Source organism: Pelodiscus sinensis, chromosome 6, assembly GCF_049634645.1.
Source record: "Pelodiscus sinensis isolate JC-2024 chromosome 6, ASM4963464v1, whole genome shotgun sequence".
Classification (NCBI taxonomy): Eukaryota; Metazoa; Chordata; order Testudines; family Trionychidae; genus Pelodiscus; species Pelodiscus sinensis.
In genome coordinates this window covers 3850026-4138383 of record NC_134716.1, presented here as the reverse complement: position 1 = coordinate 4138383, position 288358 = coordinate 3850026, and the positions used below count along the sequence as shown (strand labels likewise).

General features: G+C 43.1%; 5 protein-coding genes and 2 long non-coding RNA genes across 15 annotated transcripts; 4 read left to right on the top strand and 3 right to left on the bottom strand.

Annotated features, from left to right (window-relative positions):
* Positions 1 to 61520: 61520 nt before the first annotated feature.
* On the bottom strand, positions 61521 to 84246 carry POFUT3 (protein O-fucosyltransferase 3). Of its 5 annotated transcripts, none has more exons than XM_075931332.1 (6): positions 84111 to 84246; positions 82887 to 83131; positions 71816 to 72162; positions 69667 to 69958; positions 66118 to 66953; positions 61521 to 63780 (listed from the first exon to the last, which is right to left on the bottom strand). In XM_075931332.1, the coding sequence occupies exons 3-6, from the start codon at positions 71894 to 71896 to the stop codon at positions 63556 to 63558; spliced, it is 1434 nt and encodes a 477-aa protein (XP_075787447.1). In that variant the 5' UTR covers positions 71897 to 72162; positions 82887 to 83131; positions 84111 to 84246; the 3' UTR covers positions 61521 to 63555. The 5 variants fall into 5 exon arrangements, with proteins under 5 accessions (XP_075787447.1, XP_025038875.2, XP_025038874.2 ...); XM_025183090.2 differs by lacking the exon at positions 84111 to 84246 and adding an exon at positions 83436 to 83667; XM_025183089.2 differs by lacking the exon at positions 84111 to 84246 and adding an exon at positions 83497 to 83667.
* On the top strand, positions 84129 to 95897 carry FNTA (farnesyltransferase, CAAX box, subunit alpha). Its single transcript, XM_075931334.1, has 9 exons — positions 84129 to 84309; positions 85453 to 85538; positions 86446 to 86560; positions 88087 to 88191; positions 88578 to 88704; positions 89104 to 89252; positions 89658 to 89720; positions 93006 to 93177; positions 95232 to 95897. The coding sequence occupies exons 1-9, from the start codon at positions 84173 to 84175 to the stop codon at positions 95352 to 95354; spliced, it is 1077 nt and encodes a 358-aa protein (XP_075787449.1). The 5' UTR covers positions 84129 to 84172; the 3' UTR covers positions 95355 to 95897.
* LOC142829788 (uncharacterized) lies at positions 89727 to 92721 on the top strand. Its single transcript, XR_012904575.1, has 2 exons — positions 89727 to 90414; positions 90594 to 92721. It is a non-coding gene; the product is annotated as an uncharacterized LOC142829788 (long non-coding RNA).
* Positions 95898 to 103298: 7401 nt separating the features above from the next.
* Positions 103299 to 150716, top strand: KCMF1 (potassium channel modulatory factor 1). Its single transcript, XM_075931328.1, has 7 exons — positions 103299 to 103570; positions 134173 to 134340; positions 138154 to 138293; positions 142594 to 142695; positions 143883 to 144057; positions 145696 to 145978; positions 148648 to 150716. The coding sequence occupies exons 1-7, from the start codon at positions 103555 to 103557 to the stop codon at positions 148907 to 148909; spliced, it is 1146 nt and encodes a 381-aa protein (XP_075787443.1). The 5' UTR covers positions 103299 to 103554; the 3' UTR covers positions 148910 to 150716.
* A 3516-nt stretch (positions 150717 to 154232) lies between these two features.
* On the bottom strand, positions 154233 to 248372 carry HOOK3 (hook microtubule tethering protein 3). 3 transcript variants are annotated; one of them, XM_075931326.1, is made up of 24 exons: positions 248238 to 248255; positions 231679 to 231764; positions 226880 to 227068; positions 220407 to 220479; positions 212053 to 212103; positions 208794 to 208926; positions 207459 to 207526; positions 201997 to 202059; positions 200234 to 200317; positions 199230 to 199393; positions 195606 to 195746; positions 195155 to 195356; positions 192607 to 192717; positions 190008 to 190095; positions 188997 to 189066; positions 188105 to 188245; positions 183700 to 183787; positions 175596 to 175630; positions 174067 to 174149; positions 171803 to 171903; positions 169488 to 169592; positions 169181 to 169252; positions 167429 to 167565; positions 154233 to 156433 (listed from the first exon to the last, which is right to left on the bottom strand). In XM_075931326.1, exons 3-24 carry the CDS (start codon positions 226891 to 226893, stop codon positions 156418 to 156420), a joined length of 2040 nt encoding a protein of 679 aa, XP_075787441.1. In that variant the 5' UTR covers positions 226894 to 227068; positions 231679 to 231764; positions 248238 to 248255; the 3' UTR covers positions 154233 to 156417. The 3 variants fall into 3 exon arrangements, with proteins under 3 accessions (XP_075787441.1, XP_075787442.1, XP_075787440.1); XM_075931327.1 differs by lacking the exon at positions 226880 to 227068 and having other exon boundaries at positions 248238 to 248372; XM_075931325.1 differs by lacking the exon at positions 226880 to 227068 and having other exon boundaries at positions 154233 to 167565; positions 248238 to 248372.
* On the bottom strand, positions 235212 to 242268 carry LOC142829787 (uncharacterized). The gene is made up of 2 exons (XR_012904574.1): positions 237029 to 242268; positions 235212 to 235795 (listed from the first exon to the last, which is right to left on the bottom strand). It is a non-coding gene; the product is annotated as an uncharacterized LOC142829787 (long non-coding RNA).
* Positions 248360 to 276292, top strand: RNF170 (ring finger protein 170). Of its 3 annotated transcripts, XM_075931331.1 has the most exons (8): positions 248360 to 248490; positions 251042 to 251099; positions 258938 to 259081; positions 264313 to 264388; positions 265708 to 265816; positions 270913 to 270986; positions 272567 to 272671; positions 274683 to 276292. In XM_075931331.1, exons 1-8 carry the CDS (start codon positions 248403 to 248405, stop codon positions 274950 to 274952), a joined length of 924 nt encoding a protein of 307 aa, XP_075787446.1. In that variant the 5' UTR covers positions 248360 to 248402; the 3' UTR covers positions 274953 to 276292. The 3 variants fall into 3 exon arrangements, with proteins under 3 accessions (XP_075787446.1, XP_006111163.1, XP_075787444.1); XM_006111101.2 differs by lacking the exon at positions 248360 to 248490 and having other exon boundaries at positions 258938 to 259019; XM_075931329.1 differs by lacking the exons at positions 248360 to 248490; positions 251042 to 251099 and having other exon boundaries at positions 258959 to 259081; positions 264262 to 264388.
* The last annotated feature ends 12066 nt before the right edge of the window (positions 276293 to 288358 follow it).

Sequence of the window (288358 nt, the reverse complement as noted above, 5' to 3'; positions counted from 1 at the left end):
AGTGAATGTGTTAGTTATATTCACGCATTCAGCTGTTCTACTTTAGCAACTACTAGGAAACCTATATTAATAGGAGAGAACTCCTCAGCTCTGCTAGTTTTGGTGACCTGGCTTAGTTCCTGGAACACTTCAAGTTTTAATAAGTAAGGATCACTCTTCCTTTCTTGTCTTAATTCTTTCATCGTGCCTGTATCTTGGAATCTTTTTAGAAGATTCATGTCCTCTCCCACAGCGCCCTTATTTCCTTTCTCTCCCATGTGTCCTGACATCTACAGAATCAAAGCCATTCTTAAACAGAAGGCAAAATATTAAATAAAACAGATACAAAAATGACAAACTGCTTGCGTACAGCTTGAGTTCCAGCTTTCATTCTTGTTTACCAAGGACCAGTCCCTGTCTGGAATTCTCCGTGGTATGCAGTGTCATCTAGTGTCTGAGTTATATACAGCAAGTAAACCTGCTATTACATCATGCATATATTTCCTACACCTCTTTCTTCCAGAATATCGCTCAATCAGACCCATCCTATCACTACAGCCTCTTCTGCCTTATCTATTGGTGAACCCTACCCCTCTTACTACTTAGGGATGCCAACACTCCCGACTGGAGAAACCAGACAACATTTACATCAGTGGCAAATGGGCAGCGGTCTGGGAGCTGGACTCCTTGATCTTGGAATTGGGGGGGGGGAGGGGAAGCCTTTGAGAGTGCTCTGCCATAGAGATAGGCGTGAATGCAGATGCTACAGACCTGGGGGCACAGAGGAGGGCAGAAGGCATGGAGAATGGTGTGGAGAACAGGGTGGGATCCAGGAGGCGGCCAGCCATGGGGACAGGGCACTGACAGCTGCATCCCAAGGAATTCTTGAGGCTCGCTATTAAAAAGCTGACCCCACGTGGCTGTAAGTAGCTACCGCAGCGCACACGGCCTGTAACAGTGCACGTAAAAGGGGCGTGAGAGAAAGCAGAGCCCAGGGATGCTGCGGTATTATTTTAGCAATAGCTTCCACTGCTGAGGCATTGAACCATGCTGACAGAAAACGTGAAGATACCCACAATGCACTGCTGCCTGCATTGGACAGACACTGACGCCATTTCAGTAAGATGCCGCGAAGAGGCCGCCAGGCCCCCCGGCATCCATGCAGGCATTACACCAAATGAATAAACTCTCCATTGTGCGCTAAAGAACCGCTGACTTCAAATTAGCATGCTACAAAATCAATGGGGGCCAGTAAGTGGATTAAAAACAGACTGATGGATCTCAGCATCATTGTTAATTAGATAGAGTCCGGGAGCAGGGTCTCTCAGAGACGGGTTTCCAAACCAGCGCTGCTCAATATTCTATAGAGAGGGGGCAGATTACAGCCTGTGATCTACATCCGGCCCATCAGACACTTCAGTCCGGCCCCTGGGCTCCCACCGGGGAGCCGGGTCTGGACAGTCTTGCCGGGATGAGCCAGCCCAATTCCTGGGCACCATGACAAGCTCCTGGCCCCTCCCCTGCAACCTCAGGTTGGGGAAAGGGGTGGGGAAGGTTGGATGAGAAGGGAGTTCAGGGGGGGAGGAAGGGAGCTAGGAGGGTTGGATAGGAAACAGGAGGGTGGATAGGATGAGGTGGGCAGTCCTGGGGTGGTAGGCAGGTGTTGGGGAGCAGGAGTGGGGTGGACAGAGGGCAGGAGCTAGGCCCTACCTGGTTGTTTGGGGAGACCCATCCTTCCCTGCCTGGCCCCCCATACCGTTTCCGTACCTGATATGACCCTCAGGCCAGAAAGTTTGCCCACCCCCTTCTCTTCTCAATAATCAGGAAGAAGACGTAAAACCGTTAGGTAACTTGCAGGTCACACGGATTGGAGGGGAAACTCTGAAGGACAGAGGACTTAGTAAGATGGGTCTGATGAAACATATCTTAATGCAAAGACTTGGATCAAAGCAAAAAGAACGAAGGCCATAATCACAGACGAGGGGACCGTGTTCTGGAGAACAGTGACTCTGGAAAGGACTTTAGGAGTCATGGGACCTAGGTTAATCCAATCAAAGAAGGCTAAGATACCCCGCCTCCTTCTATAAGTAGCAACAGGAGAAGAAGACCCTTGACACTAGCTGATAAAGTGCTAACGAGATCCAGGGGCTGCAACTTGAAGTTGACAAAGTTCAAACAGCTGCCGAATCCATGGGATTGCAACTGTTTCCCAGGGAGGCTCTCTCCTGGAACGAAAGGATAATATAGGTTCTCCGCTACTTGGAGTCTTGGAACAAAAGCAGTCACTGTCCCCCGGGCTCTTAAAATCTGTGGATCAGATCAGGTGCTGGGGGGGGTTGCCGTGGACAGCACAAAGATGAAGGACCATTGCCGAAACAGCAAAACCCCTGTATCCAAGAGCAGGCGCATCCCAGCCAGTCCTGGCGGGATCCAGAGCAGGAAAGGAAGCCGACTTGAGAGGAGGGGCAGAGCGTTCTGCATCTATTTGCTGAGCTAGAGATCCGAGGTCAGCGTTGCCTCTGTCTAATTCTCACCTGCCGCCTTTGATATGGCCGTCTCAGATGTGTTGCTTGGCAACTGTGGCAGGATCGTGCCCTACGAGATGGCACAGCCCCCTCGAGGAAGGGGGGAAACGGGGTTTTGATTTTTGGTCCCAGTCCACTGCTAATTTTATTTAGTCACTGATGCATGCTATTGATTTCCAGGCAGATGTAAAAGTCTTCCCAGCTCCGGGGGGAATTTGGGGATGCATTTAAATTCCATCTGTTGATTACAGCTCTTGAAGGTCACGTATGTAATTATGTAGGCTTCTTGGGGGTGTTTAACCCCTTTTTCAGAGAGACAGAAACAAGGCTGCCAGAGGCATAGCGGAAGTGAGAGAAGAGGAGAACAAAAGAGGCAGATCTTCGACTGGTGTGAGGTGTCTGGGGCTTTGGTGGAGCTCTCCCTTTCAGATCCGTCCCTGCTCAGTTTGCTCATTTGGCTTCAGTGAGGTCACCCTAGAGCTGAGCCTGGCCCCTAATGAAAAGGAGATGGCTCCAGGTAGCAATTAGGGGTGTAAAAGGTTAACTGATTACTCGATAAGCATCAGCCTAACCAGGATGCTTAGCCGGTAACCGGAGGGTCGGGCCCGGCCCATGCTAGCAATCCAGTGGGTACATACTGAAAGACTGGGGAGGTGCCTTTCTTCATAACAGTTGCTTTAAACTAGTTTTTTTGCCGAGGTCCCTGATTGCATGGTAGGGATAAAGTGGTGGGACATTGCCTATAAACATCACCAGCATAGTCTCCACTTGCTAGTTTATTTTCTTCTGGATGTTAAGTTCCCTTTTGGGTACCAGAGGTGCATCACTCTAGCTCCCTGGGCAGGTTGTGTGCCGATTCACATGGACTTCCCCTCAAAGCCATGCCCCTCCCTTCTCTGCAACGTGTATTTGTGTCTAGCGGGCACCTGCTCGGGCTGGCACCTTTCACGCAAGCTAAATATGAACTAAGGGTGGAACTTTTTAAAGGGCTTTGCTGGGTCAGACACTCTAATTCCTCTGATTTTCGGTAGTGCCTTAGCGCGCGCGCACACACCCCATCAGAGCAATAATACCAGCGACTCAGAAATCTACTGACCGAACGGTTTTCCAGCCGAAAAGGTGGATTGCTTTAATTGAAACCTTGTGGGGAAAGCGGTGCAAAGGGTTCTGAGATGTAAGCACCCAAGATGGGGGAAACTGGATTTAGGTGGAATCATATCAGTTCCCCTTGGTAGAGAGTAGGCCAACCGTGCACTCCTCTCTATTTACCCTCTGCCATAATAGAAGAGGTCAGCTGATGGAATTAAAAGCGGAATGAATAACAACAGGGAATTCTCTTCACATGAGGTCTAATTCAATTAGGCTTGCAGGATGCTGAAACAAAAGTGTCAGTAAGATTTCCTAAAAGGGATTAGACCCCTAACCAAAGGAGAATAGGATTTGGCAATTATATTGGCTGTGATGATAATTCTATGGGATACTTAGCCTGTCGAGTTCAGGCACAAACTCATCGCCAGATGCGGGGTTACGGTGAAATTTGCCACAGCTGAATAGTATCAGAGCAGAAAGAACGCGAGCCACTTTTTCCTGCTTCCTCTGAACCCTCCATTATTAGCCCTTGCTGTAAACGGGATTCCTGACTATTGACAGGATTCCTGTAAACGGACTATTGGTGGGATATTGATGGGCCAGCATTGCGATGGGATTTCCTGTGGGGGATAGCTCATGACACTAGACTGCAATCTGGCCCTGTTGTTCTCGTGATTTTTCTGGAGTTCAGTCCTGGCAGGTTCGAAGATTGAGGAAATAAAACTGAAAACCTTTGAGTTGAAAAAATAAGCAGTTGTGAATGTTGGGACAGAGCAGACTTGCTAGAGTAACTCCACATGGCATTTCATAGAATCCTAGAACTGGACGGGACCTCCTGAGGACATAGAGTCCAGTCCCCTCCCCTCATGGCAGGATCCAGCACCATCTAGACCATCTCTGGCAGGTGCCTAGCTAACCTGCTCTTAAATATCTCCAGAGATGAAGATTCCACAATCTCCCCAGCCGATTTATTCCAGTGTTTGACCACCCTGACAGGTAGGAAGTTTTTCCTAATGTCCAACCTAAACCTCCCTTGCTGCAATTTAAGCCCATTGCTTCTTGTCCTGCCATTGGAGGCCAAGGGGAACAATGTTTCTCCCTCCTCCTTGTAACACCCTGTTAGACACTTGAAAGCGGCTGTCATGCATGCAGGAGAGAGCATTAGAGGAGGCCATGCTACTAAACCTAAACTGGAGCTTTATTACCACAACTATTGAGAGATGCTTTCTACAGCCTTCTCCAACCTCATTCCTCCTGCAACTTGCGTTCTCCTTCCAGGTTCCATGCAGAGTGTTACCCTTTGGACAGTGGAATTATGCTAGCAGGGAATGTGGTCCATGACTTCTTCTCATGGCAATTAAATGTGAGAGGGGCCAGCTAGCTACTGGGGGAAGGCAGCTCTCATGCACCCATTGATAAAAGAGGTGCTCTTCTATTTCCTGTACCTGCATGGTCCCCGTTACGAGAAAGCATGTGAAGTATTCCAGTATTAAGACATTTATTCTCACAAATCCCCCACCAGGAAGCTAGATGGAATAAGGAATTAAACCCCTGGCTCCTGATTCATGGGTTGCCAGGTATCCGGGCTAGGGTATTTCCTTCTGTGTGATTAGAAAATTGGCTGCCCTGATCCGGAATCCTAGACTAGTATTTAATCACTGGTCCACCTTTCCTCTTGTGCTTTCTGCTTTTCAGAGATGCCTAGGCAGAAACTCCCAACACCTGAAACGTAACAAGCATTTCTTTTCTACAGCTGGGAAGCGATCTTTGGCAGTAAATGCTAAATGGCTATTTGAAACCCTATGATGCGGTGACTTCATTTATGAGTGTAACGCACAGCCAGGACCCAAGGGAAAGGATACCTAGCAAAGGGGACAAGAGCAGTCCTATTTGTGACTGGATTACAGCTGAACGAAAAGTTTGTCGCTCATAAGTATGGTGCCAAGTGAAGACCCCAGCCTGTGGGAAGCCGTTTGGCCTCTGAATGCTCAGAATTCACCCTTCCCTGTTTTTATTGGGAAGATTGTTTCTAACTGTATTTATCTTGCACCTCCAATGATCCCATTGCCTCCTCCGCAAAGCATCAAGTGTCCGATTCCTTGATGCATGCCAGCTGTTCTGTGCCGTTCTGGGTAGGCAGCATGCAACCTGCATACCCTTAGGCTGTGGTGCATTGTCCGGTGCATTGGCACCGAGCTCACTGACCAAAAAAAAAGTGCACTACAGCCTTAGCTACCAGCTAGCTGGCTTTTGGCTCCTGCTTTAGCAGCGCATATACTAAACTCCGGAAGTCCCAGGTTCGATTCTGCCTGCAAATGACCGGGGTATGGGTACAAAAGCAGGCAGAAATGCACCCTCGCCAGGTAAGAAAGTTGGTTCTATGGCTTCTTTGCCCATCTGGAGTGGCACAGCAGTTGGAGCATCCCGGTGAACACAGACTGTCATTAATGAAATTGCTTTTTTAATGCTCATTTGCAAGAAAACCCTTATAGCAGATCTTACCCGGGGCTTGTTGTTGGCTCCCTACAGTGTATAACGCCCCCCCCCCCCCCAACCAACCTGCCATCTCATGACACATGCATCTTGCACAATATTTGACATTTCCGTCGGAGGTCTGATTAGGTTAGATTTTCCTATCTTCTCTTCCCCCTGTCTTCTTGACTGCTGCTGTGAGATGGATGGGGCTGCTTCTGCCAGCTGCTCCAAGCTTTCCTCCAGTGCAATCTTATTGCCAGGCATTTCTCTTTGGGGATGTGGCTGGGTCATCCAGGGGTCAACTGTTCTGACACATTTCTGGCACGCTGACAAGATCTGGGAACTCACTACAGCTCTTCCCATCCTTCCCATGCTCTTTGAGCTCACCAGTGGCTGCACGCTAGCTGTGTGCAGAATGAAACGTATGGAACGTATTGGTTTCCCAGTCAGTCACAGCTGTTTCCTGGAAACAAGATAATCTCTTGGACCTTCACCCCTCGTCTTTTCTTTATCAGGAATTTAGCTAAATGCATCAATCTGGTTAGAGAGGTGATATAAGTAATTTGCCTTCTCAGCCCATTGGCTACAGAGTGGGAGCAGACTTTGAAGAGGCAAGCACAGCAAAGTTAGGGGTCTGAGAAGGTAGGCACCATGACAGAAGGAAAATAAGCTTTGAAATGCTTCAGTGGCTAATGTTAAACATCTGCACGGGTAAGCTTGTGTGATTGGGGCTGGTCTATTTGGTGACTGGGATTGGCTGGCGGGCTCTGCCAAAGCAACAGAAAACTCTCCCCCTCTCATAGGTGGAGGGGCCATAGAATTCGGGCACCAGCTGACTGGAAGGGACAAGAAATGGAAAAAGCAAGCCTGGGGCAGCTGGTCCCTGGATCAAAATGAGGGAATTGGTAGAGGACACGGGGAAGAGAATCCAAGAAAATGCCTGTTTCTCTGAGGAGCCAGCTCTGGTGCCCAAGGTGTTCTGACTATCCACAGAGAGGGGACAAGAATGCACATTTTTTGGCACGAGACTGCCATTGCACCTTGGACGTGGAGAGATCCACCTGCTTGCGGGCACTGGAAAATAAACGGCGTGCCATGCTCTGGCTGTGCCTTCTTTGCCAAGAGCACGCACAAGTGTCCTGTGGCTGCATCAGAGTGAGAGAATGGTGGCCGACTCTCCTCGTCGGGTTAATTTTGTTTCCAGTTTTAGACTAGTACAAAAATATCCACATTTGCATATTTTTAATCTCCTCATCTGCATCACTCATTTCCTGCTAGATTGTTGAAGTCTCAAAGAAGGAGCAACCCAATCCTAACCCCTTTCCTGACTGTAATTAACCTACTTTAAGCCAGTCTTTCTCAACCTTTTTTAATAAAGTACCCCGTTTTCAAAAGAAATATTATAAGTCCCCCCCAGTACCTACAGTTTTCAGACACACAATTTTTTTTTCTACCATTGCAACACGTTTGTTTATACAGTTTAATCGTCACCAGGTGGGCGATGAAATTTTTGGGCGTGAAAAGGACAAAAATAACAACACTCTGTAAAACCTAAAACCAAAATTCAGTTTTCTCCAAATATCAGTTGCTTTGACGTACCCCCCAGACTTCTCTTGAGTGCCCCGAGGGTACTCATCCCACTGGTTGAGAAACACTGCTTTAAGCCATTTCCCCTGAATGGGTCCGTTCTACCTCCCTATCCAACGCTTTTTCTGACAGCATCTGCTGTAGCACCGTGGCCGTTGCTTCTGGAAGCTGTTGGAACATGCTCAGTCCCTGAGCATGATGCCTTTGTCATGTCACTAATATGGCAGATAAAACCTGACTTCCTGGAATGGGAAAAAAAAAAGACGTCGGTTGCACTGAGCTAAAGGAAAAGCAACTTGGTGGGTTTCAATTGCATGGCAGATGTATATAAATAGCAAGCACGCAGGTGTGGTGGGAGATGTTGGAGGAGGGTATGGAGTATGCATGCAGAACTCTGGGCATCTGGAATAAAGAGATTTTCAGCCTTGTTTAGAGGTTTTCAGAGATGAAAGGCTCCTTTAATAATTTGCTGTGATCTGTCTAGGACAGGCTATAGAATTTGACTAACTCCACCACTGAGAAGGAGGAATTTTATGTAAATAAGCATTTTGGAATCGTAGCTGAATCGTGCTTGTTGCTATCCTCAATCTAATGATTTTTTTCCATAGTTCTTTTTGTACCACCACCCTTAAAAGTCAAATGTCTTCTTCGCCTTCCACCCCCATATTACGTTTGCTCATTGGTAGCTTTCTACCTTTGTCTCTTGACCCTGATTAAGATCTTGGCTCTAGGTTGGCCACTCAGTATGTGCTCTGGAAAGGATTTGTAAGGAAGGCCAGCGTAATCCAAGATGGTCATACAAACTGGGAATGACCGCAGTTTGACTCCATGTGAAGGCCAAAATGCTATGGTCCTTCAGCGCTCCAAGTCCCTGTAGTGAATAGAGCTGAGTGAATAATTTTTTTTTCCAGTTTGGGGGTTGCCTTTTAAATCCCTCCCCCACCCCCAAAAAAATCTTGTTAGCTTCAAACAAAAACTGACAGTTGTGGGGTGAGTGGGTGTGTGTGTGTGTGTGTGTGTGTGTTGTTTCCTGATGGAACAAAAAACTAGCATTTTTTTATTGGAAAAACACCCCAAAAGAAAACCAAAATGAAAACTTAAAGGGGAGGTTATTTTCACTTTCAGGATCAGGTTTTTTTCCCCCGCCCTTTTTGTTTGTTTAAAGAGCTCGCTAAGTTCTGAAAGAACATTTTCAGTTTAAAACGAGCAGTCAACACGTTTCGTTTTGAATGGCTCAAAACAAGCCATTTCAACTTTTTCAAAACCAAAAGTCCATTTTTTTGGCCATAGCTATTTGCTGCAGTCAATCCAAATTTCCAAATAGTTTTGATTCCCTGAAAAATGCTGAAAATTCTTTCACCCGGTTCCAGTAGTGAATTAGTATAATCCAAAGCCCACTTGTGGATTTCAATGGGAACCAATTTCTGACAAACACCATTGTGTTTCACTAGCTGGAGGTCAGAGTAGGATGAATAGTTCTGTGATTAGAATAATTGTCTGGGTTCAAGCCTAGCTCTTCCACAGACTGCCCTGTTTGACCTTGAGCAAGTCACTTAATCTGTTGTATACCTCAGTTTGCCCCATCCGTACAACAGGGAGGATTCTATTGCTCTACTTTGCAGGGGTGTTGTGGGGATAAACTCTAGCTGGGAGGTGCTTAGCTCTGAGGTGATGAGGGGCATTCAGGCAGATCGAGCAGACAAAATCAACACTGCAGCAGCAGCAGATTTGGAGATTCTAAGTGCTGTTGTAGCAGAGATTTTAAAAATATCCTTTAATTCTACACAAATACAAAAATGTGACTGACTTCAATAACAGCAGCTCAGGACAATATGAAAGGAAGAGAATTAAATGCCCAGTGCATGGCAACATAGACAACCAAAACGGCTTAAAGTGCAGCAGGGGAGGTTTAGATTGGACATTAGGAAAAAATTCCTAACTGTCAGGGTGGTCAAATATTGGAATAAATTGCCAAGGGAGGTGGTGGAATCTCCCTCTCTGGAGATATTTAAGAACAGGTTAGATAGACATCTGTCAGGGATGGTGTAGACGGAGCTTGGTCCTGCCTTGAGGGCGGGGGGCTGGACTCGATGACCTCTTGAGGTCCCTTCCAGTCCTATTTTTCTATGATTCTATGAACGGGCCAACATTTTCTTTACCACTTAAAGGCTGGAGGTGATTTTGAACTTCGTGTTTCCAGCCGTTGTTTGTCACAGAAGCAGAGACCAACCCCCACAAGGGTCATGTGTCACATAGTGGAAGCATAGTAGATTGGCTTGACCTGCAATTGTCCAATGAATGCAGGGAGTTGGCTTTGCATAATTTGTAGAGGGGGCAAATTTTCGTCATTCAAATGTAGCGTGATACTGCTACTGTCTGTTTTGTATCCCTTCCTTGGCTATAGAGTTAAAAATGAAAAAAGGCTTCTAGTCCCTCTGAAACTAGACCTCCTGCTGTTGTGTTCTCCACCTAATCCTCTATGCACCAAGTCACTGTGGGTTTTTTCCCTTTCCCTGGCTTCTGACTGGCTCTGAGGGTGCTTCCCAGCCCTAGCTGGCTGTGTTGCCAGATCTTTTGATTTTTTTTTTAATATTGCACTAAACTTTTACTCCCCTCCTTCCAGCTTTCTTCCCCAGTTGCCACTGTGTTTACAGGGCCATCCTCTAACTTGAAAGCAAGCTCTCAGCCACAAGGAATCTGTGGAAATTGAATTATCTTGCTAAAAAGAGTCACATATTTGATGAGCCCCTTTGGACCTGGGAGGAAACGTTTGAGAGGTCTGAGGCTAGCTGCTAAGCAAGGGTTTCAGACTTGTCTCCAACCGGGATGGAAAACGAAGCAAACGTGGGTGTCCTGCCTAAAACCATCAGCTTTGCTGGAGAGACTGTTGAAGAAATGTATTTCTTGGGTGGTCCCCAGGAAAACTGACTGTTTCGCACATCAGTGGGTGGAGAGAGAGGAATGCTGGAGCAATCCCTGTCTGACATCAAAGATGCACAATGAAAATCCACGTAAATCCATCCGCTCTGACAGGTGACAGCAACTCTTAAATGTACAGCTGGTGTAATAATGATAAACATCAAGGCTTGAAGGGTTTTTCTATGTGGCTGTTTTCCAGCCCCCTCGTTCTTTTGGTGAATGAATTTTAATCTTATCCATCCTTGGGGAATAGCTGGTTCTCTGTAGAAATACCAGTATTTGATTTATCGTTTTCATGAATAAGAATATTAATGACTTACTCTTTACTATTCATTGTCTTACTATTTTAAAAAGCCTCAGTAATCCAACTAATTAGGAAGCAGAAATATCGCCGTGTAATTGAGGCAACAACTCATAAAGTGCATATAATAGATAGATACAGTTCCTAGAACAGCCCATCTGACAAATTGTTTGTATAAATAATAGTAAATAACGACTAGTCTTGTGAAGTGGAAAGCCATTCCTGAACACTTTACAAGCAGAAAATGGGTTAAATTTGCAACAAATAATTTGCCTGGGTCTACTTTGAACTTTAAAAAAAAAACCCACGAACTTCTAGATCAATATCTCAGGAGGTGCAAGCAGTCCTCTTCCTCAAAGTGCAAGTATTTGAAGGAATGTTGCTAGATAGGAGAAGTAATTAAGTAGTGTCATCTCTTTATTCCCATGCTCGGCATTATGTGTCTGGCACGGGGAACGACTCACCAGTCTTAACGGAGATATGAAAATACCACTCACCGCAAAAATCACTGCCCGTCATTCATCACACAAGAGGCTGGCGCGGAATTCCAGCTCAACAAGAGAAATGCCGTCTTTTGTATATCTCTGGTGTGAATGTGAAGATAACTGTAAATCTGCCTGAGAATTGCTTTCACATCTGTTGGCATAAGGTCAGTAGCTCTTCAAACTTCCTTTTCGTAAAGACATGTTGGGCACCAGTATTTATTAACGGTTCCTATAAGTTCTCCTGCAGTAGGTAACCCAGACACTCGCAACAGATCACTGACTGCCTATTAGTTCCCATTGAGCTAAAATCTTGACATTTTATGCACTCCTTCTTTATAGGCCAAAGAGCAAACTTCAGAAACATGACACTTTAAATCTGTCCGAGATTCCCAAGAAGTAATCGCTCATTTTTTAGTGGAATGCAACCAGTCAGGTGTCCAGGCATGTTTGTTGCAGGTCATATTTTTTAAAAAAAATTATACCAGTTTCTTCTGCAAGTCAATAATGTGGGTATCAGACTTTCAGTCTGAAGAGCTGTAATTCTGCTAAGGTCACCCGTTCCGTTTGTCAGCTGTTTAGACAGGAGCAGAGGTAGAAAGATACTTATCAGGAAGATGGTTATAAAAACTACGTGAGTGTCAATGTTCTGCGCTGCTGCCTCGGAGGAGGTGATCGCTCACGGCTGGCTGTACGTGCAGCCAGACGAACGTGCATTAGAAACAAGGTGCACATTTTTAACAGCCAGGATGATTTGCCATTGGAGCAAACTACTGAGGGAAATGGTGGAGTCGACATCTCGTGATGACTTTAGAGCCAAACTTTTCTGTTCGTTAGGGCATGTCGACACTAGGAAACTATTTTGAAAACTAAAACCGATTTAATAATTCTTGAAATAATATCGAAATCATGTGTCCCCACTATGGAGAAGCCTTGACATTTGTCCAAGACTGGCCTCTTTAATGTGGATGTGCTATCTCCGACTTAGAGCCTCAGGAAGCACTGGGCAGTAATTAGTTTGAATTACTCTGGGGAATACTTTTTTCAAAATAGCAGCACCAGCGCGTCCACACTACTGTTATTTCGAAATAACGATTTCAAAATTAGCATTATTCCCTAGGAAAAGCAGGAGTACAGATTTCAAAATAAGGGGCCCGTTATTTTTGAAATAATAGGCTTGATAATATGGACACTCCACTTATTAATTCTACCTAAGGGGGGGTATTCGAAATAAAGCCCTTGTGTACACCAAGGTTATAGGGCTCCATGGAGCGATAACGGAGTGAGATTTTTCTGTCCTGTGATGCACAGTCAGTCAGGCAAAATGATCTTTACCCTTAAACTCTATGAAATTCTCATGGTTTCACTAGGGACATGTTTGACCATAGTAGAGCCACAGGTGAGAAATTTTAAGTTCAAGTTTTACACAGCCTATCAGCACTGGGTCTGAGCCCCGTCCAGGTAATGTTGATTGCAATACCGAAGTCCCTAGTGGAATTCATGGAGTTTCTGGCACTCATCCCCTGGTTTTTCAAGGTAGAAATTCTGTCTGGAGTTGATTTGCTTCATGATTTTGTTTCCGTTTTTGTTTTTTTTTCTTTGGGGGGGGGTGCTTTGGGGAGAAGGTGTGGCAGCCTGGAGCATGCTGTTCTTGTGACAGAAAGGCATTTTTGACGGAGAATGGTTTGCAGTGACAGAGGAGTGTGCCTTGGAGCACACGGTTTGGTTAAGTGTAAAGCTTTGATAGCCAGGCGTTTGAGGTGGCTGTAGTACATGTGAATGGTGATGTAATCCCTCGGTCCCCTCCATAGCCATGCTGAGAAGATTGCACCTGGAGCGTTCCACTCAGACCAATGCTAAAACGGGGCACAGACAACATTTGCACAAGGAGTGGATAGGAGGAGGTGCCACCAGTAGAGCTGAGTGAGAAATGGAATTTCCCGCTCATGGACAACTTCCCCTCTCTGTAAAAACAAACAAACAAAAACCCCACACTCCGAACTCAAAGGATACAGTAATTACTCGTTTAACACGTGCCCGCTTAACACGTTTTCACTATAGCACGATTTTATTTTTGAGAACTTTTTTCGAATAACACGACCGTCCCCAAAATAGCACGAAAATAATCAAGCGACAGACTACTTCGCGCGGCAGTATAAGTTGGTGAAAACCGTGGTAATACGCCTGCGCGGATGAATACATGTGGTCACAGCGCTCCTCCGCTCACTCACATATTTATCTTTGTGTTTTAACAAACCACAGCAACGTGTGTTGCTAAATATCTTGTGTTGCTAGATATCTAATGCTGACGTTGACGACCCATCACCAACAAAAAATTGACTTTGCCACCACCATCTGAAATGCAACCCCCATCTTTTCCATTATTTTTAATGGGAAAATTGACCCCACATAGCACAATTTCGCTTAGCACAAACATCTTCAGAAACGCATCTGTAGTGTTAAATGAGGAATTACTGTGTGCACAATTTTTCACAGGAGGAACATTTTTCATAAATTGTGTATTGGAAGAACAGAAATTGAATTTTTCACAACTTTCCAGTTCTACTTCCAAAGTACCTGGTTCCCCAAGAATACTGGGGAGTGAAGCGTCTAACCACCCACGCCTCTTAGCAGTTCAGCTAATGGGCTTCCAAGGAGCTCTGGAGCTGTGGATCCCAAGCCCCCATCAAGTCAGCTGGCCAGGGGCCAGGTGAGGGCAGGAACCCCAAGAAATTTCTCATGAGTTGCATCCAGATGTGATACCTTCCCACGGAATGTTTCTGTTTTAAGGAATCCATCTTGGAATAACGTTCCATCAGAAAATCCAGCCAGATCTAATCGTGATCGAGAATGGATTCATTCTTAAGAAAAGGAATATTTTAAACTGAGTCGACAAAGCTGTAGGTATTACTGTCAGAATGCATCCTGCATTGGTCCTACAATGACCTCCTAGACCACCTCCAATAATAGGTTGTTTCTACCTCTAATTTCTGTACGCATCCACGAAATGGGTGATTAACCTGAGCATAGCTTTAAAGAAAGGGTGTCTAGCCCAAGATACCTGCCATTTTAGAAACAGTCTGAATCCTCCTTTTTATTGTGCTTGGTTTTCATGCCATGTACAGCACCAAACAGGACAAGCTTGAGTCCACTCACCCTGGTTTCAGGGCTGGGACTAGTACACAAGCAGGACGAGTTTTGTAGGGAGATGGTCTCCTCCGGGTAATGGATAGTGTCCATGCTGATTCCGTCCTGCCTTGGGCAGTACTGGTCACGAGGATGTGCAGTCTCTGGTAGGGTAGATAGACATGTATCAGTCCGTTCTGCCCAAAATGTGTTAGGGAGCAGGAATGGGTAAATGCTTTCCTGTCCCCGCGGAGTTCTCATGGGGGGTTCTCTTGTTCGATGGGCGTATGATCTCATTCTGCTTCCTGAGAAGGTCCGGGCAGCGGAGCCTTCACGTACACAGTTCTTTATCCCCATCTGAGCTAACTCCGCTCTTGCAGCTGTGCAGCTCACTCATTGCCTGACAGATGCAAGGGCTTGGCGAAGGCTTATTAGCTGGCTCCGACTCAACCCCTATCACGCTGGGAACATGGGGAAAGCAAGTGGAAGAAATGGAAGTGGCAATGCCAGGCCTCAAAATGAAGGAGTCTGCCGTTGGTAGATCTTACTGAGCCTCCATTGTTCCTGAATGACCAGGTAGCAGCGGGTCCCAAGATTGCTTTCCTCATCTGTGTTTCACCAAGACCCATTGAAGGCTACTTTGGGGCTGTGGCACGCTCTAAAATTGTCCATGCCTTTCACACTTTCCACCGCCAATTCAGAATGCAGCTGTTTTCTTGCTTAGGGAGGTGGCTGGCTGGGAAAATGTTAGCTCTGCATCTCTACCTTCCGGTTTTTGTTTCCAGGTTAGATTCAAGCTGTTTTGTGGAGTCCTAAATAGTGAAGGACCCAAACACCTGAGGGGTCCACTTCCTCCTCCTGTGATAGATCAGCAAAGGTATTTGAACAAATGCCCCCACATTAAGAGACGGTATTCATACAGGTTGAACCTCTTTAGTCCGGCACTTTCTGGTCCAGCAACCTCCGTGATTCGGCATGATTTTAGTTAGTCCAATGTCCACTTATTATGGGTGTGGCCCAGTTTCCTGCAGTCCCATAAAGTTTGTTTACAGCCACCAGTCCTGGATCTCAGTGTCCTGTGCTGTTATTTAGCTCGAATTTACCCCTAAATGTCCTCTATCAGCCCAGTAAGCAGTGGAAGGGTTGGTAATGCTGCTAGACAATACTGACCTCCTGTGGTTTGGAAAATTCTCTAGTTCAGAACCAGTCAGTTCCCGAGGGTGCCGGACTAGAGAGGTTCAACCTACTATTGATCTGCTCATGTCAGCTGACAGAGCCTGAGTTGGCTACTCCCAGGCTTTTGAGGGTGGAGAAGGAAAAGGGAAGACGTTTAAGCAAGGTAAGGGAGAGTAAGGAGAGTGGTTTCTGTTTGTTTCAAGTGGCTAACTGTGTAAGGAGAAACTCTTGAGACTAGGATTAAATTGGTAGTGAGGATAGGTGAGTTTTATTGAATGAGCACCCTAGCAGTGGATGCGGCAGTATTTTTTAAAGTTTCTATGTGCTTAAATGAATGTGTTCTGCATGAGATGACTCTATAAAAGTGATTGGAAACTTACGTGAACGCAGAATGTGGCTGCATGCTTCTCATTTAGACAGATCTTGATTTTCTCCAACATCCATCACTGTGTTGGATTGGGTACGTAGGACAGAGTAATATAGGTGATAAACTGCACTATAAACTTTTTGGAGGAACTTAAACTTGCAAAATCCTCAGCGATTTGGAATCTGGCTAAGAGAGTCCCCTTCTTTTCATGATAAGACTCTGTAGCTGCAAACAGCAGAGACACTTACGCTAACACCCTCTGGTTGAAAGGAAGTACATGGGCGGCATGCTTCTGCTGGTGGAGTCTGACTCTAGTGACCCTCTTGCTACAGTGCAAGACTTCTTTTAATGTGAATTTTTCTCTTTATTTTTTTCCCCTTCGGGCATATGCTTTTGTGCATTGGGGTTATTCTGGGTGGGGAAGTTTAAAGAGTATATCCTTGCCAATGGGTGTAGCATCATGGTATGAGTTTCTGGACACACGACACAGGTACGCTTTCACGTGGAAATCTGCAGTAGAACTTGGTTGAGAAGTAGCTAAGGCATCCCAGTTTAATTAGCCGGGATCAGTAAATGCCTCTCTTTGGATCACAGGCCCTAATGCTGCTATGAACAGAGCTGGATGGAATGTTTTGAAACAAACTGTTTATTCACCCCAAAAATGCCGTTGCAGTAGGGATGTTAAGAAGTGGTTAATTAGCTAATCAAGTAGTTGGTGGAATTAAAATGCAGCTCCACAGGCCCATGATGGTTCGGGGGCCGCTGTGGCTCTTCCTTCCCTGCCCCCCCAGCACCGCGGAGATGGTGCTGGGGGGAACCGGCTTTTAAGCAGGCTCCCCCCAGCACTGGCTCCTGCTTCCCCCCCCTTGCTGCCTCTGATACAGAGGCAGCAAGGGGGGGGGGAGCGAGTAGTCGAGTAGTGATTCGACTACTAGTCATCAACTATTCAAGTAATTGCTTATGGCCCTAAGTTTCAGTCAACCTAACACAAGTTACAAATTTGACATGTGTCTGTGCAGCCATTCACAAAACGGCTGGAGGAGGTGGGGTGGCTGGTGCTCCTTCCTCTCCTTTTAACCTTTTACCCAGTGAGTAAGATGCTCACCCAGGATGAGGAAGATATAGGTTCAAATCCCAAGTCTGGGACAAACCCTAGATGGATTCCGCTGGTTCATCAAGAATTCAGATGTGGTTCACCTCAAACCAAAACCACCACCTCCCTCCTTTTTGTTTTTGGAACAACCACCAAAAGCAGAAAATCGGTTATTTGCCCAGCTGTGGTGATAGGTTCCACGTGGCCAGCGCTTCGTGCCTCCACAGAGCTCACTCCAGGACGAGGGCTTTGCGTGACTTTCAGGTATTAATGTAGAAGATTACGGCTTCACCCATTGAAAATAAAACAATTTCACCCCTCCCATCGGAAGCGTCCTAGATTCTGTGCCAAATTCTGGCTCCATTTAAGTCAATGGCAAAATGCCCATTATTGTCAATGGGGGTCAAAATTTCACTCTTTTGTCTAGCCTCATCCATAATTTCCCAGTCCTGGTAGCAATTTATTTTTTTGCCTTATGTCACGCTCTCTTTGGGGCAGAGGGAATATTAAGATGGTCTTCCCGTGCTCTGATGACAATTGGATCTGGAGACAATACATTACAGTGAGTTTGCCTAACAAGTTCCTGATGTAGAAAACAGTATTGTCTTTCTTTTTATAGTCTTTCTCCCCATTCGTACAATTGAGGGTAGCATGTGGATTGTCTGTCTGTAGGATAGCTGTTGGTTTCAATCCCTCTCTTGGTTGCTATTGGATGGATGTTCCATTCAGCAGATATTCCCTAGGATAATTATTTTATCATTTTGACAATGAACAGTATTTGCCATCTGCTAGCCCCCGCACTTCAATAACCCAAATCCCTAAGAAGCTGATTGCATTGTGGCTAATTTTATTTGCTTGCCCTCCAATTTTTGCGTCATCTGAAAACTCAGCGCTCTCAAGCCAAATCTTGCTCTCAAATTACACCCATGTAAATCTGGCCGATCCCTGCTGAAGCCAGTGGAATTTCTTTGGATTTACACCAACAGAGCTAAGAGCAGAATGTTGCCTAAGTTTTCAACACCCTTCTCCAAGTAATTTATTTATATAAATAGACCTACGTTATGAACAACAGATGTCCTAAACCTGACCCTTGGGGTTCTCTACTCTTAAACCCTTTCCAACTTGAAAGCTTTCTATTTTGTGCTCCTCTCAAACCATGTTTCTTTTCACCACCCCAATTTTACCTTAGCCGTTAGTCTGTGTTTCAAGTGAATTCCACTTCATGACGGCTCTTGAGTTAAGCCTTGGTGAGTAGCAGATGTGCTCAGGTTGCCTCTAAGTGTGAAGCGGTTTTGTTTGTTTTTTGTTATCCTTGCCTGGACACCAGGAAGTGTTTCAATATCACATAATGCTACACACGTGTCCAGGGACGCTGGTTTACAGTGCTCGCTGGAGTAAACAGTAAAAGTCCTGGAAAGTGATTGGCTGTGTAGAGTTTGACAGTTTATTCCAGTGTGGAGTGGAAACCAGGCAGAATTGCTGACCCGTTACATAAGCCTGTTATTTGGCATGCTGAAATCTCCCCCATCTCACTTCAACTCTCCTTCTCGCTCCTATTTCCAGGTTACTGACAAATCTTATGTTTTCAGGATAATTTTTTCTTCTAAATCTAAACTTAGAAACCCCGCACTCAATGTTCCCTCTATTTTTTCCATCCATGTGCAGAATAAATGTTATGTGCACTGAGGCATGTGTGGGTGTGCACCACCCATAGAAACACACTGCCGGCTTTGGGCACTGTGCTAAACAGCTGTGCAGCATTTGAATCTCTCCTGAGTGGCTGCCCAAGAGCTCAGCTAACAGGGAATACAGCCCCCAACACGTAGCAGAAGAAACCCCACAGTACAGAACACACTCAGATACAAGGGTGTACCAAAGATTAGAGAGTTACTCTGAGCAGCACCATGTATCTTAAAGGGCCACATTTTGGCAACTTGTTTTCTACTAAAACCTATTTCCAAACTCTAGGATTTGCTAAAATGGCCCATTGAAATGTAAGTGCTGTGATTTAACACTAGAACTCCTGCAGGAATGACATGGAGTCTAATGGAGCAGTCTTGAGTTATTTTGCATAGGATGGACTGTGCATTCATGAGATGGGAGCTTGTGGAGGAAAAAATAAATAGTACAGCATGTGGTCATAATGCTTAAGCTCAATAGGTTACATGGGCAAATGCTTCAGACATTCCCTGTTTTAAGTGCTTGACTTTAACCTTACCCTTCTTTTAGCACTTTGTGTGCCATTCCCTGAGGGATTTTGTAAAGATATAAATTCAATAATGTGCAATTATCCTCCATGAATTTATCTAGTTCTTTTTTGAATCCTGTTATAATCTTGTGCTTCACAACATCCTTTGGCAGAGAGTTCCACAGGTTGTTTCTGTATTGTGTGAAGTACTTCCTTTTATAGTCTTCCCCTTTTCAGAGGCTGGGCTCTGGCCTGCACAGGAGTGTCTTCTCTGCTAGTTTTCACCCCATAGCATGAGTCCTGTGAGCCCGATTCAGGCTCTGAGACCACCAGCCGCAGGTTTTTTTAGTGTAGACATATCCTAAAAGGATCCTCCAATGCACATGTCCAAGTGGCAGGGATCCGTGGCTTATAACTCCACAATGAAGTGGATTTTCAGGGGGCAATAACATTGCCTCTCTGAATCCAGGACTGTTTCGTGCCAAACTTCCAACACAGGAGGTCCATAGATCTGACTTGGTTGTTCCAGCCTTTTACAAACACTATTAATATTACTTCAGGCAGGCTCTGCTTCTTCTGCTGCTTCTCTGTGCCCCTTCTTTGGGCAGGCACAGCTGCTCTTCCAGGCCAGGCCAGAGAGGGCAGGGCATTTGCCAGTCTCTCCCTGCCCCTTTTCAAGCAATTTGCTCCATTTTTGCCTCCTCTCGGGGAACAGTTCCTGCTTTTCCTGAACTTCATTCAACAAGTGCAGAGAGCAAGATGTCCGGAGCTGGGTGTCCAGAGCAATCCCAGATATGGCTGCCAGGCAGTGCTAGAGGAGACGCATCAGCAAGAAGAGCTACAGCTTTCTCCCCTGTGGGAAGCTGCAGTCTGTCATCACCGTTGTCAAATGTCCGGGTCAATGCTTGCAGCTCTGAATGCAAATGAGGCTGGGTAGTTTGTATGCCTGGATTTTTAAACCGCATAAATCTCATCTCCGTTCCCAGACAGCCGTGGAATATATTGGCCAGAGTGGGTGGGGAAAAGGGAGTAATTTGGAACAGCCAAGGCGTTCCTCCTTTCCCATGTCTGTAGCCGGGATGGGCCGCGAGGAAATAGGATTTGATTTGTGCATCACCATTTGTTTAATAAGCTGGGTGTCACTTGTGAGGAGTGATTGTATTCTGGAGTATGTGAGTGTGATGGGGTGTATATACTCTGCACTGGGTCAGGAGGACTTAATGCCCTGCGGGTGGAGGAAGTCCCGCCCCCCCAGCCGCACTGGGCATGCTCCGAGGGCTGGAGCAGTATAAAAGGGAGTAGCTCCGTCAGGGCTGGACGCCGGAGGAGAAGGGCGTGCTAGAAGAGCTCCAGAGGTGGACTGGCCAGACAATGGGAGCTGAAGACTCGGGAGACTGTACTGAGCCTGCAGTCCCGGCGGAACTGCAGGAGGAGACTGGTGCTGCAGAGCCTGACGACCCTGCAAATATGGGGATCACCACAAGGTTAGAACTGGTAGGAAGTGACGCAGGGAGGATGTCTGAATGGTATCTTCCACCTGACTGAGCTTAGCGTGCTGTGGTGGGATTCCCTGTTGAGTGAGGGGCGGCTCACTTCCCCACTGACAGGGTCCTGGGTTGGGGTCTGGTGGACTATAGTGGGCCTGGACCCCTCCACCAGGGCTGCTGTCCCAAACTCCTGTGACTCTGGCCATTAGGCTGTGCTGCCCTGAATCCTATGTGTCTCTCCTTCCTTTCCCTGTAATGGTTTTAAGACCCCCTAGCGTGAATGGTTAACATTTGTTACTGGCTGATATAGCTCCATGACCCGTTGAGGAGAAACTGTGCCTCCAATGTTGTAGGAGATAAAGAGCTTTCTCCAAGACCTGATGATCCTGATTTATTTATATAAACCCAGGACCTGCACAGCCACATTCTACCCTGCTCTGCACCTCCACCACAAATGCCCAGCATGCAGGGCCCTCCATTTCCCTACATTTGTATCTCAGAACTAGGTTACAGCCTTTACTCAACCCTACGCTCTAAAGCTAAGTCCTGGTTGACACTAGGCGTGTGTCTAGACTACAGGGTTTTGTTGACAAAAATGGACTTTTGTCGACAAAACTATACCTTCGTCTACACTGCTGCTGAGTTCTGTCGACATAACATCGACAGAAATCAGCAGTTTTGTCGATGGCGGTAAACCTCATTCTACGAGGAATAACGCCTTTTGTTGACAGAGTTCTGTTGACAGAAGGCGTTATTGCATCTACACTGTCCTTTGCGTCTACACTGTCATGTCGACAAAGCAAGCCGCTTTGTCGACAGAACTGGATGTAGTCTAGACGCTCTTTGTCGACAGAAGCTTTGTCAACAGTATCTGTCGACAAAACTTCTGTTGACAAAAGCCTGTAGTCTACACATACCCTAGGGCTTTATTTCGAAATAACCCAACTTAGGTCGGAATAACAAGCAGAGTGTCCACACTACCAATCCCGTTATTTTGAAATAACGAGCTGCTTATTTCGAGATCTGTACTCCTGCTTTCCTCAGGGAATAGGGCTCAATCTGAAATAGTGATTTCGAAAAAACGGTAGCATGGACACTCCGGTGCCGCTATTTTAAAATAACTACTCCCCAGAGTAATTTGAAGTAATAGAGCCCCAGAAAGCACTGGGAAGTAAAGTCGAGGTAGCACATCCACAATAATGAAGCCTCCCTCTGACTAATTTTGAGGCTTCCCTGTTGTGAGGACACGCTATTTCAATTTTGTTATTTCAGGAGTTATTTAATCAATGTTAGTTATTTTGAAATAGTTTCCTAGTGTAGACATAACTCAAGTGCCCATGGGGGACAGAAGGGGTCTCTGAGTGCTATCTGCCTTTTTTTAACCCTTGTTCTATAATTTCTGCTGAACTCTTCCAGCATTTGTTTAGCTTAGAAAAGAGGAGACGTGATAGCTGTTTTCAAGTATCTAAAAGGGTGTCATAAGGAGGAGGGAGAAAACTTGTTCTTCCTGGCCTCTGAGGATAGAACAAGAAGCAATGGGCTTAAACTGCAGCAAGGGAGGTTTAGGTTGGACATTAGGAAAAACTTCCTAACTGTCAGAGTGGTCAAACACTGGAATAAATTGCCTAGGGAGGTTGTGGAATCTCCATCTCTGGAGATATTTAAGAGTAGGTTAGATAAATGTCCATCAGGGATGGTCTAGACAGTATTTGGTCCTGCCATGGGGTCAGGGGACTGGACTCGATGACCTCTCGAGATCCCTTCCAGTCCTAGTGTTCTATGATCCTACAGAGTTTCAACACCCGCCACCTTTTTATGGGCCACTTGATTCAATGGTTGACCCAGATGCAATGTACCTGAGATGACCTCTTAAAGGCCCTTCCAGCGCTATGTTTTTATGATTCTATGCCATGCTGCGGAGGGAGGGAACACTCCTAGTGGAGGTCCAGACCTCACCCTTTTTTGTCTCTCCAAATGGTCTATCCTGTTGCGACGGTGTTGCCTTTCAAAGGACTCTGCTTCCATTGGTGATAAAAGCAGCACCGTTGCCATTCTCGGCCAATTACTTGCATTGTCTAAACACAGAAGGGTTTTCATTTTTACGACCGCGCGAAAAAGCCGTGCAGGGAGAGTGTGATCATGCATTGTTGCCTTGGCAGAGAAGGTGGCCTTTTGGAATTAAACTTTTAACTGAGCAGGGGGCCATGGATCCAAAATAGCTGGGGTGAAGGGTGGAGAGGCCTCAATTCAACCTGGGGAGGGGGGATATTTGAAAAGCCCTTGCAGCTGCAGGGGCCCTGGTAGCATCTGTATTTTTAGTGCGCCTGTTGATTTGTCCTGTGCCTCTGTTCCTTTGATACAGAAACTGTGGGGCTCGTAGCTCTAGATGTTAATCAGTAATCTCTGTGACTTTCATGCCATACTGGTGTGCCAATGTAAGACAAGGTTCAAGTGGAGCAAATTCCAGTGATGCTGAAAGCCCTTTTCACAGGCCAATTCACAGAAACCAAGGGGGATTCAATAACAAAGTCATATGACCAGCAACAGCCGCTGAGTCACTGACTGAAGAGCTTTCCAGTGGTCAGGGTCTCGCTTTCTCACCAGTGAAAGCCTTCTAGGACTGAGGTAATCTTGCTTGGGGAATGTCAGGAATGCAGTTTGCATAGCTATAATTTTTTTATTATAGAACATGCCAGGGCAGGTTTAAAAAAAAAACCAACCTATGACCCATAGCGGGTGGGTGTATTTCAGATGGGAACAGAACAAAGCCGCCGGGAATTTTGCAGATCAATATCCTGGTAATACCATCTGCAGGGTCCACTTTTAAATTGCATGCTAGTCTATATGTTATAGAGGATAGAAGAACATGGATCAAGTTACCAAAAGAGAACATCGGATTACTATAGATCGGTTTGTGTTCCTGTGAAAAATGGAGGGAAGTGTGGGGAAACAGAAGACTATTATCGGATATGTCCGTGTGAGTTCAGCATGGTTTCTATATTGTCAATGGTGTTTACTTTAGGATCTCTTTGACCTGTCCATCAAGGAAGCACTCCTTTATTTTGTATCCTGGTTGTCTCCCATATTCCAACCTGTGAATTTGATTTTTCTGCTCTGTCTAGTAAAGTTTACTCCAAAGAATACATCTGAAAAGTGTGCGCACACAACTTTCTCTTTAAGCATACAACCTCTTTTTATCTGCTGCAACCCTGAGAGAACCAAATATTCCCAAAGTAAACTTCAGTAAAGTTACTCTGGATTTACATCTCTGTAAAACTGAAAAGTAGAATTGCAACACACGTCCTCTTAAATGCTTAGGCTATGTTTACACTGGCAGGTTTTTGCGCAAGAACATCTTGCGCAAGAATTCTTGTGCAAGAACACGAGCACACTGCCATGTGTTTTTGCGCAAGAGCATCCATGGCAGTGTGGACGCTCTCTTGCACAAGAAAGCTCTGATGGCCATTTTAGCTATAGGGCTTTCTTGTGCAAGAAACCCCTGCCACGCATCCACACTGCCCTCTTGTGCAAGAGCTATACTGTCTTACACTTGTTAGAAAGAGCGTAGCTCTTGCGCCAGAAGCCCTGTCTTCCGATGCCGTATTGTAAATCTTCTTGCGCAAGAGCGGGTGGGTAGTGTGGAGACACAGCAGGTGCTTGCACAACAGCTGTTTTTGCACAAGAACCCACCAGTATAGACATAGCCTTACCGTTCCTTTAGAGATTATCACTGGTTAGTGTTCTAAAATACCTGGGCTAAACAAATTCATCCTGCATCATTCCCAAAATGAGTGTTGACTATCAATATTACCCCAGAAAAATAACTGGTATTCATTTTAAATACTTTTTCCCTACAAAAAAATCATTTTAACGGTTTTGGGTGGTGGGGGGGGCGGTTAAAATTGTTTAACAAAAATATTTGTAATTTTTATCACTTTGGCCAAAATAAAATTTTTCCAAGAAATTTCTCATTTTGATGGAAAAGTCATTAAAAATAATCATGTCAACCTGCTCCATTCAAACCCTGTATTTTTCTGACAAGCCTTTAAGGTTTGGTTTTTGCTTCTCAGACATCGAAGGCATGAACATAATGTCCAGGGGGTTAACAAAATGGAGACTCTACCTAGCCATTACAGTACTAGGAAGCTGTCTCTCAAAGCTTTTTTGCTGAAATAATTGTATTGGAAAAGGTGGGATTTTATTTGGTTGGGAGGGGTTGGGGTTAGAGTTGTGTGATATTGACATAGGCGCTGTAAAAGCTGAAGGGTTGATCTACATTTAAAACACTGCAGTGGCAAAACTGTAGCGCTTCCGCGAAGACTCTACCTACTCCGACAGGAGAGGTTCTGCCATCTGCACCAGTACTCCAGCTTACCAAGGGAGGGAAGACTTCCTGTTGATTTGGCACCCAAGAATTAGTTCTGTTTAACTGCATTGCTCAAAGGGGAGTATAACTGTCAGACTTTTCTAATGTAGGCCAGACCTTGGTAAAGATGCAGTTATGCGGCTAACGGGCATTACACCAGTGTGACTTTGCTGGAGTCGTTAAAGGCAAAATGTTTCAGTGGAGATAAGGTCATAAATATTTGTGTGAGGGGATCTGGGGGCACATCTTCACTCCATGGAAGATTGACGCTGCTGCAATTGATCTTCCGGAGTTTGATTTAGCGAGTCCAGTTAAGACTCACTAAATTGAACTCCGAAGGCACCCATGCCAGCGCCTGGTAGTCCTGCTCTTACCAGGGGTAAGGGAAGCCAATGGGAGTGTGGCGTTCCCGCTGTGGGAACGCCACCAAGCTCTGCTTAAGGTAAGCTGACTCCAGCTACATATTCTCTGTAGCTGTAGTTGCGTACCTTAGGCCAAGCTGCCGATCTGAGTGTAGACCCGGTCTCAGACTGTACACTAGGGTTTTCAGAGATGGTCAGCATTGGTCAAACTCTGCTGCCATTTGCCTGTGGACCCATGTGAACCAAATTACATTTGTCTCCACCTTTCCTTAATAAATTCCATTTTGTGTGACCAGGGGGATGTTGTGTCCCATGGGGGGGGGGGGGGCTGTTTCATTTTTTTGCAACTCTTTCTGCCACCCAGTAAAAACAAAATGGCCAGGCATGCAACATCTCCCTTCGTGTGCGGTGGGAACCGCTGGGCACTCAGTGCTTCGTGCAGCTGCCTGCATAGAAGCTGATCTCTTTCTTTGAAAATCTGCCCCTTCGCGTTCATTTTGGACATGTTGTTGCAATCGGGCAGCCTTGGGAATCACTAGAACTGCTGTAATTCCGTGTAGTCCCCTGGCCTTCCTGTGCTAGGATATATCTGTCCAGGCCTTCACCTAGTTAGAAAAAGAGGTTTTATTGCATGTCGCTCTCCTGCAACCTTTTTCCTCACCGAACTGCAGCTCAAGTTTCCTCTGCGTCAGCTCACTGCAATCACATGACCTCACCTAGCACTCCCCACCTCTTTCAATCCTTCGGAGCTATAAAATAAGCAGTATCGAAACCAGAAGCAAGGTGAGCAGCCTTAATTTCTCCTATCACAGCAAGATTAAGGGAAAAGGTCCAGGGTTTCCTCTTGATACATGTGAGAAAGGGAAGAAGAAAGATGAAACTCTCTGACATACTTTGTTCTGTCTTGTGGTTGAGGCTCTGCAATTATCTTATCTAGTGAGCTGTATTCAGTGCTCAAGGCCAGACCCTCAGTGGGTTTAAATTGACGCAAGCTGGCTTACATCATCTGAAGATCTAGTCCTACAATCTGGACAGCTGCAACACAACTTGGTGCATATGCAGATCAGATCTGCTTACTGTTGTATGTCTCCTAATTTGCACTCTTTGTATTTTACAGTCAGTTTAGTTTCTTTTTTTTTTCATTTTAAACAATCTTCAGTTATGTTCTCAGAGCATTCTTCTGTAGTATCCAGGCTTTCATTGATGTGCAAGGAGTAGAACAGTGTTAAAAGCAATGGGATTTACACACATTAATCCCAAACAATGAGAATAATAACCCCCATCCTCAGCTGCTGTCAAGCAACCAAGTTCCATTGAAGTCCAGATGAAACCTGACTCCACATCCCTGTTCTATTCCATGTATTATTGCTCTGTCATGCATAGGATGTGTAGGCCTCAATTCTGCAAACACGTACGCTCGTGATTAATTTTGGGACTACTCAAGGTTGTAAACTGAAGCATATGCATAAATCTATACAGGAGTGCCCATGTGTGTAGAATAAAAGGTTAGAGTTTCTGAACTTTGGGAAATAATTTGCTTTAATAATATATATGAAATGCCAATACACGATGAACCTCTCTAGTCTGGAACTCTCTGGTCAGGAAATACCTGTCATCCAGCATGATTTTAGTTAGCCGGATGTCCACTTTTCATGGGTGTGGCCAACGTTCCCATGGTCCCATAAAGTGTGTTTACAGTCATAAGTCCTAGCTCTCAGTGTTCTGTGCTGTTAATTAGCTCTAATTGACCCCAAAATGTCTTCTCAGAGCCCAGTAAGCAGTGGAAGTGTTGGTAATGTTGCTAGATAATATTGGCCTCCTGTGGTCTGGAATATTCTCTCATTTGAAACCAGTCGGGTCCCGAGGATGCTGGACTAGAGAGGTTCAACCTGTTCATGATCTTTGGCTATTTGGTTTCATGATTTAACTATTGTTCTAGTTCAACTATTTTTGGATTAAATCTAGTGATAGGTAATGACCAAATAGGCCATACATTATCCCAAATGAATAGAAATTGGCATAGGTCCTTCGAAGGTGAATATTGGCCCATTTACACTAAGGATCACTGTGAGCAATGTACGGCCGTGTCTAGACTGAGATTTAGACAGTCTAGGTAAGGGAGCTCAATCTACTTAGCATCTTCTGAAACTCCAGTCAAGAAAAAGCAAATGTACTTTAGAAGGCGTTGAACTGCTGGGGTTGAAGAAAATGTAACATTTTCTATGTCTTGACTAGAGTTTTAGAAGGTGCTAATTAGATCAAGTTGGCTAATGCAATTTTACTTTGCCCCATTAACCTCTAACCTAGACCAAACCAAATCGTGCAGTCAGATGGAAAGCAGTTTTTCAGTCAAGAGTATGTTGATTGGCGGAGGAGAGGGAAGAACTGTGTGAATGTTTAAATGATGATCTCTTTCTCTACATTTTATAACAACATGAGGGGAAAGTCCAAAAGTGGTTAATCTTTGACACGACCAATTGAAGGTATGTCACATGGCTGACAAAGCACACAGGTACACTTTCTCAAACACAACCATATGACTGACTTTGCTAGAGAGGAATGTGTTTGTCTCAGGGCCGTGCTCAACTGACATGTTGCTTGAACTGGCTTCATGGCAGGCATGAGGAGCAGAGTGAACAGAAATGCAGTGTCACTGTGAAATATTCCTGTGATTTCCTTGCATATATTAGGCTGAACGTGAATCAGGACATCTCTGCCTAGCTGTGTCTTGGGGTAATCGTTCTGTATAATTGTTTTCTGAGAACAGTGGAACCCTTTGGATATTTCCCTGTGCCATGGCTCAAAGATACCCTCCTGAGGTTGGGAGATACCATATAAGTTGGAGAAAGGGATGTATTTTGATAACGGAACTGGGAAATATAGCTCTCTGTTGCTACTATTGGTCCTATTAGCTGCACAGTATTGCCACAACATCAGTGAATTAAACCACCGTGATTCTAATACTAAATATTTCTTATTTACTATAAGAGAAACCTGTCAGCGTCGCTGAGTCACTTACTTGGATTGCTCCCAAAATAACCTAGAACTCTCCAGCGCCTTCTCCATTTCGAAAATGTCTCCACTTAATAGCCTCCAGGAAAGCATGGGGGAGGTCATTTAATTTTTAGCCCTGCCGTCTGGTGCTTTCGGCAGGCTCCCTTTATAAACTAGCCTATAATTCCATCAATGTAATATTTTCATTCTCTGTGGGTAGCCATTAACCTTTATCCAACAAGCTCATTTATCATGTTAGGTTGCACATGAGAGAGAGCCAAATCCTCCCAAACAAGTTCTCATGTCAAATATGCCTGGATCCAAATGAGGTGAGGCAGCTCCAAATGGGAATCAAGAGTTTTCTAAACAGTAATGAGCCATTATGGGAGACCTCCTCTGCTACTCCCTCAATGTGCACGGTCAGTGAAATATTACATTGAGAACACCAGCAGGAACAATTCTCAATATGTGTGACGGGAATGCCCCTTTTTTCTCCTTGAGCTCTACCACATGTGCAGCATCACTTCCTGTCCATTCCAGGGGCCTCCAGTTATAAATACAGGCTCTCAACCAATGTTCCCTCTATTTTTTTCCCCATTAGCATGCGGAATAAATTTTATTTTGTGCGCTGAGGCATGTGCAAATGTGCACCACCAGGACAAACACATACTGATGGCTGTAGGCATTGTGCATGCTCTGCTCATCAGCTGGGTGGCATTTGAATCTTTCCTGGGTGGGTGCCCAAATAGTCAGTGTACACAGAGAACACAGTTCCCAACCCCAGCTCTGCAGACCTACACTCTTAGCCTAACTGACTCCTATGAAGGCTCGGAATCAGACAGCTCTATACAATGATGGTGTGCCTGCAGCTAAGCGTACACCCCCCCATCCTACGCTGGGGGAGCAGGAGAGTAGGAATCCGACACTGTCAGTCTCCCCTTCACTGAAGGCAGCTTTGGGTCCTGCCCTCACATTGGCCCAGTCATCTGCAGGAGGCTCACTCCAGAGCAGAGGATGCTCGGGTAGCAAACCACTGGTGAACAGCTGCTTCCCCACACTCCTTGCCTCCTGCTGGCCTAGAGAGCTGAGCAAAGGGAAACAGCTGCGGCCAGAGCCTGCCTCCTCGCTTTGCTCTTCTATGTACCCAGCAGTGTGGTATCCTGGGGACTCGGCAATTTTGGGGTATAAATTAGAGCAGCCTTCCCTCACAGCAAGTGTTGAAATCCCCTTGGGAGCTGGAACAGGGGCAGGGCTCATCCTGCCCGTAGCAGTAGACCACCGGGAGAGGGCCGTGCTGCCACGCTGAAAGGCCTCAACGCAAATAAGGCTTGAGAGGAAGGTGGGCAAATTCAGGCCTGGAAGGGTGAGAGCAGGACAGCCGTCCCTGTCTTAAAGAGACAGCGCGCAGCTTCTCTCAGAAACTTACCCAGCAGCAGCCCACGCACATCCTCTGTGTCATTGTCACACTCCCCAAGTCTGTGCCGCACACACACAGTCACTGTCACACACATGCTACTGTGCACACACTCCCAGTCTGTCACCCCTCAATCTGTGCCCCAAAGCCTGAGACTCACACAGTATCTTTCACGCTCACTCACTCACTCACTCTCTCTGTAGCCCACAGCCCTGCCCTTTCTGCCTGAGGCCCCGCCCTTTCTGCTTGAGGCCCCGCCCCCTTCTGCCCAAGGCCCTGCCCCTTGCCAGCCCACAGGCAGCCTTTGCAGATGCCAGAGCTCTGGTTCAGGTGCTCATGATGCAATCTTGCTTCACTGGTGCAGAATTTAACTTCCCACAAGTTGGAGGGAGCTGGGGGTTGCATGGCTGGGCTCTGCTCTGGGGGTGACAAAACCTGACAGGTTTCTGGAGAGGCACTTGGGTCTGTCTAAGAGCAGTCACTTACAGATTAGGGCTCGGAAGCGTTGCACAATTGCCCAGTGCTAGGGACTAGGCAAGAAGTAGCCCTGCATATAGCCAGGCAGGATTGGACCGATAGTGACCACCTAAGTGCAGCAAAAGTTTGCTATTCTGCCCTGGAACAACACGCAGCTTCACCATGGACCTTCATCTGATTGCAAAGTGCATCTGATTCAGCACAACATTTCCAGTCTCAGAGTTGGAGCCCTCACCTTTTTTTAATTAAGCAAATCTATGTTAAAAGATGAGACATGTAATTTGTAGTATTAATTTCCCTAATACCATATACTGTACTTTTAAGCTGATTGAATGCCATGTGTCTCTAGCAAACCGTAACCGCATCTCTCCCAGATCTATTCACGGCTTCATCTCTCTCAGTCTGAAACCTATGCCAAGTCTCTGTCGCAGTCATCTGCCAGCTAGAACTTTGGTTTTAAACTCCTCATAAATATTAAAAATAGAAAACACCAATTTTTTATGTAGCTCACAGAACATTTCCCTGCAATGGCAGGAGGTATCTTGGACAGCCCCGTTTCAGAAGATTCACTTGATGGGGGCATAATGCCATGGATAGCCAGACTTTTAAATCAATACTGTAAACGTCACACACTGTACAGATCATGAAAGACAATGGATCTTTTTTGTAGCTTACAAATCTTGGGGTTTAAATTATGCCTAGAACTCGTTTCTGACTCATTTTATAGAGGTTGGCAAAATGGTTAATGTGATTCTTGTTTTAACTGGGTATTTTATATCTGACTAAAGGAGATGGAAGTGGGGAGAGAAAGCAGGGTGGAGCTGATGCAGCAGAAGAGGGAAAAGGGAATGTACTAAAGCCAGAAGAAAGTTAGATTTGATGGGACTATGACAAGAACACTGAGCAATCAATGTGGAAAGCACCTTCGTGTCTTATTTTTGACTTGTGCGCTGCCAAGTTCCGCCTCGCATTGCCCCGGGATACCATGTAGGCCAAGACCACAGTAGGACTCACAAGAAAATTGGACCTCTTAAATGAATGTGTCTGGATAATAAGGTAGAACATGAGAACTTTCACAGTTGTATTAACTAGGATTTAATTTTTTTTCCAATGAGGCGTGTAAACTCATTGGCTTGAGGGCGCTAGCCAATTTCTGGCTGATGGCTTAGGAAGAAACTTCCCCTGGCAACCAAACTATTCCATAACTGTCCTTTCATGGTTTTTTTCCGGTTCCTCTGATGCAACTGATGCAGGTCACTGAGGGAGAGAGGATATCTGACTAGACGGGCCTGATCCTATGACATGAGGCAATTCCTACGGCCGAAATGGAAGTGAAGACAGGTTTCCAACTCCCACTCCATGTCCAATGCCACTTGTTGGTCCCAAAAAGAGGCCTCCCTCCTCAGACGGGTCTCCACTGAGATGCAGAAAATGTCTCCCTGGTCCAACGGGATGTGTTAGAGAATGACCTGTCTAAACTGTTGCGTCACTGTGGGGCAGAAAAGGCTGGCCTCTCTCTACACAGTGGCTGCCTGGTAGGAAGATCTTACACAAAATAACGAGAGGAAAAGACTGCTGAGAAAGGGGAAGGTGTTCTGACAGCCAACACTTCCAGCAGGGACCAGATTTTCCAGATCTCTTGCATAGGAGATTTTGAGGGAGCAATTTAGTTTCTGCTAATGAAGACATTCCCCTTCCTGATTCCTTCGCACTGCTGTACATGGAGGCTATGTCTACACCGGCATGATTTTCCGAAAATGATTTTAACCGAAAAGTTTTCCGTTAAAAGCATTTTCGGAAAAGCACGTCTAGATTGGCAGGATGCTTTTCCGCAAAAGCACTTTTTGCGGAAAAGCGTCCATGGCCAATCTAGACGCGGTTTTCCACAAAAAAGTCCCGATCACCATTTTCGCGATCGGGGCTTTTTTGCGGAAAACAATACTGTGCTGTCTACACTGGCCCTTTTGTGCAAAAGTCTTTCGGAAAAAGACTTTTGCCCGAACAGGAGCAGCATAGTATTTCCGGAAAAGCCCTGATGATTTTACAGGAGATCGTCAGTGCTTTTCCGGAAATTCAAGTGGCCAGTGTAGGCACCTGGCAAGTTTTTCCGCAAAATCAGATGATTTTGTGGAAAAACTTGCCAGTCTAGACGCAGCCAGAGTGCAACAGCCCTTTGAACACAGGGATAGTATGTAAGACAGTGGTGGGCAACCAACGGCCCCTCGGGTTTCTATCTGTGGCCCACGAGACGTTTTACTTACCGTTGCCCATGTGCAGGGCGGCCAGATTCTGCTGGTATCCCTCCACGTAGGTTGGTTTCCTACCCGTGTTACTAACGTGACACCCACATGAAGCACGGGAAGTGAGGTGCATTCTGGTTGCACATAGAGTCGCGAGAGCCATGCGCTCCTTCTGCAATCCAAGCACTGCTACGGCTCAATCAGCGGTGCCCGCAAATTCTAGGTACACAAGCGCCATTAGCAAAACCATCTTATCCCAGGAAACTGTCTTGGTTACAACAATCTTGCGGCCCACTAGGATGAAAGAGGGGCGGTCGTGCAGCTCCCTCACCAGCCTAGCTTGCCCAGCGCTGCTATAAGATATCTGTCTGGTTCCACGTTTGCATTTTATTTTCCATTGCATTTTTAGGGAACGGTGCATGCTCAAGCCGGCGATTCTTCTATGGCCTGAAAGCATCTTGTAATTCTTTTGTTGCTCTGATAAAGAGGTGTTATCTTTCTTGTAGACTTCAACAGTGGCGTTTTTAAAAAAAAATGACGGCTCAATTTCCTTAGCGGGTTCCTAATGTATTCAAGTTCAAACGTACTTGGGCCTCTGCAGCCCGGTGCCCCTGTCTGTCTAAGAAAAGACTTAAAGAACAACAAATAGTCTTGCAGCACCTTAAAAACTAACAAAACATGTAGACAATATCAGGAGCTTTCGTGGGCACCAGGAAAGCAATAAAAGGGGAAAATATTTGAGCTGCACGCTTGGAATGAAGCACTCGTGATATCAAGAAATCCCCGCCAGCCGTTATAAAAGGATCACAATTGTATTTTTTTAAAGGCAAATTTAAAATAGGCCTTTTAGCAAAGTGTTGGAGGTTTCCCAGCATTGGAGGATCAATGAGTCACTGAGCAAATGTCAGCCACAATGTAGTCATTGTAGCCACACTTGGATTTCAATGCAAGGCCTACACTGAGAATATTCCTGGAGTCACTGAGGGCTAGGCTGGGATTCCTCCCTCTTGCGTTGGCGTTTGTACTCGAATGTCATCGGGGAGCATCTTGGTGGACACAAGCAATCAAAGCAGCTTTCTTAATCCAGCCAATTATTTGGCAAATGGCTCAGCGGTGAAGGGGAAAACCAAAACAAAGTGTGCACGGGGGTCTGGAGGGGAGCCTCGGAAAGGACAGAACGGGGTGTTGGAATCGGTGTTCTTGTAGCTCTGAATCCTATGAGTGCTTTGCATGAATGCTGAGGAGGGTATAATCTACCCCTTGGCCTGCCTTTTGGCATTGAAGGTTACGTCTACACGGCAATTGGAAATGTGACTTTGGTCAGGAGATGGACCCAACTAGTTTTAAATGATCTCAAAGTAGCTGTGACGACCCAGCGTGCAAACCCTCCCGGAACCTGGTTGCGCTGTTGCATTGACAGCCCATGTCAGAGTCTGTGCCGCCATGGCTCTTTTTACCTATGCTAGCTAGAATAAAGTTAGCCTGGGCATGTCACCTCAAGCAGCATCTGCACCTCGAACTGCAAGGTAGCCAGACTCCTAAAACAAGCAACCATGACCACAGATGTTCCTGGATATGAGAGCCCCAGAGCTGGAGCCGTATCATCTGTACCCACGGGAAGGACAATCTCGGCTCCTATTTGGATCCTCTTGAATGCTGCATAGAGATGTGGTCGCCTCATCTCAAAAAAGATATATTGGCATTGGGAAAAGGTTGAGAAAAGGGCAATAAAAACGATGAAGGGTTTGGAATGGGACCCATATGAAGAGAGATTGAAAAGTCTTGGACTTTTCAGCTTAAAAAAACGGAAACTAAGGGGGGATAGGATAGAGGTCTATAAAATCATGACTGGTGTGGAAAAAGTGAATAAGGAAAAGTTATTTACTTGTTCCCATAATATAAGAACTAGGGGTCACCAATGAAATTAATAGGCAGAAGGTTTAAAACAAACACAAGGAAGTTTTTCTTCACTCGGCGCACAGTCAACCTGTGGAACTCCTTGCCAGAGGATGTGGTGAAGACTAGGACTGTAACATGGTTCAAAAAAGAGCTAGATAGATTCATGGAGGTTAGGTCCATCACTGGCTATTAGCCAGGATGGGTAGGAATGGTGTCCCCAGCCTCTGTTGCTCTGGAAGTGGGTGACAGGGGAGGGATCACATGAGTATTCCCTGATCTATTCCCTCCATCTGGGGCACCTGGCATTGGCCACTGTGGGCAGACAGGACACTGGGCTACATAGATTTTTGGTCTGACCCAGTCCAGCTGCTCTTATGTTCTTTTCAACTTCCCCTATCTTAATTATAAAGAAACGGTGCAAATAAGATCTGATCCTTGACTCCTCCCTTATCCGCGCTACATCTCTGCCATGGCACTTGGAAACAACACTCCCGCCATCCCCGCGTTAGGCCCACTCCTCCTCTTGCTCACTGTGGTGAGAACTGGGACTAACCCCACCTCAGGAAATGGCATTACATGGATATGAAACTGGTGGGATGAGAAGAGAATCCGGATCTGCACTGTTGACGACTTTTCTCAAAAAGACTGGAGTGCGAACCAAACTACGCACTTGCCATCTGGAGCCCTCTTACACGGGTAACGCACATGAAGAGTCACAGTGCTGGAGGGAAAGCAACTGCTTCCCTTCTTGTGCACCTGGGTGGGGGCAAGCTGGATCAAAGAGGGTTGCTATTGCTGCCTTTCTCCGTGGCCAAGAGGAAAGGAGGGACTGGATGTCCCTAGTCACACCCTGGTCCCTATGCCGCATCCGGGACAGCACATCGACGTGCTACCCCTTCCCCGAGGCAGATTGCCAAGCAGCAAGGTGGCCTCGGAGCGGTTAATGTAAAAAATGGACGGACCGGCAGTGCATTGACTTGACCTTGTGCCTAGAATGAGCCCATCTTTCTCGAGCGTCAATATCCATCCTGTTTCATTTCATTTAGCATCCTCCTCCTGGTTTAATTTTCAAGATGAGCGTTGCCCCCTTTATAGAGCATTGCTGCTGTTATGCCATTAAAATGAATGTGCCGTTTCCCTCTGCCCGGGCGAGGCCAGTCGCAAGATTACTATTAATAAAAGTAACCAGGCTGCAACTTAGCTGGCGTCCGCTTGCTGTATTTATAGATCTGTTACAGTTACACCCAACATGGCTAGCAGGATATGCCTTCCCTGCACAGCTGCAGTGGCTCTCCGCACCCCTCCCTTACAAATTGCTCCAGCTCCCTTGGAGCCCCCATCTTGGCCCTGCTGTAATAGAAATAATACACGGGGGCCTGTAACTGGCCACTTCCAGTCTCAGGGTCCCATCATTTGTGTTCACAGCATATCACAGTGAGGCAGAACCACGGGGTGCATTGCATGCAGCTCTCAGACAGGGAGTAACTCACAAGCTGCCACCCCAGAAGCTGTTCCCGTTTGGGAGACAAACCCTTCCCTTGCTGCACACCGAGTCTGCCATTGCACGCGTGGTGGCATTAACGACCCCTCCTTGCACCATCTTCGCTGGAATGTAGGCGCCAGCGTCCCTAGCATCTGTTTGTCAGAGGCTGGGAATGGCTGACGGGAGGGGTAATTTGATGATTCCCTGTTGTGTTCACTCCCTCTGGGGCACCTGGCATTGGCCACTGTTGGAAGGCAAGATGCTGAGCAGATGGATCTTTGGTCCGACTCAGCATGCCCGTTCTTGTGTTCCTATGTTCTCTCCTCCTCCCAGTGTCCTTGGCCCCCACACAGTTGAGCTGGAAAGCTGGCGAGAGTTTCTCCTTACATTTGCAAAAGCAGCAAGGAGTCCTGTGGCACCTTATAGACTAACTGAAGTGTTGGAGCATAAGCTTTCATGGGCAAAGACCCACTTCGTCAGATGCATGAAGATAAGGACGATCCCAGACAATGCATCTGACGAAGTGGGTCTTTGCCCACGAAAGCTTATGCTCCAACACTTCAGTTAGTCTATAAGGTGCCACACGACTCCTCGCCGCTTTTGCAGATTCAGACTAACACGGCTACCCCGCTGATACTTGATTCCTTACATTTGGTTTCCCAAATGACTGGGATCACTTTTTATCACAATTACTTCTGAAGATGAGGATGGGGAAGGGCGATCACACATTGCCAAGAATGATCCTCTTCCACGGGAACTCTGGACCCTCAGATAAGGACGATCCCAGACAACTGAATCACACACCCACAGCCTGTGTATCAGTCTGTGAGGAGGAATTTCCAGATCTCGCTGTCCTGTTCCCGTCGCCACTCACCACCTGACTTTGGACTTGTGCAAGGGTTGCTTTCCCCCAAAACTGGAAGTTGCCTGTGCAGGACTTCTTTCAAAGTAAGGAGACAGGTGCACAACAGTCACCACACGGTCCTTGACAGATAGAGGGTGTGAAATCACTGGCATGGACACCACGACAGTTGGAGATCCTCTGTCTGCTGCAACCTTCATCTGCCTTCCCAGCCACTTTAACATCACTCGACAGCTTCACCTCCATTGTGCAGTTATCCTGCCATGGCAGAGCAGACAGAGATCACACTTCATCTCCTCACCCTGGATCGCTCTGCTATGCGTGACCCGAAGGGAGCACGTGACTTCCGGGAGTGTTGTTCTCGGGGGTTGTTGGAAAATGCAAGCCTCTCCACCACTACAAGGCGGTGATCCATGGGGAAGATGATTACTGCTACAGCAGTTATCACCCGAAAGCCTGTGGGGTCAGGACTGGCGTTCCATGGTATCAGATGTCATAGAACCGTAGAACATTAGAACTGGAAGGAACCTTGAGAGGTCATCGAGTCCAGTCCCCTGCCCTCACGGCAGGACCAAGCACCATCCAGATCATCCCTGACAGATGTCTGTCCAACCTGCTCTTCAATATCTCCAGAGATGGAGATTCCACAACCTCCCTAGGCAATTTGTTCCAGTGTTAAACACCCTGACAGGTAGGAAGTTTTTCCTCGTGTCCAACCTCCCTTGCTGCAGTTTAAGCCCATTGCTTCTTGTCCTATCCTCAAAGGCCAAGGAGAACAATTTTTTTTCCTCCTACTTGTAACACCCTGTTAGGTACTTGGCACTCTTTTAGGTATGTCATACAAACCCCTGAAAGATCTGATCCCTGACCCGTTGCAATTCAAGACAAGACACAACAAGACAGTGTAATCAACAAGAGGGGAGTGTAGCAAGCAGCATCTGAATGTGCAATAATTGATCTATTCATTCATTGGTTCCAAATCATTCCATTTTTAATATACAGATAAGCACTCCCAGTGGCATTCTTTCTACCCGGCTGCTGACAGATGACCGTTTTCTGCCATGCTTTGTGCGGGAATCAATACCAACGAGGGCTTTGAAAGTGGCAGGCAACCTCGTGGTCGCAGTGTTCTGTGCACAAGGAGAAAGAGATACAGAAATGATGTGAGGGCTGGAAAACATGCCTCACGCGAGACACCGGGAGTTCTAGCTATTGAGCTTATCGAAGAGACGGTGAAGAAGCGACTGGACCACACAGATGTCTACGTATCCAACCTCAGGTCCATCGATCCAGCCAACAATGGGGTACAAGATGCAACGGCTAAAAGAAGTATTAAAATCAGACATCCGATGAAGTTTTGTAACCACAAGAGTAATTAACCTACTGAACAGTTGGCCAGGGGTGTCATCCATTTTCCAGCCACTGGCGTTTTCAATGAGAGATACCTTTTTGATGCCGAGGCCACTTAGATGTGGAGGAGGTGGGTGCATCCATTCACTTGGCCAAGGCAGGCGGTCAAACTCCATGGTCACTGTGGTCCCATTTGGCTTTCAAAATACTTCTGTCTTGGCTGTGACAAATGTCGGTGCTCTCCAGCCACACTGGGGTGAAGATGTCAAAGTATGCCCATGACCCCTGCTGGCCATGCAGTATTCTTACTGGTGTCTATTGAATCTTGGCAACGCTGGGTGGCAGCGGGAAGGCTTGCGTCGGAAAGAAGGCAGTGAGAGCCAGCAGAGACATTATGTTTAATTATGTTAAAAGCTTCCTGTAAAGTTCTCATTAATCAACTGGGTAAGTCTTCCACATTCATCATTACCCTGAAATATTGGCAATTTGGTGCCCTATATTTAAAGGCAGAGCGTATAATATTGTGTCTTTTCCCAGAAAGAACAGTGGGGGATGGGCTAGCACAAAGGATGGAGTTTAAGGAGGATTATCAGCTGATTACATCATGGCAGGGAAGCCTGGGTTACAGAGCAGGTAGTCACGGCATGCAAATGGGCATAAAGCATCTTTGAGTTATGCATCTTCATAAGCCAATTTCCACAAAGCATGAGGGTCATGACACTGCCCACTTGAATTCTGGTAGCATTAAAACGAGTTTCTCTGCCTCGTAATTTTCCAAAGCGTTCGCGTTTGCAGCAGAATTGAGGCTGGGTGGCTTTTTGGCACTTGGGTGCCTCTGCGAACCTTGCAGGCATGTTCGGAGCAGAATGCGCATGGGGCAAAGCACGGTGGGCGCTGAGTGCTTTTGAAAATCTGCCCCTCCGCCAATGCGACCGCTTCACGGGTGTGAGTCCCCCAGCAGATCTCCTACCAAGATTCCTCCGGTGCTGGGACCACGCATGCTTCTGATGAGACGTGAAACCCATGTCCTTTCTGTCCTTTGTCAGTGGAATGTTATGGTCCCGGTCCACTTTTCATGCTGCATACAAGCACCTAATGTCCTTGTCCATCCCCTCAATTAGCCACAAGTGCAGGAGCAGACGTCTTCCCCTTCCTGGGACAGGCAGGCCGGCTGCTCCTTCCTGGGGAATTGGGCTCAACTTTGCCTGTGACATACCAGCTATCTCCCTCCACTCCCCCTCCCCCAGTTGTTCTAGAAAAGGTGACTTATTGGCAGCTGATGAGTCCCGCTCTGAAAGGGTCTGAGACACTTACTCAGGGTAAGAAGTGAGCTCGGTGAAAGTGAAGAGATTTAGGAGAGAGGCTCTAGGGAAAGGCTGGCTGAAGAGGACCTACAGGGAGCGTGTTAAAGGGAGGTGTGGAGATAGGGCCTCTAAGAAGCGGGGAGGTCCCTGGAGAAAGCTGCTGGGCACTCTGGGAAGGGGAGGCCATGGGGCAGCCATACTCAAGGTGAGGACTGTTGCAGGGGCCGAGAAGAAATGAAGAGCTGGGAAACTTCAGTGTAGCCCAAGAGGGGCAGAAGAACCATCTGTTGAGATGCTTGTGCTTGGATGCTCAGTGCCGCTTTGCTTATCCCAGCTGAGGAGTGAAGTTTAAGTGGTGGCCTGTCTGGAGGGCTGGGTCACAGAAGATACCAAAAGAGGCCAACCAGTACCAAAGATGTAGTCAACAGGCGAACACTCGAAAGTAAATCCCCTCTCATGGTCTGAGGATGGGGTGCTCTGCTAATAAAGCAGAACCATTTATACTCCATGGGGTTTTTTTTTTTAATTCTACAAACCCAAGTTGCTTCTATCTTTTTGGTGCCTAAACAAATAAGGGGGAATCTCAGAAAACAAAAATCAAAGCTGCATCACATTTTGCCAGAGGGACGTCTCTAAAATGACCTCAGGCACCAACGGTGGATCTTCCTCCCTGATTTCGTATTTGATGGGACAAGAAGCAATGAGCTCAAATTGCAGCAAGGGAGGTTTAGGTTGGGCATTAGGAAAAACTTCCTAACTGTCAGGGTGGTGAAACACTGGAATACGTTGCCCAGGGAGGCTGTGGAATCCCCATCTTTGGAGATATTTAAGAGCAGGTTGGACAAACGTCTATCAGGGATGATCTAGAATGGTGCTTGGTGCTGCCGTGAGGGCAGGGGACTGGACTTGATGACCTCCTGAGGTCCCTTCCAGTTCTAATGTTCTACGGTTCTATTTTGACCAAGTCTGTGAGAGGAGTGGCAGTAGGCGCAAATCCTTAGGTCTGACATCAGAGGAAACTATCTCTAGAGGCTTTTGATAGTGAAACTAAATGAGGGCCGATTCTGAGCCCTCACTGGTACCAGTTAAAAAGCTCTGCACGTGAGTGGTCCCAGGGGAACTGGTGGATTGGGTGAGGTCAAAAGCTGGTCTGTCATGCAGGCAGGATTGGACCAAAACATTTGATAAAAGCTTCATAACAAAAGCCACCTCACTTCACTGCTGGCTTAGGAAGGAATTTCTGATGCTTGTGAGTTGAGTGAAGCAGAACACTAAGAGAAGGAAAGGGGGATACATTGGAGACCTCATAATGGTTAACAATTGGGTTAACTACCCAACAAAACATGCTGAGTTTTGATTTAGAAGCAGGGCTCCTGTTGGCTACAGGCCTTTCTTATAGCCACAGGCCACGAACTATGCAAATATACTGATGTGCAGTCTATGAACATCCTCATCAGCCCCCGTCCAGCAAAGAACTTAAACTTCATGCACATGAGCTGTCACAGTGACTCGAATTGATTTCTCACTTCTTAAGTACTTTGTTGGCTTGGGATCACACAGCGAAATCAACTCCCACTTACGTCAAATGGAGTCTTTCCATTGACTCCATTGTGAGTTGGATTTGACCCTTAATGAGAAGGTCAACAACTTACACTGTTGCTCCATTTCACGTCAAGCTGGTTGGGTTCCTTCCGCCCCGCTCCGCCTGCCCCCATTTCCAACAAAGATCAACAAAAATTACATTTTAATTTTTCCACAAACTTTTTCTTTAAAATTATACAGGTTTTGTCAAACAACAAAACCAAACAAAGAAACAGAACCTTTTTAAATGAAAATCCAGACCACTTTAGACAAAAACAATCATTTTCTGTGACTTTCTATTTTCTGGAAGAAAAATAAAACACTATTCCATTTGGGGGAAAAAATCAGCATTTGGACAGGAAATCTGTGACAGGCTATTGTTTCCAGAGGGCTATTCCCCATTCACCCATGCATCCCCAGAAATATCAAGGGTTATTAATTAATCCCAATAAAGTGCGTTTTCATCATGGAGTGAAAAATAAATTTCATTTTTAGGCTCTAGACAGTGGAAGCTTCTAATTTTGCCAATTGCTAGAGCAATTCTCCCTGCTACCACTATGTAGATACTAAAATTCCTGGAAATAAGACACAAGGAGCACAAGAAATGTAAAAATAAACCCACTCTAAAAATAAAGCACTCAAAATTATGGATGATTACCTATGAACATAGGAATCACCAGACTGGATCACACTTATGGATCATGCAGTCCTGTGTCCCCTCTCAAACAATTATAAACACCCCAGATACTGAAGAACCCCCTTGTAGGCTGATGGGGATAATTTTACTGTTATCAATGTCACCCCCTAATACCTAAAATAAGAGACTGGCTTAAGCCCCAAGCAGGAGAGTTCTTTATCGCTTCCACAACGTTGTGCTAATTGTTATAACTCTAAATATTCTTGCTAGCCGTATAAATGTCCAGATTTTGAATCTCGCTAAGTGCTTGTCTTTGACAATATCCTGGAGGTGGTGGGTTCTATAATCTAATCACAGGTAGTGTGAAAAGTTATTTTGTGTCTGTTTTGAATTCACCATCTTTGTGTTTTATTGCTTTACTAGCCAATTAGCCCGTCCTAAGATGGGATTTTCAGGACACTCCTCCACAACCATCTTCTCTCCTGAGCCTCCGGTCTCTCGCTCTGTGTCTCTCTCTTTCTCTCCTCCTCCTCCTGCCTCCCCCCGCCCCCACCCGCTCTCAGCTCTCCTCCACCTCCTGCCTCTCTCTCTGTCTCTCTTTCTCTTCTCCTTCCCCTCCTGCCTCTAACTCAGGGGACCGCGGAGCCCAAACAGCCATTTGGGCTCCGCGCTCCCCGTGCTTGGGCCACTTGCTCCCCCACGGCGGCCCAGCTGAGCGGTGCAGAAGTCAGCCAAGCACCACGGCGGGAGGCAACAGCGCCCCCCCAGAGGCAACACATAACACTACAGCATTACAGAGTTACAGACACTGAGCTACTATATATATGATCCCCTTGTTCTTGTGTTGTGAGAGCAGGGTTACCTCTGGAAACTGGTGACTTTTTTATATTCTAAATGGTGTGCATGCATTTGAAACTGGTACACATTGTTCCAGTCTCTCCAGCCTCATTTGGGGTAGTAGGAGGGTTTTTTTTTGGTCTTTTGAATTCTGATAAACTTAAGTGCTGCTCATTAATTTTCCATGCCCCAAGAGTTCTCTTGGAAGCTGCACAATCATTTGCTTCCAGCTACTGGCATAAAATTTTGCACTGCGCTTGGGCTCTGTGTCGTGTTGTCAGAATGATTATTTATGACAGCTCGTAAAGGTGACGAGGCCAGATCTGCCGCGGTGAAAACCAGAGCAGCTCTGACACTATCAGTGGAGCTGTGCTGATTTGCATTAGCTGAGAACCTGGCTCTCTGAGATGGAAGACGGCTACCACACAGCAAACTCGTGCAGCAATGCGAAAATGTGGCTGCAGGCTGTTGCTGAATTACTGATGGAAGGAAAGGGGGTATCCTTCTTACAGGAGAGCTGTCAGTAGCCTCGCCTAGATCCTCGAAGTTATGAGATCTTAGGTTCAGCCTTTCCCACGTCTCCATGCTGGGACTTTTTTAATATACAGGTTGGACCTCCTTGTTCCAGCACCCTCGAGACCTGACTAGTCCCGAAGGAGAGAGTTTGACGGACCAGGGGAGGTTGGCTCCTCTGTTGACAGACTCTGGGCTCTCACACACCCCACTCAGGAATACAGGGCTCAAGAGGGAGAGCTATGCAAGGATGAATGCCTGTATTTAAAGGAAATGTAAGTCTTCCCAGAGAAATCTCACACTGGGGTACAGTTATGGGAATAGCACCCTCTGTGGTAGCAATAACTGGAGCACAAGGCAGCTTGACAAGAGCTAGTCTAGACAACATGGCGGTAAAAACACTATAAAATTCTGGTGCTGAGTTTATACTAGTGCTGCCACAACTGCTATCACCAGAGGAGTTGCAAGAACAAGAGATTTCACCAAAAAAGAGTCTAGAGAAGATAAAGCCATTATGCTCAGTTTGACTGGGCTGACCAAGCCCTTAGGCCAGAGAAGGATCATAGAGAAGTCCTCCTGGCATGCTAGAGTGGCTGTGTGGAGGAACCCGCCAATCAGGAGCCAGGAGGGACTACAAAAGCTGCCACAGTACTCCAGATAGTTCACTTGCAGCCCAGACCTGGAAGGGAAGAGGTCAGGGGTGGCTGGCAGAACCAGGGACAGCTCCCAGTGGAGAGCTGTTGAGAGACTGATAGACTTGAAGGTGAAGCCCTGAGGTAAGGGCAAAGGAGTTGTCTCCAGGAGGGGAAGCCCTGGGTGTTCAGAACGAAGCAACAAACTGAGGGAATGGCATCGAACTGAAAGACACTCTACGGAGGGCACCAGGATGGGCCTCTGTTAGCGGGCTTTGTGATCGCACACAGAGTGCGACTGGAGGGCTGAGTAGCCGCAGGGCTTTTAAGATGGATAGAGTGCAGGAACCTGTACTCGGCCAAACAGGGGCGCTCGTGTGAGGTTAGTGCCGACCCCGTTACTCTCATGCCCGCACAAGTGAGGATATAATCTATCTCTTTCCCACCCATGCCTAGTCCTTAGCCTGGCCCAGTGCAGGTATGCTACTCCCCATCTTCTTCCTACAAAGATGGGAAAGAAAAGATGTTTTCCTGCAAGCTTGTGCCATGAGGGTCTATCATAGCTTCCCTTACTGACAAAGCTAGACAATTATATCATTATTCTCCTCAAACAAGGTTACCAGCTCTTAACAGCAAAGGCAGTTGCTTTTTTTTTTTTTGGTCCCACTGGGCCAGATTCTGTTGCCTTCTCAGACCGTGCATTTGGGTTGGTTGTTATTCTGATAGATATGTGATTTATTTTAGACTGTTCAGCATTGAAATCCCTTGTCCCGAGCACTGCATCAATTTTCTAAATAAGAGAAGGACCCGGGACAGCAAATCTATACGTTAGCGGTTTTGTTTTCTGTAGTCTCTGACCCCAGAGATCAGCTTTCGTCATTTTGGGGGATTATGCTCTTTGGATGCCATTCCACTACTTCAGTATCTGACGTATTTTGAAAAAATGCATGCATGTGACTAGACATAGGTGTGCAGGCCTTTTTTATTGGTCTAAATATAAATAATTAGCGGTATAAATGAGCCAGATTATATTCTAAGATAACGGGGCCATTTTTTAACACGACTACTTTGGCATGTTTGTAGGGTTGGATGTATTCTTGCAGGTTTCATCCTATGGCAATCTGTAATAAAAGACTGAGCGTTGATTCCATACCACCCTCATGCTTTGGCAACCCTGTGTGTTTGTGGACCAGATCCTGAGCTGGTTTAAATCAACACCATTCATTGGTTTCAGAAATGCTGGCGATCTAGGCCTTTACTTCTTTCTCTCTCTCTCTCTGCACTCTCGTAGCTTCCTTGACTTCAGTGCAGTGACGCAGGTTTACATCAGCTGAGGATTTGGCTCAACGTCTTTCTGTCTCCACACTCTCGCGCTATTTCCTTTTCAGATCAAAACAGCTGAAGTTTTCAAGGATGCTGAAGGAATTTGGATGACGCGTTCTCCTTGGACTTGGGCCCTCCTCGGCTTGGCAGATTTCCCCTTACTGTTGACTAGATGATATGAGTCCATTCTGTAGCTACAACAATATGAGACTGATCAAAAGCCCACTGAAGTCAAGGGGACAGCCTATTGATTTCAGTGGGCTTCATAATAGTACTTTACTTTAATCTAAGTCTTTATTTAGCATCCACTAGCTCTGCCTGTTTATCATGTGCCATATCTTATTAGCCTAGTCCTGACCTCCTTGGTTTTACAGTGCTGACTCATCATCCACCTACTTCCCTCCCCCACCGCTCCATGTTCAACAAAACCGATTGATTGTAACTCATGTTTCTGCCCTTTATTTCACTTACCCAAGGTGGTGGTGGTGGTTGTTGTTTGAAGAGCACATTACAGCATCTGCCTTTCTTGTCTGGTGCTATTTTTGTACGCTACGCCCAGTCTCATGGAACCCTTTCATACAGGCCCTGCTGTGATTTTCTGACATTTTAATTTTAACTTTAATGTGTGTGGGAGGGAGGGGGGCATAAACAGTGGTGCTAAATTAAATAGCTCATTTGGCCTTGGTTATAATCCCCTCGTATTGGGAGCCAGGCCCACGCTGGAGATGTGCGATGTGGCTTTCAGGCCTGGTGATTGTGCCAAAGCCAGACTGCAGGGAATTGGGACATTGTGTTATGGAGTTTTCAGACCACTTAATGGGTGATCTAGAAGCTCTGAACAACTTCTCCCCAGCTCTGGCTACCACAAAAGATTGGAAGCTCTGGAAGTAGTGTAGTAATCAAACTCTGCTTTTTAAGGTTGCCAGATGGTTTAACAAAGAAAACTAAAAACCGCCGCGCCCCCCCCCCCCAAAAAAAAACCACTGGGGAAAAAAATCTGTTGAGTAAAAAAAAAAAAAAAGGGGAGGGGAGACCAAATGTGTTCATCAAAAAAAAAAAGGACCCAGAGACCCTGAGAGTTGTTAAGCAAAGAAAAAAAAGTGCCCCCCCCTTTAAAAAAAAAAAAAAAAAAAAAAAAAAAAGCTTTGCTTTTGAGGCTTTTTTGGCCCTCACAGGCTGCCGATGGCCACCCATGCCACTGACACCTGCTTTCTTGCTCTCTGGTGATCCCCACCACCCTGTCCTGCTGGGCCAGAAGCTCTGGTCTTCCCCAGCCATAGCACAGAGTTGGGGTTACCAACTTCCAGCAGAGCAATACAGATGCTGAACCAGTTTAGCTCGGGGAGGGCTCTAGGCTATAAGGCTGCTGACAGTACTCCTGTCCCCACAAAGGTGAAAGTTTTACACCAAGAAAGATCATAAAGATGGTCGCCCCCTTTAACACTGGAAGAGAGAGATGCACAGTGGTTGGGTTGCTTTCACTCCTCAGCAATAAGTAATTTCCACTGGGCTTGATAATTATCAAAAATGTTTTTATTAAGTATAAGCCATAGGATAGAATGATTGTAAGTGAAAACAGACAGGTCAAAGTAAGTTACTAAGCCAAAAGACACTCATTCTGATACACTAACAAACTTGTTACATACAAATTCTTACCCTAAACAGTGATAGAAATGTAGCCGTGTTAGTCTGGTGTAGCTGAAACAAAATACAGGACTAAGTAGCACTTTAAAGACTAACAAGATGGTTTATTAGATGATGAGCTTTCGTGGGTCAGACCCACTTCCTCAGATCAATTGGTGGAAGAAAATAGTCACAACCATATATACCAAAGGATACAGTTAAAAAAAATGGACACACATGAAAAGGACAAATCACATTTCAGAACAGAAGTGGGATGCGGGGCGGGGAGGAAGGTAAGTGTCTGTGAGCTAATGGTATTAGAGGTGATAATTAGGGAAGCTATCTTTGTAATGGGTAAGATAGTTGGTCCCTTTGTTGAGACCAACACATAGAGTGTCGAATTTTAGCACGAATGATAGTTCAGAGGATTCCCTTTCGAGTGCAGATTTAAAATGCTTTTGAAGTAGGATGCAGGTTGAGACAGTGTCCTTTCTGGTTGTTTTCCCGTCTCTTCATGTATATCTTCTAAGGGTGGGGAGGCAGTTTCAAAAGCCAGAGGAAGACAAAGACTTACCGCAGTTGGTTGAGGGGTTTGGGGCTGGAATCCCTGTGCTGTGTTTGGAATTGATTCTGGTGAAGCATTCGTTGGGAAACAGATTGGGGTGGGGAGCAGCTAAACTTGGGTTGGAAGAGAGGGTAAAAACAAAACCCCTGTGTGTGGGGAATGGCAAAGAAAACACAGGCCAGGCGTTAAACCACAGGTTGTTGGAAAGGGAATCAATAGGACAGAGCGGGCCAAAGGCAGGGAGGAAGAATCGTGACCTCCCATCCCTTTCTTACTACTGGCATTATGGTCACAGCTAGAGGCTCCAGCTGAGATGGACTAGGCACAGACATGGAACAAGAGACAGTCCCTGCCCCAAAGAGCGGACCACCTCACCGGGCCAGGCAGCCAGAAGGGAGTGGAGGAGAAGTGACTTGCTCCAGGTTATGCGTGAAGTCTGTGGCAGAACCAGCATGGGGCCCTGTTTGTTAAATCCGGGGCCAGCACTTTAAGCTCCGAGCTGTGGTGTTGCCCCATCTTGGCTTGCATTCAGGCCACCGTCCCACATTGAGAACCACTAACCAAAGCCTCCATGCCCTGGCGCAGCTCCCATGGAGAGCTTCCCGCAAAGAGCCACACGCAAAAAGTCATTTGCAAGGCTAGCAGCATTCGTGGCTTGACCGTTCCAAGGACCAGAGCAGCATGCTATGGAGCTCCGTCTGCCAGTACCTCATAGATTGACTATTTACAGAGGTACAGAGACCACCCACTCCGGGAATTATTCCACGGGTGACTCTCCCAGCAGATACCAATGAGCATTGGGAGCTTAGATTATAAACTCTTCTTGTCTTTATTCCATGCCTGCAGGGTACCTAGCGCCTGTCTCAGGCTATGTCTAATCTATGGGGGTTTTCTGGGATACATCTGGTATCCTGGAAAAATTCTGCCATGTCCAGGGAACACGTCTGCTCTTCTGCTTTTTTTTGTGGAAGAGCAGATGCGCTCTTTTGGAAGCCCTGTCTTCCTCCTCCCACAAGGAAGAAGGGCTCTTCCGAAAGAGCATTTTTTTTTCCAAAATTTGGCCCAGGGTAGACAGGCCAAATTTCGGAAAAGCCTCTTCCGAAAAAAACTACCGGGAAAAAGATACGCAAATTGCGGAACTAGACATAGCCTCTGAGAGGATGATTCTAGCCCTGATCTGGGAACTGCTCTAGGCAAAGGAAGAAGGCTGGGGCCCACATATCAGTGTGAAGATAACTCATGGTATTTTCACTTTTAAAAAAGCCCTGCGGAGCTTCTCAAGACTCTGCTTTTCCTTTAGTAGGGTTGGCAGAGACCTCCGGAGGGCCTTATGGGGGTAAGTCACAGCTCCTGCAGTAGATCTGGGAGCGGGATGCTGAGAGCCTGTGGACCCAGCATGCTTATCGCGACATGTTCATCCGCTGAGTGCAGCTCTGCACCGCCAGGTCTGGGGTGGCACCAAGTCTCCGACCATTTCTGCTTCTGCGGTGACTAGAAGTCTTAGGCAAGTGCTTTTGTCATGATGTCCTTATAAAGAAACGGCCAAGTCCTTCCAGCTGGCTGGGACATAAATATCTTAATTAGAGATTTTAAAAGAGAGAGAAATCTGGAAGGCTGCACGATGTTTGTATGAAAAATAGTCCGGTATTGCTGGCACCAGGCTGCTTAATCCACTTAATAGGGCAGAGAGGGCTTTGTAGCTTCACCACAGATGCCTTTGATAAGTTGGGGAAAAGACAGCAATCTATATCTGCAAGCAGCATTACAGCAAGTATGGATTGGAAACCAAACTCAGCTGATGTTAAATTTAGGAGCTTGACATCTTACACAAACACGATTGGGTCTTCGCTGCCTCCCCTCCCCCTTTTTTCCCCTTTTTTATGCAAACACTCATTTTGATCTATTGTTTCGATTCAAATGGCTACCCAGGAGCTGATTGTAATGGTGCCGCTGCAAAGGTGGTTTTTGCTGACACGTGGTTGCGTGGATGCTTTGCTTGTTCATTTCCCTACATGCCTGTCCAGCTCCTCTCTTAAAGCAGTATTGTGACCCAGGCAGTTAAATCCCCCCGTGACTCTTGTTAAAACTCCAACTTGAGCTTTAAAAAGGGACCGAGGGATATCATCACTTGCTGTCGGGTCAGATGGGCTGGCATCAAAAAATTCTGTTCTGTAATGGATACAGACTTGTAGAGAGGTCCCTGGATGTACAATTCCCAGAGTCTTGACTGGTGCCCATCTCGTGCAGAGACATACTAAGACTTTCTTACTAAAGCACAAGCACTTCTTGTGTTGGTCATTGTACGCTGCAGGCTGGTGTAAGCGGACCTCAAAGTCCACGGCACTCTCTGTGTGGTCAGTGCCCCGTGTTGAAAACTCACTGGTCGTCCCTCCCCCTTCTGACTCACTGAATTTTCAAAATCCTCAACTGTGGCTTCTTTTAATTTATTTGCCTTGTGACTTTTGACTCCTCAGGAGTCTCGTTTTTCAAGCTATTCCCCACAGGCTCGCAGTCTAGATGGGTGCAGTTTTATGAATGAAAGCTGGGATTCTCTGATAAGCACATAGCACCAGGAGGTGAACCTTTTTTTTTAAAAAAAAAATCAATTCTTACAAATCTTGGGGGGCTGTGAACTAAGAAATTCTCCTTTTTGTTTTTGCTTTCTTCTGCATTCCGAGGCCTAGATCTTTGATGCAAATCTTGTTTATTTACAAGGAATGTATAAAGAAAATACCAGACTTCGTCAATTTCTGCTCCGAATGGGAACATCCCCTTGGCTCCAGTTTCGACTGTTCCTTTGAGTCAAAAAGGGACAACATAATACTAAAGCAGTGATTCTCAGTTGGGGGTACATGAATCGCTGGGGGAGCATACAGGGGTCTTTCAGGGGGTACATCAGTTCATCTAGATAGTGGCCTCACTTTACAACAGGCTATACAAAAAGCACTAAAGTCAGTACAATAAAGGCTAGTTTTTTCTGGCATATTAGAGGAATGGAGTGGTGTTAAGTGAAAACTGCCACTTAACGAAGAGTTTGGGTGTGGAAGGGGATGCAGGGCTGGGAGCTGGGCATGGGAAGGGGCTCAGGGTGCCGTGTTTGGGGCAGGGGGAAACTCACTTTGGCTAACCACCTGCCAGTGGCAATCTGTCCTGGCTGCTCCTAGGCAGATGCGCAGCCATTAGGCTCTGTGTGCTGCCCCTGCCTGAAAACAGGCTCTGCAGCTCCCATTGGTCAGGAGCCTCAACCAATGAAAGCTATCAGGGTGGTGCTGCAGGCGGAGGCAGTGCGTCGCCTGCTGCATCTCCGCCTAGAATTAATCCGGTTGCCTCTTGCAGGGAGCCACCCACAGTGAGCACCCCCCAAATCTAGCTCTCCCAGCTCTCTCCCATGCCCAGCCCCAGACCCCCACCTTCACCCAAATTCCCTCCCACATCTCGCACCCCAGATTCCTCCATCAAGGAGCAGCAGGGACTTGTTGCTGCTTCCAGGGAGCCAGGAAGGGAGCTTGCCAGCCCCACACCAACTGGACTATAAACCAGACTTTCCATGAAGATTAGAAATGCCAGTTTATGGAGCTTGCCAGTGTGTGCAGGCCGGATAATGCAGCTTTTACTGTGCAAACATAAATTTCAGACAGAGAGTGACTTGTCTACCCCGCTCTATAGCCAATATACTGAAATGTAGGCAAAATAGGTACATTCCAATTGATTTATTTCATAATTATATGCTACAGATGAGAAAGTCAGCACTTTCTCAGTAACTGTATTGTGCCCCTTTTGTATTTTTATGTCTGGTTTTGTAAGCGGGTAGTTTTAAAGTGATGTTGTGACAGGAAAAGCTGCAAGAGCTTACATATTCCCTGTCTCCATTCAACCTACTAATATTCACGTGGCCGCCTGCTAATTTCAGCCCCTCTTCTAGCCCCGCCTGTCCCCAAGATGCTCTTTCCATCCCCTGACAAGCCCCATTTACCAAGTGTGTGTATGTAAGTGCTGGTTTTGTGCTAGCAGCGAATTTCCTTGTAGCAGGAGAATTCTGTGCCAGCCTGTTATGGCAAGAATCTATCTCCCTTGTACTGTTCGGTGATCGACACACACAGCGAGATTGTCAAGTCTCGGTCTTAGTGAGCTTTGACAAATTATTCATTATTACTAATTCTCTCTAGCTAGGGAACAGCTTCCTGTTAAAAAGGCGGCATGGGAAATATTGGTATAAATTGGATTTTATTACTGTGTGTCTATCCGAGATCTGCCCAAGTTGAGTCATATATAGTAGCATTTTTTCTCTCTCCCTTTGCTAGTAGTCTCCTCTTGAATTGACATAGACAAGCTCCCAGGGAGCAATCTTTTGTTATCAATCCACACGGTCCTCTTGCAGTAAGAATAACCATCATCAGTATCTTTTCTTTTCTCCTTTCACATTTTGTCTGTTGATTCTCTTCCCAGTCAGGGCAAACTGACTAAGTTTGTCACAATGAACTTGTCACTTGCATTTAAATCTCAACTACCAAAATGCAGATTATTCAAAGTAAGGGTATGTCTACATTGCATTCCTCTTTCAGAGAGGGATGCAAATGCAGCTGAGTGAAATTGCAAATGAAGCGTGGATTTGATTTTCCCGTGCTTCATTTGCATAATGGCATCCGGGCACTTTTTCAAAATACCCTATTTCGAAAGAAAAAATGCAGTCCTCACTGGGTTATTTCGAGGAAAAAACTCTTCTTTCGAAATAACCCTTAAACCTTGTTTTTTAAGGAATAAGGGTTATTTTGAAATAAGGTGTTTTTTTTCTGAAATAACCCCATCTAGACTGGATTTATTCTTTCGAAATAGGGTATTTTAAAAAAGCACCTGGACACCATTATGCTAATGAAGCGCTGGAAATTCAAATCCGCACTTCATTTGCAATTTCGCTCCGCTGAATTTGCATTCCTCTCTTGAAAGAGGAATGCAATGTAGACATACCCTTAGTGGCCAAGCACATTGAAAAAGTCCGAAGATACAAGAACAAGGCAAGTGTAGGTCCTCTGCTTATTAGGGAAGGAGTGCTGATAGCCGATGACATAAAGGAGACGGAAGTTTTTAATGGCTGTTTGGCTTTGTTCTTCACTAAAAAGGTGAATGGTGACCAGATACTCAATACAATTAATATTAACAAAATGGGGGAGAGAATGCCAGACAAAATAGGGAAAGAACAAGTCTGTAGATCAGATGCAGGTACAAATGTGTCTGTGCAGAGCTCTTCTGAGGTTGGTAACTTTCTATGATAACTTTCCAATATAAATCAATGGCAACCTCCTCCATCAGCTTTGACCATGATGAATACTGGTCTCAGGCAGTGTGGGAGGTTAAGGCATCGGCCGGAGACTAAGGACACATGATTTTCAGATGTGTCTAAATATTTGGGTGTGCCCAATTTGAAATATCCTGATGTCCCAAAAGTGCAGAGTATACACCTTTTGCAAATCAGGCCTTGTCCACGCTTCCTGGGAGATTGGCGCTATGGGGATCGATCTCTCGGGTTGATTTAGAAAGTCTAGTAAAGACCCTCTAAATCAGCCACTGATCACACTCCTGTTGACTCTGGTACTCCGCTGGGTTGAGAAGCATAAGGAGAGTCAATGGGAGAGTTTCTCCTGTCGACCCCCCACATAGGGGATGGCATGGTAACTCGATCTAAGGTGTGTGACTCCAGCTACACTAGTCATGTAGCTGGAGTTGTTTGCTTTAGTTTGATGTTGCCTCTTAGCATAGAGCTGGCCTCAAACTTCTTCAGGTGTCTCCCATTGGACACCTAGAAATTGAGGCACCCAAATCACTGGTCACCTTTGCCCAATACCTATGACACCACCATAATATCATTCATCAAAGGTAAATGAATTATAATGGGGTAATACATGCTTAAAATGGTTAATAATCATTTAACAGAAATGAGTAGTTTGTGTTAGAGGCACAACAGGGAGGGTGTCAGGTGGCTGTAAGCAATCTATTAGCTTCATAATTGACTAACCAATTATTACAACAAGCTATTAATTGATAAAGGGTCAGTAATCTATCTGTAAATACAAGTGTGTAGGATAAAATGTCAACCAATTCTTAATATATTCTAGGCTAACTCAATTTTTCTGCTTGTGGCAGCAGAGTTTTCTTAAAGTACCACCTATAGACTTGCATGTTTAAACAATGCTCTGACCCATAGTCCTTTACGGTGTTTTGGCACACTGGAAAAATGTGGTACGTTCTTTATTTTAATTGGATTTTTATTGCTTTGTAATAGAGCTAACTCTTATCACATGCTGTTTTCCCATAGAATGCAAAGCACTTTGACATTACCCCCATTTACTGGTGGGGAAACTGAGGCACAGAGAGGTGACATGACTGGGCCAAGGTGACTCAGCAGGCCAGGAATAGAACCCTAAAAACCAGGTCTCCTGAATCACAGACGAGAGCTTTCCCAGGGTACGCTGCCTGCCACAGAGTAGTGGGGAGGTGATAGCTCTGGGAAGAAAAGACTGGTTATCCTGGACTGAGATGTCTTAAGAAAGAAATAATGTATTAATGGAAAACAAAATAAGAGAAATCCTTTTACAAGCTGATCGTTTTTATTAGGTGCATACAGCACTGACACGGCAGCAAGGATACAGTTCTGGGGACAGGCACATTCCACAGAGAATTTCCTCCGGCACAGCTTGTGTAGCACGCTGCAGACTGCAACAGCGGAGCGTTTTTAAACCCTGTAATAGAAGGGAAGAGGCCGCGTGGTCAGTGGATTGGGCACTGCCTGAGGAGACCTGGGTCTGTTCTCCGCTCTGCCACGGAGCAGTTGCGGGACCTTGGTGGGGCATCGAAGCTGCCGCCGTAGGCGGTTAGACAAGCCATGACAGTTAAAAGGCTTAGCCAGCAGCTGGGATGTTATGTCGGAGTGGAACCCCTCTGAAGCTGGGAAGGGAAAAGCTCCAAGTCGGACCTCCCTGGCTGGACCCTTGGGACCTGACTGGTTCCAAACCAGGGTGTTTGCTTGGCCAGGAACGGTCAACACTCCCCTGCTGGCCCTCGCTCTCAGGCTCCCCTCCCAACCTTCAACCCCAAGCACCGGGCTCCACGCCCAGCCCCAGCAGAGCTCCTGGCCGCAGGTCCTCCAGCCACTGCCCACCCTGTGCTTCCAGCCCCAGCAGAGCTCTCAGCTGCCAGCCTCCACTTCCTCTGTCCCCTCTGCACTTCCTGTCCCTGCAGGACTCCCAGCCGCTGGTCCCATTGCCGCCAGCCTGGCTGCACACCTGGCCCGGCCAGGCTCCTGCCCCTCTTGCTACCGGACATTCGACTGGCCGCCGCTCCCGATCTCTCTGGTCCAGAAATATCTGTGGTCCGGCAGTTGCCAGACGAAAGAGTCCCGAATTACAGAGGTTCATCCTCTATTTCTTTCTTGGTTTTTACTTCACGGTCCCATCTGCTGCCATGCGTTGTAGTTTTCCTGCATGTTTCTTCTTTCTTCCCTGCTTTGCTTTTGTCCCCCCGTTCTCTTCCCTTAAAATAAGTGAATGCAAGGAACGACTACATTTTCTCCTCCTTCCTACTGCTTATTTTTCTTCCCAGTTACATCTTGTTTCAGGTTAGATTGCAAGACCTTTCAGGCAGGGACTTGGAGTTCTTCCTGTGTCTCTGTAAAGCAGCCAGAAAAACTGGGCCTTGATCCGGATCATGGCTTTTGTGCTACCACAATTAGGGTTGCCAGATGGTTGAAACAAAAATACTGAACCCCTACCCCCTCCAAAAAAAACCAAAACACTGGGAAAAAATTCTGTTGAAGGGGGGAGAAAAAGGGGTGGGGGGGAGACCAAAGTTGTTGGGGGGGGGGGGAAGACTCCAAGGACTTAAGCCGAAAAAAAAATTAAAATAAAACAGCATTAAAATAGCATATCCCCTTTAAGTGCAGGGAAAGGAACAGGGGAGCGATTGAGCACTAAGACCAAGGTGCTTCCCCTAGGTCTTTTGCCAAGAAGCCATTTTGTGCTGGCAGCCTTGCGAGCCAGGTAAGCATGGGGGCTGGGGTTGGGAGTTGGCGGCGGGGAGGCCGGGCGCTGCATGTTTGTAGGGTTGCCAGGTGCGCAGCATTTTCGCCTCCTGGCTGGGGAAAAATTCAGAAAATACTGGACCTCTCAGGTGTCCGGTAATCTCTGCATTTTTTTTACCGGGCAGGAGCTGAAAATACCGGATTGTCCAGGTGAATACCGGATACCTGGAAACCCTAACCACAATAGACATAGCAAAGGACAGCAACATGGAGGCTGATCCCTTAAACACACAAAGGTTGGGCTAAAGTCAATGTCCTCAGAACAATGTTAACGCAACTCTAATCATAATCTTTCTGATCAGACTATTTGTCATTAAACGTATACTTTAGCGCACAGGGCATGTTATGTGGCCAAGTTAATGCTATTCTAGGAACTCATTAATTTACTTCTGTGCATTCACTTTATCAGCTGGAGGGTTCATTATTCTGCATTTGGTAGATTTATACCAGTGTCCTCTGCAACTGAAGGAGGACTAAAAAAATGAAAAACTGCTGTGCCATGTTTTGTGCTGTACTCTATACTGTCCTCTTCCTACTTGTGTAATAGCATTGTCAGCTTTTAGTGAACACTCACATTGTAATAATGAATAGCTGATGGAATTGCAAATACATAGGATTTGTTTACTTGATTATAGGAACAGTCTAACTATGTGCCAAAGTGCAGACATTGTGGTCCAGATTCTCCAAGGTGTTTAGGAGCCTACCTTCTCGGGTGAGTTAGGCACCTAAAATAACTTTGACAGTCTGGTTTTTAGGCCTAATTCTGAACTCTGTGACCTCAGTGGCAGAACTTCCATTGACTGCTTAGCTATGAAAGCTGGCCCTTGATGAGAAGGTAGTCAGCATGCAAGCTACATGTGACCAAGGATAAAATGTTCAAATATGCCTGTGTGATTTGGGAGCCATCAGAAGCTGATGGGGCTAAGGTCTCTAAGTCACTTGGGCACTCTTAAAATTTTTCTCCCATTTTGGCGCGGGTATTTAAATTGACACCTATGTCCATATTTAGGCCCCTGTATATTCAGTTTGATAATCAATTGACCGATCAAACTGCAAAAGGGCCTAATATGGGTTCAGGTGCCTCACCCAAGGCCCCCAGGGTATGTCTACACTACCCCCCTAGTTCGAACTAGGGGGGTAATGTATGCATACCGAACTTGCTAATGAAGCCCGGGATTTGAATTTCCCGGGCTTCATTAGCATAAAGCCGGCGCCGCCATTTTTAAAACCCGGCTAGTGCGAACCCCGTGCCGCGCGGCTACACGCGGCACGGACTAGATAGTTCGGATTAGGCTTCCTAATCCGAACTATCTGTACGCCTCGTTCCACGAGGCATACAGATAGTTCAGATTAGAAGCCTAATCCGAACTATCTAGTCCGTGCCGCGTGGCACGGGGTTCGCACTAGCCGGCTTTTAAAAATGGCGGCGCCGGCTTTATGCTAATGAAGCCCAGGAAATTCAAATCCCGGGCTTCATTAGCAAGTTCGGTATGCATACATTACTCCCCTAGTTCGAACTAGGGGGGTAGTGTAGACATACCCCCATATTTTAAAATATTGGCCTTTGACCTTAGGCCTAGCTCTTCAGTGAGAATAAGGCAATGAAATACTTCAGGGAGCGTCTTGGCTTTGGTGTTTGTGAGGATGCTGAAGGATCGATGGCTCAGGCCATTTAACGTCTCTGTTGGTTCACGAGGCTGGTCCAATCTGGGGAGCAGTGTCACAAGCCTCCTTATGCTGCTCTGCCATTGTGGGACCAGGTCTCTGGGTGTGAGAATTTTTAGTCTCCATGGTCAAGCCCAGGCCTTTTTGTTGAGTCTGGGAGCCAATTACTTTGTGTCCAGAATGGACCTGATGTCGCGGATAGCAAATCATGAATAAACTTGGATATTCTGCCTAGGCAAAGGGATGTAACATCATTTATGGTGTCTGCGCAACCTGACTGGAAACAATTAAAACAATTAAAAGTGGCTGGAAAAGGACGTGTCTCTGCCCTTAATCCTGAGTGGTAGCTTGCGCCACAGTGACATCTTGTGGTCAACGTGCAGATGTCTGGTCTGAAGACACCTGGAAAGGTACCTACTAGGATGCTATTCAGAAGGAAACTGCCCTGGCAAATTCACGCCAGCTGCAATTGCCGTTCGTTCTCAGGGTGTGGTGGGAAGTTTTATTGCACAACAATGATGCGGCGCATAAGCCGAGCAGTATTAGAATGAAAATACTGATTTTAATATCTAGGCAAGACAAGTGCTCCACTCTCCCCCGCCCCCACATTTCTGCTTGGTCTGCCCTGTGCCTCTCCTGCAGTACCTGCCCTGAGCACATGTGGTCCCTGTCCCTGGAAACCGAGCTCAGACAGGAAATAGAAGAAATGGGACCAGCCACTTCACATGCTGGTCTTTCCAGGTCCCTGCTCCCTGCAGCATGTGGCTGCCTAAGAGAGCCCCTCTGGGAAGGCCGTAGGCCGTCCCCTGCCTGAGCCCAACTTAGTGTTGCCAGATTGTTGAAACAAAAATACTGACCACCTCTCCTCCCCCACCAAAAAAAACCTGGGAAACAATTCTGTTGAAGAAAAAAAAGGGGGGTGGGAGACCAAAGTTGTTGAGCCAAAAAAAAGGGGGGGGCTCCAAGGGTTATTAAGCAAAATAATAATAATAAAACAAATAAAACAGCATTAAAACAGCATGTCCCCTTTAAGAGTGAGTGCAGGGATAGGAACAGAGGAGCGGTTGAGCACTAAGACTCTGGGAAATCATTGCTTCCCCTTGGTCTTTTTGCCGGCAGCCATTTTGTGCCAGCAGCCTTACGGAACCAGGTAAGCATGGGCTCGGCGGGCTGGAGGTGTTGGGGGCTGGGGAGGACTTGGGGGGTGGGGGAAGCCGGGCGCTGAGTGTTTGTAGGGTTGCCAGGTGCCCGACATTTTCACCTCCTGGCCAGGGAAAAAAATCAGAAAATACCGGACATCTTAGGTGACTGGTATTTTCTGAATTTTTTACCGGACAGGAAGCGAAAATACCAGACTGTCCGGGTGAATACTGCACACCTGGCAACCCTAGCCCAACTGCAAGTGATGGGGAATGAGCAAGCCAGAGTTCCCTCTCCCACCAGCACTTATCCAGCTCTCTCGTCCCCTATGCCTGGCTGTTGGGCCTGGGCAGGGAGCAGCCTGCTGCCACCATCTCTCTAGCTAGGCTCCCTTGTGGGAACATCAGCTGTTCCAGCTGGCAGAGCTGGGTTCTAGTCTAGCATGGGAGGGAAGGCGTGTGAGGCTCAGACCTTTCGGAACACAGGAATGCTCCGAAAGCGGCCATCAGCGACTTTCCTTCCCAACTACCATGTTACTATGGGTGATATTGAAAGGCCAGTTGTGATCCTCGGGGACCCAGCCAACCCCTGGCTCTCCTCCCTCAGGAAGCTGTACACCAGCTGCCTTGACAGCACCAAAGAAAGATTCAGGAGCTGCAGAGTGGCAGCTGAATGTGCTTTTGGTCAACTGAAGGGACATTGGTGTTGCTTATTCCCCGGATTGGATCTTTGTGAGGAAAAACATTCCTGTAGTTCCAGCTGCCTGCCGTGTCTGGTGTCATATCAATGGGGGAAGGTTGCTGTCGCTGGGGAGCGGCTGTTTGCTGTGTTTGAATAGCTGGACACAAGGGCTATTAGAAGAGGCCTCAAAAGAGCATTTTAACTGTGATCCACAGTAATGTGGGTGCGCTGCTCTGTGCTCTACCTGGCCCTAACATTTTGGAGTCTTATACAGTGCTTGCTGGACATTAATTATTGTAATACTGTCCCTGATCTTATGAGTTCTGTCACACCGTATAATAAGTACTGTTAGGCATTCTGTGACCTAATAAAGATTAATTATTTTCCGTGACACATCCTGGCCTCTTTGCAGAGACTGCAAACAAATAGGGCTACAGATCTGTCATGGAGGTCACGGACTCTGTGATTTTTCATGGCCTCAGCGACTTCAGGGCTTTTGCCATTAGCCCCTCTTACTCCCTGCCCGTCAATATGGTTCTACATGATGGAAGGTCTGCTTTCCTAGTTGTCTTTTTTTTAAAAGCCTAGGCAATTTTACAATTCTTTTGTTTGTAAAGATCATAAAAGTTTCAGAGTCAAGCACTTCAAAGTTAGGAAATGCCAACATTACGGTTACCAGTTCAAATTTAATTCAGTCCCCATGTTTATAGATAGCATGATTCAGTCTTTAATTATACAATCACATGCTTTTTAATCTAAAGCATCCCTGCCTCATTTATAGGATAGACAATGAATGAGGTAGATCATTGCAAGAAAAGAACAGATGTTCTCTTCTCTTCTGGATATGGGACCCACACGGACTGCATTCTACTCCTGGTATAGACTTCTTCTATGATTTGGTTATGCTTGACTTTGCAACTTTAATATTATTTTAATGAAGTTTTTTGTATGTCATACAGACATAGGCTAGATGAAAACTCTTTCAAGCTATTCTAAATGTTGAATGTAAATAAAGCATTACTCTTATTTTTTAAAAAGGAGCATATTAAGAGATGAGCAAACTACTATGTTATAAATGGTCAATTAAAACTGTGTTTAGTAGATGTGTTTACACAGATGCCTGAAAATGAAGGCTCGGTATTTTAAAAAACAATTAAGCAAAAGATTAGGCCAGTTACTCTATCACAATGCTGCTTTTTTTTACTACCCCTTCTGTCTATGTATAAGCTTTAGTGAGGCTACAATATTTTTGTAATGTTTGATGTCTTTCAAAGATGGCTGTTAGGTAAACTAATGAGAAATATTATAATATTTGGCCCACTATGAGACAAGGGATTACTTATGGGAATATTTTTTTTACACATGGAAAGTATTTAATTTACACTTGGTTCAGTTTTATCTATGAAATATAATAATTGCATACAGTAGAGCATGCGGACAGGTCCCAAGATGCGTTACACGAGGCTTCTTTGCGGGCACGACCATTTGCTTAGCACTTCTGTGGGCACTTAGCTGAGTCCACATGCTATCCTTCATTGTATAGGATGGCAGATGGAAGAAGTGTGCTGGGATGGACATTTGATGCCTAATGTCCCAAACAAAGGTGCCTCGTATACTGTTCACCCCAATCCACTGTTATAAAGGCAGAGGGGAGACTACTCCCTATACCACCAGATTTCTTAGAAGGCAAACACAAGACTGACGACTAGTAAAAGGCATCATACACTTGGTAGGGGTGCATCTACACGTCAGGGCAAAAGTCGAGTTAAGCTACGCAACTTCAGCTACGTCAATTGTGCAGCTGAAATCGAAATACCTTAATTCGGCTTTTGGCGCTGTTTACGCAGTAGGAAGTCAAAGGAAGTCGAAGGACGTCCCTTACTCCTCGTGAAATGAGGGTTACAGCAGTTGGAGTAAGAAGTCCTCCAGCTTGCCATTATTTCAAAATAATGGCTTGCTGTACATAAGAACGTAAGAACGGCCATACTGGGTCCAACCAATGCCAATATATCTTTCTGAGATGAGGGGACCACATCTGTATGCAGGATTCAAGACGTGGGCGTACCATGGTTTTATATAGAGGCAATAAGATCTTATCTGTTGTATTCTCTATCTCTTTTTTAATGATTCCTATCATTTTATTTGCTTTTTTGACGGCTGCTGCACACTGAGTGGATGTTTTCAGAGAACTATCCACAATGACTCCAATATCTCTCTCTTGAGTAGTTGTGGCTAAATTAGTCCCCCTCATAATGTATGTATAGTTGGGATTGTTTTTTCCAATGTCCATTACTTTACATGTATCAACATTACATTTCATTTGCCATTTTGTTGCCCTCTCACTTAGTTCTTCACAGTCTGCTTTAGTCTTAACTATCTTGAGCAGTTTGGTATCATCTGCAAATTTAGCCACCTCACTGTTTACCCCTCTCTCTAGAACATTTATAAATACACTGAATAGGATTGGTCCCAGGACAGAGTCTTGGGGGACACCCCTAGTTATCTCTCTCCACTTGGAAAACTTATCATTTATTCCTACCCTTTGTTTCCTATCTTTTAACCAGTTATCAATCAGTTAAAGGATCTTCCCTCTTATCCCATGATACATACTTTACTTAAGAGCCTTTCGTGAGGGACCTTGTCAAAGGCTTTCTAGAAATCTAAGTATACTATATCCACTGGATCCCTCTTGTCCACATGTTTGTTGGCTCCCTCAAAGAACTCCAGCAGATTAGTAAGGCATGATTTCCCTTTATAGAAACCATGTTGACTTTCCCCCAACAAATTACGTTCATCTATGTGTCTGACAATTTTATTCTTTACTATAGTTTCAACTAATTTGCCAAATACTGACGTTAGACTTACCGGTCTGTAATTGCCAGGATCACCTCTAGAGCTTTTTTTAAATATTGGCATCACATTAGCTGTGTAGACATATCCTAACAGTGTAGCGCCTGTAGCCTTCAAGATCCCTTGGCATCTTTCTTCAGTGCCTTGTATGAGAACATATTTGGCTAAATTTCCAACAGGTGCCTCCGCATCTCTGTGTGCCGGAGACAGCAGAGTCATTCCCCCACAATCTGATCGGGGTTCGTGCTGCACTGAAATGAACACAGCCATTCTTATTGTGTATTTCTTTAATTAATTTCTAGTCATTGATTCGGTGTAAGGTTTCTAAGTTAGTTGCACCATTGTTCTCCTCCTTTATGCTTAGTACATCGTTCCAGCATTAACCTTCTTTGCGGTTTCTAGAGGAAAAGGGAGAGGGAAAGGGTGCAAATGTTTTACTACTGTTGGCATTATGTTAAAAGGTAAAGCAGCAATTTATTGTGGGGAAAACCCTTGGTAATGAGCATGTGTTGGAGAAAGCAGATTGCGTGTCTACACTGCTAACAAAAAACAAGGCAGCAATTTGGCACTTGAGTCAGCTCCCTTGGGCTCACAGGGCTAAAAATAATAAGTAAAAGGGGCGAGGGGGTTGCGCAAAAAGGAGCCATCTACACAGCTCTTTTTTTGTGCAAAAACCTCTTGAGGAAAAGGGATCTGAGAAGGAAATTCAAATGCGAGCGCGACATATGCACTTCTTCTTGCGGAAGAAGATTGCAGTATAGACGTAGCCTTTGTAGCAGGATCAGACCCTCAATGTAATCATTGCTGCACCCGATCCCGTTCTTTCATCAATTGTCTAAGGCCAGGACTACGCTAGACCCAGAAGGTCACATTAAGGTGTGCAACTCCAGCTATGTAAAAGACATAGCTGGAGTTGGTTTACCTTATGCAGAGCTTGGCGCCGTCTTCACAGAAGGAGGCCAATGGGAGCAAATGCTCTTATTGGCTTCCCTTACTCCTCATGACTGCCAGAAGTACCGGTGCCGACCGGAGCTGCTCTCAGCATTTGAGTTAGCGGGTCTTAAGTAGACCCATTAAATCAAATGCCAGAAAATCGATTTCCAGTGCAGCAAGTGGAAATGTGGCCTAAGTGAAAGAAAGTAGATTACTACAGAATTATTTAGTTTGGAGTGACCCCCGTTGAGGGTAAAAATTCATATGGCCCTATGTTTTAAATAGCAGACAATGGTTTAATCTTACCCTGCGCTTTTTCATTCATTCTGTCCCTAGGTACTAGCAGATGGGGGTTTCCCAGTGCTCAATGCTGATGTGTTTTACATCCTCAGCATCAGAATACGTTAGTTTGTCAACTCTCAGTTAAAACTGTGAAGTCCAACGGGGCTGATGATAAACAGACATTCTGAGCAGCTGTGTGATCGCTACACCTGCCTCAAAGGCACTCTGCTGTGACCTTTGTGGCCATGTGACTAAACCGTTCCACGACCTGTGAATGTTTGTTAACCCAGAGAGGTGGGGGCTTGGATCAGAGAAGGTGATGGGCCTGATTCTGCACAGAAGTTCCTGATCCTAAGTAAGTGACCGTGGTCCTATCAGCTTCACTGGAACTACTCATATGCTTTAGATCAGGCTTGTGCTTCAAGCACTTTCCTGAATAGGGGCATTAACAAGCTAAGGACAATTAGTATACAAATATGTACTTTTAAAAGACAGCTCTGGTAATTCTGTGGCTTATCAGTACTCACTGAGTATTGTACCTACTAGATTCTGTCTTGCAGGACAATTTAACTCTTTCCTGTACTTACTGGCCTACAAATGTTAAGGCAGTGGTCAAAAGTATAATACACAGCTGGCTGCATTGGGGAGCTCGCTGTGTGGGCAATAACCTAGCATGTTCATTCTTTGAACACAAGTGCCCAAAATTCCCGCACTGTAAAGTTCGTATTCCTTTCCACTAGCTTTCTCAGTGCTCGAGCTTCTTTCTTGGATTGTTCAAAGCTTGGAATCCACATCTCTCGCAGAGAGGCCCAGCGTATGTGTGGAGAGGAGAACAAGAAAGTCTCAGGTTTCGGGCAGCTCAGGTGGTTAATCTGTGCGTTCCATCTCCTGGGGGACAGGCCCTGGCAATGGAAGAGAAACACAGGAAGGATTTAATTAGACTCCAGGTCATGGGTAGCTGCAGTGATGAGTAAAAAGCATTCTTCCCCTCTTCAATACTCTCTCTCAGCTGAGAGAATATTTCACTGTTTCTTGTACTGTTGGAGTTCCTCTTTGTGAAGCTGGTGTTCTGGACTGCTTCCTGCCTGTTTTACCTTTGCCTTCCCCACCCTGCCCTGCATAATATACCTTAATCATGTCCTGGACAGTGACAAACAGAATAGACTGTTTCCATGCCCATCCACACAAGTTCTCTGCAGTGTTATTGTAGCTGGGCTGGGCCTGGGATACGAGAGGCACAAACTGGGTGGTCCTATTATTGGACCAGCATCTGTTGGTGGGAGAGACAAGCTGTCAAGCTTCCCAGAGCTCTTCTTTAGGACACTGTGTAACTTGAGTGCTTCTCTCTTCCACCAAAAGAAATTGGTCCAATAAAAGATATTACCACCTTGTCTCCCTCATATCCACGAGCGTGGTAATCATCCTGCTAATTTTTGGAAAGGAAGACATCTCTCCTGCAGGAACTGAACTGAAACCAAATGAGTTTTCATATAGGCCACTGAAAAAAAAGACTCGGATGGTAAAAGCTTCCAGATGCTACAGACCTGGGCTATGTTGAAGTGACAACCTAATGGTGAAAGATGCTATATAGCTAGCAATCCACTGAGTCATTTCAGCAGAATAATCTAATCCCTGCGCGAGGGTCTGATCCGATGTTGCTTGGTCCCACTAGTAAAGTTCCTGCTAATTTTAGTGGATCAGGATCAGCTTCCTCAAAGGGTATGTCTAGACTGCATGGCTCCGTCAATGGAGCCATGTAAAGTAGTTTACTCAACATAGTCAATGAAGCGGGGATTTAAATAATCCCCGCTTCATTAAAATAAAAATGGCTGCCACGCTGTGCCAACGATCAGCTGATCCGGCACAGCGCGGCAGTCTAGACGCGGATTGGTTGACAAGGGAAGCCTTTGTCGACCGCTCCTGTAAGCCTCCTGAAACTTGTCTTGTCCCTTGTTGACCAATCCGCATCTAGACTGCCGTGCTGTGCCGGATCAGCTGATTGTCGGCACAGCGCGGCGGCCATTTTTATTTTAATGAAGCGGGGATTATTTAAATCCCCGCTTCATTGACTATGTCGAGTAAACTACTTTACATAGCTCTGTCGACGGAGCCATGTAGTCTAGACACACCCAAAAAGCCAGAGCCTCAGCTCATATGAATTCGTAATGTTCTCTTGACTTGGACAGAGGGATGCTGAGTTAAACCTGCTGATATTGTGACTCTGAGTTTAGCAGTTAATTGTTGTCATTCCAATATATATGCACTGGGTTGGGTGGTAAGAGCTATGAAGCAAACACTGGTGAACTCTGGGGTCCTGGAAGCCTCTGAGATGAGAGACCTAGCAATGTGGGAACTAGGAAAACCTTAGTGTTCAGTTTTATCGTTTCTCTCCCCTACACCTGCTTCCTGTGCGTGCATGGTTACACAAATAAGAGATTTTCTGATCAGAAACTTGCCGAGTCAATTGAAGAGTCCATTGAATGGACCATCCTGTGTAAGCTGAATGGCAAAATTTCTACTCCCATTCAACTAGTGACCAACAGACAAGTCGCTGAAAACAACTTGAGTATTCTTATTCCCTTTTTCCATATGAGCACAGCTGACCTTCCTAAGAGTTGTCTGTCTTCCCTTGCTAGTTGATGAAAAAGCGTGGCAGGTCAGACAGCCACAGTAGAAAACAAACAACAGAGGAGATGTTAAAAACCAGACTGATATATAATGTAAATCTAAGCAAAGTTCTTGGTTATGTTAAGCAGATGTAAAAATTATTCAATCCCTATTGAGAAATGACTAAAGGGGAAAAATTCAATTCAGATTTTGGGCACCTCCATTTTTGGTGTTTGAAATTGGGCACCTAAACGTCTGTGGAATCTACAATCAGTGGCCATTTTGAAAAGGTGGCTGCCCATCTTTACTGTGTGATGATTAAGGCCTACATGAAATGAGTCGGTGGTTTCGGTCAAATTCCAGATGTGCCATGTCCCTATCAGAAAAATCCATCACAACTAGTAATCCCTGGAGAGAAGCCAAGGAGCCGGAAATACTCTGTGACCTTAACAAGTGACCCTTCACAATCGTAACTGATGAACTTGTGAGGCAATGTTGTCTAAATAAAGTGAGTCTCACTCTATGTGGTGTTGGCAGGGTTTAGCCCTGCTGGAAGATCAGTCTGATTCCTCTTGCCAAAACTGGCTGTACTTAAAAGAAAACAACCCCCAGACAATGAGCGTCGTGAGTACCTTTTCCTCCCTCCTGATGTTTTCCCACACCCTGTTGCACACCATGCATTCAAACACATCAATATAATTGTCCTGGGTGATGTCCTGGACTCCCCATTTGCGTTCTTGGAGAGCAGCGAGCAGTCGTTGGTTGGAGATGGCCCCTTCCAGTTTCCATTGCAGGTAGGCCTCGTACTCTTGGTCATTTGTATCCAGCGCCTTGATGTAGTGCGCCAGCTCCCGGGGATGTGAAAATCTTGTTACAAAGATTGCACTCTTATTACTCGGCAGCCAGTCCATAACGCTGGGGGACCCATAATACACTGGTACCACTCCCAACTTGAGGGGTCTCCAGAGCTTTTCAGTGATGTAATCCTCGCAGACTGCATTTTCAAAAGCAAGAATGAATTTGTACTGAGCAAGTATGCTATAAAAGCTACCATCGTCCATGGAGGCTGGGTTTTGGAGGTGCTGAGGGAGGTCTCTGTTATGCAAGCATTCCCCATAGGAGTCCACCTGGATGTACCGCATTAGCTCGCGCACATAGCTGTCCCGGTCTGAAGGAGGGTCGCAATCGGACTGCACATACACAAGCGGCGCAAGTCTCTTTCTCAAGATATTCTTCTTCTCCAAAGGAACCATGTAGCTCAGAGACTTTATGGCCTCTATGCCCTCTAGGTACTGCGTAGTCAGTGGCAGGTGGGAGTGGCGACTGAAGGTAGCGGTATGGTTGAACAGAGTGATGGTAGGTTCGTGGAAGAGCTTGTAGTTGTTTTTGGGTGACTCTTCATGGAAAAGGGCCCAGTCGTGATGGCGTTTACGAGGGAGGGGCAAACTATCGATATTAAAGTCAGTGCCTAGACAAACACAAATAGTGTCACCAGTCAAACCCTTAATATATTGAGCCAGGAAAACATATATTTTAATCACTATACAAGACCCCTGTAATTTACTTTGGGTCTAACTGTGCCACTTTACTCCCAGTGAATTGGACTGTATGGCTGTGTCTAGACTGGCAAGTTTTTCCGCAAAATCATCTGATTTTGCAGAAAAACTTGCCAGCTGTTTACACTGGCCGCTTGAATTTCCGGAAAAGCACTGACGATCTCATGTAAAATCATCAGTGCTTTTCCGGAAATACTATGCTGCTCCCGTTTGGGCAAAAGTCTTTTTCCGAAAGACTTTTGCGCAAAAGGGCCAGTGTAGACAGCATAGTAGTGTTTTCCGCAAAAAAGCCCCGATTGCGAAAATGGCGATCGGGGCTTTTTTTGCGGAAAACCGCGTCTAGATTGGCCACGGACGCTTTTCCGCAAAAAGTACTTTTGCGGAAAAGCATCCTGCCAATCTAGACGCGATTTTTCCGAAAATGCTTTTAACGGAAAACTTTCCAGAAAATCATGCCAGTGTTAGACGTAGCCTATGTGTCGTAAGGGTCTACTGATTGCAACAAGTCCCATAATAAGGTTCTACTCACCAGAGGTAAAGGGGGCACAATTGAACTCTGAGTTTTTCCAGTGAACTCTGTAATAGAATAGCAGTAGACTTCAGACGGGCCAAAACGGGTTATGTTAATTTGCATTTTAATGTACTCATTAGCTTTAATTGTTGTAACAGGATTGCACCTATCTCTGGAATGATGGGCTACAGACTCAACATTCCAGATGCAATAGTCACAACTAAGGAACCAACACTACACAACAACAATAAGCACGAGCCTGGGGAGGTAGGGATCTGTACCACATGTTCTCGTGTAGTCACGTTCTCCGATTATGTGCCTTGGAGCCCATGAATAACCACCCTTCAGGTGACTCATGCGTGATGGATGTGCAAATCTGGTCCCATCAACTCCTGTCAGTTTCCTCTTCACTGTACATCCCCTTCTCCTGGCCAAGTAAAGGGAAAGGTCCTAAAATGTGGCAAGGGCCTGTTTGCAACTCAGCTGTGGAAGCCATTTAGCAGCAGGGAGCTGGAGAAAAGCCTCGGGAACTATTGACGGGGCTGCAAATGGACAGGCTGTGACTGCTGAACATCACAGCTGTGTGCAGGTCTCTTGTGAGGCTTTGTAGGGAGTGGAGGCAGCTGGGCAGGGAGCCAGTGCAAAGCCCCCCCCCTCCCTCCCCCATGAGAGAGACACCAGGCATGCTAGTGGTACCCCTCGGAATTGGGATACACAGTAAGCCCAATAATTACACTTGCTTCTGGGGCCTTTAAAGGAATCCTACTTCTCCCCAATGATAAGGGGAAGGTGCCAAGAAAAACGGGACTACAAAGAGGATGCAAGAAAGCAGAGGGAGATGAGGGAATGGAAATAGGAGACTAAAACTGAGTAATTGAGGAGAGGAGGATTATGTGAGGGAAAACATTGTGCCCTGTAGAAATATGCACTAGATCAGTGTTTCTTAAACTTTTGAAGACCGAAGAACACCAAACAATATTGTTTTTAAGGAGGAACACCAAGGGTTTTTTTGTTGAGGCTGGGGAAAAGTTATTGAGCAAAAAAAAGGGGGGGAGGAGGGTTGGGAGAAAATTATTGGGGGGAGCAATAAGTTGACTGCCCCTTTAAGGGTGGTCCTTTTGAATTCTGTTATAATATGGAGCTGTCCCTATCTCATAGAAGGGGACGGGACCTGGAGAAGTCATCAAGTCCAGTTCTCATGGCAGGACCAAGTACTATCCCTGATAGATTTGCCCTAGAGCCCTAAATGGATTGAACTCTCAGTCCTAGGGTTAGCAGGCCAATGTTCAAACCACTGAGCTATCCCTTCTTCCCTCCCTGCCTGCCTGCCTGCCTTGCAGCACAGGGGTGTGCTGTGGAACACAGTTTAAGAAATACTGCACTGGATGGTAAAAGGCCCGGAAATGACTGATTCTGATATCACACACTTACTCCATCTTGCTCAAGCTGGTTGACCAAAAGCTTTTAAGGATGAAAGAGGTGACAGCAGTACCGGCCAGTGCAGGACAAAGGGGGATTAATCTGTTTCCAATGAGAGAAATGTGGGACAAGATGGAAAGTGTGCATCATTTCCAGCGTATTAATTGGGAACCCTTTGACAGGAGGGAATGGCGGATGTGAAAAGGCTAAACTCTACTCCTTTGAAAGCACTTTGCACACAGGGGCAAGGCGACACCATGGCTTCAGCATTCCCTTCTCCATCCCTCTCCCCGCTCTGCACAGCTAGCAGGAGATTCCTGGGAGCAGCTCAGCTGCAGGATGGAGCGAGGTGGGGAAGTCAGCTGTAAATATGCTCACTCTGCTAATCAGCTGGGCAGGCGGGAGAGAAATGCTTGGCAGGCCACATTCGGCTCCCGGGCCTGATTCTGCTCACCTCTGAGCTAGAAGTTAGCAAGAGACAATACACAAAGAATTCCACCATGCCATGTCCCACGATCACTTTTTAGAAAAGAACTGCACTGGAGATGCAAGTGAAGATACGTGCTGGTGCACTTTGCCAACTTGCAGACTCTAACAGCTTCAGTTGCAGAGGGTTACGGTTACGCAGTGCTTGATCTGTAACAGAGAAATAGCTGGGAGGGAGGGAACTCATTTACAATTACTCAGTTCCTTACCATAGAAAAGAAAGGCTTTTGTCATGTGATTATGCTGGTAGCTCCTCTTGATAGTAAAGAAACAGACATTTTTTCCGCACTGACCCAACCTCCCCGTCTCGCCAGTCAGGGGGGACCACCAAATCAGGATAGGGTATCTGTCCGTATTTAAAACTCTTCTGGTATCGCTGTAGAGTTCCTGTTTATTAAAAAACTGATATGCATGTTTCTGCGGCTTCTCCAGTTTTAATGAACCATCTTGTAAACTGGAGACGTGTATCTTCCTTTCCGACTTGCCCAGTTCAAGAACCACCTTTGGAGAAAAACACATGGACCATAATGTGCATGGCCAGAGATTTACAGTTTGGTTAGCAGACATGAATTTCCTTGTATAAAGTTTGTCAGTGACATGCACCCATCTCCTGGGTGGACTTTGGCAGCTGTTCAGTAGCTCTGAGCAATGCTTCATGGCTATTTTACATAGGAAGTGAAAAATACTCTACCCATTTAAAACTGTCAAGGGAATTTAAGTAGACAAAGAAAATTATTCAGCTTCAAACTGGCGAGGGCACTAGTGGTTTATAATATACCTTCTGCTGTCTGTCTGGTTAAGACATACAACATAGACAATTAGCCCTACTTGTGATAGGCATGCTCTATAAACAGTGATATCAGGAAACTGTGAAATTACAAGGGAAATTAAATAGATGGTGCTCAAGAATATACAAAATTTTCCCTGATATTGTAGGATCACTAAAACCTTCTTGAAATCCTGTGGCAAGTTAGGGTATGTCTACACTAGCCCCCTGGTTCGAACTAGGGAGGCTAATGTAAGCATTCAAAGTTGCAAATGATTTAAATATCCCAGGCTTTATTTGCATCTTCCTGTCCGGGCACCATTTTTAAATCCCCTTAGTCCAAACTAACTGCCCGAGGCTACACGCAGCAGTCAAACGTTAACTCGAACTAAGTCCTTAGTTCGAGTTAACTGTTACACCTCATTCCACAAGGTGGAACTAGGGGGCTAGTGTAGACATACCCTTAGAGACTAAAGGCACGTCTACGCTACAGAATTATTTTGAAATAAGGCATGTTATTTCGAAATAACAAGATGACATCCACACCGCAAGCCCGTTATTTCAAAATCATTTAAAAATAACAGGCTTTTTCTTCCAGAAGAATTAACCCTCCATTTCATGAGGAATAACACCTATTTTGAAAGTTATTTCGAAGTAGCGGTAGTATGGTTACACCACTGCGGCTATTTCAAAATTGCTCCTCCCCAGGGCCATTCAAAGTAATTACTCCCCAGTGCTTCCTGGGGCTCTAAATCGAGGTAGCGTGTCCACATTAGGGGAGCCTGCCTTGGACTAATTTTAAGGCTTCTCTGCAGTGTGAACATGCTATTTTGAAATAGTTTTTCAGGATTTATTATTCCAAAATAGCTTATTTCGAAATACCCTTGCAGTGTAGACATACCCTATCTGATTAATCTGGGCATAAGCTTTCATGCAAAAACCTACTTTGTCAGGTGCATCAGGGTTTGATCTTTTCTCCTTATTTTTTTAAGCAAGTTATCAATTCATTTATCTTTTCCTTCTAGCCCTGTGTTCTCAGGCTATGTCTACACTATGGATTTTTTTGCAGAAGGGCAATGCAAATGACACGCTGATTAGCATTTTCTCACACTTAATTTGCATAGTCTCTTCTGATCTGTTTTTGTGCAAGAGGTTGTTGTGCAAAAACATGCAATGTGGATGTTTCCATTTTGCGCAAAAACCCCTCTCTGAGGCATAAGGATCTTGCGCAAAAAGGGGTTTTTGTGCAAAACGGAAACGTCCGCACAGCACAGTTTTGCACAAAAATCTCTTGCGCAAAAACGGATCGGAAGAGACTATGCAAATGAAGTGCGAGAAAATGCTAATCAGCGCTTCATTTGCATTGCCCTTCCACACAAAAAACATACCGTTGCCATAGTCTCGGTGAAGTAGAATTTCTTTACACTGGTACTTCTTAAAGTGTTATTGATTAATGAAAATATTCAGGGCCTTTAATGGCATTTTTGTCCTGCCAGAGCTGTATCACAGTTGGAATGCAAACACATGCATCTCTTTTCCCTCCCTTCCAAGACTAGAACTCTTCAGCTACCCAGTCTGAGGATTCACAGTACCTGGAGTGTCACAAGAAGGAAAAAGAGAGCTGCAAAGCAGAAGAAAGAGGCCCAAAGTTTCTTCCTCCCAATTCTAATCATGCTGTGCTGTCAGGCACACGAGGGTGCCAAATGATGGTCAGGGCCTGTTATCAGGAATACCAGCTCCTTCTACCACGTCAGTCATTCTCTCTGTGCTTTCCCATTCAGTCATTGTCTTTCTCAGTGGCCACGGCTGCTGAGGAGGCTCCATCCAGGACTGTGTTCCCAGCTCGGTGTTTAATTCAGTGCCAAGACAGGACTGTGTTCTTCTGTAGTCGTCAGAGCAGCATTTTGTACCAAAGGAACCTCGGAGGAGGATGCAGTAGCTAAAGCAACCACAGAGCAAATATTAGAAACTATGGGCTGTAATCCACAGCACAATTAAAATTAATACCGGGTGGGACATTGGGAAGCACTAACTGATATGTTCACTAGCTACATTTCAGAGGGGAGCCAGGCCTGCAAGGCACGCCAACAAACTAGAGCCTGATTCTCCTCTGCCTATGGAAACACCGCCATAAATTTAGTAGCCCAGAGAAGATGATGGCTGTTATCACAGTGGCATGACAGCCAGAGTGAAGGGATGTGCTGACTCATCAGAACGCTTCACTGTCACCAATGGCACCAAGCAAGGAAGTGCAGTGGACTAGGCCTTCTTTGCCATTGTTTGCATTCCAGGACTCTGAGGGACGTGCACACACCCTGGTTAGTTTGGTAGAGCGCCCATTCAAGCTACAGCGACGCAGGGCCTGTGTCAACAAAGGAGGTGCTAGTGGGGACTTTAGCCATCCCAAAATTTGCCTTAGCCCCCTTATAGCCACTCTTCCCCACTCAGGAAGGGTTCCCCACCACCCGGCTGCTCTTGCTCCCACAGGCTCTGCTCACTGTCCCCTGCCATGCGCTAGCAGCACCGCTGCTCTCGGTTCTCAAAGTGGGTGCCACAGAATATATCGAGAGGGGTTGCATGGGCTCAGAAGGTAGAGTAGAGAGGCTGCTGCTGGCCGGGCACCCAGCTCTGAAGGCAGCGCTGCCTAGCCACAGCGGAGCAGTAAAGGTCACATGGTAAGACTGGGGAGTACCCTGACCATAGAGTTGAGGGCGTATCATCGCCTGAACTTGCCTGAGTGACCCGATCCAGTAGGCGGCCTCTGAGCACACCTGCTGGGTTGGGCCCCCTAGTTAGTCAGCAGAATGTCTATCTTGCTGGGGTGTGAATCAGTCTAGGGCTTGGATGCGAGTTAAGCACCTAGACCCCCACAAGGAGGCAGCGGTGCACCTGCTCAGAGGCATGAGCATTTAAAAAAACTTTTACTGCAAAAACTTAGGAGCCGAGTGAGGTTCGGCATTTACAGGGTTTGAGCTCTTTGCATTGCAGTGGTCCCCAAAACTGGGATTTAGATGCCTAATTCCTTCCGAGTATTCCTTTGGGCTTCGTCTCATAATATTAAGGGCTAGATTGGCAAAAGAGCTCAGCTCCCATTTAGACACCAAAATGAACTAGACATTTTTAATGTGCTCCAGGCCTCAGCAGCTCCTATTATTCTCAACGAGAGCTGCTGGAGGCTGAGTTCACTTGGAAATCTGGCACTCGGTTTTCTCTCGGTAAGTGCGGGGAAAAGCAGTTGAATATGCTCCGCCATGGCTTTTAAAAATGCGGGCCTGAAGTTAGGCTCGTAAGGGTGACTTGGCGAGAGTTGGCGACACAGTGGATTCTTATTACATGCCTCGTCTACTTGGCATTTCTATTAGAGCTGCTGGTGTCCTGATGTCCCATAGATACACTCCAGTCTCAGCTTTTGTTTTTAAAAATTAAAGTTTCGAATAAACTTTATCACCAGAAAGGAGAGTTTGAAAACATGAATCCGCTCTGAAAGCTGTGAAACCAGAAGAAAAGGACACACAGGCTATGTCCACACTTGCAGCTTCTTGCGCGAGTAATATGCAAATGAGGCTAAGCGTGGAATATCGCTGAGCCTCATTTGCATACCTAATCAGCCACCATTTTTTTCAGAAGAGGCTCTTGCACAAGAAGGAGCGTCTACCCTGCCCCTTCTTGCGCAAGAAAAACCCTCTTGCGCAACGCCGTTCTTCCTGAAAAGTAATAGGTGCAACGGCATCGCGCAAGAGGGTTTTTCTTGCGCAAGAAGGGGCAGTGTAGACGCTCCTTCATGCGCAAGAGCCTCTTCTGAAAAAAATGAGGGCTCATTAGGTATGCAAATGAGGCTTGGCGATATTCCACACTTAGCCTCATTTGCATATTACTCGCGCAAGAAGCCGCGAGTGTAGACATAGCCAAAATGTGGTTTTAGGCCTTACTCATGACTTGTGGATGCTTTGGGCTGACAGTTCTGGAATGCCTTTTGGAAATCAATCCACTTGTTCCGGGGCCTCGCTGCAGGGTTTGAAGTGCACCAGAAAGCAAGTAAGTACACCTATGTAGCAGGCCAAATTCTTTACTCTGTTCAACTGGTGTGAATCCAAAATATCTATATCCAGAGCTCAGCAGTCATCAGTCTGGAGTCTTTAACACAATGCATTATATTTTCTCCTGCTTAGGTCAAAACTAAAAATCTGATTCAATAAAAAATGTCAGCCAGAAATGAAGCAACAGTTGGTAATTTTGGAGGATGAGGGTGACATATATTTTCGCTGCAGAGTGTCCGCATGTTGTGATGTTATTATGGGATGCACTGTCTGCATACTGAATTTACAATGCCAAGAATAAATTCAGAACTCCCAAATAGTGGTTATAGTAAATACTTACTTTAGGGTAGCACCCCTCATTGTTTTGAAAGCTTAGCTGGCCACCTGTGATGATCAGAACTTTCCAATTAATTTCAAAAGGAGCGGAAAGCCTTGGGATTTCAGCAATGAATGACAGGAATCCATTACAAACTTTTTGTCTTTTAGGGAGTGAAACAACCTCATTTAAATTTACACAACTGCATTTTGGAGACTTTGCCTATTCAAAATGCCAGATTTTACAGCTCAGCAACACACATAGATTATTTGTTTTCCAGCATCAAAGTACATCTGTTTAAACAATCCAGTTCATAACAGCAATCAAAGGCTTTAAGATTTGCTGATCTTGCTCTCCAGATCAGCACTGAACGGGTTGCAGACAGCTCTTTGCATCTTTCTCAGCATCACTGCATCCTATGCTGTTAGATAACCATGAAATTCACCAGTGATGGGGGTTTTTTTTTTCCTTACCTCGGGAAAACTGCTGTGCTCTTATGCCATTGTTGCTATGCTGTTTTTACTTTCAGTTTGTGCAGCTGTTCAAGATCAGGATAAAAACCTGGAGCTCAGAATAATTCTCTTAGCAAAATGAATATGCAGAGAATCCCTCTGAGAGGGGCCAACTCCTGTTAATCCAGTATCCATAGTTTCATTAGTCCTATTGCAAAGCAGAGCTATTGCCAGGAATGGAATCCGCTCTTTTCTAGGTCCTGAATGTTCTGCAAAGGAAAACTCAGGAGACTAATTACATTAATTGTGCTATCATTTTAGTGAAGATTGCTCTTCCTGGAAGTCCCGGACAAGGAGATTTCAGCAAAAATCCGTTCTTGATTGTGATGACTTCTTTTTGGATAACAGTGCAGTTATTTTAGCCAGTATCGGTCTCCTAGCAGGACTTAAATTCACTGTACTCTGCCAGAGGAAGGTTGTTCAGAAATGCGTCACAAAAGTTTGGAGTGTGTGGTGAGCTCTGTTTTTCAGTCCAAGGGCAGGCCAAAATGCATACACTTCACATATTCTGTAATCAGATGTGGCAGTTAGGTATGTCTAGACTACAGAGCTTTTCCAAAAAAAAAGTTAGAAAAGCGGATGCGTTTTTTTCGGCATCCCTGTAAACTGTGTTTCACGAGGAAGAAGGGATGTTCCGAGAGAGGGTTTATTTGTAGATGGGCCAAATGTCGGAAAAGCCTCTTTTGGAAGAAAAGCAGAAAAAGATATGCAAATTGCAATTCACAATTTGTGTATCTTTTTCTGACTTTTCTTTGTAGTGTAGACATGGTCAGCAAAATGAAGTGGACATGTCCAGTATAAAAATGATGAGACCAATTCTCTCTTGCCTTGTGCCCTACACAGGTATATCTCTCTATCCCTGTGCAAAGTGAATTTTCTAAGGCTCTGTTTACACCATTTGTTTTCTTCAGAAGAGGAAATGCAAATGAAGCGCTCATTTGCAAATCTTGCGCTCTCATTTGCATAGTCTCTTCCAATCCTTTTTGCGGAAGAAGTTTTTGCCGAAAAAAACCACAGTGTAGATGGGATCATTTTTCAGAAAAAACCCCTTTTGTGCAAGATCACCTATTCCTCAAAAAATGAGCGTTACAGGATCTTGCACAAAAGGGATTTTTTCCAAAAAATAGTCCCGTCTACACTGCGGGGGGGTTTCACAAAAACCTCTTCCACAAAAAGGATTGGAAGAGAATATGCAAATGAGAGCACAAGATTAGCAAATAAGCGCTTCATTTGCATTTCCTCTTCCGCCAAAAACAAATGGCGTAGACGGAGCCTAAGCTGCTCGCATTCTGTGTAGGCAGAAGTGCTACACAAAAGCAATGAGGACACTACTCAGTCCCTTTGGGTCTAATGTGCTTCTATTATCTGGCTTAAAGGTGCGTATGTGTTTGAAAGCAGATTACTTTGGCTCGTGTCAAGTTTCTTTTGCAGCAGTTAGAAAATCTCATGTGTTGTGCCCTGAGCATCAACAGGGCAAGTGGATTGAGTTTGGGGAAATGATTAGAATTCCCTGCTACCTTTCACCGGTATAGATGTCTAGTTCTATAACTGACGGACCAAGATGAGCCCAGTCTGTGTGTGATGTAATTGTTTGAGGGAATGGAACTGAGTGATGGAAGAGGAGGACTGAGAAACTGGTCATAGCAGAAGGGAAGGTTCGTGATATAGCGGACGAGACTGGAATAGCAACGCAGTTTAAAAGGAGTTTGAGTAGGCCTGGTGATGTTGAGGGGGTGGGATAGAAGTGGAACATAGGCGGTTAGGGAAAGGAAGGTGGGGAAGAGAGTTGGGTCACAAGTGGAGGGAGATAGGATTGCTACCAGTGGGGAATGGAAAGGGATAAATGACAACTTACCCCAATGTGGGCATTTTGAAGGGCTGGCTATAGAAATGTATGAATGTCCTGGTCCAATGTTGCAGTGCAGAGCATTAACTTAGGAAATGTAATGCTAACAACTGTTGCAGGCTCCTGCCCCGTGTGGTTATACGTAGAACTTTATGGCAATATGGTCTAGCAAACAGTGCCAGCACCATTTATAATTTTCCTGTCAGTCATCTACTGCACGGAATAACCACAAGATATGTATCATTCTCAGAGGCAATCTAGTGGCTAGAGCAGTGGCAGAAATATCATGATTTCTTAAGACTCTTGTGATTTTTGAATATGAGGGGTTGGTAATACTGAAGTCTGCATGCAACAATGAGTAGTCTAGAGAGCTGCAGACAGAATTAGAACGGAGGGACTGACTCAAAGCCCACTGAAGTCACAGAAAACCACGTTGATTTCAATGGCTCTCATTCTACAGTGTAATTAGATGGTGTTGAGACTGTCAAGGTTTGCATCTTGAATAACGCCTCCCCATATTTCATAGTCTGATAATGTTCATCTGGGACAGAATATCTCTTGTAGTTAAGGCTGACGGCAATGTTAGCATTATAAAGACTGGGAAGAGAATGTGGGTGTGTGGCCTGGTCCAGATGTGCCATCCAGCGGAATTAAGATGCTACTGCAGCTTCTCACCTGACCACACAAAATAAACTTCAGTGATGACTAAAACAACATGAGCAAAGTATGCATTATATACAACATGCTCAGCACCATGGGAAGCCGGATGTTCAAGAAAGAATAAGCATTGTTTAGGAATGTGCCTAGTTCATTCATGGGCATCCCTCAACTCCCAGTAAAATCCTGCAATTGTAGATTCCAATTAAGGAGATAGGAACATAACTGAATGTAAAATTAAGAAAAAAATGTAGTCCAAGCAGCATGAAAAGCCTGACAAAGAGGTATATGAAGTGGTAGAATGATTTTCCCTGGGAAATGGTGGAAACCCTTTTGTTTAGGACTTTTAAAACAGGAAACATATTGTAGGAAACATTGGTATTGGCAGAGAGAGACTGGATGATTTAATAATCTAATTTCTGATTTAATTTCTTTGGGGCCATATCCATATCTCTCTTTCTGTTTTACCTTCATTTTCTTCACTTCATTTTTTTTATCTTGAAATATTATTGCACGTCATCTTTAATATTATAATCCCAAAATGTAATTTCTCAGGTCCTCAGACGGTATAAAGCAATATTACTCAGGATTTGGCCCAGTAACACCATTGCATGGTTTAATATATGTATTTTTATTTTCTTTATATTTTTCTGCTCCAGTTTTGCCTGAAAAAAAAGGATTATTTTGTTTGTGCTCTTTTTTCTCCTCTGCATTTCTCTGTTTCCCCATGGTTAATGTTGCATTTCTCATGTAAATTGCAATCCAGAATTTTTCCCTCTATCCCTTGTATCAGACTCTTCCAGCATACATCACGTTTTCTCAGTGTTATCTATAATTTTTATTTCTTGTTTTTCCTGTGTTCTTAGAATCATAGAATTAGAGAACACTAGAACTAGAAGGGACCTCACGGCAGGACCAAGTACTGACTAGACCATCCCTGATCGAGGTCTATCTAACCTGTGCTTAAATATCTCCAGAGATGGAGATTCCACAATCTCCTTGGGCAATTTATTCCAGTGTTAACCACCCTGACAGTTAGGAAGTTTTCCTAATGTCCAACCTAAATCTCTTTTGATGCAATTTAAGCTCATTGCTTCTTGTCCTATCCTCAGAGGTCCAGGAGAACAATTTTTCTCCCTCCTCCTACTGACACTCTTTTAGATACAGGCAGTCCCCAGGTTACATGGATCCGACTTACATCGGATCCCTACTTACAAACGGGGTGAGGCAACCCCGCACTAGCTGCTTCCCCCCCAGCAGACTAGGGAGACGCAAAGCTAGCGCCCTCCCAGCAGACCAGGGAGACGCGGAGCGGCTTTTCTCAGCAGACCCCTCAGCTTGAGAATAAAGGACTGAGGGAAGTGAGGTGTGGGAGAATAAAACTGAGCTCTGGAGAAATGTTTGGCTAGAGCTTCCCCTACAATATGTACCAGTTCCGACTTACATACAAATTCAACTTAAGAACAAACCTAGAGTCCCTATCTTGTACGTAACCTGGGGACTGCCTGTACTTGAAAACCACTATCATGTCCCCTCTCAGTCTTCTCCTTTCCAAACTAAACAAGCCCAATTCTATCCGTCTTCCCTCATAGCTCATTTTCTCTAGACCTTTAATCATTCTTGTTGCTCTTCTCTGGACCTTCTCCAATTTCTCCACATCTTTTTTGAAATGTGGTGCCCAGAACTGGACACAATACTCCAGTTGAGGTCTAATTAGTGCAGAGAAGAGTGGAAGAATGACTTCTCATGTCTTGTTCACAACACTCCTGTTAATGCATCCCAGAATCGTGTTTGCTTTTTTTTGCAACAGCGTCAAACAGTTGACTCATATTTAGCTTGTGGTCCACTATGATCCCTTTCTTCAGTGCTCCTTCCTAGACAGTCACTTCGCATTCTGTATGTGTGAAACTGATTCTACCTTCCTAAGTGGAGTACCTTGCATTTGTCCTTAAGAACCTAAGAACATAAGTCTAGGTATACCACGTCCACTGCTTCTCCCTTATCCACAAGACTTGTTGTCCTATCAAAGAAAGCTATTAGATTGGTTTGACATAATTTATTCTTTATGAATCCATGCTGGCTGTTACCTATCACCTTATTTACTTCCAGATGTTGCAAATGAATTCCTTAATTACTTTCTCCATTAGCTTTCCTGGCACAGAAGTTAAACTGAAGTTAAACAGGTCTGTAGTTTCCTGGATTGTCCTTTTTATAGATGGGCACTATATTTGCCCCTTTCCAGTGTTCTGGAAACACACCTGTCTTCCATGATTTTTCAAAGATGATAGCTAAAGGCTCAGATACCTCTTCTATCAGTTCCTTGAGTATTCTAGGATGCATTTCATCAGGCCCTGGTGCCTTGCAGACAACTAACTTTTCTAAGTAATTTTTAACTTGTTCTTTTTTTATTTTAACTTTTAAACCTACGCCATTCCCACTAGCATCCACTATGTTAGGCATTCCTTCATCATCAAACTTCTCGGAGAAGACCAAAACAAAGAAATCATTAAGCACCTCTGCCTTTTCCAAGTTTCCTGTTATTGTTTCTCCCTTCTCACTGAGCAATGGGCCTACCCTGTCCTTTGTCTTCCTCTTGCCTCTAATATATTTATAGAATGTCTTCTTGTTACCCTTTATATCTGTAGCTAATTTGAGCTTGTTTTGTGCCTTTGCCTTTCTAAGCTTGCCCCTGCATACTTGTATTGTTTGCTTATATTCATCCTTTGTCATTTGTCCTAATTTCCACTTTTTATATGACTCCTTTTTGATTTTTAGATCATGCAAGATCTCCTGGTTAAGCCAAGGCAGGTCTTTTGCCATACTTTCTATCTTTCCTATGCAGCAGAATAGCGAGCTATTGGGCCCTTAATAATGTCCCTTTGAAAAACTGCCAACTCTCTTCAGTTGTTTTTCATCTTAGTCTTGCTTCCTATGGGACCTTACCTACCAGCTCTCTGAGCTTACCAAAATCTGCCTTCCTGAAATCCATTGTCTCTATTTTGCTTCTCCCTTCTACATTCCTTAGAATCACGAACTCTATGGTTTCACGATCACTTTCACCCAAGCTGCCTTCCACTTTCAAATTCTCAACCAGTTCCTCCCTATTTATTAAAATCAAATCTAGAACAGCTTCCCTCCAGTAGCTTTTTCAACCTTCTGAAATAAAAAATTATCTTCAATTCAGTCCAAGAACTTATTGGATAGTCTGTGCCCTGCTGTGTTAGTTTCCCAACTAGTTCTTGTTTTATTATTTAACAGGCTAGGGGTTGTAAGAGTTATTTTGGCTATTTTGGGTTATCTGTTTTGTATGTTCTGTTTTTTTGTGTATGTTTATTCATAATCTTAAAAGTCAGAACAGCCTTTCTGTATATTATACGGGTCAGCCCATTGAGTTATAATAATCATCTATATGACAATCATGACTAGTAATACTCACTGAGATCAGCAGCACTGCATTGTTCCACCAGCTGTCCAAAACCAGTGTGAGAGCCAACCCATGGCCCAGAGTGTTTGCAGTGCAAATTGGCAAGCCAGGTGAAGACTAGGAGGGAAAACAAAGGCCCAAGTGGTAACTCGCCCAAGGATGTGCACAGTAGAGTTGCCAAACCTCCAGGATTGGCCTGGCATCTCCCAGATTCAGGCATCAATCGTCTGGTGACTATTGAAAGCAATCAGGCACATTTTAATAGGCTATTTTAAGAAAATGACCTGACCTCATGTTGGAGGAATAGCTTCAGTCAGAATTGGCAATCGTAGCACACAGTTCAATGGCAGAGCTTGGAAGGGAAGCAAATGGCCTGAGGGGCACCACAACCTCTGAGTGTCACTTAAGACTGGTCAACACTATGAGCTAAGGTCAAAATTAATCACGTTAGGCCAATTTTTTAAGCAGTGAGTCTACATCACCAAACCCATTCCACTGATTGTAAAGGCAGTTAAAGTTGGTTGATAAAATTTGAACTTGCATTGTTGACTTTGAGATAGAACAGATGTAGCACTGTTAAAGTCAATATTCTTGGATTCTGGGGGTGCCTCAGAGTGCCCAATGTGACTGCTCTGGCCAACACTTTCAACTCTGCTGCTCTCCCAGACACATAGGAGAAGCCCTGGGAAAATTTGAATTTTGTTTTGTTTGGCCAGCAGCACATTTGACCATGAATGCCCAGGGTTGCAAATGAGCGCCAGCATGGAGTTGATCAGATTGCTATATGAGGAGAGGAACCTGTGTAGGCAAAACTATGAAGCAGCAGAAGAAATCTATGCCAAAATTGCACACAGCATGGTGGGGAAAAGATACGGCAGGGACACGTAACAGTGCTGCGTGAAAATAAAGGAGCTCAGGCAGGAACACCAGAAAACAAAGGAGGCAAACAATTTGTCTTGTTCAGAGCCACAAACATGTTGCTTCTATGAGCAGTGCATGGGATTCTAGGACGGGAACCAACTAGTGTCCTAAAGCTGTCCATGGATACCTTCCAAGCAACTCTTCAGGAAGCCTCTAGTAAAGAGGAGGAAATGTTCAGCACGCAAGCAGACCATCTGAGTTCATCAACAGCTAGGATCTTTTTTTAACTTTGGATGTATTGCTGTTGGATCCTAATGGCAGGGAGGGTGTAATGTCAAAAGCTCCTCATTGAGAGATTGTGCTACTTCCTGCTATTTTCTGAGCACTGAGCATGACCGGACCCACTGAGCATGCTCAGCAGTTCTCTTGCATCCACTTCCAGAAACACTGGTTTAGAGTAATCCTTTGTAAACAACTGTTGGTGGACTCCTACATTGTTTTTAGATCAGTATTTCCAAAATGGTGTTCCATGGAAGACTGGGGTTCAGCAAAGATGAAAGTGATACTTCCAGTAGGAGTTTCTTACAATAGCAATTTCTTATTTCTGGAAATCAGAAACTGCCCCCAGGAGCATAATCCTACAGGGAGCTGTTTTCAACACAGAAATGTTGTAAACTACTGCACGTATGATTGCGCTGCCACTAGCAGCTGTTTCCTACAGTAGCACTACCTTACAATCGTACCAATAAGAAAGTGCCACCTGTAGCACATTCCTATAAAGTAGGAGCTTTCAACATTACAAGGGCACTTCACATTTGTAAGAACACTACAAGTAGTGGAAGGTGGTTGAGTTTATCTGTGGCAGCCCCTCTGCCTACACACCAGGAAGCTCCCCCGGAAGTTTAACGTGTCTGAAGATGGGGCAGGAATCCATAAAAGTGGCCTTATGCATGCGAAAGTTTTGCAGCCACTGGTCATGGTTCCATAACTGCATAACAATTCAGCCTCACCAGTCTATGCTTGTCTCACAGGACCAGAACTGGTGTTCCTCTTTGTCAACAGGACTGATTGCCGCCAGTTTGTGCCAATTTCTCCCATCAACGGTTTCGAGCATATCTGTGTTTATGGCTTTTTCAACATTCATCCTCTCTCTGGCAACCACGAGGTGTTTGCAATGCTTGCCAAAGCAGTTTGCAGATGAACAGGGGTTTGGGGGTGGTCCATGCTCGCCCAGTTATCCATTCAGGTGTCATACCTAGGGGAAAAGGGACACAAAAAATTGCTTTCACACGGGATGGAGGAAGGCAATAAGTGCATTCAGGGAGGCTGATGTTCCCAGAAACACCCACTGGAATGCTGTTGTCCCATTGGGAACCTAACCAGGGCTCCCTCTAAGCTGAGTGGTGGAGTAGTAGGGGAGAGCCTGGCATATGGACCAGCTGATTGGCAGAGCACCCACAGCGGGCATCCTGTGTTTTTATGTGTGGTGCGCAGCCACGCACGCCTCGGTGCACAGGACAAAACTTATTCCACACACAGATAGGAGCATTGAGCCTAACCCAGAATGCAAAGGGGCGGCAGGAACTGGGGGAGAGCATGGGACAGGCAGCTCTGCTCTACCTGGCGGGTAACGATCTCCCTGCCCTGCAGGCGAATTGCCGTTGAGCTGGCCCCGCCCCTCTCCCGCTCCAGACGAATTGCCGTTGAGCTGGCCCCGCCCCTCTCCCGCTCCAGACGAATTGCCGTTGAGCTGGCCCCGCCCCTCTCCCGCTCCAGACGAATTGCCGTTGAGCTGGCCCCGCCCCCTCCCGCTCCAGACGAATTGCCGTTGAGCTGGCCCCGCCCCCTCCCGCTCCAGACGAATTGCCGTTGAGCTGGCCCCGCCCCCTCCCGCTCCAGACGAATTGCCGTTGAGCTGGCCCCGCCCCCTCCCGCTCCAGACGAATTGCCGTTGAGCTGGCCCCGCCCCTCTCCCGCTCCAGACGAATTGCCGTTGAGCTGGCCCCGCCCCCTCCCGCTCCAGACGAATTGCCGTTGAGCTGGCCCCGCCCCCTCCCGCTCCAGACGAATTGCCGTTGAGCTGGCCCCGCCCCCTCCCGCTCCAGACGAATTGCCGTTGAGCTGGCCCCGCCCCCTCCCGCTCCAGACGAATTGCCGTTGAGCTGGCCACGCCCCGCCCCCCCCCGCTCCTCGTCTTGTCAGGAGCCAATAGACGCGCGGGAGGGGGGGGGTACCGGAAGTCGAGAATCGCGCGGGCCCCGCCCGAAGGAGGAGACGCTCTAGTGAGCGTCTCTCTATGGTGGGCGGCGGCGGCGCTCCCGGAAGCGTCGCTGCAGCGGCGATGGCGGAAGCCGAGGGCCTGGAGGCGCGGGACGGGGAGGCCGAACTGGAGGGCGGGGAGCCCCTGGAGCCCGGTGGCTACGTGCTGTACAGGTACCGGCCTCGGCCCGCGCCCTTGCCACGTGGAGCGGCCCCGCCCGCCGGACCGGCTCCCCTCAGCCCGCCGGGGGGGGGGAGAACGTGGGCGAGCGAGGGGCTGCACCCTAGGCCTCGGGGGGGGGGGGGGAGCGGTACCTCACTGCTGCTGCTGGGGAGCGGGGACAGGTGGGCGGCCCAAAATGGGGGGGGGGGGCGAGTGCTTGGCAGTTGGGAGCTGACTTCCTGCCACAAGAGACCTGCCTGCCCCTTTATGCCAATCAGGGATGTCAGATCCTCTTTTACACGCGTATTTACCCGGGGTCCCGCGGCTCATAGACTTTAAGGTCAGAAGGGACCATTATGATCATCTAGTCTGACCCCCTGCACAGTGCAGGCCACAGAATCTCACCCACCCCTCCTAGAATAATCCTCGCACCTAGATCTCAGATATTGAAGCCTTCAAATACTGTGAAGGCCCCAAGATGCAGAGAATCCTCCAGCCAGTGATCCATGCCCCATGCTACAGAGGAAGGTGAAAAATCTCCAGGGCCTCTGCCAATCTACCCTGGAGGAAAATTCCTTCCCGACCCCAAATATGGCGATCAGCTAAACCCTGAGCATGTGGGCAAGACTCACCAGCCAGACACCTGGTGACCCTGGTAAATATACCAATAAGGGGACTATTTACCAGGTAACGGGTTAACTCTTTATGTCCTTAATGCGGCTTGACCTAAAATGAATTGGGGTTCTGGCATGTGGTAACCCGCATTAGTCCCTTGAAAGCGTGGTACATTTGAGTATGTGGAGCCTGCGATCAGAATTGAGGTAAGAACACTCTGACCGAGGTGAGCACAGCCCAGGGAAGAAGAGCGCTGTGTACATCCGAAAGGTGGTCTTGTTCACCAGCAGAAGTTGCTCAATAAAAGATACTACTTCACCCTCCAAGGTCAAGGAACACAGTCACTGCCTAGGCTACAGCGTGACTAAATGATAGGACTTTTGGCATCAAAATTGTGCCTGTGTCATGCAAGCGTGTGGTACAGATAATGACCGCTAGGAAGAATGGTGCATTTGTAAAACTGTGTTTTTTAGGGAGGAGGCTTGAGTAGTTTTTCTGGTTTATGTTAAGCAATTCAATTGAGAAATGTACATTTGCAGGCACAGAAAAGATTGGTCTGATGTTGAACCAGTACCTCAAAATGACGGGCCAAATCCTGTGGTTCAGATCATCTATAGTGAAAAATGTAAGTTTTTAAAAAGCTTTTAAGCTGGTAAGGTGAAAACATATGTGTAATGTGTCCGTGCACCACTCAGACTAGCCTTTAATTTTCTATAATATTGTCATCTAGAAGTGAACTTTAAAAGATGAGTTTTTAATATTAAAATGGAAAATATACCAGATAAAAATATCATACACATTAGGGGTTCTTTTGAGAAATTATGTGTTAACCAACTTGAGCCTTGAACAAAACTTGTTTCACTTTGTCATGATTATTGGATATAGTTGAAATTCCAAAACTAAAGTATCGAAATGACTTTGATACTATCCCTGTTTTTAAAGAATGCTTCCATAAACTTGCATTTTTCTAGAGATTGGAGAAACCTGAGTTTGTCAAAGCTCCAAGGATAATGTTTACCTGCTTTCAACCTTCATATTCAGTATTGTCTAACATTTAAAAAAAAATCCTCTTGTTTCCTTTCAGATTTTTTTATGACAGAGTTAACAGGTTTTTAAGGAAGAATAAAGCAGGTATTAAAGCTACTTGGTAGGCAGCTACATTTCTAGTAATGTGAGCAATTAGGCAGGTGTGTCTAGGCCTAAAGGAAAATGCAGTGATAATGTTGAAGAATGTTGAGCAATAACATGGCTCCATAGTGTTCTCATGGCCATTTTGGACGTTATCTAGATGATGTGTTGAAAGATGTTTTAGGAACTGTCTAGTCTTAGAAGCTGCAAAGTACCCCAACCATAATGGTGCTAGTGAATGGTGATTGTAACAGCAAGCAGACTGTTAGAACCAAACACCTTCGAACATAGTTTTATGAAATAGTATTTGATGCATACAAAGTAGCATCAATGGGTTGCCAGCCTTAGAAATCCTGAATAGAAGATTTGTAATTGCTTTGGATAACATGCTGTCATCTGTCCAGTCAGAGATGTCTATGATTACTTTCGGGCTGTTCTGCAGCGGGATGAAAGGAGCGAAAGAGCTTTTCAGCTAACAGGAGATGCCATTGAACTAAATGCTGCAAATTACACCGTGTGGTAAGTAATGGTCTTGGGGGGGGGGATCATTAAAAATTAGTTGATTAAATTCGATTGCCTCATTTGTCTTTCAGCTCTCCTGGCAGTGTATTAGTCACAATACAATTGCCTTTCTGGGTGGCTGGGTGTTAGAAACTTCAGTGGCTCTTAAAGCTACAGCAGGCTCTTAAAGCAAGATTGTAATGCAGCATAACAAATTTCTGGGAAGTGCATCTGGTAATATAAACTTTTAAACAAGATTAGGACTAGCCATTAAAACACCCTACTGTCTGTCATGGCTCCTTCCCCACTCTGGCACGATAAATGCAGAAGTGGGGGCCAGCAAGTGTACCCCAAAGCCTTATCTACCAGGCTTTGGTAAAAACTTCCCCCAAAATCTTAAAACCCTAGATTTTTGGGAATAAAACTTCCGCTGCCACCACCCAAATATTAATAATGAGATTAGGGGAAAGATCATTTGGGAAATCTCACCCCATTATAAAAATTAGGACACACAAGTAACCACTGCCAGGTTAATAAAAAGAAAGGAGAAAACTTTTATTATTACAACAATATTCCTGTTGCAAGTGTAAAGATCAGATGGAAAGGTAACAAAATATATTCATGGAGGAATTACACCATGGGCTAGAACTTAGTTAAAAAGAAAAGCCAAACATTTCTTAAGCAGTGCCAGATATCAGATCCCATACCCAATCCATAAAACAATAAAGCCTAACGAAACTACCTAAACTTTACCCTACTTACAGAAAGTGAAGAATTGTTTCTTGGAGAGAGAGAGAGACATGCTTGTCCCTCCCTGTAGCTGCAGAGGACTCACCCAGAGAGACAAAAGGAGAAAGGAAAAAAAACCAAATTCCTTTGTCCCAGTTTGAAAGTGCCACCTAGATTCCTACTGGTCACTCCACCTGGCTAAGTGTAGTTAACCCCTTAATTCCCAGGCTGCTGGCTAACCCTCAATTTAAGATGACATGACAAATATTGAAAATGTTTCTCTTACACGCGTTCCTAGTGGAAAAACTGGAACCATTTCCTAATTGTTTCAAAGAACGTTTATAAGTAAATATATTAGCCGCTAGTTTTTTGTAATATATATTACTAAAGTAAGTCGAGAATTTTCTTTTCATACTTGCCAATTTAATTTTCAAGTAAATGCTAAACTTGTAAGACTTCTGACATCACACAAGTAGATTTCACAACCAATAACTGCTGTTACATTCCTCCCTGTATAAATTAATGCACTCATAACAGGAAATATATACAACTTATTTCATATCCAGTACACAATGTGTAGTGTCACTGCAACAGGTGTGGGGTAGACAAACCTTAAGTAGAAACTCAAAGTTGCTAAGGTCTTGGCTATCCGTCTGTTTGCAGACTTACCTATTACGGTTACCATGAGCAGCTCAGTAATGAATAAATATGTAGCAGAATTATTTGTGTCCTTAAAAATTAGTTTAATTCTTAAAGTACTTTCAACTGCATTTATTCCAGCTTAAAAAAGAAAAATGTTTGTTTCTTTTCTTTAGGCATTTCCGTAGAGTTCTCCTGCAGTCATTAGGAAAGGACCTGCATGAGGAAATCAGCTACATTACAGCTATCATTGAAGACCAGCCAAAGAATTATCAAGTCTGGTAAAATCTTTTTGGTTTCTAGAGACAAACTGTTTCACCTTTGTTCATCTCAGAAATGGACATGGTCCTAAAAGTGGGAGGTGATGATTCATCCTTCCTCCTTGGTTGGAGGCAGTTTCGAAGATGTTAAATGGGACTGGCAATGAATTTTTACAGAGTGGATATATCTAGTGGTAGTGTACTCAGAAGTTTGTCTGCTTACATTTAACCGGGTAACTAGTTACATGGGATTTTACATCCCTAGTCTGGTGACTAGCTGGTGTGGTGGTGGTGTTTTGTGCATTTGTCTTGGTAAGTATTGTAATCAGGTGGTATTTTAATACAAGTCTAATGTTCAAGCAAATATTGGAAGGGAAGCCTTTTGAATTATTGTATTTCATCTTTAGGCACCACAGACGGGTGTTGGTAGAATGGCTGAAGGATCCATCTCAAGAGCTTGAGTTTATAGCTGAAATTCTTAACCAAGATGCCAAGAATTACCATGCTTGGCAACACAGACAGTGGGTTATTCAGGTATTGTGTCCAGGTCTGCTGTTTTCTCTGTAGGGAGCATCCTTCCAAAATTGTAGAGATTTTTATCTTAAATTGAACTTTACGTGCTGATTCTTGTAGATGGAGAGAAAACAATCAAATGTGTGTGATATCAGAATTCATCTCTAAACTAACCCGTCAACGAACCAGCTCAACAAATTGCTGTTGGTGACTTGCCTTTGTGCCTTTTTTTAGAGATGGCACTAATAGCACTATATAATGAGGGTTGTGAGACACTTCCCAATTACCTCAGTTTACTACTTGGATTTCTTGAGGGACCTAGAGTGTGAGAAGCTAGGCTGGAATTCTTTTTATGAAGAAGGAAGGAATTTGTTAAAACATATCTAAATTTTTTGTGTTTTCCTCTTCTCATCATTGTAGGAGTTCAAGTTGTGGGATAATGAACTGGAGTATGTTGACCAGCTTCTGAAAGACGATGTGAGGAACAACTCTGTCTGGAACCAAAGATACTTTGTAATTTCCAACACCACGGGCTACAACGATCCTGCTGTTCTAGAGCGAGAAGTCCAGTTAGTAATACTATGTACAATTACATTTGGTGCCCTCCATTTCTCATAGCCTAAAGAAGTGGGGCACGTTCTCGAATGCTTCAGTTCCCCTTGACTCTGCACAGTCTGGGTACAGAATAAAAGCTATGGTGCTGGCATGGGTAGAAGATCTTGAACAATAATCAGGAGATAAGTATCCATGCTCATGTTACATCTAGCAGATGCCTTTAACAGCTGCAGTTAAATTGGAGAGCAGTTGTATTTTGTGCAGCTATCTGAGTTGATCATTAAAATGTCTGCTTTAGTCTGTATTTTAAAAAGCCTGCGGAGAGGAGGTTGATGTGAGTCTGGATAAAGAACTGAATATATTTCTCTCTGGCTCATTGACCTTTGACAGAAGTGTTTAACCTCTGTTTTTTCCCATAGGTACACTCTAGAAATGATCAAGATGGTGCCGCATAACGAAAGTGCTTGGAACTACCTAAAAGGGTGAGATTTGTATTTTGTATCTGGTAAGGGGGATTGTTGCGGGGTTGGTGTTAGTTGCTGGCTATTTCACTTTGAATGTGTCATGCCTAAAAGTACAGGAAACCTTTGCCATTTGCGGTGGATGCTATTTGTGGGGCTAGACAGCCGCTGCCCCCCTCCTAGGCTGGGACAGGAGTCCCACAAATATGTGGAACCACAAATAGTGATTCTGCAAATTGTGAGGGTCTCTTGTATATACAGCTTTAGGAGAACTGAAAAGCAATTATCTAAATCAGCTTGAAATATACCCACAGAAAGGGGCAATATGATAACCTCCAAATCCACTTGCCATATAATTACTGACTAAGTAGCTTTGGCCAGGGGATAATGAATACTTGAAAGTGCACTACACAGCAGATTGTTTCTATTTGCTGGATCCAAAAAAGTCAGTCCTTTAAAATAGCCTATAAATAACTTGATTGTCGGGGTGCTGACGGTGTACTAGCCTCTCTACAAACCACCAGATGATGCTCTGTAGAGAATGAAAAGTCTTTGATAGTACAGAACTTGGAAAGAGAAATGGTAGCATATAGTAAGTTGGTTGACTGGAGTCAAGTGCATCTGCTTTTGGGGCCTCTTCTGACTGAGTTGGGTGGCATAGTCAGCTTTCTGATTACTTTCATTAGCGCGTACTGAGTGTGTTTCCAGAATCCTTGTTAGAGATGCACTGAAGAAAAAACTGACTTTGGTCTGATCTTGAAGGGTTAGAGTTCTGCATCATATAATGCCAACCTGCTCCTACACTTCCTGCACATACATTTTCCACTGGCCCATCCTAGCTGTGCTGAAATGTTCAGTTTCTGAAACTGAACTCAATTCCTCAGATGGGGATAGGAAAGAGATGGGATGGCAGTGTCCCAACAGCTTAAAATATTTTCACAGTAGTAGAGGAAAGCAGTTGAATCTTTTCACTTGAACTTGCTCATCTCTCTGTGGGCATATTAATAATGAAGGGATATGTGGCATAAGACCACCAAAAGTTGACTTAAAAAGAAAGGCAAAATAATATTATTAGACTGCTCTGGCTATGCATTGGGAGAATGTTGATTAAAGGCATCTGTATCACTGTGCTCTTGAGATGTTCATCAGTAGCTTTCTAAAGCTGTGGCTTTTCAGCCTGTGGCCAAGAGACCCCTGGGGTTCTGCAGACTAAGATTTCCAAAGTGGTCCACATCTCCATTTGAAATTGTTTAGGGGCCCACAAATGAAAGACCGAAAACCACTTGCTATAGCAAAGCTGTCTTGTTGCTGTATTGAACTACATTTATTACCCTCTGTGGGCTATAAGGTTAAATTGCTTGCCTGCCATACCAGATAATATGCCTTTCTTGGGTGATTCATACTAATTATTATTGGATCCAGTATATAAATATAGTATACATTATAAGGTATTCATGGTTATCTGTAGTATCAAGCTGTAATGAAAAACCTACAGATCTGGATCCTATATGAACAGCTAACACATTTTAAAGTAAGTTAGCATAAGCGACTTTTTCCTAGATACAGTGCTTACTCGGATACTCCTCAGCTTTGGTGTACTGAATAGGGGAACTAAACATAAAATAGATGAACTGGCTCAGATGTCAGAATCAGTCAGTGACCGCAAAAGGACAGCAGGGCAGAGAAGCTGCTAGAAAGGCCAGAGGTAGTAGTTTCAGGAACGAGATAAACTTTATTAATATGTAGTGATAAGCGTCATAATTTACTAGTCTGTAGCATAAATGTGCCCATAAAATTCTTTGAGTGAGGAAATAAAATATGGGCATTGTAGGTTGGGTCAGATTCAAGCAATGACCAGACCCTATAAAATACCCGTGCAGCGGGTAGGGTTAGGGTAGGTGGTGGTACTTTAAAAAACAACAACAAATGGTCTGGTAGTACTTTATAGACTAACAAAACATGTAGATGGTATCATGAGCTTTCGTGGGCACAGCCCACTTCTTCAGATGACCTGAGTTATGAGTTTGGGATGTGAAAACTTGAAATAAATAGGGGGAAGGGAAGCGGCAGAGAGAGAAAAAGGGAGGGGTTTAGAAGACAGCTCCTATTTATTTTGAGTTTTTATATCCCAAACTCATAACTCCGGTCATCTACAGAAGTCAGTTATGCCCACGAAAGCTCATGATACCATCTACGGCTACGTCTACACTGGCAGCTTCTTGCGCAAGAACTCTTTTGCAGAAGAGTTCTTGTGCAAAAACTCTTCCATAAGAGAGCATCTACACTGGCATGTGCTTTTGCGCAAGAGATGTGCTTTTGCACAAGAGCATCCATGCCAGTGTAGACGCTCTCTTGCGCAAGGAAGTTCTGATGGCCATTTTAACCATAGTGTTTTCTTGTGCGAGAAATTCATGTTTGCCTGTCTACACTGGCCTCTTCTGGAAGAGCTCTTGCGCAAAAGGGCTTCTTCCTGAGCGGGTGCATCAGAGTTCTGGTGCCAGAAGCCCTGATTTTATATATTAGAACGTCAGTTTACTTGCACAAGAACACGCGGCAGTGTAGACAGGCAGCAAGTTTTTGCGCAAGAGCGGTCGCTTTTGCACGAGATGGTGCCAGTGTAGACACAGCCTACATGTTTTGTTAATCTATAAAGTGCAACCAGACCATTTATTTTTTTCTGTAACAGACTAACTTGGCAACCCCCTGATACTCCTGGGTCATCTTAGTTTGTTGTTAGTTCTTCTTTGCTGCTTGTTGGCTTATCTTTCACAATATAGCTTAGCCACTCCACACTCTACCCGTCTGGACCTTCAACTTCATTGGGCATGCCAGGGACAAGGCTGGCCCTATGTTTCCTGACGCCAGGCCTTCAGGAAGGGGTATGAGTATGCTAGATTAAGCAATTCTTTGTATTAGTAATGTGACCAGAGGGAGTCCTCAAATTGTATTCTGTTCTGATAACTTTATGCTTTTTGATGTTTGCAACTGTTTAACATTTATTTTAATAAAGGTTTTTAATGACTCGGTATTGTCCTTGACTTGTTCGCAGTTTGAATGCCCCACCACATTCCCTGAAACTCCCCTTCCGAGAGTTCCGCTCTCTGGCTTCTCTCTCTCTTTCTGTAACGTATTTTGGGACAAGAACCTAAATATCTTCCATAACCCCATACCCATTAAATTCAGGTCGACACCTCTGCCTTTTTTTACTATTTATAGCTCCTATTAGACTAAAATCTTCAGAAAAAGCCAAAACTTGCTTAAGTTTTAGTCAGAGTTGCCAGCAGTACTTGTTAATCTCTGTTTCAGAATTCTGCAGGATCATGGTCTTTCCAAATATCAAAATCTATTAGAGCAACTGCTGGATTTACAGCCAAGCCACAGTTCTCCCTACCTGATTGCCTTCCTTGTGGATATATATGAAGACATGCTAGAAAACCAGTGTGACAACAAGGAAGAAACACTAAACAAAGCATTAGAGGTGAGTTGAGAGCTCAATTTCTTCACCCCAGGGAGTTGTCCAGCTGAATCTATTACCACAGAAAGCAAAGGCTAGATTATTTAATTGAAAAGCTCTCTTGTAAAATAGAGCTGTACATTAACTGCACAGTTATTGGGTGGTGATGATTACTATAAGTAGCTGTTTCCATGCGCTGTGGTTTAGTAAATTGTTAGTGTGTGGAATCAGTTTACTACTTCTCATTCTACTGAAGAGAAATCCTTAGGCACTCAAAGTTCATGGATGCTGGTGAGTTGTCCTTTTCCTTCACTCCCAAAGCATCTAATGCTCATTAGCAATGTCCTCTCGCTAACTGTACGGTACATGAATCCTCACCCTCTGACATCATCCAGTCTGTTTGCGAGAATTTTTATAGTAGCTTGCCAGCAACATAGCTCACCTTCGTTCCACTTGACAGAAGCAAAGTGTAGAAACATCCCAAACATTAAATGCTAATAAGCAAAGAACCCAAACAAGCTTTCAAATTGCTGATAGAGCAGTTTTGTTTTGTTTTTTAAATTATTTTGTTTAAGTTCCTAACATGCTTGCTCTGCCCTCTGCATAATTTAGCAGACGGCTCTCTTTAGACTCAAAATAATTGACATATGTATATGGAGAAACCTTCAGCTTCCTGGTCCACAAGACTGATGGAGCAGAACTCACCATGGCTCTTGAAGAGCTTTTTTACACCTAAGAGTAACAACACTGTAATTTAGCAGGAGGTGGATTCCCTGTATAGACTTATAGGCTCCCCATACTGCGTCTACAGATTACTTTCTGCAGCTGTAGATTCCAGCGGTGCTCTTCAGAAACCCTTTTAATTGTGTCTGGTCCGATAGAACTCAGGCATTTGCCTTGTGCTGCTACTGCAGTACTTCACTACCTTGCTCTCAGCATTAAGAACATAAGACCGGCCGCACTGGGTCAGACCAAAAATCTATCTAGCCCAATATTCTGTCTTCCTACAGTGGCCTATGACAGGTGCTCAGAGGAACGAACAGAACAGGTAGTCATCAAGTGATCCCTCTCCTGTAGTCCATTTCCAGACTCTGACAAACAGAGGCTAGGGACACCATTCCTGCCTGTCCTGGCTAATAGCCATTAATGGACCTAACCTCCATGAATTTATCTAGCTCTTTTGAATCCAGTTATAGTTTTGGCCTTCACAACAATCTCAGGCAAGGGGTGCCATTGACTCTGCTCATTGTGTAAAGAAAAACTTCTTTTTGGTTCTTTTAAACCTACAGTCTATTAACATGACGTTTAACCAAATGGAAGTTCTTCTGTCACGAGGAGTACATAACACTTCCTTATTTACTTTTACCATACTAGCCATGATCTTATAGACCTATCACATCTCCCCATAGACATTTTTTTCCAAGATGAAAAGTCACTCTTATTAATCTCTTTTTGTATGGAAGTTGTTTCATATCACTTATTTTTGTTGCCTTTTTCTAAACCTTTTCCAATTACAATATCTTTTTTTGAGATCAGGGCAAATACACTCAAATCTACATGCATTATTCAAGATGTACCATGGATTTATACCATTTATCCTTCACAGTTCACAGGCACCAAAATGTGCCTTGACACCTTAAAATTTCATGCCTCTTAACTGTCTGCACTGTTCTGTTAATCACTGGCGCGCGCTCTCGCTCTCGAAGTTGGTGGTACCAAAACCTGGCTCATCAAATGAGCTGGATGGAACATTTGAAGGGCATTATTTATGCCTGTGGGATGGAGCACAATATCTGATGTCCCATAAGGGGAAGATAGTGGGGTGTACAGAAAGCTATGAGTTAACCTACAACTGGAGAGCCAAACTTCTGTTGGGCATTAACTGTAGAGATCATTGATTGTGTTTTAGGAAGATGCATTCATCAAAAGTGTACTGATGCTGGTACGAAACTTGTGAATGAAAAGCCATGCTTTGCTTGCTGAAGAGAAGGCCTTGCTTAATACGTATTATGAATATTTATTTTTAAGGACTTTTAACGTTTGGCTTAATATATTTCAACTTTGTAACTTTTCCTTAGTTATGTGAAATTCTGGCTAACGAAAAAGACACAATACGAAAGGAATATTGGAGGTATATTGGGAGGTCCCTTCAGAAGGAGCACGGCACTGAACCAAGCTTGCATACAGATAAGCAGCAATAACTGCATGTGGAAGAAGATGGTGTGTCAAGCTCTAAGATGCTTGTAAAGAAACTCCCAACTGCAGGGAGGGGACACAAGCCAGTATAAACTTAGATATACTGTTACCCGCTGCCTGAGTATGATGTAACAGTGTGCACTGCACAGGTATTACTCTTAACAGGAACTGAGTTTGGAGTGTTCAGTATAACACAATCCCCTTTGGTCACTGCTGCTACTGACAATAGCTATAGGTAGATCAAAATTAATTTGACTTGAAATATGCCAAATAAAGGACTTATTTCTTAATAGAAAATACATAATGCTCTCTCACGTTTTAGCCGAATCCACTCTAGCCCCCCTTCCTAATACAGATTACCTGCAATGAATTAAGTCCTGTATGTAATGGTTATAAAGCTGCTTAATTTTAGTTACTTTAAGCAGAGGAAGGCAATTGTTGCTATAGGACAGAACAGCTCTGCAACAGCAACAAAATTATGCTATGATTGTACCCAACTAATGCCAACAACCTGGTTTTATAATAAAAGTGTAGATATATTTCAAGTACTCATGTGTTTTAGCATGTTTCTCTCTTCTATACAGTGTCTTGTAGCAACAAGACAGTGTTTGCTGTCATTAGCCATCTCTTAGGACAATCCGTGGAGGTTCTCTAATTTCACACTCCAGCATACACATGCTTTTTAGGTGTCAGTCTTTGCATTGGAATGTTTAAACTCCCATGTTGCTTTAATGCATCTTGTGCCTTGGAATATTCTGATCCGGACAGCAGAGAGGAGTTCTTGTCATACTCAATGTAAAGAGCAGGCATGAGTGAGTTGTATGGGGTGACCCACTTTCTCAGAGCCAACCAGGTCTGTGGAACGTTCAGACCTGTCTTCATTTCAAAATCCAAATTACTGATTCTCCCCCCCCCCCAGTCTCATCTACCCTTTTAACATGAACAAAACAGCATATTTTTCCTGCTTTTGTTCTTATAAACAGCTTAACAATTGTAATTACCTATTTCAGGCTGATTTTATAGTTTATTTCAGGCCAAACAATTAGTTTGGCAAAGTAATAAAGCAACTGAAAGAGGGTCTTACTATGTGCTGGGTGACCTTAACTTTAGGTGTTGCTATCAGCTCTGCTTAGATTCAGATGAAACAGGTAAGTGATCGGCCCCTTGGGACAGCTTTTCTACAAAGGAGAAATTGACCATGAGCCTAATTATGCTGGTATAACTTCCCATGTGGTCACTCTTATTCCAAAAGGAGAGTGTCTTTTTTTCAGTTTAGTTGTTACTGGAATCCGTGTCTACGCAGGGAATTGTATGAATATATATTACAGTATAACTACGCAGGTAAATTTCCCCTATAGGGAGAGCCCTCTTTCAAATTCATGGTCCATTTTGGTGAATTTCACAATCATGAGATTTTAAAAACACAATGTCATGATTTCAGCTATTTAAATCTGACATTTCAGGGCGTTGTAGTGTCAGGGATCCTGTCCCGAAAAGGAATTCTGCTACCCTTACTCTTGTGCTGCTGCTGGCAGCGCAGCCTTCAGAGCCAGAAATTGGGGGCTATTGGCTGGGATCCCTGCTCTGATGACCGAACCGGTTCCTGTGACAATGCAGAAGTAAGGATGGCCTGGTATGGTATTGCCACCTTTACTTCTTCACTGCTGCCTGCAGAGCTGGGCCTTCAGTCAGCAGCAGCCACTCTCTAGCTGCCCAGCTCTGAAGGCAGCACAGAAGAAACAGTGACTGTACTGCAACCCCCTTCAAATAACTTTGGCCTCCCTGCAACTCCTTTGTGGTTAGAATCCCCCAATTGGAGAATCACGGTTCTCCCCCATGAAATATTTATTGTACAGGGTAAAAACACATGAAAGACTGGATTTCATGGTCCGTGACATGTTTTTCATGGCAGTGAATTTGTAGAGGCCCTACTTCTAGGCAAGCCATGTGTGTTTGAGTAGGAAAAAGTCACTATAATGTTTTCATTTACTAGACCTGTTTTTCCCAAGGCAGGAGAGGACTGTCAGTGCAAAGGTGTGTGGGTGACTACATATAGCTGAGGATGAGTGATACCAGTATGTTGGGAAAGGGGGGGGGGAGATAACAAAGGGGGAAGTTCCCTGGCATTAAGAACGGTAAGCAGAGGTGCTGTTTTCAATTAACTGATTAAAACTTTGATGCAGCTCTCTTTGCTCCTCTGTCACTAGATACCTTGTATCAGATCTGTACTCTGCTGAGTCTGGGTGTTTTAAAGCAACTGTAGGATGTCCGTACAACCTGCAGTGGGGGAGAGCAGCCTTTTGTCCTCATGTTTGTGTCTGGTCCAGGCTAAGATTTTCAAAGAGGACTAGTGATTTTGGGTTGCCAATCTGAGACACTTGAAAGAGATCTGATTTTTCAGAAAAAGCTGGACATCTGTCCTCTGAGTATCAGACGCTGGTAAGGTATTTCAATGTGCGTCCCAGTAGTCTTAGTCACCAGTGTTCCCACAAATGCTGTCGGGGCTGGGTTTTTTAAGGTACGTAGGCACCTCATGGGATTTTCAAATGGGCCGGGGTGCTAATTCTTTTGTCCTGATCAACATCGTCTGGCAACACTTTTCCACAGGTTCACTGTGTGTTGTGTGGAAAAGTACTCCCTTAGGTTTGTGTTAAACCTGCGGCCCATTAATTTTATTGAGACCCCCTCTGGTTCTTGTGTTATGGGCTGGGGGGGAGGGGAAGCATTATTTACCCCTTCATTTGTGGTGATTTTTTTTTAAATACTGTAGATCATATGCCCTCCTCCGTCATCACTTTTCCAGGCTGAACTGGCTCAATCCTTAATCTCTCCTCATGTGAGAGGAATTACATACTCCTAATCATTTTGGTTGCCCTTCTCTGTACTTTCAGTTTTACTAGATCTCTTTTTGAGATGAGGCGACCAGAACAGCGTGCACTATTCAAGATTTTGGATTTGTACAGTGGCATTATGATATTTTGTCGTATTTTTCTATCCTTTTCCCAATGGTTCCTAACAGTGGTTTAGGGGTTTTGTTTTTATATCTTTGACTACCCTTGCCCATCAAGCAGCTGTTTTCAGAGAACTATCCGCATTGGCTCCAAGATCTTTCTGGACTGATAATAGCTAATTTAGACTCCCATCATTTTGTAAATATACTTGGGATTGTTTTCCAGTGTGCATTGCATTTATCAACATTGAATTTCATCTGCCATTTTTGCTGCCCAGACACCCTGTTTTGTGTGATCCCTTAACTCTTCACAGTCCACTTTGGACTTGATTATCTTGAGTGATTTTTGTTTCCCCTTTTGCCAGCTCCTTTGTGACTGTGCTAAACAGCACTGGTTCCTGTATACAGCCTTGGAGAACCCTGCTATTTACCTCTCTCCATTCTGAAATCTGACCGTTTATTCCTATCCTTTGTTTCCTGTCTTTTAATCAATTACTGATGTATGAGAGGACCTGTCCTCTTCCCCTACAGCTCCCTACTTTGCTTAAGAGTCTTTGGTGTGTGGCACCTTGTCAAAGATTTCTGACATTTCAAGGACGCTATATCCACTGTTTCACCACCTTGTCTGCATGTTTGTTGGCCTCCTTCAATTCTAATAGACTGATGGGGCATGATTTCCTTTTCAAAAGCCATAGTGATGCTTCCCCCCAGTACATTATGGCTGTGTCTACACTGGCCAGTCTTGCGCAAGAACATATGCAAATGAGGTGCGGGGATGAATATTGCTGCACTTTATTTGCATACTTCATGAGCCACCATTTTTGCATAAGGGACTGCTTCTTCTTGGGCAAAAACCCCCTCTTGCGCAAGAGCCGTTCTGCCTGAAAATAAGCAGAACGGCTCTTGCGTAAGAGGTGGTTTTTGCGCAAAAGCCCTTGCACAAAAATGGCAGCTCATTAAGAATTCAAATGAGGTGTGGCGATATTCATCACCATGCCTCATTTGCATATGTTCTTGCGTAAGACTGGCCAGAGTAGCCATAGCCATGATATGTTGAAGGAAGCATCACTATGGCTTTTGAAAAGGAAATCACGCCCCATCAGTCTATTAGAATTGAAGGAGGCCAACAAACATGCAGACAGTGTGGTGATGTTAACCTGTGCTATATTTGCAACTAATTGCTGATCAGTTTTGTTTTTGTGGGGTTCTTTTCACAGCAAAGATATTACTATACTCTGAACCTGTTTTTTGCAACATTAGATAAGCATGTTTTAATGTGAAACCTCTTAGGAGAGCGTCTTTGTATAAAAGTTGATGCTCTACGGACTCTGAGAACTACAATTTACTGCTAGGAGGTGCTTTTGTGTGGTTATGTCAGAAGAAGAGGTGGTGTTTTGTGAGCAATTCCATTTTGTTTTCATAATTTATGGCAGGGGCCATTGGAGCCTTGTGTAGGCACTCTGCTTAATTTGTTTATGCTTCTTAATAGAGTTATACAGTTTATGTATAATAGAGTTATACAGTTAGGAAGCTAAAGAAACAAGTACAAAATAGCCCCTTTAGCAATGTAAGACAGGAAGAAACTAATGAACTAGCAACATGCAAAGAGAAAATAAATTTAAATATCAGAATTATAAAATTTAATATTTGGTAGCCTGCCTAAAATAACAAAGGGCAGGAGGGCAGAAAAATGTTTTAACAGTATCTAACAACAATAAACCCAACTCCTGGGATTAGAGGGTTTTAATTTCAGAAGTAAATACAAAGAGTAGGGTGAACAATACTGAGGCCTAGGTTACACCAGAAAATAAATTTGGTTTAATACATTGGTTAGGGGTGAGAATATTCAGGGATGTGGATTTGTTAAACTGATCTAAATCCCCATGTAGACCGCACTAGGTATTGTTCTAGCATTTTAAGTACAGACAAACCCTGAGTTCTGATGTGGGTAGAGAGAAGGAACTGAACAGTGGGAAGGACTACACCTTTCTATATCTTTGGGTAGCTGGGTAGTGCTGTGTGAGAACAGCTCCTCTGGACACTGCTGGCAACATGAAGTGCATGTGTACCATAAATGGGATTCACAGGGCTAGTAAGAAGCAGGAAGTACAAAGAGGAATTGGGGGCAAAGACAGATGGAATGGTTTGCCTAAGGTCACTTAGGGTGTGTCTAAACTACATCCCTCTGTCGCCAGAGGGATGTAAATTAGACACATCTGAAGTACAAATGAAGCAGGGATTTAAATATCCCGCGCTTCATTTGCCAAATGGCAGCCGCCGCCTTTTTTTGAAAGGGGCTTTTCGGAAAGAAAAAAAAAGGCAATTTAAACGGGGCATTTTTGACACATGCCCCATTTCGAAAGATCCTGTACTCCTCAAAAAAATGAGTACAGGATCTTTTGAAATGGGGCATTTTTGACAGAAATGCCCTGTCTAAACTGCCGTTTTTTCGCACAGCCCTGTTTCGAGGAAAAAAGCAGTGGCTGCCATTATGCAAATGAAGCATGGGATATTTAAATCCCAGCTTCATTTGTACTTTCGATGTGTCTAATTTACATCCCTCTGGCGACAGGGGTGTAGTTTATACACACCATCAGGGTATGTATATACAGCAACATTATTACAAAATAACTTAGTGAGCATCTCCAGAGCTGGCAGTTACTCTGAAATGTCAAAATACTGTTGAACTGGAAGACTGCTTGCTCAGACTCTTGGAACCCTCATTGTATAAGGAGTATGGGAAGGAGGAGGAAGCGTGCTCTATTTTGAAGTAAGTACGGTGTAGACACTCCCAATGTTGACGTAAGCTATACAATTGACATAGCTTATTTCAAGTTAAGCCTGGCTTTGTCGACACACCCTTAGTGAATATGTTTCAGAGTGAAGACTGGAACCGACATCTCCTGAAGCCTTGTGCAGTGTCCCAGTCACAAGACTGTTAGAAATGCACAGGGAGCAGCTTCTTCAGGTGGCCAATATGTTTACAATATGTAGGTCAAAATGCCTTTAGATGTAAAAGATGGGCCCTGGAATCTGGTTTTAAGGAACACCTAGTTACTTTAGAGCCGCAAGCTCTCATTAGACTCATCTTTGGGGGTGAGTGGTGCTAAATTCTCATAATTTTCTGCAGGTTCCTTTCACATTTTTGCTTCTGACAGGGACCGCCATCTCAGGTTGCCCTCAGTCAAAATGGACATCATTTTCTTTCAGTTTCTGCATGTAACACTGAGGGATGCCTGTAATAAAGATGGCCACCATTTCCTCTCCTCCCCCCCCCCTTTCAATGAGGCTGAATATAAGCTACCCTAAGTGGGGGAAGAGGGAAAGAAAAGGGATACGGGGAGATTGTCTAGCAATGACCATCACTGTGAAGTGTAGGGGGGAGACTGAGGCAGGAGAATTCAGGGCAGGACATAAACAGAAGGAATATGAGAATGGGAGAGATTGACTTGGGTGCCAGAGAATGTAGGGTACAGGAAGACTTCCCAAAAGTACAGGGGCTCAGGAGCAAAGAGACTTTGAGGGGACATATGGCTGAAGGGGCAGAGGAAAAGCACAGAGGAAGAATGTGAAGGAGGTGGGAGATATTCAGGGAAGGGTCAGAACAGAGGGAGAGACAGACCAGTGCTAAAATAGTGAGGAGGCCTGCATTTCTGGTTGTATTTTTTTTTCAAAGTTTAACTGTATTTCAAAGTTTGAACGTGAAGTGACAAGTGTAGGTGCTTCCTTCTAAACACAAAGTGATGCATTGATAAACATTTCATCATTTGGGGGTCTCAATATTTGGGATTGGCAATACACATTTTAATGATAAAACTGAGATGTTCAGATAACGATACACAATCATGGTGGAAAAGAAGGCATGTGTGCACAATGTCCCATGGGTCTCCCCGCCATCTACTGGGGCTGGCCCTGTGTCCTTAATCAAGTGTAATTAAAAATCGGTTGCAATTCATAATAAAATAACCGATTAAAACATCAGTTCTGAGCAAGCTCAGTAGTAGTGGCTATAGTTGTTTTTTTAAAACTAAAATTAATGATTCCCCACCCTCTCTGTGACATCACTGCAGATTTCACTGCCCAAAAGGGGCAGAGCAGGCACAAGGACACAGCTACTATCAGGCTGGTTGCTTTACTGAGATGGATTGTTGGTTTTTTTTTCAATGAGATATACAATCGTCCAAAAATAGTGCCTTGCCAGCAGGGAAAGAAGTTACAGATGTGAAAAAAGGTGGGTCTCACCGTGGGGGATTATTTTTAAGTTTTCCAGCATTCTACAACTTCTGAGGGTTATTTAAAAACAACACCCACTCTTTTTTTTTCCCCTTCCGTTTCCGAGATTGAAACCCCCCATAGCGGAGAAGATGGGTTTCTGCCCTATTCACAGAGGCAGAAAACTGCCTCCAAGTCCAAACCGGAGCCAGGCTGAACTCGTCCCAGAAGATCACTCTCAACTAAAAACAACATACAGGACGATGGAGCACTTGAAAGACTAACCAGAGGGTTTATCATCACCTAATAAACCCTCTGGTTAGTCTTTAAAGTGCTACTTAGTCCTGTCTTTTGCTTCAGCTACCCCAGACTAACACGGCTGCATTTCTATCACTAAAACAGCTTCCCTGCCCAGCTGAATGACTGACATAAGCTGCTAGGAATCACAGGCACTTTCCTTGGGGTTCCCCCACTAAAAAATAAGCCAGGGAAAGCCGAGGCCGCGCTGGAGTAAACAGCAAGCTGCGGAGCCCCCCTGCTTTGGTTTCAATGCCCCCGCGAGGGTTGCTGCAGCCGGCGCCACTGAGCCAGGCTCAGCCCCGCTCGCTGGGGTTTGGGGCCCAGGCGCTGGGGCTCCCCCGGGGAGGCGCCATGCGGCGGGAGGGGGCCCGGCCCCGGGGCTTGGAGCGGGCGGAGCAGGGGGAGGGCGCGGGGCGGCGCCGGCCTCCTGTGCCCCCGGCTGCCGTGTATTTCCTCTTCCTCCCTGCATGCAGCAGCGGCGGCCGGCGGGCGGGGGGAGGGAGGGGGCCGGGCGGCGGCGCTGTGTCCGGGAGCGGCGGGCGCCCAGCCCGGGCGGCGGAAGGAGGCGGCGGGGAAGGGGGCGGCGCTAGGAGCCGGCGGGGCCCGAGAGTCGCCGTGTCGCGGGCGCCCGGGGCGCTGCTGCCGGATCCGCCCCCTGGCCAGGCCGGGGCGCAGCGCGCGGGGCCCAGGCCGAGGCGCCAGGGCAGCCCGGGACGGGCCGCGGCCGCCGCCTCTGCCCTAGGATGTCCCGACATGAAGGTGAGGCGCGGGGCCTGGGCGTCATGGCGGCGCGCGAGCCCGGGGCCGGCCGGGGCGGCGGCTCTGCAGTGTCATGGGGGCGGGGGCCGCGGCCGTTACGGGCAGGCCGGGAGCCGAGCGGCGGCGCCGGGCCCAGCCCAGGGCGGGCGCGGGGGCCTGGCGCGGCCTAGCGGCCAGGCCGCCGCTAACGGGGCCGTCTCCCCCCCCCTCCCCCGCCTCGTCGGGAGCCGGGCCCGAGCCCAGCGGCCTGGCGCCTGGGGGGGAATCCTGGAGCCTCCCCGCGGGGCCGGGGCAGGGCTGGGGGGCTGCTAGGGGCTGGGCTCGGCGGGCACGGGCTGGTTGGGGGTCTGGGGGGGCAGAGCTGCGGGGTACAGGCTGGGTTAGGGGGCACTGGTGGGGTAGAGCTGGGGGGGACACGGGGTGCTAGTAGGGGCAGAGCTGGGGGGGTACAGGCTGGGTTGGGGGCACTGGTGGGGTAGAGCTGGGGGGACACGGGGTGCTAGTAGGGGCAGAGCTGGGGGGGTACAGGCTGGGTTGGGGATACTGATAGGGGCAGAGCTGGGGGGTACAGGCTGGGTTGGGGGCACTGGTGGGGTAGAGCTGGGGGGGACACGGGGTGCTAGTAGGGGCAGAGCTGGGGGGGTACAGGCTGGGTTGGGGGCACTGGTGGGGTAGAGCTGGGGGGGACACGGGGTGCTAGTAGGGGCAGAGCTGGGGGGGTACAGGCTGGGTTGGGGGCACTGGTAGGGGCAGGCTGTGGGGGCACATGCTGGACTGGGGGGGCAGTTATCGGGACAAGGCTCTGGGGGGTACACTGGGCTGAGGGGTGCTGATATAGGGGTAGGGCTATGGGGGATATTCTTGGCTGAGGGGTGCTGATACGGGGCAGGGCAATATGAGGGGACATCCTGTGCTAGGGGTTGCTGATATAGGGGCAGGGCTATGGGGGGACATGCTGGGTAGGAATAGGGGACGTAGGAAGAAATGCATGTCAGAGTGGGAGGGTGCAGATGGCTTTTGGAGATGTAGGAAGGGTGTGGGCATGTGGGGTGCCTGGTGGGTCTGGGAGGGTCATGTGTGTGCAATGTGTGCTTGAATGTAAGAGGAACTTTGGGGCTCTGTGTCCATGACATGGGAGTGCTGGGGGTTTGTAAATAAAGAAGAGGGGAAGAAGAGCCTCGCATGGTATGGGGTGGCGAGTTTCTGTTCACGCTGGTGAGGCAGATGTGCTCAAGCATATGTCTCAGTGGGATGGGTCCAGGAAATGTGCTGCATGTGGCACAGGGGAGGGGAATAGTCTCTGAGGGCAGGATGGTGGCTGTTTCTGAAGTTTGGAGAGAGTGTTTTTGTGAACATGAGGGGTGGAAGATATTGCATGGCAGTGAAGAACAGGTTCCTGTGTATGTTTGGTACGGGGAGAGGTCTGCATTGGGAGTAGGATTTGGGGCTCTGTTTAGTAGCTGTGGTCTTGGCTTTGGGACTAGCTGACATTTTGGCAACTTTGGCAAGCTGTAAACTTTTAATTTTTTAATCTTTAATGTAGGGAAGGAAATGAATGCAGATGTATTAAATCACAGCTAACATTTTGAAAGGTTATGAAAAGTTACATACCTAAGCAGAGAAAATGTTTTAGATATGTACTCTTGTTATGCTGTGTTCTTTATTGCTATAGGTGAGGTAAATGGATAGTTAAGGATTAATCAAAAACAGCAATAAGGAGGAGGGAAAGAAGAACACCGAAAGCAAAGCAGGGAATATATCTGGGAAGAAAAGAAGAATGTAATAGCACGGATGTCCGTGAGGAGAGGTTTTTTTGTAATTTTTGTAAGTGAGACAGTTGGGTTAGATGCAAGATATTGAAGAAGCTACTTGTAATATGAGACTTTATCTAGGTTATTGCTTCTTGAGGGGATAACCCCATCACCTAACATGGCAATAAGTTATCTCCTATTTCCCTTTGCTTACAGAGGGATGATCTTTGTTTTCCCAGTGATACAGAAGTAATCTTTCTAAATTAGGTTGATCTCTGAAGATATATGGGAATAGAAGTGTCTACATCTAATCTTGACAGGCCCAGTTAACATGGTGGGAAATTTCAGAATTTGGGACGTAATCTTACAAGCTTTCAGCCAGATGGTAGGAAACTTTGATGCAGGACTAAAGTAAAAAAGGATGGAAATTGGTGTCCACGTTCCTCACTGTGCCTTAAGATTTGCTAATTTAGCTGAATACAGTCTTACAGGGGTCCACTTGTACGGAGAAGTTTTTATTTTGAGTTGGAGGAGGATTTGCCTAAGGAGATTTTGGAAACGGTCATTGGAGGTTTTTAAGAATGTTAGACACCCGACACAAATGTTCTAATTATTATGTGGTCTTACATTAGGCACAGGCCGTACTAGATGACTTCACAAGATCCCTTCCCGTGCTACAGGTCTATGTTTCTTTGATTGTTGTGGAACTTTTAGTCTGTCAACACCAGATCCTAGCTCAGTCTCCTCATGTGAGAATAAATTCCTTTTATATTTCCCTGGATGTGGGTGGATTTGGTAGTAGTTAAGCAAACAGCAAAATCAAGGTTAATTTCAGAGAGGCTTTATGTATTATTTTTGTTGAGGGATATTATCCTGTAAAAATTGGTAGTTCTCAAACTGTGGTGCATATATTCTCCATCATGGTATGTGTGTTTAAAATATAGTATGAGGACAAGAACTTATAACCGCACTGATTTAAGTTGCAAAGATGATATGCCAACTGCTTTTGAAATTTGTTGCATGATAAGGCTGTACACCACTGCAGTAAGTCGACCTAAGGTATGTAATTCCAGTTATGTTCTCCACATAGCTGGAGTCAATGAAACTTTGTTCAATTACCTGTGGTGTCTACACCATACCGAGTTGACAGGAGACACTCTCCCGTTGACTTACCATAGTCTTCTCATTGAGGGTAGAGTATCCGGTTAGACTAGAGAGCAATCTTCAGTCAATTTGGCAGGGTATGCACTAGACCCGCTAAATTGAACACCACTGCATCAATCTCTCTTCTGTGGATACCAGATATAGTGTAGATGTAGCCCAAGTCTTAAAGTCTGAGATGTTGTAAATGTTTGTAATATTTGATGAAAAGGTATTTCACTCTTGCAGTTAGTATTTTACTGTGGGACAGGAAACAGAAACAGAATTTTTATAAACATTTCTATGGCGGCATATACTATACTGTGAATTTCCTAAAATTACATTAGCATCAGGTTGCTAGTATGGAAGAATGTTACTTTCAAAGTGGGATTTCAGTGGTGAGTAGGTAGAAGTATTTTAACTACATAAAGTAAATATTTGGTTTGTCATAATTTAAGAAAATCATACTGTTCCTTCTTTCTGTGCTGTTGGGATAGTTTTGAAGATGGAAACTCAACTTTTCCTACTAGGTTGCAGGGTGATGTCAAGTTTGGTAAGTTCACATTGTGGATGTATTCTTTTCAAAGTAAAAATGATAAGATAGAAAATGCTGCTGCCCCTTGGTAGGATGTATGTTATAGGAACCTGGATAGTCTCTTTTTTTAGTTTTTCTGTTACTTATCCCTTTATCATAGAAGATTAGGGTAGGAGGAGACCTCAGGAGGTCATCTAGTCCAACCCCCTGCTCAAAGTAGGAACAACCCTCGACTAAAGCATCCCAGCCAGGGCTGTGTCAAGCCGGGGCTTAAAAACCTCTAGGGATGGAGATTCCACCCCCTCCCTAGGGAACCCAACCCAGTGCTTCACCACCCTCCTGGGGAAACAGTTTTTCCTAATATCCTACCTAATATCCAACCCAAATGCAGGACTCTGCACTTCTTCTTGTTGAGCCTCACCAGATTTCTTTTTGTCCAGTTCTCCAGGTCGAGTAGGTCACTGTCTAGGACTTCACACAATGTATTCAAGTGGTTTGATAGTCAAAATTTGAAATTAGCTGTAGGATTGAAATAGTGGATTTCTTTACTGTACAGTATTACCAACGTGTTCTTTAGTTGGGATTGAGACTGGGTTTCCATTAGAAGACTGATATGACATTATCCCACCCCTCCAAAATCCTCCTCTTCTCTTCTCTCTCCCCCCCCCCCCCCCCCCAAGAAAAAAGAAAAAAAGCAATTCCCAGTTCAGATCTTGTATGTGTGGTCCGGCCATCAAACAATTTTTGGTCCAAATTGAGGGAAGCAGTTTTTAAGTTGTAAAACAGGAAAAAAACAAACTAGGATTTAATCATGTTTAGAAAAGAATCTGTGCTATTGTCTCTTCAAAATCATTTGTACTAGACATGTCAAGAGATTTGAGAGATCTTGGGGAAATCTAGAACACGACTAATTCTGAAATGGGGAAGACCATATTTGGGAACTAGATGCTGTAGAACTTAGAATGACAGAAATGGTCCATTGGGCTTTAAACAGGGCATTAAATGACTGGTGGCCTGTGTTTACTTTCATCTAATGTCTTTGGCCCTCTTCCATGTTGTGATGTGTACAGAGTGCAAACGAATTGTTAAAGGAACCTGATTTTGTTCTGGGGAAATAAATTGGGAAAAATAACAGCCTGTCTCTCAGTTATGCTCTGGTCTGACACTTGGCGGGAAAAACACGAAACTCCCTTTATCTCCTTCTCTCCTTCCTCCCTCCGCCAAATGGACACCAGTGAAATTTTCATTACGGTAGCTCTGTCCTAATATATTGGCTCTTTGCTTCAGTGACTGTCAGCAGTGCTGCTTGGAGAAAAAGTCACTAGTAATGACTTTGTCTCATCCCCAAGAGCTTGACCCAGCTATTGCTTTTTATCCACCCTCGACGTAATTCCACATTTTGAGAGAGAAGTGGCTATCTCCTGCTTCCTTGCTCTGCGATAATATTGTCATCCTTCTTTTGCTGGGATCCTCTCTGGACGAGCAGTGTGCAAATTCTGCTGAAGTTCTCCAGTGGAGATCCTCTAGCTCTCCTCCTTCAGGGATTTGCGAAGATGTGATCTTCAGTGGCCTGCAGGGGTGTAGCAGATGGCAGGAGAATCTTCACACCCTCCCATGCATGATTGTAGACAGCAGAATCTACACATACAGCCCACCAGAAAGGAGCCAGCAAAATGTGTATGTCTGGGAAATACAGATAGCTTTTTTCTCCATAGCTATAGACCTTTGATCGCAACAGGCAGCTGGATGGGGGAACCAAACAGTCATGAGGACTGAAGTAAGGTTGGAGAATCTGACTTCCATGAGCTCTATCTGAAAATTACTTGTGCTCTGGTTATGTAAAACCAGGGTGTTCTGAGATTTATTGCTTTATCATTTGTTCAAGAGAATAATGGGGAGCTGACAGGTCAAAGGGTCTGCAGATCCCAGCGCAAATACTGGATTCCAACTTCCCTTACTCAGCAATTTGTATAGCCCTTTGCAGCCACTAAGCTTCCCTTGGCGTTCTCCTGCGCCATCTCAGAGTGCCAGCAGAGCTACCAGATGCCATAGATTTTTTTTTTAATATCCTTGATGGATTTGGAAATGTTCCTATCTATTCAGCTACCCTGTGCTAGTCCCCCACCTCCTCCCCTCTAGTCTCCTTTGTTCCTCCAGTTTCGACTTCAGCTCACAGATTTGCTTCCTCACAATCTTTTAAGTTTGAAAGAACAGCTGTGAGCTTTAGTAGTATCCATGTAGGGCCAATGGCTCTTGCTGACTAACAAAGCTCCTCAGTCCTGTGGACTGCGGGAGTCAAAGCTGCAAGCAGAAACAGAAATGAAGCGATAGAGCACAAGAGAGTAGAAGAGAAGTGGGGTGCTGGCTAGGAAGGTGTGAACCAAGGGACAATGTGGATTTCTGGTCACTGATGCTGTTTCTTATGAAGTCCATTCTCCCTGTACAGGGGAGATTCTGCAGGACATCTGCTCCCTGATTCACAGTGCATTCGTAAACGATGTAAACACACATCCCAGACACACCAATGGTTAAGGTTATGGTTAAGGACATACCAGTAACTTAATGGTAAACCTATTTTAAAAACCACATTATGTAACTATTTAAAAAGAACCACCCTATCGATTGTACTCCCCTGGTCCGACAACTTTGGGACCTGACCAGTTCTGGACCAAGGGAGGTTAATGCCAGCCCCTCTGCTGCCTCTAGTGGCAGCACAGGGGCTGGTATTGATTTAGCGGGGGTGGAGGGTGCTCAGGGGAACAGGTAGGCAGCTGGAGAGCCCTGCAGCTGTGAGGCTGCGCTCTTGGCCCCTGCCTCTTCTCCTGACCATCCTCCTGTCCCTGTTTCTCCGTCACCTTCCCTGAACTTGAATCCCGCAGATGAGCTTGGAGGATGGAGGACTTGCTCAGCCGGGGCCCAGCTTTTACCCCATGAGTGCTCCAACCCAGGACCATAGATGTTCTATAGTCCAGACTATAGACATTGAACCTATATTAGAAATTGAGAAAATATATTGTTAAGGTTAAATATACATTTGAAAATCTCTGAAGACATTGGTAAGTCACCAGAACAGCTGTAACTGGTCTTGGTCAACCAGAAATGTTGAGACACGTAGGTACTCAATTTGGTCAATATGATATAATAGCGTAAATTATCTCAAACAGAAGTCGAGTTGTTCAAGATAACAAACTGGGATGATTTCCCCTTATTTATGTAGTGGCTGTGCATACTCAGTCCACAGAAAGACTTTACAAGTTCCTGACTAGACAAATAGCACTTTGGAGGTAGTCGTTCTCTGCTCTGTATTAAGAATTCATGTGCCATACAGAATTTGTACCTTTGTTTGCAAATCTCTGAGACCCAAATAAGGAATCTGTAGTAAATTACATGAATCATGCAAAGCCAGTGTGTTGAAGCATCAGTTTACTAGCAGCAACTTGTATGCATGAAACCAATTGTAAAATCAGTACTTTGTGGTGTACATTTTCAGTTCTTCACATACGTCTTCCTCAAATGCAAGATTTATTCAGAAGTAAGTCTTCCCAAATTAGCCATGTAGCCTGCAAATTTTGTAAAGCCGTTTTGTAGAAAAATTTAAGAGATGAGTATAGTAGTTATATAGCCACTGACTTAGCACAATGACTTTTCCAAATTTAATAGTAATACTTAGCTAGCTCTTATATAGTGCTTTGATTTGGATATTTCAAAATACTTGATATGGGTGGGTTAACGTTACTCAGTGAGAACAGGTTTAGGCCTATAATCAAAGTTAAGTGCAGTCTCTGAAAATGGATCAGCATTGTAGTTCAGGTAATGAGAACCATGGTTGGAGGAGGAGGGAACATATTGCTAAGCCTAAAAAACTACAAAACTAATTAGAAATATGGGAAACAGAATCATTTTCTGTATAATAACAATGTTTGCATTCAGTGGAAAACGAAAACTTTCTGGAAATATATGTTTGACAAATGCATTCTCTAATATTTTCTTTGGCAGGTCAGCATCCTTATCCATTAGTTTAATAGAATTTAAGCTTTTATTTTTCTTTAAGTTTACATTTCTGGCACTTCTGGTGGCACTGAAAACTTCTGAATGTGAAGTGATGCAGAGTGGTCTTTCTGAAACTGCAGAAGGGACCTAAAATAATAGAGGGCTGTGAGAAGACTTTCAGATGTGGGATGAGAAACAAATTTTGTCAAGGATCAAAAGCTGGTGAGGAGACAGAAAATTTAAAAAAAAAAAAAAATTAAATGGTCAATATCATGCTGGCAAAAGGGTAGCAGTAGAGTACCTCAGTGTTCTGTATGAGGTACAATATTTATTATATTTATTCCCCTACCCTGATCATTCATGAAGAGTGAAGTAGCCAGATTTTCAGATGAGGCATATTATTTTAATCTAATCTGGTAAGAATGGAACAGTCCAAGAAAAACTTCATTGAGACCTGAAGCAAGTGATTGAATGCATAGCATTGTGGCAAATGAAGTTTGGTATCAGGACATGAAAAGTGATGAACAATGAAGGGGAACAACTAAACTACTCCCACACCCTCCAAGGTTCTAAATTAGTTGGATCCAATCAAGTTTGTTGGCTCAGCCTTCTTTATAGACAACCCAGTGGAGATGCTTGCTCTGTTGCTGTGGTCAGAAAATGCGAACGATGCACAAATGAGTGGGATGGAGAGTAATATGGAAAATATTATACACAAACACATACAGATCACTTAGGTAGCAAAGTCAGCACTCAGAATGTGGGAACTGCCATATTTCAAGTTGCCTGTGCAAGCTTGTTATCGTCTTTGTGTAAGTTAATTAAGATAAGATAGTCTTAAGTTACCCAATCACATTCTACTTTTTCTCCAGGACCCCTGCCTCGTTGAGCACATTGGATAGATGGTACTCACTGAAGGAGCAGCTACCTTGTTCATTGTGTGAAACCATACATCCAAACCCTCTGAGTACAGATTCATTTCCTCATTGGCTTTTCTGTGGCACTCATTTCTAAAGTAACTTGAGTGCTTCATGAACTTTAATGAATTTATTTGCATTGCACCCATCTGAGACACAGTGGTGGCATTACCCTCATTTTGCAGATTGTGCCTGAGGCACAGAGTGAGAGAGAATTTTTGGCCTTATGTGAAAAGTAGTTGGAAAAATTGGGATTATTTACCTTAGTTGTGAGAGAAATAAGAGGGGACATGGAAAAGTATGTAAAATGAATGGAATAGAGAAAGTAGATCAGAAGCATCTTTTTTTCCTGTCTCGTAACATAAAAGCAAGAGAAAGTTTCAATTACATTTAAAAATGTCAGATTCAAAACTGATTAAAAAACCCTTTTATTCACACTACATGTAGGCTACGTCTACATTGGCCCCTTTTCCGGAAGGGGCATGGTAATTTTTGAAATCGCAATAGGGAAATGCGCGGGGGATTTAAATATCCCCCGCGGCATTTAAATAAAAATGTCCGCCGCTTTTTTCCGGCTTTTAGAAAAGCCAGAAAAGAGCGTCTACACTGGCCCCGATCCTCCGGAAAAAGCGCCCTTTTCCGGAGGATCTTATTCCTACTTCAAAGTATTTTTATTTAAATGCCGCGGGGGATATTTAAATCCCCCGCGCATTTCCCTATTGCGATTTCAAAAATTACCATGCCCCTTCCGGAAAAGGGGCCAATGTAGACGTAGCCGTACAGATTGAACCTCTTTAGTCTGGCGCTCTCTGGTTTGGCAACATCCGTTGTCCAGCATGATTTTAGTTAGCCAGACGTCCACATATCATGAGTATGACCAAGTTTTCTGTAGTTCCGTAAAGTTTGTTCACAGCCACCAGTCCTGGCTGTCAATGTTCTGTGCTGTGATTTAGCTCGAATTTATCCCTTACTGTTTTCTAAGAGCCCAGTAAGCAGTGGAAGAGTTGGTAATGCTGCTAGACATAGTGACCTCCCGAGGTCCTGCAAATTCTCTGATTCAGTACTAGTTGGGTCCCGAGGCTGCCGGACTAGAGTGGTTCACCCTGCACTTAAACTATGGAACTCATTGCCCCTGAAGGACGCTGACAAACAAGAACTTAGAAAGATTTGAAAAAGGATTGGGGATTGCATATGTATAACACAAATACCCAGGGCTGTTATAATTATGAATACGTTTTTGAAGGGATATTAAACTTCATGATGCAGGGTTTAAGCCAATCTCTAATTATTAAGAGACCAGGATGAGTCTGAATGTATTGGCTAGGGATGTGAAAATGTAACCATGTACACAGTTAACCAAGGAGCCTAGGTTCATTGCTTAACTTTATCAGTTGCACACGAGCTCCCTTAAAAGTTGGCTCCCCGCACCTGCTCCTGGGGAGCCACCTGCCTTCCCTTCCCCCTCATGCAGCGCAGAAGGGAGGGAGGCAGGAACTGGTACGTGCAGGGAGCCATCTTAAAAGCTGTCTCCCAGGACGTCGATTTCCACCCCGAGCGTAACTGTGTAACCGCTGAAAATTTCAGCGGTTACAGGGGTACTTAAATGCATTTTAGAATCCCTAGTATGAGCAGACTATCCCGCTCTATTGTGTGGTGTTCTTATGCCTTCTTCTGAAACATCTGATGCCGCAATTTGCATACCTTTTTCCAATTTTTTTTCGGAAGAGGCTTTTCCGACATTTGGCCCATCTACATGGGGCCAAATGTAAGAGAAAACTCCTTTCGGAAGAGCCCTTATCCCTCATAAAATGAGGAATACAGGGCTTCCGAAAGAACGTGCCCACATTTTTGGAAACTGATCCGAAAAAGCGGATGCGTTCCCTGGACGCAGCAGAGTAGACACAGCCTCTGAGACATGATGCTCACTCCGATCTCGCATAACAGTTTCTTTTATAGATGTGGAGGGCGTTTATAGTTATCAGTGCTTTTGGCACCTCTGGATGGATTACGATAGTGCCCTCGATTTTTCACACTGCTGTGGTAGACTGCTTTGAAATTGTAGTTGATGCAGTCTGCTCTATATAGACTCTTATTTGCTTCAAACTTATTTTTTAGGTACAAATCAAGAGTTTGGGTTAGGCCTGCTATATCAAACTTTAAATAGTTTCTATCTTCTCCCTCAGCCGAACCCAGCTGGTAGTAATGCTCAGGATGACAGCATCCTAGTTCAGACAGTAAGGCTTTATCCCTGAAGTAATATTCTATACCAGTGGTTCCCAACCTTTTTTACTTTGCGGACCGGCAAAGCCAGTCACAAACTTTAAGCAAACTGGCAGCATTTTATCTCCATAGTCATGCAAATAATGAATATGCAAATATGCAAATGTTACTGGCCCACCAAGGGGCCACTGTACACTGCTGGCTTCTGCTCCAGCAGCCACGGCAGCCTGGCAGCCAGCAGTTCGCTGCCCAGCACCAGTCTCCAGTCTGCCGGTTGAGAACCACTGCTCGATATCACTTATACAGTACATCTGTTGAGCTCCAAATTGTTTTTTAAGGTGGAGTACATGTTATTGTTAGGGGTGTTAAAATGTGTGTATTTTTGTAAACAGGTAACCACGGAATTTTTCAATATTTACCCATTTCAAGGGGGGCAGTGAGAGCTGGTGCTTGTGGGGATCTGCCTGCTCCTGCACCCCACATCTGCTGCCTCTCAAGTCCCAGTGCAGAGCTTTATAATCAAGCCCATGCTTCCGATCTCCTTTTTTTTTTTTTTTTTTTCCCTAGTTTCAATTGTTATTTCACGCATACCTGCTTTACTTGGAGCTTCAAATTGTGGTCAAAGTAGTGACTATATTCAGTTTTGATCATGGTACTCACCATCAGAAAAGAAAAACAATCCAATAAAATAGAGGACGAACATAAGTAATTTCAGAAATTTGTAAGAGTGAGTGAATCCTACAAAGTAGGTGACAACATTCACTTTGGGTTGTAATTCCATTTTTTTTCCTTGTGTAACATCTGATTTGATTCATCACTTTCACCATTTCCTGATGCCAGAATTATCTTTGGGGGGAGGGAAGAAGGTTTCTTGTGTCAGTGACAAGAAGTGCTGTCTCTGATAGTTTGTCGTCTTTCTCTTACCTTGTGTTTTTTCTTCTCTTGCCTTCCCCAAATTCCTTTTGCCTCTATCATGGTTTTCCTTCTTCTTTACTGTGCTCCCCCCACATCCCTACAAGTTCTTCTCGGATAGGCTTTTCAAAAGAGCTTATGGGTTTTAGGCACCCAGGTCCCATTAAAATTCAGTTAGGCCCCAGAATAGTTCTGCTGGAAGCACAGCTAAGCCAGGTGTGCTTTAGGAAATGTCACATAAAATGTTCCTAAGGTTCTACCACCATCTGTTTATACAATTGCTTAAGTACTAGTTTAGCTTAGAGAAAATGTTATTCGTGTCAAAAATTGTCTTGTCCTTTTACATAAGAGAGTTCTCCTATTGTGGTTTTAGTTATTTTATTAGCACTAGTTACCAAATACATCAGATGTTCTCTGCCTGCTACAGACCTCAGATTCAATCGCTAGAGCTCAGATCTGATAGGATTATTGAAAATCCCGTGCCAGATTCTTGTTGGTATTGCACCTCTTCCACTACTGTGTCCCTTTCCTTTTCAAGATGTTTCTCAGCATTGAGGTACTTGGTATGCATTTACTTAAGATCAATGTGGATGCGTGTTGGGGTTTTTTTCTGCCAAATCTCCTTCAAAACCCACTTCTTCATATCTTTTCATGGATCCGTCTCACAAAATGGAGCTTTTGGAGAAAGCTGATTCTCTCCAACAAAGGAGCCTTAAAGGATGGTGCTATGGGCCCATCAGATCTTTCGGAAAGATTTGAAACTTGTTGGATGGCGCCTGAGTTAACCATGTCACTTAACACTTTGGTACTATGGCTAAAAGGAAGATGCATGGAATCTCACAATTGTCTCACTTTCTTCAAGCAAGCCCAGGACCCGTAAGATATTTGCCAGGACTGTGAGGAAAGCGAGGGTGTGTCTAAACTACACCCCCTATGCCGACAGAGGGATGTAGATTAAGCACATCGCTATTGCAGATGAAGCGGGGATTTAAATATCCCGTGATTCATTTGAATAGAAATGGCCAAAGTGACAGGTTCCAGCTGATGAAATCCAATTATCTTGAAGTTCCTGGATGTTATGCGAGGAAATTCTTACTGCCCCTCAATATGATTTCTTCTACATTTCCAGTATTTCTCTATCACAGGGGTGGGCAAAAAGGGCCCCCACGGGCCAAATCTGGCCCACCAAGCAGGTTGATCCAGCCTGCGGAGGCCCTGCTGCTCGCCTGGCCTGGCCTGGCCTGGGGGCGGGGGGAAGCGCATGATGTTTCCTCCGCCCTGCCAGGAGCGTGCAGTAGTATTTACTATCCAGTTACAAGGGTCAATCAGAGCTATTCTTCCATCCCCCATTACTTATAAAAATCACTATAATTATCTTATTCAGCCATCCAGGGTGGGTCTGAGGTCCAAACTGATACATACAACTTGATCTTGGATGTGATTCTGCATTATGTGGATCTTCGATAGTGTGGCAGAGTAGTTAAATCTGAAATTCTAGACTTAAAAATTGCTTTTTTTGAAAATGTTACCTTTAACGTAGAATTTCCTAGTTTTCAAACATTTTGAAAGCTTTTTCCTTTAGAAAGTGTCTTTACAACTTGAATTCTCTTGATGATGATTTCAGTTTGAGAATGCATTTTGTTTGCATAATGTAATGGGTTTTTTTATTGCTAAAATTGAATTTCGTGCCTTTCATGCAGCAGCTGCCTACTGGGCTGAACATGTGACTGGCAGGCATGAAGCCTCAGCTCTGATGCCCACTCTGCCATATTTTTTTTTTACTGTGAACAAACGACTTGACTTTTCTGTGCTTTAGTTTTCCAATCTTGTAAATATCCAATCTTTACAGTCTTGCAAATATTCAGTGCACCAGACTGTTTGGCTTTTAAAGAAACTTTCTCCTAAAAATGAAAAAGGGAAATTCTCTAGAATTACTTTATGGGATAATGTTCTCTGAACCAATTTTCTGAAAATACAAAAGGAAAAAACCCTTGTACCAATACCAAATAGCAGCGGGGTGGGGAGTGAATATTTAAAATATTAATGGGCTGAATTTTTGCAAACTAGTTGTAACAGGTCTGCAGTGGTGTTTTGCTTTGTTTTTATTTTCATTTTTTTGTCTAAATAGTGTCAATTGACCATTATGGGTGTTAAAATGCATTTATTTGGCTACACGTGTAACCACTGGCTAAACTTGCAGCCACTGGTTACACGTGTTGCACGTTTGGTAAACGTGCAACCCAATGCGTACTGTACTGGCTTCTGCGGAGCTGTTTGCCTGCCTTTCTTCCCCTCTCTCCCATGCACTGCTGCCTCCAATAGAGACAGCAGTGCAGAGGGGAGGGCCTGCTTGTAACTGTGAAGGTTAATCGATTAGCCCAGGCTAATTGGTTAGCCATTTACACTGCCGCATCCCTATTAACCATTAATATTTTGGATCCTCTGAATATTTCTCTAAATCTGGGGATTTCAACCTTTTTCCATCTTTAACTCCAAAACCTGCTGCTGTTGCTTTCCATAATTGCAATCCCCAAATCTTTTCAGAAGGTTATTTTTAAGTGTACAAGTTTTAATTAATTTTAATGTGGCTAGAAATTATGCTGGGGTGGGTAGCAGAAAGTTATGGTTAAGGACTGATGGCATGAAACCTGCTCCTCAGTGCCTGCATGGCTCCTTCCTCAAGCTCTCTGCGAGTATGTCTACACTGCAGTAAAAAACCTGGCTGTAGGATTCTGCAAGGTGGGAGGGTCCCAGAACTCAGGCTATAGCCTGAGCAGAAAATCTGCACAGTACTTAACAGCCTATTAGCCCAGCCTCAGGTGTCTAGTTGCAAGTGTAGACATATGCGGAGTGTTCAGTCTGCTCTGTATGATGTTTTAATACTGTCTTCCTTAAAACTTCACATAGGAAGAAAAGGGGAAGATCTAGGGGCCAGAGAGCAAGAGAGGGGAGCCTTGGGTGACAGGAGCTACCTTTAACAGAGCTACTTTTTTATGGGAACTATTTTGGCATGAACTCAGAGACTATTTTAAGGATCTACTTTGGGCTATTGCCCCACTTTTTTGGGGGTGGAGGGGGAGATGACTTCTCTTTTTCCCTTTCCTTAAATTTCGTACAGTTAGTTTGGATTTTGAGGAGATATAATAATAGTGTAGCTTGACTACATTTTTGTTTTGTTTTTGCAATAAGTAGGTCTTTCATTGTCCAAATTTTTCCTTGCTTTTTTCCAGATGCATTGTTTGAGTAGCACTATTTTCCTTTCATTTGTTGGAATAGGCATAACAAAAGTGATGCTAATATTCTTATTTTATTTCTGGAAAATGATTTTATCAAAAGATTTCTTTTAATAGATACCAAGCCAAATTGCCATGCTAACCAAGCCATGCGTTTTGTGAGCAACAAGTTCAAAAAAGATTAAAAAATAATTTCCTAGAATTGTTAAATTGTGATCTTTAGACCAGTGATGATTTTTAAAGCACTTGATTGTAGTCTGTATAGAGTTGTTTGATCGTATGGTATTGGGTCTGCTCCTTATTTCCAACTGCTTCTAGAGGGGTCCAGGATTTTCTCTGGCTATGTCTACACCACAGAGGTTGTAGTTTTTTGTTTGTTTGTTTGTTTGTTTGTTTGTTTGTTTGTTTGTTTGTTTGAAAAACGGTGGTTTTTCTGAAAAAACTTGCGGAGCTTCCATACCTCAAGTGCATTTTTATGCAAAAAAATCGAAAGAACGGAGGGGTTTTTGCGCAGTTGGTATTCCTCTTTCTACGAGGAAGAAGCCTTTTTGCAAAAGAGTTCTTCCGCAAAAAGGCATGTGTGAGCAGGGGGGTTTTGTGTGGGAAAGAGGAAAAAGCACAGGTACCCTTGTCGCCATTCTGTGCATACCAATCAGTGCTTACTTTCGAGAGAGCGTCCATGCAGTCTGGGCGCTCTCTTTCGCAAAAGTGCATCGCTTTTTCGATGTGCTTTTGCAGTGTGGACGTGCTCTTGCACAAGAAGTTTTGCGGAAGGTCTCTTCCGATAAAAGCTTCTTGTGCAAGAAGCCTGCAGTCTAGATGTAACCTCTATGAATAACCCAAAGGCTTGTAAAAGTAGGTGCAGGAAAAATGACACAAGGATGAGAATCAGTTTAGCTGCTTCCACTTCAGGGTTTTGCTATACAAGAGAGGAAATAGGAACTGTTATCTGGGTACTGTAATCATCAAGGAGCTAGTGGTGTTAGCCACCAACCAGAGAGGAATGTTCTGAAGAGAAGGGACCAAGGCAGACATGTAAAGGAACATGTAGGGCAGCATATCTAAAGAAGGATGGAACCAAATTGTACAGAAGTGTGTGCATGTGGGAATGAGAGGAGGGATGAAGTAAAGGGCAAAAGTAGACTGTGGCAACACTTTTTAAAAAACACAAATCTTTTCCTGCATTAAAGGCAGCTGAAAATACATAACTAACGTAATATTACTTTCCTCTGAAAACAGTTGTAGTTTCCACAGATGAGTAAGAAGGAAGGTGTTCTGTGTGATAGTGAGTAGCAGTGGAGATGTTTCTTAGGGCAGCGTCTGTATTAACGTGTGTCCATACTGTGAAAATGTTTGAGAACTCTTGGAGTTAGATACCTAGTTGAGGCAGTGCAGTTTTTTGCATGGTGTTCTTTTTTGTGTATTCTGCTCTCATTTTAGTTCATGTCCAAAAATCTAAACCCACAGTCATTTGTACAAGTTTCTAGAGCTCTCCCAATGCTTGAGAAACATGAGTTCTTTTGCATGAACTGGCGATGTTAAATTGCAGGTAATTGACTAATCGAATAGTCAATAGAGCATCTCCGCCTTTGAAGGGTAAAAACAACCCGGGGACTGTTGCTACACTTTAAAGGAGAAAGTGCCACGTGGAGCTTGGGGTCCAAGATTAAGAGGATATTAGGAATGACGGTTGAAATGTCTTACAGATATAGCACCAAATCTAGCTGATAGGAAAACTCCAATTTCATCTTCTTGCCTTGCAATAGGTGTTCTTAGTATTGCAATTAAGGGAGATGACTGAACACCTGTTTTGCCCCAGCCTCTTACAGATTTGTTTTCTAGTTGTCACCTTATATGTAAAACTTGAGTGAAGGGAGTGTGATCTTCCTTTTGGAATTTTAAATCTGAAATGTCTCCCTATAATAAGGAATGTGGAATCTTTGAAGTGAAGGGTTTTTTGGTCCCCCTGGGGCAGGTAGAGGGTTGGAGCACTTATCTAGATGAATGGCTTTTCAGTTTTGCTTTCTTTATCCCCAGTTGTGACCAACACTGCTTACTTGCCAGGTGGCTCCATGTACTAAATCTTAGGTCTTGCCTAGGTCTCTACCTTGGAACAGTAGAGGAGGTTGCCCCATGTACTCATTTAGGAAATGTTTAAATATAATAAAGCTAAGATCCTGTCTACTAATTTAAAAAAGAATGAAAACCTTGGTATCTTTGGATGTGTATGCCTAAATAGGGTCACTCTTGCCATTCAGCCTTACACAAAGGGGGGAAGAATTTGTAAGGGAAGGTGTGATGAAGACTGCATCATCCATTTGGAGGTGGTGAATATTTTAGGAGCCAGTGGTATTAGTGTGGCTGTGTAAGCAGAGGCTGATCCTAAAGCCTTAATTCTAAACTTTTTATAATGCCTGAACTGACACACCGCTCCTGTTTGCATTGTTTGTTTTTTTCCATTTTGTCCATCTTTGTGTTTTTCTTAACAAATAGGGTGTTTTTAATTGAAATCTGCAAGGATGTTTTCCAAAAAGGCAACCTCACAATTTCACAACACTGACCAGGAAAATAAATGTTTATAACCTCTGTTCACTATCACTTTTAACACTTTCTCACCATTGTTGTGCTTTCCATTTCTTCTGGCTATTATTTTTCTCCAGGTATAATAACAGATGTTTTCAGAAACTGAAATTTATTTTGTTTCTGTCCATATCTGTATGCAATTTAGGTCCCAGATCCTGCACCATTGCTTTGCCATTAACTTCAGTGAGGATGGCATCGAATCTTAGGCACTGTTCTGTATCCTTTCTTTGCTTTTGCTGGTGTTTGCAACTCCTCTCAGTTTAGTATTATCTGTTAATAGATTTCATATGCTATTTGCCTCCTTCCAGATTGACACAGATGTTAAATGAGTCCATCTCTAATGCCAGTCATTAGGCGGCCACACTTTGGAACTCTTCCCATACGCGGAGTCAATACATTGCGCTCTCTGATTGTTCTGTTGACAGTTCTTCAGCCAGCTTGTCTCTTGTGACAGTGGTCAAAACCAAGTCTATTTGATTTTAATTTTTTTGAGACGTTCCACCGAATACTTTACTAAAAATCCAAATATATTTGATCACATGTGCTCGCATTGTCCACCAGTTATTGTTTCTCTGACAAAAATCTCATTCCATAAGTCAGTACTGCTTATTCCAAAGACCTGTCAGACCATCTGAGAGCATGACTTTTTTTCTTAGTAGTGCAACTGTACCTGGTAATATGGCTATGATGGATGATTGTTGCCTATTTTTTCTTTAAACAAATCAGTATCTTGCTTGCTTTGCCTCATGGTCAGCCCCATTATCAAGTAGTACTTCAAGTGACTCCAAATGTTACTTGGACCCTTAGTCCGTGTTGTCAATATGTATTTCTTTGCTAGTATGAGGAGGAGCAGAAAGAGTGGATTCTCTTTTTGCACTAGCTGCTTGAGTGATGGGGAGGAAAGACTCCACACTGAACAATAAGGGATTAAGGAATTTCTCTGGGCCCAGGCAGCTCCCACCACTACCACACCAACTGCAAGCGGGGTTAAAAAGCAGGGGAGCAGCTCATTTGATGTCTGTCCAGGTAAAAGAACAAACTTGTGACCCATGTGCCCCCTAATCTTTTCCACCCGTGTGTGGATTTTTTCCATGCAGGTGTGGAATAAATCTTTATGTGCACCGAGGCATGTACAAATGTGTACCACTTGTAGAAACAAAAAACCTAGCTGTGGGCATTCTGCTATTGAGCAGCCACCCAAGCACGCAGCTTACAGGGAACACTGCCTGTGACCTGCAGTTCTAGGAGCAAAGAGCTGAAGGAAAACAGAGTCTCTCCCTAACCAGCTGTTCAGTGTCCCCTCCCTAAGGTGAAGGGAGGACCCACTGCAGAGAAGGACAAAGATGGAAGTGTTCCCCTCTCCTCATACATACTCTGGACTTGATTAATCCCCCTTTTTGTTCAGACTACCCGAGCAGCGGAAAGCCTTTGGACTAACCTGGCCAAGAAGGCTGGGTCATACATACCAGGGAAGGAGGCAGTTGCTGCTCGAGAGAAAAGAGAGCAGACTTGCTGCACTCAGATACCAGAAGGTGCCTTTTAACTAGCAGACAACCCTCCTGCCACCTAAACCCGGCAACTTTAGGACAATTGTATGAAGTGGCCCAGAGATGCAGGGTAGTCTCAGTGCTCTGACAGCTGCCACTGCGTCAGAGCCTGCTGGAGTGGGGGAATCCAGGCTCCCCTATCAGCCACCCTGAGTGAGGACTGTCACAGCTTGTTGGTAATATGTAAAATCTATAATTATGGTGGTATAGCTGTGTACCGGTGGTTTCCCTTGGTGCTCAGCCCCCATTATTGTACACATGACCTAAGGCTTCCTCAGCAACAGAGCTTGGGTTGAAGGTGGCACTGGGGATGGAATTGAGGGTGGGAAGGTGTGGGAGGTGGTTTAGGGATGAGAGGGTATGAGGGCAAAGTTGGGCTGAGGGCAGAGCAAGAGGTGGAGTGAGACGGGGGGCAGTTCTGCCCTGGAGGTGGAATGGAACCTGACAGTAGAGCAGGACTGGGGGCTTGGTGATGGAGCAGGGAGGAAGTGAGATGCTCTCTTCTTGCCTCTGGGAGGGTTGGCCTGGACTCCTCCATGCTCCCTGCATTTTTCTCTGCGCTGTATCAGGGGGTGCACCCCACAGTATCGGGACCAGTGCTGTAGACTTTCCAGACAACATTGGGACTAGGTGGCTCTTTTCCCATAAATGTGAATTACAGTTCAGTCTTTCTCAAAAAGGAAAAATATATTTTGAGTGCCAAATTAAGTTCCACAGCTGTTCCTTCATCTTCTTAGTTGTTTGAATAATATTGCCCAAGTCTTCTTTGGAGGAGCTAAAGGGTTTAGCAACATGCCTAAAGTTGCTCTTTGTACTTTCTGGATTTGAAAGGGAGGTGTGCTATTTTGCCTGATAGCTCTTCTCTTCAAAATGGATGTCTTTTTTTTTTTTTTCTTCTTCTTCAGTAAAGTTGAATCTGGGGTTCTCAATCTGATTTGTCAGGAAATGTAGTTATGTAGGATTATAGGCTTTGATCAAATGCAGAGGTTTATTTCAGGAAAGAGAAACTGTCAGTACTTTTTGTCTTATTAGCAATCTAGGAAGCGTTTTAGAAGCTGGAAGCTTCCTGATTGAAATAATTGAATAAGGGTAAAATTATCAGAAGTGTTCGTTAATTGTGTATGCCTCATGTTTTGAGAGCCCAACTGGAGGATCCTCTACCTGATTTTCAGCTACAGGCCCACCGTTCTAGTTAGAGCTGAACATTCCTGAAGATTTGGCTGGAAATCAGTAAAAAAGAAATGATTGTGCTTCCCCTTCCTGGCACACTGTAGGAAAATAAAAATTAAATGCTGACAAATACTAATCAGAATTAGACTCGTGTAGTGGGTGGGTGTAGAACATACTTTCATATGAATTCAGTGGAGAGTAAACGGATGAAACGTTACCTACTTTTGTAGGTGACAGATAAGTATTATGGTGATTTAGGATTTGGTTCTTATACTGAACTGTACGTCAGCAGTTTAGCATCTAGATTTTTGGATCAGAAATGAGCCTGGGTTTTTGTGTTGAATGTTATCTGCTTTTTTGCATACAGTAAGTCCTGTATTTCCTATAGATTCCAAGTAGATGCGGTATCTCATTCAACTGGCGTTCCTGCTGCTTAGTAGCAATAAAATGCCATCTTCCACAGGTAACAAGCCATTCATAAGTGGGGAGCTAGTGTAATAGGCTCGTGTTCCTAAGATCTGTTTAAAAAAAGGTTTAAAATCTTGGGGTGATTTTTATTAATGTTTGTGGAGAGGCCCAGAGTGCGCTTTAGTGTGTTTGTAGAGGTGGACTTTGTGTTTGTGATGTCATGCCTCTTGCTGGCCAGCCTGGCAGGTGCCGTGTTATACCCAGGTTCTGCGTACCATACCGGCTAAATCCCTGAAACGTGGCTGCTTAGAGATCCTTGGATGAAAACTGCTGAAGAAATGCAGTTACTATGTTTACGATTGTTTTTGTTATTACTGGATTTGGAGTTGGTTTCTGCTCCAGAGAAGAAGGGTTGGGCCTATCCAACTCTTCTGCTGCCTTTCCCCCCCACCCCCCCGAATCACATTCTTCTAACTGAGACCTGAAAGAGGCTCCCCTCCTATGCTGTATTACTCTGTCAGGTGGTTCTAGGAGGAGCAGCTACCATTGCTGGAGTAAATTAGGTGACCTTCTTCCGGCTCTGCTGTGAGGGGTGGAAGGAGACAAAAAAGGAGGAAAGAAGCTACAAACAATTCAATACGAGAGACCCTATTGCCTGCATTAGAAAAGACAAATCAGAGTTAAAATGGGAAGATAGAAAAATCGAGTGGCGTCATAAGTAGGTTTGATCAAAAAGTACTCAGTGAATGCGTTATTTGATTTTATTTGACAAATACTGGCTTTGCGTTATGTAGCCAACTGTGGAGCCAGTTGTGGCTTTTGGCAAACATATTCTTGGATAAAATATACCTGTAATTAATCTAATGTATTTTACTGTTTTTCTGCTGTTAGGTGAGCCCTAGTAGGTACGCTGTCAGACTGCTTCCATTTGATTACACACAAAACTCTGTTAAAAACACATAGGCTGCAGAGCTGAGCACTCCATAGGTAGGGAATGCCGGAATTAAGGTTGCTTGTACAAGTTTAATTTGCTTTTGTTCTGTGTGGGCATTATGATGCTGTCTCATTCCGTGATCAGAGATAAATTTTCCTATGGGAAAAAATAAATGCACAGGATGGACAATGCTCCCTTAAAGAGCAGCTATTCAGTATTTTTGTTTTCTCCTCATTGTTCAATGTGTGGACCCAGGCTACAGCGCACTATTCAAACCTGCCCTAAAAGTGGAATTATGAATTTCCTCACTGGCTTTTCCCTGATGCTCATCACTATAGTATTTGATTGCTTCACAACAGTAATGCATGTATTGTCACAATATCCTGTGAGCTGAAGGGGATGATGATATTCACATTTTACAGATGGGGACTGGAGTGCACGGAGATCATGGCCAAAAGTATCCATTAATTTTGGATGCTCAATTTGAAACCACCAGGACCTGATTTTTCTGAGTGTTTAGTAGGGGTGTAAATCCCTAGTTTAAAAACATTTAACTGGTTAAGTACTATGTTTAACTGGTTAATCCTGCAGCAGCCTCTCGCCTGCAGCACAACATGGCAGCAAGTCTGATTTACACTCCCAAAACATCTTTTTTAAGATGGAAGTGCTGGAATAGCTTCCATGAGGAAATAATAAAAAGACTGTGATGTTTCTGCTTGGAAAAGATGACTAAGGGGAAATACGATAAAATCTATAAAATCATAAATGGTATGGAGAAAGTTGAATGGGGGATACGTTATTGGCCTCTCTACACCACACACGGACTTGGACGGACACGGACTTGGACCACACACGGACGTCACCCAATTGAAATGAATAGGTAGCAGGTTTAAAACAAACAAAAGGAAGTCCTTCATACAACACACGGCCAACTCTGTGGAACTTGTCAGGGGATGTTTTGAAAGTCAGAAGTATAACCTTCAAAAAAGATAATTACTTTAGTTTTTGGAGGATAGATTCATCAGTGCCTGATAGTCAAGATGCAACCCCATGTTCTGGCTCTTCCTAAGCCTCTTCCTGTCATACTGGGACTGGGTGAGAGGAAATGGATCATTGGATAATTGTCCTGTTCTGTTTATTCCCTCTACGCTTTCTGACATTGGCCACTGTCAGTAGACAGCATACAGGGCTGGATGACCATACTGGATCAGATCAGTGGACTGCCAGCCGTGAGCTGGTCGGAGAGTCATATAAAAAGTAGTCTTCAGTTATTACATGGTCCCATTCTACCACACAAGCACAAAGAGGAAATTTTTAAAATCGCATGGGCAACCTTAATTCTAGCGCTTCCTAACTCAAATGCTTGATTTTGCAAATCTTAATATTCTTTTAATGTAGGGTTGTTTTTTGTGTGAAATATCCTAGGTGCTTAAAAAAGCAAACTGAAACACAACTCTCCTCCCTAAATTCTGTCATGTGGCATCGCAATGATACCCACATAGGGCATGTGCTGGATGGAGATGGAATATGCACAAAAACTTGTTGCATGGAGCTGTGAAGAGCTGGAACATTGAATGGTCTGCCCAGCCTGAGGGGCCATCAGAGACTTAGGCAAGCTTGTGCAGTGTGCATGGAATCCTTGGAGATGTGAGTTGCTAAAATCTAAAAGCTCTATTAAGCAAGTGTGAACTAAGGATTTTTTCAGTTTTTCTAACTTGTCCAAATTTGGGCAAATCTTCAAAGATGCATCTAAAAGCACTACTTCCTTGACATGCAGGCTAACCGTCTGCCAAATTTGACTTCCTTGCTCCAAAGCATGGGGAAGTTTGAGCTTTGCAATGAAAAGGTCACTAGATTTTATTTTTTTTCAAACATGGTAAACCTAAATATTTTTCTCTAGCCTGGTTCTTTGAAGTGGCTGAATTATATCGGCTAGAATTTTCCAAAAAAACCCCCACCAAAACTCAAACTCCTTTAGGCTAAAGTGGACCATCCAACATGGAAAATTTCAGCCCATTGGTTAAATGTTTGATGATGATGTTATAAGCAAATAAAACAGGGAAGTTTTAAAGGGTTGATAGGTACTCCCAGTCCTGCCTATGCCATTCTCCAGAAGGTAACATTAAATATAGTACAGTTTGTGTTTCTTCCTATATTGCAGCATTTGTGCCTTTGAGGGGGCAAACCCGGCACAACTTTTTATTAACTTTAGTTGGTAGGTTTATACTGGGATAGCTAACTGGGCCTGAGGGCCAGCTTCCATGGAATTTGAAAGGCTTTTGGCCATCCAAGTACCTTAAAACTTTGAAGCGCTCACTCTTAGGTTACTAGGCATCAGGTAAGCTTATCCAGTGCCACATCTAACTCAAGAAGGAAAGCTGGTGTGTACAACAGCATGTCCCTTCTAAGGAAAGGAATGCTGAGCAAGAGAGTCCTACTCCTGTGTAAAAGGAAACTAGGAGGACAAGGGTTTAGCTACCCTTCTTAGTTGATAGACAGAGGAAGAGGTTCAAGCCCTGCTTTGTTTTGGTCCAAGCTAGTTCTTGTGGCATTGTCCGTTATCAAACATTACATAGACAGGGTACCTGCAGTCATCACTGCAGCAATGTGCTATTCCAACAAAGGGCTTGATCATCCTGGACTTTGTCAAGAAAGTCGTGTGTTATAACCGTATCTCCTCTTCATTACACCAGACAGGCAGGAAAGTTTTCTAGTGAGGTACTTCAACCATGTGAGTCGTGTCCATTATAAATGGTTTTACAGAGGTCGCTAGAGGATCCTTTAGTTGGTGTAGGTTTTTTTTTAAATAAGTGGGCTGTTTGCATCCCAGAATGTTGCTACTGTTTAGTACCAGTTGGGACAGAGAGCAAGAAGCCCTGCTGCAGTGGTTCCTAAATTGTGGGCCATACCTCCCTAAGGCAGGTGGGAAGGAATGTCCTGCGGGTGTAGCAGGGTCCAGGCCAGCTCCCACAGACATGGGGAGCAGGGAAAGAGCGTTACCCAGCTCTGCTCTTCTCCCACTTGCAGCCTGGCTCCTGGCTGTGGCCAGGCTGTCGGCCTCCACTCTTGGTAGCTGTCTGCAGCTCTGCTCCCAGGTCGGGGGAGTGCAGACACATTCTATTACTGGTGAGGGGGACATGAGAGGAAATGTTTGGGCATCATTACTTTGCTGAATCCATTCCATTTTCATTGTGAAGCTGCATTCTTTTTGCTTCGCATGGCGTAGCCTCATCCAGTATGGTATTTATACAAGCGCATGGAGAGACACTGCTATTTGGCCCAAATACAGAATTGCTGCACCTGGTAACCTAGGTTCTTCAATTTAGATGGCATAATTTGCATCAAGGAAGTCTAGAAAGTGCTCTTTGGAATCTGTTAGCTTCTTTTTGTTTTTTTTTGAAGTCAAGTCCATTGAAACAGGCATGCCTTTTAATGGGGTATTGTAGGGACGGGATACCTTGAGTATTCTGCAAAAGCGACAAGGAGTCCTGTAGCACCTTATAGACTAGCAGATGTATTGGAGCATAAGCTTTCATGGGCAAAGACCCACTTTGTCAGATGCATGCAGTGGAAATATCGAGAGGCAGCATAAATATGCAGGCCAGAATCAGGCTAGAGATGAGGAGGTTAATTCAATCAGGGAGGATGAGGCCCACTTCTAGCAGCTGAACTGTGAATACCAAGAGAGAAGTTGCTTCTGTAGTTAGCTAGCCATTCACAGTCTTTGTTTAATCCTGAGCTGATGGTGTCAAACTTGCAGATGAACTGTAGCTCAGCAGTTTCTCTTTGAAGAGTTGCTTACATCAATAGGCAAAAAATGCCAAGCTATTTAATGTGAAAATAGTGAGTGCTTTTAACTGAAGGAGAGAACAATTTTTGTCAGTATGTGTGTGTTGATTGGGCTCATTAAAAAATCTGTTTTGTTAGTATTATTAATAGATATCAAGAAACCTTATCCTTTTATAAATGGAGAGGATTGATACTGAGGAAAAATATTAACAAAAAATGTTTAGGGCTCCTGTTTAATCAATTAAAAATACTCTTAGGCTTTTAGCACAATGCTACCCTCTAGTGGACCTGTTTTGTATATAAAAAGGCAGTCCTATTTTCCATTGGATCGTCAAACGGGCAGGAGCGTGGGAAATAAAGCAGAAGGCAGAGAAAAAAGATAAGAATGGACTAAAGCAAATTCTGTTGCTGTTTTCAGAAGCAGGAAGTTGAGACAAAAGTCCTAGGAATGAAATGAATGTTTAAAAGAATTGGGAGTACCTTAAATTAAGCATGTTGAAGATTGCACCATATTTCCGTTTTTGTGCACCTTCCCTTCCCTGAGGAGCAGAGTAGATGGTTTAGTCTCTACTTCTGAGCAATGCAGAAAGTGTGGCGTCTGTGGTAGAGAGGTCCCATCCTCTCCACTCTGCTTACTGCTTGCCCTGCCCTCACTTACTTTATATTAAAACTAAAAGATTTATCAGACATTACTCAATTTCAAATAAGCTTTTTTGTTTTTCTCCATTTAAATAATTGCTCTGGGGTGAGGCTGGAGACGAAGCTGCCCCTGGGAGAGAGGGCAGTCCCAGCCCTCTGTCACCTCAGCTTGGAGCCAAGGGAGGGGTGCATTTCCCCCAGCTTAGTGACAGACACACACACACACAGACACACTGAAATATATAGTAGATAGCTGACCCTTTCTCTACCTCTGCCTCCTGCTGGTCCAGTGGGGTTAAAGCTGTTTCAGTCCCCATCTCTGGCCCCTTGCTGCCACCCTGTGGTCATTCTCCCTCCCAGGCACATCCCATTGTCCTGGCACAACCAAACCCTGACCTTGCTTTAAGTTATGATAAGAGGAAGCTGCATCCCAAATGTGGTGGTCCTAGCTCTTGTCATTTAGGAAGAATTCTCGAAGAAACAGGCTCACGCACAGATGGACAGAAAGATAGACACATGCACATTTCTAAAATATATAGTCAGAAGATGTTAGAGGGCCTGCTTTGCATTTACATCAAGTTCCCTTTATGCTGCTTTTGGCAGGCACCTCTGTGTCAATCAGAATTGCTTCATCGTGTCTAGATTCTTGCCATATGTGGTCCACACAGTTGTCCCTATTACCCTATTTTATATTGGGGACCTTCCCCATATCCACTTTCTAAATGTCAAAGTTGTATTCTACAAATTTGTTTGCAGTATTGTCCAATCTTTTCCCCATATATTTTACACCAGGGGATAAGCTAACAGGCCTGCTGTGCTCATTCCCCTGATATCAAGATTTTTTAGATAGAGTGGTCTGGATGTAGTGTTGATTTCAATTTGCAGTGCAAAAATCTGTTAATAGATTGTGGGCATTGAAAAGGGGGGAAAAAACCCTCAAGAAATTAAGCTGGTGGAGGATGTGAGATCTTGAGCAGCTGTGTGGTAGGCTTTTGACCAAGAATGGTGGTAATCATAGACGAGTCAAATTCAAGTTAAAGAATTTAAAAAAAAAACAACCAGGGGCATAAAATGAGTCTCCTAGTCAATATTTGGGAGCCTACATGAGCATCTACATTACCAAAGGGCTGAGCACCTGCCAGATTCTGTTGGTTTTAATGAAAGCTCTATAAAGTATTCAGCGTGTATTTAGGTGCTTAAATATTGGCTTAGGCTTCTATATCTTGTCTCAAACTGAACTCATACAAAAATAGTAATGTGGTGCCACCAGTTGCAATGTGTTATAAAAATGAGATGATGCAGGCCAGTAGTAAAGTGGAGAAATACTGGCCTTGAGCAATATGGGAGAACCTGTGTTTTGGATGATTCATTGGTTCTATGTTGTGTTCTAGAACTAAAATTGCAAGTAGTAGTGTGATCTAAAGACTTATATTTTTTTTTTTTTGCAGAATTAGTGTATACAGTTTGTAGTCGTTGAAAGTTTTGAATGGATCATAAAAAGCTTTGGGACATGCTGTTTTAAAATGATGTGGCATATTAACATGTTTAAGGGGAACCATCCTAATATTTTAACAACATTTTTAAAAATGTGTTTTCATTTGTATTCACGTTTGTGGAAAACAAAGGTATTTTTCCCGGAAAAATTGCACAGTAAGGTTTCTCAATTTTTTTTTCAAATTCTATGTCATTCTAGCATCAAAAACTCCTTTATTCACACGCAATTTTCAGAAAATTAACTTTCCCACTTAAATCTGAATGAAAATTGAGTGTTCTAAAGAGTTAAAAGCATGTGATAACTTAATAATTTTTTATTATGACATGAAAGTGGCAGGGTGGTTTAAAAGCTTAGAAGGAAGGATAGTAGGTGGAGTCATTTGGTGATTGGAGAGACCTGTATGTCTGATAGGTGTAGTCAACTGTCATTTCCTTTTGAAGGAAGGGGAGCGAATGGAATGATGAACTATTGGAAGGACAGAGCTTAAGACTTAGAAGCATGGTAGAGCGTTAGATGATGTGGCGTTCTAGACAGTTGGCTACCTTGCATTGTTTTTCACTTCACTAGTGAACTTGGAAGGTGGTGGTTTATCTTTCTAACTGTACTAAAAGTTAAGGAACTGACAATACTGCCAGTGGGTGGTTAATGTTCAGAGGTCATCAATCATCAGGATGTCAATTTATCTGACTCCACGTAGCTGAAGTTGAAGGGAAGTGACAGGAAGCAAGCAATTGAGTGAATTGAAGTCATAAAAGCAGATGACTCTTCGCAATCTTTGTGTAGACATTGTCAAAAGTTAAATAGCAACATGGAAAGGATTCTTGCTTGTCTTGAAAAGTGCAGGAAATAACTTTCTTCAGCTCCTTCAAGATCCAATGTACCATTTACTCGGATACCATCTGTTGAAAAGATCGAAATATTCTTGAGTTTGATCCTGTGAGACATACATCATCTCCATTGATATATAGACATGATAAAACACCTAAAGACTGTTCTCGGCCATGAGCAGCTGAAATAAACAATTGAAGCACTTTCCCACAGAAATACTCTTCCAGGCAGACTTAAATTGACAAGTCCAATGTGGCAAGTGAAGAAATGAAGGAAAAATTAAACAGAGTTGCACAATGTCAAACAAATGACCAGATAATGGCTACAGGTATCCATACAGGGGAAGTACAGTCCTATTCAGTCCTGTTGATTCTAGGTCTAAAAAGAAAACCTCAGAGTCTACACTGGCAACGTTAAAGCACCAGCACTGGAGAAGAGGGCTGTTTAAAAAAAAAAAAAATCCATGCCGCAGAGGGGAGTAAAAAAAAAACCACACCCCCGCATTGGGATCATGGCCCTGAAAAGTGTGCTCACACCCCGGACTGAGAATACTTTAGCACATTAAAGTGCTAGTGTAGACCTAGCTTAAGTTGTTGAAGACGTCACTTGAGAGAAGTCTGATAAGTCGATATTTGCTGTTGAAAACTAATTGAGCATCACCTAACAGAACCTTTAAACTGATGGAAAATTCAAAGATTCTTCAGTAAGCGTCGTCATTCTTATGGTTGGTTGCTTGCTCCAGCTTTCCCAGTGATTTCTGATGGAGGAAGATGGCGTCTGCACTACCAACTGACTATGAAAACCTTACAAATTTGCACTGAACACGAGGAGGACGTTGATTAACATTGGGCACACGTTTACACTGGTTCTGCTCTAGAATCCCATAATTTACAAAAGCAGTTGAAGGAAGTGTAGAGATTGTCAGATTACAAGCAGATGACACTTCTGTTGCAGTCTGAGGCTTTATCTAACCAACAACAAAGAACTGAAACTACATGTACAACATCACAAAAAGCTTACAAGAGGCTATGAAATCTTCTCATGACATAGCCAGCATGACTAATTCCATATGCAAAGGAATAAGGAAGAAACCGAGAGGTGGCTGATGGTATATAATCTTGATTTTTGTTTCTTTTTTCCTAGTGTTTTAAAATAGAAGATCCAGATGGCTACTGCAGATCTGTTTTGCAAAGATAACTTTGTCAAACTGCTGCATCAAAAAGATGGAAAATTGGAGAAGAAAAATCACAAAAGACTGAATGATTTAAATCACGATTTTAAAAAAAATTCTGCACTAGCCACATTATCGCTTGAATATAAATTTTAGCTTCAGAGGGGGAGCTGAGTTAGTCTGTAATAGGAAAAACTTAAGACCACAAATAGTCTAGTAGCGCCTTAAAGACTAAAAAAACACGTAGATATTGTCATGAGCTTTCGTGGGCAAAACCCACATCTTGTTTGATGTGGGTTTTGCCCACGAAAGCTCATGACAACATCTACGTGTTTTTTTTAATCTTTAAGGTGCTACTAGACTATTTGTGGTTTCTGTAAATTTTAGAGTCTTCCGATTAGGGACGTTGTAATTACGTAACTAGTTCTCCAGGAGTAGCTGTGGCCTGCTCCAGCCCCACTGGGCTCCTGTGTGGGGTTGCTGGACTGCTAGCTAGGAGCAAACCCCACCCAGTTGGTGGCTGAGACTGGGAGTGGGAGCCCTGCAGGCTGGGGACTAGTCCAGCTAGGCTGAAGCAACCTCTGGCCAGGATCCCACTTAGTCGGTTAACTAGTTCAACATTCAGTTAACCTAGCCTTTGCCTGGTTAGCCGATTAATCGGGATTTTACAGCACTACTTCCTATTGTTTTGGTCAAAGCTTCCTTATAGGCAGTGTCCTTGAAAACAAAATCAAATGACTAAGATTGTATTTAAAGGCACATGCAAAGGATTGTACAGTAGAACCTCGGTTACAAAACCCTCAGAAATGGAAGTGGTTTGTAACTCTGAAATGTTCATAACTGAACAAACTGTCATGGTAGTTCTCAAAACTTTACAACTGAACTTTAACTTAATGCAGCTTTGAAACTTTGCAGAAGAAAAATGCTCCTTTCCCTTTATTTTTAGTAGTCTATGTTTTAACAGTGCTGTACTGTAGTTTTTGTTTTTTTTTAATTTTTTGTCTATTACTGCCTGTGTACTTCCGGTTCCAAATGAGGCGTGTGGTTGACTGTTCATTTGTGACTCTGGTGTCTGAAAGTGGGGTTCCACGCGTAGTCATAACGAGTTAGCAAACTAGTGATTTGATTGTCGTCTTGTGCATTACTTTCAGATTGTGTCCAATGTGTGCCTTAGTTTGAGGAGTAAATGTGCTTAATCCTGTAATATGTTTTAGCTGCATAAGACCTTACTGGGTTTTTTCTGGTGGCTTTTTCAGGTAGAGGAAGATAGTGCTAAGCCAGCTTTCCTTCCAAATAAAGTGTAATTACCTCTGTTTATGAGCAATTTTCTTTGTTTACAGGTGTCAGCTGCGATGCATGTTTAAAAGGAAATTTTCGAGGTCGCAGATACAAGTGTTTAATTTGCTACGATTACGATCTGTGTGCATCTTGTTATGAAAGTGGTGCCACGACAACAAGGCATACAACTGACCATCCAATGCAGTGCATACTAACAAGGGTGGATTTTGGTAAGTGATGTCTTATTGAAATTGTTGTTACTATTTAGAATTATATCTCAACATAGCATGTATTGTCATTTTCTTATGTATAAACCGTTGTGTTTCTGAGCAGCACAATTGAAAAATGAGTCTACAGCAGTATTTCTCACCCTTTTTTTCATAAAGTACCCCTTAAAACTAGGTACTGGGGGTACTTTTTTTTTCTCTACCATTGTAACACATTTGTTTAAACAACTTAATCATAGCCAGGTGGGTGGTGAAATTGTCGGGTATAAAAACAATAAAGTACTGTAAAACTTAAAACAAAAATTCAGTTTTCTCCAAATTTCAGTTGAGAGAAATTTGGGGGTATGTCATCACAAGTATCCCTGAGGGTTCTCATACCACTGGTTGAGAAACACTGGTATACAGATTTATGTCTTTTAAAAGCATTCTACTGGCGCTTGGTTTTGGCGGTAGAATGGACAACCTCTTTCTTTAGGGAGGCTTTAATTCTGTTTTTTCTTGAATTATCTGCTCAGATATTAGAATACATCCATTAAGGACATAACACAGACTTTTAATTTCATGAATATTATGACAACTTCTATTAAGACTAAATGGAAACGTGAAAACTCTTCTGTAAAGCGTCATTGGCTAGCAGCAGTGTGGTGTCAAAGATGAGATGTGAGGGCTGTCATCCTTGGTTGTTACGCTGGGGTTGTAAACTCACCCGTGGCAATGCTAGGTTGTTGCTGAATAGTGGAAAATTAGTAATAAATCCTTTTGGGGTTGTTTGGAATACAATTGAGTACAACTATTCTAAATAAGTTCAAAGCCATTAAATGTAAAGATTGGCTTCTGTTGCTTTTCTTCACAATGGTGAATCCATAGCACGGTATTTGTAATGCTTCAGGTATGGCTAAGGAGGTATGTTCATGATAAGCATTCTTTTAAGATGCTAATAATATACTGAAAAAAACATTCTTTGGATTAACTTTTTCAGGCTTGTTTTAAACCTGCAGAGTAAATTTTGTATAATTTGATGAAATTCCACGTGGTTGCTATCCATTATCTAAACACGAAAAGTGTTTTTCAAGCCGGTGGGTTTTCAGCTGCTTTTCTTGAGCCTGGAAAACCAAATGGATTGGAATTAAAACTTCTGAGTAGCATGAAGTTTGAAAAATTAAAATGAATTGGATCATAAAATTATGCTTAAGTGGAGTTGTATTGCCTAGGTGCAGTGCACTGTTCTTTTAGATTGAGTTCTCCCAGAAAGCAGATGGCTATGTTGGGTATACAAATATAAATTTGCTTCTTCAGGGTTTGGCTGGAAGTAAGATGGTGAGCCTTGTGGTTCTGTGTGGCATGAAGAGTCCATCACAGTGGTCCAAGAAAGTGACATCTCTTAGCTTTTTAACCAAGATATTACAACCCTAGTTCAAAGATTTGACACACTAAAATGGGAAGAAAACAAAACTCCATGCCAGAATGTGTTTCAGAACACACAGAAATATTTGAACTTTTTAAAAAAAACAAACAGGAGAAAAGGATGAGTTTGAGTGTGCATCACAAATCCTTTTATTAAATGTAAATATTTATTGGTTAAGTCAAACAATGAACTGTTTGTTTAAATGAAAAGTTTTATATTGGGATTAGAGATGTATTGTTTTCTTATATGCTCAGGTGGCCTTGTGTTTGGAGTTGTTTTAGTTCTGCAGCAAAACACAATGAACAGAATTCAAAGTATTACTCATCTTTCCATCCAACAAAATAAATCTTGGTATTTACCTTAAAAACTGTGTTTTGCGCAGATTTTCACCTGATTTTGTTGTTGAGATAATAAACATTGATACATTCCCAAGGAAAATGAAGGGCCCTATGTGTATGCTAGCAGTGATTGTTTTGAAGAGGATATCTTTCTTTCAGCTGCCTACTTAAGGCCCTATGGGAACAATATCATGAAGTAGAAAAAGAGGATTATTTGCCAAAAGTAACTTGTGTTAGGCAATATATTGCTTATATTAATAAGAATAACACTGACCCTCCCTTCTTACCTCTCCTTAGTAGCTGTTGGCAAATAAGACTTCCCGAAGCAGTCGGGAATAGATAGACCAGTAGAGGAGGCTTCTTTTTAATGCTACTGGCCTTGAGATATTGGGGTCTCGGGTGTGCAGACACCCAATGACTGATAATTATTGTTCAAAAATGGTTCAGTGGCTGTGTGGTTAGGTGTGATATTCCTGTGGTTAGGTGTGTGGGGCTCTGTGCCTGTGCTAATCTGGGGGACGAGTTCCTATTAATAATGTATTTTCAGTTATTTTAAACCAGTGCTCTTTCAAGCTTCGTATCCTGTTTCTGACAAGGGCCGATAGCAGAAGTTTCAGAAAGTGCAAGAAACTCTGTACAAGGCAGTTTTGGAATAATGCGCCCACAGTGAAATGCCTTCCTAACCTTCATCATTTTGAGGTTGATGATGCCTTGAACCTTGAAGATTTATATTTTTCCCAAAATGTATTCTTTTTTCAATCCATTATTTCCTGTGACTGGCTGCAGGCACAAGGAAAAAGAATGCTGGAAAAGAGAGTTGAATTGAATCTACGTGCTCAGGAAAAATACCTCTTTTTAAGCCTGCAAATAAATAACAAGTTTTATTCATTGTATAGCCATTGTAGTGAAGAAGTGGGGGCAGTTAAGTGTTGAGTACAAGTGGCTAATTTTTTATGACAGGTTTGCAAGGGTGCGTTTTAATGTGGCGGCTTGCTCAGGAGCGGAACTATATAAATTTCACAGAGGCAGGTGCTTGAAATAGAAACTAGAATATAACAGCTTGCAAGTGACTTTTGCTTTGGTAAATAGACAAGTGTAGGCTTTGTTTGGAATAGGCATTTTCTCACTCCAGTTTCCCATTGTTGCTAATGTAGGTTCATTTCCAGCTGTGGAAGGGAGTAACTGCAGACAAGACACACTTAAATACCGTTTTGTGTAAATTTGCCGTGACCAGGGTAACCTTGTAGAACTTACAATTTAGAGATGGAGTTGAGGGGACAAGTTAGGATGGGAAGTGGCATACTTACTTTGTGCCTATTAGGGATGTAAAATCCCGTTTAAATTGTTAACCAATTAAAGGGGTGGTCCAGCGCCCACTGGCTAACAGTTAACCGGAACCAGTAAGCGTGACCAGTTAACCAGTAAGCTTACCAGTTAACCTTTTGCATCCCTGGTGCCTGTGTTTTGATGATTTTGATAGCATGACATTATATAATCTATTTATTCTAAGGCTGTCAAGCGATTAAAAAATCGTGATTAATCATGCAATTAAATAATTTAATCACGATTAATTGGGCATGCTGACCCTTGGAAACACTGCGGTGGCATTTCAAAGGCACAGCACTGCGAGAGCCCGGGATCGGCTGAAGTACCCAGCTGACCCTGGCTCCGTGCAGTGGTGCCCCTTGGAAACACCACCCCGGCAGCACCGTGGGAGCCCAGGATCAGCTGGAGTCCCCAGCTGATCCCGAGCTGCGTTGCGCTGCCCCTTTGAAGCCCCACGCTCCTACTGCGCTGCCCCTTTGAAAGGCGTTAATTGTGCTCTGTGTTAATTGCAGGCATTAATGTGCATTAATTGACAGCTCTAATTCATTCCTTCGAGTGTTTAAATTTGATGAACACCTTTATGAAATCAGTGTCTGCTCACGTTTTCAGATATACAACCAAGTGCCTGAGTGAGTCACTTGACGAAATCACTAGTTTAACTGAGTTGCCTGTACCATATTTCAGCTCAAGTGTATCTTGTAATGCTTCTTCATGATTAAAGTCTACCACATTGGGTTTCTTTTCCAGATTTGTACTATGGCGGAGAAGCTTTCTCTGTAGAGCAGCCACAGTCTTTTACTTGTCCTTATTGTGGAAAAATGGGTTATACTGAAACATCTCTACAAGAACACGTTACTTCTGAGCATGCAGAAACATCAACAGAAGTGGTAAGCAGAAATAACATTGCTTATGAATTATGGTGAAAACATGAGAAATTAAAAGCTCTACTATGTCTTTGATTTTACTTGCTTTATGTGTTCATGTAAACTACAAGTGATGGGTGCACACCCACACCAGAACAGGCGTTTCCAAATACTGGGTCATGGCTTGTAAGGGCAAGCCGCTAGCTAGCCGCGGGATGCTTTATTTACCTGCATCTCCACAGGTATTGGTGACCATAGCTCCCGTTGGCCGTGGATCGCTGTTCCCGGACAGTGGGAGTTGCAGAATGTGCTGAAAGAGCTATGTTGCTTCTGCTGTTTATTGGCAAGTAACTAATAACCAAGCATTCATGGTAAAAGATGTTACCGTTCCTGAAAGTTTTTTATGAATGGGAATAATCCCTCTTTACTACATGTAGGAAGGCTTGGATCTGTTCAAAAACAGGTTGCAATCGGTCTTTGATGCCTTATAAATTCTCTGTTCTTGACTTTTGTTGTGATGGTCTGAAACTAATGACTTGTACCTCACCTCGGCTATTTAGGAACTGATGAGTTCCAGATTACTTTTGTCTTAGAAAACTCCACAGCTCTTCATACCTAATTTAGACAAAAATACCTACCAGATATATTCTGCAACACAGTTTTTGAGCTAGGTTAAGTTCTCCTTGCAATCAAATAATTCATGTATGGATGCTTGTCATGCTTCAGAATGTTGTGCCTGTAGAGCAACATTGAGCAAATGTATTTGTTGCTCAGTTTTATCTTTATTTGCTGTTGGTTGATATAAAAATGTAAAAGCTTGAAATGGATTACATCAGACCTGCTGTGGGATAGGGAAATGACTCGCATCATGTCAAATGCTCTCCCCTCTCCTAACCCCTTTGAAATGTGAATGAAGAACTAAAATAAAATAGAAGCTTTGGGGGGTAGCCGAGGTAGTTTGGTACAGGAAAAAAACAACAAATGGTCTGGTAGCACTTTATAGACTAAGAAAATGAAAGCGCATGATACCATCTACATGTTTTGTTAGTCTATAAAGTACTACCAAACCATTTGTTGTTGTTTTTTTAAATAAAATAAAGAGGGTAACATAGTTGGCCTTTGGATCTGAGAGTTAAGAGAACGAGAGTGTTCATTCATCTCTATTTAGACGCAGATATGGTATCAAGTGCAGGTGCACTTCCTTCTTTCTACTACTTCCCCCCAGGGGGTCTCTTTTAGGTAAATTCAGGTTAACTTTCATTGCTATGTTGGATAAAGCGATTGCAATAAAATCCCTAAATGTAGATGCTTTTTTGTCATTGGTGTGGTAATGTAGTTCTGATTCATGCCACTTGATGTCAGTGAAACTTTGCAGATATAGACTCTCGTGTGACTGAGTTTCCCCAACTTGCACATTTTGGTCTGCAGCTACGTTTGCAAATGTCTCTTATTTTCACTTGGGAGCCGAAGTTCATACTGTTGAGCACCTGCCTCTCTGCTCCCCCAAAAATGGAACCCTTCTTTGTTAGTCACAGATCAGCCTCCTGTAGTTTTATACCCCTGTCTTTGATCCTAGCTTTGGTGAAGGGCATTTTCATCCGTATACTTTATTCATCTCATCGGGGCACGTTCACATGCTGTTTTAGTAGAAAGCTGCATTTATCATAGCTTATAAAGTCTCCTAATCGTAGCTCTGTGTAAAACTGTTTCAGTGTTGTAGTATTGCAGCAGCTGAGCAAAGACTGAGGACAGTTAATTCAGATTTACAATTGCTTTATGAGCCTATGTTTTGAAACAGCTGTACTTGCTTAGATACTGGCATTCAGCAAATACTTACGATAGTGATGGGTAATGAAAACATGCGTATCCACATAGAGCATTTTCACTTCCAGCCAGATTTGCAAGGCTAACTGGATCGTTTTTGCCTTTGTGCGGTCGTTCTTATTTTAGACAGCAAGTTAAAGAACTCAGTTCCGTAGAATAAATCAGATCCTGTTCAAATAGATGCCATGTTATGTGAGTGAGGCTAGAACTAAAGGTTTTGCATTTCCTTATCATGTGTAGTGTTGGCATAATTGGAAACTTCCAGCTGAGAGGGTGACACATACCCGGTTCCCTTGTGCATGTGTACTGTTGTAGTAATTGCTGGTGCTACCCCTGGATATTTAAACTTGGTCGTGAGTCTGATTGGAAAAACAAGGATTCTGTTTCATGAATCAGAGAATCCTAGAACACTAGAACTGGAAGGGACCTCGAGAGGTCATCAAGTCCAGTCCCCTGCCCTCACGGCAGGACCAAGCAACATCATTCTAGATCATCCCTGATAGATGTCTGTCTAACCTGCTCTTCAGTATCTCCAGAGATGGAGATTCCACATCCTCCCTAGGCAATTTATTCCGGTGTTTAACCATCCTGACAGTTAGGAATTCTTTCCTAATGGCCAACCTAAACCTTCCTTGCTGTAATTTAAGCCCATTGCTGCTTGTCCTATCCTCAGAGGCCAAGATGAACAAGTTTTCTCCTTCCTCTCTGTGACATCCTTTTAGCTACCTGAAAGCCACTCTCATGTCCCCTCTCAGTCTTCTCTTTTCCAAACTAAACAAGCCCAATTTCTTCAGCCTTGCCTCATAGCCCATGTTTTCTAGAACAGTGTTTCTTAAACTTTTTGAGACTGCAGAACACCAAACAATAATAATTTTTTATATGGAACACCTAGGAAAATTTTCTTTAAAAAAAAAATTGTTGTAAGACGAACAAAGAAGTAACACAAACAAAGAGGTGGTCACGGCACACCTGTAAGTTGTTCACGGAACACCAGTGTTCCACGAAATGTAGTTTAAGAAACACTGTTCTAGACTTTTCATAATTTTTGTTGCTCCTCTTGGGACCTTTTCCAATTTCTCCACATCTTTCTTGAAATGTGGTGCCCAGAACTGGACACAATACTCGTGTTAAGGCCTAATCAGCGTAGAGTAGAGCGGAAGAATGACTTATGTCTTGCTCACAACGCTCCTGTTAATGCATCCCAGAATCATTTTTGCTTTTTTTTTTTTTTTAATAAACAGTGTCACACTGTTGACTCATATTTAGCTTGTCGAAAATGTTGAAGGTGTCAGATTTTTTTTCATTCCAGTGTGGAACAAAACCAACGCTTTCCTTTCCCCTGTAAAACATGAAACCCTTCTTCATCTCTCAGCTAGAATAGCCAGTAGCCAGAGTGATCCCTCACATGGTATGGGAGGGACGTAGGTTCAAGTCGTCTTTTTCTGCCTGATTCAGATCAGGAGCATGAACCTGATCCTATACCTCAGGTGGGTGCCTGAAGCCATACCTCTGGTACAGTAGAAACTCAGAGTTATGAACACCTCTTTATTTTAATAGTTTACATTTAACACGCTACTCTAGCTTGGGGGGGGGGGGGAGAGGAACAGCTGCTGCCGGTTGTACACTCTTGACCAGTCAACTGCACATCTCACTTGGAACTGATCCACCTTTGGGATCTGTGTAACCAGAAGGCTGAGAGAGCACAGCCTAGGTGACTGCGGAGCTGCTCCTGGAGCAGGGGGAGGCTGCTGTGGAGTACGAGGAGATATTCATGGTACAATCACCCCTGCAGTGCATCGTGGGGGAGAGGGGTAGAGAACAGTGGCTGAGCCAGACCCTCTCCCTAAGACAGCTCTGGACCCACCCTATACAAATACTGTGGGAGTACTGTTAGAGGTCCCTCACCTCTGGCCATCTAGTGTGAAGGATACTTTCCCTCGCCCATAAACACTGTTGGAGTGTACGAGGCCCCCTTGGGGGCTGTCAGTGTTGTTATGGGAGGCACTGTGTGCAGATGCTACCCACTGGTGATGTGTTACAAATACTCCCTTTTGGAGTAGTTCTCCTCTGTCTTCAGTAGAGAGAGAGTACCTCTGGCCTTCAAGAGCATCGAATGAACATGCTGAGGTCACCGCATTGGTGCATGTGAGCTGTTAGCAACATGTGTAAACTAAAGCACTCTAGCTGCATAGGAAATAGCATATGAAAACAAGTTGTAAAACTAGAGTGTTATAAATTGATTGGAAAATAAATGTCACTGGGCTTTGAGGTTGTTACTAAAAATGTAACTGGGGGGAACCAGTTTAAAAAATAATATTGTGAAGCTAATAATGCTCCTTGGAGGCTTTACTACTTTTTACCTGTGACTACATCTATGCAGCTTCAGAATTTGATTATTAAAACTTAGTGATTTATTATTGAGAGATCTGCCTAGAATGATGAACGCACATTGCTGTTCTGTGAAGTTGTTAAACTTGTTTTTCTGACTTTGCCATTTCAGATTTGTCCAATATGTGCAGCGTTACCTGGAGGAGATCCTAATCATGTCACAGATGACTTTGCAGCACATCTTACACTAGAACACAGAGCTCCTAGAGATTTAATATCCTTTCCCAAACCAAGTCAAAAGGCTGGATTGCATTGCATATAATTGTAACTGCTTATTTTGATTTTTTTGCAAGCAGGTTGTAGAATTTTAATTCCTCTACCTCTTAGAACTGCCACTTAGTTCAGTTGTGTTGGAAAACCTGCATATGAGAGGGGTACTGTAGAACCAAATGTACTATTAATAACAGTAACCTATAATAGATTTTTGCAAAAACAGCAAATAGATGCAATTAAAGTTACCTGCCGACAGTATTTGTCTAAAGCAGTGGTTTTCAACCCTAAACGTTTTCAAATGGAGGTGCAGACATCTTTGAAACTAGATAATCTGTAGACTGCCGGGGGTCTGCCGACCACAGGTTGAAAACCACTGATCTAAATCAGTAATATAAATGCAAGAGTCTTGCAGTGAGCCCAGCAGCCTCTATCCCCAGGCTCTTTGCTCTCCACTCCCTGCCACCACAAGGAAATGTCTTGAATCGACATTTGGTACTCCGTATCAAAGAACATCTAGAAAACTTCTTCATGATCATGCAAATAAGGCCTCTTAGCTAGGATTCTCTGCAGACAAAGAGGACTTGACAGTGAATATGAGATTAATAAGGAAGCTTGGTTCAAATAACTATAGGAGTCTTGAATTCCATGTACTATAGCACTACAGACCCTAGTGGCATAAACTTAAAAAACAACAAATGGGCTGGTAGCACTTAATAGACTAATAAAACATGTAGAGGGTATCGTGAGCTTTCGTGGGCACAGCCCACTTCTTCAGATGGCCAGACTTTTGAGTTTAGGATGTGCAGATCCAGTTTAGGAGAGAAGGGGAGCAGGGATTTGAGGCGGGGAGGGGGAAGAAAGGGGGCAGGAAACAAGGAGCAGAGGGTATGAAAATATCAAAGGGAAAAATAAGTAGGCAGAACTGATAATCTATAAGCACCTGAAGACTGGCTAGTTAAAAAGAAGCAGATAAGGATCAAAGGATAGTAATTAGATAGGAAGGGTGCTAACGCAAGAATCTGTACAGATTATCAACTCTACATAGTTGAGATTGAGTTGTTTTATACTTAACAAAGAATCCCTGTATGGAGGATGCAGCGTGCCATCCTCCCAGCCCATTCTACTGGTAAAGCGCTCGTCTTTAATACAGTAACAAACAATTTGGTGTTTTCTTAACTGTTGGCTTACGATGAGTCCAGCGGTGTTCGGCATGTGCGTCGAATGTTTCACCCAGGCCGGGGATTGGGAGGCCCTCGCGCACGTAGATCAAACATGCACTTTACTAGCAGTTCCACTGGTGGGCTTTCATCTTCACAGAGTTCGTATTCTTCAAGCAATAGGGAAGCCATGGATCCTATAGCTGGTAAGAGTCACGACTACTTATTTTCCCCTCCACCCTTAGGTGCAAAATCCAAAGTAATGGTTGCTCTGCTTGTCCGTATTTGGAGTGTCTTTGTGTAGGTGTGTTCTCCCCTTCACTCTAAACTCTTTGAAATTCCAGGGGTTTCTGGTCTAGTCTCCTCAGACACACAACACAGCCTGAATGCATTGGTTTATATTTTAAAAATGAACAGTTTTTCCAGAATCCATTATCTACCTCAGTGCTTCTCATTTGTATTTGCCAGTTCTATAGAACTGCTTTTGGGGAAGATTTGGTATCTGAATCTTTTCTCCACACACACAACTATATACTTCAGAGTTAATCAAGATGAAATAAGCTGTATTTTGACGATATTGATAAACATTACGAAATGCCTTCTGTTTGTGTTCAGAGTGCAGAGTGAATGGCAGACGTGCTAATTTTAAATTAAACTCTACAAGATTACTAAGCCCTCACACACATTTTCTGTTGTAAAAATTTGGACCAGCTTCTGGTCAAATCTCTGTATAACTGTAGTCTGCCAGCCATACTGGGGTTACAGTCTGGGTATTGTTACAGGGTGACCCAAACACACTCCCAGCCTTAGATTTTCCCCCAAGAAATGTATGTTCTGTACTGCCCAGCCCTCTCCTGGACGAGACAGTAAAGAAAGATGGAAGAAAACTGACCTGTAAGAAAGGGTAGTAGAATATACTTCAAAAAGTCCAACACCCAAAATCCAAAATTTCTTCTTCTCCTTTCCCCAAACAAAATGCAACAAATTAACAGTTCCCGCAAGCTTTTTGAATGCAGATAGGTTCTAGCTCAATATGCAGGCAGCATTTTTTTACTGTTTATTTTTGAAAATACCTTTTTGTGCAGACAAAACTCACCACAGTTCTCACCCTGATCCCCCTAAAATGGAACAATTCCATATTGGCCCCATCCAAAGCCTAGGCAGGCCTTTACTACCCTTGTAGGAGTAGGGATTTTTATTAGGCCAGGTATGAGAAGTCATAGTAATGCCTTTCGGGCAAATGGTAAGTATATTATTTATCCTAATTCAGGGGAAATGTACTGTCTATCTTGTTACTCCAGCAGAACTCGCACAGTGTGCAGTATGGTAAAAATCTGTGGTCTGAATTTTAATATTCCCCATAAATAACTGACACAAGTGTCATTTTTCTTTTCTACAGCACCGCTTTCCTCCTGTATAGCATGAAAATTGTGGGGGGGACGGGGAGGGGCACACCTATGAACTTAAGCCAAAATTGAAATGGTTGCTGAGGCAACTGCCATTTTGTCTGGAAGATAACACGTTAGGGAATTGGCAGATGAAGATGTAGTCAGTTCATAATCCCTAGGGAAGGGCCTTTCTTTCATTGATCAACTGATTTCAGACCTCGAATTCTTCACCACAGGAAAGAGGTGAATATTGTAAGTGATGCTGTGAGCTTGGGGACTGGAACGTGTCTAAGGTGTTTTGCAGTGTGCACCCATATGGCAGTCTGTGCCAGAAGTAACGTTGAGGTATTTTAGAAATAAAAGATGGGGAGATTGATACCCAGCCGTACTTAGACTCTCATTTGTTAGTATTAATGCAAGCAAATGTCACACTGGTGCTTCTCTCCTCTTTGGCAGAGCTTTTGTCTCAGTTATCAGGCGTGAGGCGTTCTGCAGGAGGACAGCTCAATTCCTCTGGCCCTTCCGCTTCTCAGTTACAGCAGTTGCAGATGCAGCTGCAGTTAGAACGACAACATGCACAGGCAGCACGGCAACAACTGGAGACGGCACGCAACGCAACCAGACGCACCAATACGAGCAGCGTCGCCACCACTATTACACAATCTACAGCAACAACCAACACATCTAACACAGAGAATAGTCAACAGGCTTCCCAGAACTCCCAGTTTCTTCTTACAAGGTAACTCATTCTAGAAACATACTCGCGTTACTTTTCCTATATTCACTATCCCTTTTCTTGACCCTGTTTGATAAGGTGCTTAAGCACATATACGACTTTAAGCCCATAAGTTGTCGCATTAAATTCAGTAGGACTACTCCAGGCTTAAAGTTGAGCACGTGCCTAAGCACCATGCCAAGTGAGGTTATTTAATTGCAGTTTAATATCCCAAATCCCCTCAATCTCCAATGCCCAAATAGCTTGTTTTGCCAATGGGTGGTAATGCAAAATGCATATGCTAGCACTCAGCAGACATGTAAGTGATACTCGAAGTTGTGGCAAAATGATTCCGCGCTTTGGTGGTGAAAGTAATGGACGATCATCAGTAGGGAATTATTTATATTTGTTCTAGTAAGCATGAAAATGCTTGGTCTGAATGTGGTGTTTTTCATCTAGCCTGTAAAACAGCACTGCATGGTACACTATCAGTTTCACCCAAAAAGTTAGAATGAGATATCATTTATATATCTGCTATAAGAGCAATTATTCAGTTCAGTTTGTTATTGCTATGAGCTGTTTTCCATGAGCTGTTTTCCATGGCAGTGAGGTACGTACTTACTCAGCGAAGATGCTGGTTGCAGAAGAGCAATCCACAATGAATAGTTTTAACTGTTGTGTTGCTGCATCTGTATTGTCAGGTGTAAAGATGAGAGTAATCTGAAAAGCAAACTTAGGCGCGAATGTCAAACAGATATTACTTGCAGTGAGCAAGTGTCTAGTCAGGTCCATGCGGGGTGTAGGTGAGAGGTTCTCTTTCATGTAACCTTGTTGCTTTTCTCCCACACAGCAGTGGAGTAGCTAAAGGTTTGTATAGTCATAAGATTTACAGTCATTTCTACCACTTACAGGTTCATGGTCTGCTGATTTTGTAGAGGAATTGATGCTTACAACATAGCTGTGGAATTTTTGGGTGGATCACTGCTGTGTAAACACAAACAAAGTTTTTGCTTCATCTCTTCTTTTTATACACCAAGTGTCTGTCCACTCATGGAATCCATTTTAACACTGCTTCTGTGGTTCTCTAGCATCAGTTTGAGAGGCGTAAAGGGTTGTTACTGTATAGATAATTTCCTGTTGATTATGCTTGTTTACATTACTCTTCCAGTAAATGTAAGAGCATTTCCAGTTATATCAGCCTATGAGTTTGAGCTGTAATGGAGAGGAGGAGAACCTGGAAGTTAACATTTAAATGCTGTTTTACAGGAAATGAATGTTTTAATCCTAAACTGGAGGTTGAATAGAGGGTGTCTTTATGTATATTAGATATTCTGTTGCACAGGGGTGGCAGGTGAAGGCACCCGAAGCCCTGCCCTTTCTCCAAGAACATGCCCCTTCACAACCTTTCCTCCCACCCCTCAGCCAAGCCCTGCCCAACCCCAGCTGAGGGCCGGGGCTGTTGTGTGGCACGGCCCCCAACCTTCTCCGGCTGCTGGGGAACTAGGCTGCCATGCGGCACGGCTCCAGCCCCTCCTGGGCAGCAGAGGCAATTTTGAGACTGCAATGCCTTCTCTTGCCTACATTACCAGCTGCTCCCATGCAGTTACATTATAAGTGGCAATAGAAGAAAACTTGAGTAAACAAAGATGCCATTAATAAACATGACTGCTGTAGAAAAGATTATTAAGCTACGGGGTGGCTTTCTAAAAGGGCTTATCATCTTGGTGTGGTTCCATCTCTTTTGGGATGCCTGAGACATTGTAATATACAGGCCTTCTGGTTTTAAAAGTCCTATTCCTTTCCTCCTCCCTCCCCCCCTCCCCAAAATCATCTGTTGGCTTCCAAATTGATGCATTCTCCTCTACAGCATTTTATCTGCTTCTGGGTGTTGGAAAACTGAGATAGAAACTTGAAGGTTATATCAAATAATGTATTGCTGTCATGCTGAGTTTTACCTAAGTTACCAAAAATGAGACCTCCAGAGAACAAATGTATGTGACATATATTAAAATTTTCTACAACTAATCAGAGGGCCGGTGTTTACAGACTTTGCAGTTACAGACTTTCAGCGGAGAGGGTAGAACCGATTATTTTATGCTTAGTGGTGCAAGTTGTCATGGCGTTTGCATTCAGAATTTCATGTCTCCCTTTTATCAATCCAATCTGTGCAGAATGTTGTGCCTTGAAACAGCAGGGTTTTGGAATGTCTATTTTAGTTGGATTGGGTATGTCCATCATAGTCAATCTGTCCGCCTCAAAAGCAGGATAGCAACACACAAAGGCCATGTCTGCACTAGGCAGAAGATCGAAGCGGCTGTGGTCGATCTTCCAGAGTTCAATTTAGTAGGCCTAGTGAAGATTCGCTAAATCAACTCAGAGGGCGCTCCTGTTGGCACCAGTACTCCTGCTCCTCATGAGTAACGGAAGCCGACGGAAGCATTTGCTCCCATCGACCTCCCGCTGTGAGGGCGGCACAGAAACGCAACTTAAGATATGTCGACTCCAGCTACATAATTAACTGAGTATATTAAGTCATCCTTCTGCTGTAGCGTAGACCAGACCAAACTGGTTCCCTTGAACGCCTTCCAGTATTTGTCAGCCCAGCAGATAAGAGCACGCTTGCTGGGTGACGTCTTCAGCCCGGTGGGCTTTTATCAACTCCCTGTCTTGTGTCTCCCTTCGCTGTTGTGCAGGTTGAATGACCCTAAGATGTCCGAAGCAGAGCGCCAGTCAATGGAAAGTGAACGGGCAGACCGTAGCCTATTTGTTCAAGAGCTTCTACTGTCCACTTTGATGCGGGAAGAAAGTTCCTCCTCAGATGAGGATGAGAGGGGGGAGATAGCCGATTTTGGTGCTATGGGCTGTGTAGATATTATGCCTTTAGATGTTGCTTTAGAAAACCTAAATTTAAAAGAGAGTAATAAAGGAAACGAGCCTCCTCCACCTCCTCTTTGATGACATCCCACTTCGCAGACAATGTCCTCTGTGCTGTATTTGCCAATGAAAGTGGACAACTACTATCTTGGGTTTGTTTTGGTGATTGTAATTTCAGGTCTGTCACTCTTGTTACATTGTGTACATTCAAAAGGAAGAGAGAAAAGATATATATGATAATCATTTCCACTTAACTAATTTTTACTTCTAGCAGGTAAATGTAGGTCGCAGTGCGGAGGAGAAAACCTCTGTGTTCTGTACCTTGACATGCAAAAGGCTCTCCTAATACTCCACGTTCAAACTGAAGAGGAAAAAAAAATGAAAAATCTCTAATGAAGCTGCTGTGTGTATTTATGAATATTAATGAATAAAAACTGCTTGGATGGTTTACCTTAACTACTGCATGAGGTTTTTTGCAGCGTGCATGAGTTTTAGTGACCTTGTCATTTAAAAAATTAAATACAAGGAGTAAAACTATAAAAACCCAAAGCTTTTCCCATTATTCAAAGGTTACGTGACAAAAAGGTTTGTGTTCACTAGCAGTTTGTCGCCACGCCGTAGCTTTTGAATAATATGTGACCGAATCACCTATTTCTATGTGCTTCCGGCACATAAAGCAAGCTCTGCAGTGGGATACATTGTTGTTGTTTCCAGGGTTTGGCATTTTGCTATATGTGACTATTATGTTGTCATATTAGTCATCCTGTCCATGTGGAGTTTAGCTTCTCTCCTACACGTCTGTCGGAGATACAGCAGTAAGGTCATTGCTGGTATCTACTGCAAAGGGCTTTTGTGTGCCCCAAAATCAAATCTTGTTCATCTTTGTTTAAAGTTTCCTTTTTGTGGTTGTTAAAATTTTTCAACTGTTAAACATGTTTTATTCAGGTGTAGATGATTCATTTATTCACTGTCTTTAAAAAAAAAAAAAAAAAAAAAGTTAACCTGGATTATGTTGTCTTAGTTTTAAAAGCCTTTCACAGTCTCAATCATATTTTTGAGTTTTATTTATGTATTTGCTTCATAGTTTGCAGAGACTTGTCAGTATCAGGAGAGCTTGAGGATTTGACTTCCCAGACTGTCAATATATTACAACTGAATTCTTAATGCTAACTTTAGCACCTTTTATTTATTATTTCTCTGATTATTTTTCTGGCATAAAAAAGTAAAAAGCCTTTTAATTGAATCATGCCACCTACATGCCTATACTATTAATCCTATATGTAAAAAAATGTACAGTGTTTTTTGTGCATAGACTTTCATAATCGCCCCAATGCAAAGACAGCTGGGGTTTGGTTTTTTTGGAATGTAAAGTTAGACTATAAAGACAAAAGTGCACACAGCTTCTGATAAATTTAAAATAGGCTTATACCATAATCATGTCTCTTTCCAGTTCTCTAACCTCACCTGCTTTCTCTTTCTCTGTATCTTCCATTCCTGCAGCATTACAAGCATTTTAGAATAAAATTACAGACTGGAACACCAGCTGGTGTTCTTAACAGAACTGTGACATGTATACTAATCTAAAACAACAAAAAAACCACCCCACCGTTTGAAGTTTGTTTTGATCTTCTTTTCTTAATCCTCAAATTCCAAGTATTTCCAGACAATTCAGTACAACTTTGTTTTTGTTTAGTCTCTGCAACTGAAAATGTTTTAAGGGAAATTTTACACCAGTCTTCTGGCTATACTAGGAGTTACCCCCAGTAGGGATTTTTTTATTGATTGTTGAGGATTTTCAGAACCAGTTTTCAAGCTGTAGTCTTTTCAAACACATCTTCTGCACATTACAATAAGACACACCGTTCAATAAAGCATTTTCAAGACTGTTGTTCAGTTGATTTTTTTTTGGTGTCGGTGCATTATCCTGACAGTTTGGCTCCAAGATTTCATTTGTGCTGGACTGAGAAATAGCCGCAAACTGTACATACAAAAACATACTTCAAAGCTGTGTAATACTCCACAAGTGCATGTACAAGTGAAATGCAATGTAGGATGTAATTTTGCTCACCTTCACCGATATGCTTCTCTAATCTGTTAAACCAGATGTTCATTTATTAATATCTATATACAACTTTTTTTAAGGACGTTTGTTACATGATTTCCAAACTTCACTTCTATGTACTGTATTACCTGCAAGTGCTGGTAGCCACAAATTTCCATGTTTCATGTGAAAGTCTGAATACCTGCTGGCTTATATTTAACATTAAACTTTGATGAGTTGAACTATACAACATATAGTGTCCCAGCAAACAGTTTCGTAATGAATCTTCAAAGAAATCTTAATGAAAGTGTGTTGGTAAGATACATGAAGAATATCCTATAAGTATTAAATATTTTTCCTAAAATGATGATTGACAGCTTTGCTGGAGGAGGAATCGGTGCCTAAGTTAAGTTACAAAGGTTGCATTTACAGGAAGATGTTCTTCAAATTAAAATGCATCTGACAAAGTGGATCTTTGCCCCCGAAAGCTTATGCTCTAACACTTCAGTTGGTGCCACAGGACTTGCCACCGCTTTTTCAAATTAAAAGCTTTCCTGAGCTTTGTATTCTGAGCTTTCAAAAGTCTCCACTATTGTGCCCTGTGGTGGAATTAAAACATCCCTTGTGTAGGTCAAGTAAATTCCCCCTTCCCTGCATAAAACCCAGTGTTGTGGGGCTTAGGGGGAAGCAGAAAGTGGTAAGTAGTAGGAAGGGGGAGGGGAGGGTTACATGCTGGCAGAATATCTAGCCTTGGTGGTAGCCTGTTCCTGTCTACTCTATTAATGAGTCAGAGCAAGGGCAGAAGTCTGGCTGTGTTGGCTTTTTGCAGAAGGAAGGCTCCAGGCTGGTGTGTATGGAGTTGAGAGCAAGGCTGACTGAAGCATGTCAAAGATTGTGTTGGCAATTGGTAAGGCATACAACTGATCACAGCCACAGGTGGGGAAAAGCAGTGTAGGGTTTAGCATGAGGCATATTTTTACATTACAGAGGGTGACTAAAAAGGCTGTGCACATGCTTGTTCACAGGGGACACAGTATCATCCCACAGTGTTTTAGGTGGCTGCTTTCTTGTTTAATACAAAAGTGACAAACTAACCCACAGCTATTCTCAGATACTGTCACCATGCATTTCTAAACTGTCTTAGACAAGGCATTTTAATCAAATCTCTTGGCCATCCTTTAAGTGGACTGTCCAGTCCCAGCACCTTTTTCCATCATGCCTGTGGGAAGTTTGAGCCATGCTATCCCCTAAACCAGTGCAGTCTAGCAGGACCGACAAAGGCACAGCTGGCCCGTGTTGGCAAGGCACATCTGGTGTCTGGGGGTTCCACTTGCCTAAGGGCTATCCAGCCACGGCTTTAAGCTCCTGCCTGAATTTAGCAGTTGACATCACCACTCCTCTTCCCTTGTTACTGCTGCCAATATTACACCAATAATGCTGAGGTCTGGTCAGAGACTTCTATGGCACACATCAGAAAGTGCATGGAGGGTGATCCTACCACAACCCTTCCGTGGTATAAAGAACCTGTATAGCATCCAACAGGCCCTCAGTGACTGACTGCCATCCACTGCAGCAGAAAGCGACCAGCCTCGCTTGAGCCGCCAAATTTGGGATGCAGCTTCCTGTTTAACTTAAAGCAAGGTCGGGTTTGGTTGTGCCAGAAATGGGGGACTCTCCCATAACAGGGGGTGGGGTGGAGGGGGAGGGATAACACACGGCACGCAAAGGGACACAATACTGAGCGTGGTCACTGGGGGCAGCTGCAGCACCATGGAAGTGGCCATCTTGCTTGCTACCAGAACCGGTAAGTAGCCAATTTACCCCCTGATGTGGAGAGCTTGTAAGCCACAAGGGGGGCCAGTAGAGAGGGTTCCCCTGTGGAGAAGCCTGCAGGCCACCAGAGGAGGCAGCAGCCTCTGGAGCCTGACACCCTCCCCCCATGGCCTGCAGGAACAGATGGGGGCCTCAAGCCCCTGAGAGGAGTTGCCATCAGCACATCACCACTCTCAACCACCAGGGGTTGCCTTGGTAAGCCCCCCTCCACCTCCCAGTGCCTTGTGCTGAGCCCCTGCCCTTGGTCCTGCACCTCCCTTGACTTCTGTGAGCTCCCCTACACCTCCAGCCCTCTGCCCTAAGCCACCCCTCAGCCCCAAGCTCTCCAGCCTTCATTTCCAAAAACTACAGTCACTGAAATAAATCATGGACATTTTTCACTTATTTAAAAATAATTACTTCAGTAAAAGACCAGAACAACTCCAGGTACCTCTGCTAGTACATAAATAATGGAAAAGGTTGTATGCGCCTACAAAGATTACAGAAACTTCTCTGGCTCCTCTAGGATCTCTTGGTATAAGTCTTCAAAACAGGCTAGAGCTAGATCCAACCCTGTTCCCAATGGAAGGGAGGATGCATGCACAGACACATACACCCCATTAGAGCAAATCCACAATTATCTGACCAAACCAGATGAAAGTTTGAAATGGTCTGGAAATGGGAGATTTTACTTGGTTCTCATGGAAAAACGGCTCTTTCCATGCAGCCCAGGGATCTTCCGTGACAACAAAATGTTTGGCAGGCAGCAGGGGGGAGCGCTGAATGTCCATGGCCATGCTATATGGCTTTACTCCAGGCGTTTAAAAGCTCCAGACAGCTATTACTAAGCTAGTACAGCCACATGAATCACGGCTGACCACAGGTCTGCCACCTGCCCATAGCCGGATCGTATCTCCTCGACCTTCAGTCCAGTCTTCAGGGCTTAGTGTACAGGGGTGACATCGCTCCAGCAGGCTCTCTGACTAGTCCTCTCAAGGCCACTTTTGAATACTACAACCGGATTACTGATAAAAATGCTCGAGTGTCTGTTTGTGATGCAGAGGCAATACCTACAGTCTCCTGCCATCTTCTGTAAGCAACCAGACTGGGTAGCTCTAAGCTTGACCCAAAACTTACACCGAGCACCCATCAACCTTTCTGGAAATACCCCATTGAGTGAAGCATTCCAGTTATGACTAAAGACCACTTACCTTACCATTCTGTATCTTACCGTGCAGTCCTAGAGCATGGACTTGTTATCCAAAGTTCACCTTCAGTGTTGTGTTCTCCTACACACTGGTATGTGCTCCTGGAGGGTGGGAAGCACTAAAAGATCCTTGTGTGGGGAGATGCAGGACCAGCTCCAAGCCCCTGTAATGAGTCTGCTTGAAAGATTTAGTTGGATAATAACTTCAGTCAGACAACAAATATGACCCCATTAGTTTGTGGCTACAAAAGGAGAGTTTCAGATTTAACAAAGCCACAATTTTAACACAAACCTTAGTTTCTGCACTCTCTTTACTACAGTAAAATTCCAGAGAAACAAGAGACTCCATTTTATATAAGCCTTTATTTACAACTTGTTTAACAACTGTACACTTTTTTGTAGCCTTGGAAGCATTATTGTATTTGACTGGGAAAAACGTTATTAAAATGTTCGAATTCTTCTGACCACAACCATGTCTTTTTGTCTATATACAGATATGTATATTAATACCACTACCATGACAATCTGGTAGTTACAGGATAAGAATTCATAGTGAACTGAAGAGGGCAATCAAATGTTTTCACACTCTAGAAATCCATTCTCTGACAGAAAATATATTGGCAATTTCACAAACAGTTATTTTGATAATTGGTCAACACAAATAAGGACAGTCAAACAAGCTGCCACAGAGAAAATTAAAGTCTCGTATGCAGCACACATCAAGTTAGTACATTGGATACATGCGTGGGATCATTGTTAATTTGCCACTGAAATTTGCAGTTGCTCCAGGAGAGCGCGCCTAGGATAACTGAATTAAAAGAAAAAACATTTACGTGCGGATACGAGCTCAATCGGACATTTCTCTACTGCACTGAGGAAACTAAGTCAAGCTAAAGGATGATTTTCAGGACAGTTCAATACCTTGGGCTTCAGACCAGCTTGAACAGTAACCTACTAATCTATACAGCCAGGCTGGTGGCATGAAGAATGGCTCCAATACCCAGAGCCACCCTCGAGGAGTCTCTGTCTAACCCCTGAACAGTCACATGGCAACCGAAAGCTACGGACTCTGGCGGCACTGATCTCCAGTGGGGGTAGGGAAGCCTTTAATCATCCCCAGCGGCTCTCCGGAGTTGGAAATGCCACTCATCCCGTTCCCAAGAAGGCAAAAAGGCCAGTTTGTACACCCCCTCATCAGCTCTCAAGGCCTGAACGTTCCTCTGTGATGAGGAAGTGTGGGGCTGCTCAAGACACGGACTTCTAATCAAACCAAACAACGTACAGCGCTAATGAGTTCAGCTTCTCTGGAGGCAGTTAGCAAATACTATGGCTTACAAGGTCTCACCTTTGCCCCAGAGGTTCAAACAACCATAGATTTACAGTCAACAGTCACTTTGAATACTCTAGAACAGCATGGTCTTGCATCTTGCCAGTGCTGTCCGTCCATGTACAAAATGAAAATACAGTAACACAAATGGGTGGCTAGTTCAGAACTTAAATTTTTAAATAAGCAGCTTTTTAAATTAGTCAATAGAGGCAGCACCAAAGCATTTTGAGTTATACTGTCTACATATTGCAAATCTTAGAGCAATCCTTCATAATACAAAGAAACCAGCATGCTAGTGCAATTGGAAATGAAATAAACTGGGATAAGGAAAAGACAACTAAATAGTACAAGTAAAATTTAAATAACTCAAATAAGCTAGCAAGGATATTTTGCATAATACTGTAAGTCTGTAGACTGCTTTTGTACTAGTTCTGTCGACTCATGTTCCTTTCTAGAATCATTTATCATTTGTACATAGATGGAAAAAAATTGTTACTGAAAGAAATTGAGGACACAGCTAAATGGACAGAGAAAAAAGTAACAGTCATAAACTACTGTGTATATACATATTAAGAAAGTATGCAATGTTTGCAAATAAAATATTGCATGATAGTCCATGCTTGGAATTTATCAGCTGGATCTTGCTTAGTTTTTAAGGAACATTGGAGTCGTCAAACAGCAATTCAAACATTTTCTCCTGCAAGAAAACTTTCTTGGCTTCATTTAAATAATAAAAAGCCTGATTGAAGCAGAGCCTTTAAAATATGACTATACAAAAAGGTACATTGATGACCACATTAAGACTAGCCATTATCTAGTTTAGTAATCGAAAATGTTGCAGGTGGTTATGTGTTAATAATTAGAATGAAGTAGTTAAATCGGATAGAGAAAGTAAAATGGAGCACTGAAAGGGATCTGTGTCAATTTATCAAATGCCCTTTCAAGAATTCTGAATACTGAGTTTTCGCCTTCCTCAGTTTCACTGGGAGATTTTTTTTTTGGAGGGGGTGGAGGGAGCAGGTGGTGGAAGAGGGAAACCATAAAGCCACTCCCCAAGATGGCAAGCTTCTTTGCAAGTCTCTCTTTGAAATCAGCTGGCATGAGTCTTAAGTGGTAGAACTGGTTAAGTTTGGGGTTATGCAGTCTGGCAGAAAAGCAAGTCATGCACTGAACAGTCCCTGTATGACAAATAATGCTGCAGGTCATGCAACCACATCACTGCAAATGAAAAAAAAAAATAAAGAAGAAAGTTAAAAAGAAGCCAAACATTTCATTCCTGTTAAAAAGGAAAGCAGAACACACATTTTCTATGCAGTTTAGTTAAGCGGCGTCTAGTTAAAGCTCAGCTAGGTCAAGGGGAACGGTTTCTTGCGGGCTACAACCATTATTTTATTAAGGCGACTAGAAGCATTCGCAAGATGCCTAATGTGCTACCAGCTGAATGGCGGAACAAAAGCTGGCCTCTAGCCCAGCGCTGCCCCATGGGCTGGGGGGACTGGGACAAGGGGTGTTTGCCCCCAGCCTCCCCCGACGGTTTTTGCATTGGTCAGAGATATACAGGCCCCAAAGTTGGGGGCAGCGGGGGCCTGACCACTTTTAAGCAGCGGTTCTCAACTAAAACACCATGGCTGCTGCCTGAATGGTCCAGAGCATCACCCCAAGGGGCACGGTGGCAGTGCTACTGAAACAGGACCAGGCTGCCACTCCAAATGGGGCTGTGGTCTGGCACACGGGTTCCTTTACAGCCAAGCTCCGGGGGCTCTATTGAGAAAGCGATTCTTGGCAGCATAGGAGGACGAGAGAGGGGATATGCCACAGCTGAGGAAGATCTGGGGCGGGGCTAAGGGATGAGCAGGGGCCCTGCTGGGGGAGGAAGCTGGAGGAGGACTGGAATTGCACCCTCGCTCCCCTCCAAGAAATATCTCCATTTGGTGCCACTCCTAGGAACGGACCACGACCCAGATCCTCAAAGCTATGTAGGCAGCTAATTCACATCGATAGACGTTAGGCACCTTCATACCTTTGAGGAGCTGTGTCCAAGTGGTTACACCACTCTTAGTGCAGAAGGCCTCTTCAGACCACGCCAAGATCTACAGTAGCATTGAAATTGGCCTCCACACATTCTTGCTGCCTGTGAGCACAATCCGCTTAAAAAAAAACCACATTTCCAGAAATAAAGAAGGTGCTGCTCTCACAGCATGGGTTTTAACCACTGAAAAAGGCAATGAGTCATATTTTCAATTCTCATCGGTCAGAAATGCCACACAAGTGTCGCAAGATAAAAATATTAATGAGCAAGCCCTGAGTTTTGATTAGCTCTACCAAAGCTGCCTAACAAGCACATCTGTGTCATGTTCATTGTACACAAATAAGTTTTAGTCATTTCATGTAAAATAAAGTTTTCGATTGAAAGCAAATTTTAGATATTACTGCAGAAATATGCAGAATAGGAGAGAAACTTGATTCCAATGTGGGCTTATTCTGATTTTCAATAATCCCATCTCAATATAAACAGCAAATACGCTCATCTGATAGAATACAGGCTCTAAGAATTGTCCTGACTAATAATGCTTCTCATCGCAGGCAAATCTGGACTGAATTTATTCGCGAAAATGTCTTTATGGCTAAACGTTAAGACACTTCTTTCCAAAGTTATTGCAAAAGCACAAGTCCTGTAGATGCTGCGTTAATTCTACCAAACCCAAAATAACACAACTACTTAACTTTGCTGCACACATTACAAGTGTACGCTTTCAAATTTCTGTAACAGCACAATGACCTTACTATGCGCCCACCTTCGTGCTCCTGTCCTCCTAACCAGAATGTTTATTATGTAGAGAAGTCAGAAAGTGCACAGAGAGAGAGAACAGACCATAACAAATCAAGTGAAATAAAATCAAGAATGCATTAAACACCGAATCCTGAAAAAGTATGCTGGTAGTTGCACATCCAGGTGCACCGTTGTCCACTCAAGCGCTACTAAACGAGCATGCACAGCAGGATGTGGATGATTGAAAAAAAACCCCGCAAAATGTGAAAATGCTGAAGCTGAGAGAGAGCCCAATCCACTTGTTCAAATGAAAAATCCTGCTCTTCACTCTCATCAGAGGGTGAGATACTGAAAATCTGCTTGTCCAATCGGATTAAATGAAAGATAGGGTGATGCAGTTAACACACTCTAACACACTGGAAAATACAATGTTTCCGTTTTACTAAAGGGAGCCCTTTGGGGAAACAAAAGAAAAGGTAAACCTGGCCACAGACTCTCCGAAATACACTGGCCCAAGAGAGGGAGAGATGTGCCTGTCCTTGTGGGTTAGAATAGTGCCTGTTATTACTAGAAACGAATCTGGTAACAACTTCTAGGAAGTATTTCCATAGTAGGGAATTTTTTAATCACTGTAACAGCAGCAGTTTTTTAAGCCTGGAGAGATCCAAGATACTGAGGCTGATCCTCAGCTGGCAGAAAGTGTCACTGCTTCAGAAGGAAGGAGCTCTGAGGATTTCCAACGGCTGAAGATGAGGCGGTTACTTGCCTGTAACTGGAGGTGCTTTGAGGGGACGGTCCCTATATGAATGCCCTGATACTTACATAGGCGCACCACACGAGAGTCGGAGAATTTGAAAGCAGCGTCTGTTGCTCTGCATATATAGTCTGGCTTGCCTTACACTTCTGACCCAGGTAAGGAAGGGTAGAGTGGACCAAAGATCTCTTCGGTTCCTTCTCCTCCACAAATCGGAGAGCAGATGGGAGAAGGATGGGTAAGTGAAATAGAAATAAGGGCAAGGTATCTCAAAGAGCCTCTAGTTGTGAGTAAACACTTCTTCGAGTGATAGTCTCTACTGCATTCCACTACGGGTGCCTGACGAGCAGCACTACGCAGGAGGAGGGTGGGATAAGCTGAATGGAGAACTTCCATCACAAATCAGTCATCAGCCACTGAATCTTGTACCACGGTGCAATATCTTGCTATGGGTGCACCATATGATGGCTTCAGACATTTGGGAGGGGTATGTAGGGCTCCTGTGGAGTGCATGTGTACCCCCACTGGGAGAGGGCAAGGTTTGGGAACCGACAGGGTAGAATCTTCATTTGGAAGTTCTCTGGATGGAGATGGGCTATCCTCAGATTCTCTGCGCTCTAGCAACAAACTACCGCGGGGTCTTTCAGAAAGGTTTGGGTCTCTATGGCAAAAGGCCATCTAGGAAGTGGAGTCCATGTTCTTCTGCAGATGTATGGGGTTTTGGGAAGACTATAGGTAAGTGAATGGATTGGTGAAGGAGAAATGCCAAAACCACTGTTGGGATAAATCTGGGATGTAGTTGTACAGCAACTCTCTTTGGCAAATGTAACGTGTGGAGGGTCTGTCTTCACTGCTCTGACCCTCCTTGATGTGATGACTATGAGAAAGGCAACTTTCACGGAGAGGAAAGACATGAAGTCAGTCACTAAGTACTGGGGAGGAGGGGTGTTGAAATGGAGAGGACAAGATTTGAGTCCCACAGGGTGTTATTTTTCCAGGAGGCAGGGAAAGTCCCTATCAAAGCATTTGAGAATCAAATGGTTAGCGAGTGTGCAAAGAGAAAGTTGCCTTCCATAGAGGGATGAAGTGCAGTAACAGCTGCCAGGTAGACTTGCAGGGAACTGAGGGATAGGCCCGATATGTCTTTCTAGATAGGATATAGTCTAGGGCAGTATTTCTGAAACTTTTTAAAGACCGAGGAACACCAAACCATTTTTCTTTTTAAATGTGAAACACCGAGGATTTTTTGTTGAGGGGGGAAAAAAAAAGTTGAGGGGCGGGGGGGAGTTATACCCTAAGTATTTCAATTTAAGACTGGCAGATTTCCAAGTTGAGTTCTTTATGCTATTCATATTCATGGCCTTTGTTACCATGCCATGTTATCAGAGTGACAGTGAAGGACTGGTTTTTAGCAATGCTGATAAATTAGCAAGACATGGAAGCAGAATGGCTGAATTATAAGCAGTTTCTAAGCTGTGGGCAGCATCGATACCTCCAGCAAGACATCACCGGAGCAGCTGGACTGCTAAGTTCTGTAACAGTTGCAATCCCTAAGTGTGTTTCTGGTGGCAGCCCTTAAACTGGTAGCACAAAGACCATTGTCCTGAGGATCCACAGCTGGAAGAACTGATTGAAACGTCTCCTTTTTTAAAGATGAAAACAGCCATTCTTCTCTCACTGAAACCAGAGCTTTCACCTTCTGTTCCCGTACAAAAACTGTTCCCATGCCTAAATGCAAAACACGTCAGCCGCAACTGGCAGTAAATAAGGTTGCCAGCAAATACGAATGGTTTCCCAAGTACCCTGTAAGCCACACTTTCATTTTTCCTGGACAGTACTTCAACCAGTTCTCAAACCCACTTCTGAAATCGGAGGCTCCGAACAGCACTAAGAGAACGCCTCTGATCTCATAAGACGGGGATTTACTTTAAATTGTGGCATCAATGTATAATGCGCCACGCTCCCTCCTTTGTCAGGTCTCCACGTGTCTTCCTATAAGCAATGAACACAGAACATCTCTGATCTTCCATTGGCACTGACCAATGCGCAGAACCACTTCAGAGCTACCCCATTATTGTAGAAAGAACTGTATCTTCAGATGAGAGAGTGAAAACCCAAGTCAGTGGCAAAATGCCCATGCACTTCAAAAAGCTCAGCCCTTCACCCCCACCCATGGTGTCCAACACACTAGCCACAAGTGGCTATCTGGCCGCTTGAGTGTGGCGAGTTGCTATAACAATAACCATTCTAGTATTTACATTTTCAGACTAACAAGGCTAGTTCGCTAAAGCAGTAACCACTATTGTGGCTACTGCTTCAACTGGTTGGACACCACGGATCAAGACTCTAGAGCATTTATCATGAATTGTTTCTGATCCATCAGCTGTTTTGGGTGTCAAACAATTAGTTTAGGAAGCTGACTTGAATCCATTGTTAGGGAGTAATCTGATGTCTTTTAGAACTGTGCAGCTGGGAAAAAAATGCACATTGCTTCTAGTAGAGTTTCCCAGGGCTTTCCAGTCTACTTTTATTTGTTAAATGCCAAGATATGTCCAATTCCATCAGTGGATTGTTTCTAAAGTGACCTTGTGCCTCGCTCTCCAATGAAAACATTGGAGTCAAGAATGGAAAACAAGAGAAGCAGTCAGATTCTCCCAATATGGTGCCAGTTGCAGAGCCAATCTCCAGAGATCTATTTTGACAGATGGGAAAAATCTGAGGCTGGCCTACCTATACTGATGTGGGAAAGCCCCTTTCTTGAGTTTCTTGTTCAGTCAGCTGTAACTCAACATTAAATTAAATCTATCAATGCCAAGAACCCAGTATTTTGCTTCATACGGTGTGTGAGTTGCAGCGAAAAAAAAAAAAACTTACGACAACGACCACTCTTGGAGATTTGTACGCAAGCACCCTTCTCAGAACAGGTGCCTGTGTCTGTCTTGCTTTCTTCACCCGATGAAAAAAAAATCCTCTTATTTTCACCTCATATTGGTCACTACCAAGTTTCCGATGCCTCCCTGCACTCTAGATAGGGAAGAAATGTCACCTACTTATGCTTGAGATGGTCCTCTGCCAAGGATGCCCAAGACCTAATGCAGATCTGAAATAAGACTGAAGCGGCAGCTAGTAGCGTATCTATTCCCACACTTATTGCTTGTTACAGAGGCTTAGTCAGTGTCTTCTACAGCCATCAGCTTGAGGGGTTTCTGGCTCAGTCAGGATTTGCCTCTTGAAATGCGAGGAGCTCACATACCCAGGCATAGCAGATCATGCCATACTTCACCTATTTCTATTGAGAAAAGACAGGTAGACAGGAGAAGTGTTTGTACTCCCAAGAGCGAAGTGTGCAGGGAAATGAGCAATGCTTAACTAGAATTGGCCTGGCACAAGCCATTACTAATATGAGTCCTCAGTTTCGTGACCATTAAATTTTCTTTTTAGTTTAAGGGAGGGAACACCGGATTTCACATGCAAACTTTGCTCAACGCGATCATTTTAAGGAAGGTGTCTGAAAGTCATTGTTGCTATCAAGTGCAAGTGACCCCATTGTAGATTTTATTGAGAACAGGCTTCACCAAGATGGATCCAGTTCTGATCCACAGTGTTTCAGAGGGGTCTCAACTTTTTGAGTCCCCCCTCCACGTCAGCCTGCTATAAAAGCTGCAAAGCACACCTGTCTCACAGGCACTGGTTTTAGGAGGTAGTAAGCTGGATAACTGCCTGGGCCCCCCTCCCCATCCCACTACACTGTTCAGACTTCCACTTCAGCCGCGAAAGTGGGGTTGAGAGCCCTGGGCTTCAACCCCATGCAGGAGGTTGGGGGTGGTGGGGACGGCTTCAGGTTTCTATCCCATGCACCGATGAGTCTAATGATGGCCCTGCTTGGTGGCCCCCCTAAAACCCGCTCTTGGCCCCCCAAGGGTCCCAGTTCCCTGGTACAGAACCACTGCTATAGATGACACCAAAGGCATGAGAGTGCCTAAGGGCTCACAACAAGAGGGAAAACGTATTTATAAGTTTCTCCTTTGTACAGAAACTCATTGCCCTAAATCCTGTCTGATTAGCATATATTCATTTTGGAGATACCTAATTATTTTAATGACAGGCATCGTGCAAAACATAAGGGGTCAAATTTGATTCAATTTATGCCCGTGGAAACCTAAGTATTTTGCCCTACACGTGCTAAATTTTCCTCCCAATCTTCTCCAAGAGAAAAAATTTCTCGATAAAAGGTGTTCAATCCAGGGGTTGTTTTAAATTTCATAGAAAATGAAAAATTGGAGACATACATTCTGGGTGTTCTTCCTCAAACTCGCTGTGTAAAGCGAGTATAATATAACTACCAACTATGCCAAAGCATCAACACTACTCAGACAGAATCATTACAAACCATCCAGGAAGCTGTCGAGTGGACAATCTGATGAGGAGTAATATTGATAAAACTGCAGAAATTATTTGAATGCATCAGCAAAAAGGGGCCCTCAAAAATAAGTCCTACTTTAAAATTTTCTTAGCAACTGGCACATACCCCTCAATGTTATGGAGACAGCAGAAAATGACAGGTACTTTAGTTCTAAATAGGATTCAAAAAAATTCACCCTTTGATACACTAATGAACATTAAAGATGCTAATGAAACCTGTTGGAATAGAAAACTGCTAGCAATATTTTTAAAGCAAACATAGAAATTATTTTAGTCTGGCAGTGACACCAAAATTGCAAAGAATTCTTATTTGCTTAATATCAAGAAGGATACAGTGATAAAACAACAGGTAGTCCATTTCCTGTTTGTATTATTTTCAGTATAAAATGTTTACATATTTATATTTCTATGTTAGACGTCTCTTTGTGCTACACTTTGGCTAAAAGTTAACTTTAAAATCAGTCTGTTACTGTTTATAAAGCACTTGGAAAAATATAAAGCATTCCTCAAGTGCTAAGTATTATTAAGAAAAAACTGAATCTTACAAATTCTTCCTTATGATGTTTCTAGTACAACTTACAGGGCACTGTACATGCTTGAATCCACACTAGGGATGTAAGTGACTAGTCGACTATTGGATAAGCATAAGCTTATTGGATAATCGACTAGTGATGTGACTAGTTGCTTCCCCCCTTGCTGCCTCAATCAGAGAGGCAGCAAGAGAGAGATCAGGAGCCAGTGCTGGGGGAGAGGGCTTAAAAGCTGGTTCCCCTCAGCACTGTCTCCGTGGGGGCAGGGGAGGTAGAGGCACAGCAGAAACTGTCTCCGCTTGTGCCACTTCTGCTGTGATTTTGCTTTTAAAACATACAAGAGCCCTAGGAGGAAGCGTGGAGACAGCGCTGGGGCTCTTGTACATTTCAAAGGCGGAGGCACCACAGGGAGCACAGGACCAGCAGGGCTATTGCTACAGTTAAAAGGCAAAGGCACCCTTACAGACTAATCAAATAGTTGATGAAAACCCTATTGAATATTCGATTAGTTAATTAATCTAAATTTAACATCCCTAATCGGCACGTTCTTGAATATAAAAGAAGTTAAGTTTCAGTCGTTTGATCGTGCTGTAGAGTTGTGGACTTGCTTGGGCATTAGGCTATTTCCTTTATTTAATACAAAGCTTCGAGACAGAAGGTGCCTGCCTGAAATTTCCACAGTTGTTAGGAAGCTCAGAAAGGACTCCCACGGACTGCTCAGCTCTTTGTCATAATCAGCTAAAAGTGTGGCTGCCCAGGAGGACTGTTTACCCCTTGTAGGAATGCAAATTAGTTCTCCCATAGGAAGTAATCTTTTTAGGTGAGCAGGGCAGGACTGTGTTTTATTTAATACGGATTTATGGTATTAGAAATAGTCACAGCAGTTTTCATGAAACCTGGTAATTATGCACAGCAGCAACAAAACACAGATTTACTGTTCGTCTCTGCTGTTCCTACCTACACAGTGTCAGCTGTAAAAGCAACATAAAACTCAACAGGATAGTACAGCTTTCATTGAGATGCTCAGAAAGACCCATGGAAAGCAGCTCATGGGGAAAAGAAGAGAAAGGCCAAAATAAAGAGAGAGAGTGGGCTCCAAAAACAAAACCTCAAAATAGTAAAACCGACAAATGTGAGACAAAAAACCCAAAGGCAGCGAAGAGGGGGAGAAGGAGCCAGAAAAGAGAGGGGGAAACCCCCTAAAAACAAAAGCAAGTTGTTTAATTTTAGGATGGAGTTTCGTTTGGCTACACAGTCATCTGAAAGTGAATTAGCAGACAAACTTGGAAATATAACCTCCCCTTAAAATTCTGGAATCCCCTTCATTCAGAAGTAGATGTTGGCAGGTGGTGGTACAAAGGAAGAGCCTGACAGACAAAAACAGAATAAAGTCCTAAATATTCTTGGGTTCTTTCCTAGGGGGCTGAAAACTGTTGTATATATTTATTGAGGAACACGGATTAACTCTTGCTCCTGTACACACAGGGTACATGCAAGAAAGATTCCTAAAGCGACCCGTCTGAATTCCACAATCAAGATGTGTCAAAGTAATCATATTGCTAGTTGGTGCTTATGAAACTTGCCTTTTTACATTTTATTTCTCACCAAAACACAGCAAGGCTAATATCACTTTATGCCTAAACAGCCTCCTACACTGTTAGTTTGACACACACTACAGGTGAAATTTTCTCTTCCTAACCTAATTTTAGGCTTCATACAGGGGGCAAACCAGAGTTATAAAGCTTTTTTTAATCAATACATTCAATGCCGCTCAACCATTATTTCTATGTTGGGGGAATGAAAGACAAACACGTATTTTGCCCATGGACTTCAGAAGATGTTTTTTGTATAGATGGGAAAATCAGGATCAAGATAACTTCTTCTATCATTTAATAGTAATTTTTAACATGGATTAGGTATGAGCAGTTGACTGTGCTCTAGACTATAATAGCACTTACAAATGAATCTATGTCTTTGAATCCATGTCTACTGGTCCTTCAGGGTCCTATAACCAGGGCTTGACAAATGGCGACGAAATCTACTTGCCAGCTCTGCACTGCGCATGCGCAAGACCCGCATTGCGCATGCGCCCGCCGCTGGTGAACGGGGCGACCAGCTGAAATCTACTCACCACGGGCGAGTAGAAACAGCGATTTGTCGAGCCCTGCCTATAACCATTTTACACTAAAAGGTTAGATTAAAATATACCTTGGGCTGCTTTAAAAAAAGTCAAGGTGAGCTATTTTTGAAGGGTTTTAATAGAAGGAAAGTCCTGCATTGGGCAAGAGATTAAAATCATTAAAAAAAATGTAAACTTAAGAAACTACATGGTTTGCACATCATATTAGGAACAAGATTTGTGTTGAAGGTCATATCACAAAAACACACGTATACAAAGCTCCCTTATTAGTAAAACTGCAACGACTGATCCTAAGAGATTTTAGGTGTTGAGTATCTTCAACTCTTCAGGAAGTTATTGGGAGTTTAGGGTGGTTCAGAACACTCCGAAATACTCAGCACTGTGTAGAAGGATCTGTCCTAAATTAGTATTAGCAGTGAGAACCACTCATTTTATCAAAATGAAGGTGCAGCGAAGATGCTACAAATAAATGGACTGTTACGTGTCAAAAGAATTAGCCTTCAAACTTTTCGGTCAAGTAAGCAACCAACTTGCCTAAAGGCACAGCTATCATTAGTAAGGCAATCAATATAACCATCCTCCTCCTAGTCAATAAGTTAAAAGAAGTCTTTTAGTGGTGGATGACAATGTGAATATGTTAACGGCAACAATATTGAGCTGGGCTTTGCTCCCTGAAGTATGGTTAGTCCGTAATTACAAATATTTAAAATAAATGCCATCTTTGAACTCAACGATGCTGTAGAACATTAAAGCATTCCAAATATTCCATGATCTTTTTTTCTGGATAGACTCAACTAGCGGGAGAACAATCTCAAAACACTGCACCTGTGGCAGCAAACAATAGTGGAGAAATAAAAGCAGCTCTTATGCCTTTTAAGGGGAAAGGGAATGGAAGAGGGGCCTCCAAATCAGCCTGCTTCCCTATTAAATGCTAAATGCCAAGAACAGGAGCAACCTCTTCCCAGGAAAAGATAAATTCATGTCTGTTGTGCACATACTGCATATCAGATGCCACAGGATGTAGCTCAGTTAGCACCTATGCTAATGTCTATGGGGTGGAGTGGTTTTTTGTTTTTGTTTTTTTGGGTGGGAAACATGTTTTATAGCCATTTTATGCCGCCATTTTGCATATCCTATAAAGGATTTTCATCAATTTTAAACACTGATTATTACATAGTAAAAAGGAGAGTAATTCCCTTTCAATGAAAAGAGTCTTATAAAGGAGAACAACACACATAAGTAGGTGTGTATCATTTCTGACAGAAAATTCACGTTTGCTACATAGCCTATGTCAGACGCTAGGAAAGAGAGAACAAACTTCATACGAATTTAAAAAAAATCCATTATAATGCAGCACTCCTCTGGATGTTTTCAAAATGTTGGCACATTTAAAGGGAGAGAAGAGAGGACTCCGGGAAAAGTAGAATGAAGGGCATTAAAACAATAAGAAATCATAATAAAACCCCTTCCTGAAATGAGAAATAACAGCGGTAACAAGAAACAAAGATAAAGGATGCCAGTTGCATTTCCTGAAACGTTGTCACGTGCAACAAAGTATGCCAGGGCTGTTTCCTTTCTAAAGGCAAGTCTTCTCTACCTTGCTGTAGCTGGCTGGACATGACCAGGGTAAGATCTCCGTGTGCTGGTAGCTTGCCTTTGTCTAGCCAGGAAGGACTGTCCTGAGCCTGTGCTAGCTAGTCTGTCTTCTGCTGCTTTTTTATGCAGAGTCATTCCCTGTGAATAGAGACAAACTCATTAGCAAACATTAGTGCACACTACTTAGCCTGTCCATTTACCTATTGTCTGTGTAAAGTCTTCTCTTTTCCTATTGTCCCTTTGATAGAGACACCCTCTCTCTCTCGCTCGGTACGTCTACACTGCAAGCTTCTTTCGGAATAAGTTATTCTAGAAGATATCTTTCAGAAAAGCTTATTTCGAAATAGAGCATCCACACTACAGGGGAGCCTCAAAATTAGTCCGAGGCAGGCTCCCCTAATGGATTTACAGTGCCAGGAAGCACTGGGGAGGAATGACTTTAGAATGGCCCAAGTGAGGAGCTATTTCGACACAGCAGCAGTGGAGCTTCCACACACACCGTCTTCCAAAACAGCTTTTTCGTTATTCCTCATGCAATTAGGTTTACCAATGTCGGAAAAAGCCCTCCATTATTTTGATTTTCTTTCGAAATAATGCAACTGCTGTGTGGAAGCTTGTATAGATTTTCCTGGAATAACAGCCGTATTCACCCTCTCTTGCTCAGTGCCATATGTAGTAATCATGCAAAAAGGTTTCAAGGATGGACACCCTCCAGTATTTGAGCATGCTTTTCTGCATGCCTAAGCATGCCTCTTGAGGTTTTTTTTTTAATGTTATCTTCAAAGAAAATTAAGGTGCCTCGCTCAACTTTCAGAAATGCGTTTTGCCTATGAAGTGTCAGCCAATGATAAATGGAAGGAATTTGTCCCAAAAGAAAACACAAACAACGTGTTTGCTGTCAATGGTTGCAGCAGGGGCTAATTGGCCATGCTGGGAGAGATGAAAAATTAAAATCAGACAGTCCAAACTGAGAGAAGCGGAAGAGCCAGACACCATCCTAGGTAGTGGAGAAGAACAGAGTAGGGCAGGGTAGACTCATGTAATAGCAGCAACAGAGCTTTTTTACTGGTATAATTCATACCAGTCCCTAAACAAAAAAAAAACTGGCTTTGGTTAGGTCCCCCTGATGTTCCTTTTGCATACACCAAGGGAAGTGTCAGTGTGTTGTTTTTACCAATGTAACACTCATTATTGTACACTGGTTAAATTCCCCTGTGGTTCTCTCAGATATGGTTCTCTTTGCCATATGTGGAGAAACTGTCTGCACCAATTCCAATTAACAAAACTAAATATACATAATTTGGCTAAGTGCCATGGTAGGAGGCCATAACAGTTCTATACCCAACACCGAGAGCCTCTTGTGGAGAGATTTTAAGAATTATAAATAAATACACTGAAGGTTGTGAGCAATCAAGGACAGAAAACCAGCTTGAATTTTATATTGTGAACTTATGTTTTACCTAATGTCCATTATCAACACTATCTCTTTCAGCATGTTTTGCATCTCTATTTTAAGTTATGGCAGGCATAGCCAGAAGGCACAAGTACATGGTTTATTTATATGTTTAGTGTCGACTTGGATATAGATGGCTGAGTCAAATGCACTCATCTGCAATGGGGCAGCGCTCCCTCTCCCCCACCCCTCCAAACCACTCTAATGTCATTAAATGGAAAGGGCTCATGCTACATGCCACACAAACACCATCAACAAAGACTGACACTTGTAATCATAATACAGTTTGGGGCATCTTACCATATTATACCAGGCGCTCACGATAAATTTTTCCTCCGTCTCTCTTTGAGTCTTTGTTTTCTCATATTCTTTCTAAGAAAAAAAAACCAACAACCAAAAAGACTATAATTGTAAAGTGGTATGCCAAGAACAGAGAATGCCTAGATTCATAGATTTCAAGGCCAGGAGGGATCACTCTGATTCTAGTCTGACCTCCTATATAACAGGCCAGAGAACTTGCCCAAAACAATTCCTGGAGCGTACCTAGCAAACATGGAAAAAAACTGGAAACCCAAGAACAGCCAAAGGGGAACTTGTAGATCGTTACCTCTAACGAATGGAACATTCGGTCCCGTTCTTGCAGTTGATTTTTCAGAGCCTGAATCTCCGGAGCGGTGCCCTGGTTCTGTTTAGGATCTAAAGTCCGGATAACCTGCAGGAGGCAAACACAACAGTTCATTTAAGTCAATACCACAATGTGATCTTATCAAATACATCTAGATAAAGTAAAAGGAACCAATGGCCAAAGCGCTGTAAAAAATGTTCAAGTCCTTTAAAGAAAGTACTTGTAACTCTGATGGTTTTAAGAAACTTAACCCGACACAATGTGAGAAGAGTGCACTATTCTAAGATGCTATATCCTTTAATCCAATCACATCTATGCTGCTCAGTCCACGGTAGTGACTGACTTCACCGTGTGTGCAGGATGATGCAAACCAAAACCCATTTAAGAAATGCCATAGGATCAGTTCTTTGCTTTCTCTTAAAGGAATCCATCAAAACAAAAAACTGCTGGTGGGAGAAAGAATGAGTTCTTCTCTAGCTCCCAGTGTCACAGAGTGAGGGTGAAGAATATCCCCCTTGAAGCCATTCTCCTCAAATATGCTGGAACAAAATCATCATTAAGTGTTACTAACTCTCCTTTAGTGGATGATAGGCATGCAAGAGTCCTGAAGGAAATTAATAATGAAGTGGCTGAGCTATGAAGAGACAGCATTAAATCTAGCCACCACAATGGGTATCCATTTTTTAAAGAGACACTGGGGAAGAGTTATGGAAATCTCCGTAAGCCACAAAGAGCATCAATTAGTTGAAAAATAATTAAAGATAGTGTTACATAAAACTCGTATCAATAGGACAAATCAGTGCGGCTTATGCAAAGGGAAAAAAATCTCGCCTCTAACTTGTTAGAATGCTTTGAGTGTGACAGTAACGTAACGGATAAAGGAAAAGTGTAAACCAGAAATTAGTTGGAATTTCAAAAGGCTATTAAGTCACAAAAGAGGAGACGCAAAGCTTTGTCATGGACTAAAAACTCACTGATGGGTTCTACATTAATTCTTCTTGCTTAGGAAAAAGACCTAGACATCATCACAAACAGCTCAATGAAAACATCTGTCAGTGCAGGAAAAAAAGCCTCAAACAAGATGTTAGGGTGTATTCAGAATAGGAAAGAGAATAATAGTGAAACTATCTTATTGCCATTTAAAAAACTGATGGTATACCCATAGCTTAATGGAGCCAAGTGATTCAAGTGCTCAATTACAAACCTAAAAGGCCGTGGATCTGAGTTTTGCTTGATTGCACACTGAAAAGCCACCTCCAGTTTACCCAACTGCAAAATGGGTATGTGATCTATAGGATTAGGAAAGTAAAAGGCCACAGTAGTCCTTTGTGTACTGTTGGCTGTGGAAACTGACTTGCCTATAAAACGGTATCAGGTTGATCTGTAACTCGTGGAAAACCTGATTTTTTTAATATAACAGTTTTGGTCACCCCATCTCAAAAAAGATATAGCAATATCGAAATGGAGTAGAGAAGGGGAAAAATGATTAGAAGCATAGCATAGCTTGCATATGAGGCTGTACTAAAAATTGTTAGTGTTGAGAAGAGATGCATAAAAGGTGATGCAATAAAGGGGCATATAAAATAATTAATGGCCTAAAGAACAACAATTGGGTGTTCCTATTTACCTTCTCAAATAAAGGACAAGGGGAGAGAGACCAAAGAAATTAAAACTAAAATGGATACATTACATTGGACACCTATCATATATAATTAATCCACAGATCTCACGGCCAGAAGATATTACTGAGGGAAAGAACTTAACAGTATTAAAAAAGATTTTCTATTTTCTAGAAATAGCTAATCAAGAAAATCACCTGTAGTTATAGCTGTTATAATAAACATTTGAAAGGCAAATTAATCCTTATGCTTCAGACATTAAACCAACCTGCTAACTGACTAGAGTTAGGAAGAACTTTCCCCAAGAGGCCAGTTATCAAATAATTATTACCTTACTAGTATATCACCTTCTGCTGGTCACTGTCAAGGACAGAGCACTGGTCTAGGTGAACTACTGGGGCGAATGAACATGATGCTTCCAGTGGGAGCGGGTGTTTGTATAAAAGACAGATAAGTGAAGAGGGGCGAGGTTGGACAAACATAAATTTGAGGTAGAGGCTTCTACAGGAAGAGAATCTTAATGCTATGTATCATCTTGGTGTCCAACGGAAAACTACCACAAAACCCATGCATTCCCTTCCTCTCCTGTGGTGACTGACATAGTTAGGTTTGTTTTATTTTTATTACCACAGAGAGGCAGTGAGCAACATAAAGCTTAGCTCAGAGCACCACACTTACACTCTTGGCTTTTTCCAAGTACTTTTTGTATCGTTCCTCCATTTGCTTCATTTCTTCCTCTTTTTTCCGTAAAGCTTCTTGTAATTCTTCTATTTTGAGCGCTTTATGTATGGAGAAAAGCATTTAAAAATTTCACATTAAGAACATACTTAAATATTATGTTTAAATATAAATTAAACCTATAGCTAGTACTTATTTTTTAACTGAAGGAGAGAACAAGTCAGGACAGCAAAATATTCTACTAATTCAGCCAACATGGTGGTTAAATATTTAACAATTCAGAAACACTTGTAGGAAAACAGTGATTTCTACTGCTCTGTATACACTAGTTAAATAATTAACCTGTAGACAATATTACTATCTGAATGTATGGAAAATTAAAGGAATAATTAATGCCATACACTAATGGCAACTCATTGTTAATTCATAAAATGTTCCAAAACATTCTAGCAATGTAATTCACCTAAGGCAAATATAAATGCTAAAGAAATCTACAGAAGAAAGACCCCTTGTACATATTTCACCAAAAGTAACACTGAAGGATTTCAATAGAAAAATGTGACATGAAAGTAACAAAATTATTTTACTCAGATCATTTCATCTGAAGAAGTAGGTTTTGCCCACCAAAGCTCATGAGAGATTGAGAGAGAGAGAGAGAGAGAGAGAGAGAGAGAGAGAAAGAATTTTGTTGGTCAACAAAGGGTGCCATCTACACAGCAGGGCTAAAGTCGAATTAAGCTATGCAACTTCAGATAGGTCAATTGCATAACTGAAGTCGAAATAGCTTAATTCGGCTTTTGGTGCTGTCTACACAGCAGAAAATTGAAGGAAGAACACTCTTTCTTCAACTTCCCTTACTCCTCGTGAAATGAAGGTTAGAGGAGTTGGAGTAAGAAGTCCTCTAGCGTGCCATTATTTTGAAATAAAGACTTGTAGTGTAGACGCACTCTTTGTTATTTCAGAATAATGTCAGTTAATCTAAAATAACGCTGTTGTGTGGACGTACCCCAAGGTGCCACAGGGCTACTGGCTGCTTTCATAAATTACTTTCTGTGGAGCAGTAGAGCAGTTGCACTAACTGGACTCCACATCTTTTTTAACACAATTTTTCTTTTGTATGAATATATTACATTTTTAATATTGATCAGCTCCCACATTGTCTTTTACTCTTAAAAAAAAAATCTGAGAAAACTGTCCAAAAACTGTTGCTGAAATGGCAGCTTGACTTTTCTTTGTGTGGGCGCGCACGATGGAGGGGAAGAAGATGGGGGAGCAGTTTAAAAATTATTACTTTCTCCTTCAGCCCCTCCCTGTCACCTGCCACTCATTCCTACTGCCTTTTTTCTCTCCCATGCCCACAGGTCCCATATGCCTGCCTTTCCCCATCAAAGTTTCCCTCCTCAAACCTGACATCTTACAAAGGCCTGACTGGCCAATTGAACCACATCTTTGAATTATATCAGCATCCCTCAGCCATACTCTTTCTATTACAGAAGCTAACAAATAAAGAACAGCAGGTCCCACAAACAAATGTGGAATAAAATAATACATGGTTCTTACAGGACCCTTTTATGAATAAAACTTGCATGGCACCTTCAGCTAGATGCTGGAATTGATGTTTGAAAGATGATGAGATGAGCCACTTATTTTTTTTCCAACCTACTCAATGTACTGACAGTACGTCTGGGCCTTGGTGTATGGCTGTGAAACCCCAAACTGGCCCATTCTTATTGACCAACCAGTGTCCACAAAGATTTACTCCAATCATCTTTCTGAGACTCCAACTGTCAGCAGCATTCCAGTTTACAACCTGAACCCGTGTTCAGGCCACATGAGGTATGTACCATCATATTGCGGCTGAGCTAATAAATGCGGAGGGATTTTCAACGTAAAAGCTACCAGGAGACATGACCCAATCTCAGAAAATAGCCGTTTTGAATAACTGAGGTTAAAAAGACCAATAAAGAACTGTATTAACTTGACATTCCTGTGAACATCAAGATTTTAGCACTCTTCAGGGTAAACATCCTTTCTATAAACATTAGAAGTATCTTCTGGGACAGCGAATCTCGCTGTTCTCCTCTACAAGAATTAATTTCTGTTTACCATTGTCACACTTCCCTGTCATGTTGTATCACTAAAACACCTGAACTTAACTACACATTTTTCTTAAATATTTTAGTTTTCTCCGTTAATTATTTAAGACCCTCCGTACATACAAACTTTTTTTTAAAGACTGAGTGTTCTAACAGGGGGAAACTCACAACTGCTGTTATATCTTGGTTCCAAATCTTCAATTATAGCTCGTTTCCTCTGTATTTCATTGTTAGCCTCATGCAGCTTCTCACTGTTCCAAATTGTAAAAAGATACATTAATGTGCTAACACTGTTCTCCATCGCAAATGAAAATTAAGCAATACAAAAAAAATCCAGGTTCTACAATTCTGGGAAATTATAAGAAAGCTGATTTTCGGCTATGAGGGACTAGGGCAAATGGTGAGTGATATCAATGAACAAAGAATGGAACTGTTTAAAAAACAGAAGAAAAAAACACTATTGTTGTACATTAGGACACTCCATTCATACTCCAAAATTCTACCAATTATTTAATAATTTAAAAATAAGGTGCACAAAATGTGCTTGAAATAAATGATATTGGCAGTTCTGATGTTATGAAAGACCAGCTAACTCCCTCCCCCCCCAACTATACACATCTTGAGGCTGTACACATCTTGTAAACTAGTAAGTCATCGAATGAGGACATTAACTATCTGTAATTGGAAGTTCTATAAGATGTGTGGTCCCTATTTGTATTCCATATCTGGGTGCACAAGAGTGCCATGCACTTGAGTCTGGACGTATTTCTAGCAATGTTTGTTGACAATCTAACACCCAGTTGCCTACTTCAAGGGACCACCTGTATTTAGTTCAGACTCTCCTCTTCCTTCCCCAGTAAAAGAGAACTGTGCTCGAAAGCTTGTACTTTCCATCAACACAAGTTGGTCCAATAAAAGCTATTACCTCACCTACCTCATATTTTATTATATAACTCAGCAGTTCTCATCTTTTCCAAACTACTTTATCCCTTTCAGGAATCTGATTTGTCTTGCGTACCCCCAGTTTCATGTCACTTAAAAACTGCTTGCTTATAATACCATACATAAAAATACAAAACTGTCAGCACACTGAAAAATTGCTGACTCTCTCATTTTTACCATATAATTATAAAATAAATCTACTGGATTATAAATATTGTACTTACATTTCAATGTACAATAACTAGAGCAGTATAAACAAGATACTGTCTGTATGAAATCTTAGTTTGTACCGAGTTTGTTGCTGCTTTTTATGTAGCCTGTTGTAAAATCAGGCAAATATCTATATAAATTGATATACCCCTTGGAAGACCTCTGCATACCCCCAGGGTTACATGTATTCCCGGTTGAGAACCACCGCTATAACGTATACTAAAAAGTGGATAAGTAAATATTGTTTATATTAAGTTTGTTCAGGGCAACTTGAAATATTCCTCTTGATTTAAGATTTACAACATTTTAGATCACATTTTCTAGCACCACAAAATGATGATTCTTAATTACTATTCTTTGACAAAGACTTTCCCCACAAGAAGTTAATAATGCTTGAATAATGGCTCTCATAGTATCTTTTGTTGTCTACACTTCTGCTGCTTATACATCTTCCAAATTATACTGCTAAGCATTTTCCAAAATACAGAAAGTCAGTGTTTTTATTTCATACTACAAAAACAATACAGGAAAGTTTTATTACTTACAGATGCTCTTCAAGCTTCTTTTTCAGCAGAATTGACTAAAATAGAAAGTTAAGTGTGTTAATTATTTTAAAAAGCTGTAGAGCTTAGCTGCCAGATTTTCATTTTATTCGGTTTACAGGCAGTCCCCGGGTTACGTACAAGATAGGGACTGTAAGTTTGTACTTAAGTTAAATTTGTACTTAAGTCGGAACTGGCGTCCAGATTCAGCCACTGCTGAAACTGACCAGCGGCTGACTACAGGGGACCAACACGGGGACCAACACGGCAGCACCCCAGCTGCTCTGCCCCAGGCGTCCCCAAGTCAGCTGCTGCTGAAACTGATCAGCGGCTGATTCTAGGAAGCCCGGGGCAGAGCAACTCTGCCTCAGGCTTCCTGTAGTCAGCCGCTGGTCAGTTTCAGCAGCGGCTGACTTGGGGACGCCTGGGGCAGAGCAGCTGGGGTGCTGCCGGGTCGGTCCAGTAGCGCCGAGGAGCGGCACTGCGGGACCAACCAGCAGCGCCCCAGCTGCTCTACCACAGCGTCCGGGAGAAAAGCCTGGTCTGCTGGGGGGGGTGCACTAGCTGCGCCGCTCCCCCCCCCCCCCCCCCCAGCAGACCATGGAGACGCGGGCGGCGGGCCCGAGACGCGGTCCCGCCGCTTGGGTCCTCTGCGGCTTTGCTGGGCTGGGGGCCCAGCAGACCAGGGAGACGCGGAGCAGCTTTTCTCGCCCCGGAGGACGCGGGCGGTGGGACCGCGGCGCGTCTGGGCGGTCCCGCCGCCCGCAACCTCCGGGGCAAGAAAAGCCCCGTTCATAAGTACGGATTCGACATAAGTCGGATCCGCGTAACTCGGGGACTGCCAGTATACTATATATTTACAGCAGTTCTCTATGGTACTATAGTCATGTCTTTATTGTTTTAATAAATATGTACAAATATCTCATACTGTAGTGTTCTACGCTATACCTTGTGGATAAGTCACAGCTGTAATGCCCCTCCTCCCCCGCTATTTTTCAAAAAAGCTTTACATATTTAAGCATCTCATTTTTTATCAAAATAAAAAATGTCTAAAACATGATAGCGTTAAGGAAACAGAAAGCCATACTCACAATAGCCTTGAGCAGAAACCCATGCCAAGAGACAGAGATAACATATTAGCAGGAAGCAAAAACAGCAGCCAAGAGAATAAACTATTTAGTAACTTACGAACAGAAAAGTTAAAACTATTCACTATTTTTGGACATTTTCCCTTCCTTTCTGTTCTTAGTAGTTTCATCATCCTGTCTCATCTTTTTGGGACTTTTGGAAAGCCAGCACAAAGTATCCATACTGCATTCAAGCGGATGGGTTCTCTACCAGGGATGCTAAAACAATTAACAGGTTAAATGCTAGAGTTTAACCTGTTAACTGTTTAACTTAGGGCCTGCCACAGGCATGAGGTCCTGCTGCCAAGTCCTACTGTGGCTAAGAGGTCCTGCGGTTGCTGCAGGATCTTATCTGGCCCTTCAGTCCATCCTCGGACAGGGCTGTTTCGGCCCAGCATAGCTGGTAGCCATCAGAGTTCACCAGCAAGGGCTGATTGACTGATTAACAGGTAAGTCTCATGCTTACCAGTATGCTTACTGGTTAGCTGTTTAACATCCCTAAATTCTCTATAGTATCTAATGTCACAGGCCAGCTGTTGGGTTTTATTTGCAGTCTAGACACACCTGAGGAGTGCTTTTCTGCCTCCACACTAAAAACAAACTATCTAAAAGGAGCGAAGGAGCAAATATGCGAACCAGCCAACTCAAACTAGAATTGCATGGGAGAATAGTTGCCGTTTTTAAGAGGCATTTTGAAGCAGCGCCCGTGTTCGTGACAAAATAGTCAAACACTATGTAATCAGCTGGATGGACCTATGGGCCATCAAGTAGGAATGTGTTTATTTAGGGGAGAGTGAATTGGAGCAGAGCAGCTCACTTCAAATTACATTACCATTTTCAATTCATGCTCTTCATTATACACAAGCCAAACAGTGTAAGCTCTTTGAGGCAGAGACTACCTTTCCATTCTGTTCGTACATTGCCTGGCACAATGGGGACCCCGAGCCACAAATGGGGCCATCACAATTCAAATAAATAATAATCAGCAAAGGTACGATGATTAAGTCACTGCTCTTCCTCCAAATTCCGCTCCACAGAGGATCAGCTACAAAGCCAAGTAATGGACCATTTAAGTGCAGCCCAAGGAAAACCCCCAGCTGAAGTCTATGCATTTTAAAACATGTTTTTATGCTCACTCCCTTTCTTGTTTCTCAGGATAGAGTTTCTGATTATTTGAGAGGGGGACTTTGTTATACTTGCTACTCTGGCAGAAGGTACCAGACATTCAAATGGTATAAGCTGGTGAAAATCCACTGACTTCAACAAAGCTCTAGCAATTTATACCAACTAACGATTCAACCCCGTGTGGTCCCTTGATTCTTGGAATTTTTTCTTTTAACTTTTGTACTCTCTGTACCAACTTTTATAGAAGACAGGCACATGGCTCCTTTAAACAACTGTCACAAACAGTTGTATGTATCACCTGGGGAAGGAGATGTGGTAGAATTACAAAGTATTTAATCCCTGGACACTAAGAACTCAATTATTTCCACTGACTTCAAAGAGGAAGGATCCAGATATCACTAGTACCCAGTAATGTTCCTTCTAATGTTTTCCATCCATGTGTGGAATAATTTTATGCACACCAAGAAACATGTGGATGTGCACCACTTGTATACCTGTGCATGTGCCTGACCTACAGAAACAAAAAACCTAGCCGTAGGCTCTCTGCTAAAAAGTGGGACAGCACCTGAATTTCTCTTGAGTGGCCGCAGAAGTGCTCAGCTTACAGGGAACACGGTGCATGGTCTCCTTCAGGTCTTGTGAGCAGGAGACTAAATGACATTCAAGTCTGGAAGTCCCACTTAGTGCTCTGATTCATTCCATAGAGAACATGAGTGGGCCATTGGACTAAGCTGATTTTGTTTGTACGCACTTGCTTCTATTTTGATGATTACTTGCACAATGCCAAAGGTTAGATTTGGAAGAGACCTCAGGCCGTCATCTAGTCCAACCCTCTGCTCAAAGCAGGACCAACCCCAACTAAATCATTCCAACCAGGGCTGTGTCAAGCCGGGACCTAAAAACCACTGAAGGTGGAGATTCTACCACATCTCTAAGCAAACCAATGCTTTCACCACCCTCCTAGGGAAATCGTTTTCCCGAATATCCAACGTAGGCCTCATGCACTGCAACTTGAGACCATTGCTTCTCATTCTGTCCTCTGTCACCACCGAGAACAGCCTCTTCTCAGTCCTCTTTAGAACCTCCCTTCAGGAAGCTGAAGGCTGCTATCAAATTCCCCCTCACCCTGCTCTTCTGCAGACTAAATAAATATAGTTCCCTCACCCTCTCCTCATAAGTCATGTGCCCCAACCTCTAAATAACTAAATCATAGAATAATAGGACTGGATTATATAAATAAGCAAGTGATGTGCTAAAAAAAGTATAGCAAACCCTTTTCAAGGGCATTGCCAAGTTGAAAAAACACATTACTGTCTGGAAATTTTGAACCTACTATTGTAATAAGTAATGCCTACGATTATTATAGTGGATAGGAGGAAAATGTATTTTTCTCCATTTAAAAATAATTGATGTTCACAGCACCCTCTTAATTTTCGGGAAGTTTCACCACTGTTTGCCATTAGCCTTGCTCAAAACTTTCATTCACAATAGGAGAATTTTCCCATAAAATGCTTAAGCAGCCTGCTATTTTGCCTTTTTCCTCCCACATGGAAAACAGTTTGTTCATTTATGATAAATACTCAAAGGTACTTAGAGGCCAGCTTTATCCCACTATAATTACACTAAAAGCATTTATAGTTCAAACACCTGCATACAATTATCACCAAAAACCCCCACCTAACCCTGGCAAAAATATTCAGGAGGTAGATTTTTTTTAATTAACTAATTTATATCTACCTCAAAAGAAATTAGTGAAAGAAAAACTGTCTTGTCAGTGATTTCTTACCTGTATAAAGAAACAAAGGAAAACAATTCCCAGGTAATTCTGTTTTTGTCCTGCACCCTCAAAACAGAACTATATCTGGATCACATGTTAGGAGCATATGTACTTCGGTATGCAGAATCGCCTGACTTCAGAAATAAGCAATATTTTAAGGCTCTATGGGACAGGCAATGGAACTACTTAAACTTACAACAGCAACTAAAAACATTTCCAGATGGAATATAATATTGATCTTCCAATTTTCCAGATTAGTTGTACTTGCAATATAACTGTACAAGAAATTAATATTTCAAAACTTGCAGAAAAGTGGCAAAAAATCAAATCTGTTGCAATCTTGCCACACAAACAAATGAAAATAATTCACACGATTTGTGCAGCAATTATTATTAGACCTTCTCATTGCCCCCTTTTCAGGTTATTGAAGGAACATTTTTCTTGTAAGAAAAGCCATCTCCTCTCGTTGTTTAGCGCCAGTCTAGACTCAAAAGCTATTAAAGTAAGCCATGAATAGGAAGCGCTGCAAACGATGATTTGTCACTTAAGAAAATGCAGTTTTCACAGCCTGCATTCTAAATCACTGTCTAGACTAAAGCCGCCCCCAAAAGGAGAGAAGATTTAAAATTATATTAAATAAAAATGAATTAAACTGGATAATCATTTACAGAGCTTCTAACATAAGGATTTTCGCCAACACACACTGCTTGAAACTTTAATTAAATAGCCAAATAAAGCTTTATATGTTTACTGCTAAAAGTACAATAAAATACACTTTGTACTTTATAAAAGGTGAAGTTAAAAAAAAAAAGCTGTTGAATGATGTGGCAGAAATGGGAACTTCCTGCAATATCATTGGGAGAGCATACTGTAATACGTTTATGTACCACTGGTCACAATCTGCATGTAATTCCCTGGGGGAGGTTGAGCACAATTTCTGCAGGGAATTAAAGACAGCAGAATACGATTAGGCAAATTCACTCAGGTTGTAACGCCTCCAGAGAAATACTAGACTGTTGGGGGCTTGCCGATACTAGTTCAAACTGGATTATCCCGGGGCCAACAGACAAAAGTGACTTTTGGGTAAACAGACTGAATTTAAAGAGACTCGAGGGCCTTCTTTCTGATCCGGTAAATGGATGGACTTTGTCCAAGGCGAGGGCAGGGCTTCATGGGAAGGGCTGGGAGGACTTTGGTCTACTGAGGCCTTGCAAAACTGACGGGTGACATCAGATAAGCTTTTAGCAGGCATATAGAAACTTTAGCTTTCATATACTTTCTCTGTAATGCTTTAACCTTAAGAATAAATGTGCTTGCTTATAAAGGGCTGTGGGGTGATTTATAACTGCTGGAAATTATGCTACTCATAAGCCTCGAGAGAGAAAACAAAGCAGAGATGCTGGTCTGTTTATAGATTGGTCTGGCTTTCTGAGAATATCAGTGTAGTGAGGGTTCTGGGAAGCCTGGGAAAGCCCCTCGTCAGGAGTGAGATACAAGCAGGTCTCTCCCCAACAGAGTTGACAGCTGAAGAGCTGGTAGTCTAGTGGATGGCCTTGAGGAACCACAGAGGAGAATACGGGTGCAGCTGCCTTGAACTATGACAATCCTACATAAGTGCATTTGACTACACGTTTTTAGAATACCATTATAATAATTTACTGTCACAAAAATGTAAGTATATTACGTTTGAAGCTAGCAAGCAAAATTGGAGATGCACATGAAGTTTGTGTATACTCTCTAATCTTTGGTTCAAGCAATTTTTTGGTGCACTTGTTGCCCAGATAGAACAAAATGCGGGTCTCAGACTGAAGCAAAAGAGAGTTTTGCTGCTAATTTTAGTGGACCAGGATTTGACCCAATTTTCACTAAGAAAAAAATGCTGTTCAACACGCAGGGTTACGTAAGGCAAAAACCCACCTACACAAATTCTTAAAAGTATGGTATTGTCCAAGTATCCTTTAACATACACACCTTAGCCCCCAACACATACATTCATCACTCATTCACTGGCCCCGTTCTTGAAAGATACATACACACCTATACATATACACCTACAACATGTAGTCCCACAACACATACGCCACATTCTATTGTGAACCTTCTGTCCAACCTCCGCAACATCAACTTACATATCAATAATGCCCCAGTGTATGAATCCAAGGAAAAGCACGAAGTTGGAGTTAAGTGCTATCAGAGGTACAAAGGTTGTTGCTGAGCACAACTACCTAATAGTTTCTACCCATTATGCCCAAGTGAATGAATGATCAGGTCTCACACTACCTAGGAAATCCAATTTCTCTGGTGATTCTTGAGGAGTGCAGAAGGAGCTGCAAAGCTTTAGATAACCTTGATGCAGTTGAGACCCCCAAGGGAGTGTGAAGAATAATATACAGGAGGCCTGCGACTTGCAACACGATTGGGTCCAGGGGAAGCACTGCAAGTCGGGGGTGTCATAACTCGAACCCTCATTTACGAAAGGTGCCATGCGCCATTGTAAATGCGGGCCGAGAACGTAAGTAGGGAGGTTTTGGCTCCTTCCGCACTTACAAAAATGGTTGTAAGTGAAAAGGGTTGGAACTCGGGTGGTTGCAAGTTGGAGGCCTCCTGTGTTCAGAAAATTACAATGGTACTTGGTAAAGATGGCCACCCATTCTTGAAGCAGGTGGGTCAAACCAGTTGTGGCTGCATACAAAGTCCTATTTACATAGAGGATGATCTTTCCCTTCACCATGATTGTCATCAGAATATCAAGGACCTGTCCAGACACTCTAACAAGTGCTAGAGTTATATAGGCAGCAGGAGGAAGGGTGGAGACCAGTTCAGGCTCTGACTTCCCAGGGCTCCTTGGAGCTCTTTGTATGCTGCACAGTTCTAAGACAGACCCCGACTGTGAATAGGGTCAGATTTCTCTCAGCATTCAGCACACAATGAACAGATCCTGAGTCAATTGTTCGGGCTTTTAGAGGTAAAGCTCCCACAAAGGGAGGCCCCCACAGATATTGCTAAACTGAGACCTACCTTCAAAATCAATTATCTATTCTTCACTACTTATTTTAAAAATTATACTCTGTATGAATCCTATAACTAAGCATAGGTAGGTATGGTTTATTTCGGTATAGTTTAAACTGGTAAAATCTAGATTAAGCTAATTTAAAATAAGACATTCAAAGCACAATAAGCAGCTACATACAAATTTGCACTAGCTTAACTAAATCTGCTTTAAAACAAAGTGAAAAAGAAAGCAACAGCTTGAAGACTTGTGCCTATGGGTTAGAAAGTAACATACATTCAGATAGGCAAGACAGCACACACGCAATCCCAAAGGTTACTGCTTTGCAGGCAGCTCTGGAGCTTGTGGTTTTTACAGCATGTGCTCTCAAAAGTAGGGATTTGCTAAAACAAATTTCAGTGCAGAACTTTAAGTTATGGCTCCGCAGCAACTGTATCTTTGCCCCACGCTGCATTACAAAGACAGTAAACTGTACAGACTAACTTGGCTACCCCCTGAAGCTTCAGAGACAGTAAAGTTATCAATGCATGCATGAAGCGACACTACTGCAGGAGTAACAGGGTTGATCGTTTGAATTGTGTGTCCCTGGCATATGTAAAATCTCACTCCTACTTTGTACTATTGCTGATACATTAATCCCAGCAATTCCTCACATTACTTTGGGAAGGAAGGACTTTGCTTCAGGAAAATAATATAAAAACAAACAAAAAACATGGTATATTTTACTAACTGGTACAGGGAATGGTAAATTTGCACAGCGTGGCCTTGATTTTCTAACTCTCACTAATCGACACAGTACAAACAGAACTGAAATTAATGCTGAATTTACCAAGGGAGCAGAGGCATTGAAGATGATAAGACAGGGAAGGGAAGGTAGAGTCTCATTTTACAAGAGGTAGGCATAGTTTAATTTTAGGCCACGTTGTTGAAATCTAAATTCGGGAGAATGAAAAGCTGCCAGAAACCTGCATCTGGACTATTTCTTCATGATCTAATAAGTCGCTGGTATCTCATAAAAAGTGTGACTATGGGTACTTGAATGTAAGTATGATGTACACTTCTACTTACATCTTCAGCTTTTGAACCTTGCTCCTGCAAAGATTTCTGCAATTCTTCAACCTGTGACTGCACCTCCAGAAGCCTCTGATTTACAAGCCTAGAAAGCAGAAACAAATGTTATTTTTCTAAGGGAGTGAATAATTAAATTTGCGATTTTCATTTCTCTTTTAGAGCTTACTTTTCAGAGAGTTTACTTAATTTTAAATACACTGACAGTTCAATACATTTCAAAGCCCCTGGGGAGACACATTTGTGCCCACCCATACTGGCCCACTCACGCAAGAGATGCAAAGCTACATTAATTTATTCAAAGTCTACAACAGCCTTGAGAGAGATTATGGCCTTACTCTTCTGCCGTTCCCTGCAGCAGTGGTTCTGAACTTTTCCAGGCTACTGTACCACTTTCAGGAATCTGATTTGTCTTGTGGACCCCAAGTTTCACTTCACTTAAAATTTTTTTATAAAATCAGACATAAGCATACAGAAGCGTCACAACTTTTATGGTAAAAATGAGAAATAGGTGCTCTATAATTATTGTAAAAATGCATCAACTGGTATGTAACACCTGAGCCTGTTTTTCTCTTGTGAACCTTGTTTGAAACCCAAGTCCCTCTGCCTGAGGCTGATGCATTTCACTTAGCTTCGCAGGACCCCTTGTGATGTCCCCAAAAATTGCCTTGCTTGCTACTCCATAATGCCAGACCTGCACTTGTGACCATCTGAAACCCTTCCTGCAAACCCCAGATTGAAAAACTCTGATTTAGATGAGTGGAGTCCCCCTGAGAAGACATGTGCATACCTACAGAGATACATGTACTCCAGTTTGAGAACAGCATCTCTGTCCATGAATACTTCAGGTGTGGCTATGCCTCATATGAGTTTCTTTCCTGCTGGACATCCTGGGAAGCTATAACTCATTATTAGTGGGTCACAGATACCAGTTTGTTCTCTTATGAGCCCACACAGTGATGACTTGCCTTCTTTTCCATTCCCCGAAAAGGACACATTTAAAAATAAGTAGTTTTAAGCTTACTATGTCTTTAAACGAGAAAATGCCCTAGAAAACTAAAATAGTTCTACCCATTTAACAATTATGCAATATATTTGGTAACTTCACGTTAACTCATGATTATGAGTAATAGTTTAAAAAAATCACGGAGTAACTAAAACTGTTCGCTTTTCTGTAAAATACTGTGAAGCCTTGTGGATCAGCAATGACTGCATAACTTACATGTCAAAAGGGGTCTCATGTTCTGGACAAAATTAAACCGTACCATGTATCCTACAAGCTCTTTGTAGCTTATGGGGATGAACCCTAAGGTAGAGCATTTTCTACATAAAGACTCTCCAAATGGAACTAGCTCTGCTATGACAAGACTTACAAAGGCAGATGGCATAACTGGTCAATTGCTAGCACATTGTCATAATCAAGACTGGTTTCTTGAGCAGAGACTTAATGATAGCCCTCAGCAAGGAAACAAAGATGGATCTCTACCAACAATGGATCCAGTCTAATTCCCAAAAACATTGACCCTCACTAAGGGCTCATCTAGACTATGGGGAACGGTCAAAAGAAGATATGCAAATTCCATGGGAATTTGCATATCTTCTTCCGATCACACTTTTGAAAGCAGAGCTTTCGAAAATGAAAGTAGTTAAGACGCGGCTTTTTTGGCAAATCCCCCCCTTTAGCGAAAAGCCACTCTTCCTCAAAAAAGACCGTTCCCTGTAGTCCAGATGAGCTTTTCTTTCAATCATTCCCCGTTGTCTAGATGAGCCCTAATTGGATAGGGACATGGGTCTCTCTCTCGGGCTGTAGCCCAAAGCTAACCAGCCTTTATAAACCCTGAATATGGAACATGGGTGAAGACTCAGGCAAAGAAAATCGAGCATTTGCCCCTTGAGATAGTGTTCTGTTTCCAGTCAAGTAAGTATATCAGGTTGGAGTCCAATGATTTTAGCCTCAAAGTAAAATGAAAATTCTCCCACAGTGAGGAAAACATGACTGTGTTGCTAACTGGAGATCACTAGCATTTACCAAGCTATCAACAGCTCAGAACCGTTCCACTGTCAGAGATTTCACAGCCCCTCTTTACCTCCTACATAGCGACAGCATGTGTCAGGATCAGTTTGACTCCACATCAGTCTCCAACCATCAGGCACTCTAGCCTTTACTTCATCAATGAACCCTGGTGATCACTGAGCACAAAACTGGGACACAGTCTTAGAAGCAGCTTTATTGAAGTTGAGGGCAAGACATTAGTACACAGTCCTGAGCATAGCCTGTTCGTAGAACAGTATTTGACCACAAAATTACCAGAAAACAATCTGTTCTGAAAGATGTGTTGTGCACATTCCTTCCATTCTAAGTGTGCACATGCCCACTGGAGATTTTTCCCTTAGTGGTATCTTTACGGTTGGCTGTGCCCATGCGCCGATGACCCTTCATCGTCTCAGTTCCTTCTTGCCAGCAACTCCGACAGAAGGGAGGAGGCTGGGTAAAGGAACAGACATGAGCAACACATCTCGAGGAACGATGAAAGGCAGGCAACTGGTTTTATTTTTTTGTGTGCTCGCGCATGTTGAGTCCATTCTAGGGGACTCCCAAGCAGTATCAACAGAGGTGGGCTCGCAGTTCACAGTTTAGCAGCTTGCAATGCTGCTCTTACCAAAGCCAGTATTGTCCCTGGATCTCCTGGGTAAGTGTGTAATGGAATGTCAAAGTGGTGCCCACCCTATAGTTATCCTGGTTAGGCACTTGTGCTAGGAAAGAGGCTTAAGAGGCCTGCCTCCTGGCTGAGTGAGAGGTGACAATTCTGGAGCGGGTACATGTGCCCGACCGTAGCAGCAGTGAATGAAGGCAGTGATCCAAGAAGAAATTCTTTGAGTAGACAGTGAACGATGACTTTTCATCCTGACGGCTATGCTGATGAACAACTGCATCGACGTGCAGAATTGGCTTGGTCCTGTCAGTGCAAAAAGCAAGCACTCTCCTGACATCTAGGGAGTGTAACCTACCTTCCTCCTCCTCCAACTTATGCGGCTTTGGAAAAGAGGTAAGTAAATGACCTGGACCATATGAAACTGAGACACCACCTAGTACAGGACACCACATAGTTCCAAGATAAGCACCCTAATCTCAGCGATCTAGTGAGCAGATGTTATTGCAACCACATATGCAACCTGCCAGGAAAGGAGAAGGAGACAATAGGAAGTCAGATGTTCAAAAGGGAGATCCCGTGAGCTGCAGCAGCACACGATTCAGGTCCCACAGAAGGACAGGGTCCCTGATGATGGGAGGGTAGAGGTACTGGAGGCCCTCTAGGAACCTGACCGTCATGTCCTGGGTGAAAACGGGCCTACCCTCGAGCAGCAGATAGAAGGCTGAGATAGCCATCAAGTGGACCTTGATAAATGAAAGGGAAAGGCCTTGGAGCTTGCGATGCAGAAGGTAGCCCAGGATTAACTGCAGCGAGGCCCGTTCAGGTTGAGTGCTTTTATGCAAGGTGCAAACAACAAACCGCTTCCATGTGGCCAGGTAGGTTGCTCTGGTGGAGGGCTTTTGGCTAAGCAACAGTACTTGCTGGACATCAGTCGAACATTCCTGCCCCTCTGCATTTAACCATGCAGCAGCAAAGTCATCAGGCGCAGGCCACCAGGTTTAGATGCAGAAGACTGTCGTGGTTCTAGGCCAGCCTACGTGGTCGTTGTAACTGAGCAGCCACCAAGAGGTCCCGCAGCGTGCCAAACCACTCCAAGCTGATGCTATGAGGATCACCTTCGCCCTGTCCTGCTCCATCTTCGTGAGGATCCTGTGAATGAACAGCACTCGGTGTGGGAGCCGAGAGGGAGGGCTCCAATGGACAAAGTACAGCCTCCATAAGGGGGTCCCTCAGCGGACGGCCCACTCCTTCTGGATTGTAGGGTGGACGTTCTCAGATTCTGCGCTTGACCTTGTGATGGGTTTCCCCAAACACTTCAGACAATGGCTGTGGAGCACACTAATCGGCATCGGCCCATGGCATGACGAACACGGTTTGAAGCCGGGAGAGCAGGGCATACCCTGCTCCGGGATGAAGTCCCAGCCAGAACTCTAACTATCTAACACGTCACTTAAAAAACAAGTTCCTAAGCTGTATACAAAGACAGACAGACAATGGGCCGCTGAGAAACTAATCATGTAATTGCAAGACATGGTGCTGTGACCAACCTTCACAGGTGGAAAGAAGGAACTAAGAGGGTATACAGCTGGCAGTAGGGACTTGAATACCAGTGCATTCAAAGGGGCACCACAGCCAACCCTATGGATACCACTAAGGCAAAAAACTCTGACTGCACATGGGTGCACACAGCCCTAGAATGTAATCAACATGAGCAAGCATTCTCAGAAGAAACAGCCATTAGAAAAGCCTACCTGTTCTCTGACTCCAGTTCATTCTTCCGTAGATTTGCATCATCTAGTAGGCTCTGTAACAAAGCAATCTTTTCATTGTCGGAACCTTCTTGGTTAAGCTTCAGCATTTTGTTTTCGTGCTGAAGACGGATGAGTTTCTCCCTGGAAAAACAAAATAAAAACAGTTATAAAAATCTTATAGACTGCTACAAGGTGCAAATCATAGGAAGTGTGACTAACACAGACAGACAATTTTCTCTTCACTAGTTTTAGAGATGGTTAGAGATGAAATAACAGTTACTTCACTTGAACCACCAAAATAGTAACACATAATAGGATTACTGAATCTGTTTGGAACCTGATGAATTAGATGGAGATTAGGACATTTGCAGAAAACAACTGGTTGGGATTTGATTCACTATTCGTCAGCATATATATCACATCACAAATGCAGCTTTAAGACAAAGAATACATGCAAAAGAAATAAGATAGTTGGCATTCCTTGAGTACCTTATTACACAGTTCCATGCTCATGGAACAAGCCTATATATTACTACAAAACTTTACATGCACTCGGTGCAGTTGCCAAGCTGAATGGGAGGACCACAAGGTGGTAGTGGTTGGGACCCACTGTAAAGTGCAAGAGGCATCTGAAGAACACTTGGAGCCAGGACTGATGGCTGTAAATAAATGTTATGGGACCGCGGGAAACTTGGCCACACCCATGATAAGTGGACATCCGGCTAACTAAAATCATGCTGGACCACAGATGTTGCCAGACCAGAGAGTGCCAGACTAGAGAGGTTCAACCTATAGTGCGAATCTTAGTGATAAACTTCAGAATATTGAAAAAGCTAATTGTGTGGGTACACACCATAAGGTCTATGGAGACAATAAGGATGTTTTAACTTACTTGATTTCAGGAGTAACGATTTCTGCTGCTAGACTGTCTGAAGACTCCTGGCTTCCCAGCGGCATCAATCCTGTTTCAGCCAAAAAGAAAAGAAAGTACAATTATTGTTCCAAAAGGCCATGGGTAAGTGTTATTCAACAGGATTACATTTTAAGAGAACATTTAAAACTATATGCTCCTTCTACAAATATGAGAAATAATACAGAGTAGTTATGCTATAATAGGAAGGAAAGATGAACATAACTCCATTTCTGGACAGGTTTTCTGTTCCTATATTCCTCCATTTTGGACAAAGAATTTTTCAAGCTTTGGTTTATTCCTTGGTTTACGTGAAAATATGAATATTTGTGCACTATGGCATGTGGAATATAAATAAATGTATATGTACTATTTGCACCAGATAAGTTTAAGAAAACTATATTAGGTCAATAATTCTAATTTTTCTGGAGATGAGGGAGTTAAGTGAGTTGGCTTCTTACTGTCCTTACTTCAAAATCAAACCATTAAAAACTTTTTTTTAAATATCACATTTTGGAAGAAACCAAGCATGGAACATTTCAGCCAAAAGTTGACAGCTTCACAAAGTTCTGAACATCTAAAAGGACATGTCTAAACTACATTCCTCTTTCAAAAGAGGTTTACAGGATCTTTCGAAAAAAGAGGGTTTTTTTTCCCCCTAAAGAACCGCATCTAGATGGCAGTTTCACTTTCAAAATACCCATTTTCGAAAGAACGCACAGATTCTATAATGCAAATGAAGTGTGGTACATTCCAATCCTGGCTACATTTGCAATTTCGATCTGTCTAATTTACATCCCTCTTTCGAAAGAGGGATGTAATCTAGACATAGCCAAAATGTGACAACAGCAGAAAAGATTTTACAATCTCAAAATGTAGTGGATATTACATCAGTCAACAATAAAACAAAGGCAAACCTGTCTAAGCTGACCTATGAAACCTCCGGGGGCATTCTTTAGAAAAACGTAACTTAGGTTTCTCTCTCCCAATTACCTGACGTGGTGAGCTGCCCTTCTTGTGCTTGTACGCATCGAAGCTCTTCAATAGTTTCTTTTAGGGAATCTCTTTCTGTTCTTAATCTCTATACGATTGGAAGGATAATAAATATTAATCTCTGCTCTACAAATCCAACTTTTAATTCTAGGCACGTTGCCACTATGAATAGTGTTGTCCACCCTTTAACAAACGAAGAGGTTTAACGTGCACTGCTAGACCTGCCTACCAAGGAATCCCAGTTCATTCCACAGACAGAATTTTAAGAAAGGAGCCGCTACTCACTAATAATTGTGGCTCTGTGTGAATCCTGTCTCTGAATATCAACACTTGTGGGGACAAGACATCTGTGCCATGAACTTCCCGAAATTAAAGGAGAGCACTATCCCCATCAGGGCCACTCACACTGTCCTTCCTCTCTCCTTGTGCAGGCTTTCCAGCTATCAAAAGGTAGTGGGCCAACACAGTCAGGAAGGCAGGTAAGGAATGTGAATACACAGAGCAAAACTACTACTGCTAAATATCTTCTCTTTCCACTTCAAGGGCCTCTGCATCCTTCCAGTGGTGGAAGATTAGTGAGCAGCATTACCCCTAGGAAAGCTAGTGGCATTGATCTTTAGATGAGCATTCGGTTGAGATCGAAACACGGACGAAAACTTGCTGCTTGCAGCTCAATCCAGGTCAGACTGAAATAATGCTGACCGGAAGATAAAATCATCACACAGGGCAAGGGTAGTGTCTGTTCCTCTGCGTGTTTCTCATCGGTTGCTCAAACCTGCAACATCAGGAGACTGTTTAGATTGGTGGTAGGCCCAAAGGCCGCATGCAGCCTATCAACGTGTGGCCCACGAATCATTTTGTTTACTGTTGTCCATGCACTGGGTTGCCAGATTCTGCTGGTTTTTATCTGTGTAATTTTTTCCCTACCTGTACTACGTAAAGCAAGGGCATGTGAAGTGAGGTGTGTGCACACAGCAGTGTGAGAGTCTGCATCGCTACTACGGCTCAATCAGCACAGCCTGCAAATTTTAGGTACGCAAGCGCCATGAGCAAAACTACCCTAGCCGGGAGACCATCTGGGTTCCAACAATCTTGCCACCCACTGAGATGAAGGAGGCCACGCATGCAGCCCGCTCCCTAGCCTCACTGGTTTAGATTCCCAGCTTCACGATCAGGGAGCAGCAACGCCCAGGGTGACATTTTATTTAACAGTGGCCTAAGACCCATCAGTCGCCTAACATGTTTTTGAAAGTATTAAGCCCTGTCTCCTCCAAGTGATAAGTGATATTTAAAAACATCAGACTAACTGGGTCAGTGAACACATTTTAAAAACACGTATTTTCCTTGCCAAGACACAGCACAAGACCCTCCAGCACAATTTCCCATTGGCCAGCGTCAATACCTGACAGCCTAGAGTTAGATGAGTTTAAAAATACCAATGTGTTTCTCAGGGACCCAGTACCGACTGTCTGCCACCTCCATGTGGGAAGAAATTAAAGCTGGGGTTACCAAGGCCCAAATGGTCAATTAGATCACAGGATGGGAGCTATTTGGTGCCTCTGGCAGCAAAACAGATATCACTACAACAGAGATAGCACTGGTGACCCCATACTCCAGAACTGTGGACTCTGACATTGACAGCCCTGGATAGCTGCCCCCACTCCATACCAGAGTCACACAAGAAATCTCCCTCCTGGATTAGCTGTTGAAGCTAGTTGTACCAGTATGTCCTTGGAGCCAGGACAACGGGTGGACTAGAGGATGGTCTAGGATAAAAATCCAAGCTGCAGTCTATCTCCGGAGAACTAGGATGTGAGTCAAGTCACCAAGAAATCCAGCAGAGTCTTCAACCTCCATCCATGTACAGAGTTAATGTTGGCGAGCAGCTCTTCGCAACTGATCTTGATCAATAAACTCCACCATGCCTGGTGCATTTGGGGGTCTTGGCTACTTTGGCAAGCAGTTCTCTGTCACACCTTCTGAGGTCAGTTAGGGCCTCTACTCTTTTTATGTCCTCTAATGAGTGGCTCCAATTGAGACTGCTTTCCAAAAGATTGCGGAAGTTCACAGCGCACGCACTTTGATCCCACAAATGGGACTATATAGAAGCTCTGTTGAAGATTTTTTACTTTAAAAGAACACTTCTGAGTTTAACTCCAGAGGTATATTCTGGAAGTTTGAAACCCATTGAAAATTAAATACACTTTACAATGACATTTGAGATTTCGGAATCTTCCTCTACTGTCTGTTCAAATGAAAAATTTGTGACACTGTTCTCACGAGGAATCTACGTAGGAGATTAGATAAACACAATACGGGAAAGGAAGTAGGAAAGGATAGTGAGAAGCGGAGAGATACTGGCTCTTCATTTTTAAAATCGACTGTACACATTTCCATAGCTACCTTAAAATCAGAATATCGGTTTATCAAATTCCATAATTATTACATTTACACAATATTTACCTAGGCAAGACAATTTAATGTGAACAAAGAAATATAACTTGGCTAAACAGATAATTTGGATAGCATATCCAGGGTAATAATGATATAAATTTCTTTCCACCACCAGAAAAAAAAAAAGCAACATTTAAACACTTACATCTTTTTCTTTCTGGAGGCTGTCTACTTTTTCTTTCAGCAACTTGTATTCAAATTCTAATTTATCTGCTTTCTTTGATTCTTCAGATAATCTATTTTGTAATTCAACTACCTGCAAGACAAAGAAGAATGTATTTGTCTATCAATGATGAAACAAATATGCATGAAATAAAGTAATTAATTATCTTGCAATATGAGATGAGTGCAATGGAAAATTCATCTCCAGCACATGCTAAATGCTTTGTTCACCTATTGTTTCAATCATCAATATCACTGAAAGGATTAGAAAGTAAAGCTGTGACGATGCAAGCTGTTCTCAGTTTTCCAACTACGCAGCGACTTACACCTGAAAGTGAAAATTAAAATTTCTACATAACAAATGAATCACCAGAACTGTAGAATTTAATGGATCAGAGAGATGAGGAAATGGGTAATGGCCCTCTTCCTTCCTCAAGCGTGGGGAAGAATGTGTGTGTGTGTGTGTAAAACCCATAGAGAAAAATCAAAGGTGCATTCTCCTACTTCTCCTGTCTCTGTTTTCTAAGCATCACTTTGAGAAGTCAAGCCCAAGCTTATGTGAACAGGTATTTTTTTATTTATAAATCTGTTTCATCATGAGTAGTCCTGTGGCACCTTAGACACTAACAAAAATATATAGAAAACAACAAATAGCATGGTAGCACTGTACAGACTAAGTTGGCTACCCCCCTGAAGGCTTTAAAACTATATAGATTAGTATCAGCAGCTTTCATGGGCAGAGTCCACTTCTTCAGATGAGATGATCTGGAGATTCAAGATCATCTCATCTGAGGAAGTGGGTTTTATCCACGAAAACTCATGATACACAGGTACCCCAGCACTACTCGTTGTTTTTAAAGTTACAGACTAAGGAATGATAACCAAACCCACAGGAACTAAAGTATTTTTGATTATTTAATAAGAGGAAGTAATCAAGCTATCCAGATCCAGTCAACATTCCCGTGGCGACTGCCATGCAGAAGATCAATGACAAGCTATTCGCAACTAGAAGAGGGATGAAAATGGATAAAGCTTTCTGAATAGATTAGTGGACACACACGTCATGAAAAACAATTAGCAAAAAAGCTGCTCACTCAAAGTTTTATGCCCCCACTAACAAAGGCTCAGATCTAAGAATGGAATCAATAATCTACTATATATTTGAGAGAGTTTTTCTGTCTGTTTGATCAAGAACTCCTCCTAAACGGTAAGAACTAGGATCACTAAATTTGCTCTATGGTTTCCGCTTATCATAACTTAAAGCAAGGTCAGGGTTTGGTTGTGCCAGGATAATAGGATGTGCTTGGAATGGGATTGCTTCTCATAAAATTATATGGAAAAGAGACAATCACCAGGCAGGTGAAAGGGGCTGGCGGGCACACTCCCATTCCAGGAGTGTCCCAGCCCCAAGACTCCAACCTACCAGGTGCCCTTTAGCGAGGGCAGGGTGGCTGAAGCTTCTCCCTCCCCCAGTTTGTACAGGAACATTGCTGGCTGTTTCCTCTCATCAGGGAGCAAGGGAAAAGTACCCAGTTAGCTGCACTCCTCACTCTGGCTGGGGAGTTCAGGGAGCGGATGAACTGGGACATTCACCCCTTCCCATGGCTATACCCACTGCAGCTGCAGCAGTCATGGAAAGGTGCTTCTCACCCGGCCCCTTGCTGCGGCAGTGAGGGAGGGCTGAGGTAGGGCTCTCTCCCCAGGGTAGCCTACACACCTCAGAACTGGCAGGACAAGAGATGGAGTCTGAGCAGAGCACAAACTGGTGCAACTGCTACTGGAATACTGTGTTCAGCTCTGGTGTCTGCACTTCAACAATGCGGTTAAAGAACTGGAGGCTTCAGAGAGCCATGAGAATGATGAAAGGGTTGGGAAACGTGTCTTAGAGAGAGATCAAGCTCCTTTAATCTACCTACCTTTTCAAAGATAAGCTTAAAGGAGGACTTAAGCACTGTCTACAAATACCAACATGTGAGAAAGAAATTTAACAACAGGATATCTGATTTTTGGTAGGCAAAAGTATAACAAGAGCCAACATTTTGAAGTTGAAGCTCGATAAATTTAGATTAGAAATAAGGTGCACATTTTACTGGACCAATTTATGGGGGGTTATGACGGATTCCCCAACAACAGAACATTTTTAAGCAAGCCTAGATATTTTGCTACAAGATTTGCTCCAGTTGAACCACAACTATTGGACTTGAAACAGGTATTAACTCAGGTAGATTCTTTGCTCTACAAATGATCACAGTGATTCCTTTTGACCTTAAAAATCTATTTTGTTTATTCAAGAGAGAGTGCGCTCTTGTTGACTTTTTTCCTACTGGGTTAGTGAAACGATACCAGCACTATATAATGAGTTATGTGAACTAGGGAAGAGGGATATTTACAATAGAGAAGATCCTTTATGCAGATGATGAACACGTTCTTTAATGAACTCAAACAAGTTTTTGAAGTACTACCCAAATTACCATTCACAGAAAAGGCTAAGAAATCAACAAATTAATTGCAATATCTGAGTCTGTTCTCACCTGTCTCTTGTATGTTTCCAGCTGGCTACGCGCTGCATTGGCTTTCCTTAATTCTTCCTCCAAGCTTACAGTGTTTTGCATGTACATAGTATTCTTCTCCTCTAAGAGTTTCACTTGCCGCCGCAGATCGCCAAGATCTTCAAGCTTCTTTTTGTACGACTCTACCTGGCTTTCTAACTTGGCCACTTTATCAGAGGAATGCCTGGATGATTATAAAGATGGAGAAGCTGCGTCAAATGTATTCAGATTGAAAACTTTGGAGCATGACCATCTTTTTCTTCTTTGTACAGTGCCTGGTCCATGGCCAGAACTTCTAGGACTACGATAATACAAACACTATAGAATTATAGTCACAATGCGAACACAGTATGTGCTCTGAAGTCTCTTTAGTGTTAAACTCAATACAGAAATAGTTCCCAGACACAGTAATGGTTGCAATAACGTAGTTTACCTGAGTACATCCATCTCATCCTTCAAAGACTGAGCCTCTTCTGCTAAAGTGGTTAGCTCTTCATTTTGCTGTCGCAATTCTGCAATTTCTTTTTCAAGCTCTTCACAACGTATTCGATAATCATCTTTGGCTGCCTCTAGCCTACAGAATCGAAATACACCAGTAGGTAAGAAAGGGGAAAGCCAATGTACAACATCATGCTGCCAGTTTCTCTTACATTTTTAAGGATGTGGCAATAGCTCCAGCTTAATGGGTAAAATTGCTTGCAAGTCAACGTCATCATTGACTATGCATGGCAATGTAACAAGGAGATGTGTGCTTTCCATCATAGTTTTTTTTTTAAAGGAAGAGAAATCCTAAGGCTTTTACTGTGCTACTGAAAATCTTTGCTAAAACGCTCTTCTGGGAATCGCTGCAACACAAAAATATTATCTTTTCTGGAGCAGAAAAATTCTTGCCTTAACCCTTCTTTTACTCCAGTGTAAGCAGGATTGTGTACAATGGTCAACATTTTCCAAATGCAGGTGCCTTAAACAATATAGTCTATTCATATTTGGGCAGCCAGATAAGCGACCAGCTGTCTTTAATGGAAGCTGTGGATGTTCAGCACCTCCAAAAAATCCCATGTTGGCCAACATACAAAATGTGCAGAACAAATAACAGAGCCTTGGCCCTAAGAAAATATCATGCAATACAACAGAAGCAAGATCTACTCACGAATACTTTCAATATTTAATGTAAAAGATGTTTGCTCAGGTTTCTGCAAGAGACAGAGGTTGCACAGTGTAGGATAAATAAAAAATAAAAGAATTAGAGTTATCTTAAATCTGGTTAAGAAAAATGTGCTGTAAAGAAAGGCCCTGAGAGGGAAAAAGAAGGAAGGCCTTGAAATTAAGTTATAAGTCAGAAGGAATAAGCAGGGAGGGCATCTGGTTTAAGGAAAAACTAATGAGATAAAAGGAAGTTTCTGAAAAAGGCCCCTGACCAATAGGGGTGATTACACATAGGTTTAAATAAAACAAAGGGAATCTGACTTCAAATGAGACACGGCCCTTCTCCAACCCGCACAGCGCTGGTAAAGCCTAGGTGAACCCAGGTGCAACAGGAAAACCGTTGGACAGCAAGATGAAGGGGAGGAAAAGTCTTGGGTAGAAAGGAAGAGGTAAATCTTATCTGGATGAAGACTGGAAATGAGGGTGAACTCTCTCAATCTAGTTATTATGCTGAAGTCAGTAATGGCAGTGACATTGCTGGTTTGTTAAAGGGTATAAAGTTACTCTTAAAAGAGTCATTGCTTATATCTGCCTGACCATGTTGGAACTGACCCATATGGGCCTAAGCACTTTAGCTCATTTGTAAGTATCCTGATCAAATGTTTATAAAGTTTGTTACTGTTTGGATGTAGCAAATTGTTTATTATTTAGGCTTTTTAGGCATGTTTAGAAGCAATCATATAAATACCATTTGGCCTTTGGATGTAATATGGGAATTTATGGTTCAATTAGTGTTTGGTGGTTTCCCATATTACTATTAATAATTTCAAATATTAATAATTCCAACACATGATAAATAGTGACAGAAGCTGTACCAAGTACAGAAGGCGATGTGAAAGCAGGGATGGAATTCCCCATCAGGGAATACTCAAGAGATATTTTGGAGAAGCATCCTGTATGGGGAGAGTGATACGACAAAGGCAAGGCAAAGCTATGCAGAATCTTGGAAGTGAGGAAGAAGAGCATGGATTTGCTATAAACGGAGAATGAAAGCCAGTAAAGGGAGCTAAGAAGGGATGGGCAGGAGAGAGAGTCACAGCAGCAGTTAATGTAAAGACATCAACAAGAAAAGGATTACAAGATCTGAGACAAGACAGTCAGTGGAAGCGGCAAGAGAAAAAAAAAATCAACAACATAAAGGTTACAGGGCTGATAGACCAAGAAAGCAGATGATGTCATGGACAAGAGGAGGCGGCATTTTGGGTGGGAAGAGAACAAATTTAGACAGGATACCATGAATTCAACCTGGGTACACCAGGTACCAGTTAGGTTGTACCCACTTTAATCTGGTCTACTGGAGTTTGAAGTAATGATGTGTCACGCAGGCATGAGAATTAGATTTGAAAGAGATAATGTAGAGAGTGGTGTAAGGGGACACTAAGGGCAGAGTCCTGGAGGATAACTGGACTTGCGTCAAAGGAACAGCTCCCAGGAAACAAACTCTTTCAGAACAGGTCAATATGCTAAAAGGGGAACTAACAGGGGCCGGACTACAGAAACCTGAGCGGAAGTGTGCAGAAGAGAATGAACTGATGCACTGATGATGTCAAAGGAAGTGAGGAAGTTGAAAGAGAAAAAGAGAAGATGCTAAACAACGTAACCAGGAAGTGGTCACTAGGGAATGTGGTACATAACATTTCAGCAGAATAGACAGTCATGTCCAGACTTAAGAGAGTCACAGGATTAACTAACAGGAACATGAAGTGCTTTTTTTGTGATGGTACTGCCTGGTACACAGTACCGGCACCTCCAGACGCAGTACCAGTACCTCCAGTCAGAGCTCAACAACTTTTCCCCTTGAGTACCGTCACTTTTTTTTTTTTTTTTAAACACAGAAAAAGCACTAGGAACATGTATATGCTAATGATACGCAGTGTAGATCTAAGGAGGGGAAAGGACACTATTGAGGTAATAGATTAAGATATGGAAAATTCTGTTCAGGCTAGTGGAAAAGGAGCACAGATGAAAAGGAGCCAAAAGCAGGGACAGTGGCTAAGAGAAATGAAGCAATGGGAAGAGACTGGATCACAGACACTGGTTCTGAGGTAAGAAAACGATAGAAAAAAGACTTCCAAATCAGAGCTGGGGCAAAGGAAGAGAGATCAGGAGTGGCACGAGAGAGAAAATAAGAGAGAGGGTTGTTAATTTTGCCCTTTATTGAAAGTGGTATAATACTGAGCAGAGATGGTAGAAACAGAGGAAGGGGACAGGGCAGGAGGGGTCTCCTGTAGTAAAACGTGGTGAAAAGTCGCCAGGTATCAGATGCACAGAACTAGAAAAGGGATGAGAAAGAATTATTTGGTAAGCAACAAAGCAGGGCTGAGTCAGGAAAGAACAAACTGATAGTGGAGTAAGTACAAACGCAAGTGAGCTCTCCCGGGGACCTCTTATCTCTGAGTAAATTTTTTTTTTCAAACTTAAGAGGAAACATTGTATTATTATGGACTCCGTCCACACTAAAGTTCTCCAACTGGGAATTTTTTGGCTTTGAGATAACCTTGTCCCAGAACTGTGGTTAGAAGAAAGTATATATATTTCATGCTCACTGAGCTAAAAAGGTGGCTGAAGGGATTACGTGCACATTTTTAAATTACTACTTTGGGCAGAGAGCAAGCCTGGGAAATTTCAGCCTAAAAAAGCAAATGTTTATAAAGGCTGGGCTTTAGACAGGTCCTAATGGAAACTCATTTGTAAACTTAATGACAGTGGTCTTTATGGGCACCCACTAATAATTCATCATAACTGCCAAGGGGAACAAAAAGTTTATTAGCTAAAAAAATCTGCAGTCTGAAACTTTTAATAAGGTGTCTGTCAGTTCAAAATGAAATTTACCAATCATGGAGCTCTTTACCTAAATGTTTCCTCCTGGAGCTGTTCTAACTGTGTCTGAAGCTGCAGGTGCCTACGTCCTGCAGGGCTGTTGGGATCTTCTATCGAATCAGACTGGTTCAAACGTTCCATCAGGATCTGGTTCTCAGCTAATAAACTACTTTTCTCCTCTTGAAGTGCTGCCACCTATTACAATGTGCAAAAATGGAACAATGGAATTGTCAACTTAAAAACTTGCGTGCAAGTGTTGGAGCTAGTAATATCCATAACTAGGGATACATGAATTCTTAGTAAACTTATTTGTGATCGGTGTGTCTTAGCCTTAGCAATCCAAGACAATGCAACAATAAGGCATAACATAGCTTTTTATTTGTAAAAATATACATTAGTGTTTTTAACTGTATAGATCAGAGCCATCTAAAACCAATCACAATCTAGCCAGTTATCAAACAACAGACTTTAATGCATTAAAGTCTTAATCTACTTTCCAAACCAAAATTCTAGTATCTTACAATAAAATCTTAAAGAACAGCTCTACTCTGAAATGCAACTGATAAAATGGCATTTTTGAGTACCAGGTTTATTTTCTTCATGTCTTCCAGACCAGGTTTGATCAATCTACTCAAAATAGGTGACCTCTCTAAGATGTGGTCCACATACAAGTTTTGCATTGTTGTAACTATTTTGGCAAAGGGACATGACTTCCCCTCTCCCCCCAGTAAATAGTTATACTTGTACAACCCCTAATGCAGATACAGTAATACCAGTATCACAGATTCCCTTCCTCTGGGAGAATGGCTATACTAATATAAAACACCGTTATACAGCCGTCAGACTCAGAAGGATTGTACTATTTTAACTAAACTGGTATAGTTAAAGAAGTAAAATTTCTGAGTATGGTTTTAAAAAAAGACCAGTCTCCGAACTACCTCTTTTCTTCTGCTGCCTTAAAATCACCATACCCTTTCCTCAGCTTCACACTATGATTTCCATAAGTTTATTGAGCACATATAATAAAATGCCTACCTGCATATCTAATTCATGGCACCTCTGAGCAATTTCTTCTTTTGTTGCTAAGGCTTCATTTAACTCTTCTGTAGTTTTCTTCAACTATGTAAAATCAATAAAAACATTTTTATGTTCATAACACCACTATCATACCTTTAAACCTTTGTAACCATGAAGGATGTTGAATTAGATCACCACTATAAAGTCTGTTTTACATGCTAATATACTGCTGATTTTGAAAAAAGTTATTGACTATTTTATTTTTATAAGAAGACAAAGGGGCACCTATTATCATTAAAAAGCTCAGATAATTCATGTGAGACAGATAAACATAGCTGAAGGTAATGCTTTGTTTCTAAACAAAGCATTAAGGCAAGCATTTTCTTTCTACATGCTGCACTCAAGAACCCACACAACCTGAATGTTGGAAAGCATACCACCTCTGTACATTTAAAAAATTGTCAACACCACTTTTCTTTACAGATGCAGAGTGAATAGTTTCAGTTTTAGCTATTTTTGCAAATACACAAAGGATGGGGAAATGGATTACAAGGAATAGACAATTAAGGTAAAACCTGTCTAGCCTCTGGGTACTAATTTTGCTGCACAAAGGGGAAAATCGCTGAAGTAGAGAAAACATCTAAATCTGAATAACATTATTTAACATGCACAAAGTTTGCATGTATTTAGTTATGACTCTAAGGATTTCATAACAATTGAAATATTTTTGGCTGAAAAGTGCCTCTAGGATTGTAAAATTAAGTAAATGAAAAGACAGTAAGTTTGAGACGCAAAGACAAAGATACTGTGTATTTTTGGTATAAATGCAAGGCAATCTTAGAAGCCTTACTAGGGACTCCTACTTCTCCCAAAGTCTAGTCTACTGTAGAAAAGAACATCCTTTTCATTTTTTAGAGTTATAAGAAACAGCTGACATACAAAAAATAACTTTCTTATACAGTATGTACTGCCATACAGATAACCTATGACATAACAATTCAGTAAACACGGTAACATTCTCAAGATTATACCTCTACTGTTTTAGGGATGTGGCTGAGGCTGTAGTAACACTACATAAGAGAAAGAATATGCTCTCAAAATCCATACATAACCCATGAACATTTGGTTCAGCATTTTTCACAAATACTACAGCTATTTTGGAATTTTCCCAAAATTTCTCAAGGTGGGAAATTCACAATTCCCAGAATTTCTGTAAGGCTATTTGAGCCTGATCTAGACCATTAAAGCCAGGACAAAAAAGTTTTGTCTACAGCTAATAAATGTTACTAATTATATTTAGTTTCTTCACGATTACCCTGTGACTTGTGAAGTCTTCACATTTTGCTATATCAGAAATAATGTCAATTTTGAGCAGGATAGCTCCAAAATATTCATAATGCTTACAATGAATCTAATTTTCCGAAGAAATATTTTTGTTCTGAATGTGCACTGTGAACAATCACATTCAGAATTATATGGTCAAATGTTCTTTTATTTACTTATTTATTTCAACAGACCACTGATGGACATATGCCACGATAAAGATATGTAATTGCAACTTTTGATTAACTGACTTTCTTTTTTAAAAAATGGTGCTTAAACAAAGAACAAATATTACATTTAAACTTTGTGCTGTTCTTTTGTTTGAATTGTCCCAAAAGATTTTCAAAAAAGAGGAGATGATGATGATGAAGCAGCCTGTTTACAACATACTATATACCAGACTGACTGCACACCGATTTCCTATGATTAAAGAAAAAGAAACATCTGGTCTTAGATACCTGACGATCAAGGTCAACGTAAGCATCATTTCCAACAGAGACTGGAGATTCTTTACTCATCAACTGCAATTAGATTACACTGGATTAGAAAAAGCAAAAGATTTATTTGTATATTAAAAGCTAAGTTTTCATTTAAAAAAAAAAAAAAAGGTCAACCTTAAATTTAAGAAAGGCTTGTTGTGCCAGTAAGACCTTAAGTGTTGCCTTCACATTTTTATGTATGGTATATAGAGAATTATAAATCTTCAGGACTCAAACAATAGAAGATATTTTCGTATTCCTTTAACTGGAACATTTCCCTATATAAAAGAATGCCTGCCTACAATCCATCATGAAAGGCAGGGATGCTTTTTGCAGAATACTGGCAGCAGGAAAGATCTGCTCTGGAAATTTCACTCTCGGGCCATATCTTCACTAGGCGACACTGTCGCGATTGATTTTCCAGAATTCCATTTAGCCGGTCTAGTAAAGACCCACTAAATCGAATTCAGAGAGTGCCCCAGTAGAGCCGGTATTCCTGCTCCTCACAAGGAGTAAAGGAAGCTGACAGGAGCATTTGCTCCTGCCAGCCTCCTACTATGGAGACTGCACAGAAACTCAACTTAAAGTACATTGACTCCAGCTACATAATGAATGTAGTTGGAGTTGTGTATCTTAATTCGACCTTTCCACGTAGTGAAGACATAGCCTAACAGTGATTCTCAACCTTCTTCATACTTTGAACACATGTAACACCAACACAAAAAAATCTGGGGTCCCTACTCAAGAGCAAATCATATCTTTCTTGGTTACAGCTTTCTAGGAAGGCTCCAGATTGGCTGGAATGCTTCTCCAAAGGAAAAATAATTAGCATATAAAAAAGTCCTCTTTCTGGATGCATGTCCAATCTGTTACAATATCAAAATGACTAGAGAGGCCTTCAAACATTAAAAAAGTACACACACAAATTCCAAACAAATCCAAACCCCGCTATGTTAAGGCAGAAATTAAGCTTGAGTACATACTAGTAATATACAGATAAAAAAATTAGTTATGTTGTAATTAACCCAAAAACAAATACGGGTTTGTACGGGTTGCTTTGGGGACTACTAGAACATACCCATTTCTGGTTTGGTTCTAATATTACATGAATAATAGGTATTAGAAATGAAGACGACTAACCAATCTAACCAGACATGAAACCAATCCTGATTCCAGTGCAAGAACGTTCTCTTCAGCATAATTCCTCAAGCTTCATCCGGCCTGGGGTTAAAAATCTCTGAACAGAGCCCATTTCCACTACATTCTATGGATGGCCATCCTGTAGTTATCCAACTCGTCATAATTTCTTCTGCTATTGAGCACTCAGTTTTCTTTTGCTTAAATGTCATCCCTTAACTTCTGGTTACATCACAATGTGCAGTAACAAATCATTCCCTGTCCTCCAGCATTCAATGCCATTCAAATATTTGAACACTTTTGCACTCCCACCCTCTGTCATGTAACCAACCTATGCATATTTAGGCATAGCTAAAGTTCTCTACAAAGCCCTTGGCCATTTTGTTGCTCTTCACTAAATTTCTTCCAGTTTATCTACAAGTTTCCGGTGAGAAGCTACTCAAACAAAATACTGCATCTATAAAGCCCAAATTCTTATGAAGAGAGACTATCAAGTCCTTGCTCTGTCTTTTGGTATTTCTGCAAAGACAAGTTAGTGGCTCTTTTCATTACCACAAACTATAGTGTTGGAACTTATATCTAATATAGTGCCTTGGTTTTTAAGTTGACTACCATTTTATAGTCTCCTTACACTATTTCTAACCTTGCTAGGCCCCTTAGTAGAACTTCTTTCTCCTCAGAAGATTGAAACCAACACTGACCCCTGTGGGGCTCACTCAGCCGTCTCCTCTCCACAGGTATAACCTATCTTAACCTTTGAACAGACCAGCCATTAGTTTCTAGTCCCACATGACAGCATTCCAAACCAAGCCAACTGGATTGTTATCAGACTTCATAAGAGCTATATAAAATGCTTTACTAAGAATTCTAGAATCAGAGCTTTAATTTCAACCCACCATTTATGATTCAGCCTCAAGAAATCTCTAATATCCCCACCCCAAAATTAACCTATTCTTTGGTAAATGAGAGATATCAAATCCATGATCTTAAAAGCACAGGTGAAGCAATCTGTGCTACAAGTTAATTTTATCAAGTTTATATTTTTATAGAAAATAACTGGCACTCTCTTTATTACTCTAATTCACCTATTTTATGCCCACCACTATGGCAAGTAGCATTACAAAAATAAATACATATAGCCATGTTAGTTGTATTTTATTAAAACCCTTACCCAATTTTAACTGGTTTCCTCATATGGGCTGAATATGAGTGTTGTCATGGATACAAGCTTAGTAACTAAGGTTATCATGTGATCGACATGCATAAATATCCTAGAAACACGCACTTGATTCTTGTTTATCATACACGACTTAATCTTTCTCTTTTATTCTATGTTTTATGATGTCATAACATGAAGATGTTTGATTCTGCTGTTGCGTTATATATAAGTTGCACACAGTTCGTTTCCTTTGTCAGACTAAGATCTCTGTTTTATGGAGATTTATTTTCAAGAGATCCAATGGTATATCTAACATCTTCTACAGCTTCTAACACAGCATGACTTTTGACATTTTCAGCCATCACTGATTATTCCATACAGCAGCCTCTATAGTTTTTACTGAAGACAAAATGAAACTTGAAAACAATGAGGCTGAAACACAGGAAAACTGAAATTTGCTATGTCTGTGAAAACAACATTTTTCAGATCAGTCCAACAACTTTCCTGCTGTGCAATCTCAGACAGATTTGAAACTGCCTCAAGTACTCTGCAATACAGGGCATGGCTCTGTTTTGATGGTCTGGTGGGCATGCATACTGGAAGGGAAAAGGAATTTGTTATGAAGTTTCTTAAGTTCAGTTATTAGGAAATGAAGGTATTTTTTGTACCAACTATTTGTTGGTAAAGAACTCTCAACCTTCCAAATGACTAATTCTATGAGGCTTGGGAAAAGAACAGCATAATTTGCCATATGCATTATGAGAGCAGAAGCAATCGCAAAGCTGTATTGTTACAGAAAGAGATTTCATGGAAAACGTTAATTTTTTGTTTGCCATGAAAAGAAAATCTGTATAAAATGTGAAATTGAAAACTTTATAATAGATTTTTCATTGCTTTGAAAATCACATACTTAAGCCCCCATCATGCAAATCTATGAGTTCAGTACAAATCTATGAACGTGCATAAATGTTTTCAGGAGTCTTAAAATTTAAATGGTTGATATACAGGATTTCAGCTCTACTGAAATGAGCAGACTATCAAGGCACTGTTTGGTTTAAATGAGATTTATAAGATGTTCAAAATGTTTCAGAATCTGCCTGAAGAAACAAAGAATTTCCATTTATTTTTAAGCTTGGGATTTTACTTAAAAATTCTGATGATCAAAGTATACAGTTGTTCAAAAGCACAGGAAATTCAAATAAAATAAATATTCATTTAAATTCATTTTCTAGTATGAAATTTTACATGTAAAATTATCATTTTGTACTGTGAAATATGCCACGATATTGTTGTGAAAAAAATACCACCTTCAGGATAGGTTATTATAGGTGACAGATGGCCATTTATGTTGTGCTATGAAACACGCTTCCATAACTAGTATTAGTAATTATATATAAATTAAGAAAACATCATCTATAAGCATTTGCATATATTTAACCTAACTGGGAAAGAACCAGACTATGCAATACAGTAGAAAGATTTATTTAACAAGTCCTTATATGTTATGAATACTTAATACAGTCTCACTGTATGGAAAGTATTTTGTAATGCTTAAGATGATGTAGGTATGGAATACCTACATTTCTCACCTGCCTACATGGCTACCATATCAGCACTTTATTTTGGTAACTCCTCCACAAACCTGAGTCACTCAAATCCCTCTGCAAAGGTCTGCCCCAAGCAGTCCACCAGATATGAAAAAATTCTGAATGTCCTCAATCAAAGGAATCCTTATACCTTTGAACTTTCTAGGACCCATGGAGGCTACCTGCTATGAGGTACAATACGAACACAATTCTGTGGCACTAACTCTTTTTCTTTGGAAGTCCATTGCCCACCCAGCTCTGCAAAGAAGTCTTCAAGGAGCTATATTTTTCTCCAAAGATGAAGAGTGCAGCTCTAAAGGTTTTCCTCGGATCTGAACTCTTTATTCTGAGAAGGATCTGAAATTTTTGAATAAGCACCTCAGAACTCTCCATTAGGTTCTGAATTTCTTAGTCATCTAAGCTCTTTGAATGACAGAGTCAAGCTGCTCCCATCTGGAAAATTACTTGGAAAGGGGCTCTTTTGATCAAGTGAGTTTCAAAGGCTCCTCCAAAGGAGAGCCCTTAGCCTATGGTGTCACCTATTTCTCAGCATAGTCCACAAATTCTGAACAAGCTTCATAGCCACTGGATAAATGCTCCATTGATCCATTAAACAATGGGCAAGATTATTAACATGGATTTTTTATTAGACTAGGAACCACATCTCCTGAATATCTACTTATTTTTTGTCCATTATAGCAGAGTGGAAAGCGCTAAGATCTGGGAACCAATAAGAGACAGACATAAAAAATCCTATCAAAACAAATGGCAGGTGTGCAGAAAGAAGGGGAGACATATACACAAAAAATACCAAAAAACATAAGCCAAGAAACCAGGAACTGACTTCCGGACAGCACTGGCTTAGGGGAGGACAGGGAATGAAAGATTTCTTTAATTTTCATTTTCAGAATGCTCAATCTGAGAAGCAAGTGTGGCCTTTCTGCACTTTTTATAGCTATACAAACAAATCTCTAAGGAGGTCTCATGTTACTAAAATGATAACATTTTTATAAAATATAGTACAGTAAATTTATTGACTACTATGAAGTCAGGTTCAGCAATAACTAAAACTAGGCTACAGCTAATAAAACAAAGTAGATTTTGCAATGCGTTTTCCTCTTTATTGTATTTGTTCATTTACTTGCCCTTTTACAAAATTCAGTAATTCAGGGAGTCTCTCAATTACTAGATGCAAATGAATGACGTGCTACAGTACTTGTTTTGCTACTTACACAACAAAGTATGGTGTGTTTTTAGGAGCCATAGGTAAGGAAAGGCAAAGGAAGGGAAGCCCAGTGTCAATATCTAGAAGTTTAATCTTCTAGACTTAAAGAAAAGTGGAAATTTGCCTGAATTCTATTACCTAAATACGGTTTACAAATATTTGTTTTCCCTAAACAAAAGAGGAAAACATTCCTTGTTCTACCTTTATAAATGCTAAATTCCACACCCCATTTATTAATTACTTCTTCCTACTGAAGTTAGCAAAACTGAGAAAGTATATCCTGGTACTGAAATGAAATGCTGAATTGTTACATCTTACGGACACTTCAGCATACCTCCTGTATCGCTGTCATGACAACATGTTGGACAGATTCCTCCATCATCATGATGGTCTGGATGTATTCTGAAAGCAAACAACATTCTGGCATGTTATTATTACACTTACACTTACGGCAGAAATACAGAACAAAGGGGTAAAAAGCCACCTCTCGCCTGCAAACTGCACAGGTGCCATGCATGGAATTTGTGCCCAGTCAGTGGCCAGACCAGACTCCATCCCAGTAAACCCAGTAGTACAGTAACAGAAAGGCATACTTTCAAGTCCCATGGCAAGGCTCAGTAAGATATTTCTGAAGGCTCATGTATACATACATATGGTGGCAGGCCAAGTGAATGATAGAGACATTTTTCCAAAAACTGTCATTTCACGATCAAGCAATGTGCTAAGTACTCAGTTGTAACACAAACAAGGTTGCAGGCCATTTGCAGTAACAAAACCTGCAAATTGTGGACAACAGGGATAATGCAGTTATTCTTTTGTAAGTGCATCATGTCTGGATACACATCTTCCTTTCTGTGCTCTTGCCAAGGGCTGGAGTAGCTGTGGAAAGGTTGTAAATTAAGGGGGCAATCCAATAACCGCTATTGTCCTGATTGATGCTGGCAATGGGCAACTGTAGCAAAATGATCAACAGTTGGGTCAAAATAATAATTTTTATCTTTAAAAGCCCACTAAAGAATTCCCACTGGAACTATCTGTTTTCCAGTTGCAGCTCCCTTTTCCCCCCTGAGCTATTCAGACAGGAAAACAAGGAGATGATTCAAGAACAGGTCCTGCCCTTTCAGGATTTTCATCCTACCTTTCAATAGTAACTTATTGTGTACCTTGTGTATCTGATGAGAGACCCTCTTCTTGTCTTTGTGCATTTTCCTCAATCTATGCCCTCTACTTTTTCTCTTCCTGGATCTCATATTTGTAAATTCTGATAGCAGCTGATTTTACAGCAAAAGGCTGCATTCCTGTTCCTATGAACTTGTAATTAAACCAGATAAGCAGCTGCAACTGAGCCTTCCCATAATAATTAATAATTAAAAGCTGGGTTCAATAATTTTCATAGGTGGAGCCATTTTTCATTTCTATTCCTGGAACCAAAAGGAAAGCCATCCTTCAGAAGCATACAAGAACCAGGTCCCCAGTTCCAGATTGCAAACTCAGGGAAACTGGTAACGCGATGGCAGCGATCATCAATGAGACAAAACAAAGTCATGACCCACAGGAGAATAAATCGTGCTTCTGACAACAATGCCAGAAACATGATTTTCCCCACCTCATTTATGCACCAACTCTGACTTCCATTAATGACGCATAATGCACATTCAAAATTGATTACCTTGCTTCTGCTCACAATTCACAGCACATCCCAAAATGAGCTGCAGCATTCTTCCAAGCTCCGCAACATCCGAGTGCTCTCCAATTAGGTTAACATCAGGAAGGGTGAAGTCATTAATCTGCTGCCCTAAAATCTGCACAAAAACACAACATATATACATAGCAACTCAGGTAGGTAAGGCAAGAAGCCAGTAGAAAGAGCTCACGTTCTTATCTTTGGCACAGTTTTCAAACCCGACCTTGAATCTCAATTTAAATAAATTGGCTAACCTCTGCCCACTTACCTTTGGACAGGACCCTATAATGCAAATTCCACCCAAATAAACTGATGCAACCACCGTTTCAGAAAGTCTAGAGAATGCTGTCTCAATTAATGAGGACTGAACAACCACACTCACCGCTGCTGACCTGTTCTTCCAGGTTGGGAAAGGCTGGCAATCAAGCCAGCAACATGAGGAAGTTCTGAAGACAGCTGACCAACAGTGCCTGTCCATTGGACTTTTAAAAAATGAAGTTGTTTTCCACAATTCAAATACAGAATTATTCAGATACAAAAATTTGCCGTCAGACAGAATAACTTAATTGCATCTGGGAAATAAACTGCAAATCACACCAGTGTAAAACTAGAATTCCAAATATTCCAATAATATAAAGCACGTGTCTCTAGCCCTGATGCATGATAATACCTAAAAATGTAAAACTATCACTAACCTCCTTGGTCAAGCAGTTTTATTTTCAGTCTGTGGAAACCATCTGAAATAGTGGTATAGGACAAACTGAACAGCAGAAAGGAGGCCATTAAAGAAAAAAATTGCTTGACATGGAAGCAAGGAGAAAGGAGGAAAAGTAGCTGAAGAAAAGAAAATCATACCTGACATACAATTATTGTAAGCCAACTTACAACCTAGACGCATTTACACATTAATGAGCATCAGCTGAGAGAATTAAGCAGTTCTGCTAGATTAGTAAAAAGCTTTGCAAGAGGTGAAGCTATTACTATGAAAAGTGGGGTGAGTCAAAATTTTAGCATATCAACTGCAGGTAGAAAAAACAGTCAATTTAACAGATCAAAAATGTAAACAGAGAAAAAAAAAAGAGTGACTGAAAGGAATGTGTAATTTATTTGCTAATTTTTTAATCCAAAAAACACTCAACTTTGGGGAAGATATTTACTCAAAAGTATCTAGCAAATGTATGTATAGAATACCACATGACTGTCTTACAAATCAAATTGTTTTAAAAAGATTACAACAGAAGACTGCCTTATACGCCTTGCCCAAAGAATAGGCATTAATATAACTAATACCCATGTGTACTATGGGGACCCAAATTCTTTAGCAAGGATCCTTCATTTTTCTGTCACTCAAGTGAACCAGCATGTGAATTCTATAGCAGATACATGTAAACTGAAAATGAATATTTGTATTAAGTAAAACATAAAATGAATAATATAATCAATACAGTATGGCTATTTTGATATCCAATTTTTACACTGGTCCAATCTGTAATATGCGACGAAAATGTTTATATTTCTTTGCAGAGGCTGTTTGGGAGGCTAGGTAGGACATACGTCACTTGGCGATAGAGGTTATGGGGTTGGGATTACAAAATAATCATATTAGCAAGATATTTCTGGTAAAACGGAGTTAGCCCATGGCAGGCCACCGCCTCTGTATTTACCTGTGTCTCCTTAGGTACGGGTGCTTGCAGCTCCCATTGGCCATAGATCACTATTCCCGGCCAATGGGAGCCGCCAAAGTAGTGTTGTGGTCCATGCCGCTTCCCACAGCTCCCATTGGCTGGGAACTGTGATCCCCAGCCAATGGAAGCTATAAGCACCCACACCTGCAGAGGCGCAGGTAAATAAAGTGGCAGCAGCGCACCAGAGGCTAGCCCTGGCAAACCGCCTTCATTTTATTGCCCACCTCTGCATTAGAGACTAAGGAAACTAGAGGAAGCTTAGAATTTAAAGCAATATTCTGTTGGTAAAGGAACAGCCCTGCGCAGGTCCTGATGTATTTATGATACTCCAATTAGAAAGTGCTCTTCCTTCAACATGGCTATGAAAGAAGTATCTGCCAAATGAACTGTAAAAAAAGATTATTTTGAATCCAGATTGACAAGCAAAGGTAGCGAGCAGTGTGTGTGAAGGGCATGGAAAAGGATCCATAAGGGTCTTTACACGGCAGATAACAAACAAGTCCCTAGAAAAGTGTATGTTTGTCTTTCTGATAGATTCGTGCTGAGCAACTTACAGACCTTGACATGTTTGCTGAAAAACATGTTTGCTCAATTCCTTTCCTTCTGAGACTTTAATGTAAGCATACCTAGAACTTTTGAAAATTAGCCTATTTATTAAGTTTCAATTTGGGAGTCTTTAGGCCCCCATTTCTGAAGCTCCCCTCTCCCCTCCAAGTCTTAGCAAATGTATTCTCTTCCTCTTTTCCAAAATAGTTACGTGTTGAGAGAAAACAAGTTCTTGGAGTATGAAATCTCTCTGATATGCCCCATTTGTGCCCATTTCTCTGCATTCTTAATACACCAGCTACCTCAGCACATAGCAGGGAAAACATATCTTATCCCTCCCACGCAGTGCAGTCTTGGAGACAAGTAGCACAAGAGCTTCTCTGTAGAAGCTTCCATAGTACAGCTGTAACAGTCTGAAATTAAAACTTTTAATGAACTTTTCTCTCTCTGCCTCAACTGACTATTTTCCTCTCACACACATACACACAATCCAAGAGAGAGAGTTTTCACTAGGCGTAGAAGAAAACATCAGACAGACAAGCTTTAATTTGTATGCATTCAACTCCAATACAGAGTCACCAGGCACCTACTATTTTCACGTCAAGATGCTTAAGAGTATTAGTGGTTTTATTTTCAACACAGTTTGGAAGCTGGGTTTGCTCCTTAATGGAATACTTGATGAAGGATGGCAATAAAGCTTTGGAGAGGTCTAGTACTCAAGGACAGCCCATGCTAAGTTCATTTATTTTGGTAAGACAGGGTTGAAGAGTATGGAAGGGCAGATAAAATACAGAATGGCTACTTAGAAAAATGAACAATTCCATTGCATGAGATAAGGGTCAGATTTTTTTCAAAGAGCTCAGCTCCACTGGGAGCTATTGAGTGCTGAGCACCTGTAATATATCTGGACCTAATGCTCAACAAATCAATATTCAGTAACACGTTCAACGCGCATAATGAAAACGTTCAGTAGAAAGAAAGGTTTGTACAGAGCACTGGGAAATAGTTCTTACCTCATGATTATAATCCAATATTCCTTTTAAAATTTTCTTCAGATTGCTTATCTGTTTGATGGAAGAGGGAAAAGAGAAATTAAATATATAAAGCTACTGAATTTAAGATACAGTAGAACTTCTAATTTTACAAACTAATTGAGGACTGGAATTTATAAAATTGAAATGTTCAAAAAAATTGTACACCTCAAAATTATGGCAGGTACAGTGTATGTTACAGTATCATGCACTGAATCATCCTTTTTGTTTTTTAAACCACTGCAGAGATCATTCCGATCCATTGAAGAGACTGTAGTGTGAAGATATGGCAACTTGTTCATTGACATCACTTTCATTATGTGATTTTTTTTCCCCTGCCTTTCCAGAAAAGTGGTTTATATAACTGGTCATTTGCAAGGCGGGTGTTAGTAAAATCAAAGTTCTACTGCAGCATGTAAATATATAAAAACAAATGTGGGGTACACAAAGCAGGCCAAAATAAATCACAAGTAATATTGAAAGCAGAACCACATACACAAATGTAAGTCTAGTTGAATTTCTAGTGAAAAGTATCTTCCCAGAATCAATAATTCATTATGATCATAAAAATACTATATAAGATTGTCCCATACTGTGGGCCTGATCCAAAGCCCGTGCCAGTCAATGAAGCACAATGAAGCGAATGAGAACAATTCCTACTGACTGGCATGAGCTTTGACTCAGGCCACAGTGAAAAATGTCTAGGCGAGGGCTGTTCAAACCAGTGTCATGAAAGTGACAGGTATGTGCTGGGGCTCCGAACTGAGGGTGAACTATTTCCTGATCATGGTAAATGGGAGAAGGGAAGGCTCTGGGCTGGTCAGAGGGAAAGAGAACAGCTCAGCGAGGAAAGAAGAGGAGCAGATCCTCACTAAAGGTTGTGCTGACCGGGGGCGGGGGGGGGGGGGGGGAGGAGTTGCCATTACTGAGAATTTAGACAGCAGAGTTAGTGCCAAGTGCACTGGGGGCTGCTCCGCGTGAGATCCCACTTAATAGGATAGTATGAGAGAACTGAAGGATGGTTCTAGCCACTCTGCTGAGCTTTACGCCCTTATGGGAGCAGGGACAAGGACCAACAGGGTGCAGGCATGGCCTGATGGTTACTGCAGCTCAAAGATTCCGCTCCCACACACGAGGGCCACGCACATACAGAGTGGGATCCATAGTGACACACACTTGAAGAACAAGAAATACTATGTCCTACAAGTGAGGTGTGGAGTAGTGGGGGTGCTGTCTGCTCTATTCCGGTGTCCCTCTGCACTGTGATGTAGTGTCAGTATCTTGCTGGTTGGTGTGCTTGGGTTGTGGGCTGTGAATGACCCCAACTGGCCTCTGCCTGTGAGCACTCACTTCCCTAGTTCCCACATTGCTCCAACTCATCTGACTGATTGGGTCTTTGTCTACGGGACAAAGCCCTGCTGGTGGGCTGCCTAAGTCCCGTAGACAAAGACCCAACCGGTCAGACGAGTTGGGGGCAGTGAGGGAACTAGGGAAGTGAGTGTTCGGGGGAAGGGTCAGTCTGGGGCTGGAACCATGAGGGAGACAGACTGAGGTTGCTGGGGCTGTGGGCTAGGGATGATGGACCCTAACCCAAGGGATCTGAAACACCCTGGCCCTGAATCCTGTAAACACACCACGTCTATGCTGTGCTGTATCCTGGAGGAGCAATATAACCTCGCTATTCTACTGCTGGCAGAATCTATTCTTGCTGCTACGGGGGTGCAGGATCAGCGAGAGAGCAAGGCAGGCCTGGGCGTGGATTTAACACCTTCTGGAGCTCTCGGGGACGTTTTGGTCAAATCTCTAAATATACCGTACTTAAACCGCATTCCTTACTTTCTATATCTGTTGTAGCTTCTAGATGATCTCAACCCTGGGAGGCCCCTCCACTCTGCCAAAAAAAGAACTAACTCACTCCCATCTCGATTTTACTAACTACGAGGGCTCTGGCTCTGACTCCATGACAGAAGCACCCTCAGTACCTCACCAAGTAAGACTGGCCAGAACTCCAACCAAAGACAACTTTGCATCTGTCCCCTGGAAGAGGTTAATCCTGTTTTGATCCTTCCCATTTGGCCAGGATGTAGATATAAAACTGTTGATGAGAAACTGGTGTATGTCGGCAGCTAGGTTTCCCCAGCCAGTGCACCAGCCATAGCCACTCACAGATATCATGGATTTGTAAAAGATACTATGCAGGGGAGTGGAAAAAACCCTGCACATATGTTAGAACAATGGGAAAGAATTATAAACACACTTTATATATAATCTAGTAAAGAGTACGCTAATCAGTGCTACGTATCATTTGTATTCCATCAAGACCCTGTAAAATAATGCAGAGAAAATGTAGCACTCACTGTAGTGATGTTAAGGGCAAACTAGTTGGCCAACAACAGAGTTAGCCAACATAGAGAATTCTGAAAGCCATTCAGTTCAATCACTCTCCATTGGCTATACAATGAAACAGGCCCTTCATCCAAAAATAGCACACAAATGTGAGCCATGAATTCAAAATGGAGGAGGAGATGGTCCAACTGTTCTAATCATACCCTCCCATTTGCCAATTCCAGTAAAGCAAACAAGTTCTAAATTGTAACCACCTACATACACAGATCTAAAACCACATGGGATAGGCGCCTAGGTGTTATGACTATAAAATCTCAAAGCAGACAAGCAAAGATGCTGTCCACTTGGATGTTTCAGATCATAATCAGCCTAAAATGAGAAATAGGAGAGACCATAGAGCAAACTGAAGGTATTCCAAACTCTCTAATGATGTCAGACTGAACAAAGAATTGTCATTAATTCCTCAATCCTAACCCACCTCCCACACCTTCTAAGGTGTCAAAATGTCCAACAATTTCCTACCCAACTGCCGAAGCATACAGGTCCCCTGAACCTCTGTAAAAAAAACCCTGTTTATAGCAGTTATAAATTGTCATTACAAAAATCTGCAGCAAATTTAACATTTATAGGAAAGGTAAATCACTTGATTTTAATATCAAATCAAACATGATTGGGAATGATTGTATTGTTCATTTTCATGTCTGATTCATTGAACACCTCCAGTTTTGAATTTACCTGAGGCTGCCGCAGAATTTCCAGCCTGCTGCACCAAAGTGCCACAGAAACCAATGGCCATGCTGCAGAATTAAGTCCAGTTTACCGCAGAGTACACGGGGACCTTGAATGTTTCCCAAAAGTGACAAAGAAATAAAATGAAAAATACTATCCTTTTCCCCATCGGCGAATCAAGATCCCCTAATTGAAAACAAAGCGATTGCCTTCCTTCCATATCATCCCCAACGCAGACTATACCCCTTTTGGTGTAAGAGATCGCTACCAAGATTAGGGCACCTAAGTTAACTGAAAAGACACCCAACATCTGATTCCTGTGATGTAACCTTTCCCCCTCCACAACAAGCAATAACTTGATATACCTCACTCACGTGTTTGCTGTAACGCCAGTGTATAACAGACCCAATCATAAGACCCACCATAATAAAACTAACTCCAACTTCAACGGGTCTAACATCTAACACTATAAAGCAGTATCGATGCAACAATCATCTCATACAGGTTATTAGTTTTTCATCTAAATGTCGTTAGCCTTGAAGGTCTTGCAAAGTTTTCCAAATGCCATAACAGCTAGTCTGATACTTCTTTCCATGTCAGCTACACAATTCCCATTTCTTGATACCAGTCCTCTAAGGTACATCATTTTTTCCATGTTTCAGTTCTTTGCATATGATCTTTATCTCTTCCCCTTGACTTTCAGTTGCCATTCAGTCTGAATGTTCTATTGTCCACATCTACCTTTTCAGTTATTCCCTGTAAATCCTCCTCTGTCAATGCTCTGAAGTCAATAAAATCCTTGACTATCCTCACACATAGCATGAGTTTGCTGGTTCCATCTGTCCATGCTAGATTCATTATTGCTTTCAGCAGTCAGCTGAACAAGTCTGACAATAGTGTGCGTCCCTGTCTCAACTCTACAGTCATCCAGTATCTTTCCATTTACTCGCACTTCGCCCATAGACTTGCTGTAGACGTTTCTATCCGCTCAATCAATTTCTCAAGGATGCCACACGTCCTCAAGACTTGCCAAAACCATTTTTGTCTAATTATATCTAAAGTCTGTTTGAGGTCTATACAGTTATTGTAGTAGGTTTCAGCTGTATTCTACATAGTTCTTCAATTAACAGCTCATGTGGTGGTAGCCTATTTTTAGAAGTTCCCATATTCTATTAAAGATCAGACCACAATCATATGGGCTCACTGCAAATATCAGTGGCACTCTCATGATTGAACTGACATACTGGCTTTGCTCATTTTCCATGCTTAACCCACCATCTGCCTGGTTGGGGCAAAGAGGTGATCTGAGCTCACGCAGAATGAGCTGTCACAGTCCCAGGAGAGGGGAAGTTAAAGTGTTAATAGCATTCTAGTACAGCAACTTCCCAAAGGGTCATGAAGTGGTATAAAACCTACTCTATAGCAAGAAAAAAATTGCTATAGAGTAGCAAGTAGTATCCAGGTTTGGTTGGTTGAATTATAAAACTAAACAGTTTATATCCTAATTTAATAGACTGTTTCATTTTGCTTCAAACGGAGAGCCATCCATCTTCAAAGACATCCTCCCTTTGCACAAGACATCCAACGATCTATTTTAATGGTAGAAAATCTAACAAACTATCATTATAAGGTTGGACCATGTTACTCAATATTTAAAGGTAATAAATTACGTTTTTAACAAATGCTGCAGTCTGATTGCCCAGGCAAATATCAAAGACAAAAAGCTTGGGATCTGATAGGAGATAATTGGGAACATATTGTTCAACCTTTCCCCAAAATTTATTAATTTCTGAACAATACCATACTGAATGAGAAAAACAGGAAGTGACCCAATTTTTTCTTCTCATCCCCTCTACAGTGTCAATAATATTATGTACAGTCATAAAAATATGTTGAAAACACGTACAGTCTCAAAACACTATGTACAGCAATGGGATCAACCACTTTTCAAAGTGCATGACCAGGCCTCTTCAGTTCATGATATTCCTATATCTTCTGACCACAGGAACATTGTAGTTTAGGGAAGTTGCAATGATTGGCATTCTGCTTCCAAAATGTTTTTTTAATAGAAAAATCTCTGTTCTGCATGCAATCTAAAATATAATTATTCAAAGTGGATTGCTTTTGCACTAAGCAAGGCAAGAGATAATTATCTTTTCAGTTTTAGAGATTTTTACAAAAAATATTTCTTACACTAAAATTGGTAAGGCGAGGCTATTTGTTACCAATAGAAAAGATGGATTACTAATGACTGTGATTATCCAAAATTTATAAGAACGTAATTTATTTAATTCCTCATTGGAAATGGCACCAACAATAGGAGGATATCAGGGGGAAGGTGAAACTCTACCTTGGAAAGGACCCTAGTAACCTTCATATTCCTCATTTTTATATGAATGTGATCTTGCATACAAAGCATGCCTTGTAAGGTATCCGGGAAAAGGTTATGATCTGCTGAAAGTCATTTCTCTGTCTGTATATGTATATCATCAATGCGTATGAAATTATGTGAATGTGTTCTATAGTTGTCACTAAAGCATATTGTAAGTTAGTGAATCAGCTAGCTATTAGCTTCCCAGAGAATAGCAAGGAGAATAGTCAAAGCCCTGGTGGAGTTTCAACAGTCATTTTTCAGCAAGGGAGCTACAGTGCAATGACTCGCTTGCATGAGGCCATGCCAAGGGAACTGCTCAGTTTTGCCTGGAAGCTCAGCAATGCCTCCAGACATGCCTGGACTTGGGCTTCCCAAGCACATGGAATAAAAACTAAACACAGGGTGAGCCCAGGGTATCTTACTCTCAGAGATTCGTGAGCAGCTCTGGGAGAACTCACTATGGCTGAGCGTTGGGCTTGACACGCAGCTGAACTGAGAGATGACAGCCACAGGAGGGTTTACTACTGGTCACCCGCAAAGCATTACGAAACACAACCCAAGCTGGAGAGACTTAAAAGGACACAGCAGTCCCACTGTCCCAGCCTGAACCCAGGAGAATCCAGTCAAGGGTGCATCATGAAAACAAGATCAGTTGCACGGTTATTCTACCTCATCTATTCCCCATCCTTGGATCCATTCGCTGATTTGTACTTTGAGTGCAAGCCCTGGAGACAGGGAATGGAGCTCTGTCTCATGCCTGACAAACAGCAAGAATATTGTGCTGTTCGCTATGACAAAGCCTTGCTGGGATGGTACACACCATGCTAATCCAGTAATCAATTTTTTCACTCCGATCATTAAAATCATCAGGGAAACACCACTGACATCTGAAATCTGGACGAAAGCCATCCAAGCACACATTCTGACGATATCCCCACTTATCATGTTTCAAATTACTAATATATACAGAGCTGAAGATTAAGCCTACTGGAACTGTGTGGTCAGATATGCCTACTCCTTACAGCAAGGATCCCTGCAAATGTCAAGACTACAAAGAAAGACTTAAATATTTTGTTGATGCCATTTACTGTTTTTTATGAAGCTCTTAAAGGTTGCATTGTTTGGGGGATTTTTTGTTTGTTTCTTTTAGAGCATTTCTTGCATGGAAAATATTAGCTCTTAACTTTCTTAAGTGAAGGACTGAAAAACTACTAAGAATAATGAGCTCAACAAATAAATCTCAGCTACTGCTGCCCTAATCTTCATTTAGGAGGGGAAGAGATAACCAGGGATTCTTTAAACTTATTTTTAGGGGAGAGGGGGAGACAAGGGAGGAATGAAGGGAGTGTTCACATCACATTCAAGCTCCTGTCACACTGACAGGAGACTGTTCCCTTCCTCCAATATAAACTGAGAGATGCAAAAGCCGCAGCTGCACTTTCAGCCTGTTGTGAAGCTATGGGCAGTCAAACCAGCACTGAGCTCTCAACATCTGGCTGTGTTCTTCCTTGTCTGTGGAGGTCAAAAAGTACTTATTACACCTATGCAATCTATTGACTTGAGGATTTATAAAAGTGTAACTAAAGATATTATTACAAGGTGACTGAGTTGCACAAGTGGCTCGGGAACTAGACCGGGGTGGGCAAGATGTAGCCTGCCTGTGGCCTGCCCCACTGGGACCCTCAGACACAGAGCAGCCCCACATCACTTTAAGTAGCCGGATGATCCCTATGGCTCTCAGTTCCGGCCAATAGGAGCTGAGAAATTGTGCTGTGGACAGGGGGAGCAAAGTGCTTTTGCCCGCCCTCCCTTCCCCCCACCCCCACCACACAGAGCAGAGAGCCACAGGGAGCAGCCAGATGCTTTGAGTGGTCTGGGGCTACTAGCAGGCGGGGTCCTGCAGGGTTGCTGGCCAGGAGCCGCTTAGGAAAGTGCCTCCCAGCCAGAGCCTGCTTCTGGCACCCCATCTCCTCCCTGCATCCCAACTCCCTGCCCCAGGTCACTACCCAAACCCTCTGCATACAACCACAGATCACACCTCCCTCCCAGACCCTGTACCCTCTTCTACTTCCCTCCCTCAAGGCCAGACACCTCTCCTGCACTCATATCCCCTCCCAGATCCTGCACCCTAATCCCCTGCCCCAGATGACAATCCCTTCTTTTACCCAAACTCCCTTTCAGACCCCACACCCTCTCCTTCACCCCAGTTCCCTACCTCAAGCTCCCTTCTGCACCCAACCTCCGTCCCCTCAACAGAAAAGTATGGCCCTTAGCCTCTTAGAGTTCCCTCCCCCATCAAAAATTATTGCCCACCCCTGAACTAGACATTAGTTAATTAATCTGATGATTATGCACAAACCCAAACCAGAATTGTTTGCTCTTCCACAGCTGAGCTGACACTGAAGTAAAGAATAGTTTCATTTTACCTTTTTCTCTATAGTAAACAGATATGACTGAATATACGTAAAAAGCAGAGTAGTAAGATGTCATTTTTCCAGTGCCTTTTTTGAACTGCACTTCAGATTTTTAGGGTAATTTAGTTATGCATTTCCATACTTAATTTAAAAAAATAAATGTTACCTTCATTCAAATTTCCTACCTGTTGAAATGTTCTTAAAAGCCTTCCAAGTTCTTTTAGAGTTCATTTTTCTGGTAAGTTCTCTCAAAGTAGTGAACTGGGTGTACATCATTAACTTGGGTTTTGACATTGAATTAAACTGTACAAGAGCTAAGACTTTAGATACGGAAGAATCCTTAATTGCATTTATAATAGTTTATTTGATATCTTCTACTGTAAACTAATATATTAACTTAGAAATAAGTTAATATTGAAAAAATATTCAGAACTAAAATACTGATTTTAGAAAAGAAAACAAGAAGAAAATACCTTTAGCCTCCAATTGTCTCCTACTTCGGTTTTGATTCTGTTTAACCAGTTTTCATCAAAGTATGCTGGGTCTCTGAAAATAAATCAAATTAGCATATCCGTTACAAAAACCAATTTCTAGTACTAACAAGATAGAGATTCCAGATGAACCATACACTGATGCTCATTTAAATGCACACATACACAAACGGTTATTAGTAGTGGCTATCTAATAATTTATATCACACACATCACAGTGTTATCCAGATGTTTCCAATACTTACCTAGTATTTATGAGGTGACTATAATACTAACCCCACTGCACCTAAGCTGTGGGGAGGGCAGGCATTATCTGGCTTATTGTAAAAGGCGAGTGCCCCTTTGAGTGGCAGAGAGCCAGTGAGTGACTGTCGGCTGCAGTGGCAGACCAGATTAGCATGGGGATGATCACAGAGCTGGAAGAGACCTCTGAAGGTCATCAAGTCCAGCCTCCTGCTCTAGACAAGACGAATCCCAACCTCCCGCCAGAGACCGGAATAGAAGAGGGTCTCCATAGGTCCATGCCAGTGCAGGAAAAGCCCTCTTTCACCTGGACCAGGCAGAGCAGCACTCACTCACCATCCCAAATACTGGGTTTTATCAGGCTCCACTGAGGGACCTGCTCTACTTGCTGCTTTCACAGGAGGTGAAGGAATTTCTTCTTCATCACCAGATTGGCCAACATGAAGTGGTGAGTTTTTCACCTTCCCCACAGCAAGTCTGGAGGGAAATGGGAATTAGGCTATGTCACTCTTTGGCTACATCTACACTGGCACCCTTTTCCGGAAATGCTTAAAACGGAACAGTTTTCCGTTATAAGTATTTCTGGAAAAAGCGCGTCTACATTGGCAGGATGCTTTTCCGGAAAAGCACTTTTTCCAGAAAAGCGTCCGTGGCCAATGTAGACGCGCTTTTCCGGAAAAAAGCCCCGATCGTCATTTTCACGATCGGGACTTTTTTGCGGAAAAGACTACTGTGCTGTCTACACTGGCCCTTTTCCAGAACAGTTTTTCCGGAAAAGGACTTTTGCCCGAACGGGAGCAGCATAGTTTTTCCCGGAAAAACACTGACAATTTTACAGTAGATTGTCATTGCTTTTCCGGAAAAGCAAGCGGCCAGTGTAGACAGCTGGCAAGTTATTCCGGAAAAGCGGCTGCTTTTCCGGAATAAGTGGTCCAGTGTAGACACAGCCTTTATGTAACCATAGGGCGGCAGTCCAGTGTAGGTATTCCATAGCAAAGGGATACAGCGATCAGATAAAATGGATTGACAATATATTTAAAGGAGGTACTCTTTAAAGGAGCAGAACAAGAAGGGAAGGGATGGTTCAGGTATCCTATGGCTGTTATGGCAGGAAGCCAACCCCTTTCCTCTTTGTTACCCTGCCCCCTGCAACCTTATTCGAGGAGGAGGGATAGTGAAGTCCCAGAAGTGGGTTGGCTGGGGACAAGGATGGGTAAGCCCCTCATGTGTATATTAAAATGATGACCTGCATTGTACACTTGTACCTGTTGGGGACTTCCAGATATTTGAGAATAAAGTTGTACCCTAATTAAACCACATCCAGTGTTTCCTGTCCTTCTTCCAGCATAGCCAGACAAAGCATCCAATCCACCTGTACCATGATCTGCAAAGGGGAAATTTTCTTTCCCATCCCCACCAGGAAAGTACCTGATAACTGGAATCATGAAGTTTGAATTCTTTTACAATAACAGTAGTTAGCTTGCATACTTGTAATATGTGATATTATTGATACAATTAATACACTTCTTAACTCTAATCACACTTACTTACTATAAATTCCAGGAACAGTGAGTTCCCACATGCTAATATTAAATATTTCTTTAAAATGTAATTCTTTTAATTTCAACAACAACAAAATCACACAAACCCATTCTTTTGGGGTGGAAGAAGTTGAAAAGGAATATTTACTTAATCTACATCTGTACCTCTTCTTAATTCTTTATCCTTCTATCCCAGTATTTTAAAAGTATTTTCCTTTTAAGCCCCATGAAACCTTTACATTTTTACTCCCATCCTTCTTTTAAGTTTTTCCAGCTTTGGCTCCTGAGATTAGGCAACCAAGATAGAACCCAGTGCTCTATGATGGGGGCACATTATCGCTTTGTATACTCTGCCATTCTATTTTCTATAAACAGCTGTTTTTTCTCTCTCTCTCTCTGGCCGATGCCTTCACCCAAGGTTCAGAGACTAGATAAGAATAGAGAATGCTTCTTACTGATAGCTGTTTATTCAACGCCACATTTTCCATTCTACAACACAGAATTTTGACAGCGTTATGTTCCCACCTACACAGAGACCAGGAACTAAAATTAACTCAGTCCCAGTAAAAAAAGAGCAGGGTTTTTTTTCCCTCCAAATCAGCTTCTAGACTTCCCCTCCCCAAAAGCATCTGTGCACACGCACACACACACACACACACACCATCTCTCAGAATGAAGCAGAAAGCAAACAGCCAAACAGAATGAAGAAGAGACAAAGGGCATAATAATTTTTAAAACAAATCAGTGATTTAGTAGGAGCAACTTCTACATCTTAATCAGTATTAAACTACCCCCCTCCCCCGACTCGAAAAGCGGCTTGCTTTTTCGAAAGTACTGATTGTAGTCTAGATGCTCTTTTTCGAAAAAGGCTTTTTCAAAAGTATCTTTCGAAAAAGCCTCTTTTGAAAGAGGTTTGCAGTCTAGACATAGCCCATGTTATTAAGTTAAAGACACTTCGACAGCTTTTGGGATGATCGTTTATTTAGAACCTACCAAATGCTCTAACGTGCCTTGTGAAACTCAGATACTACGGGCCAACCATTGGATTAGTGCTTTTTCTTGTCCTGAACTTCAAGTTATCCCTTCTCTATAATGTTCCTCAGTGGTTATCAGAGTTTATAAATGGTCTGTGATACAGTATATGGCAAAAGAAAAAGATCACAGTGGTGAAAGTATCTCAACTTGACAGATGCCAGGTGCTATTTTATACATTCCTCTACAGACACTATGATGAAGGCTGAGGAATATTTCTTTTTTCTCTGACACAGCATCTACAAATCTTTCTTCCCAGTTACATGTTTGAAATAGTAGGCAATAAGACTCCAAATTGCTTGTATTCAGCGAGACAGATTAAATCCATGTCTACAGGCACAAAAATACAAAATTACAAAACAGCAAATGCAACGTATTTGGTAGAATTTCATCTTGTGTTGCTGATGAAGCTCACTAGGTGTATGAAATAGACTTTGTCCAATTAGCTGTGAAATTAACCCATTTTCTTCACGAACAGGTAAATCCAGGAGTGAAGGTTTGTTTTCATTACTGACAAAATTGTCAATGAGTACATGCAAGCATTATGCCAATCTCTTTTATAGCAGTGTTGAAGACCTTGCTCAAGAATCCATCCTTTCTTTTACTTAGTTTTCCATTCAGTCCCAAATCTCCCCATTCCAGAGATGGAGGGCTGGATAAACTGCAAAAACTACATTAGTATCTTTGGCGGACCTCGGCCACGAACAAAAGTCAGCCGTCCAAGTTGATCTTGTTATCTCTTTCAGCAGACATACTGACCATATTGCATCAGTTTATATGAATGACTTATCAAGAGTGGCTGTGATGGATCATCTGGGCCTTGTTTTTTAGAAAGCCCTACGTTATTACTCTCCTATGTTCTGCCACAAGGTTTTCCTCCTCTCACCCCAGTAATTTAATGAACAGCATTTCAGGCAGTAGAGCCATACTTATGCTGACACCTAGTTTCACATTCTCCTTTGTGACCGCTAGTTTGAAACTTACACCGGACAAGAATGAGGCAATGCTGATGCACAGGAGAGAATGGAAAAGCTTGCTGTTCGTTGTTTATTAAACAAGTATGCCAGCCACCAGTGAAAAGGTGCAACGTCTGGATGTCAGTCTTAGTTCTGCTCAGCCTGGAGGACCATTTTCTGATAGTCAAGAAGAGTGATCATCTATGCCTTCCTCAGGCACCAAGCAACGATATGGCATGAGTACTGGACAGACAACTTCCTTCACGGTATTCCTGGGAGGGGGCAAAGGCATCCTGCCCCTCTCTCCATCTGCACTTCACTCTTACATGTATCAGGTTTCATTTCAGGGGAGAATAAATAAGTGAGGAAATCGCCTTCTCCCATAGCTTCTATTTGTACATGTCCACGAGAGACACTCTCCTCCCAGTGAGGGTGTCGAGCTCTGTATTCAAAATGTACCCGAGAATCTCTTCTAACCATGGAATGCTAACCAGGAGTTTGGCCAAAGCAACCTCCAGGCGAAGGCTGCTGTGGCGAGAATAGCTAGCACTGAACCAAGGTGGAAAATATTAAACTTGGTTTTGCCTTTCTAGTTCTACTGTAATCTGCCCTGAGTGCCTGGTGAGGACCTTCCATCAAAGAGGTTGATAAACTGATGGGGAAACAGAGTGATGCAGGAAACTAGAGTGTCCAGCATCGTCAGATTTCTAGCCAATATTCTGTCTGATCCAATTAGCTGTGTTCTTGCTGAAAGTATTTTGGTTACTCATGGAAAACTGAATACCTGGTGAGGAGTCTAATAGCTCCCTAAGTGGAAATTTTCTCCAGCGACAGTCCGCTTTCCTGATGCTCTTTTACAAAATGGAGTGATAAATAATTCCCTCCTTTTTCATAGTGAACCCACAAGGGCAGAAGACACATTCAGATATAGGACCTTATACAGGAGGCAGTGAGGTAGAGCAACCCTCAAAAAAATTCAGGCAGGGATAATACAGTTTACCTTTCTCAAAGGGACTGATGGGATGAAATAGTCTAGCCAGACATCCACCAGCACCCCGCTCCTACCCTTTGGCCAGACACCCACCAGCACCCCACTCCTGCCCCCTCCCTCCTGGCCAGGGCCAGACACCTATCCCCAGTTTGCTCCTGTACCCTATTTCCCATCCAGATTCTGGACCCCCATCCCTATCCCACTCACTGGCAGCTCTGTCCCACCCACTGGATCCCTCATTTTTGGCCCCACTTCAGGTTGTAGAGGTGTCCAAAAATTCCACTAACTGTGAAACCCCAGAAGAATTAATCTGGCCTGGGGCTGGGGAACCAGGGGAGTGAGGTGTCTCAGTTGGGGCCACATTAGTGAGGCTTGGGGAGTTTTGGAGAGGTTGGTTTTTTGCATCTCACTTGTGTGGCCCCGACTGACTTTTCTGTGGGTCAGTGACCCCTGAATCAAAACTGGTCCCCCACCCCCTCCCATAAATAAAGACAATGCTGAAACATTCTGTGTTTGACAATGTTTTATTTAAAAATGAAGCCTGGCCAACAAGCCCTCATCTGGCCACAGCATCATAACACTCATGTGCGCGCACACGCACACCCAGATCCCATCCTGAGCTTATCATACACTGGAACCCCCTTTCCTGAGCCTCTCATGTCCCCAACCCAAACTCCTGCACCCTCACATCTACAAACTAGGGGCTTGCTCAGCACCCCAACCTTCCCCAAATCCCTACACTCTCCAGCCTGGAGCCTCCTTCCTGAGCCAGTATACCCTTCTCCACTTCCTCCTGGACCCAAATTCTCTCCCAGAGCTTGCACCTCTCACTCCTTCCCACGCACAAATCCCTCATTCCCATCCCAGAGCCTGTACCTCCTGTATCAACCCAGTGAGAGTGAGTAAGGGCTGGGGACAGCAAATGCTGAAGAGGAGGGGAGCAGAGAGGGTGGGGCCTCAAGGAAGGGGAGGGGTAGATCTTGGCTTGCCCTGACACTTAAAAAGTGATCCTGGGTGTAAAAAGGTTGGAGACCACTGGGTTAGAGTGGGGGGTAAAGGCTGAAGCACCTTACACTCAAAGTCTTCATGGATGAAGAATAAGGCAACCAACAGAGATGTCATATTTCAATTCCAGTGCAAAAAAAAGAATCAGCATGAACCTGGTTTACACTGTATTTCATTAAAGAAAATTCAAAAGCTATTGTTTGCCAGGCTGAAGCAATTAAACGTTTTTATTCGTCTTTGTCCAAAATGGCCTGTAATGTTATTTTCATCACTACATTTTGTGTAGTATATCTATCTATCTATAGATATATAAAAATAAATAGATAATATGTGGCTCTTTTCACTATCCGCTGCTATTTTGGCTCTTCGTCTCTAATGGGTTGGCCACCCCTGATCTATGACCTGATACACTGCAGTTCTGCATTCTAATGAGGTACACTTGTTCAGAGATTTTCAGATCAAGCTCTCAGAACCCTTCAAATTTTCTTGGGTGTTACTGAAGATGACTAGAGTAAGCACCAGACAGCATGTCTGTGGTACTGTCTCTACAATAACTATTTGCAGGAAGTAATCTATTGGCTCCTACCATCAATTTGCACTTCACTGAATTAAAGGATGTTGCTGGAGTGCTCAAATCTTTGGTTTAACTTTACTCAACAACTCTTCTGAATAACTTCTAGCACCCACCTTTCTCCTGTCATGCATTTCTACTCCTGCGACAGTTTTCCCTCAATTAGTTGGTTGTCTTGGGACAGGAGTGGGAGTCATGCTGCTGATCTAGGAGGAATGGTGGACTGGAGAATTCAGCCCTGGACTCCCCCTCCTTTGCTTGCATAGTCCCGCCTGCCTCTGGACTAAGAGTCCTTTCTGTGGCACCTGTTTGAATTGAAGGAGCAAAAGGAAAACTTTACTGGCTATTTCAAATTGTATATAGATATTTTTAAAATAGCTGATGAGCCAATGTTTTTCCTCCATAGTCTCTAAAATGGTTTAGCCTAATGCTTTCTGATTACCTTGCCGAGTACTTAGATGTACTCATAATGTGCTAGACTTATGTGCAAGCTTTGAGACACAGGTGTTGACTAGCTATTGTGTTTACTGCCACAGATACCTGAGAATCTAAAAGAATCCAAAAGAAGCAACTATAATTTTCTTTTTAAATGATTTAATGCCTGATGACTTCTCTGAAAGAATTCAAAATCAGCTGTCATTACAATTCTTTTGCTCCAAAGCATTTTTCAACAGTAGGACACTCATAGTTTTGGGAAACATTTCTAAGTATATCAGTAGCTCCAACATTTCCATCTAGCATGCCCACAATGTTATTCGCTTAACAAGGCTTTAGAAAGCCACAAAATCTATTTTGATGGGCCCAAATTATTATATGGGGTTTATCACCTGACCTTACAAATTGCTTAGTTAGTCTTTATTACAAACCACGGGATGTGAAAGCAAGCATTTAATGAAGCTGGAAAATAAAAAGTGATAACACTAGTGATCACTAAGCACCTTTCCATTTCAAATGCTGTTACAGAAAGGCAAATGTTATGTTGCACACATTTCACCTACTATCATTGTGCAAATGAATACCCCCGGTGTACATGGAAACAGTAAGTCAGGATGGATTTTCTGGGAACACTGCCCTTGGAAGTGAAAAGGTTAAAAATATGATTAAAAAATCTGCTGAGATTTCCCTCCCCATGTCACCCAATAATTGTATTTTTTGTTATATACAAGACATTTCTGAAGACCCCTATTTTGAATTGTGCACACCATTCAGCCTCATGTATTGGCCAACATGTGGAGACAGAAAAAAAATCCTATCGCCCACTGATTAGTGATGACGGTATGGGAAGTACACAGTATAAAGCAAATCATTCATGATAAATGACTATTCAAATTATACAGTATAGCCCTCTCCTCTCTTTCATGTGCATAACTTTGTGATAAAAGAATGTCCAAACTATATAAGGTAACAATATGGTCTTGCTTTCATGAATGTTCTAAAACAAGATTAAAGAATAGTTAAGCTAGAATCTTGACTTCTTACAGAGTTTACTAACAAGATTTCTTATTCCCAAGCGATTGCCTTTCTTCAACATACTCTGCTAGGGTGGCTTCTGCTTCAGATAGCAATAGTCCCTTTATTTATGCTATTATAGCATCTGATTTATGTTGTGGTTTCTTCTTTTCTAAGGCCTAAAACACTGACTTATTTTTCATGACACACAGAATAGTAAGACAGTGCTAGTTTACAACTGGGCTCAGTATAAATATTTTCATTGTTTTCTTTTTCGTATCCTCTTGAATGTCCTCTAAACAACATTTGAATATCAGAGTTTTTTTAAAATCACACGAGAGCCGTTCGACATTACAAATAGTTTTGATTTAATGAACACAGGTAATGTATCAAATCTTTTAATTTAAGTACTGTTGAGGCGCCCAAACTATAAATACCGGCGGCCGCAGCCCCCACTCCCCTTTCCTCTGGGCTCAGTGTGGGAGGTGAGCATTGTGGAGGATGGGCCTCAACCTGTTTACATGTCTGTTGGGCTTATTTGGGTTTCCTAAATTATACAATTTCCTCAAAAGCAGAATGAAACTATCGGGCACAGAGCCTTCTTAAAAGTTGCCAGGCCACCAACTAGTTCACCCCACTGGACACGAGTTGATCTGTGGGCCAAAATTTCCCCCCCAAATTGTAGCCCAGGGAGTATCATGCTCCCTGGCAAGAGAAGCCATAGAGGATAACCCTCTTTGGCTACCGTAAAGTGGGGGGACAATCACCTGCCATATCTTTAATTCCGGCTCCAAATTAACTGCATATTAGATGCTTACCCCTAGTCTCAATACAGAAATAGAAAATTCTCTGTATAGGATAAGTAAGTATTGATACACTTGAAAATAAATACTGAAAATAAACCTACTTTCCCAGCTAACTAGTGATGCACTCTGAATTAGGGTATACAGTGTCTTGATCCATAGCTGATGCCATCAAAGGTCTATTACCAACATTCATGACAATCCAAAGTACAGAGAGGTTTTTCCCCCTCACTTAACCTTTTAAGAATTGAACATCTTTGAGTGGTGTCAGATTGGCAGCCTTAGAAACAGATGCTTTCTGTTTATTGCAGAACTTATATTACACAAGCATCAAGTTTCCCTACGCTGCTTTGCCAGTTTAACTCTCATGACCTGAAGGGATTAACTCCAGCAGATGAAATACTAATTACCTATGCTGGTGTGATATCTGAACTCCCCACTAACACTATTAAAAAGCATGGCAACATGGTGAGTTATTAAAATTTTGACAATTACAGCAACTTCAAGACTTATCACAACATATGTAAGTTATGATGTATACAGTATTTTCGTTAATTGTTCATGCTATTTTGTATTGAAATCAAACTTTTTAATAGGGCTGTCAATCACAATGAAATCACATGATTAACAAAAAATTTACAATTAATGTCTGTTTTAATCAACTGTTAAACAAGAATGCTAATTGAAATTTATTAAATATTTGTGCATATTTTTCTACATTTTCAAATATATTTCAGTTACAACACAGAACATAAAGCATACAGTGTTCACTTTATATTATTACCATGATTATTTGCATCTCAAAAATGATAAACAATGGTATTTTTCAATTCACCTCATACAAATACTGTAATGAAATCTCGTTAGCATGAAAGTCGAACTCACAAATGTAGATGTACAAAAATACTGCATTAAAAAATAAAACAAGTGTAAAACTGTAGAGCCATGGTGTCCAACATGCTAGCCACGTGACTATTTAGCTGGTTGAGTGTGGCTAGTTAGCTTGAACAACATGGTTATTTGGCCAGTTGAGTGTGGCCTAGTTCACTATAGCAGTAGTCACTATAGTTTGACTAATTTGTCAAGCCCTGATCATCATCATCTGCAACCATAATCAATCTACTCGCCCGGGGTGAGTAGATTTTAAGTTGGCATGGTGCCGCAGCGCAATGAGCGCATGCGCAGCGTGCCAAACCGCATAGCTGGCGATTGGGCTCGCTGCCGCTTGTCAAGCCCTGATGATGATGATGGCTTCTTGTTTCCAGTGTCCACTGAAAGTGAGAACAGGTATTCATATGGCACTTATGTTGATGTTACTGCAAGGTATTTACATGCCAGGTATGCTAAATATTCATGTTTCAACCACCACTCCGGAGGATATGCTTCCATACTAATGATGCTTGTTAAAAAAAGTATGTGTTAATTACGCTTTTGACTGAACTCCTTAGGGGAAAAATAGTATGTCTCCTACTCTGTTTTACCCACATTCTGCCATATAGTTCAGGTTAAAGCAGTTTTGGATGATGACCTAGCACATATAATTCATTTCAAGAGCACTTTCACTGCCAATTAGACAAAACGCAAAGAAGTTACCAAAGTGAGATTTCTAAAGGTAGGTACAGCACTTGAGCCAAGGTTTGAGACTCTGAAGTGTCTTTCTAAATCTGAGGGACAAGATGTGGAGCGTGCTCTCAGAAATCTTAAATGAGCAACACTCTGATGTGGAAACTATAGAACATGAATCACAAATCAACCTTCTGCTGGTAGTGTCTGACTCAGAAAATGAAAGTGAACATGCTCCTGTCTGTACTTTGGACCATTACTGAACAGAGCCCCTCATAAGCATGTAATAGTAGTTGAAGCATGAAGGGACATATGGATCTTTAGCATATCTGGCATATAAATATCTTGTGATGCCGGCTACAACAGTACCATGCAAACACTTGTTCTTACTTTCAGGTGACATTGTAACAAGAAGAGGGCAGCATTATCTCCTGCAAATGTAACCCGACTTGTTTAGCTGAGTGATTGGCTGAACAAGAAGTAGGACTGAGTGGACTTGTAGACACTAATGTTTTGCACTTTTAAATTTTGGAATGCAATTTTTGTACATAATCATACATTTATAAGTTCAACTTTCATGATAAAGAAATTGCACTATTCTATTTGAATTAAATGAATTGAAAAGTACCTTTTTTTACAGCACAAATACCTAAATAATAAATACCAATTGTTCTGTGTTGTAATTTAAATCAATATATTTGAAAATGTAGAAAACAAAAATATTTAAATAAATGGCAACTATTAACAGTGTGATTAATTTTTTTAATTGCGTGACAGCCCTACCTTTTAGTAAAGGATACAAAAGGTACTGTTCTTAAGTTTTATTTCTCAATGAAGTTGAAATTTTATATACAAACTCTTTAACCAGTTACTTCTTTTGCCTTAAACGAATTGTACTTTTCAGATACTCTTCTCCATTTTCAAATAACTGCTAGTTACACTGGAGTGAAAACAAACTAAGTTTAGCAGGCTGAGTCATTACTTGATACTGGTCCATTTTGAATAAGAAAACATACCTAAATTTAGGTAACTGGGCACATTTACAAAGGATCAGTTCTGCATGCAAAAAGCCCACAAGCCATTAAACAATTTGTTCTTACATTTTTTGAAGCACCTGGGCCATCACAACCCCATTCGTTAAATCTTCCACAGTCTGGCATGGTGCTTCAACATGAAATGTCTGGATCTGAACGGGGGAAAAATGAAATGCTCTTATTAGCCTGTCTTAACTATTTCTTACTAATGCATCCAAAGTGTTTTCAAAAGTAACACAACAGCACTGTCACCAACAGCAAATGGCAGTTTAATTGTATCAGTGAGGGGGGGAAAAATACAAGTGCTAGATTTTATTTAGTGAACCACAATACTGAGAGCTGTCGTCTTGTTGCATAATCATGGACACAGCTGCACACGTACAGTTGAAACCAACATTCTATTACAAGCTCTGACCAAAATTTTAAAATCTTGAGCAACTGGAGTTGCATTATTAAAGGAGATTTGCAAAAGCATGTAAATAACTTGGGAACAAATTCCACTGAACATCTGTGGAACTTGTACGTTTAACCACCAACCAAAGTCCCTATTTAGGCAAATACATAAAACACCTGATTCTTAAAAATGATGATAATCTAGAACAGGGATCAGCAAATACCAGGCAGTGGGGCGGATCTAATCCCTGGCAGGCTCCCACCTCTACGTTTACCTGCGCCTTTGCAAGTAGGATGCCTGCTCTCATTGGATGCAGATTGCCATTCATGGACAAAGGGAGTGGCAGGAAGCAGTGTCCCAGTCCCCATCACTCCCATTGGCTGTGAACAGTGATCCATACCCACAAAGAGCTGCGATGGCCCAATACCTGCAGAGGGGCAGGTACGCATAGTGGTGGCAGCCCGCCCGGGACTAATCCTGGTAGGCCGCTACTTTTTTACTGTTCACCCCTGATCTAGACAGTCCACTGGTCTCCCATGGATCTATAATATATACACACATATGCATGAACTCTGAAAAATTAATTCCTCCGAAGTGCAGCACAAGAGTGAGATTGTGATAGTACAAGCAGGTTTGTCCTGGCCAGTATTAGTTTGCTATTAATTGTAAGGTACTCAATTACAGTGAACCCTCGTTTATCGCGGTAGATAGGTTCCAAACCCGACCGCGATAGCTGAAAATCCGCGAAGTAGGGACACCATATTTAACATGCATATTCAGACTTTTAAAACCCTCCCTTTACGCTTGGGAGCCATTGCAGGGGTTAAACAGAAAGTTCAACAAAAAGTTCAACTTCAAACAGTCACGCACAGCACAGGTTAAAGTTACACAGTAACGTAGCAGCATCTACCCGGCGAGAGAGCGGCAAACAAAGTGGCCGCGAGAAGATGCTACTGGTCGGAGACAAGTAATGAAAAAAGTCCGCGAAGTCGTGAATCCGCGATGGTCGAACCGCGAAGTAGCGAGGGCTCACTGTACTACAATAAATGTGGCAAAAAACAATCTAGACTGAAAAAAATCTCTGGTATAAATATAGAGGTTAAGATGAAAGGTGCTGGTATCTAATTAAGAAGTGGAGGATGGGATGTGGCTGAGTCCTTAATGCCATATGTGGGGGGTGAGTAGGGGTCTGCAGCCCATAACAGAAATATAGCTTAGGGAAGGTGGAGGGATGACAGTCATTTTGGTCATGACGCACATACTAAGGTAGGATTTCATTTTTGAATAAGCAATATAATAATATATACTTAAGTATTTGCGTAAGGGATTGCAAGAGTGTTTAGGGAATTTTAATATCTATTTTCCTTATGTGTTTTCCACCATATTTTGTTACAGTTCTGGGTATAAATTTAAACTAATTTATGACTGCTATTTAACATTATTATTTGTTTTAACATCTAGAGTTTCTCCCACTTTGTCCCATTCTCTTTCTACTATTATTATACCACCTGGAGGTCCCAATGAGAATGGAGTCTCTACTACATTGGGCCCTGTACATAAACATACTGAAAAATCCCTGATAAAAGAACTTAAAACCTAAGGCCGTATCTACTTCAGAGAAATTAACCATTCTAATAGAACCGGTTGCACAGGAAAAGTTTAAGCAAAATGTTTTGGTTCGGTATCAGATTCTCATTGGAGGCTGCTGAAGTCTTGTCCTATATCCCCTCTTGTATCACCTTCTGGGTACCTATCCCGCAATTCTTGGCACAAATCCTAGAAGCAGGGAGAAATTTTACAAGCCCTCACAGGATAACCAGGAATCCTTGGAGAAGAGTCAAGCTTTGATTCCCCTGGAACAGGCCTCTAGGTCCTCTAATGACAACCATTTATGAACTCTTTTTGGAAAAAACAGGCCAAGATAAACTCTGACCAGATATTTCCTGCTCAGCAACAAAAGTTTCTAGCATACCTTTTGGAAAGGCCATCTGGAGGAGTCTGAAGGAAAGGTGTGGCAGTACCGCCAAAGAACCCAAGATGAGCATCTCTCAGAGCTCATCAGGCAACAAAGAATGTATTCATCACAGCTAAGTGAGCAAACAGGCAAAGACCATGCACTTCCATAACTGTTGCTTTTGGGTCCAGATGACAGACAGACTAAAATGGTTCTCAAAACCAGAAACAGCCAGCCGTGCCTACAGAACCTTCAGGATCAAAGGAGACTTCCCTAGAAATCTGTACTCAACTTGCTCCTGATACAGCAGTATCACATGACTAGGATGACAGATCTCCTTCACTATGGAAAAGTGAGCAGCCATAACACTGCAGAAGTTGACTAACTTAGTTTTCTACTATCCAGATAGAAACCTAGTTGCGAAGTCCATTGTAATAAATACCTTGCGTGCTACAGGGACACATGATCAAGACTACTAACGAGCCAGAGATCAAATAATTTAAGTGGCTGGGCTCCCCAAACTGTAACAGGGCCATTAATGGATTCCACATGGCCTTCTGTGCCTGAACACAAGCCTAGAAATACATAACAGAAAGGAAAATGTTTCCGTGATGATGTAATCCAAACTGCATCTCCAAAGGGAAGCCATTGCCTGGAAAAGTGCATGATGCCAGGACTTAAAATAAACAAACAAATCCGCCCCCCACCACCACACACACCTCTACATTTCTCAACAACAGGAAAAGTGGGAAAAGATTCCCACTGAACAATATCGAGGTTATGGGTGTTTCCATCCCCATTACGACCCCAAGTGATCCTGTCTGCCCCATGCAGCTTGGCTCCTTAAATCTTCCCCAACTATACCAACAACAGTAGATTTTTCTACACACTGAACCAATACAGAATGGTGGTGAAGTGTGTTTCTGGGATACCGAAAGCAAAATGTAGATTGTCTGACAACTGTTCCATGACTAATATTACCATAGCCAGAGCTGCTTGCTGCATTTTACATAATGTAAGTGGGGAAAAAAAGCAGAGCTCAGTAAGGACTAGAGTGGCTCAGTAAGGACTAGAGTGGCCTTTTCACAGCCAATAATGTGGACGCAGCTAAAACAGAACAACTTTACTTCTGTTGAGCATGCTCTACAGATCTGAAATGGAGGGCACCAAGGACTGATGCTTTATTTCTTTTTGTAATTCCTTGAAAATATCTTTTCTTGTATAATAAGGAATGAAGGACTAGATAGGACATTTATGCTATGTATTTTTTTAATGATTTGTTATAATGGAGACCGTGTATTACATTATATCAAGTATTAGCAACATTAAAAAAACACAATGCCTTTTTTCTAAAAATCAAACTCCATTTTAATAAAGGAGTCCGGCTGCAGAAATATTCTCCTTTCCCTATGTCAAAAATAAGAGCTGAATGTCTGGAGAATAGCTGAGAAAGAGCCAAAGAGGTCGGTCCCAATCCAAAAAGTTGTATTCTCTGCTTTGGGGATGATATGTTGGTGGGCAGCACAAAGCAGTGCAGGAGCAGGCTCTATTTGTGGGAACAGAGCAGCAGCCAGGTTCTTTTGTGCTTTTACATTGTTAGTAAATAATGGCTGCTGAAACTCTGCCTCCCTGTGCATTTCTGCTATATATATTTTTTTTGCATTAGTTCTGTCCTCCTGCTGGAGCTGTTCCTGCCTTCATGGTGTTTTCAAGACTGCCCTCATCTTTCATCCCTCAAAGTGGTTAATTCATTCTAAGTTTCTGTTCACATTCCCTTGAGGTTTGATGAACTGGTCCTTTCAACTTTTCAACTACCAACATGGAGTCTGGAAGCCCTGAAAGCGAAAACAAGATACGATCGAATTAACACCTACCACAATCCCTTACACGTCCCACAAAATGTTAATGAATGAGACAAAGGTAACTTTTTCACATTCAGATTCCAATAACTAATGCAGGTCCATTTGACACAGAATGTTACGACATCCATTCCCAGTTCTCAAAGGGGAAGGGAGATATGTAATGCACAATGTTAAAATGGTGTAATAAACTTACTTATTACAACAATTAGGAGCTTTAAAATAAGGTTTTTATTTTTTGTAGATGATATCCAATAAGAAGCTCTGTAATTGGTAAGTCTTGGTGAACTACCTTGGTGATAGGTCTTATGTAAAAACAAATTTTTTTTGTATTAACTTTGGAGAAGTTGCCAAGCAGTTTTCCAATACAGGAACTAGACTGGGACAAAATAAGGGATAGAATTAATGAGTTTCTCTACTAGATCACCCTTCACAACATAAAAAACACGCTTCTTACTTACATAATTACACTCCAAACTTGTGCTTTATACTATTTTACTGGCATTAAACAAACAGGCATTTTCATGCATTCATTAGGAACACAACGTCAATGTGATTGCAGATATCCAAGTTGTGCATGCAGTATGGAAACGGATGGATGCCATATGGGCCAACCAATACAATGTAAGGTCAATGTGTTGGCAAACAACCAATAATTAACTTATTACAGTGTTATAGCACGTACTGTTTTTATTTTTCCATTGGTGTTTCATGTAACTTTTTTTTAAAATCCCCATGATGTGCTGCCATTTTGGATGTGGCTACGTTATATAGCACAGCCGGCTGCCATAAATGCCAAATTATGTGCTTCCTCGGTTACAAAAATTGGCAGCCCATGCAGCTGAAAAATGTACCACAGGTAAGCAGAATGAAAAGGTGAGTCCAAGGCAGACCAGTTATGGGTGAATAATTGATCTGAGTGGCATGCCCTGTGGAGGGGATAATTGATTTGAGTGGCATGTCTTGTGCTATGGAAGAGAAGAGTAAGGGGAAGGTGCTTGAGGGAGAGGGGACTGGCAGAGCAGGAGGAGAGGCGAGACATAAGGCTATACCTCCCCATTCACAAATATTCACATAAGGCTATACCTCCCCATTCACAAAAGAGGGCATTCAAAAGAGCCCAGAAAAAATTCTGAGCCCCTAAATCTGAAAAAAAAAAATTTAAAAATCGACCCCCATTGGTACTTTCCACAACAGGAAGCTGAATACCTGACGACGCTTTGCTCAACCCCAGCTTCCACTTCCTCATGCTGAACCAGGATCTGGGCTCCCATCCTACAACTGGATCTTGTGATCTGAACAACTCCTGGTCAGGCTGAGCGCCATGCTTCCTGTCTGGCAGTGGTGTGCTCTTCTCCTCTGAACCATTATGCTACATGACTTCATGATGTTTTTGAACATCTCATGTGGAGCAGAGGAAGAAGTCTTCAGGCTCCTTGCCAGGCCCTTGCAGAAATGGAAAATTCTATACCAGATCTTAAATTTTCTGGTATCATCATTGATCTTACACTGTACCTTAGGCTTTTGATTTTATCCCAGCATTGTGTACAAGCCTATGTTATACCGAGCATCCAGATGGCTGGTAGTACAGAACAGCATTTAACATCACTGGCCAGCTGCTTCTAGATTTTCTCTTAATCACATCACAATTTGGACCCAAATACCTGAGCCAGCCAGCCACACGTCAGTAAAGATTCTCCTTTAAGATATCCTAGTAATGCTTGCAATATTCACAATCAAAGAAGCCCGCAAGTTGTGCAAGAAGTTGCTTGCATTGCAAGCTCTCTGCTCTAAGCTCTATGATTTGTGTGGTGTTATCATTGGTAGTAAGAGTCTCCAGTGTAGACAAGACCCTAAAAGAGGCAGTAAACCAAAGGCTAAGGAAAAGTGATACAACATGCTTGCAGAGTGATCAGTGTTGAGTGGCATGCATTTTATTGGTTCAACTTTTCTCGTTTTTAATAATTATCTTATAAACATCCAATGCCTAGTCTAAATCTAAACTTTTGCCTATTTAATTATATTTTATTATATTATTTACCCTTGCCTACTACTTTTTGTCTTTTGATCATTCTCTAATATATTTCATGTACTTCCATTTCTTCTGGAATGTTGCCTGTGCACATTCACATGCAACCCCTTTCCCTTCCCTGAAAGCTGTGCTTTTGGGTGGCCACCCAGGAGAAATTCAGGTGCCACCCAACTCATCAGCAAAACACCCAGAGCTGCAGCATGTGTTTCTATTGGTGGTGCACATCTGTACATGCCTCTGTGCACAAATTTATTCCACACCTGGATGGTAACAATTAAGAGGGAATGTTGCTCCCCAAGCCCTTTCTCCAGTGCCAGTTAGCTTCAGGATCCTTCTAGAAAAGGAGTGGTTATTAGGACCACGTAAGTGCCTTCTCATGGCACAAAACGTTTAGGACAGAGGTTTTTGGTGAACCTCAAGCTCCCAAAAATGACAACTCAGGACAAAAGAAGATGATGAGGCCACAAATATATGAAGGAAACATTGTGAAGAACTCCATTACTGCTAGGTAATCTCTCTCCTACAAAACAGACTCTGCATACTCTCGATTATGGAAATCCAGTTAATAGGACAATCCCAACAAAGGTAAAATGAGATTCTAATTAAAAAAGGATTACAGAACAGTTCTCCAAATCAAGTATCAGATCTAGATGATAACCAAGAGAGCAGTGCTCAGTAAACCTTAAAAGAGAATACCAGCTACACAGCCCTGAAGATTGTAATGTTTCTATCACAGCAGAGAACCCACAGGAAAAAGGAATAACTATGGAATATGTTCCCCAAAATCTCAAGTATTTACATGGTAGATAAAGCACACATACCACTGCAGAGTCTAATCTATTTTGACAGTCACTCAGCATTCCCCTAATCCTGATCTATTAAGATTACAAAAAAATCTAGGCAATTTCCAAAATGCCTTTGTCCTCTCAGTACAGGACAAAACTCGAAACACCTAACTTCTAGGATACAGAAGCTAGGGTTTGGTTTAAAAAGCACCTTAAAAGACTAATGCTTATGTTCAGGTAGAACTCAAAACATTTTTAAAGAAAATCAATAATTAAAGGCTACAACTCACTCATTCTCTTGCAGATGTAACTAATGAAAATACTACTTTTAGTGATAGGTAGAATTAAGAGCATTCTTCTCAAGGTTCAGAAGGTGAATGTGTCAGCACTAAGCTGTGATATCACATCAGTGAAGTTGTCTGCCCAGTGTAAGGACAACCAATCCTTCAAAGAACCCAAGGACAGCAAGAGGACTTTTTAGTTTCAGCTAGAAGTTATCAAAAATAGCAGACATGTTTTGATCAATGACAAGGTCAGGATGAGAAATTTCAACTACAATAAACAGCCCAAAATTGATGACATGGGTGCAAGTATGGGGACGGGTTATCTGATGCCCATACTGTAAACTTTGTCCATTTCACTGCCAGGTGAACAGGTTCTTGAAATGCCGCAAGATATTACTTCACACATCGCCAGAAGCAAAGTCCTATGAGTCAAGCAATGAGGTAAAGTATCTCTGGGCTTGGATGCAGAAAGAAAGGTATTCTTGGGATATCAATGCAAGAGTAATGCTTGACCCAAGCTGGAGTGGTCAGGATGACCTCTGACTTGCCCTATTTTCCTGATCAGTAAGCAATGGATTTAGTGGAAAAGCAGTCTATGTTCCAATCCAACAGGACCACTTCCTATTGAGTTTGTCCACTCCTGTCCTGAAATAAACATGTTGATGGTTTCTATTGCTAGTTGTCACAAAGATCTAGGAAAGGATAACTCCACCTTCTGAACAACAATTCTACTATCAACTGTTTAAGAAACCATTTCCTCTGGTCTTCGCTTCTATGATTTTTCTTATCTGCCAACACATTTTCTTTGCCAACCAACTGGAGGTACACCAAGTAAATGTGATGAGCCAGACACTATTCACTGATACAAGCACCTTCCTGTTTGTCAAAGTAGAAATGTGCAGTCTTGTCTTGAACATGCAGCCGTGAAAGAGACAAAAGACTGAAAAGTCCATCAGATACTTTCCAGCTCTGTAATATATATCTATGGACTGTTCCAGTGACCGTGAATGTCACGCCAATTTCCCTGGTATAGACAAACACATACACTCTGATGCCTACAATATGCTATTATCTAAGCAGATATTTAATGAACACTCTAGAGAAGCCAGATCCAAGAACTTTGTATTGGTCATGATTGTTTCCATACAAAAGCAAAATTACTTTCAGTCCAGTCTAAAAGCTACATGAAAATATATATTTTCTATGTTGAGAGTTCCAAACCACTCTCTCAGGGATACAGGTAAGAACAACAAAAAGACAGAGATAATAGGTAAAATCAGCATGTAAAATATGAACTTTCTAATATAATCATTTAACCTTCTCAATTCCATGATGAAATGAAGGCAATTTTTTATATTTTTTATGCAAACATAAGAATGGCTATACAGGGTCAGACCAAAGGTTCATCTTGTAACAGTAGCCAGTGCCAGATGCTTCAGAGAGAATGAACAGAAACATCAAGAATTAAGAGATCCACCCTGTGACGGCGGGTTGGGGGTCCCCCGTCTCCTGCACCCCGAAATGGCACAAACAGACTGCACCAGCTGGTGTAATGGAGGTTGTTTATTGCCTCTCCAGGATACAGCACAGCACAGATGTAATCTGGCCACAGAGCTGGGCTAGGATGCCTCAGGCCCCCTTGAGATGGGGGAGACTGGGCCCCTAAACTCCAGTCCCTTTCCCTAGGCTGTCTCCTCCATGCTTCCAGCCAACAACTCACTAACTCTCTTCCAGCCCTGCCCCGCAGCCAGGGCAGCATCCACCTTCCTTTGTTCCTCTCCATGGGGGGTGTCTGGTTCAACAAGTTTGGCATTACCTTTGCATAGTGAGGTTTTCCCTGCTGGGTCTTGCTCCAGACAGCAGGGGTCACCACAGCCCAGCAAGTACCCCCACTACATCACACACCCCATTGTCAGCTACCAGCTTTTGACAGTCACAGGGTAGAGATAGCCAAGATGAGCCACGATTGGGTAATAGCCATGGATGGACTTATCCTCCATGAAATTATCTAATTATTTTTGAACCAAGTTATACTTATGGACTTTACAACATCCCCTAACAACAAGTTCCACAAATGAACGGTACGTTGTTTGACGTATCTCCTTTTATTTATTTTAAACCTGCTGCCTATTAATTTCATTGGGTGCCCCTAGGTTTTGTGTTCATGAAGGCATAAACATTTGTTTACTCAATTTCTCCACAAAATTCATGATTTTATAGACTCCATCATATCCCCACTTATTTCTCTCTTCTCCAAGATGAACAGTCCCAGTTTTTTAATCTTTCCTCAGAAGGAAGCTGTTCCAAACCCCTAATCATTTTTATTGCCCTTGTCTGTACCTTTTCCAATTTGTATATATATATTTTTTGAGATGCAGTGACCAGAAATGCACATATATTCAAGATGTAAGTGTCCCATGGCTGTATATAGTGGCATTATAACATTTACTATTTTACTATCTATCTCTTTCCTAATGGTTCTTAACATTGTCGGCTTTTTTGACCGTTGCTGCACAATGAGCAGATTAGGGATGTAAAATCCAGTTTAAAAAGTTAACCAGTTAAACTATATGTTTAAATAGTTAACTGGCCCAGCACAGTTAACTGGTTACAGATAAAGTTTACCTGTTACCTGTTTAAATCTCTAGAGCCAGTTAGTTCAGAGAATTATCCACAAGAACTCTTTCTTGAGTGATAACTGCTAATTTAGATCCCATCATTTTGCCTGTATAACTGGAATTATATTTTCCAATGTGCATTACTTTGCATTAATAACAGTGAATTTCATCTGTCCTTTTGTTGCCCCATCACCAGTTTTGTGAGATTCCTTTGTAACTCTTGGCAGTCTGCTTTTGACTTAAATACCTTGAATAGTTTTGTATCCTTACTATTCACCTCTTTTTCCAGCTCGTTTATGAATATGTTGAACAGTACTGGTCTCACTATAGGTCCCAGGAGACCCTGCTGTTTACATCTCCCCATTGTGAAAACTGACTATTTGTTCCTACCCTTCATTTCCTGCCTTTTAACCAGTTACTCACACACAACAGTAACTTCCGTCTTATCCCATGACAGCTTACTTTGCTTAAGGCTCTTTGGTGAGGAACCTTGGCAAAGGCTCTCTGAAAGTCTAAGTACAGTAAAACTCCGATGGTCCGGCATCTGACGGTCCGGCACTCCTGATGGTCCGGCACCATCAGGAACCCGGAAGTGCTCCGGGCAGCCGGACCATTGGAGCTGCTCTGCCCCCAGCTTCCCCGATTCAGCCGCTGCTAAAACTGACCAGCGCTGAATCCGGGAAGCAGGGGGCAGAACAGCTGGAGTGCTGCCGGGTAGGTCCAGTAGCGCTGCCCCTCGGGGCTGCGGGACCAACCTAGCAGCACCCCAGCTGTCCCGGATTCAGCCGCTGCTGAAATTGACCAGCAGCTGACTCCAGGAAGCCTGGGGCAGAGCAGCTCTGCCTCTGGCTTTCTGGAGTCAGCCGCTGATCAGTTTCTGCAGCGGCTGACTTGGGGACACCTGGGGCAGAGCAGCTGGGGTGCTGCTGGGTTGGTCCAGTAGCGCCGAGGAGCGGCACTGCGGGACCAACCCGTCAGCACCCCAGCTGCTCTGCCCCAGGCGTCCCCAAGAGCAGCTGGGGTGCTGACGGGTTGGTCTCGCGGCGCCAAGGGTCGGCGCTACCGGACCAACCCGGCAGCACTCCAGCTGCTCTGCTGCAGGCGTCCCCGATTCAGCCACTGCTGAAACTGACAAGCAGCGGCTGAATCGGGGACTCCTGGGGCAGAGCCGGACTATCAGAAGGGAGCACTATGAGAGGGTCTGGGGTAGCATCCCCCCACCCCACCCCAGACCCCTCATAGGCCCCCCCTTCTGATAGTCCGGCATATCTGATAATCCGGCACCCCTTGGGACCTAAAGGTGCCGGATTATCAGAAGTTTACTGTATACCTTATCCACTGAATCACCCTTGTCCACATGTTTGTTAACCCTTTCAAAGAATTCTAAGATTAGAGGGGCATAATATCCCTTTATAAAAGTCACATTAATTCTTCCCTAATAAATCATGATAATCTAAGTGTCTGATAAATATGTTCTTCCTGCAAGCTGCATGAAAACTTTTTAAAGACACCATAACAGACACCCAATTTAAATGTATACCCCAAATTAAAAAACATAGCAAGAGACCTAAAAGAGTGTCACCGTGGCTTAACCACCATGTAAAAGAAGCAGTGAGGGACAAAAAGGTATCTTTTGGGTCTTACTGCATCATACCATGACACTCTTGAGCGGGCATGATCTAGAAAGCCAGTGAGACTATGTCTAGACTATAATGTTTTATTGGAAAGAAGGTACGTAAATTGCGCTCCACAATTTGCGAACCTTTTCCCGATAGTTTTGTCGGAAGAGGCTTTTCTGAAATTTGGGCCGTCTAAACTGGGCCAAATTTTGGAAAAACCTCCTCTTTCAGAAGAGCCCTTCTTCTTCATGGAAGGAGGAAGCCAGGGTTTCCGAAAGAGCACATCTGCGCTCGCTCACACACACACGCACGCACGCACATGATCAAATGCGTTCCCTGAATGCAACAGAGTTTTTCTAGGATACCTCTGGAATCCTGGAAAAAACCCATAGGTCTAGACGTAGCCTGAGTGACAGTGAAAGAGTGAAACACTGTGCAGTGCAAATGGTGAAGGCATTGGTAATGACAAAATGGCAACAACAACAAAAACCACAACAGCATCTTTCTCTACAAATAGCTTTGTGAAAGTTTCACATATCCATGAACATGTGGAAGGAAAGTTAAAGAAAATCATGCCTGATTGTTTCTTCACAGCGGTGTTGAATGTAAATCAGCTACTGATATATGTATATATAACAGACAGTCATTTTAACACACAACGTGCAGAAAAACAAAGGGTCCAGATATTTTTTGTTGTGCTTCAGAAAGTTGTTGTAGGTTTTGGAGATTTTAAAAAGCTGTTGGATATGTAACAGATGGAGCACCTGCTGTGTCCAGCTTAAGAACTTGGTTTGCAGGTTTTACTGAAGCATTACCCTGCATTATTCATCAAGAGTTGCTGTGTGGAAAATTGCAAAACTTTAATGACATGATAAATATGCTCATGAAAGTTACAAATATGATAGGGATGGACAAACAGATCACTCCCTCATCGCTAATTAGTAGTTATAGAGTAGGAAAATATGGAGGTATATAGAGAAGTGCACTAGCTAAGTCATGGAAAATGCCTTGTGAAATTTTTTCCAACCAAAAATACTGTGAATGTCGCCTTTCTGAAAGACACTGAGTTATGATACTACAGAGTTTCAGGAAAAACTGAAGTTTTCCTGTGCTACGCAAAATTTTTAACGGACATAACCTGAATTGTTTGATTCTGCAACTACAAGACATGAGCTAGATTGCGTTAGACCTTATTGCTCAAATGGACAGGCTCTGAAGCAAGCTTACTCTTACTAACATTTACCTGTTGCATTTGAATTTGCCTGCTTTACAATGTGATGCACATGCATTAGAACTGCAAGAATATGAATCAGAATTTAGCAGGTATGCTACTAACAGAAATGCTACTGTTCAATTTCAATGAACATTTTAAGCATTTTGAAAATTTTCAATTTCATATCATGCTTTTTAATGATTCACTTACCATTTTTGTCAATGACCAGTGCCTTCTAAACTGCAACTAGGTCTGTGAGAGCAGCAGAACATTGTATTGTTGCAAAGAAGAATAAAATGGATACTCAGTTGTGGAAACTACTCACTGAGTCCCACTTCCCAAATCTGAGAAAGTAGGTGTTGAAATTGTGCTTTCGGTTTGGGAGCACTTCCATTTGCGAAAGTAACTTCTCCAGACAGATTGATATGAAATCAAATGAAAGGAACCAACTGACAAATGAAGCACTCCTCCATCTTAGTCAGGTTGAATGCATTAACATTGATATATGTATATCTTTCAGTATGCACACAAACTTCACCCCTAAGTTTCACACTGACTGACAAGACACTGTATAAATGATAAGCAGAGGAGAAAAATGTTAAGATGGGTTTGGTTTTTTATTTTGTTTTTTTGCTATTTTCATGTGGATAAACTATTGTAGGGCTTACTTGTTTATTTTTGTATTATATAAAGGTTGTGCTAAACAAGACTACAAAGGCACTTTCCCCACTCTTGATAGTCACATCTCCACATCAAATGTTGCAAATGAGACACATCCAGCCTGATTTGATTAGCCTCATTAACACCCGTCCTACACTTGACAAGCAACTTTTTTATTCTAATATATAACCCTGCCTTTATAATTTTTACTCCAACTTATCTAATGAAATGGGTTTTACACCTATGAAAGCTTATGCCCCAATAAATCTATTACTCTCAAAGGATATTTCTACACAGCAACATTATTTCAAAATAACTTAGTCCACGTCTACACAGCAAGCAGTTATTTCAAAATAATGCCAAAGTACTGTCAAGCTGGAGGACTTCTTATTCTGACTCTTATAATCCTTGTTGTACGAGGAGTAGGGGAAATTGGAGGAAGAGTACTCTGTTTCAAAATAAGTGCTGGGTAGACGCTCCCAATTTTGAAGCAAGCTATTTCGAAATAAGCTACGCAACTGACATAGCTCAGTTTGCATAGCTTATTTCAAGTTAAGCCCAGCTGTATAGATGCACCCTACAGTGCCACAGGACTCCTCTAATTTTTTTTCACATACAGACTAACATGGGCTGCCCCTCCAAGAGCTTTGTTCTTAGGGAAGACGAGACTCATAGCAAGAGTCCTCATCGTAGATCGCCTGGCTCCAAATATCATTGCTCCTTAAGGTTCAGTGGCCACATGCTATAGCTTAGGCCTCAATGCCTGATATGCTCCTGTGGCACTGGTGCCTTTAGCTTTAGCCACCACACCCCTTAGAAGCACAGCCAAGGCAGCTGAAGTAGGACGACAGGGGAGCCCTTAAGCACAGAGACATTGACACACGCAGGTGTCCGTCCTTCCATCACTCCATCTCAGTTGTCTGCAGCTCTTGTACATTTCAAAGGGAGAGGCACAGAGGTGAACACCTGCCAGCAGGGATTTCTTCGGTGCAGGTCCCCACTGCTTCTCTCCCTTTGAAATGTATAGGAGCCTCGGGCAGCTCTTGTACATTTCAAAGGGAGAGAGGCAGCAGGATAGCAAGCGACTCCTTTATTGACTAATTGAGTAATCGATGGAAATTCCATCGACTACTTGATTAGCTGATTAATCAAAATTTAACATCCCTGCTATATACCTGTTAGAATTAAACTGACAAATCAAACAATTAGCCTGTAATTCCAGATTACTAAATCAATAAATCAACCACAAATTACAGTTCAGATTCACCAGTGTACTCCTGCTACTTTGCACTGTAAAAACACACCTGTAAACTCATCATACACGGATAGTAAGTGCTGGCAGCTGTAGGAGACTCCAGAGCAGGGGTAGGCAACCTGCAGTCTGAGGGCCACATGTGACCCATCAGGGTTCTATGTTTGGCCTGTGAGACATTTTGTTTACTGTTGCCCAGGTGCAAAATTGCCAGATTACACTGGTCTCCAGCAGCTAAAGTTTTTTTTACCAGTATTACTAGTGAGACACTCTTAAAGCAAGAGCATGTGAAATGAGGTGAGTGCTGATTGCACACAACACTGACAGAGAGCTGCGTACTTCCCCTGCATCCAATCAAAGTGCTGCTACAGTTCAATCAGCACTTCAGCAAACCCCGCAAATTCTAGGTGCGCAAGCGCAGTTAGCAAAACAAAATTATCCTGGGAGACTATCTTGATTATGACAACCTTGCGATCCACAGATGAGTGAGGGCCACTCATGCAGCCCATTCAACTAGGCTAGGTTGCCCATTGCTGCTCCAGGATAACACTATGCAACCAGATCATACCGTGAATCAGATACAGAAGTTAAAATAAAAAAGTAATTTTAAGGTTGGTATTGCACATCGACTCATTAGATATATCACATGGTAACACATTTGTTTGATTTTCTTGTTCAGTGTTCAGGCATAATACCTTAATTTTTTTAAAGAAAATTTACATTCAAATATTGTGCTCAACTGAAATTAAGGTTGAAAATATGTATCCTAGTTACACTAAAAACAAGCATTACAACCTAGGAAATCCAGAAATGCACAATTAAGACACCCAAACAACCTTAACTCCACTTTCTTATTGTATGTGGTGCCAGATTAAAGTGAAGTGATTTTTAATTATACCGTGGGGTATTCTTTGTTTGTCCTCATGGTGTCAATACAGGACACAGTTATGGTGAAGTCAATTTCCATAGGTTGGTATGATTAGATTTCTAAGCACACACAGTGAAAGCAGCTAGGAAGGTGGAGGGGGAGTTAGTGTTATACTGGGTGAGGGGTCCTGGCACCAAAGTGATACCCCACTGGGCAGGAGAGCAGGCACATAGAGTCACATCTTGGCGGTGTATGAACACATGGAGAGGAGAGGCTTCTGCCTAGAGAGTGATGGGGGAGATTGGAGAAGGGGGAATTAATAGGCAAGGGAGGCCCTGGCACAGAGACATCTCTAAGGGACAATGATGGCTCAGAAACACCTTGAAGGCACAGCTGGGAGGGAGGACTTGGGGAAGACACTGAGGCCCCAGGCCAGACAACGAAGAGGCAGCCCAGGCACTGAGATCCCACTGGGGTGCGGGGGCGCTGAAACACCACAGGCATGAAGGGGCTACGAGGGGGGCTCAACACGGAGGTGGACACTCCACGGCAGTGGGGGCAGAGGAGGGGCGGGGGCTGAGACCCCACGGGCGGGGGGGGGAGTGGAGGGGACTGAGACCCCACAGGCAGGGGGGGAGGGGCGGGGGCTGAGACCCCACGGGCAGGGGGGGGGAGTGGAGGGGACTGAGACCCCACGGGCAGGGGGGGAAGGAGGAGCTGAGACCCCACGGGCAGGGGGGGAGGGGAGGGGGCTTAGACCTCACGGGCGGTGGGGAGGGAGGGGCAGGAGGTCAGACCCCACGGGTGGAGGGGGTGAAGAGAGGGGCGGGGGCTGAGACCCCACTGGCGGCGGGGGGAGGGGCGGTGCTGTCACCCCACGGGCAGAGGGGCGGGGGATCTGACCCCACGGGCGGGGGAGGGGGGCTCCTGACCCCACGGGGGGCGGGGACTGACACCCCACGGGCGGCGAGGGGAGGGGGGGTCAGACCCCACGGGGGGGAGGGGCGGTGCTGACACCCCACGGGAGGGGAGGGGGGGGTCAGACCCCACGGGCGGCGCTGACCCCCCCCGCGGGCCGGGCACTCACCCAGGTGAGCAGGCTCTCCCCGAGCTCGGCGCGCTCCAGGCTCTCCACGTTGAACATGGCGGGGCCGGGCCGGGCCGAGTGGCTCAGGCCGCCGCTTCCCCCGGGCCGGGCCGGGCTGTGGCGCAGACACGTCACCGGGGCCGCCGGGAGAGCCCCGCCCCGCGCATGCGCCCCGCGCGCGCCTCCCGGGTTGCGGCTGCGGGGAGGCCTCGGCGGCGCCGGGAGCCCGGAGACACAGCGAGCCCCGCCCGAGGTGAGCCCCGCCCCCCCCCCCCCCCCCCGCCGGGACCCGGGGCAGAGCGGAGCCCGGGCCCCCCCGCTTTGGGCTCCCAGCCCCCCTCACGTGCACACAGGCCCTGGGGGGAGGCTGGTCCCCCCCCCCCCCCGCTTTGGGCTCCCAGCCCCCCTCACGTGCACACAGGCCCTGGGGGGAGGCTGGTCCCCCCCCCCCCGCTTTGGGATCCCCAGCCCCTCTCACGTGCACACAGGCCCTGGGGGGAGGCTGGTCCCCCCCCCCCCCCGCTTTGGGATCCCCAGCCCCTCTCACGTGCACACAGGCCCTGGGGGGAGGCTGGTCCCCCCCCCGCTTTGGGATCCCCAGCCCCTCTCACGTGCACACAGGCCCTGGGGGGAGGCTGGTCCCCCCCCCCCCGCTTTGGGATCCCCTGCCCCTCTCACGTGCACACAGGCCCTGGGGGGAGGCTGGTCCCCCCCCCCGCTTTGGGATCCCCAGCCCCTCTCACGTGCACACAGGCCCTGGGGGGAGACTGGTCCCCCCCCCGCTTTGGGATCCCCTGCCCCTCTCACGTGCACACAGGCCCTGGGGGGAGGCTGGTCCCCCCCCCCGCTTTGGGATCCCCTGCCCCTCTCACGTGCACACAGGCCCTGGGGGGAGGCTGGTCCCCCCCCCCGCTTTGGGATCCCCTGCCCCTCTCACGTGCACACAGGCCCTGGGGGGAGGCTGGTCCCCCCCCCCGCTTTGGGATCCCCTGCCCCTCTCACGTGCACACAGGCCCTGGGGGGAGGCTGGTCCCCCCCCCCGCTTTGGGATCCCCAGCCCCTCTCACGTGCACACAGGCCCTGGGGGGAGGCTGGTCCCCGCCCCCCCCCGCTTTGGACTCCCCAACCCCCCCCTCACGTGCACACAGGCCCTGGGGGGAGACTGGTCCCCCCCCACTTTGGGCTCCCAGCCCCCCGTCACGTGCACACAGGCCCTGGGCAGAGGCTGGTTAACCCCCCCCCTTTGGGCACCCGGTCCTGGGGTGAGCCTGGCGTTTATCACAAGCACGTCGCGTGCTGCCACCCGTTCTGCTGCTCTGTAGCATACACTGTATTTTCCTGCTCCCTTCTAGTCTCTTTCCCGAGAATACAGTTGTGTTTCTATGCACATTTCATTCAAAAATGCAAGCTCCCGCCCCCCGCCATGAAGGCTATTTAAAAAGAAAATGTGGTCGGTGTGGTTTTCATCATGTTTAATACAAACTAGAGACTGCTAATGACTAAACTGGTACCGCTTAGAACTCTAGCATGGATTCTTTTAGATTCAGCACTTCTGAGAAACTAGCTAGTGCTCAGAGTGGTCCTTGCTTTTAATATTGACAGGGCATGCCTCTTATGACTATAACCGGTCCTTGATCTTATTCGCCTGTGTATTTCTATTAAGTCCAATGGAACTACGGTAGCAGCAATGCTGACCGCTATATGGGTAATATTTGCAGGTTTTGACCCATGGCTTGTCAAATCAAATAAATGGTTGACATTTACATGCATTTATAGATATGTTTCTGAGCTCATGGCAATAAAGGAATCTTTTTGAAAATGTGGAAATAATATTTTTATATAAATATTTAAATGACCAGCTAAGATAATTTAATGCTGATACTAGGTACTTGTTTAAGGGTGGCTGAGTTACAGTTCCTTTTCCATTAAGAATCTGTGGAGGCAGTTTTGCATGGGAGAAAAATAGGTTACTTATAAGCTACCAGTATTCTCTGAAAATATTGCCTTCACAGACAAACACCCATCCTCCCAACTTCTTTGCTTTTCCATAGCATTTGTGGTGGGCAAGTCAATAGGAAATGAGGAATTCAGCCTGTGATCAATAGGCAATGAACCAGGACACCCCAACGTAGTTAACTGCTTTAAATTGTTCCAAGTGTCTCAGCAAAGTTTGTGAATTTGTGAGGACAGTATATCCACAGAAAGTATTACTAGTAAATAATATAGTTTGGGAATGTGGGAGTAATTTTTAAAAGGAGGAATTTGTCAGATTTTTTTTCATTCTTAAAATTGCTTCAGCTCTTTGTGATAAAGTCTTGTTTATCGCAATGAATTCCTTTTTACCCACAAAACAGGTACTATAGAGGTGGTGACAGAGTGCTTCCCCACCCTTATTAGCCAACATGCCTCAACACTGCATTGGGTGGGGGGAATATATGGAGGGGTGAGTGGAAAGATATAGCCTCAATAACCAGCTGAATCCTTGGCCTATTTGCTGAGATAGCCAACAAGTGATGTTAGTTGTGATGGCATATGCAACATGGACAACCTATTAGCTAGGAATTGGACTGAAACTGATTTTGTCTATGTCTGTGACAAGCTGTCTGTGCAGTCTCAGCCACACATCGAATGTTTTAATTCTGTAGTATTTTCCCCCAGAGATGAAATTTGAATCCCCAAGTGCTAAGTAACTTTGAAATTCTTCTTCAAGAGGAAGGAGTCTTTTTACCCTGCAGCATTTTTACCCTCTAAGGTATCTCTATCCCAGCAGGAGAGTAATACCTACTTTCTTCCCTTTGCTTTAGGAAAGGATGTTCCCAAGAGGTTACTGACCCCAGACTTCCCAAAGTCTTACTTCTGCAGGTAAGTGTATTGAATTGTCACTGCTAAGGGTTTTCACATGGTAGAAAAGGACACTTTCTCAGTAAAACTGCTCTTGCAGAGCAGAAGAACCTCACCTTTTGGGGAAAATTTCAACTTTATTGGAAAGATACAGACTTTCACAAATACACTGAGTCCAAGGGTCATTGAGAATCTGAGATTGGTAGAATAGTGATAGAGATGCAGCCGTGATAGTCTGGTGTAGCTGAAACAAAAGACAGGACTATGTAGCACTTTAAAGACTAACAAGATGGTTTATTAGGTGATGAGCTTTCGTGGGCCAGACCCACTTCCTCAGATCAATATTGATCATATTGATCTGAGGAAGTGGGTCTGGCCCACGAAAGCTCATCACCTAATAAACCATCTTGTTAGTCTTTAAAGTGCTACATAGTCCTGTCTTTTGTTTGAGATTGGTAGAGGCTTTAAGAACAGTTGCTTGTCCCTTGAATATGTAATATGGATCATGGTGGCAGGATGGCAGTCTGTGGTGCCAGAAGTGCTTGGGAATAGATTTGACTGCACCCACTGAGATGACTTGTCAAAATGTCAGTATTATTGTAGCTGTATCTCTGCAGTAGCTACCCAGTAATATTAATACTCATGACTTGTACACTTAACAACATACTCCAAATAAACCGTATTCTTACCGCAGAACTTATCTTGGAAATTAATACATTACTCTTATTTTAAAAAGCGCTCTCTCATTGTGTTCTGTTTCAGCTGGTGTTCTTCTTCTTAGTTTGACTCCTTGCCGTTTATATTAAGTGTAATACAAAATAAACAATAGTCTTTAATAATGAATCTTATTTATATTATTTTTTACTTATGTGTAAACACGTGCCTTGTGTGCAAACATCTCATCATGTTTACATAATCAAAATCAGCAAATCCTATAGCCTACAATAGGCAACATCAGTTGTCAGCCTCCATTCTCTAAAGTTGCCATCTGCCAGAATTCTTTCTTATGGCTTTTAACAACTAGATTTGAGATCAACAGCACTTCCTCAGTTCTTAAAAACTGTTTGCTCTTGGAGGAGGTGGTTGTGATGGGCAGGACCCCCCTTTTGAGGTGACACCTGATGTATTGGGGTCCCACTGAGCATGCTCGTTCCATCAGCGTGGGTCCCCTCATCCTGTCCCACTGTGCTTGGCCCTCAAGCCATCTCTAGTGGGCACGCAGTCTGTTCTGTATAGGAAGACTCAACTTGGGGATTTCCCAGCACTAGCCTGCACACGCCCTCTCAAGTGTAAACCCCAAATTATATCCCCTTGTGCTATATAGAAATCTATATAACACATGCTCATAAAAATTGCCCCTTTTCTCAGTGTGAAGGAAGATATGCACAGCTTTTTGCTCCCCATCCCGTTATAAATTGCACAAACTGGGTTTTAGAATAAATAAAAAACAAGTTTATTAACTGCAAATGTTAACTTTTAAGTGATCATAAGAGATAGCAAACAGAACAAAGCAAGTTCCTGAACAAATAAAACACGCAAACTGGGCTGAATACTTAGCTACAAATAGCAAAATCTCATTGTAAATGTTGTTTTATGCAGGTTGCAGACTTTCTTGGAGGTAAATTGCACTGCTTGAAGTTTAAATCTCCAGGTATATCCTTCACTGGCTGACCTTTTTTCTGGGCTCCGCCCCAGTTCAGTGCCTTTCTTTCTTCACGTTTTTGCAATCCTTCTTGGCTGGGGAGGCAATGGAGACCCAAAATTAACTCCCCAGCCTTAAATATTTAACTTCCATTAAATAGGATTTTTTCTCCTAGAACACCTCTTACAATGGAAAAATAGCAGCCCATTTGTTTGCAGTCTGAGATGCCGTTTGGGTTGATATGTGTTTTAGTAGGTAAATTCCTGGACTGTTGTTGCTCATTAAAAGTGCTGTCAGATGTCTGGAAATTGGGTAAATATTGCATTTTATTAATATCAGCAGAACTGACTTAAATGGGGCCTGCGTGTTCTATAGTCTTGCCTTATTTTTTGTATTCATGCATGTCAGTGTGAAATAAGCTATTTGCATATCTATTTGCATGTATATGCAACCACACTTAAGTTGTGGCCCTCCGCATGTGCTGTGAGTATCATTATGGTCCCCAGGGCTTCCAAAGTTAAGTAGCCCTGCTGTAGCGGGTGTGGGGGGCGGGTGGATTGTTCCTCCCGTCCAGACCTCTGGTTAATCAGGTAAGCATACTGGTAATGCTAATGCTTACTGGTTAACCGGGTAACTGTTAACCTTGCAGGGTAACCATAACCTTGCCAATGATATGTCACGTGACCCATCTTCCATAATATCTATCATAATTATGACATATTCATATCATAACAGTATTTCCATGAAGAATATGGGGTGTAACATCACAGTGGTAAAGTCTGAATCAGGGATATTAGGGCAGCTTATTGAAGAATCATGAACAATAGTAGAACAGTGTCTCTGTCACCCATGGGCATTACGTCCATGGAAGGTTTTATACTTTTAAAACTTCCATTACCCCTTCCCTCCCCCTGCAATTTCCTGCCTTAAGTTTTGTCTACATTACCAATTGAGAGAGAACTTTTTCATTCACAGGTGCTTACCTCCTACCCCTCGAAAAACAAAAGATTTGATGCAACAAGCAGCAGCATAAACAGCTTGTTGCTGTCAGGACTTCTCTCCTGTTGACAATGCAAGCCCCACTCATAGGGAGTAGAAGTATTTTGTCAGGAAAAGTGCTGACAAACAGTATTTATACTGCCCAACTTTTAGTGTCACGGCCGGGTTATAATGTAGACAAAGTCTTAATGTAGTCTTGACAAGCTGATGAAAGTTCCTTATAAACCCGTGGGCTGTGTCTACACTGGCCACTTATTCCGGAAAATCAGCCGCTTTTCCGGAATAACTTGCCAGCTGTCTACACTGGCCTCTTGAATTTCCGGAAAAGCAATGACAATCTACTGTAAAATTGTCAGTGTTTTTCCGGGAAAAACTATGCTGCTCCCATTCGGGCAAAAGTCCTTTTCCGGAAAAACTGTTCCGGAAAAGGGCCAGTGTAGACAGCACAGTAGTGTTTTCCGCAAAAAAGCCCCGATCGCGAAAATGACGATCGGAGCTTTTTTGCGGAAAAGTGCGTCTACATTGGCACGGACGCTTTTCCGGAAAAGCATCCTGCCAATGTAGACACGCTTTTTCCGGAAATACTTATAATGGAAAACTGTTCCATTTTAAGCATTTCCGGAAAATCATGCCAGTGTAGCCCTAGCTATGGTGTCCAACCAGTTCTGAAGCAGTAGGCCCTATAATAGTTGCAGCTATAGCGAACTAGCCACTCTCAACCAGCCAAATAGCCACATTGTTCAAGCTAATTAGCCACACTCAACCGGCCAGATAACCACATGTGGGTAGAAACTAGCATGTTGAACACCACGGTTATAAACCGTTTATTGGTAGTAGTGATGTCAGCTTATAACATGAATAAGTTTCAGGTCCTATGGTTTGATCCATCCAATACCAGATTATACAAGCAATTGGTGATGTGCCAGTGTTTCTTCTACTCCCACATATTCATCCCAGTGAGGCTCTTCTCTGTGCATCCATTATTGAAAGGCCCTGGGTATTCTGCATGAAGCAGACTAAGGGAACACAGAAATTATTTGCCTGGGTCAGAACAATGGTCTGCCTAGTCTAGTATCCTACTTATAACAGTGGCCAGTGTTTCACAGGCAGAAACCCTGCAGTAGAAGATCTGGGATAGTCTCGCTTTAGTAAAGTTTACTTCTGTCCCTCAGTACCTAAAGGTAGTTTATGCCTCCAGAGTTTGAGGGCTTGTCTACATGGTAAAAGAAACCAAACTAACTCCTTTAGGTGTAAATCACATCTTTAGTAATATCAGTACAAGTTCATGTAAGCATGTTCTGGTTTTGAAAAATTGCTCAATTGTCCATAAAAATTGACTTGCTTTTATTTTCTATTTTTATATAATTTATCCATGCACTGACTTGCAGTGATGAGTAATTATTGTTGCGTTTTGAACTTTATTTTCATTCCATTTACCCTTTAGACAAACCCTAAGGGATTATATTCTGTCCCAATCTCTTGTTTAGTTTTTAATCCTATAAAACTCCTGTTGGCCTCAGAAATATCCAGGTGGGGTTTTTTTGGCGGCGGGGGGGAGACGGGGACGACGACGACTAGTCAATCTTTCTATTCTGATACATTTTTCTTTGGGACATACCCCATGATAAATCACTTTGCATTCAATTATCCTATTGGCTTCATCTCAGTCTTGCTCCTGGACTTTTGCTTCTTAGTGAAAGAATCCTGTGAAAATGTTGCTTTGTCAGAAACAGAATTTCAGAGATATAATGCTCCATAGTCACCCTCAATAAATCCTTAAAAGGACACTCTCAGTTCAAATCCCTCTGATAAGCAGTGTGAGTCAACAAATGCATGTGACCTGCTAATCCCTTGGTTTAATTTTCATGACCATTGACTCATTTTTTTGCCACTTTGTAGACTGCTTTGCAGGCCCATAATAAGGTCCTTAATTTTCCTACACCTGTCTGTGACCCCTGTGTCCAAGATCTTTGTAATCTCTCTTACATTTTGAGAATAATAGCACATATGACATCCCTTCTGAAGTAGGAGCATTCAGTACATGGAAAATGTAGAAAATATGAATATTCTGGTCTGTCTAGCCAGCGACAATTATTTCACATTTTGTGGTAAGCACTGGTTCATTTTTAGTGTCCTCCTGAATGATGGTATATAACGTTGTTCTAGCTGTGCCATAGGAAAAAGAATAGAATATTTCTTTTGTTAGCTAGCAGTTCAGAACCATGACATAATATATTTGCATTAACATGCCCCTTTGTGCCCTTAAATTTCAATGTCTCCTCTGTGTGTTTCCAAGAATAAAAGACATTGTTATAATCAAGATGCTGTTATTCTGTGATATTCCTTTATTGGGAAAGGAGCAATGAAGATCAAGGCGATGACTTGAGACCAATGTGAATTTTTAGCCTGACAGTAATTAAATCAGCCTTGAAAGATTCTCTTTCTCTAAAGCAACTGATTCTTTGTTGACAAAAGAGAAAATTATTATTAGTTTTACTAACATCACTGTCAGTCACCTGATAAAGAGCAGGCAAGAATTTGTGCCTGTGCTGGTAAATTGTACTTGACAATTTTGCCCAGGTAAATTACATTTTTTTTTGGCCATTTTCAGTCTTTACTGAACCGCGTATAGTTCCATTCTATGCTCATTGAGGGTCATGATGCAAATGTGTCTGGTCTCTGTCTGTGTGCTATTTAACCAAGCCCTGATAAAACCGATTGTGGCATAGTAGGGTCACAGTACAAAAGATCATTCTTTTCTTTTTGTCACTGGAGAACTCTTATATTTTGTATTGGAAATACCAGGTTTAAAGATGAATGACAATTGAAAATGTGCTTCATGTCCTTTTCATGTCTTTTTAGACATTTAAAGGGGAACTGCAATTTTTTGCTATTTTTTGAAGAATTGCTCTTTTGTAAGTTGGCTTTGCTATAGGATTGTGAGCTTTTTCATTCCTTAATTGAAAGGCAATGTGGGAATGAATAAAAAGAGAGTATCCCAAGTGATTGTTTTTTCTTGTCATCCATCAAACTGAATAATCAGAACTTAAAAGTCTGAGTAAAAATTACTTCTCTAAATTAAACAGTAGTTTAACTCCCTTCCCTCCCCCCCCCAAGGTCATTTTACCAGTCATTCATAGTCTTTCATGAAAACTAGCATAAAGCCAAGAACTGAATTTCTAGTGTAAAAGACAAGGAGGATATTTTTTTAAACAACCACTTTTCTGTCCGTTATCTACTATATATTTGAGAGCGTTTGCGTGTCTGTCCATCTGCCCATCTGAGAGAGACACTGCCTCCAGGCTGCTAGCCCCACTCCTGGGGAGTTGGCTGCGTTGCAGTTTCTGCAGTATAAATCGTATATAAAAACTTTATACTACAGAGCCCTCAGTGTGTGTAACCTTTCGGATTTTTAGCAGTTACATTTTTAAATGATTTTTTTACATCCCTATTTCCTATTCCCAAACCATTATCAAAAGGTGGTTGGGGTTGCAAGATAATTAATCATAAGGCACCATAGTCTGTTGTAGATATTATTTAAGTGGGGTAGGACATAGGACCTGGATCTGTCCGTAAAGAAAGACTGGATTTTTTTAATATATTCATATAAATCTCATCTGTTGTGTGAATTCCAACTTTAGTTGAGTTGTGATTCTCAGAGAGGTCTGGTTTGGTGCCACTGGAAAAGATGTTCTGCATTGTTTTTTGGGGGAAATACTATGAGTGCAAATTATAGAAAGACAGAAATACAGGGGTAGAAGGACTTCAAAAGGGTCATCATATCCATTTCCCTTACACTGAGGCAGGATCAAGTATGTCTAGACCCATGGTAGAGGACCCAAGCAGTGCTGGGTAAATCTTCAGTGCAGGGGGATGTTGGAGTCACGGGTTGGAGGTTGAGGAGGGGCTCAGGGCAAGGGACTGGGGTGATAGGGGAGGAATGCAGGACTGCTAGCAGCTCCCTTCCTTTCTGTGTAATAAAAAGCATCTCATTGTTCTGACACAACCAAATCCTTACCTTGCTTTAAGTTATGATAAGAGAAAGCTGCATATCAAATGTAGTGTGGTCCTAGCTCTTACCCCTTAGGAGGAATTCTTGGGCAAACAGATGGATGGACAGACAGACAGACAGACTTGCTCGCTCACTGACAAACTCTCTCAAATATATAATAAATTAGGAAGTTTTCCTAATATTTAAGTTACATGATGATAAATGGAGACGAGACTCAGAGAGGCTTAAAAGGCTGGTGTATTTACTGAGGGGGATGGAGAGAGAGGTAGAAGATGATATAAGTTATTCAAGTTTAGGTTCATTGCAAAGTTTGTTTCCAAGAGCTCAAATTTATCATATAGGAAAAATATTTTAAAATGTTAATTGTAATGCAACATAGCTCCAGCACAATGTTTTGTAATGTCATTCCTTTTCCAAAGCCAGCTTAATTTTCTCTTGTTGGTTTCATAATGTTCATAGCTGTGGTTCAGACCCCTACTTGATTACTGTGGGAGTGATTTAACAGCCTTTTGAAGCCAATTTTATTTTATTTACATCTCCAGCAGCAGGTTGGCCCACATTCTCTTTAGAAGGCATGGCACTCTGATCTTTGCAGATGTGAAGTTAACCAAAAAAATGGTATGTTAATGGGTAGAACAAAAAGTAATCTGAAAATGACCTCCTCTTTCAAGACTTAAGAGGTTTGTAAACTGTGCATTTATCACTTATGGAAATCCCACCTGTAGTTGCCATGAATAGGGGGGGATGGTCCAAAAGACAATGTCTGTTAAGATGTGGTGTACTCCGTGGAAAAAGTTTGAGAGCCCCTGGCTCACCTTAGCACTCCAGATCATGGGTACATTCTCAATGTAGATAGACTGTATTTGGAACACACATCAAAACAAACACTCTCCTATCAAGGATCCCCAAGTAATCTATCTGACACATTTTAAAAAAAATCGTGTTTAATTTTAGCACTTCAGGCAGCAGCCAATCATTTAAAACTTTTGCTGATGTTACAAGGGTATTAGTTCAAACGTAAGCTGTGTAAATATGGTCAATGTTAACTTCTTTCTCCCACATTGGTGTTTTGGGAATATATTCCAAGCAATAAATTATATATATAGCTTCAAGAGTTCTCTCTCTCTCTCTCTCTTCCTCCCCCTCTTTCCCTCCCTCCGCGTGCGTGCATACATATATATAATATATATTCTTTTTACTTTTTAGACCTGGAATGGCCAGTCAACCGGCAGAAGTTCAGAGTCTGAAACTAGTTCATGATTCAGTTATAGAAGGAATAAGTGACCAGGTATTGGTAGCTGTTGTGCTCAGTTTCACTTTCATTGCCGCACTGGTGTATATGCTTTTAAGGTGAGACAATGGTGATAGGAATTGATCAGTATATGCATTCCAACGTTATTGTTGAAGTTTTAACTTTTTCTATTAAATCGAATAGTTGCATTAAGGTGCAAAATAATTATGATTCCATGGTGTTGAAATAAACTGTTGACTTCCCAGTCCAGATGTCTTGTTATTTAATTGACGATTACTTGACACAGATTGATGTTTAGTCCATAACTCATAGTGAAGAGACAAGTTTTCCAGGAATGATACCAAACACTCTTCCTGATCTTCAGTTAGTCAAACTGAAGAGTATCCAACATTTTGTGAGAATGGATATTACTAAATTCATGGCCTGCATAGCTAATATCTCAATCACTTGCTAATTACAGAGCTGTTACTTCAGTGAGGAATTCTGTGGCACGTTAAAGAGCAACAGATTTATCTGGTCATAAGCTTTTGTGGGCAAAGACCCACTTCGTCAGATGCATGCTTTTGCAGATACAGACTCGCAGAGCTACCTCTCTGAGAGATGTTAATAATGACTCTCTACTTAAGGTTTCAGTTACACTTTTGTTATAAATCCTAGTTTTAATCCCCTTACACTTTTGAATGGATTGAGTGAGTTGTTTGTAGATGGGTATGCTTCAAATACTATAGGGTAAGAAGAGATTTTTTTGCGGAAGCGGGGGAGGCACCTTAAAGGCTAACGTATTTATTTGGGTATAAGCTTTTGTGGGTCAGTGCATTTGTGTTTAAGGTTGTCTTTAAGTCAGTATAACTTTTTAAAGGGTTATGCATAGAGATGTTAAAAGGGCTAAATGATAGTACTTAACCAGTTCGCTATTTTAACCAAGGTCCCATCTAGGGCTGTAATAGCGTAGTCGATTACCCAGTAAACAAAAGCTTATCGGGTAATGCTGTAGATTACACGCATCCCCTCCCTCTTCCCCTCCCCCCACAGTCTGGCTAGCAGTCGAGCTCAGTTCCAGCTTGCTTCAGGCCCAGGAGCTCAGTTCTACCCCCAGACAGGAGCTGCTGCCACCCTGAACAGCTGCCTCGTTATCAAACACAGGCACGCGGGACGACAGGCAGCTGGTCCATGAGGGGAGCTGGGATTTAAACTGTCTCCCCTCATGGACCAGCTCCCGTTGATGGAGTGGCAGGGGACTCCTCAGGAGTGAAGCCGGAGTGCACTGGCTGCTGGCCCTAGCCCTGGGGACTATAGAATAGTTGAATAACTGATAAGAATGTGACGTTAATCGACTGTTCAGTTAACCGATATTTAACATGCTTAGTCCCATTGCCTGGCTTGCTGGCCCCACTGGTGTGGCTGGCCCCACTGGAGTTAACTGACAAGGCCTAGTTAACCTGTCAGCATACTGGTAAGTCTCATGCTTACCCGTGTACTTATCAGTTAACATCCCTAGTTAAACAGCATCCTTGGCAGGTTCTGCTTCTGAGCTTGAAGGCTTGCAGGCACCCTGACCCCCTTACCCAGACTCCAGCATTGTCCCCACCTCACTTTGTAAACCTCCTGCATACCTCTCCTTAGCCACCACGCACTGGATGAGAGGAGGAGCATGTGCCTTTCCAGAGGTGAACAGTTATGTTTGATGGGGGGAGGGCACTCCAAGAATTTAAGTGGTCAAGGGTGGCATTTTTCTACAATATTAATGGATGAGGGTGCAGGATCTGGGATGGAGTGTGGGCACATGAAGGAGTTCTGGATGGGGATTAGGGTGCAGGAGGGGTTCTGACGTGGGGTAGGAGTATAGAAGGAGATGTAGGGTCGGGAACGGAATTTGGATACAGGAGGGTTTGGCGTGAGGGAGGGGGTTACCAAGTGCAGGCTCTACCAGGGAGGCGCTTACCATAGATGGCTCCCAGCCAGCAGCACCCTCAGAAAGGCTCCTTAGCTACTCAAAGCAGCTGATGGCTAGAACCAGCGTGTGTGTCTGTGCAGTGCACCCCTTGGTGGGACATGGACAGTGGGTCTCCATGTGCTATGTGCTCCTGCAAACACTGCCCTTGCAGCTCCCTTTAGCCAGTTTCTGGCCCCAGCTGCTTTGAGTGACCTGTGGGACCGCGACAACCAGGGAGCCTGTGCAAGGGTCCTGCTGGGACACAATGGGTCGGATCCAGGTGTTTGGCAGGCCCAGTTTTGCCCACCCTTTCTCAACGCCGTACCATCCATGCTGCTATCCCCTGCATCTGGTCCCCTCTGCCCCGCCAGTCTCTCTCCCATTCATGCTTCTGTCTCCTGCACCTATCCAGCTTTAAACACTTTATTTTAAAATACTTAAAATTGGGCACAGGCAGGTGCCAGTATAGACTGGGAAGCTTGGAGTGGGGATCATGATGGCTAGAGAGGTGTCAGAGGACAGCAGGAAGCAGCACAGGATGGGGTGCAGCAGTGTGTTTGCGTGGGGCTTTGTAGGCAGAAGTGGAATGTGAAAGGGAGAGTATTGAACTTACGGGATATGGTGATTTTCCCCTTTCTCATTAAAGAGAAAATAAATCACAGTTTGGAATCCGTGCATGGATTCAAAGTCTGAGTTGTTGATGAAGATACTCACAGTAAAAGATCAAAAATTAACAGTAAAAGATAAATTATTTAAAATCTTGCAAGAGCTGCAGCTATTTAATTCAGTCATTATAATGACACTTTTTTGTAAAGTCAGTTTGCATTTATAAGTAACACGGTCTTGACAAATTACAGTCCGCTTGCTGCCATCGTCTCTTAAAGCTGAGAGCTGGTTGTCACAACAGAGAGAGCTGAGATGGTGAAATCTTAGCTCATCCAACATATTAAAAGGAGTCAAGCAATCTAGAATATTATATCAGAAACGACCTAATTGTTTCTCATGCCTTATCTAACCTGCTTTCCAAGTGTCTTAGCTATCTAGTCCATTGCACATCAATAGTCTAGTGTATCGCACACTTTTCACTCTTATAGGTACATCAGCATTTCCAAAAGAGGTGAAACCTACAAGGAAATTAACTTTTTAACATGGGAGATTACAGCGTTACCATATAGGTAGATTAGATTCCATATGTGCATTATCTCATTTTAATTGGAGGAAAGTGCATGTTGAATAGAGCAGGAGGTGTTACCTCATTTAAGACCACACTTTATTTTTTGAGTCATAACATTTGGTGGTGGCTCTTAAATCATTTCAGATTGTGGGATTTTTTTTTTAAAGAAACCAAATAAACAAAGCCTGTTGTATGATGAAGCACTCAAAATTCAGGACATTTCAAAGTGAAATTTGCACAGCTAATTTTCAGTCTGCCTCCTTATATGCATACATTATAACAGGCTTTAGTTTAGTCACATGCAATTTCTTATCTAGTCCAATATAATGGACATGTTTTTCTTGTTCTCTTATAAGGAACACTGTGAATAAAGCAGGACTCCTCTGGAGCTCTTGATGTATTTTCTGTGGCTATTTGCACAGTGAATGTCCTTTTTCTCATTCCCTTATATATAAGGGACAATAGCCTACATCTGTGTATCTGGTATTGTCAAACAATACATCATTTTATAGCGCCACTCATGCAAGTACTCTGCAAACCATTCTCATTTTTATCTGAAAGAATAAGTAAGCTGTGAAATGCTAAAATCTACACTAAACAGATGTTACAATTGCAGAGTCAGGTATGGAAAATTGCAAAAAGTTCATAGAGCCATTGGAGAAATGGGTACTTTAAAGAATAAATAAATAAATAAATAATAGAATTCCAGAATGCATGCTGCATAGGATTTCCTGAAAAAAAACTAGTGTGTAATTATGTTGTAAACAATTCATAAATTCCAAGACCAGAAGGGATCAATTTGTGATTGTCTGGGCTGATCTGATCTGTGTAACCCAGGCTAGAGAACTTCTTCAGAATAATTCCTACAACACATATCTTAGAGGGAGACATCCAATCTTAACTTGAAAATGGTCAGTGTTGGAGAATCTCCCACAATCCTTAGTAAATTGTTCCAATGGTTAATTACCCTCACTGTTAAGTATGTTTTCTGGTCTGAATTTGTCTAGCTTTAACTTCCAGCCATTGGTTCTCTGCTAGATTGAATTAAATATTTGTTCCCCATGTAGATATTTATAGATTGTAATCAAATCAACCTCAGCCGTCTCTTTGTTAGGCTAATTAGACTGAGCTCTTTGGTTCTATCATAATAAGGCATGATCTCCAGTTCGTTAACCATTCTCTTGGTTCTTACCATGATTTTAGTTAGCCAGATGTCCACTTATCATGGGTTTGGTCAAGTTTCCCGCCGTCCCATAAAGTTTGTTTACAGCCACCAGTCCTGGCTCTGTGTTCTATGCTGTTAAACAACTCTGATTTACCCCTAAATGTCTTCAGAGCCCAGTAAGCAGTGGAAGTGTTGGTAATGCTGCTACACAATATTGACCTCCCATGGTGCAGATTCTCTGGTTTCGCATCGATCAGGTCTCGAGTGCCGAACTAGAGAAGTTCAGCCTGTATATGCATGCAGTGAAGGAAAAAATAAGTCATAATTGTTTGTAGCCATAAATGAATTACTTATGGAAATAAAAAATATTGTAACACTTATATCTGAGTTAACTAACATATATTTACAAATAACTTGATTTTAACCAATAGTGGTTTTGTTGTCACTTATTGAAACTGATAATTTTAATCCAAAGCTGTCCTGGAGGATTGGTCATAAAGAGCGTGTTTTCCTTTGACAAAAGTTGACAGGGCAGCACACTTCAGAACAGGGGATCTCAACCTTTTTCTGACCCCTCCCCCCCACTTCTCCATGCAATAAAAACTCCACAGCTCACCTCTGCCATAACTGGTTTTCCACATATAAAAGTCCCAGTGTTAGGGGGTAGCTAGCCAGGCAATTGGCCGGGGCCCCACGCCACATTGCTTAAGGTTAAGATTCAGCCTTGGGTGGCAGGGTTCATGGGTCCTGCCTGAGTCCCAGTGAGTTTAATGCTGGCACTGCTTGGCGACCCGCTAAAATCTGCTTGTGGCCCCTTAAATGCCTCCAAAGCCCTGGATGAGAATCACTGGCTTAGAATATCAGTGATACTTTTTGAAACACGTTGACCGTGCAGTTTTCTTAATGACACTAGAATTTTCTATAACATCCATTACAATGAGAGTGAATTATTTTCCCCCTCAGTTTCAGGTTTTATTTTCTAAATCACTTTGTGTTTAAAACATAGGTTTTCAGTCTTCTGACAATCCTCCTTCTTTCACCATTTTCCCTCGCACAGAAATGAGCACCAGAACATTCATCCAGACAACCAAGAGCTAGTGAGGGCACTTCGGCAGCAGCTTCAAACAGAACAGGTACTGTGCTAGAGGCTGGAAATGTCCACCCTTGTAATAGTATGTGGTGTAGATCTGTTGCTCCTTTACTGCTAAAGTTTAAAAAAAAATCTGAAAGGGGTGTCTCTGCAAAAAGAAAACGTCCATTGCATAAACTCCTTTGGCTGCAGATAGATGATCAAAACTAACTTGACAAAGTCACAAATTTCTTGTATGGAGATCATGATAATCCTGCACAATTTTAGATCATAAATAAATTTTAAAGGGCCTGTCAGATTTATCCCTGTGATTCTCAAACTAGAATCCATAACCTCTTGCTGAAGATCTTTAAGCACAGGGAAGTCCCAGCTTTCCCCACAAGGGAGCATAAATTAGATTATAGGCATGCTCCCTGCACAGGAATTTAGAGGTTGGTAGGAGGAGGAGGTCAGGAATTAAAATCTGGAGTTTGATTTGCAGCTATGGAATGGTGCTGAGAAGCATTTAGACTAACAAGTTAAGCTTCCTGGAGAACAGCACTGTAGCCATGGGCCAGCAGGCTGGGGTGACGAGCCTCTCAGGCCAGCTGAACACATTGTTCCTTTCCCTAGCACATCTGGGGACACGGTATTCTAGGTTGGGATGCTTGGGCTGCATTTTTAGGGCCAAGTCCCCAGAAGTGGAAGCTAAGCTTTGTGTATGAACAAAATCATCCTCAAAAGTAATCTGTTCAGGAGAGGCATTCCTCTGCCACGTTTTCTGGTGATTCGTTAGTGACAAACCATGGAAGCAAGCCAAGGATTAGCCAAGCAATCATCAACATGCTAGACTTGTTAAAGGTCAACATTAACGCTCCAGCATGTGAGCTTTGCAAGAGATACATAGGTTGCTTCTACAACAGGGCCCAGGGCCAGAATTTCTTAATGTTGATGATGCTGATGCAGCTCCTCTCACCTAGAATAGACAGGCTCTTGCAAGTAGTGAATTGGAAGCTAGTTTTTTTGAGTGTCTCATACTTCAGTGCACGTGAACTAAAGGGTTCTGTTAAATGTAAGCTCACAAAGTCCTATTTCCATTGTCCTTAATTAGCTTGAAGTGCATGCGATATAGAACAGATGGAAGAAAATAAAGTGCTTGTCACACTAGCACCTGCTTACTGAATTAGTTGTTCTATTTAAATATTATTCTATTCCTGCTCTTATTTAGTTTTAAGTTTGTCATCTGTGTCTGACTTCTATCCAGTGGAGAATATAATCTGTGTCTTTTAAAACTCAAGTGGTCATCTAAATTAAAGTTAATTCTTGAACAATTTATCTCTCTTTTTTTTTTTTTTTTTTTTTTTTTTTTTGTTGTCTTAACAGGATGCATCTGCTGGCGATAGACATCGTTTCTATACAGACATGTCTTGTCCAGTCTGTTTACAGCAGGCTACATTTCCCATTGAAACCAACTGTGGACATCTTTTCTGTGGTAAGTAAAAATGATCAACAGAAAAATTAACTACCATTATCACAACTAGGTTACAGAATTAACATCCCATTGAGGGGATCAAGGTAGGTTATATCTCTCTGAAGACAAAACCTCACCTTCCTCCGTCATTGCAAAACCTCTTGAGTAAATGGTTTCCTTGGGAAATCTAAGGGCTTGCATACATGGTTATTTAGGTTTCAAAGGTAGCTGTGTAGAAACAAGGAATCCGGTGGCACCTTAAAGTCTAACAATTTTATTATGGCATAAGCTTTGGTGAGAGTTGCAACTCACTTCTTCATATATATGAAGTGAAAATTAAAGGAGACAAATAGCAGGGGATACAGAGATGGGAGTTTTACATCAGAGCTAATTCAATCAAGGTGGATGTGGATAAGAAGGAGAGAATATCTAAAGTGGATATTTCTTACGGTAATGAGTGAGTTAGTCCCAATCTCTATTCAGACCCATCCTGATGGTGTCAGATTTGCATATGAATGCCAGCTCAGCAGTTTCACATTGCAGCCTGTTCTTGAAGTTTTTTTGCTTTAAGAGTGGCAACTTTCAAGTCTGCAACAGTGTGTCCAGACACCTACAGGAAGGAGGCCCTTGAAGAATTCCAGCAGGATTTCAACCATTTCCACCATGTCATCAATCTCAGTCTGTTCTACTCCAAAAAAGAGATCCACTTCTTGGACACGGACCTTCCCTCCTTTCACTTCACAGCATAGTTGCTGTGTGGTTGAACCTGGAGGAAAGAGCCTGCTCCACTCAGGGACAGCAAGTTCTCTTGGAAAGCAAAAAGTCCTTCACCAGGACAACTTACCTGGCAAGGTGGAAGTGATTCTTCTGCTGTCTCCAAGATTAAATAAAGTAATCTTTGCAGTCTGTCCATGACTACCTACTGAGCCTTAAGCATCAAGGCCTTGTGCTTTCCTCCATCAAGGTGCACATAGTGGCCATATCAGCTTTCCACCACTAGGCCCAGGGTAAGCTGGTGTTCTCGCATGACCATCCAGTTTCTGAAAAGACTAAAGCGGCTCTTCCCATTGGTCCGGGACCCAATTCCACAACAGGGCCTTAACTTTGTCCTTTCGAGACTCACTGGGCCTCCCTTTGAGCCTTTGGCCTCTTTCTTCTTCTCGCATCTGTCATGGAAGGTAACTTACCTTGTCACCATCACCTTGGCAAGGCTAGTTTCTGAGATGAAAGCTCTCATATCAGAGCCCCTTACTGAGTTTTCTACAAGGTCCAGCTGTGGCCTCATGGAGCATTTCTGCCCAAGAGGGTGTCTCCTTTTCATGTGAATCAGGATATCTTTCTTCTAGTCTTCTGTCCAAACCACACCCTGCCAGTGAGGAGAGACAGTAACATGCTTTGGATATCTGGCACACCTCAGCATTCTAGCTTGAGTGGACCCTTCCACAGCTCATGTCAACTATTTATCACAACAATAGACAGACGGAAGGACTTCCTGGTGGCCTTGCAGAGGTTTTCTAGTTGGATCACTGCCTGCATCCAAACCTGTTATGAACTGGCTTGAGCCAAGGTGCTGGATGTAGTAAAGGCCCACTCAACCAGCACTCAGGCATCCTTGGCGGACTTCCTGATGTGTCCTCCTATCCAGGACATCTGCAGGGCTGCAGTGCGGTCTTCAGCACACACATTCACAACACACACCACACCATCAGCCAGCAAGCAAGGGATGATGCTGGATTTGGAAGAGCTGTGTTGCAATCAACCCGCGTTCCGGTGGTACTGCTTGGGAGTTACCTTCAATGGAATGGACATAGGCAAATACTTGAAGAAGAAATGACTGATGTTCTTCTAGATGAGTTGCTCATAGCCATTCCATTCCCTTATGGCATGCCCCTCTTTCACAGTGTTTTTAAGACGAGGTCTTGCTGTGGCCTCATCCAAAGTTATAACCTAAAGTTTCTTCCAAATGCCATATTAACCAATCCGTTCACAGCCAGTCTTCCACTCTGAACTTCACCTAGATTATCAAGAAGCATTGTGGCACACACTTGGTGTCAGGCCTTCTGTTTGGTTCGGACTAAAGCCTTCAGAAAGACCCTGAAATTATCTCACTTGCAGATAGATCAAAACGGTCTGCAGTTCTTAGTCAAAGACTTTCTAAGCAGCTATCTGGCTGCAGTAATTCTTACTACAGCTCTTGTAATACTCAAATATCTTTACACGTGGATACTCTGTGAGGTATATTTCCATCTTTACAGCATTCTTCAAACGCATTCCCATTATTGGAATATGTAAAGCCACCATTTGGGTGTCTGTACATATATTTACTGAACAGCAACTCCATGATTTTACTTCTGATACTGTGTATGGCTCGGCTCTACTTTCTTCTGTAATTAATTCAGCTCCGAAACCCTCCCACCCAATCCTGACTTAGAGGGAACTGCTTGGTAATTACCTATAGGGGAGCACTTATAGGGACACAACTAGAAGAGGAAGAAGAAGAAAGAATAAATGGCTACTCACCATGTGCAGAAACTATGGTTCTTCAAGATTTGTGCTCCAGTACCCTTCCTCCTTCCCCTCTGCTTTAGAGTTCTCTGCTGTGGAGCTTTGTGAAAGAGAAGAAACTGAGGATGATTCGCCCACATAGCACTATATAACAATGGCACAGGATATGGGGCTGAGTAGCATGCATGCACAGGCCAAACAGACACGGCTCTGAGAAATCTCCGATCAAAGTTGCAGGGGGTGCTAGTTCACCTCTAGTGGCGCACAGTAGGGGGATACATCTCGAAGAACCACAATTACTATACAGGGTTAGCAACCATTTCTGAAGTATCCTTAACTTAATCTAAAGAGAGAAACTGTTTTGTAGCATAAACACTATTCAAAACAAATAACTTTGTATAACTTCTTGAAAAGGTGTCTGATAATAGTGTCTAAAATTACATTCTAACATCTTTTGTTTTTTTATGTACTTCCAGGTTTGAATCAAAATTTCCACTCATTTGAAAATATTTTTTTACTCTGTTTCCTTAAAAGTTTCTAAACTCGGGAGAAACAAAATTAGCTGAAAACCTTTTTAAAAATATAACTGAAGGAGCTGAAGTAGCAGTTTTATAAACACTTGTTGAAGACACCAACCTGAGGGTTTTTTTTTTATCAAGGACACGTTTACACTGAAAAAGTGAATTCTTGAAGAACTACGCTAAAACTTGCAACATTTACATCCTTCGCTTACACAAGGTTTCTGTAGGGGTAACATTCCGTAATTGTATTTTGTGTATCATTTTGATTTCCCCTTACTCAGATTCCCAACATTTGAGATTCTCAAACAAGGATTCTTTATCTGACTTCATCTAGTTTCATGTGCAGCTGTTGTAACTTATTCATTATCTATTCACTGAGTAAAGTTAGCTGGAGCAGATCTGCAAAAGATTTCAGATTTTTCTAGATATCTTAAAACCTATGCAATTCTAGAGAATGAAATATTAGAATTTTTTTACAGGCTGAAATGTAATTTCCTGTGGTTTTCTCAGCTACACTTTACCTTGATAAAGGCTTTTAAGCTTAATCATTTTCCACTTACAATGATGCAGAAACTTTTTTCACTTCTCAATTAATAGACACGTTTACACTGAAAAAGTGAATTCTTGAAGAACTATGTTAAAACTTGCAACATTTACATCCTTCGCTTACACAAGGTTTCTGTAGGGGTAACATTCCATAATTGTATTTTGTGTATCAATTAATATAGCTTCAGGAGGTAGCCGAGTTAGTCTATACAGGATAAACTTAAACAACAACAAATAGGCTGGTAGCACTTTAAATACTAACAAAACATGTACAGTAAAACTCCAGTGGTCCAGCATCCAGTGGTCCGGCACTCTTGATGGTCTGGCACCATCTGGAACCCGGAAGTACTCCGGGCAGCCGGACAATTGGAGCTGCTCCGCCCCATGCGTCTCCAAGTCAGCTGCTGCTGAAACTGACCCGTGCTGACTCCGGGAAGCCCGAGGCAGAGTGTGCTGTTGAGTTTCAATTAACTATAGCCTTTACACTACATTTGGTGCTGCTTCTTGCTAAGCAGCAGGACACAGTATACATTTTTATTCTATTAGAAAATTATGACTGATGCTTTTCTTATCAATTTATTTTGTTCCTTATTATTTGTGTCAAACTATTTTGGGATAAAAGTTTGATAAAAATGCACAAAACAGCATTTTAATGTTGTTAATGAAACCTCCTTAAATGTGCTAGTACAGAAGAATAAAAAGATCGTCAAAGATTTATCAAAACCGGCTTTGCATTTGAAATTAACTGATTTATTAAACAAACAATGTATTATCTGTAGTTAGTGAATAGAACTGATTGTTTCTAGTTATCATATCCTTCAAGGGGTTTAAAACTAGTAGATCTCATCCTATCACTCGTGGTTTTTATTTATAGTTTGGATAACGACAACAAGTTTTCCTGCTTTTTAATCTCCCAGTTGGTGTCTTTATGAACTAGTCATGAAGTGAACTAAATGAATTAAATAAACTTGAAATCAAGAAAAAAAATCTTTGTACCTTTAATAAAGGCCACTATTGTCAAAAGCTGAGTTAGCACTTCAACAAACTGATTTCATGTGCTTAGCCAATGACTTCCACAGTTCTGTGGTTTTACTTTCTTTAAAAAATGGCCAGCAAACATGTACTGCTTAATGCTATTTTATGTTTATTTTAAATTATTTTAAAAAGTTTGAAGTTGTCAATTTCAAATTTAATTTTAAATGGGTTTATTTTTAAAATATAAATCAGTATTTAATTTAAAAAATTTAAAAAGTGTTTGTTTTTTGTTTTTCCACCTTCTAAGGTTAATATTGAAATTGAATTAGATCAGAATTTATTAATTTAATTGCCTGTGGAATTTGGATAAATTTAGTGTTAGTACCTGCAGTTAATATTATATAAAAATAACCAATTATGCCTAAATAGATGAGCCTAATATTTTGCCATTATGTTATCATTTTTCTTGATGCCTACTGTTTTTTCTTGCTGAAATAATTGTTTTAAATGAGAAATGTCTAACAATGTAAAATTTAAATCCTTACAGCTTTTTATATTTACCTCCATTAGGGGCCTGCATTATCGCATACTGGAGGTATGGCTCATGGCTGGGTGCCATCCAGTGCCCAATCTGCAGACAAACGGTAACATTTTATGTCACCAAAGACTCAGTAGTTCTGATTCCAAATTTAGGCCTGGATTCTGAAAACACCTACTCTCATGCTTACATCTGAGACAAGTTAGAGGTGGCAGAGAGGGAAAGAGTAACTGATAAGACTCTGTAAAGGGAAACAGCAGGATAAAGGCAGGCAAGGGAGGGACAGAAGAACTGGTGGTAGAGAGTGGGGAGGAGGCATGTGAGTTAGGCAAGAGCCTGAGTGGGGAAGTGAGATGAACTAGGAGGGGAGAGAGATGGGATAGCAACAAGAGGAACTGAGAAGAGATAGGATAGCAATAAGGTGGGGGAGGTGAAAGTCTCCTAGCAGCCTCCGCGCACGCACGCGCGCACGCACACACACACAGTGTCTTTCTGAGCATCCAGTGTGGAGTAGGGATATTAGCAAACATGTTTTTTGGTAAATGCAGGGTGGGCAGGCAGGAGCTTTAAACTTCAGGTTTAAATGTCAAGCTTAAATGCATATGCAGAAACATAGACTTCCACACTAGGGTTGTTAGTGTGTAATTGTTTACACAATTAACCCATAAGCCTGGATTTAATTGGTTAATCCTAAGAACTACACACACCTTCCCCCCCTCCCCCCCCACCCTCCACTGCCTGTGTATCAGAGGCAGCGGGGGAGCAGGAGGCTCCCCGTGGGCACAGGCTTCCACCTCCCCCCACCCTTTGCTGCCTCTGATACAGAGGCAGTGGGGGTTGGGGGTTGCGGGTTGCAGGTAGTCGTTAGGATTAACCTATCAAATCCAGGCGTATGGGTTAATTGTGTAAACGACTACATGCTAACCCCTCTGGCTGATCTCCTGTCTTCAGCCCTCTCCCAGGAACCATGGTCAGGCTCCTGGCTCTGGCCATTCTGCTCAGGGTGGCTTTCCTGTTGTTTTCAACCTTTTCTCTCAGATGGCCAGGATCACCCAGTACGCTCTGCCTGCCAAAGGGCGAAAGCATCCAGCTCCAGCAATGGCAGGTGACGAGATATTTCACCTTGTGCCTGTCGTTGATCTGGGGCTGAATGTTGCTCAACCTGTGCAGTGGAAGGGAGATTTCATATTGGCAGGTGACTTTCCCTTGGCAAGTTGCTGAGCGAGGACAGCTTAGAGGTAGAGGACAAGTCAAGGGTTCACAGATGGAAAATTGCACAGCAATGTGTTACACTTTATTATCTGCAGGTGTATCACACGAATATCGTCCTCACATACGGGTAAAGTTACAATAGTCTCTGTGCATGGATTAAGTGTCCACATGCGTATCTCTGTCCTGTTGTGTAGCTGTAGATATTTGTAGCAGAATTAATTCCCCAAACTATGGTTTTCTTCAGGCACAGAATCTTCCATTCATGACTTTTGCAAAAGCCCTGATGCCTTTTTTTTTTTTCCTTGTCCTGCCCATTCTTCCACAATTTAATCACCTTATCCCCAGAGCTTGCCGTTGTAGCCACCAGCGTCACTAAGGCGGTTTTGCCCTGAATTACTGTTTCCCTTTTGGGTCTGCAATTTCATCTTTGTAAGACCTGCCAGGCATGAAGTGACTCCTTGCTGCCATTCACAGGTAACGTTGTTCTTACCACTCTTCAGTGAAGATCAACAGGATGCAGCACAAGTTCTTCAAGATGTGCACGATTACAATCGGAGATTCTCAGGACAGCCCAGATCTGTAAGTCGGGGCCGGGGGAGAGGGGAGAGTCAGTTTATAATGTGTCATTTTCTTGCACATGGTTATTTTCTGTCCATAATTCATGCGAGATACAGAGGTTTGGTTTTCTAAATGTGAGTTCCTGCAGCTCAAACAAAGACATTTGTTTTTAACTGCTCATCGTATAACCTTGCATTTCTATTGTAATGGCATGGTACTTAGTACAGCCCTGACTCAGAAGAGCATCCTTTATTCAGGATGGTCAATTAAACATGGATTTAAGTGCTTTCCTGATTCAGGGCTCGAATTATTCATAATTAACAAGTGAAAAAAATATACTGTGTAAAGGAAAAATATTTCCCTTTTTGCTTACAGTATATAAAAACCCAGAACTGATTAGGAGGACTTTGCTTTGCTTTCTTCTGTGTTTGATAGCGCTCCCTTCTTTTGTAAATGTATTTTGAGTCCCTAATGGGTTACATGGCCATTCTCTTATTTTGTTCTCTAAATTTTTCCCTTTGAGAGTGTTATTTCTACAACTGCCATAATTAGAGTTGTAAGAACTTCAGAATGTACCCCTTGCAAGCTGCTGTTGTCACATTTGCGAGGCACAGTCCATATACGCAGACTCTGATCCTACAAATAAGATGTGTCCAGGCAGATACCAGCGATTTGAGTGGGGTTCTGCCTCCGCATATCTCATTAGTTTCTTATTAGGGATGCCACTCCAACAAGTTTACAATTTCAATGGAGAATGCAGACAATAAGAGAGAAAGGAAGTATTATTCCTACTGTACAGACACAGAGGTTGAAAGTCTGGTCCAAACCCCATTGAAATTAAGTGACTTCCATTAACTTCAGTGGGCTTTGGATTAGGCCCACAGCAACCACATGGTGGTGGACCCATGAATTGAACCTGGACATCCTGCCCTAGCATCTAACACAGTCCAGTGTCTTCATCACAAGATTTATCCTTCCTCTCGAAAGTGTTTTCTGAGCTCAGTCCGTGTCTCCTTGTAATTTGTATTCTGTGGCTCTGTCTGCTTTGGGAAAGGAGCCGCGATTGAAACCGTGCTAACATTAAAAAATGGCTCCCACCGAGCCATGGCTAGTTATTGTGGTTGACGCTGCAGAATAAAGGGCAAAAAGGAACCATGCCTGGGATTATTTTGTTTTCTAATCTTAAAGCTTGAGCAGTCCCTTGACAAACCACATTTAGCCACAGCTTGTATATAGAATTGTTCGTTTTCAGAGGAGATGTAATCTGTTGCCACATGATTATGCCATCTCATAGGAATCCCCAGATTTCTTCCATATGCTTAGATTTTCCATGCTTCCTTCCATGGCATCCATCTCACTTGGTCAACATCTTGCTTTCCTGAAATCTGTTTTTGTTGATTTGCCTTTTTTTAACTATAAACCACTGCATGCTGGGAACCTTCCCTTGACTCTAATCCATTCAAGCCACCTCTTGTGGTCATTGCTTCTAAACTTCTCTACTGTTAAGTATCAGAGGGGTAGCCGTGTTAGTCTGGATCCGCAAAAGCGACAAGGAGTCCTGTGGCACCTTATAGACTAACAGATGTATTGGAGCGTGCATCTGACAAAGTGGGTCTTTGCCCATGAAGGCTTATGTGCCAATATATCTGTTAGTCTATAAGGTGCTACAGGACTCCTTCTCTACTGTTGTTACCTCTTCAGCCAGTTACCACCTATGAGTAAGAAATGGACACAGAGTGATTTCTCCACTGCTCGCCACTTGGTGAATCATAAGTTGCCTTCTGTGTCAATTCAGAACCTTTTTCATGCTAGTTGAACTGTTTTTTACTCCATAGGTGCCTGAGTATGAAAATCTTTCATGAATTCATTATACTGTGGTTTCAAATACCAGGTCTAGATCTTCTCAGGCGTCTAAATGGTGGTAGATGTCAGTGTCGTGCTTTAAAAAAAAATCCCATTTAAGAAGTATGTATTTTGTCATTTTAAATGCTGCTGCAAAAGATTAATTTACCTCTGTTTTGTTTGTTCCTAGATAATGGAAAGAATTATGGATTTACCCACTTTACTGCGGCATGCTTTCCGGGAGATGTTTACTGTGGGGGGCCTTTTCTGGATGTTCCGTGTCAGAATATTCCTCTGCCTGCTAGGAGCTCTGTTCTATCTGGTTTCTCCTCTGGATTTTCTTCCTGAAGCCCTCTTTGGAATTCTGGGATTTTTAGATGATTTCTTTGTCATCTTTCTGCTGCTGATCTACATCTCTATCATGTACCGAGAAGTGATAACACAGAGACTGAATAGATAATATGAGTGGAAACAACCATGAAGCAGAAGTTTTTGTAGGATGCTGAACAAAGGAAGCTAGCTGGGCACAGTGTGACATAGCAAGGCATCTGTATAAGCTTTCAAATTAAATAGCTTGTGCTCAATCATTTTATGTCAATGTGAGGGATTAAAATGGGGTGATGCTTAACTGGAATCTTTAATTTGTGGTTTGCATATGCTTAAATTTTGAAGAGGTTAGATTTATGATGCAATAAATTACTTACATTTGCTTACACCCAGTGAGCAATTGTATGTAATGCAAGATAAAGCTAGTTATAAAATGCCTCTTCAAGTGTGTAGTTTGTGAAAGGGAAGTTCTATTTAAGTGATATCAGGACTTCAAACAAAAAAGAATTCAGATGAGCTTGATGCATTAAGACACTTCAGAATACTGTATAGCTCCTCAAATTGCTTAATGTCTCACCATGGTGGGTCATAGTATTTTTAAATAACAATAGTTTTTCATGTCTCTCTATGCAAGAAGAAATCCAAAGACAGCATTACAGTTGACACAGTGAATTTTACTGCCGTACACAATTCATGTTGCACAAATAGAGGGGAAAAACTTCAGTATTGCTTTAACTGCACTATGTATAATGATATGTATTTCCAACTATTTTACTTTCCAGTTTTGAAGAAAGGGCTTTCCATTAGCGTCCAGATGAAGAAATCATGAATAACCAATGCTTTGGTGACTAACACTGAATAATATTTTTTCACATTGGTTTTGTGTACTTAAGCAGTATTTGAACATTGAGTAAGTTGCACTGTTGTAAGCCCTACTTTATACCTGTGCTACATATTTAAACTGGAGGTTTGCATCAGTGTACAACATCGGAGTAATTTACCACTTCAAAAAAACCCTAAGATTTATGGTAGCAATTTGTTTAAAAGTGGGAATACAGAGTGTATGTCATAACTGGATAATTTTACCTGAATATGGATGGTAATTAATAAAGTAATTAAAGTATTTACATGAAAACAATAACTTATTTCTCACAAGTTAGTACCAATAATTTTTTTTTAAACCAGTAACATGGGACCAAAGAAATCTGCTGGAAAATGAAAATCATTGTAAGATATTTGCCCCTAATGTTTGGAATTTGTGGGTATTTTTAACACCAGATATCACAAGCTACAAAGAGAATGATTTGAAAATACTTTCAGTGTATGAAGTCAGAGCTGGTAGAAAACTTAAAATTTGCAAGCCATTTTGTGGGAATTCAGAACTTTCCAGCTGGAGGAAAGAGATATTTTTGAAGCAAAATAGCAAACATTGTAACTTTCTGAATACTTGAAAATAAAATGACTACAATAAGAGAGCCTTCGTATGTTTACATACTGTGGGTTGGGATATACTTTGAAACGGTCTCCTTTAATGTGGTCTCCATTTTTTGATCATGCAAATACTGAGTTCTTATACACGTGTGGGAAGATTGTAGGGTTTTTTCATTGAGTGCTGTTGGTTAGTGGGTTTTGCAGAGTCTGTTAATTTTGTGTTGTCATATCAGTGCTTAAAGTGCACATAGCCCTCATAAATATAAACTGGGGGGGTTTAAGTTTGCCCTGGAATATCCAAAGTTATGTTGTTGATGAAGTGGATTGCTGAACCTTTCTTTGCATGTATCCTCTATTTGAGATGGGTGAAGAGAGAGAATGGAGGAGATGCATACAAAAATAATTTAAAAAGAAAAAGACATTTTACTGAGCTTATGCTGTTGCCTTTGGCTGCTGTTAGTGTTTTTTAGCATCTCAGCTTTTCCCTTCATTTTGTCATCACTAATAGACAATGACAACTTGTTGACTATCTCAATCAAAATCAACATGATATTATGTGAATCTTGCTTGATGATCAAGGATTTTGAATCCTGCCTGATATACATGTTAAGGGTGACAAAGTAAGGTATGATGGAGAGACAGGTGCATGCATGTATGCTTTGCTGCTGTAGGCAAAGCTCTCCTTCAAGAGGTCCCACTTGATCCTTTCAGAGGGTGCCAATATTGAATAGATGGTTGCAGGACAGATAAACTCATCCTCGTACATTTTTTGAGGCTTGGCCATCATGAGTCCTGTGTCCAGAAATAACTTCCTCTTTACTTCCTGGGAGCACTTCCAGACTAGTCTTTCTAGAGTCCTTTCCTAAACGTGATATCCCACTTATCTCTTTCTCCCACGGGTCCTTTCACATTTTTGCTCTTGCCGCTCTTTACATCTGGAGTGCCCTCCCTTACCTGATCTCTGAACCTCCTCATTCAGAGCCCCCCGTAGACCCTCTTCTGCCATGATGCCTATGCAAAACTAGCCAACTAAGGAGTCTGTTCATAAAGTGTGTGAGCTCCTGCATAACCTGTCACTGAGTAAATGCATAATCTTACTGATATTACTCTGTTTCCTCCCCTTCCTTTCTGTCTTGCCAAGTCATGCCTACATTTAAGCTCTTCTGGGACCAAAGATCCTGCCATCTTTCTGAGTGGGAGGCACTCAGCTCACCTTTGGGGGCTGATAGAAAGAATGTAGGCTTCAATTCAGCAAAGCACGTAAAGGGTATGTGGACAAGTGCTTGGCTGAATTGGGGCTGACCATCCTAAGTATAAAAACGGCAAATGGATGACGTTCTAAACCCATCAAGTGTTTGTAGTATGGAAAAGTTAAGTACGTCGTTTGACACTTTTCAGCTCTCTAGGTGTAAGGAGGCAAGAGCTAGGCTCAACTCTGTTATCCAGGAGCCGAGAATGCTGCCAGCATGCAAAGTTTGCTGTTTTGCTTTGCATCCCGCACTCTTGCTAAAATACCTTCCTTCTCCAGGATAAAATTCTTCACCAAGCCACCGGTTGTCAACATTTATGGAACAAATGACTTGAGCGTGCTGCCCTTATTGCAGACGATTCTGTTATTGTGTGGAAATGTGTGTATATAGACACATGTAATTTTCATGCACTCGACACCCATATGGATGCTTCTGTAATTCTTAACAGGCCTCCTCAGAAAAATGGACCTGCAGTCCCTATTGCCGTAGGCTCTGAGCCCCACCGCTGGATGTGGGTACTTCTTGAAAGTCACCAAAGTAGAAGACATGACCGTATCTCATCTCTAAGAGCCACCATTACACTACAACTCAGCACAACCACCAGAAGAGCATCAATAGAGGGGAGTCTTTTTATGAAAGAGCCCATCATGAACAGAGTCCTCACACACCCCCCAAAGAAAGAGGGGCACTGTTAGCATAATTCATCGGGATTTTTCTCCCAGAATCCTGAGCCTCTGTGGCCTAGATAAAATTGAAAGACTGACAGCAGAAAAGCACCAGTGGGAAAAATGACATGCCCTGAATGACTTTCACAGCTTTCCAGTAAGCCATAAATATTAACAAGGAAACAGTCCCAACCATACGTCCTAGCTCCCACAAAATATCCTACAGCACCCTCAGGCTTCACAATGACCTTATCTCAAGCACTGTATAGAATTCTGTTGTCGGGTGGTTGTGACTTGCAGCATTCACATCTCTGATTACACTAGATGGGGCTAGAAGTTGATAAGACTGTTGCTGATGGTCTCCCAACAGCTGTTTGGGACTAGGGTCTCTGATATACTAGGGCTTCTAAAGCAAAACCAGTTCTAAGCGGTTTGTTTTTTTATTGATAATAAATCACTTATAGAACAAGGTTCTCCTTTTTTTGGGTTGGACTCTGTTTTGTTCTCTTCCCACAAACTTGGTTACAGACCCTTTTCTTTAACAATACAATCTTCCAGAGTTGTCCTTACTGGAGGTTCGCTCCTTAGAGCAACACAGCTGGAGCTGACCTATCTCTTAGAGATGGGTTTTTTATTTTCTTAACCTTGGAGGGCATTAGTAATAGGATGAAACATGGACCAGGTCTCCCAGAGCATCGCCTTTGGTAAGCATAAACACTGCTCTGTGCGTCTTCTAGTGAGTTTCTTCAATCTCCCAGGCGCAGTGAAACTCCCAGAAGAAGCCAATGCAGATGGTCAATTATCACAGAAAAAAGAAAGCCCAAAGTAAAATAGGAAAAAGGCGCCAGCCCTAGACACCTTAAAAGAAGAAAATCCCCAAGCGTGGCAGGCCGGTGGGGGAATCCTGTTGAGTGAGTCAGACAAGTTGAAGAAGGTAATCTCACAGTGTTTGTAGGGAGTCAAGCAAAGGAGAGGCCATGGGCACTGCAACCCATTTCCACTTGGACTTGTAAGTTGTGCTAGAGGATTTCTGAGATTCTAGAAAGACATGGACCCACCTGTTCAAAGATACCAGGCCTCTGACTGGACCTGTCAAGAGCTCCTAAGTTGGGCCAGAATGAGGCAGCCAGGTCACAGCACCTGCCCAGAATGCAGGAAGACCCACTCTGATCCATAGTAATAGAGATGCAGCCGTGTTAGTCTGCTCTTGCTGAAACAAGACAGGACTATGCAGCACTTTAAAGACTAACAAGATGGTTTAATTTCTTCCACAATGTGATCTGAGGAAGCGGGTCTGGCCCACGAAAGCTCATCCCCTAATAAACCATCTTGTTAGTCTTTAAAGTGCTGCTTAGTCCTGTCTTTTGTTACATTCAGATCCACTGAGCTCTGCAGCGTTCTGAGGTGGGGCCCTCAGTCTTGTCTGCTGAAGCTGTTCCACTTTGTATGAAATACTTAGGAGCCCCTGGACCAGAAGAAGAATTCTCGGCCTGGTGAGTAGGGCACTTGATGGGAAGGAGGGGGACCCAAGTTCAGGCTCCTATTCCAATGACTATTTAATTAGTGCTACACCATGGAACAGGGCATGTGGGAGGCCTGTGTTCCACACCAGCAAAGTAGGAAGGGGGTTGAATTTGGCTCCCAAATCTGGGATAAAGGTTCTACCCACTGGACTAAAGATTGCGCGGGGTGGGTGGGGTGGGGCTACCTCCAGCAATCCAATAGGCAGGGCAGCATCTCAATTGGGGATCCCACTGGCAAACTGTTAGGGGCCTAAAGGACTTTTATCAATGGACATTTAGGCACAGAGGGACTTTTAAGCACCTGCAGGATTAGGTGGCAGCTGGGGTTTTGAGGCTCTCCATTTTGGAGGCAAACATCCGACTGCCTTTGTGGCTCTCATCCATCGTTTACAAGAGCAAAGGGGATGAAAAGAGGCATCTCTTCCCAGAGCTTTGCAGAGCGCGACGTTGACAGGAAAAGGGAGGCCACTGGAAGGTCTGATGTACAGATGCACTGCCCCCTTTTATCCAGGATAATCAGTCATCGAATTTGGTGCTGCCAAACCATATTCTACAGATGCTGACCGTGCAGCCGTTGTTTTGTTCGGCCACGTGTAACACGAACCAGTTAGGCGGTGGAGATCGCTCCCAAGAGCTCAGCAAGATTCAGAAAAGGGTTAAACATTTTGGTAGAGCATAAGAACATCCAGAGTAAAATGCAGTGAGATGGGCAGCAGTATAAATCCTTAAGCTTCAGTTATAAGCCAACCTCTATCTAGCGGGGCAATGAAAGGAAACTTTCCTAGAAACTCATCCTCTCCTAGCTACTGCAAGGTCCTTTACACCTTCCTCCAAAGCAAGCGGTGCTGGCTACTGTTGGAGACGTAATACTGGACCCATGGGCTCTGCTCGAATCCAGTCTCTTATTTCCTATTATTTCTAATCCATGCTCACTTTCTGCACCAGCCCATCTTGCTGACTTGCTTCCCTCGCCCCAGCATTTTCAAGAGTTGCAGAACTGAAAAGGGAAGATGACTAACTTTCTCAGGGCATCTTAATGATTATTTACCATGTGTTCCATTTTATTACAAAAACCTCAATGTTTGTCCCTTGTTTTCCAAGAAGATGATTTGTTTTTCATGATTAACAGATGCTTAATTGGTAGGAGGAAAGAAGGGGGTGAGGGAGAATATTGAGCCAATTGTGCAGTGCTGGCAGGTGACTAATGAGGAGCAGTGGGTATATCAGGTGTTACTAAGAGTTTGGCTAGAATATGTGGTGCAGAAAGCTGTTCAGCTTCACACTGACATATGTTGGGCTTCAGATGCAAAAATCTTATTCCTCCCTCCCACTCTGGAAATGTACTTGCTGCATTTGCAATAGAGGGAGCTAGGAAAGGCTCACATTTCAACTTGTATGTTGTCACATTTTGTACTGGAAAGTAACAACTTGCAAGTCCTGTGGGGAAACAGCTTTCAGCTGTGGAAGTGACTCCCCTACAGCCCAAGGATCTGTCCCTACAGGTGGTAAGTTCAACACCCTGCCTGACTCCCTCCAGCGTGGGCACAAGAAGTTAGTAGGATAGTTTGTCAAACTGTTGCATTTAAAAATGAGTGGTCCTGAGGCAGCTTAGAGACTAACCAAAATGTATAGAGCCATGAGTTTTCGTGGGTAAAACCCACTTCCTCAGATGAATGGGAGTGGAAATAACAGAAACCAAGATATATATACACACACAACAGCAGCAGACGTACCTGTCAATTGTAGGACCTGTGTGAACGCGGCTATTTATGTGGGCTGGATGTGTCCCATGCATAGCTTTTGATGAGGAAATGCAGATGTTAAAGGCAAGAGAAGTTGTCTGTGTAATGCACCAGCCAGTTAATGTCTTTGTTCAAGCCCTGGGTAACGGTGTCAAATCTGTAGATAAATTCCAGTGCTGCAGACACTCTCTGTAATTGGGTAGTGACACTTCTTTGTCGAAGAACAGCTACTTTGACACCCATGACTGAGTGCCCAGGCAGGTTAAAATGTTCTGCTACAGGATTCTGTGTGTTACCATTTCTGTGATGACTGCTTTGTGTCCATCTATCTTTTATCAGAAAGACTGTCCTGTTTGGCCAATACACATGGCAGAGGGGCATTGCTGGCACTTGATGGCATAGATCCCATCGATCTGTTGCATTTGTTCCCCAAGTCATATAGAAAACTTGTGACATTTTTATATGGATTTACTCAAAATACATGTGGAAAAACAGCCAATAAATTCTGTGGCAGTTTGACACCGAATGGATTTTTTTCCCATGTAGCCTTTTTATTTCCTTTGTAAACAGTCTCCTCAACCAATTTGAAATCTTTCACTTCCCTACTTTAGTGTTTTCTCCAGAGATCTTCCTATTCGGCTATTTATCTTGTTTCTTCTCTGCCTGATTATAATACCGAGGACCACACAAATAAATAAAAATCACAACTTCCATAGAGTAGTTAGTCACTTAAAAAAAAAATTTACAACCTGCTTCCGAAGGACCGTCTCTTCCAATAAATCCAATGGTCCTAGATAAATACATGAGCCAGAAGTGCCTGGAAAGAGAACCAGCAGTTGATTGTTGCCTGCTAAGGTGTCTGGTCCTGGAACTGTTAACCCACTGAAAGTAGTTCCTCTGCACAACAACCTGGAGAAACCATTTAATGGCTTTGTCCCGCTCACCTCTCTGGTCCTGGATCCCAAACAGATGGGGGCAAACAGTGCTCTGGTTTAGGGACCTGGCTTCCCTGAGGATAGTGTCTTGCTAATTGTTCATATCGATGAGTGAGAACAACTGGTGTGGGATTATAGTGGCATGAGCAGATACACTGGGCTACCAAAGCTCTGGTTCTATTCACACCCGGGTGTCTGGCCGTACCATAGACTGTTTACATGAAGTTGGAGCAACACCAGGAGAAGTGGGGCTTCCAGTATTGCCAGCTACTAGCATCAGCTCAAACATCCTGAGACTTATACAACCAGCCGGGTTGGGTTCCTTCTCATTTGCCTTCTGGCTTTTTTGAGCCTTGAAGGTTCAGGTTTCCAAGCTTGGCTTCACGACCCTGAGAGCTAGACACAATCTTTAACGATAAAACGACAGCTGAGATCCTGACATGAGTCCAGGACTTGGGGCTTCCAAACACCACCAAGCAGCATGAGACTTTCAATAAAATTACCGGCATTGGCAACACGGAGTCTTGGATCCTAAAATGTGGAAAATCCCAGTCAGGTTGGCTTGCAGATTCTGGTCTGCTCTGGCCTCAAATGTCTCCTTGTGACTCACTTCATCCACTGTGCTAACAAGACGCAGGCGAGTCAGAAATGACACTTTCAGTGCAAGATGCTAGAAGTGCACAAGCAGAAAGTGAGTAATCTCCTTGGTGTGTTGCTGTAACCCTTGTCCTGCCTGACACGGACCAGCTGGGGGCACGCTGTAGGAGGGGGGTGTACTCCCAGCTGGGCTCTGGCTGCCCCCTCTCTTGCAGGTGCCGGGCAGTGCATGGGCAGTCCCTGGTGTGCACTGCTGGTGGCGCCCCTTGGGAAGAAGCCAGGGGAAGGGAGCAGCAGAGTAGGGGGTTCTCATACCACCACTGCCCTTCGCCTTCAGCAGTATCCCCACACAGCCGGCCCACAGCTCCCTTGGCAGTCAACAGGAGCAGCAGGGAAGGGACCTGTCCCACCAGCCAGATAAGGTAATCCAGACCTCCCCCCACACACTCCTAGCCCCCTGCGCTGACCCCTGACCCCCCCACTCCCTCAGCCCCCTGCCCTGAGCCTCCCCACACGCCCAGTCCCCTGCGCTGACTCCTGACACCCCCACTCCCTCAGACCCCTTCCTGAGCCTCCCCACACGCTCAGTTCCCTGCACTGACTCCTGACCTCCCCCATTCCCTCAGCCCCCTTCCTGAGCCTCCCCACACGCCCAGCCCCCTGCGCTGACCCCCGACCCCCCCACTCCCTCAGCTCCCTGCCCTGAGCCTCCCCACATGCCCAGCCCCCTGCGCTGACCCCTGACCCCCCCACTCCCTCAGACTCCTGCCCTGAGCCTCCCCACATGCCCAGCCCCCTGCACTGACCCCTGACCCCCCACACTCCCTCAGCCCGCTGCCTGAGCCTCCCCACACGCCCAGCCCCCTGCGCTGATCCCTGACCCCCCCCCACACTCCCTCAGCCCGCTGCCTGAGCCTCCCCACACGCCCAGCCCCCTACGCTGACCCCTGACCCCCCCACTCCCTCAGCCCTCTGCCTGAGCCTCCCCACACGCCCAGCCCCCTGCCTTGTATCCCCCCTCCACCTCACATTTACATTTCTTATAGGTGCTATTGTATCACAACCCCCCTGAGCCTCCTGCCCTGAGCCTCCCCCCCCCCCCCCCAAGGGGTGTGGGTTATGATATGACAGCGCCTGCAAGAAATGTAAGCTACTTTCATGGGTGCGAAGGATCGGTCCATCAATGGCTATTAGCCAGTATGTTCAAGGATGGAACTCCGCCCCGTGAGTGTACCGAACCCGCCAAGTGCCAGAAGCTGGGACTGGACCACAGGGGAGGGGTCACTCGATAATGGCCCTATTCCGTGTATGTCCTCCGAAACATCTGGCCCTGGCCACTGTTGGAAGACAGGGTGCTAGTCTAGATGGACCATTCATTTGACCCAATATGGCCGTTCTTCTGAGTATGAGGCAGAGGTGGGCGAGAGGGGAGCTGTGATGGAACAAAGGTGCCAATACTTAATACTACAAATCCTTAAATATCCTGCCCAACTTCTGCTCAAACCCTGAGACTCACCAGTGAAAATCTGGAATAAATCTGTTGATTTTAGAGCTTTGACTCCGGAATGACACTAAGAACAGAACTGGTACAGAGTAAGTACTGGAGGAATAAGCAATTACCTGACATTTCATTGGTAATGTCTGTTATACTCCTGATAGAATGATCTTTTTATCAACAAAGATAAACTAAGTATTCCATTAATACCTATCCCTCCTACATGAGTAATAACTACAGCTGTCAAGTGATTTTAAAAAGTCATGATTAATTGCACTGTTAATAGAATACCATTTATTTAAATGTTTTGGACATTTTCAAATATATGTATTTTAATTACAACCCAGGATACAAAGTGCGCAGAGCTCACTTTATATTTATTTTTATTACAAATATTTTGCAACGTAAAAAAAAAGAAATTGCATTCTTCAGTACAACTCATACAAGTGCTGTAATGCAATCTCTTTATTGTGAAAGTTGAACTTGCAAATGTAGAATTATGTACAAAAAATGCACTCAAAAATAAAACAATGTAAAACTTTAAAGCCTACAAGTCCACTCAGTCCTACGTCTTGTTCAGCCAATCGCTCAGACAAATATGTTTGGTGACAATTTGCAGGAGATAATGCTGCCTGCTATTTATTTACAATGTCACCTGAAAGTGAGAACAGGTGTTGCATGGCACCGTTGTAATCAACACTGCAAGGTATTTGTGTCAGGTGCACTTCAGATTCATGTAACCCTTCATGCTTCAATCACCAGTCCAGAGGACATGTGCCCATGCTGATGACAGAGTCTGCTTGATAGCAACCCAGAGCAGTGCGATCTGACACATGTTCATTTTCATTATCTGAATCAGATGCCACCAGCTGAAGGTTGATTTTCTTTTCTGGTGGTTCGGGTTCTGTAGTTTCCACATTTCTGTGTTGCTCTTTTGAAAGAATGTTCCACACCTTGCCCTTCTCAGATTTAGGAAGGCACTTCAGGTTCTTGAACCTTGGGTCCAGTGCTGTAGAAATCTCACAATGATACCTGCTTTGTGTTTTGTAAAATCTGCTGTGAAAGTGTTCTTAAAATGAACATGTGGCGGGGCATTATCTGAGACTGCCATCACATGAAATATATGGCAGAATGCACGTAAAACAGAGCAGGAGACATGCAACTGTCCCCCAAAGAGTTCAGTCACAAATATAATTAACACATTATTTTTTTAATGAGCATCATCAGCATGGAAGCATGTCTTCTGGAATGGTGGCCAAAGCATGAAGTGAGTGCTGCACATTTTGTTTTCTGTGTTGTAATAGAAAACAATGTATGTGAAAATGTAGAAAAACATCCAAACTACTGAATGCATTTCATCTGGGTTTTAAGTTTTTGAGTTAATCACGTAAGTTAACTTTGATTAATCAACAGCCCTAATAATGTCTATCTAGAGCTGATCAAACATTTTCTGATGAAGGTTTTTAATTGGAAAAGAAGGTTGTTTCCGTTAAAATGAATATTTTTGTGGAAAAACAGTTTTTTCACTAATTGCCATTTCCCAAACCTTTTTGAAAACAATTTTGGGGGGGAATAACAGGTTATTTCCCTCCAAATGTAAAAATGGGGGTGACTGAAAAAGTTCATTCGGAATGTTTGGAAAATGTAATGTAAAATCTGTGGGCTTCCCTTCCCTCCCTCTCTGACCGTATCGCAACTGGCAAAGGTCGGATAATAGGGAGAAGATGTGGCAAAATCTACTTTTCCCAATTTTCTGACTCTTTTTCCAGTTAGGATACAGGAATAAAGTATTGAAAGAAGAACTTCTGGATGTTTGTTTGAGAGATTTGTGGTGTAGAAAGTTTAGCTCTTATTCAAGAAATCACTTAGGTATATTTAAGTACTTACTTGGAATACTTGGAAGATCCATGATTTTGTCAATGAGGGTAGTCTCGCCACTGATGCAGACCGCAACTTTTCCGTGCCGTCCTGTTTTGTGCAGTTCTCTTCCCTGACTCCTCCATAAAGGATCCACCCAATGTGATGGAGGCCTTCCTCTTGTTCTTTTTACATCTCGTGGATACCAATGGAGTAGACACCCTGTCCATCTGGTGTCTCTTCATCTTGCTACATGCCCAACCCATCTCCTTTTCCAATCATACATAACTGGGATGATATCATTGACACCGCTTCTTGCATGCAAATTGTCCATAGTAACATGCTGTAGCCCCGTGTTTCTCAACCTTTTTTTATAAAGTACCCCTTTTTCCAAAAAAATAAAAAAAAATTATAAGTGCCCCCAGTACCTACAGTTTTCAGACACATACTTTTTTCTACCGTTGCAACACATTTGTTTAAGCAACTTAATCATAGCTGGGTGGGCAATGAAATTTTGGGGTGTAAAAAGTACAAAAATAATAAAGCACTGTAGAACTTAAATCAAAAATTCAGTTTTCTCCAAATTTCAGTTGTGTTCACGTACCCCCCAGACTTCTCTCAAGTACCTCTCAGGGTACTCGTACCACTGGTTGAGAAACATTGCTGTAGCCTACTGACACCCACCATATGTCATTCCATTGCCTGGAGTTGAGGAGGAGGAGGAGGTTGGGTTGGATTGCCTTTGGGAGTCTACACAGTCTTTTTGCTGATCCCAAACTTTCTACCACCGCCAAAGCCCGTCTCTTTAACATCAGTGTCCTTCTGGTAATTCTGTATGGTTGCGAAACTTGGAACACAACGCTTACAGAAGAATTAAAGCTGCAAACCATCCATATTTAAGTACATTCCATACATTTAAGTAAATTTAAGAACCTTAATTTTAAGCATGAATTTAAGGGCTTTCTTGCATGCAGAAGCACCTCTGTGAATATTGGGTCTTTTTTTTTATGACAGAGGAATATGGGCTTAAATTGCAGCAAGGGAGGTTTAGGTTGGACATAAGGTTAAACACTGGAATAAATTGCCTAGGGAGGTTGTGGAATCTCCATCTCTGGAGATATTGAAGAGCAGGTTGAATAGACACCTGTCAGGGATGATCCAGATGGTGCTTGGTCCTGCCGTGAGGGCAGGGGACTGGACTTGATGACCTCTCAAGGTCCCTTCCAGTTCTAGGATTCTATGAGTAAAACTTTCCCATGGCTTTCAAATTTCCTATGGGAAAACTAGCATTTTCCAACAAGAAAAATGTCAAGGGGGATTTTTCCCATGAACATTTGCATGGGGAAAAATATCCCATTTTCCCAGCCATTTTGATGTATAATTAGAAAAAGAAAACTTACCACACTGACCCCAGAGAGGGCAGTGTCGCCTCTTCGGTCCTGCTGCAGCGTTGGATGTGGATGGAGAATGCCCCTTCCTCCCCAGCAATCGGATAGCTCTGAGGGTGAAGCTATTGGAAATGGCCATCTCCAAAGGGCAGGAAAGAGACGCTCTCTAGCCGTGGGAGGAGAGGAGGCCATGGGCGCCCAGCCCAGGGAAGGAGAGGCATGGATAAATAGTTTGCTGTTAACCAGCCCTGGCCTTGGATTGGGCAGTAAGAAATGGCCTGGGAGAAGGAGCTTGGAAGTCTCCGGGGAATCCTGCTAAGGGCTAGGGAGCTGGGATATGGCTTGGGTTCAGGGAGGCTTGGTGAGCCCAAGCCATGAAGCTGCAGCCTGGGGAATGAATCCCAGCCTAGAGAGAGATCCGATTGCCGACAGCGCATGCGCAGGGAGTTGGACCGACACGGAGCCGCAGTGGAGCCTGTCCAGACGAGACCTGTTGGCTCTGGACCCACATGTGGCATCACGATAGGACGGAGTAACAGGCCGGTCCTGGGATCATAGCTGGTTGAGAGCAGCCGGTGAGGAGGGACTGGATCAGTTCTGCTAGTTGTGTGAGTGCTCCCGACGTGAATCACTTCCCCGTTCTCCCCTCCCAGCAA

Excerpts from the sequence above, each read along its gene's own strand:
- RNF170 (XM_075931331.1), top strand. The coding sequence starts at position 248,403 with ATGCGCCCCGCGCGCGCCTCCCGGGTTGCGGCTGCGGGGAGGCCTCGG. Across the intron at positions 251,100-258,937 it reads CCAAAGTCTTACTTCTGCAG|ACCTGGAATGGCCAGTCAAC; the intron begins GTAAGTGTATTG and ends TTTACTTTTTAG. Across the intron at positions 270,987-272,566 it reads GCCCAATCTGCAGACAAACG|GTAACGTTGTTCTTACCACT; the intron begins GTAACATTTTAT and ends TGCCATTCACAG.
- FNTA (XM_075931334.1), top strand. The coding sequence starts at position 84,173 with ATGGTGGGCGGCGGCGGCGCTCCCGGAAGCGTCGCTGCAGCGGCGATG. Across the intron at positions 86,561-88,086 it reads GCTGCAAATTACACCGTGTG|GCATTTCCGTAGAGTTCTCC; the intron begins GTAAGTAATGGT and ends TCTTTTCTTTAG. Across the intron at positions 93,178-95,231 it reads CACTAAACAAAGCATTAGAG|TTATGTGAAATTCTGGCTAA; the intron begins GTGAGTTGAGAG and ends ACTTTTCCTTAG.
- POFUT3 (XM_075931332.1), bottom strand. The coding sequence starts at position 71,896 with ATGATTAGAATTGGGAGGAAGAAACTTTGGGCCTCTTTCTTCTGCTTT. Across the intron at positions 69,959-71,815 it reads TCCTTCTTGTGACACTCCAG|GTGGTTCTTGAACTGGGCAA; the intron begins GTACTGTGAATC and ends TTTTCTCCAAAG. Across the intron at positions 63,781-66,117 it reads ACATCAGGAGGGAGGAAAAG|GGCCTGTCCCCCAGGAGATG; the intron begins GTACTCACGACG and ends TTCCATTGCCAG.
- HOOK3 (XM_075931327.1), bottom strand. The coding sequence starts at position 248,294 with ATGTTCAACGTGGAGAGCCTGGAGCGCGCCGAGCTCGGGGAGAGCCTG. Across the intron at positions 208,927-212,052 it reads TATTGGATTATAATCATGAG|ATTTTAGGGCAGCAGATTAA; the intron begins GTAAGAACTATT and ends GTTTTTGTGCAG. Across the intron at positions 169,253-169,487 it reads GAATGTTCCATTCGTTAGAG|AAAGAATATGAGAAAACAAA; the intron begins GTAACGATCTAC and ends TTTTTTTCTTAG.
- KCMF1 (XM_075931328.1), top strand. Across the intron at positions 138,294-142,593 it reads CAGAAACATCAACAGAAGTG|ATTTGTCCAATATGTGCAGC; the intron begins GTAAGCAGAAAT and ends TTGCCATTTCAG. Across the intron at positions 145,979-148,647 it reads TCCCAGTTTCTTCTTACAAG|GTTGAATGACCCTAAGATGT; the intron begins GTAACTCATTCT and ends GCTGTTGTGCAG.